The sequence below is a fragment of the Kogia breviceps genome, chromosome 5 (genome assembly GCF_026419965.1).
Source record: "Kogia breviceps isolate mKogBre1 chromosome 5, mKogBre1 haplotype 1, whole genome shotgun sequence".
NCBI classification, from domain to species: domain Eukaryota; kingdom Metazoa; phylum Chordata; class Mammalia; order Artiodactyla; family Physeteridae; genus Kogia; species Kogia breviceps.
In genome coordinates, this window is record NC_081314.1 from 78,261,873 (window position 1) to 78,512,607 (window position 250,735).

General features: G+C 39.5%; 6 protein-coding genes, 1 long non-coding RNA gene and 1 pseudogene across 16 annotated transcripts; 5 read left to right on the forward strand and 3 right to left on the reverse strand.

The window, feature by feature from the left end:
• Positions 1–10,530: 10,530 nt before the first annotated feature.
• Positions 10,531–24,442, reverse strand: FBXO45 (F-box protein 45). Its single transcript, XM_059065245.2, has 3 exons — positions 23,974–24,442; positions 18,281–18,637; positions 10,531–13,368 (listed from the first exon to the last, which is right to left on the reverse strand). The coding sequence occupies exons 1-3, from the start codon at positions 24,280–24,282 to the stop codon at positions 13,183–13,185; spliced, it is 852 nt and encodes a 283-aa protein (XP_058921228.1). The 5' UTR covers positions 24,283–24,442; the 3' UTR covers positions 10,531–13,182.
• A 76-nt stretch (positions 24,443–24,518) lies between these two features.
• On the forward strand, positions 24,519–35,458 carry WDR53 (WD repeat domain 53). 4 transcript variants are annotated; one of them, XM_059065242.2, is made up of 4 exons: positions 24,519–24,743; positions 29,874–30,369; positions 34,832–35,006; positions 35,106–35,458. In XM_059065242.2, the coding sequence occupies exons 2-4, from the start codon at positions 29,890–29,892 to the stop codon at positions 35,426–35,428; spliced, it is 978 nt and encodes a 325-aa protein (XP_058921225.1). In that variant the 5' UTR covers positions 24,519–24,743; positions 29,874–29,889; the 3' UTR covers positions 35,429–35,458. The 4 variants fall into 4 exon arrangements, with proteins under 4 accessions (XP_058921225.1, XP_058921222.1, XP_066890420.1 ...); XM_067034319.1 differs by lacking the exon at positions 24,519–24,743 and adding an exon at positions 25,870–26,048; XM_059065239.2 differs by having other exon boundaries at positions 34,832–35,458.
• Positions 35,459–59,779: 24,321 nt separating this feature from the next.
• LOC136794254 (uncharacterized) lies at positions 59,780–84,901 on the reverse strand. Its single transcript, XR_010840726.1, has 3 exons — positions 84,428–84,901; positions 81,729–81,786; positions 59,780–59,954 (listed from the first exon to the last, which is right to left on the reverse strand). It is a non-coding gene; the product is annotated as an uncharacterized lncRNA (long non-coding RNA).
• SMCO1 (single-pass membrane protein with coiled-coil domains 1) lies at positions 75,420–81,231 on the forward strand. Its single transcript, XM_059065248.2, has 3 exons — positions 75,420–75,605; positions 78,332–78,481; positions 80,282–81,231. The coding sequence occupies exons 1-3, from the start codon at positions 75,556–75,558 to the stop codon at positions 80,724–80,726; spliced, it is 645 nt and encodes a 214-aa protein (XP_058921231.1). The 5' UTR covers positions 75,420–75,555; the 3' UTR covers positions 80,727–81,231.
• RNF168 (ring finger protein 168) lies at positions 84,549–138,943 on the forward strand. Of its 5 annotated transcripts, none has more exons than XM_067034313.1 (8): positions 84,632–85,145; positions 85,234–85,570; positions 116,418–116,494; positions 119,934–120,113; positions 122,050–122,171; positions 130,618–130,699; positions 133,649–134,552; positions 137,619–138,943. In XM_067034313.1, exons 2-8 carry the CDS (start codon positions 85,270–85,272, stop codon positions 137,690–137,692), a joined length of 1,740 nt encoding a protein of 579 aa, XP_066890414.1. In that variant the 5' UTR covers positions 84,632–85,145; positions 85,234–85,269; the 3' UTR covers positions 137,693–138,943. The 5 variants fall into 5 exon arrangements, with proteins under 5 accessions (XP_058921208.1, XP_066890417.1, XP_066890414.1 ...); XM_067034314.1 differs by having other exon boundaries at positions 137,641–138,943; XM_067034315.1 differs by having other exon boundaries at positions 84,632–84,904.
• A 23,994-nt stretch (positions 138,944–162,937) lies between these two features.
• Positions 162,938–224,340, forward strand: UBXN7 (UBX domain protein 7). 2 transcript variants are annotated; one of them, XM_059065231.2, is made up of 11 exons: positions 162,938–163,085; positions 183,913–184,060; positions 186,759–186,826; positions 192,758–192,823; positions 194,063–194,175; positions 204,947–205,093; positions 206,445–206,535; positions 207,191–207,318; positions 219,767–220,160; positions 220,286–220,365; positions 222,367–224,340. In XM_059065231.2, exons 1-11 carry the CDS (start codon positions 163,013–163,015, stop codon positions 222,526–222,528), a joined length of 1,470 nt encoding a protein of 489 aa, XP_058921214.1. In that variant the 5' UTR covers positions 162,938–163,012; the 3' UTR covers positions 222,529–224,340. The 2 variants fall into 2 exon arrangements, with proteins under 2 accessions (XP_058921214.1, XP_066890421.1); XM_067034320.1 differs by lacking the exon at positions 162,938–163,085 and adding an exon at positions 167,286–167,406 and having other exon boundaries at positions 222,367–224,088.
• On the reverse strand, positions 163,058–163,807 carry LOC131757596 (arf-GAP with GTPase, ANK repeat and PH domain-containing protein 2-like; annotated as a pseudogene).
• Positions 224,341–239,795: 15,455 nt separating the features above from the next.
• On the forward strand, positions 239,796–247,880 carry TM4SF19 (transmembrane 4 L six family member 19). Of its 2 annotated transcripts, XM_067034322.1 has the most exons (6): positions 242,420–242,445; positions 242,730–242,931; positions 243,338–243,415; positions 245,327–245,496; positions 245,748–245,931; positions 246,476–246,539. In XM_067034322.1, the coding sequence occupies exons 2-5, from the start codon at positions 242,752–242,754 to the stop codon at positions 245,926–245,928; spliced, it is 609 nt and encodes a 202-aa protein (XP_066890423.1). In that variant the 5' UTR covers positions 242,420–242,445; positions 242,730–242,751; the 3' UTR covers positions 245,929–245,931; positions 246,476–246,539. The 2 variants fall into 2 exon arrangements, with proteins under 2 accessions (XP_058921235.1, XP_066890423.1); XM_059065252.2 differs by having other exon boundaries at positions 239,796–242,931; positions 246,476–247,880.
• Positions 247,881–250,735: the final 2,855 nt, after the last annotated feature.

Below are 250,735 nucleotides of genomic sequence, written 5' to 3' on the forward strand. Positions count from 1 at the left end.
GGGTGGAGCCCAGGAGCCCAGGGCCAGGCTGCTATCAGGATGCTACACAGAAAAGCCAAGGGCTAAGAAAGGTATGGCTGCTGACTGTGAGGACCAAACAAGAGGTCTCTGGCTGGGTTTACAGTTACCAGATTTAGCAAATAAAAATACAGGACACCCAGTGAAATTTGAATTTCAGATAAACAATGAATAATTCTTTTTTTCTAACATCTTTATTGGAGTATAATTGCTTTACAATAGTGTGTTAGTTTCTGCTTTATAACAAAGTGAATCAGTTATACATATACATATGTCCCCATATCTCTTCCCTCTTGTATCTCCCTCCCACCCTCCCTATCCCACCCCTCTAGGTGGTCACAAAGCACAGAACTGATCTCCCTGTGCTATGTGGCTGCTTCCCACTAGCTATCTATTTTACATTTGGTAGTGTATATATGTCCATGCCACCCTCTCACTTCATCCCAGCTTACCCTTCCTCCTCCCCATGTCCTCAAGTCCATTCTCTACATCTGCGTCTTTATTCCTGTCCTGCCCCTAGGTTCTTCAGAACCATTTTTTTTTTTTAGATTCCATATATATGTGTTAGCATATGGTATTTGTTTTTCTCTTTCTGACTTACTTCACTCTGTATGACAGACTCTAGATCCATCCACCTCACTACAAATAACTCAATTTTGTTTCTTTTTATGGCTGAGTAATATTCCATTGTATATATGTGCCACATCTTTGTTATCCATTCATCTGTTGATGGACACTTAGGCTGCTTCCATGTCCTAGCTATTGTAAATAGTGCTGCAATGAACATTGTGGTACATGTCTCTTTTTGAATTATGTAAACAATGAATAATTCTTTAGCAGAAGTACATATTATGCAACACTGGGAACATACTTACACTGAAAATGTATTCATTTATCTGAAATTCAAATCTCATTGGTCATCCTATATTTTATCTGGCCACCTAGACAAAGGTCAGCGGTTGTGTAGTTACTGCTGATCATAATTAATAGGCAGGACAAAAGAGGACAGTTCACAGAGGTGAGAGACGAAGCAAAGAGGAGCTAGCACAGACCCTGAATGTGGCTTGAGGGCAGGGAACACATGTTGTGCCCATTTGTCTTCCCAGTCCTGATGAATAAAGCAACTGTCACAGCATCTCTGCTGACTTTCCAGGCAAGTCGGCCACCACCACTACTTGTGTCTGCCTCTTCAAGAACACCCACTTTGTTATGGGTTGTTTGTCTATTGACCTGTCTGCCTCCCCCTTGAATGGAAAGTGATCAAGCTTTTGAGTCATAGATCTGGGTCCAAATCCCAACTCTGAAACTTAGCAAGTCACTTATCCTCTGAGAGCCTCAGGTCTTTCCTATTAAAAGTGAATACAGGGCTTCCTGGTGGCGCAGTGGTTGAGAATCTGCCTGCTAATGCACGGAACACAGGTTCGAGCCCTGGTCTGGGAAGATCCCACATGCCGCAGAGCAGCTGGGCCCGTGAGCCATAACTACTGAGCCTGCGCGTCTGGAGCCTGTGCTCCACAACAGGAGAGGCCGCGATAGTAAGAGGCCCGCACACTGCGATGAAGAGTGGCCCCCACTTGCCACAACTAGAGAAAGCCCTCGCACAGAAACGAAGACCCAACACAGCCAAAAATAAACAAATGTGGGGTTTAAAAATAAATAAATAAAATAATAATTAATTAATTAAAATTAAAATGTTAAAAATGACTGCAAAAATAAGTGAATACAAAATATTGAGTATAGTTCCCTGTGCTATCTTATGTATAACTGAAACACTTTGCTCTACACCTAAAACTAACACAACATTGTAAATCAACTCACATCCCCAAAAAAGTGAATACCATTAAGATGTTGTGATAAATAAATGAGATAATGTAGGTAAAGCACACAGCAGGTGCTCAGAAATATTAAGCATGACATCTATGAAGACCAGGAGTGCAGGAACCTGGTCCTAACACAGCACCGTACATGCTATGAAGAAGGTGCTCAACAGATGTGTGAGAGATGAATGAACATCCAAGTGAGGAGAGTGAGCTCTACATTGATTCCCTACAGTAGAGGATCTTAGTATTTTATTCGTGCCACTAGTCATGATGCTGATGGGAAAAGAGATAAGAAAGCCTCAATCATAATTTTCCACGAGCCACCTCTGATAAGGCCCTGGGTGAGAGATGTACAGAGGACAAACCTTGTAATACCCTTGTTCTTTACTGTATCTGGTGCTTCCTCATGGGAGGGGCAGCTGCACAGAAGAGACTTCAACTCCTCATGAGGGTCCCTAGGTCAGGGACATGGGTGCAAGTATGGCAGGCCACAATAGGTCATGAAATCAGGAGACACACGCTTGGGCAGGGAGGAGGGTGCGGACAGTGCAGTAGGTCCTCTTGAGCCCCCTCTGGGAGGATACCTGGCTCCATCTTCCTATAAGAGCTCCTTTTCTACCTCAAAACCTGTAGCTCTTAAGTTTCACCCCATGCGAAGAGGGAACATTTCACTTGGTTGAAGCAGTAGCGGATTTGAACATATGATTCCTTTGCTGTTATGGACTGAATGTTTGTGTCCCCTCAAAATTTATATGTTGAAACTCCACCCCCAACGTGATGGTATTAGGTGGTGGGGTTGGGCCTTAGGAGGTAAGTAGGATAGATGAAGTCATAAAAGTAAAGCTCTCATGAATGGGATTAGTGGCCTTAAAAGAGTCACAAGAGAGCTTGCTTTTTCTGCTCTGCCGTGAGCCATGTGAGGATACAACTACAAAGGTGTGTAACCTGGAAGAGGATTTCTCACCAGAAACTGACCACCCTGGCACCCTGATCTCATACTTGTACCCTCCAGAATGTGAGAAATAAATTTCTGTTGTTTATAAGCCACTCAGTTTATAACATTTCACTATAGCAGACTGAGCTGATTGAGATCTGTCCTTTCCCTGAAATATTTCCTCAGTTCACCACATCACCAAACTCCCCTCCAGGCTGTGACCCTAAGTTCACTTCAGGACCCCCCAAAACAACCGAAATTAAACTTGGGGTCCTCCAGGAAAGTAATCCAATGAACTATGTAAGCATGATTCCCACAAGGGAGTGAGGAACTTATTAACCATGCAATTACCCCCATTTTTCACATTCACAGAGGGCAACACATTGGCTGTTCAAAATGCGCAGCCAATGAGTAGCTGGGTGCTAATGATGCAAGATCAGCCAAACAAAAAGCAGATCATGGACCTGGCTTTCCTTTGAATTTCAAATCTTACCATCCTTTAATCTCTGTCTTAAAGCAGGGAACAGAAGTATGAGGCAAGAAGCATAGTTTCTTTCTTCAAGATCCACAGGACCTGAGCTTTTTATCCTTGCCCTCTATTTAGCAAACCAGCTCCTACTAAGGTGCAGCCCCTGCTGCCCAGGCAGTGTCTACTGCCTCTCAGGACTGAGTCTGGCATGGAGACGCTGGTCCTCTCCCTCAGGTGCTATCATGCTGTGAGCCTCCATCCCTCTATGGGGTTGCCCTGCTCTCCTCTCTGTATCCTTTTCTCCTCACCCCTTTCAGCCTTCTGTTTTCTCCCCACCTCAGAGTCCCTAAACATGCTATTCTTTATATGGCCAAACTTTGAAATAAAAGCATGTTCGATGGCCAAAAAGCACATGAAAAGCTCAACATCACTAATTATTAGAGAAATGCAAATCAAAACTACGAGGTATCACCTCACACCAGTCAGAATGGGCATCATCAAAAAGTCTTCGATAATAAATGCTGGAGAGGGTGTGGAGATAAGGGAACCCTCCTACATGTTGCTGGGCATGTAAATTGGTATAGCCACTATGGAGAAGAGTATGAAGGTTACTTTAAAAACTAAAAATAGAATTACCATATGACCCAGCAATCCCACTCCTGGGCGTATGCCTGGAGAAAACCTTAATTCAAAAAGATACATTCACTCCAATGTTCACTGCAGCACTATTTGCAATAGCCAAGACATGGAAGCAACCTAAATGTCCATCAACAGAGGAATGGATAAAGAAGATGTGGTACATATATACAGTGGAATACTACTCAGCCATAAAAAAGAACGAAATATTGCCATTTGCATCAACATGGATGGACTTAGAGACTGTCAAACTGAGTGAAGTAGGCCAGACACGGAAAGACAAGTATCATATCACATGTGAAATCTAAAAAAAAAGGGTACGAATGAACTTATTTACAAAAGAGAAGTAGAGTCACAGATATAGAAAACAAACTTATGGTTTCCAGGGGATAAGCGGGGAGGGATAAACTGGGAGATTGGGATTGACATATACACGCTACAATATATAAAATAGATAACTAATAAGAACCTGCTGTATAGCACAGGGAACTCTGCTCAATACTCTGTAATGGCCTATATGGGAAAATAACCTAAAAAAAAAGTGGATATATGTATAACTGATTCACTTTGCTGTACACGTGAAACTAACACAACATTGTAAATCAACTATACTCCAATAATTTTTTTTTTTAAAAAGCACATTTATTGTTGTTTGTGTGGTATCCAGCCTCTCTTCTCTCTGACTGCCTCCCAATTACCCTCCTCTCCCCTCCCAGCCATTGGGTACAGACTTGGGACCCTAGCAGCTTCGGTACTAGTGAACCTGCTTCCCACCCTATGACATGACCACAGCTGACTGTGGAGTGGGAAGTGGAGTTCCTATCTTTCGAATTTGGTATTAGGACTAGGAGTCCAATCTCATCCTGGGTTGATATCTGAACGAAGAGGTATAAGGCAGCCATTTTCCACAAAGTGAACTATGTAGAAGAGGAAGAGTGAAGAGTGAAGAGATGTCTCAGAGACGAAGAAGCAATACTCCCAGGCTCCTGATGCCTTTCCCTTGCCTTGTGCAAGTCCCTTGTGAAGTCCAACTGCATTCTTGCCATGGTCCTGTGTGAAATACCCCTTAATCTGTCTCTTTTGCTTAAACTACCTAAAGTTTCTGTTGCTTTGAATACTTTTTTTTTTTTTTTTTTTGTGGTACGCGGGCCTCTCACTGTTGTGGCCTCTCCCGTTGCAGAGCACAGGCTCCGGACGCGCAGGCTCAGCGGCCATGGCTCACGGGCCCAGCCGCTCCGCGGCATGTGGGATCCTCCCGGACCGGGGCACGAACCTGCGTCCCCCGCATCGGCAGGCGGACTCTCAACCACTGCGCCACCAGGGAAGCGCTGAATACTTTTTTTAATGTTTCCTATTCCTAATTTTAGGACCAAATGCGTTTAAAATTTTGTTTTTTACACACACACACACACACACACACACACACACACACACAAAATCGCTTTTTTCTCATGGTTGGTTCTTAATGATATTTACCTATTATAATGAGAAATGTACTGAATGCTTACTATGTTCCTGGCGCTGTTCTAAAGCAGCTCAATGTGCCTTTCATTTCAACCTCACCATATCCTATAAACGATTTAGCACTCCCCCCGCCACTTCCCTTTTACAGAGAAGAGAACTGAGGCACACAGAAATCAAACGTCTTCTCCAAAGTTACGCAGCTATTAAGTGGTAGAACTGGGGTTGAATTCAGGCAGTCTTGACTCCAGAATCTATGCCCTTAACCACTACACTACGTATTGTACTTTACAAACTCTGGGTTACCAATGCAACCTGACAAGAGACCTTCCAACAAATCTGTAACACCCTTGAAAATAGTTCCTGGCCTTACTCTTGATTCAGTGAACAACACAATACAGCATCGAAGTTGTCCCCAGAGAGAAATAGGAAAATTGGTAGAGTGAAAACTTACCAGGTATATTGGTTTCCTAGGTCTGCCATAGCAAAATACCACACACCGGGTGACTTAAAAACAGAAATTTATCTTCTCACTGTTCTGGAGGCCGGAAGTCCAAGATCAAAGTGTGGGCAGAACTGGTTCCTTCTAAGAGCTGTGAGGAAGGAATCTGTTCCATGCCTCCTCTGTCCTAGCATCTGGTAGTTTAGCTGGCAATCTTTGATATTCCGTGGCTTCTGCTGAATCGCCCAATCTTTGCCTTTATCTTCACGTGGTATTCTCCCTCTGCGCATGTCTGGGTCCAAATATACCCTTTTTATAAGGACACCAATCACACTGGATTAGAAGCCCACCCGATTCCAGTATGATCTTAACTAATTACACCTGCAACAACCCTAGTTCCAAATAAGGTCACATTATGAGGCACCTGGGACTCTGACATATGAATTTGGGGGTGGGGCTGGGACACAACTCAACCCATAACACCAGCTTTTACCATTTCTCTCCTGCAGCAATTTTCAATGATTATATCTCCCTTTTCTTCGAAGAGGTCAAAAGTTTGATTCTATCATGTGACAAACCACAGGTGCAGCTTCTCAGCTTTGGTTTAACACTCAAATTTCATAACCACCCTGATTCAGGAAGGATACTAAATCCATTGTCCCTGAAAGAATCTTAATAAGGACACTGACCTCTTTTATTTTTTTATTTTTTTAACATCTTTATTGGAGTATAATTGCTTTACAATGGTGTGTTAGTTTCTGCTTTATAACAAAGTGAATCAGCTATACCTATACATATATCCCCATATCCCCTCCCTCTTGCGTCTCCCTCCCACCCTCCCTATCCCACCCCTCTAGGTGGCCACAAAGCACCGAGCTGATCTCCCTGTGTCTCCCTGTGCCATGCGGCTGCTTCCCACTAGCTATCTATTTTACATTTGGTAGTGTATATATGTCCATGCCACTCTCTTACTTCGTCCCAGCTTACCCTTCCCCCTCCCCGTGTCCTCAAGTCCATTCTCTTTTAAATGACTGCATATATTTAGCTCACTAAGGATGACAGAAGGACAAACAGAAGAGGTGGGTATTAGATGCCTTAGCTACTAGCTCTGGTTCTGCCATTGACTTGTTCTCAGTAAAGGGCTAGAGTTTTATACAGGAATATATATATAACAAATTATATAAACATAAAATTATATATTATTTATATATTTTTTTAATTTTTTTTTTTCCCTGGTCATAAAAGAGGTTTTGCCTCCTCTCTTGTCTCTTCAAAAGTCAGTCCTGGGCTTCCCTCGTGGCGCAGTGGTTGAGAGTCTGCCTGCCGATGCAGGGGACGCGGGTTCGTGCCCCACCCAGTCCGGGAAGATCCCACATGCCGCGGAGTGGCTGGGCCCGTGAGCCATGGCTGCTGAGCCTGCGCTCCACAACAGGAGAGGCCACAACAGTGAAAGGCCCGCGTACCGCAAAAAAAAAAAAAAAAAGTCAGTCCTGAGTGGGGTGATTTCTAGTCAGCGGAAAATTACCTGGGAACTTTAAAAAAAACTAGTGTTACTGATGCCTGAGTGCATCCCCCCTACCCCATCTAATTTAATTTGCCTGGAAATCTTATCTTTTAAAAGCTTCCCAGGTATATATTATCTTGATTGTGATGGGTGTATACCTATGTCAAAACTTACCAAAGTGCACACTTGAAATAAGTGTAGCTTACTATATGTTGATTATATCTCAATAAAGCTGTTTAAAAAATTAAAAGCTTCCCAGGTGATTCTAATGAGCAGCCCAAAATGAGAACCACTAAGCTGGGTCAATCTCCTCATTTAAGCACATAAAGAAACAGCCCTAAAAGGGAAGAAATCTGCTCAGGAATCATGTCATGGCTACCAGGACTGCCAGGCCTTAGAGCTTGTGACTCCTGAACTATTATTACTCCAGTGTTCTTACCTTAAAACCAAAATGCTATAACATTACTGAGCTCCTCAAAACATTTTAAAAGAGGCATCTGAAAAAATCTGAAGTGCAGGGATTGTTACACAGATGTAAGCCATGAGAGTTAAAACCAAAAAACCCCACCAGCCTTTACCTGGTAGAGACACTACTTAAAAGAGCAGTTGGTTGTCCTTTCAATGCACTCCAGGCATACCCTCCCCTCACTCTGCCCCCTGCGTTGTGGAGTCTAGTGAAGCTGGTAGAGCTCTGGGCAATTTAGTTGTGAACTATATATATTATCACTCTCTGGACTGTTGAAGGAGGGAGAGAAGTCATTGACCTCTCCCATTTCAACCTTAAGTATCCTTTCTTTCAAAAGTAAAGGTAATCAACAAAGGGCAGAGCTGAATAAAAAACCTTTTAAACACTGGCTGGAAAACATGAATACATTAGCTACATCAGAATAAAGATATCTGGCCTACTCCCATTACAATATGCCTCTAATTAATCTAAATGGATATTAGCATTTTAATAAATCATTTCAGGAGCCTTCTCAAAGGACATAGGACCTCAAAATCATTCCCATTACTCAATTTCATCCTCTATTTCGTTTATAGAGAAAAGGAGGGAGAAGAAAGACAATACAACTTACTAAGTATCTACCGCAGAATAGACAGAACTTGACTTTCCTAATCTTTCTCTTATATGTTTCCCCCCCCTCAGAAAAGAAACAGAAATTAAGGACTGTCAACAGTGACCTAAGGAAAACTCTCTAAATGATTCTTACTTCTTGAGTCACTCATGCATCATGAAATCCTATACACAGAAGAAGAACAATGACAATGTTAAATCTTGAGGGGCTACTTCTTTCAACAAACTATATTCTGAAAAGTAGAGAACATGTTGCTCTCAAAAATATTTTAATGAATACATTAAATAAAAAGCAAATGGCTTGGGGGAGGATTCAAAAAAGAAATTAGGACAACAGACTGGTAAAGCTGTCCCTGGTATCTCTTCCCACTAAACAAAAAGATACAGAAATTTTACACCTACTTAATTTTCCTTTAGAAAATTAAAACTCTTTGTATAAATTTTAACATATTAATACATCAAGCAACTTTCAGGAACATGATCAACTGATTCTTTTAAGCTTTTGGATCACAGGAGCCATTTGTTCAGCCATACCTGCTTCTTATAACTCTTGGCAAACAACTGCATTATCAAACAACTATTAGCTGGGGGTGGAGGCGATAGCGAAACAGGATTCTAGTGAATTACTATTCCCTGGCCATGGTCCATTCTAAACATGGGAAATGTGGATTCCATTATTAAAAGGCATGGAATTTATAGGTAAATTCCATCAACACATTTGGCTACTAAGGTATTACCATTTTTCTTTCTGACCAACATATAAAAAAATTCCTTGTTTTAAATGTAAGCAATCACAGGTGATTAATGTTTGTTTTAACTTTTTATTAAGAAACTAAAGCAAAAAAGAATTTCAAAAAATTAATATACAGAATTCTAATTTTAATTCTAAACAAATAAGAAATCTATATCAAGAACTAAGTATCAGAGTTTACCAATATTTAAGAATAAAGGGGAATGGCTAAAATGCATTCAGTCACTATTTCTTCCTTACAAGCCTCAGATTAGCTTCACTCGGATAGGACACAAAAAATTTTTCTCATCTATCTTTTGTTACTATCGTCTGTAAATTCAGCACTTTTTTTCTTCCTATATTGGGTTTGATAATATGAGCATAAATATGAGTCCATCAGAGATTCTTTCTTAAGATGTTTAGGGGAGCTAAGACATAAACATAATAAATATAAATAAATTTATATAAGGTATAAAGTAATACAGCATGAGCTAAGTATAGATAAATATAAAGACAAGGAAATTTCAAGGAAGGAGAGATTACATTCAGCTAGAGAAACTGAGGAATGTTTTATTAGAATAGCATTTGGGTTAGGTATGAACTGTTCCTTTCAGGAAGGCTTTAAAGTGGTGGTCTTGATTTCTAGAATGTAATCTCAATACTCATCTTTAAAATTCAAGTTTCTATCTTATCAAACTGTTCACTTTTTTAGATGATCAAAAATATAAATATTATAGTCTATATAAACAGCAGTTTGGAGATATAAATGAAAAGTTAATTGTAATACCTACTATGTGGGTTAGGGCTCTGTTCTTTTCAAAACTCTCTCTCCCAGGTCAAATCATATCTAAAAGACAGAAAATGCCTAATCACGGAACCATGACTTTAAGTATTCAACTGAGCAACACCTACTTGCTTTAGGTGCCTTATCAAATCTATATCCAAACTTACAGGAATAAGAATGAAGGAGGTGAAATAAATGGTTCAATATTCAAAAGTCAGATAATGAAAAAATAACAGCAACTAAGAAATGACATATATTAACCACAGAATTCTTTGTATGAAAAGTTTTAATGAATTGTGAGCCACTGACCATTACAGACTTTAAACCTTAATATTTCTTCTTTCCTGTGTAAAACCAGATAATTAAACCAGCCTATCTCAAGTATGACAGAAGACCATAGAATGAATAAGAGTAATAGTAATGTTTTCTTACCCATCTGCATGCTTTGCTAAATTTAAGAACCAAAGAGAGTGCTCCTGGTTTCCAAAGTCAACAGAGCAAATTCAATTACACATTTCTTCCTGATCATAGTTTCAGATGAAATACAACAAATATAACTTTGCCTTTCAATAGCACTTCTTATCTATAGCACAAGCACTTTCCCATTATTTTCTTCTTTACCCCCAATATCCTTATGAGGTAGTGAAGGGAGGGAGCAAGGATTTTTTTTTTTTTTTTTTTTTTTTTTGCAGATGAGAAAACTTAAGGTGAATTTAGATCAGTGGTTCTCAACCTTGGCAACATATTGAAATCATCTAAGAAGTTTTTAAAAATCCTTATGGTCATGTCATAGCCCAGACCAACATCAGAATCTTAGGGTATGGGACCCAAGCATCAATATTTTTCAAAATGCCTGTGACTCCAAACTATAGCCAAGGTTGAGAACCACTGGTTTAGATGATTTATATTCAATATTCAGAGGCAACTGGCTTCTACCTAAGTGCTCACTCAGCACCAATGAAAAAGAGATTCCATTTCCTCAAACATTGTAACAGTTTGTCTTAGTATTCTGTACAACTACTATTGGTCTCCAGTAACAAATTAATTTACCAGGTTATAAATGAAGGCTCTTCATTCTCCTGATGCTCATGCTAAATATGAACCTCCATTTTATAAAATTTGCAAATTGGATATTAAAGAATTTAAGTCTTTGAGACAAGAATGGCTTGTTATTAAATATTTAGGCAATTATTTGTTTGATTCTAGGTTCAATATGCAATAACCATGCGTTTCTGTTTCCCATTCAGCACCTTCAAAACTTTGTTACAAATGAATGTTTACTAATAAGACAAAACAGAAGATATAAACAAAACTCTGAGCAAAAGCTCTTGGAATTGACCATATCACAATCTGAAAAAGAAACAAGTGCTTAAAAGACCTTATAGCTTTCTAACTAGTTCAATCTTTATCCTGAACCAGATCTCTTCTTTAATTAAATTTTAAACTTTGCCAAACTGAGTTGTTCTACATCAAGAAAAATCAATTTCTGTAGCAGCTATGTTCTCTAATACATTTAACATATAATTTCACTCTGTAGTATTAAATATGGTTTCTAGGAGGTTTCTTCCTTGATGTGGATATCAAAAAGGATCTTTAACAGATTACACCTTTAAGCAACACACCAAATATACAACAAATACTTATAAACCTTTCAGGTGGCAAAAATGAAATCTTTGTTCATGACTGAAATCCCTTGTTTCACAGGAGTACTGATAATACAAACTCGCAAGGAGCAACCCAAGAACCCCAGCCAGATGCTTGCTGTCCCTAATTTTATTAGATTCAAAACAAAATATGCATACGGCAAAACCTAAAAAATACAAAGATTCCACTTGCCTTAGTCAATTCTTATCACAAAGATGTATCTGAAACCATACAATTTATACTTTCATACAGAAAGATGTTTGTTTCCTTTCTAACAAAAGAAAATCTCAGCTCATGTACACTTAATTAATTTGAAAGAGTATTAGTGAAATCAGATTTCTTAGTCAAAAATTCTGAATAGGAATTAACGTTAAACTCTTCTACAATAAAACCTTCAAAATATCACCAACCTGAAGTTTCCAGCATAAGGTGTTTTATTTCAAGTCCCATGGGGGCAATTATTTATAATGAGATAAAGAACATTCTTAAGCTGGGTTCAGGTTGGCACTGTTTCAGATGGATGAGTAAACATTTTCTTGACAACCCCAATGAAGAGTTTGAGGCTTAGATTGTTGCATGATGTAAACAATATGAAATTTAAAAATTATAATATCTACAGCATTATAAAGTTACAAAATAAAAGGACCATTGATTAATTATTTTCTTAAGGTCTGTGACTAACAGCTTTCATATTTGAGGCCTATAAGAACAAATGGCAATGTTCTCTGTTCTTATGAGACACTTTCTTGGAAGGTCAAAAAATAAAACCAGATTCTATAAGATGCACATTATTATTATTATTGATATATGAATGATTAGAAATAGATTTGCCTTCCCTCAATCTTAGCCTGGAGATTTGAGGGATCTGTATAATAATTTTGATGGTTAAAAAAATAAATCAGACTGTAACAGGCATGGAAACTGTAAGCCAAATATAATACAAAATGAGCCAATACAACACATCTCCTCTTAAAATTTTCTTCTTTGTCCCTAAATGTTATTCTAATTTTGTACCATGTAGTGGTTTTTAAGAAATTGAACTAGAACAAAGCAACTCCTTTGTCCTGTTTTTTTTTTTACAGTTTTTTTTTTTTACACACATATTGTATATACAACTTTTAAAATAGCTGCACAATTTTATATCTCACCATAAGAGAAGTGCAGTCCAGGCAGACCATGCTTCTCAATATATTAAAAATATTAAATAAAACCCAACCAGTTTCATACTTTTCTAATAGTCAAGCTGGCTGGAAAAAAGGGTCTGGAGAAAAAACAGGCAGTTGTAAAACAGGATCAGTCTTTCTTCGCAAACACACTACTTAAAACTCTTGCTAGTTCCTTATCTTATCCCTTTTACACCATCTCTAAGATCTCACCTTAAAAGTTGGAAATATCACATCGCTAACTTAGAGACAAAATCTGTTGAAACATGCATATGTCAACTGCCCACTCAACCAACTGCAACCCTGAGGATTTTTCTGGCCCAGTAGAAAAGAGGAAACACTAAGATAATCTCTGCTGTAGAGTTGCTTCTCCAGTTAACAATATCATGTGTTTTTTCAGGATGTTTCTTGGGCATGCATGTATGACACTGTCACTTCATGATTCTACTTTCCACAAGCAGGTATCTCCTCCACTCTGTCTTTCATCCCAAGAAAGCCACTGTCATCCATCCAAAGGTTTTCCAAGGTAAACCAAAGTCACTTCTGTGTTACCATATACAGCAGAAACTGCTGGATATAAGCAGACCTTTGGAAGTCCTCTAAAGGCAACCCCCAGGAATTCATATCCACGTTCAAAAGCTAAAGTCTTATCTTCCATGTCCAAGATGACTCGAATTCTTTCTCCTATCTGCAAACAGACATCAAAAGAAGGTAAGAAGAAAACCCATCAAAGGCACAGCTAGCTGTAATCAAGTTGAAAATATTATTAAGAATATGTATATCTCAAAAGTTATCTAGAAAAACCAAAAAAGTTATTTGGTCAGGGAGAAACATCTAGAAAAAGAACATACATCAATTTCATCACAAATGTTTGTTTTGATAGTTTTTTTAAAAAAAACCTTAAGACTTGTGTGGGATTTATATTTAATACTGAAAATTTAAATATTCTTCCTGAACAGTCCCCAGATTTTATTTATTCTTTTTAAAGACTTTTCTTAAGGTTACCACTAAAATCTATAACTTGGCATATTTTATCAAAAAAGGCTACCTAAATTTTCTCAAATTACTATAGTACATACATACAATGGAATGTTATTCAACCTTAAAAAGATATGAAATTTTAATACGTGCTACAACATGAATGGACCTTGAAAACATTATGCTAAGAGAAATAAGCCAGACACAAAAATACAAATATTATATGATTCCACTTGTATCAAGCACCTGGAATATTCAAATTCATAGACAGAAAACTGAATAGAGGTTACCAGAGGCTTGGGGGAGGAAGAAATGTGGAGTTATTGTTCAGTGGGCACAGAGTTTATGCTGGAGATGATGAAAAAGTTTTGGGTATATATAGTGATGACGGTTACACAACAGTGTGAATGTATTTAATGCCGCTGAATTATACACTTACAAATAGTTAAAAGAATAAAAATTGTTGTGTATATTTTACCACAATAAAAAAAAATTACTATAATAAAACACTTCCACAACCTTTAAAATTTACAAAGCAGTTCTACATACAATGTGGAACTTACATAATCATGAATAGCCAAATCTTACTATAGGTTCTAAAGATGCAGAATAGGCTTATTAAACAATCACTTTGTGGTCCACTACTCTGAAACACCCGTTTGTTATAAAAATAGCAGTACTGGGCTTCCCTGGTGGCGCAGTGGTTGAGAGTCTGCCTGCCGATGCAGGGGACATGGGTTCGTGCCCCGGTCCGGGAAGATCCCACATGCCGCGGAGCGGCTGGGCCCGTGAGCCATGGCCACTGAGCCTGCGCGTCCGGAGCCTGTGCTCCGCAACAAGAGAGGCCACAACAGTGAGAGGCCCTCGTACCGCAAAAAAAAAAAAAAAAAAAAAATAGCAGTACTGATTGTAAAACTAAACTGCAAGCACAGTTACCCATTTCTTTTCCCATTTGGAAAAGTAAACAAAGAAAGAGCATGTTTATCCTTATAATTTGCATGTATTAAAGGCTGTTGCATCTATATACTTGGAGGCAGAAAGTCCTAACATTTGTAATCAAAAATCATAATTTAATACTTCCCAATTATGATACCCCCTGCTGCTATCATTACTTTCCTTCATTGTATTTTCTATCACAAATAACTACCAACATCTACTTTTTCTCTCCCTCTTCCCAACTCACAGATTAACCCCATTTTATGTACCTAAGAACCTCCAAATCACCATCATCACTACTGTTACGAACAAAACACGAACAACAGCAAAAATCAGAAATAAAAGCTAATATTTTGATGAGTATTGTTGAGTGATTTTATATTATCTCATTTAATTCTCATTTCAATCCTAGGAGTTATCCTTATTTTACAGAAGATGAAAATAAGAAAATAGAACCACTCCAAGTGAAATTTGCAAGTTTGCTTTAACTTTGACTGAGCATCAGCATACATACACATAGCACAGAGAGCAGAAAGACAAAGTCTGACAGTTTTAGGTGTCAGAGGACAAAATTTGGAGACAGCAGAGCAACTGGAAACTTAGAGGAACTCTGCAAGCAAAAAACCACAAAGAGGATGAGCCTCAAAATCTGAAAATAAACTCCACCCAAATCCTCGTGTGATGACTGTATTACACAAACACAGAGGAAACCCCCAGGGAACCAGGCAGAAAAAGTAGCAGCTAGAGGCCAAAAAAACTGAACAAAGACATAAGCTGCTGTATAGTTTCAGTGCAGGCAAGTTAACTGCCTACTAGAACAAGAAAACCTACAGTTTTCAGAAGAACAAAGCAGCTTCTAAAGAAACAAAACATTCCAGAGTTACTACTATATATTATCTACCATGTCCAGTTTTCAATTAAAAAATGAATGGATTCAAAAAGAAACAGGAAAGTGTAACTCATACTCATGGAGAAAAAAGCAGTCAGTAGAAACAGACTCCAAGTGGGCCTTAGATGCTGGATTTGGCAAAGACTTAAAGTAGTTATTATAAAATATACCCAAAGAATTAAAGAAAAATATAGTATTAATAAATGAACAAATAGAGATCTCAGTAAAGAAATGGAAACTATAAAAATGAAAATTTTAGAACGGAGGGGCACAATAACCAAAATTCACTAGCCTGGCTCAATAGCAGAGTTCAAATGACAAGAAGAAAAATATCTATGAACTTGAAGATAGAACAACAGAAAGTAACGAATCCAAAACACAGAGAGAAAAAAGAACACAGCTTCAGAGGCACAGAGACAAGGATGGTATCAAGCAGTCCAACAATTACATTAAATATAAATGGACTAACTACTCAAATCAAGAGACTGGGTTAGATAAAAAGCAAGATCCAATTACATGCTGTCTGGGGGACCCACTTTAAATACAAAGACAGACTAAAAGTAAAAGGATGAGGGAAAAGAGGTACTTTGCAATAGTAAGCATAAGAAAGTTGGATTGGCTTTATTGATATCAGACAAAATAGACGTAAAGACAAGGAATATTACTAGAGTCAAAGAGGGTAATTTCATGATAAAAGAGTTAACCAGGTAGGTAGATATAACAATTTTAAATGTATATGCACCTAATAACAGTTCCAAAACACATGAAGCAAAAACTGACAAAACTGGAAAAAGAGATAGATAAATCAGCAACTACAGATGGAGATTTTAATACTCCTTAGTAAATGAAAGAACAGGTAGAAAGAAAATACAGAAAGCAGATAGAAGACTTAAACACTACCAACCAATTTGACCTAGCTGTCCTTAATAGATTATTCCATCCAACAGAATATATATTCAAGCATACATAGACATTTATCAAGGTAAACCATATGCTGTGAATAAAACATGCTGCAATAAATTTAAAGGGACTGAAATCATGCAGAGTATGTTCTCTGAAAAACAAAGAATAAAGGACTTTCACAAGGCTAGGGCTAGGGCTAGGGCTAGGGCTTCTCTGGTGGCACAGTGGTTAAGAATACACCTGCCAATGCAGAGAACACAGGTTCGAGCCCTGGTCTGGGAAGATCCCACATGCCACGGAGCAGCCAAGCCTGTGCACTACAACTACTGAGCCTGTGCTCTAGAGCCTGTGAGCCACAACTACTGAGCCTGTGTGCCACAACTACTGAAGCCCACACACCTAGAGCCTGTGCTCCACAACAAGAGAAGCCACTGTAATGAGAAGCCTGCGCACCGCAACGAAGAGTATCCCCTGCTCGCCACAACTAGAGAAAGCTCATGGCAGCAACGAAGACCCAATGCAGCCTAAAATAAATAAATAAATTTATTATTTTTTTTAATCACAAGGCTAGTCATAGGTCTTTATCTTCAATGATTATTAAGTCCGTTCTCCTTAGGGCATTTGCAGAGCCTGAAAGGACAGTAAGAAAAGGATTCTATGAAAGAAAATCCTTCCAGGCTTTTATATGTCAGGAAATGGGATATATTTTAGTTCTTCTACTTTATTATGCCTGACTTGAGGTCATTACTGAGGCTAGAGCTTTCAAACCACATGTTCCTCTGAAATGTGCAATCAATAATTCCTTAAAATTTCCAATTTCTTATCAGATTATTATTTTTTACACTCTGCTGAGTCTCTGGTAATCATATAGCTTTTACAAATAGGAACTATAATTATGACCCTAGAATCAAGTGAGTATGACTTAAGGCTAAGAATTTTTAGGGACTTCGCTGGTGGTCCAGTGGTTAAGAATCTGCCTTCCAATGCTGGGGACCCAGGTTCGATCCCTGGTCAGGGAACTAAGATCTCACATATGCGGTGGGACCACGAAGCCCGCACACCACAATGAAAATCCCGCATGCCGCAACTAAGAGCCAACGCAGCCAAATAAATAAATAAATATTTTTTAAAAAAGGAATTTTAAAATGTAGTAGTTTGGGACTTCCCTGGCACTCCAGTGGTACAACTCCGTGCTTCCACTGCAGGGGGCAGAGGTTTAATCCCTGCTCAGAGACCTAAGATCCCGCATGCCGCGCGGGGCGGCCAAATAAATAAATATGCAGTAGTTTGCTTGAACTCACCTATGTTTATGGAAATTGCTGACACCTCCAGACGCTTTAAAACAATCCAGATTAATAAGTAGCAGAGGGTAAGTATGTATGCACATGCACACAGGTGCATTTGTGGGGGTGAGGTATCCAGAAAAAGTAAATTTGGATGTGCATGATATAAGAAAGATTACAATCCAAAGCACAAGTTGGCAAACCTTGGCCCCTGGGCCAAATCTGGCTTGCAGTCTATAAATAAGGTTTTACTGGAATACAGCTATGCTCATTCATTTACATAATCCATAGCTGCTTTCGTGCTATAACAACATAGTTGAACGGTTGTGAGAGACAGTATGGACAACAAAGCCTAAAATATTTACTATCTGGCCCTGTATAGAAAAAGTTTGCCAACCTGATTTAAAGACAGATTGCTCAGATTGAATATGTATTAGGAAACAAATATTGAGACACTAAAGTTTATTGTCAGAGTAGCCAAAAAAGGCCAGTTACATTATTTATTTAAAAGTTACCAAAAACACAAATGCTGCTGCTATATAAAATTTTGTAAATTTAAAACAAATTAAGCCATGACTTAACAAAGGCTCAGAAAATACTCAGTTCCTCACCTGATATTTTGGTGCATTGTTGCATTGTGGAAAACTGCCATTGACTTCTCCATTATGTAGTAGATTATTGTCCACTAGATTCCAGCCCCAGCTCTGGTCATCACTGCCCAGCAATGCCACATAACCTTGGCACTGCATGGGGGCCCGTTTTGTGGCAATTCCAATCACTGCCACAGTGCCCAGAGGGCCCTCCCACCACACTTCCCATGCATGGCGGCCCTCACTGAAACCAATCTTGGTCCTTGCACCATCAGTGCTCTGAGCGATGGGGTTTCGATGTAAAGTAAAGCCATTCTTCTTAATGTAGACATTCCTGGAGCAGTCATTAGTGCTGAAAGCATGTTGGAAAGCACGTATCTGAAAAGATGAAAAGCAGACAAAAGAAACAGAAATTTGATTTTTCTTAAACATTAAAAAGTACCCAAACTTTAGGCTACATGTTTTCAAATAATAAAGTTATATATTTTAAGTAATACAACAAGTATTTCTCAAAAATAGCTCACGTATGGGATCCTAACATAATAAATTATGCAACATTAAAAATAAAACTGCCAGCTGTTTCATTATTGACTAAAATTCTAAACCACAGTATAATTTCTCCAAATAGACTTCTTAACACATCAAAAGATATACACAAGAATGCTTATACTTCAGAGATAGTACTGAAATGTTTATGGGTGACATATCTGGGAATTGCTCTGAAATATCCAGGAATGGAATGGGAGAGAGGGCAAGGTAGACATGAAACTAGACTGCCCATGAATTAATCATTGGTAAAGCTTGGTGATGGGTATAGGGAGGTTATTTTCTATACTCTTGTTTATATTCGATATTTTTGCATTAAAAAGTTAAGATATGCACAGTTTTCATGTTGGCAATGCTGCCACCAAAAACAACTGTATTTTAAGCAAAATAGAGAACTTAGTCATATCAGCTCTAGAGTTTATGAAAAATTTTAATAATCACAAATTATCTTAGATCCTCAGCCTCCTTGCTAGGTATTACTCATACACTGAGACATCACCACTCTCATTTTATCAAATCAAATAATCCCCTAGATAGTATAAATTCAATCACTAAAATTTATAAAGAGATAGTCATTAACAGCAGCTACCACTGACAGGACAGGATAGTTGACCCTCAGTAATCACCAGTTTTTTAAGCTTCCAAAATAAAGACAATATGAAAATTGCTACTCTGTACAAATAATAACATTCTCTCATGTTTTAATAATTTATAGGTTTTGGTTTGCACGTTTTTTTAGAAAATCCCTTCTTTATTCAAACTACCCAAAAGCAGCTGAAGGCTGGGTCCTATTGCTTTAGTTAACCTGAGAAATCAACTCCAGAATCACAGAATTTCAGCATTAGGAAAGATGTTACAGTTCACCTACTTCAACTCAGGGATGGGGACACAGGTGTAAAGTCAACAGGTAGTTAGCAAAAGAGCCCCAAAGAGAAGTCAAGCATCCAGTCCCCTCATCCAGTTCTCATTTACCATTAGCAAGTACTTCACTGTTTAATTTTGTACTCCAGAGGACAGATTAAAACAAAAACAAAAAAACCCTCCTTGATTCAGGTATCCCATATTTTCATAAACGGGATGTAAACCTGAAGTATACCTACAGTTTTTCCGATCTGTTCTTATTATAGCACACTTTTTAGCACCTAAAAGTGCTGTACACACCTCAACCATTTGACTCTAGTAAAACACATCTTGAAAAAAATCTAATCTAACCTAAATTGATCAAACTTCTATAGGAAATACACAGGACAGAAAACATATTAAGCAACACCATGGGAATGAAATCAGCAAAATCCAGATTGAGGGAACCTCTCTACAGGGTAAACAACCTGGTTTCTTCAACAAATAAACTGCAGGGGTAAGAGGTGAGAGAGATGGAGGGTGTATCTGTAGACTAAAATAGCCTTAAGAGACATATCAACTGTTTGTCATGGGAACTTTATATAGATCTTGCTTAAATAAACTGAAAATTAAAGATATAACATTTGACATTTATGAGACAATTGGAAATTTGAACACCAAACTTTTTATATTAAGGAATTATCATTAATTTCTTTATACTTTAGATGTAATAATGGTATTGTGATTAAGTGTCCTTATCTTTTAGAGATAGATAATGTGAAAAATCAGATAAAATGGAAAAATAAATACACAAATAAATAAAAACAATCTATAGTTCTTGCTACACAGTCTCATGCATAACCTGGATTTTGCATTATGGCAAACAGCTTTAAGACCTAGTTTAGGATGTAAGTCTGAAATTCAGACAATTATAGCTAGATGCCAAGTATGACTGGAGTAACTGATGTTACTTGGTAATATGTAAAACATGAACTTTTAAAAAGAAGACAAATCCTAATTAGATTGACAACTCCAAATACTTTCCAGTTTCATGCTATCCCAAGCCTGTTCTCAACATTTTCTCAGTTACCCAGGCTCCCTGGAAATCCTATTTGACCCTTCCTTCTTCCTCATCCCACCTCACCCAGTCAGCTGTCCACCTATGTGGACTTGTTTTCTTGCAATTCCTCTCCCAGCCACCCCCTTCTCTGCTCTATACACTTGTTCTGGTCTTAAGTACCTCTGGTATAGGCACCAACCCCTGCCTTCCTGAATTCACCTTATGGACTGGTTTTTCTAAAGCAAAGCTCTTTCTTCGTCCCTCCTTTGTTCAAATGTCTGTGTCTTCCAGCTGTAAGACAAAGCCCAAACTACAGAATGAAGGGTGTATGTCAAGGACCTCCATGATATATCTAGTTTCAGCTTACCTTTACAATCATATTTCCTATCACAATTCAATCTAACTATTTTATATCTTTAGCCTTTCCTCCAAGCTACAAATTGTAACAGATGCCTATCTGAAAACTCTTGGATGTCTGAAAAACACTGTAAACTCTGTGCTACCAAAACTGAACTCATTGTTATTCCTCCAAAATCCAGCCCAGGTAATCCCTATATCATGTAAGCCAGATACCTAGGAGTCATCCTGAGCACCTCCCTCTTCCTCACCCCTATTTCAAATCTATTGCCAAGTCCTGTAGATTTTATTTCCTAAATTTATTCTAAATTTCTCCCCATCTCTTTTACTACATACTTCCTAATACTCATATTTCTAAGGTCCCCCTCCAACCTGTTCTCCATTCTTAAGTTTGAATAACCTCTAAAAAATGGAAAAACATCACATCACCAATCCCCACACTCCTAACCCCCTTTTGCTTACAATTTAAAATGGCTTCCTTTTGTTTGGCCACAGTCCACCTCTTCCATCTTTCTCAAACCTGCCTCATTTTTGCTCTCTATGCTCCAGCCACATTGATTATTTTCTGTCCCTCATACTCATCAGGTTCCCTCCTGGAAGGCTCTTCTCTCTCTCTGGCCTATTTATCCTTATCATTCAGGTCTCAGTTCATGCATTATTTCCTCAGAGAAAGCCTTCCCTGACCTCCCTACTTAGTTCAAATTCTCCATTACTGACATTCAGAGCATCATGTATCCAACCTTCATAGGACTTAACCACAAATGCAATTTTACAACTGTGTGACTATCTGATTAATACCCACTTCCTCCCACTAGGCTGTAAGTGCCATATGGCAAGGCATCCATAAGAGTCTGTATCTGTTTTTATTCACCATTGCATCTGCAAAACTGAGCATAGTGCCCAGCATTCATATTTTTTAAAATAAAAATATATGCTGTATAAACCCTCTGCTTTCCATTGCCTTGCTTTTGTTCAGGGTAATTCCTCTTAGTAAAATGTTCACATTCTCCCCATCTTTAAAATTCAGCTCAAATACAATCTCAACCTCAAACCTTCTACAATCATCCACTCAACTCGCAAATCTCTTCAGTAAACTTCTAGGATATATATATTTTTATATCTCTAACAGTTAGCAACAATTTCTACCATTTCTAACTAATAACCACTAGTTATTTCTATACATTTTTTTCTCCTCTACTAGACTGAGGACGACTTCCCTACTAGGCTATATGACTCCTTCTGAATTAATCTTTTATCTTCAAGATATTCAAGAAAAGTCCTGCAACATCTGAATGTACATGTGATTAGTACAGGTCTATAATGCCTACAGTGCAAGTAGTACAAACGCATACAAAGTATTAAAAACTTATGAAACCTAAAATATCTCTGGAAGGATACAGAAGAAATAGGTAACATAGGTTGCCTCCAACCTGGATGGTGGTGGATAAGGACAAAAGGAAGACATTTTGCTTTACATCACTTTGCCTCTTTTGAATCATGTATTCTTCACATGAATACATTATCTATTACATATTATTATATGAATCTTGAATCATGTGAACATGACTATTACAGACCAATTACAAAAATGTCTTAATTTAAAATAAGTAAAAACAATAAACTTTATGGAAAAGTAAAAACTAAATAAGACTCATGAAATCTACACGTTTATCAGGCACAGTAAGACAAAACTGCAATCTTCTGCACTCTACTATATGAATTACAACTAGTATCCATTGAGAATCTACCATGTACAAATACTGTCCTCGCAAATTAACGTTATTTCATTTAATAGAAAAACAACTTGACAGTTGACATATTAAAAAGCGATATTCCTTATCTTATTAAACTAAAACCTGTTTATTACAAAAGAATACATTTTACATCTATTTCACATGGAAAAAAATTTACTCCTTATCCTGGCCCCACTGGCAGTCTAGCATTAAAAAGGTATGTTTTCCCTTTTTAGTTGTTAATGTATTTTTATGTTTACCATATTCTAAGTCAGACTTTATCCTGTCTCATATATGCTCTTGGTGACTGCTATTCTGAATAGCTGTTTCCATCCAAACTGAACCCAAGTTTAAGGCCTTTTATTTATATTGCTTGAAGAATCCTCTCAGTCCTACCATTATCTGCTACTTGACATTTTTACTTGCATATGAAGGCAAGACTGATCACAAGAATCTGGCAGGGGATAAAAGGCAGCAAAAATGGAATCAGCATGTTAGATGACAAATAGAACATAAGAGACACAACATCAAGGTGAAACTACGAAAAAGTTGGCAAGGAAGTAGCTCACAGTAGTGGGACATGGCAGTATCATGACTGTTAAGTGGTGCCGATGGGAGGATGTTCTATTAAAGCCTCTATGTTGAAAGTCAGCAGGATGCCTTGGACCACACTCATTTATAAGCCTGTAACATAGTGGATGGAATTAAAGAATGCTTGGGCAAAAATAAAGAAAAGATGGTTATAAATCAGAGCTTGGAAAAGGTGCGGTGAAAGCAAAGATCTGAGAAACTAAGCCGAAGTTAAGGCAGCCGAGGTTATTTAATAAAGGGCAGGGAGAAAAATAGGAAGAGAGTATTGAAACCTACAACAATGAGGTGGTCTGTTTTTAAGGGTAAAGACTGTGGAAAGTAGAATGAGTGACGGAAACCAGGGATGGGAAACCACCTGGCCCTTCAAAAAGTGTATCGCGGAAGTGGGGTGGGTTAAGGAGCAGAACTTCAACCCAAAGAGAAGAGGATCTTCATGGAGCGGGGAGGTAAGGTAAGGTATTGACCGGAGCGGTGGAAAGGCGGGATGGTGAGGCGAGGCTTCCGACTCAAAAGCTTAGCTGAGAAGCACTGAGAGCGGCCCGGACAAGCGGGACCGAGGGCAGCGGCGTGGCGCGGGGCTCCCTCACCTTGGCCTTGTAGCTGGGCAGGTTGCAGAGGATGTCCGTGCGCAAAGCCTCCTCTGCCAAGCTGCGGGCGCACAGGCTCCGCCACACCTCGCTGTTCTCATCACCGTGCAGGCAGCGGTACCAGTGCTTGCACACCAGGGCGCAGCTCCGCAGCTCGGACAGCTCCAGGTAGGAGAACACCAACTCCAGCACCCGGCTGGGCAGCCGGCCCCCGGCCCCCGCGGCCCCGGAGCCGGCGCCCGCGCCGCCGCCACCGCTACAGCCAGCGCCTCCCGAGGCTGCCCCAGCCCCGGGGGCCGGCGCCGCCATCGCCTCACCAGCCGGCCCGAGGGCCGCCGCCGCCGCCGCTTGCCCCCGTCTCTGCTCCGGAGGCCAAGCCTCGCCTTGAGACCTGAGCAGTTCGCTCACCGCCCCTTTCACAGACTACCGTCCGGCCCCTCCACCACTCCCGCCCCTGCCCGGGGCGTCCGCCACGCGCCCCGCCTCACTGAGGGCAGACGCACCGGCCGCACGGGCGTCCCCCGCCCCTCCCCCGCGGCTCAGCGCGGGCGCCGGAACGGCCCGACTCGCACGGCCTCCCTGCGGCGCGCCCGTGCCTCCGCCATGCGGGTTGAGGGCACGAAGCAAGGGCGCACGCCCAGCTCACGCGGTTCCTCTCGGCCCCGGATGTGACTGTTTGGTTGAGGCGCCTCCCCCCCTACGCTAGATGGGATTGGGCGCCCACAGGTGAGGTCATCACCAGGCGCCTAGGAGGGAAGCTGGAAGCAAAGGTATGAGGCTATCGCCGGTGGGTTCCAGGCTATCCTCCAGTGCCTTTTCCCCTTTTTAGTGTAGTGGTTTCGCGTCGGCTTTTCTGGACCACTTTTCCTATAAGTTTTCGCTGAGTCATTTGGGTCCCTGCTTCACCTTTGCAATCTAACGCATGAAACTTCCCTTTCCTTATTAGCCAATCCTTCGGCAGGTGAGGTTGTGTTTTTCTGGTCAAGCCCTCTTGTTCTCCCTTAGTACCAGTGCTTATCAGAACGTGTGTCCTAGCGTGTATACAGCATGTGAGGCCGCCACATTTGAACACCCTACCCACCCCCACCCCCAGTGTTTAACCTTAAAGTGCCGTTTAAGTGCTTATTAAGTGCTACATTCTTTTGGACAAAATGTGGCTTTTCCTAGTCTTTCTTACTAACCCACGATTGGTAGGCGAATTAAAGCAGTGTGTTTTTAACTAATGAGACATTCCAATAGGGAGAATGACATGGAGGCTATAATTATAGAAGGCTTCTTGGAAGGGAAAGAGTTTCAGCGTTATTTAGTCATATTGCGTTTTCCTAGGTGGCCAGAACGTTTTCTGACAGCCTTTAAAGAATGCTTGGTACGAGAAAATAATATCTATCATGTGAGCCAGGCACGCTACTGAGGCCCTTTACAGGGGTGTTTATATAACTCTCGAAACAACTCTATGAGATAATTATTATAATAATAGGTTTCACAGATTCCCTTAGTAGTCAATTCCACTGTCTTGCCTTTATGTAGTAAGGAATCTTTCCAAAAGCTCCCTTGCTGTATATAGTCCATTTCTTGTTCTCCAGTAAAAACAAAAGAACAGCACCTACCATCTCTACTCTCTGATAGGTGGTGTTTGGTTATTACTTGCCAGTCCCTTCTTCCCAGATGTTTTTTCCTCCAAGCTTAGTAACACAGATTCTTTTCATTCTTACTAGTGCCAGTGCCACAGCCCTTCAGCCACTTTGTTTTCTATCTAGCTTCTCCATATCGAGACCAACTTTGGAAAACTCAAACATGTCAAGAAAAGTTGACCTATACTTATTACAGTGATAGTGACTATCACATTATTTAGATCTCAGGCTACGGAGTTTAATTTATTATTCATTTTTCAGCTTTCAGCCATCCAAGGAAGACGGTCCAAGTTTTGTCTGGAAAGGCACTGAAGTTTCTTTTACAGCTTCAAGGATAAGTAGAGTCAGTTCATCCTAGAAAGGGACAAAGAACAGACAGAATGAACAGCTTTCAAGGCACAGACACTTGAAAAGGACAAATGGATACATGGAGTTATGACAGGAGTAAGTGTTTAGAGTAGAGAGCATTCAGTTATTGAAGACATTGCCCTCTTTCCTGTCTGCCTTGGTGTGAGGTAGAGCTTTTGAAGGATCTGATGAAATAATTCTGGCAAATCTTGTCCGGTCAATGAGGTGACTTTTTGTGGCAAAGTACCCCCCAAGTGGCCCAGGTAGGATTTCAAAGTAGGAAAAGATTTCCTTTATCACTACCTCCTTTTCTTTCTTGCCTGCTCATCACACTCCTGACCATGTCCCCTCCCCCATGTCCAGTACCCTCTTTCTGCCCTCTCACTGTTTAGAACTTCCATCTTTGCACTGCACACTTTATAAAAATGTTCTCATAGTACTCCACCTTCCTCACCCCCTCTCACTCCATGATCTCTTTAGGTGTTAGAAGGAAGGAATCCATTATCTAATTAAACTGATTCACACTGGGATATGATTAATTGCTGTGCTTGACCCTTTAGGCATCTACCTAGGAGAAAAGCTAGTTGACTTGATAACCTGAGTGTGGGGATAGTGGCACTTAGCTATTTCTAGGTAGGCTTTCCAGTCCCAGTAAAAGAAAAACAAGAAACAGTGGCTTGTCAACTCATTTCTGAAAGATTATTTTGATTTAACCCATATGTAGTTAATTTTTCCCACTACCTCGTACCACAGCAGTCTGATTGTTTAATACTTTTTGATGGTGATCTTCGAATGTGTTTCGAAAATAACAAATAATTTTAATTTTGTAGACTAAGTAAACAGGTGATCTGGGGGGCTCTCGTTGAATCCTTGATCAATACTCTACACGGTAAAATTAAAAGCCTCAGAATGTATGGATTTCTGGGGCTTTCCCAACTCTTTTTCATAACATTCCCCATAATAGGTCTCTATTTTAATTTTTCTGACTAGCTAGGTGATTGGTGAATATTATCCATGTGGTGTAGAGATTAGAAGTTTAATTTGCTCTTTACTCTGGTGCATAGAGGTTAAGGTAGAGCTGACTTGGACTTGTGAGAGTAATAGTCCAAGAGTTACTACTGCTTCCATTATGGAAAAATTTACAGGAACTATGTTGTTGTCTATAATAGTCTCTTTAAGTACAAAATTTATTTATTCCCTAACTTCTCACACTTTGGGGTGGAGTTTAACCAAATGTATCTTTAAAATTGAGTTAATCTTTTCTGGAAAAGAGTTATATTAGGAAGAAAACCTGCTAAAACTTTTGTCTGCTAGTCAGCATTTACTTAGGTCCCTTGTGAGTAGATCTGTGATGGAGAAATAGAAGTACTAGAAACCCTGCCTCATTCTTGTCTTAGCAAAAACCTAATATATCCCAACAGGGATCCAAAACCTATATGGACACAAAATCCTAAAGCTGTAGGGTGCAGACTTGTGAACTTTAAAGTTAATTAATTCATTGTAGAAAAAATAAAATTCTGACTTAGGAAATAAGTGGTCAATACCCTAAAGATTCATGACAGAGTTAAATAAAACTATTTGTAACTTTTCAGTGATTAATTCAAATTTCATATTTTAAGGTAGGATATTGTATTTATCATATAAGTCAATAGTCACCACAAATGACAGTTCCTAAGCCTAAATAATAAATACCTTTCATTTTAAATTGTGTTAAGTGTCTTTTTTCCTTGGTTTATCTGGAACATTTGGCAAAAGTCTTTGTCATGGTAGAAAATTATTTACTATTTCAGTACTCTCAAACCACCAGAGTTCCCTGTCTTTATCTCCCTTTGAGTCATTTCCTCTCCAAACCTCTCCTTTAAAACTTAAAATTTGTTTCAGTCTCTATTTAATTAGTTTCCTGTTTATTAATTGGGTGCTTCTGCTGAAATTTAAAAATGTATCTTTTTGTCTTTTTTCCATTTTATCTATATGTAAATTGCTATATCTGATTTTGTGATCTTGTTTCTGTTCGATTACTATTAGATTGGTGATTTTTTGCACTCTAGTTAGTGATTTTGTTTGTGTATGTGGCTAAAAGTGGAGGAAATAACCTTTGTGTTGGGAATAGAAATTTTAGGCAGATCACCAGATTATTTTAAATTATTTTTCAAAACAATTTTAGGAAATTTATCTCTGTACAATTTAACTAAATTCAGGTATTGTATCTGAAAATAGTAAAGCAACTATGGCAGTTTCTTACTAGATAAATTCTCCCTTGTCTTGTGGAATGAAAAATTAAATGTATCTTATAGATTTGTTTGCTTCCTTTTGACCACTTAGAGTTGTATAAATTGCCCCAATTTCCTTTTTTGCTTTGCACAGGAGGTAGTTACGACAGGGGGTAGTATTATGTGCAAGTTACAATTATAGATACAGGCTGCCTAGCGTATCAGGAAACTAAATTTTGCACATAAGTTTTCCTGTTATATAAGTTCAAGTAGGTGATAATGTGATTAAATATATGTGAATATATTTAGAAGCAGTAATGAATTATTAGCAGCTTTCGGTCGTTTTCTGCACTTTCAAAGAATACTAACAAGTTAAACCTGTTGTCAAGTAGAATTGTTAGAAAAAGGTCTTCATTGTTTAGAAGTTTAGGATCCCTTTATATTAGATCCCAAGTACAAATCCTAAGAGCCAGGTGACTTTGGAAAAATTATTTAACATTTCTGAGACTCAGTTTTATTACCTGTAAAATGGAATAATATTTACCAATCAGAAGTGTTGTTTTGAGAATAAAATTAAATAATGTGCTGAGTTAATCTCCGATGGTAAGACCCAAGGGTTTGCTTTTTTTTTTTTTTTTTTTTTTTTTTTTTGCGGTACGCGGGCCTCTCACCGTTGCGGCCTGTCCCGCGGAGCACAGGCTCCAGACGCGCAGGCTCACGAGCCCAGCCGCTCCGCGGCATGTGGGATCTTTCCAGACCAGGGCACGAACCCGCGTCCCCTGCATCGGCAGGCGGACTCTCAACCACTGCGCCACCAGGGAAGTCCCCAAGGGTTTGCATTTTTAACCAGTTCCCCCGATGATTATTGGTATAGTACAGGTTCTCAAATTCTAGCATACATCAGAATCACCTGGAGGGCTTGTTAAAACCCATTGCTGGGTTCCAACCCCAGAGTTTCTGATTCAGTGGGTCTAGAGTGGGGTCCAACAATTTATATTTCTAACAAGTTACTAGGTGATGCTAATGCTTCTGAAGACTATACTTTGAGGACCATTTGTGTAGTATATATGATGCCACTTTGATTAGCCTAATAAAAGTAAGAAAAGTGACAGTGGTAATATTTGTTGAGCCCTCATTATGTACCAGGCACTATTATATGTGCTTGACATTTATTATGTCATTTAATCCGATCTGATCGTGTGAAATGGATGTTATTATTACCCCCATTTTATCAAGAATGAAAGTGAATTATAGAGAGATTCAGTTATGTGCCCGAAGTTGCCCAGCTGATAGGTAATAGAGCTATTCAAACCCAGAGAGTTTAGTTCCAGGGCTCATTCTCTATAAACATTATTCAGGTGAAGGATGTAACCTGATGATTGTGAAGCCCTTTCTTAAAAAGGATTTTTCTTAATTTAAAATAAATATATTTATTGTTTATTCTTATGTGAGCCTCACATCAAAGGCTGGAGGACCAGGCTTACATGTGCCCCTGATTGCAAGGAAAGCCCATGTAGGCATGTGCCAGCCAGGTGCACCACAATCTTGTGTTCAACTAGGCTTTGTAGGCTTGATCTTCAAATGTCTTTTTTTATTGATTGAGTTTTTTAGATGTCTTTTAATATTTAAGTGAAATATTGCTTATTGAATTTGTCTCTCATGAAGTTCTTATATAAAACATGAGATTATAATTTTTCCCCCTTCTTCACAGAGTCATCTGGGCCATTATGGCAGTCAAGTGGACTGGTGGACATTCTTCTCCTGTTCTCTGCCTGAATGCAAGTCAAGAAGGGCTAGTGGCTTCTGGAGCAGAAGGTGGAGATCTCATGGTTTGGGGTGAAGATGGGACTTCATTAGGACACATACGCTTCCAAGGGGCAGACGATGTTACCAGTGTCTTATTCGCTCCCTCCTGCCCCACCAAGCTCTATGCCTCACATGGAGAAACCATTAGCATACTGGATGTCAGGTCTCTCAAAGGATCCTTGGACGATTTTCATGCGAATGAAGAAGAAATCAACTGTGTTTCATTGAATGAAACTGAAAACCTTCTGGCTTCTGCTGATGACTCTGGAACAATCAAAATCCTAGACTTGGAAAATAAGAAAGTTAGCAGATCACTGAAGAGACATTCCAATATCTGTTCTTCTGTAGCTTTTCGGCCTCAGAGACCTCAGAGCCTGGTGTCATGTGGACTGGATATGCAGGTGATGTCTTGCAGAGAGTACTTGGGTAATTTCTAGATGGGATTTGGTAACAGAATCAAATTATTAATTGGGCTAAATATATCTTTCCATTTTCTATTCTCTACTAACATGTCTTATGTATTTATGCACCATAAGCTTTACTGCTACTGCATGTTTAATGCTAACTTGACAAAGTCTAGTAGATTTTATTCACAGAGTAATTAATCTTTTACTCTTCCTTTCTCTATACTTTAAGACATTCCTAAAACATGAGAATTCAAATATTTGATTCTGAACATCTGTTTAAACAAAGTCATGCTAAAGTCAGAGTTTATCACCCACTCTCTACAAAGTCTGTTGTTTAAAAAAAAAAAGTTGGAGGGCCTGGATCTATTATTGTTTTTACTCTAAAAATCACTTGAGTGAGAATAGTCATGGCTTCTCTTTGGTGAGCATTTACTACTTCCCACTGCTTTACATATATTAGTTTTCATTCTAATCATACCCTAATCATTACTGTTTCTTTTTTAGAAATGAGGAAACTGAGATTCAAGTTAACTTTCCCCACAGCTGTCTGAATTGGGATTCAAACCTCAATCTCTCTGGCTTAAAAGTCTATATTTTTTCTCTGTGGTACCAGAGATATTTAAACAGAGTATCATCAATAATGTGGTAGAAACAGTTCTTGGTATGGGAACAGATGACTTCTAGAAAAAGAACCATTGTTTATTAATGATGTGTGCTCAGCACTGTTCTAGACATTCCCAAATATATATTAGTATCTTCTAAGACATGTGGCCACTTCTTGGCCAGTGGTCTTTACCATTCCGTCCTCTACCCTCCACACCTCCTTATAATTTAGAAATAATGAGGCTAATTTTAGTTGTCACTATGACTTCCACCCCCTCCCCCCAAACTACTGGCATTTAGTAGAAAGAATCGGTAGTTGTCCTGCAGTGCTGGGGCAGCCCGTAAACAATAAAGAATTGTCTGACCAAAAATTTGTAGTGCCTCTATTGAGAATCATTTTATACCTACAAGGCACAGTGACCGCATAACCTCTAAACTCCTTTTCTACTTCTAGGTCTTGTCCAAAACTTTTATAAACCTCCTACATTTTCTATCCTGGTGGAGATAATCTGCTTACTTGGTTGGGCAGAAAGACCTACATAACCAGTCAGATATCTGTTTTAAGTAGGCAGATTGTACAGTGTCTCTTTGACTAGTCATTCTTTCATCCTTAAGCTATACCAGTTTTCAGTCAGTGGTTCATTAATTAACTACTAGGCATGGCAATAAACAATTAGGTGTGCAGCAATCATAGACTATAATTTCTTCCAATTTATCAGTATTTCTTAAAACCTGGTTATCTGGTATTCTTCTAAACCTTAAGAATAGCCAGTCTATGGGGGAGTCCAAGAATGTAGGCATAATAGTAGAAGGGAGTTCTTATCAGATTAATGATGAGTTATTTCTCTCTGAACAAGGCAGAGAATTATTATCTCAAGGCAGGAATTGAATTATTGCCACTTATAATAGATGTGTTCAACACACCTATCTTTGTTATTATAAAAATTATACCCTTTGATTTAGATAGGTTTAAATAGGCAGTGTGGGCTTCCTTGGTGGTACAGTGGTGAAGAATCCGCCTGCCAATGCAGGGGACATGGGTTTGACCCCTGGTCCAGGAAGATCCCACATGCCGCGAACAACTAAGCCCGTGCACCACGACTACTGAGCCCATGTGCCTAGAGCCTGTGCTCTGCAAGAAGAGAAGCCACTGCAATGAGAAGCCCGCGCACTGCAACGAAGAGCAGCCCCTGATCACTGCAACTAGAGAAAGCCCGTGTGCAGCAACAAAGACCCAATGCAGTCATAAACAAATAAATAAAATTTAAAAAATAAATAAATACAAAATAAAATTAAAAAGGCAGTGCTTACTCAAAGAGTCAGGGACCTTAAGAATGAAGTATGATTTATTAAGACACTTGAGACTGCTTAATCTTTTATTAAATAGGCCCAAAATAATATTCATAATATATGTATAAGGTATAAAAAATAACATTAAACAAATACATGTGTACCACCACTCAAATACAGTTTTTTCTTGTAAGGACCTTTGGAAATTTAAAGCCATCATGAATTTCTGTAGCATACACATTGGTTTTCTTTCTTTCTCATTTCCACATTTGAAACTAAATGGTTCAAAGGTTTGTTCTTTCTGGAGTTTGAAAGATCTCGAGTACAGAACTTAAGGACTGGAACAGTAGAGGAGCCTCCCCCCCCCCCTTGAAAATAAATCTTTTATGTGGAAAGAAATGTTTTTGTAGGGGAAATTTTTGAGCAGGGTCACTTTGATATACTTGCATTCACTTCTGAACATTTGCCAGTTGTCCACTTTCTCTCCCTTTGACGTTTTATTGGACCTTAAGCCCTGAACTCTTGTATTTCCTTTAATACCTTACCTCTCTTGCTTAGGGTGATACTGCTTGATCAGGTGGTTGAGAAATTGTGAGATACCTTGGACTCTTGGGCAGTTAGGAAGAGTAAAGAAGTACAAAGGGAATATCCAGGCAGGAACAATCTGGGAATCTTCAACACTTGGAAATGACAGCTGGGTTGGTAGAATCTGAAATGGCTATTAACACGTTTAGATGATTTAAGTAAATACAAAAATGTTTAAGCTGCTGAAAACACTTTGGGTGTAGTTCATGTTTGGATGTCTTAGGGCAGAAAATATAATCCAGGCATAATGGGGCTATGTGAAAAGAACTTGGGGATACGTGCCATACAGTTAAGCTAGTAGATTTTGGAATGTCCATTTTCCTTGTGTTCAGGTTTTTTATAGAGATTGTTGCCATGTCAAGTTTTTTTTTTTTTTTTTTTTTTTTGGCTGCGTTGGGGCTTTGTTGCTGCACACGGGCTTTCCCTAGTTGTGGTGAGTAGGGGCTACTGTTGGTTGCAGCGCGCGGGCTTCTCATTGCGGTGGCTTCTCTTGTTGCGGAGCACGGGCTCTAGGCACGCGGGCTACAGTTGTTGTGGCGTGCAGACTCTAGAGTGCAGCCTCAGTAGTTGTGGTGCACGGGCTTAGTTGTTCCGCGGCATGTGGGATCTTCCCGGACCAGGGATCAAACCCACGTCCCCTGCATTGGCCAGTGGATTCTTAACTACTGTGCCACTAGGGAATTCCCTCAAGTTTTATTACTCGTTCATTTTTGTTATATTTTCTGATTTTTAAAATTTTACTTTATTTCAATTTATTAGTATTTTGGCTTCACCCTTATGTATAACAATTGCTGGCCTCTTGATGTAATGTTATAAATCCAATCCAAAGAGATTTTCAGTGTTTTCCCTAGTATAAGCAGAATATAAGTGTTACTAGATGTCACTTCTTTTGAAAGTAGGCTGAGTTAAAGGAATTTACCTTGAATAGAAAACCAAATCCTTAATATAATCAACAGTAGTAATCTTGTCAGTTCAGATCTGTGCTTTTGACTAGAGAAGGTCATGCTTATCCTAGTGTCCGTTTTAAATTGTGAGTCATAATTCAGGGATAGTACTAGGTGGTAAAATACAGCTGTCTATTCTCTCTGAAAGTATGAAGAATATTTGCTTTTTCAAATTGGTGGCTATGGGAAGAAAATTGCTAGATAATAGAGTAAAATCAGTTCAGAGTTTATTGTTTTGTTTTAAACAGTTTTTAATTAGCATTTAATTTAAATTTGCTTAGTAGGTCCAAGATCATGGTAGGGAACAAGAACAAAAAGCTAAGTATACCAGGATGTCAAATTAGTCAACAGACTTGTTTAGAATTTCTGCTCTTTTCTCCAGGTACTATGCTAGGCATTAGCAAAGATGAATTAAATCTCAAGAAACTGAAAAGCTAGTAGTACATGTCAATTAATAGAACAGGAATTAAATATGGGAAAGAGAGAAGGGGGCTGGAACAGTTAGGAAAGCCTTCCTAGAGGGACACAATTTGAGCTGTGCCCCTAGGATGAGTAATTTGGGTAATGTGAAAGGAAAGGAAAAGCATTCCAGATAAAAATGATTTCAGTGGTATTCTAGTTTAGTTTATTTAGTTGATAGGTATTTTTACTTTAACAAGCATAGATGAAAATTAATAAATTTCATAATCTTCAATTTTACCTGCAGAGATCAGGGTAGAATGACTCAAAGAAACTGGCATCTGCTTAAGAATTTGGATTACACTTTAATGGGTTTGTTAATTGAAAGTTACTCAGGATCTTGTTTTCTAAATTCTATCTTTCTTACTGCCCATTGGCATTCTAGTTTTGGCACCAGGGTTGCATCCCACTGGCATGTCATGGTGCCATCTGAATTTTTTTTTTTTAATATTGCTGGAAATGTATCCTACTAATCATTCTCAGACTACTTTGATGATTTTGTTGGAAGTGGAATAAGCATGTTAATTAAACAAACTGACTAGAACCGTAACTATGTAACTTCCTCTTATTTAAAGGTGATGCTGTGGAACCTTCAGAAAGCCCGGCCACTCTGGATTACAAATTTGCAGGAGGATGAAACAGAAGAAATGGAAGACCCACAATCACCTGGTCAGCTCTTAAACCCTGCCCTAGCCCACTCTGTGTCTGTGGCATCGTGTGGCAATATTTTTAGTTGCGGTGCAGAAGATGGTAAGATTCGAATCTTTAGGGTGATGGGAGTCAAGTGTGAACAGGAACTGGGATTTAAGGGCCACACCTTAGGGGTATCCCATGTCTTCTTTCTGCCAGAATCCTATTTGCTGCTTACTGGAGGGAATGATGGGAAGATAATGTTGTGGGATGTAAGCAGTGAAGTTGAGAAAAAACAGAAGAGTCCTACAAAACATACCCACAAGAAGAAAACCAAAAGGGCAGCTTATACCAAGCAGGGTGGAAACACTCATGCTTCAGTAGCAGGTGAAGACGAACATGGCAAAATTTTACCAAAGTTAAGTATTGAACATGGAGAAAAAGTGAACTGGCTCTTAAGTACAAAAATAAAGGGATACCAAAATATATTGGTAGCTGATCAAACTAATTGTATATCTGTATATCCCTTAAAAGAATTTTAAATCCAATAAACCATTTGAAAAACTGCAGAACTTTTTATGGATTAAAAAAAATCCTGATTCTTCGTTTGAACTATTTGTCTTATGTGGAAATAATACCATTCCATCATATAAATTTTAAAACATTTGAGCAAAAGGAGATAATTGGGTAACACTTCTTATAGTAAATGACATATTAAAATTTGGAGAATGAGAACTAATATTCACTGAGTACTGATTGTGTACCAGCCATTTTACATGTTTCCTTTCTTATTCCAAATCAGTGAAGTGGGTTATTTTCTTCTTTTTTTTTTTTTTTTGCGGTACGCGGGCCTCTCGTTCTGGCCTCTCCCGTGGCACAGCACAGGCTCCGGACGCACAGGCTCAGCAGCCATGGCTTATAGGCCTAGCTGCTCCGTGGCATGTGGGATCTTCCCGGACCAGGGCACGAAACTGCATCCCCTGCATCGGCAGGCAGACTCTCAACCACTGCACCACCAAGGAAGCCCTTCTTCATTTTTTGCCACAGGAATCAAGACTCAGAGATGTTAAGTAACTTGAGGATCCAAGAAAGTTACAGGCTCGATTACTTACCTGCAGAGGATTTTCATTGTCTTGTCAAGCCTCCTGCCATAGGGAAGCCCACATCCTTATCCAAATATGGTCACCACATTAGTTATAACATTAGTAATTTCTGATCCTAGGATGTCATGAGGAATTTTACCAAGTTGAAAGAGGAAACCTTTTCTTGCTTGTTCTGTGTAAAGCCCAGAAGGCTTTGCTGACAATCACCTTTTGCCGTTTCTAAGAAAAGTGTTCCAGGTCAAATCAGTTTAGGATATTATGAAGCAATCCAAGCTGTGATGCTGATGGGACCGAGAATAAGCTGAAGTTATGAATAAGCAGAAACTCTGACTAAGCAGAAGATGTAAGGTAGATAGAAGAGGTAGAGGAGAGAAGCCAAGACTGTGTCGAGAGTAAGTTTTCTTTTCATCATGCTCTGGATTGCTGATTTCTCTGCATGTTCTTTCAGCTTCTGCTTAAATTGCCTACTCTTATATTCAAAGGTTTAAAGAGAGATTCTGATTGGTTACCATTATCCTTGTTTGTGGAGAAATCTTTGATAAGCTCAATTTTAGTCAGAATGTTTGCTGCAGATGACAGAAACCAAATTCAAATTGACTTAAGGGAATAAAAAGGAATTTATTGGCTCATGTAACTGGGAAGTCCAAGGATAATCAGGCTTGTACTGCTGAGGTAGCTAAGCTGAAAGGATGTGAGTCTTATAGGTGCCTCACCTGTGAAAAGTCTTTCCTAGGGATGGAGAGAGAGAATCCTCACAGTAATGTTGAGCCTGGAACCAGCCATGCCTGAAACAAGTTATTTCTGGAGACTTTTTTTTTTTTTAACTTGTGACTAAAAGTGTCCTGACCAATTAAGTGGGCAGTCAGTAAATATTGTTTAGTGATCTCACTTAAACTTTAAAGCAAGGAGAATACCATCTTGGCCCTAAAAAATTCATTGACAAGGACCTTGGCCTGAGTATTGACAGAAACAAGTTTCTCATCCCAGCAATGGGCAAAGTTCTTGGGCCCTGATTCCCTTTCTTGAAAGCGAAGGGTTGAATTAGACATCCCCTAAGGTCCTTTCCATGCCACTATTTTATGAAATGAAAACAACATTATCATAATACTGTGTTTATCCAGTGATTCTAATATTTATTAAAATGTCAGTAAAGACTAATTATCATGGGCAATTGCTGGAGATTTAGAGGAATCTTTTGAAAAATTACCCAAGTACAGCATCATTTTAGCTATTGAGCCTGAATAATGTTATGGGAACAAGGTAAGTATTTAAACCAGGATTGATTTTTTTTTTTTATTGAAGTGTAGTTGATTTACAGTGTTGTGCCAGTCTCTGCTGTGCAGCAAAGTGACTCAGTTATACACATACATACATTCTTTTTTTATATTCTTTTCCATTATGGCTTATCATAGGATATTGAGTATAGTTTCCTGTACTACACAGTAGGACCTTATTGTTTATCCATTCTAAATGTAATAGTTTGCAACCCTAAACTCCCAGTCCATCCCTCTCCCTCCCGCTAACCAGGATTGAAACATTAGTTTTAAACTTCTTTTTGTTGCTAATGACAGATACCCACTCAGACTGCCTAAGCAAAAAGCGAAATTTACTATGGGGAGTGGAGGAGCAGAATTCTCTCAACCCAGAACAGAAATGTCGCTTGGCTCTATGTTTCTAACCAGGGAAATCTCTAACCAGGGAAGCCATCAAGAACCAAAGCAGCTATCCTTTCTGTCTCTCTGAGTTCCTCTGGTCACTTGTCTCTGCTTCTTTCTACATAGTGGCTTTCACCTAACAAAAGATGGCCTTCCAGGGCTACATCAGCAACCCATTTCAACTCCAGAAACTGAGTAGTGTCTAAGTTCCAAGGCCCTGAAGAGAATCTGATTGGTCTAACTTCGTCAAGTGCCTAGCTCTGATCCAATCAGCTCTGATCAGGGAGGTGTTGTCATTTAGTATCAACATTGCCAACAGGGCCCCCATAGGTGGGGAGGTAGTTCTCAGGGAAGGGGAGTATGGGCTGAACTAAAAGTCCCCGAAGATCTACAACCAACTATTGAGATTTTGGCAAATTTACAGTGTGAAAATTATATGCAAAATGAACCCTTCTTGGGTCCGCCATTTTACTACAGTTTGACTTTAAATTTTCAAACAATAAGATACACCCAGATTACTTTAGTTAATGAGAGTTTGAAGAATGGTAAAGTAAGCAAAATAAAGTGCCTCAGCCTGGGGTTACAGAGAATCAGGGTACCATTTTGGTTTGGGGGGTTCTTTTTGGGTTTTTTTGTTTGTTTTTTACCACACCATGCAGCATGCAGGATCTTAGTTCCCTGACCAGGGACTGAACCTGCACCCCCTGCAGTGGAAGCACAGAGTCTTGACCACTGGACTGCCAGGGAAGTCCCAGGATACTATTTTGAATATTCTTAGCTCAATTAGTCAGCTGGCCCCTCAGATAACTGAGTAAGAACTTAAGTGGCCTCGCTTTAGAAGTGGGCATCCAGGGCTTCCCTGGTAGTGCAGTGGTTGAGAATCTGCCTGCGACACGGGTTTGAGCCCTCGTCTGGGAAGATCCCACATGCCGCAGAGCAACTAGGCCCATGAGCCACAACTACTGAGCCTGCGCATCTGGAGCCTGTGCTCCGCAAGAGAGGCCGCGATAGTGAGAGGCCAGCGCACTGCGATGAAGAGTGGCCCCCCGCTTGCCACAACTAGAGAAAGCCCTCGCACAGAAACAAAGACCCAACACAGCCAAAAGTAAATAAATAAATAAATAAATAAATAAAATAAAAAGTACCATTTAAAAAAAAAAAAAAAAGTGGGCATCCAATGTCCCCAATCTATAGAAGGCTGAAAATGTGCCCCAAAGATATCAGGTTCTAATCCCTGGAACCTGTAAATGTTATTTTATTTGGTAAAAGGATCTTTGTAGATATAAGTTACAAATAGTAAAGGATTATGTTAAAGGAACATGAGCAGGGTAATTGTATACTTACCTTTATACTTTATTAGAGTGTAAGATGCTTGGGGGCAAGGATCTGCCTTTTGAATTTCAGAGCTTGTGGTTTGGCCTGACCTGAACCACCCAGCTCACACAAAAAAATCATCATTAAATATTAAATGAATCAAGGGAGGTCCAGAAGGTGAAAATGTTAAGAAATGTGGATAGAACAAAATAAAAATAAAGGTCAACCTGAAGGGAGCTGGTAGCAGGGTTGCCTGGCAACCAGGTTGAACCCTTCGTTATGCTTCAGGTTATTTTTAACACCAGCTATCAGGGCTACACATAGCTCTCCCAACCAGTGCTCAATTCACAAACACCCAGACCTGCTCATTTCACATGTGATGTTCTCTCCAAATTACAATCAGTTTGTGGTCCAGGATAGACAATCCTGAGGCTGATGCAGTGCCCACCCAGTTGCTTCTCCCTTCCAAGAGCAGAAATACCTTCAGGATTAATCAATCACCCTCTGGCAGAATTATGTATAATCCTGATGCCTTAACCTATGAACAGCTCTCCCATGACCTCAGTTTTCCTATTTACAAGCAAAGAATTAATGAAAAACAGTACTATGCTGCACATGTGCTGTGTGTGTATTTGGTTTTCTGAACTATTTGAAAGTGAGATACCATTGACACTTGACCTCAAAATACATCAGCATGCGTCTCCTAAAAAGGATACTTTTCAATATAACCTATAGTACTGATCTCATATCCAAGAAACAGCAATAATTCACATTCTTGCCCTTGGCCAGCCAATTGTGACTAATATCATCCTTACTGCACTAAAGTCTGGTGGTGAGAGAGGGAGGGTGGCAGCCAGAACTGCAGAAGATGGTTCCCTCAGCTGTGGGCAGGGCTTATGGAAATGAGAGGGAACAAGAAGGACCTTGTGGCTCAGCCTGGGGTCTGAACAGAAATAGGTGTCCCTTGTAGCCAACCCTCTTTCCATGGCACATCCTCAGTGGGGAACAGTGCCCCTTCCTCTGGGCTAAGGTTCATTTTAGAGGCTAAGTTGTCAGGCAAAAGGGACATTGTGGAAGAGTGAGGACATGAGTCTCAACTGGAGTGAACAAAATACCCTGGAGTGAACAAAATACCCTATCACCACCACCACCTGGGCCATACTCCAACTAGAGGAACAGGATTTAATCTAGGCCCAGTAGAGGACATGGGAAAAATTCAGAACACCTCTCATATACCTGGAGAGAGCCCCTGCCATACCCTAGTATCCTTGGTGGAGGAAAGGACTGGGCTGAGGTTTAATAAAGCCTCCATCATGTCTTCTTCTCTATAGCCATAAAAACTACTTGAGGAGAGGGACCCAAAATTCACTTGATAATGATTTTCCTATAATCATTCTAGGCAATGAATGAAGAAGCATCCAGAGCATGCAGTGATCAAGTGTCAATAAAAACAATTCTTACTGGGATTTCCCTTTCTGACACAGTGGTTAAGAATCTGCCTGCCAATTCAGGGGACACGGGTTCAATCCCTGGTATGGGAAGATCCCACATGCTGCAGAGCAACTAAGCCCATGTGCCACAACTACTGAGCCTGCACTCTAGAGCCCAAGAGCCACAACTGCTGAGCCCATGCACAACTACTGAGCCCAAATGCCACAACTACTGAAGCCCATGTGCTCTAGGGCCTGTGTGCCACAACTACTGAGCCCACATGCTACAACTACTGAAGCCCACTCCCCACAACAAGAGAAGCCACCTCAATGAGAAGCCTGCACAATGCAACGAAGAGTAGCCCCTGCTTGCCACAACTAGAGAGCCCGTGTGTAGCAACAAAGACCCAACGTAGCCAAAAAAAAAAAAAAACTTACTGACTTATAAATGTTGACACAACAGGTCACAAATAGGTAGCAACCTGAAAATTGAATGCATTTTTCTCTTATGAACAAGATTGTTAAACATGTTACAAACCAATGTGTGGCTAGATAAATGCAAATGTTAATATTTTATTAAAAATTAAGATATAGGGTTTCCCTGATGGCGCAGTGGTTGGGAGTCCGCATGCCGATGCAGGAGACACGGGTTCGTGCCCCGATCCAGGAGGATCCCACGTGCTGTGGAGCGGCTGGGACTGTGAGCCATGGCCACTGGGCCTGCGCATCCGGAGCCTGTGCTCCACAATGGGAGAGGCCACAACGGTGAGAGGCCCGTGTACCGCATTAAAAAAAAAAATTAAGATATAAAAGACTCAACCAAAAGACTGTTGATTCTAATCAATAAAATCAGTAAAGTTGAAGTGTATAAAATCAATACACAGAAATGAGTTGCTTTTCTATACAACAACAGTGAAACATCTGAAAAAGGAATAAAACTATCCCATTCACAATAGGATCAAAACAATGAAATGCCTAAGAATCAATAAACTAAAAAAGTGAAAGATCTGTAAAATGAAAACTACAAGACCTTGCTTAAAGAAATCAAAGAAAACAAACAAATGGAAGGACACCTGTGCACATGGAATGGAAGAGTTAATATTGTTTAAATGAACATGCTACACACAGCCATCTGTAGATTCAATGTAATCCCTATCAAAATTCCAATGGCATTTTTCAAATAGAAAAAAATAATCCTAAGATGTGTATGGCACCACAAAAAACCCCAAATAGCTAAAGCAATCTTGAGAAAGAAAAACAAAGCCACCACACATCCTGATTTGAGACTACACTACAAAGCTATAGTAATTAAATGAGTATGGTACTGGCATAAAAATGGACACACAGACCAATGGAAGAAAATAGTGCAGAATTAAACTCCCACATATATGGTCAGCTATTACTTGATAAGTGAGCCAGGAACATCCAGTGGGGAAAGGATAGTTTCTTCAGCAAATGGTGTTGGGAAAACTGGATAACCACATGCAGAAAAATGAAATTTGACGCCTATCTTACACTATTCACAAAAACCAACTTGAAATTAACTCGAAAGACTTAAACATAAGACCTGAAACCATAAAGACTTAAACATAAGACCTCCTCAACAGGAGGGAGGAAGCTCCTCAATATCAGTATTCACATGGTTTTATGGACCAAAACCACAAACAACAAAAGAAAACAAACCCAAAACAATTAAAATGGTAATATGAACATACATATCGATAATTACCTTAAACGTGAATGGATTAAATGCTCCAACCAAAACACACAGGCCTGCTGAATGGATACAAAAACAAGATCCATATATATGCTGTCTACAAGAGACCCACTTCAGACCTAGGGACACATACAGACTGAAAGTGAGGGGATGGAAAAAGATATTCCATGCAAGTGGAAATCAAAAGAAAGCTGCAGTGGCAATACTCATATCAGATAAAATAGACTTTAAAATAAAGAATGTTATGAGAGAACAAGGAAGGGCAGTACATAATGAACAAGGGATCAATCAAAGAAGAAGATATAACAATTATAAATATATATGCACCCAACATAGGAGCATCTCAATACATAAGGCAACTGCTAACAGCTATAAAAGAGGAAATCGACAGTAACACAATAATAGTGGGGGACTTTAACACCTCACTTATGCCAATGGACAGATCATCCAAAATGAAAATAAATAAGGAAACAGAAGCTTTAAATGACACAATAGACCAGATAGATTTAATTGATATTTAGAGGACATTCCATCCAAAAACAGCAGATTACACTTTCTTCTCAAGTGCGCACAGAACATCTCCAGGATAGATCACATCTTGGGTCACAAATCAAGCCACAGTAAATTTAAGAAAAGTGAAATCATATCAAGCCTCTTTTCTGATCACAACGCTATGAGATGAGAAATCAATTACAAGGGAAAAAACGTAAAAAACACAAACACATGGAGGCTAAATGATACGTTAGTAAATAACCAAGAGATCACTGAAGAAATCAAAGAGGAAATCAAAAATTACCTAGAGGCAAATGACAGTGAAAACACAACTATCCAAAACCTATGGGATGCAGAAAAAGCAGTTCTAAGAAGGATGTTTATAGCAATACAAGCCTACCTCAAAAAACAAGAAAAATCTCAAAAAAAACAATCTAAACTTACACCTAAAGGAACTAGAGAAAGAAGAACAAACAAAACCCAAAGTTAGCAGAAGGAAAGAAATCATAAAGATCAGAGCAGAAATAAATGAAACAGAAACAAAACAATAGCAAAGATCAATAAAACTAAAAGTGGTTCCTTGAGAAGATAAACAAAATTGAAAAACCATTAGCCAGACTCATCAAGAAAAAGAGGGAGAGGACCCAATATAATTAGAAATGAAAAAGAAGTTACAACAGACACTGGAGAAATACAAAGCATCATGAGAGATTACTAGAAGCAATTCTATACCAATAAAATGGACAACCTAGAAGAAATGGACAAATTCTTAGAAAGGTATAAGCTTCCAAGACTGAACCAGGAAGAAATAGAAAATATGAACAGACCAATCACAAGTAATGAAATTAAAACTGTGATAGAGTCCAGGATCAGATGGCTTCACAGGTGAATGCTATCAAACATTTAGAGAAGAGCTAACACCCATACTTCTCAAACTCTTCCAAAAACCTGCAGAGGAAGGAACACTCCCAAACTCATTCTATGAGGCAACCATCACCCTGATACCAAAACCAGACAAAGATACTACAAAAAAAGAAAATTACAGACCAATATCACTCATGTATATAGATGCAAAAATCCTCAACAAAATACTAGCAAACAGAATCCAACAACACATTAAAAGGATCATACACCATGATCAAGTAGGATTTACTCCAGGGATGCAAGGGTTCTTCAATATACTCAAATCAATCCATGTGATACATTGTATTAACAAACTGAAGAATAAAAACCATATGATCATCTCAATAGATGCAGAAAAAGCTTTTGACAAAATTCAACACCCATTTATGATAAAAACTCTCCAGAAAGTGGGCATAGAGAGAACCTACCTCAACATAATAAAGGCCATATACAACAAACCCACAGCAAACATCATTCTCAATGGTGAAATACTGAAAGCATTTCCTCTAAGATCAGGAATGAGACAAGGATGTCCACTCTCACCACTATTAGTCAACATAGTTTTGGAAGTTCTAGCCATGGCAATCAGAGAAGAAAAAGAAATAAAAGGAATACAAATTGGAAAAGAAGAAGTAAAACTCTCACTGTTTGCAGATGACATGTTACTATACATAGAGAATCTTAAAGATGCCACCAGAAAACTACTAGAGCTAATCAATGAATTGGGTAAAGTAGCAGGATACAAAATAAATGCACAGAAATCTCTTGCATTCCTATACACTAATGATGAAAAATCTGAAAGAGAAATTAAGGAAACACTCCCATTTACCATTGCAACAAAAAGAATAAAATACCTAGAAATAAACCTACCTAGGGAGACAAAAGACCTGTATGCAGAAAACTATAAGACACTGATGAAAGAAATTAAAAATGATACCAACAGATGGAGAGATATACCATGTTTTTGGATTGGAAGCATCAATATTGTGAAAATGACTGTACTACCCAAAGCAGTCTACAGAGTCAATGCAATCCCTATCAAATTACCAGTGGCCTTTTTTACAGAACTGGAGCAAAAAATCTTAAAATTTGTATGGAGACACAAAAGATCCTGAATAGCCAAAGCAGTCTTGAGGGAAAAAAAAAAAAAAAACGGAGCTGGAGGAATCAGGCTCCTGGACTTCAGACTATACTACAAAGCTACAGTAATCAAGACAATATGGTACTGGCACAAAAAGAGAACTATAGATCAATGGAACAGGATAGAAAGCCCAGAGATAAAGCCACACACCTATGGTCAGCTAATCTATGACAAAGGAGGCAAGGATATACAATGGAGAAAAGACAGTCTCTTCAATAAGTGGTGCTGGGAGAACTGGACAGCTACATGTAAAAGAATGAAATTAGAACACTCCCTAACACCATACACAAAAATAAACTCAAAATTGATTAGAGGCCTAAATGTAAGACCGGACACTATAAAACTCTTAGAGGAAAACATAGGAAGAACACTCTTTGACATAAATCACAGCAAGATCTTTTTTGATCCACCTCCTAGAGTAATGGAAATAAAAGCAAAAATAAACAAATGGGACCTAAGGAAACTTGAAAGCTTTTGCAAAGCAAAGGAAACTACAAACAAGACAAAAAGGCAACCCTCAGAATGGGAGAAAATATTTGCAAATGAATCAATGGACAAAGAATTAATCTCCAAAATATATAAACAGCTCATGCAGCTCAATATTAAAAAAACAAACAACCCAATCCAAAGATGGGCAGAAGACCTAAATACACATTTCTCCAAAGCAGACATACAGATGGCCAAGAAGCACATGAAAAGATGCTCAACATCACTAATTATTAGAGAAATGCAAATCAAAACTACAATGAGGTATCACCTCACACCAGTTAGAATGGGCATCATCAGAAAGTCTACAAACAACAAATGCTGGAGAGGGTGTGGAGAAAAGGGAATCATCTTGCACTGTTGGTGGGAATGTAAATTGATACAGCCACTATGGAGAACAATATGGAGGTTCCTTAAAAAACTAAAAATAGAATTACTATATGATCCAGCAATCCCACTAACTGGGCATATACCCAGAGAAAATCATAATTCAGAAAAACACATGCACCCCAATGTTCAGTGCAGTACTATTTACAATAGCCAGGTCATGGAAGCAACCTAAATGCCCATCGACAGACGAATGGATAAAGAAGATATGGTACATATATACAATGGAATATTACTCAGCCATAAAAAGGAACGAAATTGGGTCATTTGTTGCGACGTGAATGGATCTAGAGACTGTCAAGCAGAGTGGAGTAAGTCAGAAAGAGAAAAACAAATATCATATATTATCACATACATGTGGAACCTAAAAATGGTACAATGAATAGGTTTGCAGGGCATAAACTGAGACACAGATGTAGAGAACAAATGTATGGACACCAAGGGGGGAACACAGCGGGTGGTGGGGGTTGATGTGATGAATTGGGCGATTGGGATTGACATGTATACACTGATGTGTATAAAATTGATGACTAATAAGAACGTGCTGTAGAAAAAAATAAATAAAATAAAATTCAAGAATTCAAAAAATTAAGCAGAACAAAAAGAACACCTGAACACACACCTACTCTATAACTCATCAACTCAGCCCCTAGGTATGTGTACATACTTTGGCCAAAAAGAAGAATATTCATAGCAACACTATTTGTAACAGCTCCAAACTGAAAACAACCTAGATATCCATCAACAGTAGAGTGAATGCATAAATTGTGGTATATTTATACAATGGAATACTATCACAATGAGAACGAACAAGACTACTGATAGATATTACAACAAATCGGATGAATCTCACAGACATAATAATAAGCAAAAGAAGCCAGAAAAAAAAAAAAGGGTGGAAGACCTAAATAGACATTTCACCAAAGAAGACATACATGTGGCCAAGACGCACATGAAAAGATGCTCAATATCAGTTATCATTAGAGAAATGCAAATCAAAACTACATTGAGGGGGCTTCCCTGGTGGCGCAGTGGTTGAGAGTCCGCCTGCCGATGCGGGAGACACGGGTTCGTGCCCTGGTCCGGGAGGATCCCACATGCCGCGGAGCGGCTGAGCCCGTGAGCCATGGCCGCTGGGCCTGTGCGTCCGGAGCCTGTGCTCCGCAACGGGAGAGGCCACGACAGTGAGAGGCCCGCATACCGCAAAAAAAAAAAAAAAAAAAAACTACATTGAGGTATCACCTCATACCATTCAGTATGGCCATCATCAAAAAATCTACAAGCAATAAATGCTGGAGAGAATGTGGAGAAAAGGGAACCCTCCTGCACTCTTGGTGGGAATATAAATTGATACAGTCACTGTGGAGAACAGTATGAAGTTTCCTTAGAAAATGAAAAATAGAACTACCATATGACCCAACAATCCCACTACTGGGCATATACCTTGAGAAAACCATAATGCAAAAATTCACATGTACCCCAATGTTAATCGAAGCACTATTTGCAATAGCCAGGACATGGAAATAAACTAAATGTCCATCAACAGATGAATGGATAAAGAAGATGTGGTATATATATATAATGGAATATTACTCAGCCATAAAAAGAAATGAAAATAGGTCATTTGTCGAGATGTGGATGGACCTAGTGTGTGTCATATAGAGTGAAGTAAGTCAGAAAAACAAATATCGTATATTAATGCATATACGTAGAATCTAGAAAAAATGGTACAGATTAACCTATTTGCAGGGCAGGAATAGAAATGCAGACGTAGAGAATGGATGTGTGATCATGGGGTGGGAGGGCAGGGTGGGATGAATTGGGATATTAGGTTTGCCAAATACACTACCACGTATAAAATAGCTAGCTAGTGGAAAACTGCTGTATAGCACAGGGAGCTCAGCTTGGTGCTCTCTGATGACCTAAATGTGTGGGATGGGGCGGAAGAGGTCCAAGAGGGCGGGGATGTATGTATACATATAGTTGATTCATTTCATTGTACAGCAGAAACGAACACAACATTGTAAAGCAATTATACTCCAATAACAAAAATAACTTTTAAAAAGGATAGAATATCATTATGCCAGATACAGGGGCTTATATAACCATGGAGTGATGACGAGAGCCTTTTTTCTGTAGCTTAGTGTAGTGTACTCATGAAAGAAGGAAAGTTGAATAAATTGGGATTTGAACGGAACATATTTGTCTGAAGGACTAAAGTAAACATCTGTGACACAGGATCCTGGTTTCATCTTCCATCTGATGAGCCTTCTCTGTAATTCTGTCCCTCCCTCTGAAAACAGAAAGTAATAGATGGCACCCCCACCTACCCAGCATCTTTCTTGTAGCTTGTAGTCCTTTCTCAGCCAAGCTCTGAGGCTGGCCCAAGTGTTCACAAGCATTCCAACTCTACATCTCAGGTTCAGGAGTTAAAGACTCAGCTGCAAACAGTATAGCACATGCTGACATTGTGAATTATAAAGACACAGATGATGGCAATTTCCTCCCTTCTTGACTATTTCTTGATTCCTTTATATGCTCTTGTTTGAAAGGAGGAATTAAACCTATGGAAAAATTTTGTTTCTAATATTAAAAATACAGGACGATATGCAAGGAGAATTTGGAAGGTCACGAGGTTGAAGTCCTCCTATACCATGAAGGGTTTGGGGAAGCAGCAGTCCTCCATATTCTCACTAGTCAGGTAGTACCCACGTAGCAGGAGACATTTTTTTTTTTTTTTTTTTTTTTTTTGGCTGTACGCGGGCCTCTCACTGTTGTGGCCTCTCCCGTTGCAGAGCTCAGGCTCCGGACGCTCAGGCTCAGCAGCCATGGCTCACGGGCCCAGCCGCTCCGCGGCATGTGGGATCTTCCCGGACCGGGGTACGAACCTGTGTCCCCTGCATCGGCAGGCGGACTCTCAACCACTGCGCCACCAGGGAAGCCCGACTAGAAGAAATTTTATTTTAAGAGTGTAAGAGAGGAGACAGCTGCTGTTTCAAACACTAGAAATAACAATTGTTTTATGGTACTGGTAGAAACAAGAGTATAGCTTTAGAGAACAAAAAATTTAAATCAATAATTTTGAGGGGGATTTTTAAAGCAACATTATTAAGGTATAATTCAATACCATATAATTCACCCAATTAAAGTGTACAATGCAATGGTTTTTCATAAATGAACAGGGTTGTACCACCATCACAAACCTAATTTTAGAAAATTTCCCCCACAAAAGGAAACCCTGTACTCATTAGCAGTTACTCCCCATTTCCCCTATACCACCACTTGCACCATTAATCTACTTTCTATTTCTGTAGATCTGCCAATTCTGGACATTTCATATAAATGTAATCATATAATATGTGGTCTTTGTGACTGGCTTCTTTCACTTAGCATAATGTTTCCAAGATTCATCCATGTTATAGCATGTATCACATGTATCAGTACCTCATTACTTTTTATGGCCAAATAATATTCCATTGTATGTGTATGTATATACATATATATTTGTATATATATATCCAATTTTGTTTATTCATCAGCTGATTGATGTTTAAGGTAGTTTCCACTTTGGGGCTACTATGATTAATTTTGCTGAGAACAAGTATATACCTAGGAGTGGAATTGCTAGGTCATATGGTAACTATGTGTTTAATATTTTGAAGAACTGCCAGATTGTTTTCCAAAGTTACTGCAACGTTTTATATTCTGAGCAGCAAATTATGAGGATTCCCATTTCTCCACATCCTCACCAACATTTGTTTTTTCTTTTTTATTGTAGCCATTGGAGTGGATGTGAATTGGTATTTCATTGTAGTTTTGATTTGCATTTCCCTAATGACTAATGATCTTAAGCATCCTTTCATGCACTTATTGTCTTGCACGTTTATGGCAAACAAATTTTCAGCAGTTACCAAAGTAATTCAATGTGGTCTTTTCCAACATGGTCCAACATGGACCATAATCCAGTTAGGGTCTTTCCAACAAATATTGCTGGAACAATTGGATATCATATGCCAGAAAATGAACCTCAACCCTTACATCATACCATAAATAATGGATCATAAGAGCTAACACTGTAAAAGGTAGGAAACAGAAAAAGATCATTGCGTTGCGACCTTGAGTTAGACAAAGCTTTCTTAGGACACAAAAAGTATGAACCATAAAAGAGAAAAAATGGACAAGTTGGACCTCACCAAAGTGGAAAAGTTCTGCTCTTCAAAAAAAAAAAAAAATCTATTAAGAAAATGAAAAGGCAAGCCAGAGACTGGGAGAAATTATTTGTAGAACACATATCTGTTAGAAGACTTACCAACGTATAATATACTTTTACAAATTAATGAAAAGACAAACAGTCCAATTAAAAAATGAACAAATGATTTGAAGAGACACCTCACCAAAGTGGATATACAAATAGCTAATAAGTACATGAAAAGGTACCTGACATCAACAGTCACTAGGTAAACACAAATTAATACCACAATGTTATATCTATACACACCCACTAGAATGGCTAAAATTAAAAATACTGACAGTGTTAGAGAGGATGCAGAGCAACTGGAACTCTCTTACATTGTTAAGAATGAAAAATGGAACAATCACTTTGGAAAAAAAGTTTGGCAGTTTTTATAAAGTCAAACATATTTACATATGACCCACCAAATCCATTCCTAGATATTTACCTAAGAGAAATAAAAACTTAGGTCCACACAAAGATCTCTACCCAAATGCTTATAGCTACTTTATTCATAATAGACACGTTGAAAACAAACCAAATGCCCATCAACTGGTGACTATTAAAACAAATTGTACCATGTCCATACTGTAGAATATTACTGAGAAGTAAGAGGAACAAACTATTGATACATGCAACAAAACTTCAAAAACATTATGATATGTGAAAGAAGCCAGACACAAAATACTGTATTATTCTACTTATATGAAGTTCTAGAAGAGGCAAAGCAGAAGGCAGATCAGAGGTTACCAGAGGTCAGAGGTGGGTATAGGATTGATTGCAAAGAAGTACGAGGGAACTTTTGGGGGTGATAGGGGTGATGTTCTGTGATGTTTATCATGATTGTGGTGGGGGTCACATGACTATAAACATTTGTCAAAACTCAACAAATTGTACTTTTTAAAATTATTGAGGACTTCCCTGGCAGTCCAGTGGTTAAGACTCCACGCTCCCAATGCAGGGGGTATGGGTTCAATCCCTGGTCCATCCCTGGTCGGGGAAGACCCCACATGCCATGTGGCATGGCCAATAAATAAATAAATAAAATTATTGAACTTTATGTAAATTATATCTCAAAACATATATTTTTTAAAAAGATTGCTTGCTATAAAAAGTACATTTTCAAGACAAGTTTCTTAGTGTTCTTTCCAAAACTATTACCACCCATTGTCCTTGTACATAGAAAGTTTGAAGCTTTCATGACTTTAAGGTTTGTCTTGCTTTGAGTTATCACTAATTTTTCACTTAAAATTAGGCTTTTTTTCCCTTAGATTTCACATACTTTTTCCATGCTTTCTTTTTTAGTTTGAAAGTTGTGTTAGAAATAATAGTACAAACAAGAGTTTAAACTGAGCATGTGTTCAACAGAAACACTTTGATTGGTTGTTCAGCTGGCACAGGTCCCCCCAGAGCCAAAAGAGTTATTCAGTATGTGTCAATAAACACTCTCCCAAAGTTCCATGATCAGTACTCCACTCATCAACAGCAGGAGCAGAAGTAACGGAAAGAATGTATCTTCTAAATCATGTTGTTAACTAAAAATTCAAAGAATGGAGACCTGGTTGAGGCAAAACAAAACAAAAAGCTTTTATTGGGGATTTGTTAGGACTGCAGCCTGGGAAGCACAAATCCAAGAAAGTACTTGAATTGTGTTCCACCAGACTACAAAATGGAGGAAGCTTTACATAAATTGTTTGTCAAGAATTAGGATTGGAGCTGGCAAGAAGTAAGGGTGCTTGTTAAGGAAGGATTGTTTGGGGTTCAAAATGATTACACAGTTGCTAAGTAGGGGTGGGGAGCTTTGAAACTACAAGGTTGCATCTAGAAGCTGCTATTAGATATTGTTTTGAAAATGGCTGGTGGTGTCTTTGAGTTTTATACAGTTCAGAAAGTTCAGGTTCTCAGTGATGCAGGAACATGTCTGAAACCACATCCACAATGGCCACCCAGCTCCATTTTGGACGCCTGAACCATAGTTACTCCATTTTGATTTTTAAATGATCTTAAATATGTCATCAATGTCATAGAGTATCTTTGCCTTGAAAAGAACTCATAAAATCTAAAAATGTTTCAAATACATGGCTGGTGTAAATATTCAGGGTGTTGTGTTTCTTTTAATCTAAAATCTACAAACTAAGAATGCATACACCAAATGATGGATGTAATTCAATCACAGAAATGTTTTGTAATTGTCATTACTCTGCCCAAGGTAGTATCAACTTGCCAAATGCAAAAGAATCTCCTCTAAACTGATTTAGTTTGTTGTAGAGGGAAAACTAACACACTATTGTAAAACAATTATACTCCAATAAAGATGTTAAAAAAAAAAAAAAAAAAAAAGAATCTCCTCTAAAGCAGGTAGTACCAAATCCATGATGTTACAGGTGATTTAGTTTCAGCAGAACAGCATCAGCCATCATAATAAATTAATATTGACAATTTAATTAGTTGTAATTTGGTTTGTATTCAATATGTAGATTTGTTTTGATTTTATAGTTATGTAAGAGTTATAAGTATAAGAAGTTTATACCTAATGCTGGATCTGGACAAATAATTTTGGTATAATAATTAAATAATAATCAGTCATACAAGTCTAATAATTTTTTCTTTTAAAAGTGGACAGTACTCAAGCTTGAATGCATGGGCTTGTACACAGAGTCTTGAAGATCCTCTTGAGTGACATTTAGCATTTCTAGGTGAGACTACAACTAAGTCAATGATGTTGCTGGGGAATGTGGGGAAGTAGCAAGGTTAGAACCCATAGTTTGTTCTGAAGACGGTGTTCTGAAGGAGCACAGAGAACTTTTCAGTATAAATTCTATGGTAGCCAGGTAGGAAAACTAGTCACATTATCAGTACGAGGTATTGGAGTCAAGAAGGAAGCCCAGATTTCTGGTTTCAGTAACTGGGTGGATCCTGAGGCCATAAATCCAGGTAGGGAGCACAAGAGGTGAACAGGTTTGACTACTTAGACCTGATCTGCCCTGACTTGCCCTGGCTAGCATTCCTGGTATCATTACCATCAGTTCTCCAGAATGACACACAGCTGCTGTTATTAGTCAGGACTCTTTGGTTGCACAAGACAGAATCCCACTGGAGAGGCAGGGGTGGTTCGAAGTCTGTTACCAAAGCCAGAGGGAGGACGAAGCAGACACTTCTGTTTCTCTTTGTTTCCCTTAAATCTCTTACTCTTAGTCTTGCTCCCTTTTAAATAACGTATTCTAATTTTCTAATTAATGCTAATGCTTTTCATGAGGGATTACTTTTTTGGTTCTTAGAATTTTCAATATTTTCCCTTCCTGCATTGCTCTGTAGAGATTCAGCTCCCCCTAGAGACACAATCCACAACTTTTTCCAGGTCCTCAGAGATTTTGATAGCCTCAAACTGGTCAATTAATTTATTAGTCACTACCTGAGTTTCTTATTTCTTTTTCTTTTCTGAGTGGGACAGTTGTACATCTCCTTATCAACTAACTTATTTCTCTTTTCCTTTCTTTCTTTTTCTTTCTTTCTTTCTTGTCAATAAGGAGTTCTTCATGGCTCTAAGTAACCATTTATTATTTTGATATTCAAATTTTAAAAAATTTTTTTGGTCTAAGTAGACCCCTTAAAAATTAACCCAGTTTTGTAATAACCTATAAGGGAAAAGAATCTGAAAAAAATAGATATATATGCATGTATAATTGAATCACTTTGCTGTACACCTGAAACTAACACCATATTGTAATTCAACTATACTTCAACAAAAAATATTTTAATTAAATTAAATTAATCTAGTTTGACTCTTCAAAAGCTTAAAAATTTATTTTCCAAAATATGTTAATTTTCAGGGTCATAGAATCCTTGTTAATATTTCTGAAACATCATTTAGCTCTACTATCCTACCACATATTTTCATTGTCTATGACATTCCCAACATTTAATATGGCTGTTTCTTTCTTTTCTTTTTTTTTGAGCAAAGACTTCTTTATTACTGGCATTTAAATGTCTTTCAGATAGACAATATATTTTTTAAATGAGCTTTCAATACTGTATATTGTGAATGCTGCTCTTGTCTGACTTGTTGTCATGTTTGCTTAGGCAAAGCAGTTTTTCTGCTCTTCTCCTTTCTGGGTCAACCTAGTTGCAGCAAATCAAACTGTTCTCCCTCTTTCTTTCTTTCATACACCATTATTTAAGATCACCACGAATTCAAGTTCCAGAACCTGCCCTTGTCTCCTTTTACAATATCTGTTTTTTTCTGAACAGCATTCATAAAGGAGAACACTTTTCGCAAGTTAATCAGGGAAATTGCACAGGCTGACAGCAACAGCAAACTTATCGATTGCAATGAAAATCTCAGGAAGTTGCGTGCCATTGGCTTCTGCATGGTATTATTTGCAAAATCGTAGAGCTCGGATTCAGCTTGTTTGTAAAGCTTGAAACAACTGGAAATAGCTATTTGATGTTTCCCTTGAAGAGACTTCCAGTGCTGGCTTTCTGTTTCTCAGGGGCCTAACGTTACAATCCTCTTGGTGTCTGTGATGTTTTTACTGCCATCAAAGGTCAAACAAGAGATGAACAGACATTTTAGTGGGTTTACTGCTATTTTGTCACTTTTTTGTTGCCCACAGCACTTTCATAAAAATCCTATGTTTGGGGAGAGAAATAAAAAAAAGAAGGGAGGGAGGGAGAGGAAGGGAAGAAGGAAGAAAGGAAGGAAGGAAAGGAAAGAAAGAAGGAAGAAGGAAGGGCTGTTTCTTTATAGGGCTTTTCCTTCAAAGCTTGTGTCTTCTTAGACCAAGGTGTCATCATAATCTTGGCTGCAAATCAGATTCACTAATTAAGATTTTTAAAATATCTAGATGCCTGTGTCCTATCCCTCAAATACCTGATTCAGTACCAATTACAGAGATTTTACATGTTGCAGATCAACTCACCCTTCAAAAATACTAGATAATCTGAATGACATTTTAAAATTGATTTACACACCAGTCAGAATGGCTAAAATAAAAAATAGTAAAAAAAAAAAGTGAAAACACCAAATGCTGGTAAGGATGTGGAGAAACTGAATCTCTCCTCCACTGCTGGTGGGAATGTAGAATGCTATAACCACTCTAGAAAACAGTTTGGCCATTTCTTACAAAACTAAAAATGCCACTACCGTATGATCCAGCAGTGCACTCCTGGGCTATCCAAGAAAAATGTAAATATGTGTTCACATAAAAACCTGCACACAAATGTTTATAGCAACTTTATTTGTGATAGCCCCAAACCAGAATCAGCTGAGATTCCTTTAACAGGTAAATACTTAAACAAGCTGAGATATATTCACACCAGGGAATACTACTCAGAATAAAAAAGAACAAACTTGATACATGAAGCAACCTGGATGTTCATATAGATTTTCAAATTTATTGTCAAGAACTTGTTTATAATATCCTCTTCACTTTTTGATATTTGTTTACATGTATAGTGATGTTCCCTTCTTCAATCCTGTTATTTGCTTATCTGGCTTCTCTCTTATTAGTCTTGTCAGGAGATTTTCAATATTAATAGCCTTTTCAAAGAACCAAAATTTGCCTTTGATAATTCTATTAATTTGTTTTCTATCAATATTTTATTAGTTCCTACTCCTGTCTTTATTATTTCCTTTATTCTACTATCTTTAGGTTTAATTTGTTTTTTCTGTCATCTTGAGATGGATACTCAGAACTCACTGATTTTTTTTCTAAGTATAGCGTTAGCTGCATCCTTCCAGTTTCATGTGCTGCACTTTCATTATTGTTCCAATACAACATATTAAATTTCCATTGTGATTTCTTCTTTGAGATATGGATTATTTGAAACATAGTAAAATATTAACACTTTTTCCCCTGATATTGGGAACAAGAGAAGAGAAGGATATCTCCTTCATTATTTCTATTTGATGTCCTCCGGGAGGTCCTAGTTAGTATGAGGCAAGAAAAAGAAATACAAGGCATAAGAATTAGAAAGTAAGAAGTAAAACTGTCATTCACAGACAACATGATTGTGCATCCAGAAAATCAAAAGAATTTACAGATGAATTACTAAAATTAAAAATAAATTGAGGTTGCTAAATAAAAAGAAAAATTTACAAAAATTGCTGATATTCCTATATAACAGCACCAATAGGGGAAAAAAGTTTTTTTTTTTTTTTTTGTGGTATGCGGGCCTCTCACTGCTGTGGCCTTTCCCGTTGCGGAGCACAGGCTCCGGACGCGCAGGCTCAGCGGCTATGGCTCACGGGCCCAGCCACTCCGCGGCATGTGGGATCCTCCCGGACCGGGGCACGAACCCGCGTCCCCTGCATCGGCAGGCGGGCTCCCAACCACTGCGCCACCAGGGAAGCCCAAGGGGAAAAATTTTAAATGTCATTTACAACAGTATCCAAAAAATCAAATACTTAGTAATAAATCTAATGGAAGACATGCAGAAACCTACAGAGAAAACTGCAAGACATGATTGAGAAAAATTAAAGAAAATTTAAAAGAAGTTTTTCTCATATTCATGAATTAGAAGACTAAATATTATAAAGATGTCAATGTAAATTACAAGACTAAATATTATAAAGATGTCACTGTAATCCTAATTAACATCCCAGCTAGCACTACTATAAAAATTAGTTTGTTGTAAATTTTATATGAAAATGCATATGGTTCAGAATAGCCCAGATAATCTTGAAGAACAGAGGTGGAAGCCTCATTGTATGATATTAAGGGTTATTATATAAAGCTACAATAACTAAGATTGTGGTATGGGCACAAGAATAGATAAATAGATAAATGGGACAGAATAGAGGACAGAAATAGATGCTTAAAATATGGAAACTTGACTGGTGACAAAGGTGCACTGCAGAGCAGTGAGAAAAAGGGCAGTCTTTGTGATAAATGGGATTTGGTCAATTGTATAACTATATGTAGAAGAAATGAATCTTGATCCCTTCTTCAGACTTATCAAAAAAACTATTTCTAGGTGTGCTGCAGATCTAAATGTGATAATGTAATAAAGCTTCTAAAGAGAAAAAGAACATTTTCATTACATTGGGAGACGGAAAGATTTCATATAGTAGATGAAATGAAAACATTGATAAATTGGACTACATTAAAATTAAGAACTTCTGTTCATCAAAACATCATTAAGAGAGTAAAAAGGGAAGGCACAGAGTGGAATAAGATACGTGCAATGAGTATAACTGACAAAGGACTCAAATCCAGAGTGAGTAAATAACTCAATCAATTAACTGATCAATCAATAAGAGAAAAAAGTCAGATAATCCAACAGAAAAATGGGCAAAAGATATGAATAGGCCAACAGATATCCAAAAGAGCAATAATCATATGAAAAGGTGATCAATTTTATTGGAAACTAGAAATTACAAACTAAAACACACCCACCGGAATGGTTAACATTTTTAAAACTGACAATATAAGGTGTTGATGAAATGTGGAACAACTGAGACTCTCATCCTCTGCACATGAGAATAAAAACTGGTACAACTATTTTGCAAAACTAATCAGCAGTATGTGTAAACTTGGGTATCAGCACAGCCTATGACCCAGCAATTCCATTTCTAGATATATACCCAACAGGAATTCTATACCAAAAGACATGTACAAGAATGTTCATAGCAGCATTATCTATAATAGCTCCCAAATGGAAACTACTCAAATGTCTAACAACAATATATAAGTAAATTGTGTGATATATTCATACAACGGAATACCATCCAGAAGTAAAACTATTTAACTCACCAGCAAAGATGAATCTTATATAATGCTAAGCAAAAGGAACCACTCAAAAAAATTATACACACATCTAGCCATGACAGAGTAACTAGTACCAGACTAAACCTCCTGTCATAAGCAATTAGACAACTGTACAATATGTATGAAATAACTGTCTTCAGTCATTGGACCATAGGCAGCCCAAGACAGTGATTTCTGAGAGAAAGGAAGAAGTGACCCCTACAATTTCCCTAGCTTTTTCCCTGGTGGCATTTACCAAATATCAACATAGGAATGGGGGTCCCAAGTAAAGCATGACAGACTTGCTGAGCTCAGGAGAAGAGTCAGAGCTTGTAGAGACTGAGGCAGCTAAAACTTGTGGAGCAGACTACCAGAGAGATGGGAGCACATATATGCAAAGGAGATCCAGAAATCTGCACAGGAGTCCCCTTGTGTCTTTGGCCAAATATAAAGCCAAGCAAAGAAACCTGTAGGGGAGAATCTTTCCTTGCCTCTTCCTAGCTTCTGGTGGGTCTCCATCAATCCTAGGTGTTCCTTGGCTTGTAGCTGTAGACTACTATCTGCCTTTGTCCTCACATGGCAGCCTGCCTTTGTGTGTCTGTATCTCTTCTCCTCTTATTATAAAGACACTTGCTATGGTCTGAATGTGTTCTCCCAAAATTCATGTTGAAATATAACCCCAAAGATATTAGCAGGTGGGGACTTTGGAATGTGCTTAGGTCATGAGGATGGAGGCCCCATGAATGGGATTAGTAAGTTTTATATTAGTGAGCTTTATAAAAGAGGCTCCAGAGAGATCCCTAGCCCATTCCACTGTGTGAGGACACAGCAAGTAGATGATAGCTAGGAAACAGAAAGTGGGTCCTCATCAGAAGGCAACCATGCTGGTGCTTTGATCTTATACTTCCCAGCCTCCAAGAGTGAGAAATAAGTGTCTGTTGTTTATAAGCTACCCAGTCTGGTATTTTGTTGTAGCAGTCTGTAGGGACTAAGACAACACTAGTTGTATTGGATTAACCACCCACCCTACTCCAGTCTTTTTTGTGTGCAAATATCTTTTTATTTCACCTTCATGTTGAAAGATATTATTACCAATTGTGGGTTGGTAGTTTTTTTACCCCTTGTTTTTATTTGGTTTCATCAGTTTCAAGATGATAGTTTAATTTCCCCTGGCTTGTATTGTTTCTGATGAGAACTCACCAGTAATGTTTATCTTGGTTTCTCTGTATTTAATGCATCATTTATTCCTTGATGCTTTTTAAAAAAATTTTATTTATTTATTTATTATTTATTTTTGGCTGTGTTGGGTCTTCGTTGCTGCACGCATGCTTTCTCTAGTTGTGGCGAGCAGGGGCTACTCTTTGTTGCGGTGCATGAGCTTCTCATTGCGGTGGCTTTTCTTGTTGCAGAGCATGGGCTCTAGGTGCTAGGGCTTCAGTAGTTGTGGCACACGGGCTTAGCTGCTCCACGGCATGTGGGATCTTCCCAGACCTTGAACCTGTGTCCCCTGCATTGGCGGGTGGATTCTTAACCACTGCGCCACCAGGGAAGTCCCTCCTTGGTGCTTTTACGATGTTCCCTTCATCACTTTTTTCAACAATTTGATTTTGTTGTGCTTTGGTATGGCTGGGTTTTTTTTCAGCATTATTGGCAAATAAAATTGTAAGATATTTAAAGTGTACAACATGATGATTTGATATAGGTATACATTGTGAAAGGATTACCCCATCCAGTTAATTATCACAACCATCATCTCTCTCTTTCCCTTTCTCTCTTTCTCTCTCTCTCTTTCTTTATTGGTGAGAACATTTAAGTTCTACTCTCTTAGCAAATTTCACTTATACAATACAGTGTAATCAACTGTAGTCACATTGGTATGCTTTTCCTTATGTATATTCTGCTTGGACTTCTTTGAACTTCTTGGAATTTAATGTGTCATCAAATTTGGAAATATTAAAAAAAATTGGAAATATTTCTAACATCAACTGGTTTTTGCTGCTTCCCTCTCTTGCTGGAACTCCAATACACATATGTCAGAACCCTTGATATTGTCTCACAGATTACTGAGGCTCTGTAAATTACTTTTCAGCCTTACTCCTCTGTGCTTCAGTTTAAAGAGTTTCCATTGCCCTGTCTTCAGATTCATTGCTCTTTTCATCTCCAGGGCCCAATTTACCCAGTAAATTTTTAATTTCAGTTGTCGCCTATTTCAGCTCTAGAATTTCCATCTGGTTTATGCATTAGTCTACTGGGGTTGCCATAACAGAATACCACAGACTGGATGGCTTAAACAGCAGAAAATTATTTGTCACATTTCTGGAGGCTATCCAGTAAGAAGGTGTTGGTATGTTTGGTTTCTCCTGGGACCTCTCTCCTTTGCTTGCAGATGGCTGCCTTCTCGCTGTGTCCTCACATAGCCTTTTCTCTTGTTCATGTACCTCCTTGGTGACTCTTCTTCTTCCTGTAATGACAGTAGTCATATTGGATTAGGGCTCTATCCATATGACCTCACATAATATTAATTACCTATTTAAAGTTCCCATTTCCAAATCACATTCGGGGTTAAGGCTTCAACATATGAATTTGGGGTGGGGGGGACACAGTTCAGTCCATAACACCACATAATGGAATATTATTTGGCATTAAAAGGAATGAAATAGAGATCCATGCTATAATATGGATGACCCTTGGAAACATTATGCGAAGTAAATAAAACCAGTCACAAAAGACAACATATTGTATGATTCCATTTATATGAAATGTCCAGAATAAGCAAATTTATAAGCAGGGGGAGGAGGGATTAGGAAGGAATGGGGAATGACTGCTGATAGGTATAGGGTTTCTTTTTGTGGTGATGTAAATGTTCAAAAATTGCTGTAGTAATGGTTGTACAACTCTGTGAATATGCTAAAAACTCTTGACTTGTACATTTAAAATGAGTCACTTGTATGACATATGAATTATATCTCAGTAAAGCTGTTATAAATATATACTGTATGATTCCATTTGTTAAAATTTCAAAAATAAGCAAAATTAATGTATAATGAGATAGGGGTTATCTTTTAGGAGGAGAGGGAAAGCAGTAATTGGGAGAGGCCACGAAGGCCATGACAAATCTGGCATGTTAGCAATATTCTATTTTTAAAATTTGGGTTAAGTTTACATGTGTTCACTTTGTGATAAATCATTGAAAGGAAAAACACCATTTCCTCTCTATACACAATACTTCTGACACCAGATGTGTGGGGTTTTCCCCAAACAATTCTCCAGTTCTTGGCATACACCTGCTGGATGTCCTACAATTTAACTCAGTTCTAAAACTAACTGCCTGGATTTGGCACAGACCCACAGGTTAAGGGCTCAGTCACCCAAGATTGCCCCATTTCAGGCGCCAATCAAAAGTCCCAAATTGTCACTTGTACCTCTGAATGACTGAATATAAATCAACGGTTCCTGCGACCCCCTCCTCAAGTTTGATGGTTTGCTAGAACGGCTCACAGAATCCAGGAATACAGCTTACTTACTATTACCAATTGATTACGAAGCATATATTAAAGAATACAAATGAATAGCCAGTTGAAAAGATACATAGGGTGAGGTCCTAAAGGGTCCCAAGATAGGAGATTTTGTCCCTGTAGAGTTTGGGGTGCACCACCCTACTGGCATATGGATGTGTTCTTGCTCACCAAACTGGAAGCTCTCCAAACCCCTTTGGTTAGGATTTTTATGGAGGCTTCATTACAACAGGTATAATGGATTAAGTCACTGGCATTAGTGGTTAACTTAACCTTTAGCCACTTTTCCTTCCCCAGAGGTTGAGCAGTAGAGCTGAAAATTCCAACCCTCTAATCACGTGGTTGATTCTCCTGGCGACCAGACCGACATCTTTAGGGGCTTTCTAAATATTGGCTCACTGGTGGGATAGGGAGGGTGGGGGGGAGATGCAAGAGGGAGGAGATATGGGGATATATGTATAGGTATAGCTGATTCACTTTGTTATACAGCAGAAATTAACACACCATTTTAAAGCAATTATACTCCAATAAAGATGTTTAAAAAATGAATAAAAATTTCTGGTAAAAAAATAAATAAAAAATTAAAAATAGACCCACTACAAGTCCCTCCCATCAGGAAACTTGCACAAGCCTCTTAGATAGCCTCATCCACCAGAGGGCAGACATCAGAAGCAAGAAGAACTACAATTCTGCAGCCTGTGGAACAAAAACCACATTCACAGAAAGAAAGACAAGATGAAAAGGCAGAGGGCTATGTACCAGATGAAGGAAAAAGATAAAACCCCAAAAAGACAACTAAATGAAGTGGAGATAGGCAACCTTCCAGAAAAAGAATTCAGAATAATGATAGTGAAGATGATCCAGGACCTTGGAAAAGGAATAGAGACAAAGATCGAGAAGATGCAAGAAATGTTTAACAAAGAGCTAGAAGAATTAAAGAACAAACAAACAGAGATGAACAATACAATAACTGAAATGAAAAATACACTAGAAGGAATCAATAGCAGAATAAATGAGGCAGAAGAACAAATAAGTAACCTGGAAGACAGAATGGTGAAATTCAATGCTGCTGAACACAATAAAGAAAAAAGAATGAAAAGAAATGAAGACAGCCTAAGAGACATCTGGGACATTAAGCACAACAACATTTGCACTATAGGGGTGCCAGAAGGAGAAGAGAGAGAGAAAGGATCCGAGAAAATATTTGAAGAGGTTATAGTCGAAAAATTCCCTAACATGGGAAAGGAAATAGCCACCCAAGTGGAGGAAGTGCAGAGAGTCCCATACAGGATAAACCCAGGAGAAACACACGGAGACACATAATAATCAAATTGGCAAAAATTAAAGACAAAGAAAAATTATTGAAAGCAGCAAGGGAAAAACAACAAATAACATACAAGGGAACTCCCATAAGGTTAACAGCTGATTTCTCAGCAAGAACTCTAAAAGCCAGAAGGGAGTGGCATGATATACTTAAAGTGATGAAAGGGAAGAACCTACAACCAAGATTACTCTACCCGGCAAGGATCTCATTCAGATTCCATGAGGAAATCAAAAGCTTTACAGACAAGCAAAAGCTAAGAGAATGCAGCACCACCAAACCAGCTCTACGACAAATGCTAAAGGAACTTCCCTAAGTGGGAGACACAAAAGAAGAAAAGGACCTACAAAAACAAACCCCAAACAATTAAGAAAATGGTAAAAGGACATACATATCAATAATTACCTTAAAGGTAAATGGATTAAATGCTCCAACGAAAAGACACAGGCTTCCTGAATGGATACAAAAACAAGACCCATATATATGCTGTCTGCAAGAGACCCACTTCAGACCTAGGGACACATACAGACTGAAAGTGAGGGGATGGAAAAAGATATTCCATGCAAATGGAAATCAAAAGAAAGTTGCAGTGGCAGTACTCATATCAGATAAAATAGACTTTAAAATAAAGAATGTTACAAGAGACAAGGAAGGACACTACATAATGATCAAGGGATCAATCCAAGAAGAAGATATAACAATTATAAATATATATGCACCCAACACAGGAGCACCACAATACATAAGGCAACTGCTAACAGCTATAAAAGAGGAAATCGACAGTAACACAATAATAGTAGGGGACTTTAACACCTCACTTACACCAATGGACAGATCATCCAAAATGAAAATAAATAAGGGAACAGAAGCTTTAAATGAAACAACAGACCAGATAGATTCAATTGATATTTATAGGACATTCCATCCAGAAACAGCAGATTACACTTTCTTCTCAAGTGAGCACGAAACATTCTCCAGGATATATCACATCTTGGGTCACAAATCAAGCCTCAGTAAATTTAAGAAAATTGAAATCATATCAAACATCTTTTCTGACCACAATGCTCTGAGATTAGAAATGAATTACAGGGAAAAAAATATAAAAAAACCAAACACATGGAGGCTAAACAATACGTTACTAAATAACCAAGAGATCACTGAAGAAATAAAAAAAATACCTAGAGACAAATAACAATGAAAACATGATAATCCCAAACCTATGTGATGCAGCAAAAGCAGTTCTAAGAGGGAAGTTTATAGCTATACAAGCCTACCTCAAGAAACAAGAAAAATCTCAAATAAAAAATCTAACCTTAAACCTAAAGGAACTAGAGAAAGAAAAACAAACAAAACCCAAAGTTAGCAGAAGGAAAGAAATCATAAAGATAAGAGCAGAAATAAATGAAATAGAAACAAAGAAGACAATAGCAAAGATGAATAAAACTAAAAGCTGGTTCTTTCAGAAGATAAACAATATTGATAAACCATTAGCCAGACTAATCATGAAAAAGAGGGAGAGGACTCAAATCAATAAAATTAAAAATGAAAAAGGAGAAGTTACAACAGACACTGCAGAAATACAAAGCATCCTAAGAGATAACTACAAGCAACTCTATGCCAATAAAATGGACAACCTGGAAGAAATGGACAAATTCTTCCAAAGGTATTACCTTCCAAGACTGAACCAGGAAGAAACAGAAAATATAAACAGACCAATCACAAGTAATGAAATTGAAACTGTGATTAAAAATCTTCCAGCAAATAAAAGTCCAGGACCAGATGGCTTTATAGGTGAATTCTATCAAATATTTAGAGAAGAGTTATCATCCATCCTTCTCAAACTCTTCCAAAAAATTGCAGAGGAACACTCCCAAACTCATTCTATGAGGCAACCATCACCCTGATACCAAAATCAAATATACTACAAAAAAAGAAAATTATAGACCAATATAACTCATGAATATAGATGCAAAAACCCTCAACAAAATAATAGCAAACAGAATCCAACAACACATTAAAAGGATCATACACCATGATCAAGTGGGATTTACTCCAGGGATGCAAGAATTCTTCAATATATGCAAATCAATCCATGTGATACACCGTATTAATAAACTGAAGAAGAAAAACCATATGATCATCTCAACAGATGCAGAAAAGGCTTTTGACAAAATTCAACACCCATTTATGATAAAAACTCTCCAGAAAGTGGGCATAGAGGGAACCTACCTCAACATAATAAAGGCCATATACGTCAAACCCACAGCAAGCATCATTCTCAATGGAGAAAAAGTGACAGCATTTCCTCTAAGATCAGGAACGAGACAAGGATGTCCACTCTCACCACTATTATTCAACATAGTTCTGGAAGTCCTAGCCATGGCAATCAGAGAAGAAAAAGAAATAAAAGGAATACAAATTGGAAAAGAAGTAAAACTCTCACTGTTTGCAGATGGCATGTTACTATACACAGAGAATCCTAAAGATGCCACCAGAAAACTACTAGAGCTAATCAACGAATTTGGTAAAGTTGCAAAATACAAAATTAATGCACAGAAATCTCTTGTATTCCTATATACTAATGATGAAAACTCTGAAAGAGAAATTAAGTAAACACTCCCATTTACCACTGCAACAAAAAGAATACCTAGGAATAAACCTACCTAGGGAGACAAAAGACCTGTATGCAGAAAACTATAAGAAACTGATGAAAGAAATTAAAGAAAATACCAACAGATGGAGAGAGATATACCATGTTCTTGCATTGGAAGAATCAATATTGTGAAAATGACTATACTACCCAAAGCAATCTACAGATTCAGTGCAATCCCTGTGAAATTACCAATGGCATTTTTTACAGAACTAGAACAAAAAATCTTAAAATTTGTATGGAGACACAAAAGACCCTGAATAGCCAAAGTAGTCCTGAGGGAAAAGAGTGGAGCTGGAGGAGTCAGACTCCCTGACTTCAGACTATACTACAAAGCTACAGTAATCAAGACCATATGGTACTGGCACAAAAACGGAAACATAGATCAATGGAACAAGATAGAAAGCCCAGAGATAAAGCCACACACCTATGTTCAGCTAATCCATGACAAAGGAGGCAAGGATATACAATGGAGAAAAGACAGTCTCTTCGACAAATGGTGCTAGGAAAACTGGACAGCTACATGTAAAAGAATGAAATTAGAACACTCCCTAACACCATACACAAAAATAAACTCAAAATGGATTAGAGACCTAAACTTAAGACCCACTATAAAACTCTTAGAGGAAAACATAGGAAGAACAGTCTTTGACATAAATCACAGCAAGATCTTTTTTGATCCACCTCCTAGAGTAATGGAAATAAAAACAAAAATAAACAAATGGGACTTAATGAAACTTAGAAGCTTTTGCAAACCAAAGGAAACTACAAACAAGACAAAAAGGCAACCCTCAGAATGGGAGAAAATATTTGCAAATGAATCAATGGACAAAGGATTAATCTCCAAAATGTATAAACAGTTCAAGCAGCTCAATATTAAAAAAACAAACAACCCAATCCAAAAATGGGCAGAAGACCTAAATACACATTTCTCCAAAGACATACAGATGGCCAAGAAGCACACGAAAAGCTGCTCAACATCACTAATTATTAGAGAAATGCAAATCAAAACTACAATGAGGTTATCACCTCACACCAGTTAGAATGGGAATCATTAGACAATCTACAAACAACAAATGCTGGAGAGGGTGTGGAGAAAAAGGAACCCTCTTGTACGGTTGGTAGGAATGTAAATTGATACAGCCACTATGGAGAACAGTATGGAGGTTCCTTAAAAAACTAAAAATAGAATTACTATATGATCCAGCAATTCCACTACTGGGCATATACCCAGAGAAAACCATAATTCAAAAAGACACATGCACCCCAATGTTCAGTGCAGTACTATTTACGATAGCCAAGATATGGAAGCAACCTAAATGCCCATCGACAGAGAAATGGATAAAGAAGATGTGGTACATATATACAATGGAATATTACTCAGCCATTAAAAGGAACAAAATTGGGTCATTTGTAGAGATGTGGATGGATCTAGAGGCTGTCATACAGAGTGAAGTAAGTCAGAAAGAGAAAAACAAATATCATGTATTAACACATATATGTGGAACCTAGAAAAATGGTACAGATGAACCGGTTTGCAGGGCAGAAATAGAGACACAGATGTAGAGAACAAACATATGGGCACCAAGGGGGGAAAGCAGCAGGGGGGTGTGGTGGTGGTGTGATGAATTCAGCAATTGGGATTGACATGTATACACTGATGTGTATATAATTGATGACTAATAAGAACCTGCTGTATAAAAAAAATAAAATTCAAAAACTAAAAAAAAAAACATTGTACATATTGTCATGGATTATGTAATCTAATGGATTAAAGGATACCAAATTATATTGCTTTGAATTTGGAAAAAAATGAGAAATTTAAAATAAATAAAAAATAAAAATTGCCTCACTAACATAAACTCAGGTATTGTTGAAAGTGGCTTGTTATGAATAACAAAGGACAATCCTTTCACCTTTATCACTCTGGAGCTGTTTCAGTAACTGGGGATAAAACCAAATATTATAATAAAAGATGCTTCTTTCACCTGTCTTAGGATCCAGGGACAAAAAACAATTATAACAAGAGATATTCCTATTACTCTTATTTATCACTTAGGAAGTAATGCGTTTTAGAAGCTCTGTGCCAAGAACCAGGACAGAGACCAAATATGTATTTCTTATTATATCAAAATATCACACTCATCAAGTTTGTTGATTTTAAAAATAAAAGAGTCGGTTATTTTACCAGCAAAAATTGGTTTAATTGGGAATAGCAGAGTTGCAATTCAGACAAATAAGCCACAGCAAACACCATAGGCAAGTCCAACAAACAAAGGAGAGGGACGTTATTTTAGAGAAAAAGGAGGAAGTTGGAAAAGGTTGTTTTGAATGAAAGCACACTGAAGAAAAGTGAGAGTTCAGGGTGATGACACTTTCTCATTGGCTGAGTTGCTGGGGTAGTCGAATTCTTGTAGGATACTCAACATACACCTCTTCCTGTTGGGGCCTGTAATTGGTGATTCTTTCCTGTTGATGATTCTTCTGTTGGGATCTGTAATTGACTTTGAGTGGTACTGCATGAGAGCTTCCACTTCTAGCCTCTCGATGCCATTTTTAAGGAGGTTTCCCTTTATTAATTTTCACAAGTTTATGATATACAGCTTTCTGTGTGCATGTTACACTTCGATTTTTTTCTTTTTTAAAAAATATAAATTTATTTATTTTTGCCTGTGTTGGGTCTTTTTTCTGTGCGCTGGCTTTCTTTCTTTCTTTCCCCTGCTAGTTGCAGCAAGTGGGGGCTACTCTTCGTTGCAGTGCACAGGCTTCTCATTGCGGTGGCTTCTCTTGTTGTGCAGCACAGGCTCTAGGCACGTGGGCTCCAGTAGTTGTGGTGAGCGGGCTCTAGAGTGCAAGCTCAGTAGTTGTGCTGCACAGGCTTAGTTGCTCCATGGCATGTGGGATCTTCCCAGACCAGGGCTCGAACCCATGTCCCCTGCATTGGCAGGTGGATTCTTAAACACTGCGCCACCAGGGAAGCCCCCAACACTTTTCTTTAAACGCTTATTAATTTTAAAAAAATTGAGGGGGACTTCCCTGCCAGTCCAGTGGTTAAGACTCCGCACTTCCACTGCAGGGGGCACAGGTTTGATCCCTGGTCGGGGAGCTAAGATCCCACTGCCATGTGGCGTGGCCAAAAAAAAAAAAAAAAAAATCAGTAGATTTGAAGTAGCTAAACCATTTTTATGTTTTTCACCAGTTCATTAATGGAAGTTTCTGTAAGAACCCCACTGTCTATGAACATGCCTATCACACAGACACAGTGGGGGTCAATAGCCAATCTAGCTAGTAGGGTCTGCTAAGATTCTTTGAGATTAATGTTTGAACAAGAAATGTCAAACAGATATAGGGGTGTAGTCTTAATTTGGTTTATCCCAGAGCAGGATCTGAGATGAGAATTGCATGTAGTTTGTGAGATGATTCTGTTACCTAACTCAGGTTCAGCTGCTTAACACTCAAGAATCCAATACTGAGAGACAAGTGTTGGGTAAAAGGAAAGATAGCTTTACTGAGGAAGCTGGCAATCCTGGGGAAGAGGTGGACTCATGTCCCAAAGAACAAACTCCTGACTCCCCAGGTTTTACTCAGAAATTATATTGGAAAAGAAGAAGGGTATACATCCTGAGGAGAGGGTTGTAGGGTATGTGATCAGCTCATGGACATTCTTCTGATTGGTTGGTGGTGAGGTACTCAGGAGTCAACAGCATCAACCTTCTGGTTCCAACTAGTCTGGAATCTACGTGCTTGTAGGCGGAGTATGATTAACTTCTTCCATCTAGCAAGCGTTTCAGTATCTGCAAAATAGCTCAAAGAACATGGCTTAGAGTATTATCTATAGTCCTTGAGGAGGAAAGGTCCTTGACTTTGTTTAGTAGCTAAACTATTATTATCTTTCTTATTTGACTGTTTTCCTTTGTCTCTGCATTTTCTCACTTCTCTGATTAAATTTATTCACTGGAACTCAGGGAAGGCCTAGGAGGCTAAAGTTTTTCTACAGATAATAGGCAGGCACAGGAAATGTGTGTGTGGGGGGGGTTTCTGTCCCAGGAAGGCCCCATAGGGTCCTGTTCAGTTACAATTTCAGGAAGCACCCATAGTACAGAAGTAGGAAAGTGAGACAGAGAAGGGAAGATAGCCAACACAGAGTACAGGTTCCCTCTGTGGGTAGTTGAGGCTCAATCCCTCTAAAGTCCTTTTGATGATGGCCCCCATTTTAAAATATAGAAATGGGAGATGAGAGATATTAAGTAACCTGCACAAGCTAACAGAGTTAAGAAGTGGTAGAACAAGAATTTGTACCAATCTGATCAGAGACCAAGGACAGTTTAGCCTGAAGGACACCAAGCCAGGTTTTAGAAACTGGAATCTAGAAATGAGGGAAAAGGAAACCAATGCAAGCAGGTTGCAAGCAAATGGAGTGATCGCCTGGAATTGGCACTGTGTCTGAATCTTGCTTTTATATGATGACTGCGTCAGGTGAAAGGTTGGGTCTGGTGATGGAGCTAATAAAATGTATGGAATTCTCTTTCAAGAATATGAGCTCAGACATTCTCAATGAATCTTTTTGTAGTCTTTATAAATTCACAAGTTAAAGAACCCCTTCCTCTGATGTACTGGTGTAGGTAAATATCTGGACTGAATGCATTTTCCTGAAGGTTGCACTGTGAGCAATCTAAAAAAGTGGGAAAAACCAGGTTGGCAGCCCCCCTGACAAAGTATCATTTTAACAAGCCCTATTTCCATCCACGTGCGCTACTCTTACAAGAACTCTTAGGGCAAGGTGGCCATTAGTAAACTTACTATTGGTAACTGCATCTCTGGCAAAAACTCCTGGATCTTTTCCTTGGGTCAGAAATAACATTACTCTCTTAGTGTCTGTACTTTGGGTTCAGCACTCAAAGATAGTACTCAAAGTATTCAATTGTTAGTACTTGATTCAGCTCTAGGATGAACAACGAAAACCTGCTGTTGCTTTAGATGCTTGTTTCTCAAATGCTTGCTTTAGCAGACCAAAGTACTATTTAGTTCTTGGCACTGCTGTTTAGGTCTTGAGTTCCTCATTCTTTCAAAGATCTGTACCCTGCAACAGAAAGCAGGCAGAAATCTAGGTTGCAGCTTTGATATGAAAAAGGTTTGTGGAAGAAAATATTTTTAAAAGATACAACTGATAAAGTACCATTATTCAAAATATACAAAGAGCTCCTAAAACTCAACAGTAAGAAAACAACCTGATTTTTAAAAGGGCAAAACACTTGAACAGAGATTTCACGAAGAAGATACACAGATGGCAAGTAAGCATATGACAGATATTCGACATCATTTGTCATTAGGGAATTACAAATTAAAATAATGAGATACCACTACACACTTATTAGAATAGCCAAAATCCAAAACAATCACAACACCAAATGCCGGCAAGAATGCAGAGCAAAAAGAACTCTAACTCCATTGCTGGTAGAAATACAAAATAGTATAGCCACTTTGGAAGACCCTTACAAACTAAACATACTCTTACTATGTAATCCAGCAATCGAGATCTTTGGTATTTACTCAATAAATTGAAAACTATGTCCACACAAAAACCTACACATGTGTATTTATAGCGGCTTTATTCGTAGTTGTCAAAACTTAAAAGCATTCAAGATTCCTTCAGTAGGTGAATGGATAAAGAAACTGGTACATTCAGGAAATGGAATATTATTCAGTGCTAAAAAGAAATGAGCTAACAGGACTCCCCTGGGGGTGCAGTGGTTAAGAATCCGCCTGCCAGTGCAGGGGACATGGGTTCGAGCCCAGGTCCAGGAAGATCCCACATGCCGCAGAGCAACAAAGCCTGCGAGCCACAACTACTGAAGCCCGTGCACCTAGAGCCCGTGCTCTCCAACAAGAAAAGCCACCACAGTGAGAAGCCCGTGCACCACAACGAAGAGTAGCCCCTGCTTGCCACAACTAGAGAAAGCCCACACGCAGCAACGAAGACCCAACACAGCCATAAATAAATAAATATTTTTAAATGTTTTTTTTTTTTAAAGGAAAAGAAATGAGCTATCAAGCCATGAAAAGACTTGGAGGAAAGTTAAATGCATATCACTAAGTAAAAGAAGCTAGGACTTCCCTGGTGGCACAGTGGTTGAGAGTCTGCCTGCGGAGGCAGGGGACATGGGTTCGTGCCCCGGTCCGGGAAGATCCCACATGCCGCGGAGTGGCTGGGCCTGTGAGCCATGGCCGCTGAGCTTGCGCGTCCGGAGCCTGTGCTCCGCAATGGGAGAGGCCACAACAGTGAGAGGCCCGCGTACCGCAAAAAAAAAAAAAAAGAAAAAAAAGGAGCCAATCTGAAAAGGCTACATACTGTGTGCTTCTGGCCATATGACATTCTGGGAAAGGCAAAACTAGGGAGACAGTGAAAAGATCAGTGGCTGCCAGAGGTTTGTGGGGAGGGAGAGATGAATAGGCAGAGCACACAGTGAAACTATTCTGTATGATATTACAATGGTGGATGCAGATTACTATGCATTTGTCAAAACCTATAGACTGGACAACACCTAGAGTGAACCCTAACATAAACTAGAGACTTTGGATAATAAGGATGTGAAAATGCAGGTTCATCATTTGTTAACAGATGTACTGCTGTGGTACATGGATGTCCATTGTGGGGGAGGGTGAGTCTGTGTGACAGGAGGGTTATATAAAAACCCTCTGTACTTTCTTCTCTTTTGCCTGGGAACCTAAAACTGCTCTAAAAAATAAAGTTCATTAGTTAAAAAAAAAAAGTTTGGAAAGCAATATGACAGGGGACAAGGAGGGTCCAGAAGGTGAGCCTGACAAAAGAGATCAGGAAATTCAAAGATTGGGCAGACAACAGGCCAAATAGCAGAGAGACAATCAAGGAAGGAATGATCAGCAGGTTCTGTTTAGGTCTGTACACGCAAGAGGTGGTCAGTGCAAGTAGGGAGAAGGGAACAAGTATTGGATCTGGATGGGAAGGCAACATCCTAGAGGAAGCAGCACTGGTGGGTGGAATTGGCAGGCTCAGATCCCAGAGCCAAACCATTTGCTCTTTACCCTGTTCTAAACATTCTTCCAGAGGCTGGGGGCTGGTCCCCCAATGGCTCATGTTGAGTGAGCTGAGGACAGAGATGCCAGGTTACGTGAGAGTTTCCACCATTGTTTCCTTCCTTCTCTGTTTTATTTCCTTGTCAAGGTACTGGCCACAGGTCTACCCATAATAAAACTCATGTTAGCTCCAGAGAAATGAAGGGCTTCTGAAGAAACCCCAACAAAGAAGAACTTGATGTATAAAGTCTCCTGCATGGAATTCCCTGGCTGTCCAGTCTTTAAGACTCTCTGCTTCCACTGCAGGGGGTCCGGGTTTGATCCCTGGTGGGGGAACTAAGATCCCACATGCTGCACAGTGTGGGAAAAAAAAAAGTCTCCTTCACTTTGTTGAACTCCTTAAGGTCAGAGCCCCAACTATAAAAGGCTTAATCAATAAGGCAAAGTTGTTATTCCTCATAAGCACATTAGCAATGAAACAGTTCTAGGGGAGGTTAATTCAGTGACAGCTTCTTTCTTCCTTTTTTTAAACTTTACCCTTTTTCTAATCTCTTTCTATTCCCCACCCTCCACCCCCCTGTCCCTGGTAACCACTTTTCTACTCTCTGTTTCTATGAATTTAACTTTATATTTAGAGTCTGCGTATAAGTGGTACCATGCAGTATTTGTCCTTCTCTGTCTGACTTTCACCTAGCATAATGCCTTCAAGGTCCATCCATGTTGTTGCAAACATCAGAATTTTCTTCTTTCTTGGACACTTAGCTTGTTTCCATATCTTGGCTATTGTGAATAATGCTGCAGTGAACATGGGAGTGTAGGTCTCTTGTTGATACCTGGTATTCATTTCCTTTAGATATACATGTATACCCAGAAGTGGGATTGCTGGATCATAGAGTAGTAGTTCTATTTTTAATTTTTGAGGAACTTCCATACTATTTTGCATTGGGACAGGTTCTTTTCCTCTCTCTGATCTGCTGCCTTGGCTTACTTCCTGAGGCTGGTTCCCCTCACGGCCGTAATAGGCTGGATGCTGCAGTCCCTGGCATCATATGAAGGAAAATCCAACAATATTGAGGGATGAAGAGAACATTTTCTCCCATGTGTTTCTTTTTATCATCAGAAAAACTCTTCTCCCAGTCACAAAAAGACACAATTCCCCTTATGTGAGGAGCTAGAATAGCCAAATTCACAGACAGAAAGTGGAATGGTGGTTTCAGGAGGAAACCTGAAGGAGAGGGGAGAATGTGAAGTTGGTACTTAATAGGTACAGTTTCAGCTGGGGAAGATGAAAAAGTTCTGGAGATGGAATTGGTGGTAATGTTTGGACAACAGTGTGTATGTTCTTAATGTCACACAACTGTACACTTAAAATGGTCAAAAATGGTAAAATTTTTAAATTGAGATATAACTGACATACAACATTGTATTAGTTTCAGGTATACAACATAATGATTCTATATACGTATGCAGTACATGATGATCACCATTGTAAGTGTAGTTAATGTCCATCACCACACAGTTACAATTTTTTTTCCTGTGATGAAAACTTTTAAAATCAAGTCTCTTAGCAACTTTCAAATATATAATACAGTGTTATTAAATACAGTCACCATGCTGTACATTACATCCCCAGGACTTATTTATTATAACTAGAAGTCTGTACCTTTTGACTACCTCCACCCATTTCACTCACTCCCCCCAACCAAAAATGGTAAATTTTATGTTATGTATGTTTTATCACAAGTTTAAAAAAATGTTTTCTCAGAAGCCCCACAGTAAATGTCCTCTCACATTTCATAGGCCAGAATTCTGCCACCTGCCCATTCCTAAACCAATGATAATGGCAACGATAATAAAATTACTGTGATTGGCTTGGTCTAATCAAGATTCACCACCCTTGTGACTAAGGGGGTGGGTAGATCCAGAGTCCCCTGAAGCACACAGCTGCCCAATGCTTAAGCAATATTTGGATTTATATTCTGTTAATGAGGAAAACGTAGCAGGGGTGGGGAGGTATTGGGGAGGATGGCCACTGGGTAGGATACAAAGACCCTAGCAAGGTTTTCCCACTGAGGCAAGGAAGGACTTGATTCCTTCAGGACACCCAAACTTTTCTGAAAATTCATGTGAGACTTACTGACTCCAACCCCCAGGAGGCACTGGGGACTCATACTGTCTCTCAGGTCTGTCCCTTTCCCTTTTCACTCCAAGGACAGACATTGTAATCTGATCACTTCACATCTGACTGCGATACCAGTCTCCTGAGGGACAGCTCTGCCTCTGGTTTCATTCCCATTTGGATCCATCTTAAACAACAGTGCTAGAATAACTTACAGAACCAACACCTCACATATGTCCAAACTGCTTACCAGGCTGGCTAGAACTCTTTTGCAATCCTCGTTTTCAGTCTCCCTACTAGTATGCTTCTTAGGGCAAGGATTTTGCCTTACTCATTTTATTCCTAATACCTAGAATAGTGTTGATCATTCATTCATTGGTTTTTCCCATTCAATTTATATTTATGGTGTTCAGCAAATAATGAATAAATTATTCAATGAATGAATAAATCCATGACCTGACTCTTACCAGTTTGTGTTGTTTTTCTTTTTCTCACATGAATCTTTTGTTGAGAGAAAGTCAACAAAATTCTCACTCATTGTTCCCTGACCACATCATGTACCTTGCCAACTACCCCTGTGAATTTACCCACACATTTTCTCCAGTTTGTAATGTTCTTCTCTCTCTTCTCTGATAATCAGAGACCTACATTTCATTTAAGGCCAAGACCAAATCCCAGCTTCAGTGTGAGTGCTTCTCAGTTATCCAAGGCTTCAGTGACCTACTCTCTCATCATCTATGATTTTTACCGTCTGTATCTACTCAGCACACATTTTATATATATTTTCTTTTAAGTATATATTACCTTTTAAGTATCTCCCCAGTTAGTATTTAAACCCCTTGAATTCAGGAATCCTGTTTTATGTCTGTTTTTATTTCCAATACCTAATCTAATACTACAATAAATATAAGTTTCTAAGGATGGTCAGATTTTTTTGCATTGATATAATACATCATAAAAAGTCTGGGGCTTCTTTAAACCTAATTGAGATTATAAGTGAATAATTAAGCTCTTAAAATTAGAGAGTAATATTTCCATTAAATTTAATCCTAGTATATGTATACATTGTGTACCCGTATATCCATTTACCAGAATACACACAGAGCCACAATAACATCTGGTTGTTGTACTAGTTGATGAACTATGGGTCACTTTTCAAAGGCAAATATTATAGTGCATCCCAGGAGACCTGTGTTCACAGGATCAGCTCTTTGAAACTATATTTGGATGTACAAGCTATTAAAAGCTTCTTGTACTGAGTGACCTTTCAGGCAGAATTCAGATCGAATACTCACACTGCTGCTGCCTGTTGCTGAGTTGAAAAGAGCAGAAAACCCTGGATTCAAACCTCTATTGGGTTTTTGTTTTGCTTGTTTTGTTTCTTTTTCATTTTGCCTTAAGAAGATGAACAATGAAACCACAACCCTGATATCCTTAAAGGAGGCAATGAAAAGGTTGCTAATGGCTACAGGGAGGGAGCAAGCATGGGTCTGCTTTTCTGGGAAGATGAGTAAGAGAAGAATGAAGAATAAAAATAAGCAAAGAACTACGGACATGCTAATTAGAATTCTTTCTCTGTTAAAGTGTTCAGGTTTAAAAAATGTCAATTAATAATAAAGAAAAATCTACTCCCAGGTGCTATAATTCCATTCAATTAATGCATGTGCCTATATGCCAGGTTTACAAATATAAGTAACATGTGGTTTCTGCCCTCAAGGAGCTCATACCCTTAGGAATAACAGACGTATTCAAGAATGCTTACAATTTAATGTGACTGACATTATAATGGTGATGTTCCTAAAGGGCTATGAGAACATGAAGAGAGGAATGAATTTTGCCTTTGACACTAGGAAAAGGAACCCTTCATAGAGGGACATTTAGGCTGGATCTGAAAGTGTGAGTAGGAGTTTACAAGAAATAAAAATACGGTAAGAAATTCTAGGCTGAGGAAACAGTGCATAAGCATAGAAGCTTGGAATCGCATACAGTATTCAGTCAGCAGCTAGATGTCTCATATGACTGGTGACTAGGATGTGTGAGAGGACTGGCAGAAGATGGGGTGAAGGGTAAAGAGCCTATGTTTCCTGCCGAGGAAATCCAACTTGGCTCCAGCAATATCACTGGGCAAGTCGGCAGCATAAAACGTATATAACAGTCAAATTATAAGATCAGAATTGTGTTTTAGAAGAATATCTCTGGAGAATGGATTGGACGTGGAAAGGAGGAATCAAGTTAGACTACTGTAATCCTAGGTCCAAGTGAAAGATGGTGATTAACTGGCTTACTGGAGATAGAGAGGACGGGGTAGATTAGAGACACGCTGATGGAGAGGAAGGGAAAAAAATGGTGAGTTATTCTGAGATTTCTAGTTTGAGGAATTGGGTAGATGGTGATGCCATTAACTGAGATGGCGAATTGTAGTAGAAATGCAGATTTGCAGACATGTTGTTTAGGATTTATTTGGAATGATCGGGAATGCCTTTTGGTGAAAATATTCCAAAGAACTGCTCCAATTGTAAACCTTTATACTGAATGACAAGCTAGAGTTTACCTCTACAGTTCAAGCTGGAGATGACCTAAAAGCAGTATCTTCCTAAAGGTCTAAAAGTTAATACAAAGAGTTTGCCAGATATCATCGTTTTGACTTGCAGACAGAGATTACTGGCATATTAGGTCATGCAGGCCTATACTACAAAAATGCACATTTCGTACAGAGCCTTATCTATATGTAAATAGAATCCAAAGCAATGAGAAAATTTCATTGCCGAAATTTCTGAAGATGGGGTGCGAGAGGACGGAGGAGGGATTTAGTAGATTCAGCGTAAGACAGTTGAGTTTGACATCACCATCCAGGTGGAGATGTGCAAAACATAGTTGAATATACAGGTCTAGAGCTTAGGAGAGGAGTGGTACCTGAAGCTAAATTAGCCTTGGGAGAAAGTAAAGACCAAGAAGAGAAAATGTTCAAGAACCCTAGGCAACCACAACAGTATTCGGGTGACTGGGGACATAGAAAATCGGGGAAGTGGCTGTGTGTGTATCATTTCCTTCGTGAAAGAGAATGTGGGTTGGGGTTTCCCTCGTGGCACAGTGGTTGAGAGTCTGCCTGACGATGCAGAGGACACGGGTTCGGGCCCCGGTCCGGGAGGATCCCCCATGCCGCGGAGCGGCGGGTCCCGTGAGCCATGGCCGCTGAGCCTGCGCGTCCGGAGCCTGTGCCCCACAACGAGAGAGGTCACAACAGTGAGAGGCCTGCGCACAGCAAAAAAAAAAAAGACAATTTGGGTGGCTTCAGGCAAGTGAGTTGTGTGGTTCCAATTCTTTGAGGTTCAGTTAGACATAATTTTGGTGCCACAGCGCCCTCTAATGATCAGGGCTGTTCAGAGCTACTCAGATCCCCCTTTTGCTGTTACGCTGCTTAGCATTTCACTAACATCACAAATGTCAATCATAGGAGACATGTTTTATTACTTCTGTGTAAGGCCTCTTATAGGTATTGGGGGACAGGCATAAAGATGTCCAAGAAATAGTCTCTGATCCTCTCCCTCCGAGAGCTTACAACTTAGATCATGAAAAGCTAACTAAAAATAAAGGACGAGATGGGGAGTGACAAGTGATAGAGGCAGTCTTGTGAGAGAGAAGTTAGGCAGGGAGCAGATCTTCAGGTAGAAAGGCTGAGGGATTCAAGCAGGCAGTGGAATTTGAGCTTATCCTTGATGGTTGGGACTTGGACAGTCAGAATAAGGCAGAGAAAGCCACCTTAATAAATACTGGTCTCCACACTGGTCAGCTATGTAACAGTTCAGTTTCAATCTTTTTGAGACTCAATTTCTTTATCTGTAAATAGTAAAAATGACTGCTTTACTTCTAATGTTTGTTGTGAGAATCAAATTAAAGCTTGTATAAAATATTTTTTAACGTATAAAGTATGGTACAAAGACAAGACATGGCATGTAATTGAGGTAATTAGACAATTCACATGTTTGGCAATATAAGGAATGCCAGAACTAGGATGATGACTAGAGAATGGCAAATGGGAACATCTGTTCATAATCTTAAAACGTAAATAGCTACTCATATTTGATAGTGGTTATAAATAATGTATTATAGCCTTGTATTAAGACAGAACCTTAGTTTTGTGCCCTGACCTAAATTAACCCTTGATTCTTTTATCGTATAGAGTAGACCACAAACTCCAAGCATTAGAAGCACAGTTTAAAGAACTGGACTTCACCAAGGATAATCTGACACAGAAATTTGAACATCATAGCAAGACTTTGGCAAACCAAGCTGCGCAAGATGAACTGTGGACAGCAGTTCTGTCATTCAAGTGAGTATCCAATCAGAAATCAGTGGAATTTTGTGGTTTTGTGAGAGCTTGCTGTGGTCATTCTAAAACTGGGTTTTTTTCTTTTTTTAAAAAACAAATTTATTTATTTATTTTTGGTTGCATTGGGTCTTCGTTGCTGCACGCGGGCTTTCTCTAGTTGCAGCAAGTGGGGGCTTCTCTGGTTGTGGAGCATGGGCTCTAGGCACGCGGGCTTCAGTAGTGGCAGCACACGGGCTCAGTAACTGTGGCTCACAGGCTCTAGAGCGCAGGCTCAGTAGTTGTGGCACACAGGCTTAGTTGTTCCGCAGCATGTAGGATCTTCCTGGACCAGGGCTCAAACCCATGTCCCCTGCATTGGCAGGCAGACTCTCAACCACTGTGCCACCAGGGAAGTCCCTAAAATTGGGTTTCTTAATATGGTTTCGACAATGGATTGTGAAGAAGTTACATTTTCTTACGCTCATTCATTCAAAAGAGATTAATTTGAGCACCTGTTTACTTGCCAGAACTGTGGTACGCATCTCAGAGTCCCTTGCTTGCCAAAGTCTTACTAACATAGAGATGGATAATATAACTCCTCTGCCATGGAGAAACTTATAGTATGAGTGGCCTGAGATCTAAGCTATCCGGTTTAGTGCAAGCCCTATTTATTTTCTTTTCTTTCTTTTTTTAAAAATTCTTTTAATAGTGTGTATCTGTAATTCCCAAACTCCTAATTTATCTCTCCCCCCTTCCCCTCTGGTAACCGTAAAATTGTTTTCTATGTCTCTGAATCTGTTTTGTAAATAAGTTCATTTGTATAACTTTTTTAGATACCACATATAAGTGATATCATGTGGTATTTGTTGTTGTCTGACTTACTTAATTATGATAATCTCTAGGGCCATCCATGTTGCTGCAAGTGTCATTATTTTGTTCTTTTTTATGCCTCAGTAACATTCCTCTGTATATATGTATCACATCTTCTCTATCCATTCATTGGTCTATGGACACTTAGGTTGCTTCCATGTCTCGGCTATTGTAAATAACTACTATGAACACTGGCAGGCCCTATTTCTAAAGTAAGCATTTTCTAAACTGCAACAGCTGGTTGTTACCTGAAAACTGGGTTCACCTCTTGGTGGGTGTTGAGCCAAAGGACAACCAAGCCAAAGATTGGGACAAGAAAGGATGTATTACTTGTAGCAAGTACGGAAAACACCAGGGATCTTTCCCAAAGCAGTGTCTTCCCAAACAGCAAAACTGGGGTAGTTTTAAGCTAAGGGTACATGCGTATTCATGAAGGGGCTTGAACAGAGAATTCAGCAGCGAACTGGGGCAAAGGTTGACAGAGTCCAAGCTTTAGTTGACTGAAGTCATAAGGGTCAGAAAAGGTCAACATCATTATTCCATCTTCCATTGGGTGGGGACCTCAGTTCCTGCAGAACTCAAAAGATATGTATCAGATTGTTATATATATCCCTTGAGGAGGAACTAGGACTCTTATCACTAAACTACTTTTTGACAGCTTTTCCTTTGTTCCTGCATTCCCTCACTTCCCATTAAGATCATGAATTACTGAGACCTGTTCAAGGTCAAGCACTGTGGCCAGGCTTAGATTACAAAATGGCTTAGGTCAAAAATGGCTTCTCTTATGTCAAGAGAGCCATGCCTGGTTCTCTTTCTCTGGGGACCTCCTACCGTATCTGCTTACAGTTCTCCTAGTAGGTTTATACTTCTTTGAATTATCGTAATAAAATTCATTTTATGTTTGTATGTAAAGAGTTCTAATGCTTAAGAAGCTCTCCACATTTTTTGTAGGTTCACTCCAATGGAATTGAATATTTTATACAGCTATGTCATTGAAGTACTCATCCGCTTGCACACTCGTGTGCTTGAGAAGCTGCCAGATCTGGTGAGAGGTCTTCCCACCTTAGCCTCCATCCTTAGACGAAAAGTCAAGAACAAGCGTGTTAGAGTTGTGTGGGAGTCTGTCCTGGAGGAGCATGGGATGCAAGAAGGAGATATCACAGCACTGTGTACCTTCTTTGTAGCACATGGTAACAAGGCAGAACACTACATTGCTAAAGTAAGGCAAATGTATATAAAAGATATCAATTTCATGATCACTAATATGGTAAAGAACCAGGCTCTGCAGGATGGTTTGCTAAAGGCTGTTCAGGTCATTGAGAAGGGAAAAGCAGTGGGGGCCCCTGAAGAGCAAAAGTCATCCCTAGAAGAGTTGATACCATCAGCCAAAAGCTAACCTGTTGCCCTAGACTCAGAGATTACACTTCTAATAATTTATCTTGCAAATGGAAAAAAATACATACAAGCAATTTATTACAGGCTTATTTTTATAGCAAAAGTGAGGAGAGTGTTAAATTATGATATACTGATACAGTGGATACTTTCTGTGTAGCAATACAAGAGAACGAAGAAGCTCTTCGTGTAATTGTATAGTAATATGGAGTTATCACCAAGATGTGTTGTTTTAAAATATTCATTTCCGATATATATTGCTAAATGGAAAAAAAACGGGCAAAAACAAACATATAGGCTACTATATCTATAAACTTCATAAACTTCTTCTGGAGAAATACACTAAAAAGTGATAACCTTGGTTTACTCAGGGAAGAAAACTGAGGGGCTAGGGATCAAATGTAGGAGGAAGTCTTTTCAATGTTAATCCATTTGTACTTTTTGAATTTTGAACCATGTGAATGTATGTACTAAAAGCAATAAATAAATAAAACATCTAATATATTTTGTATGTTGATGTGCGTTTTCTCTCTAGTACAGTTCCATAGTTATTTGTACTAGCAAGGGAACTCTCACACACTGACCATATATTTATAATTTTTTAAAAAATTTATTTATTTGGCTGTGCCAGGTCTCAGTTGTGGCATGCGGGACCTTCGTTGCCGCGTGTGGGATCTTTAGTTGCAGCATGCGAACTCTTAGTTGTGGCATGTGGGATCTAGTTCCCTGACCAGGGATCGAACTCAGGCCACCTGCACTGGGAGCATGGAGTCTTAGCCACTGAACCACCAGGCAAGTCCTATTTATAATATTTTTTGAATAAATGCCATGCACTAGGTAGTGTGAATAACAGAAACATTTTAAAATGTGGATCCTGCCCTACAGGTAAAAGTTAAGTACTGATGCTTTATTTGGGAGGTACAAATTCAGGACAACCAGAATGAGTAACACTTTGGAAGGCTGTTATGTAGAGAAGGATGAGAAATAATACAAGATGATGTGTTACCTTGTTGGCTCCTCCTTGACAATAGGTTGCTTGCTAGATCCATGCACTCAGTCTTGTCCTTCTCCAGACACATTGTTTAGAGACACCATGCCAAAAAAAAAAAAAAAAGAGAGAGAGAGAAACCATGTGTTGGAAGTGTTACTGAACCAAACTTGGTCTGTTTGCCCGCCATGCAGCACAGCCAACCTACTGACATGGGGGTGTGTTGAAGGAAAGTGCAGCATTTATTGAAGGGCACCAAGCAAAGAGAACAGGCAGCTAGTGCTGGAAAAACGACAGGAACTCCTCTGTGGCTTCCAGAGCAGGGTTTTAAAGGCAACTTTTGTTGTGAGGGTTGCAGCTCACGGACTTTCTTTTGATTGGTTGGTTGTTAGGTAATAGGGTGATGTTTCCGGAATCTTAATCATCAACCGATTTCTACAAGTTTAGGGTCTAGTGCTTGTGATCAGCATGTAGTCACCATCCTCCACCTGGGTGGGGTGAGCCTTACTTTCTGCAGAACAACTCAAAGATATACATCAGATCATTGTACATCCCTTGAGAAGGAAATAGGACTGTTTTATCACTGAAGTATTGTTTAACCTATTATTAATTTTTCTACTTGGCTGCTTTTCCTTTGTTTCTGCATTTCCTCCCTTCCCTAATTTGTAACTGCTTGAAACAAAAGCCTTTGTTTCCTACAAGAAACAGGAGACATGGAGGGGCCTTTGTAGCCAGGAAGGCCCTGCAGGGTCCTGCTTGGTTTCAATCCCCCCCTTTTCTTTGATAGACCTCAATCCTACTGGAACAAAAAAGGGAATAAAGTTTTCTACAGAGAGGTTAATCATAAACTTGGCAGGGAAACTCGATTTTAGAGGGGCTTGGTTTCAATAGGAAGAAGGAAGGAAAATTTCTCTGTTGTGTTCACAAATTCTACTGTTTTCAATTGGTCAAAATTGGCTCTGTGGGGAGTGACCCCCTCATACTTTCAGGATGCATCATCTAAGCCCTCCTAGCAGCCACTGGGAAGCCAGTGACTGCAATGTTCAGTGCAGTGTTTCACAGGATCCCAGAAGTGCAGGAGAAGCCAGAGATTCCAGAAATGCAACTGGTCAGCCCCAGGCAGAGGAAAGGACTGTGGGTCCACAAAGTAAACAAGGCCAGGGAAATCTGAGGAAGCACATAAAATGTATCCATTACACAAGACACAGGTACCGGAAAATAGAAATCAAAATGCAAGAGTTAAAATAAGACTACAATAAAAACCATAATCACTAGGCAATATACAAATGAGTCAGTTCAGGGGAGGGGTATCATTGTGTGCTGGAGAAATATCTCCTAGAGGAAGTGCCTTGAACTGATCCTTGAAGGAGGAGGCAAAGCCACGAAGCAACTCATTTAGGATGAACTGAGATTTCAAGCAATGGCCCCCAAACACAAGATTTGTATGACAGTGAATAGATCATAACTGAATGTTTAAAAGAATAATAGGAGATTCCACAGGAAAAGGAGGTTGGGATCACATTAGGGAGCCTGGAATTCCAGGCTAAGGGATTGATACTATGGACAACTGGATGACAACCGGTTCTTTGAATCCGCGTTAAGATGCAAGAGGGAAGAGATACGGGAACATATGTATAACTGATTCACTTTGTTGTAAAGCAGAAACTAACACACCATTGTAAAACAGTTATACTCCAATAAAGATGTTTAAAAAAAATAAAAATAAAAAATACACAAAATCGTGTAAAAAACAAAAAAAAAACCAAAAAACCCCCACGAAACTTCCAAAGCTCTCTAGAAAGGATCCACACCTCCTAGCTTTGCTTTCATCTGGAAACCACTCATCTCCAGCACCTAAATGACCTCAGCAAACCCAAAAGACCTTAATGACTATTTACATGCACAGTGACTTTCTTTTCTCTTCGTCCACAGCTATTTAGCATTTCCTCAGAAAACTCAGACCCGTTTTTTTTCCAAAAATTTTAAAATTATGGTAAAACACGCATAACATAAAATTCATCACCTTAACCATTTTAAAAAAATTTTAATTATTTTTTTAAGACTAGTCAAGTGCAGTAGTGAGAACCACCTTAACCACTTTTAGGTGTACAGTTCAGCAGTATTAAATATTTACATTCATAAAATTGTGCAACCATTACCACCAATCGTCTCCAGAATCTGTAAAACTGAAACTCTCTATCCATTAATAACTGTACTTTGTCTCTATGAAGTTTGGTTCTTAAGTACTAGAAATCACAGTCTTTATATAATCCCCACCGTTTTCTTAGCCAAAATCTACTTTTTCATACAACTCAATTCAGTAGGATCAGTTGTCAGTAAAAGAACTCAATACCAAAGTAGAAAAACTTATTCCAAAAGCATAAAAAGATAAAATATTTTCCTTTTGACTTCCTTTGTAATTCTGATTGCTCTAGACTGAAATTTAACAATAAAGTAGTAAGCCCCAGGATCGTGGCAGCAGCACCAAAGTTTGTTTCCCAAGTGCCTGTTAAACTGCAGAAAGTTTGTGGATTCTCTGACCACAGCCTTTCTCGGAGACGCTTTTCCAAGAACTTTGGAAAGCGACCTAAGAGGCTTAGTTACAAATTAACGGAAACAGAAGGGTATTCTCAGGAGTACTGAGGAAAGAATTTTTAAAATTACTATTCGGTTTTTAGTTTGTTTTGAGGTTTCCCATTTTCTGCCCAGAGACTAACCTTGCGACACTACCGGGTTTCCGCAGCCTCGGGGAGCAAGAATCACGCGGGAAAAGTGGCGCTGCAGGGGTTGCGACGCAAGGCGACGGTGCTCTCCCGTGGGCGGGGCAGGCGGCGCGCGCAGGCCCGGAAGTCCCTCCCGGCCGAACTTTAGCCTTCTCTGCTCTTGGTCTGTTCTCTAAGGTGGGAGGGGCTGTTTTGGCGGGCAGGTGTGACGTCACTAGCCCTTGTTGGTTTGCTACAGCACTGCAGCCAAGATAAGGCTTTCTGGCTGACCGAAGAAAGACGAGGGGTGCACTCAGAGACCCGGGCAGTGCTCGCTCGCGGCCCCACAGCAGCGGTAAAACTGGAGTCCCGCTCCAGCAGAGCCCGGCGTCCGGGCGAAAGCAGCATTCTTTCTCGAGCGGTGGCCTGGCGGCTGCGCGCCTCGGCAGCCTCGCGCTTGGCTGCCCGGAACTAAGAGAGCATCCTCACCTGGTAAGAGGGAGGAGGGGAACTTGGTGCCAGCCTACTGCGGCGCCAGAGAGCCAGAGCCCATCGTCCTCCCTGCCGCAGCGGTTGTTAATGCCTGGGAGCGGCCAAGGTTCATTTGTTTTCTTTCCGGATGTTTGTCTTAAACATGGACAAATACACCGCCTTCCAGGGTCGTACTGTTTACCTTGCCAGCAGAACATCTTTTTACTTCAAGACGTTTGATACTCCCAATCTCTGAATTCTGGTAGGCTGCTGGGCATAATATTTAAACACAAAACTGTTAATTTGCTTTTTCCTTACTTGGGCTGGAAATACGATTCTTTCTCTTTCAGGTGTTTATGTTGAATATGCCTTATTAGCATATTAAAATGGCTGTACCCAAAGACGCCATCCCTTCCTTGTTGGAATGCCAGTGCCAGATCTGTGTGGAAATCCTAAGTGAGCCTGTGACACTCCCTTGTAACCACACGCTCTGTAAACCATGCTTCCAATCGACTGTCGAAAAGGCAAATTTGTGCTGTCCCTTCTGTCGCCGCCGGGTCTCTTCGTGGACTCGGTACCATACCCGAACAAATTCTCTTGTCAATACGGAACTGTGGGAGATAATTCAAAAACACTATCCAGAGGAATGCAAGCTTAGAGCCTCTGGGCAAGAATCAGAGGAAATTGGTGAGTAAAACCCAGCGCGTTTATTGTCTAAAAACAAAAATCCTTTTAAAAGCCAATCACCACTAATCCATTTTTTAAAAATTAATTAATTAATTATTTTTTGGCTGCGTTCAGTCTTCGTGGCTGCGTGTGGGCTTTCTCTAGTTGCCGCGAGCGGGGGCTGCTCTTTGTTGCGGTGCACGGGCTTCTCATTGCAGTGGCTTCTCGTTGCGGAGCCCGGGCTATAGGCGCACGGTAGTTGCGGCACACCGGCTCAGTAGTTGTGGCTCGCCGGCTCTAGAGCACAGACTCAGTAGTTGTGGCGCACGGCCTTCGTTGCTCCGCGGCATGTAGGATCTTGCGGACCAGGGATCGAACCCGCGTCCCCTGCATTGGCAGGCAGATTCTTAACCACTGCGCCACTAGGGAAGCCCCTAATCCATTTTTTTAAAGAATCAAACAGAAAGCCCTGTTAGTGTTTGTGTAAATTTTTCAAGGGTATTTGGGTTTTATGGGTCCCAAAATGTTGATTAGGGTCAGTGGCACGATTTTGTTCATTGTCACAGCGCAGGCTGTATTCAGTTGATATTTGTTGGTTTAAAAATGAAAAGAAAAAAACCCAGAACAAAAGAATTGCCTGCTAGAGTCTTCAGTCATGTGAAAAGTTATATAAATAGTCGCAGATGAGCAATAGTGTAGTATTAGCAACAGCAGAAGTAAGGAAACTACTGGATTCTTGTGTTAATATCTTTTTCACTTTAAATTACTTTCTCTAACTTACTTGCCTGTTCATCGCCATTCATTTAATTCTTCAGTTTGCAGCTGATGCGCTCCCTGGCGACAGGCCAAATAATCGGAGACGAGGGGTTGAGGCAAGGAATACCAGTTTGGAAAGCCGGCAGATCGAGAAGATAGCCAACTAAAGTCTCAAAATAACCATCTTACCGGGTTTGGATGCCAGTGTCTTTTATAGCACAGAGAGGGGGAGGAGATGAGGAAGTGAAGTAAAAAAACCATAAATTTTGCAAATATCCCAGATGTTTCCTTGAGCAAAGGCACTTTGGTTTAACATTCAGGCAGAGGGGCAGGGTTCCCCCAGGCAAGCCATTATGTGTAGACAGTATCCTTTTAGTGAACAAAAGCAACAGGAAGCAAAGGTTAAAGTAAAAGAAACAGATCCTACATGTAGTCTGATTTACCTCTTCACTGTTACATAGGGAGCCTAAAATAGCTTTCTGTGGCCAGTTCCATCTAGTTCATCCATTTTTATTCATAGCTCTCCACAGTATGGACTATTCATTATGCTCCAAACTGAACACTGGACTCTAGCAGCCTGATCACTCACGTGATCAATAAGTCATGCGGTGTTTCATGTTTAGGCTTTGAATGTGGTGCTTATGCTCTGGTCTACTTGCCTTATTTTGGAATTCTTTTTATTGTGGTAAGTAAAATTTAACATTTTAACCATTTTTAAGTGTACAGTTCAGTGTTGTTAATTACATTCACAATGTTTTGCAGCCATCACCACTGTGTTTCCAAAACTTTTCCATTACCCCAGACAGACTCTTTAACCATTAAGCAATGACTCCCCATTCTTCCGCTCCCCGCCCCCTTTCTGGAGTTTCTAATCTCTATGAATTTGCTTGGTCTAGATTTTTCATATAAGTGTGTTCATTCAGTATGTGATCTATTGTGTCTGGCTTCTTTCACTTAGCATAATGCTTCCAAAGTTTATACAAGGTTATATCAGTACTTCTTTCTTTTTTAGGGCTGAATAATTTTATGGGTATATTATATTTTTTTCATTCATCCATTGATGGACATTTGGGTAGTTTTCATCTTTTGGCTGTTTGAACAGTGCTGATACGAATATTCATGTACAAGTATTTGTTTGAATATGTTTTCATTTCTTTTGTGTATATATCTAGGAGTGGAATTGCTGGATCATATGGTAATTCTATGTTTAGCTTTTTGAGAAACTGCCAAACTTTTCCACAGGTCTGCACCATTTTACATTCCCACCACAATGTGTAATGGTTCCAATTTCTGCACATCCTAACCAACACTTGTTATTTTCTGGGGGGGGGGGGGGGGGTTGTTTTTTTATTATTTTTTTATAGCCATCCTAGGAGGTGTTAAGTGGTAGCATAGTGTGTTTTTTAAATTGTGGTAAAGTATACATAACAAAATTTACCATTTTTAGGTGTGCAGTCCAAGGCATTAAGTACATTCACATAGGTTTGCAACCATCACCACCATCCCTTTCCAGAACTTTTTCATCTTCCCAAACTGAAACTCCATACCCATTAAACAATAATTCCCCAATTCCCTCTTTCTCCAGCCCGTGGCAACCACCATTGTTACTTCCTGCCTCTATGAATTTGACTACTTTGGGTACCTCATATAAGTAGAATCATAGTAGCTGTTTGTGCTTTTGTATCTGGCTTCTTTCTTCCTTCCTTTCCTTTGCTCCCTTCCCTTCTCTCCTCTCTCTTTCTTTTTTCCAGGAGGGCAATTTGGCAATTTTTTAAAAAATTGAAGTATAATTGACTTAACAGTATTGGTTTCAGGGGTACGGCAGTGATTCGATATTTTTATACACTACAAAATGATTGTTAGACCTGAACGGTCTCCGAGGGATCCCAGCTCGCCCAAGAACCGCCAAGAGTCGAGAGTCGCTGCAACACGCAAAAGGTTTATTAGGAATCGGTGCACCGGGGTTCCTTGGTCCTCACGCAGGAGGCCGAAGAGAAACCCCGCCCAAGCGGAATCACATACATTTTATAGCTTTCATTTTTCATTATGCAAAGTGTGGATATATCAAGGGTTTTTTTCTCATTGGTTTGTTTGTTCCGGACCGGAGTGGGGACTTGGCTCTAGTTCCTTGATTGGTTGGCTGTCGGATGCCTACTTTACATTTACCGGAGTGGGGGGGGTCTTGGCTCTAGTTCCTTGATTGGTTAGCTATCGGATGCCTACTTTACATTTTCGTGTTTTTGTGGTGGGGGGTTGAGTCACATGAGTTATGGTTGGCTGGGGCGACCTTTAAACTCTTTGGCTTAATCATTCTTATCCCCCCGCCGTAGTTGTTTGCTTGCGGTTAGGGCATGTCTCAGACATGTCCTGTTTTCCAGGCCTTTGTTGTTTGCTCGGAACGGTTTCTGCCCAGGGGGGTAGGGGTGTAAGTATAGTTAAGGTCCTACATTCCCCCCTTTTCTTTTTGCAATTAATTTCAATCATGGAATTTCAGCTTCTCTCTGCAAACTTTGATATTGTTGTCTTAGCATTAACACTTGTACTGTGCTGACACGTTGCCTGATAAAGGCTATCAAGCGATTTAAAATGCATGGTCCAAAAGTTAAGAGCAGCAACAAAATAATGAGGGGTCCTAACAAGGTCAATTTACTATTTCCTTCTTGTTTCCATCGACATTGATCTGGAGAGTTGACATTACTAAAATTAGAACTATATCCTATAGCATCATAATAAGGGGGAGGAGCAGCATAGCAAAGCCAACATGATTTGGTGGCCTCTGGATTTGTGGCATTTAGGACCCCAAAAGCCGCCTGGACCAATGAGAGCATTCGGTCTCGGGGGGCTCTGGGTTTGATTGTTATTTCTCTTAGTCCAGAAGTCTGGTTTCTTATCCCTGGTAGTATTGTGGGTGGGGCCAAGGGTAGCAGAGGGTGCCCAATCTCAGGATTGGGGCCCGTAGGGACGGGAGTAGGGGTCTCGATCTTTAATTTGATGGTCATTAGGAGCCCATCATCATATTCTGCTTTGTAAAACCTTATACCCCATGAATGGCCATCTTATACCCCATGAATGGCCATCTATCCAATTTTTGTTTTTCTTCCCAGGTTCACTAAAAGAAATTTTAAGGGGATGGCACCACATTGAACATTCTGGCACATTGTCGTGATGGGGATTTCCTTGGCTTCTAGTTTTCTGATGAGTGTAGTTGGCCATTACCTTGATAAAATCCCAGCTAGAGGTGGGTTTCCAGTAGGTGTCCCCAGTGGTTTCACATCCCCAGCTCTTGCAATAGAAATGTTCTCTTCCCCCGCACTGATAATTCAAAGACCGGTGACGATGGAACCCAGGGCATACATAAAAGGAGAGGGCCCTGAGCATGCTTCTCCGATCCTTGGTCGAACAACCTCCCCCCCCCCAGGGACTAATCCCCAGTCCCCGGGCGCTGTCCCCGGCCGATGATTCGGGGCAGTTTGTTGATCGTGATATCCCCCTACATCCCATTTAGGGGGGGCTCCCAGGGCCAACTTACAAACATCGGGGAAGAGGTCTGGCCACCAGGTCCAAGGGGCAGCGGTATGGCTAACAGACCATATTACATCTCCAGTTTGGGAAATTACCTGCCAGGTTAAACGCTGGGGCAGGTGAGGACTAAAGTTACTCACAGCCAATAGGAGTAACAAAGTCAGAGTTATGAGTCTGATGAGCGCAGGAGCTTGAGCTTGAGCGGGTTGCTGGTCTTTTGGGCCCGCCATTCCGATGATGATGCAGACGCTGGCGCAGCTTTTACGTGTGAGGCGTGAATCCAAGCAGCGATGCTGTCTACCTTTATAGCCGTGGGGGTGGTGAGCAGGACGATGTATGGTCCTTTCCACCGAGGCTCTAGCGTCTGGGTTCGGTGTCAACGGACGTACACGGAATCTCCGACTTGGAAGGGATGAGCCTCTGCTGGTGTTCCCGGTCGGTAAGCCTCTGCCAGCTGGGACCACACCTCCTTTTGGACCAACTGGAGTCCCAACAGCCTAGCATATAAGTCAGTGTTATTCTGGCAGTCAGGACTTATTCCTTCCCCGAGCGTGAGAAGGGGAGGTGGGGCCCCGTATAGAATTTCAAATGGAGTGAGATGATAGCGGGAGGGGGTATTTCTAGCCCGGAACAGGGCTAAAGGAAGGAGCACCGTTCAATCTGTACCGCCAGTCTCTATGGACAATTTAGTTAGGGTCTCTTTTAGAGTTCTATTCATGCTTTCTACCTGTCCTGAACTCTGGGGTCTATAGGCACAATGTAATTTCCAATCAGTCCCCAGGTATTTGGCCACACCCTGACTTACCTGGGTGACGAAGGCGGGACCATTATCGGATCCTATTACCTTTGGTGCCCCGAACCACGGGAAAATTTCTTCTAAGATCTTCTTGGTCACCACAGTAGCTGTCTCCTTTTTCGTTGGGAAAGCTTCTATCCATCCTGAGAAGGTATCTATGAAAACTTCTTCTAGGAAACTGCTTCCATCGGTAAACCAGGTAAAGTTGGCATCGGGGAGAGGCTGATCCATCAAGTCTGGCCTGCTACCGTGTGCTGCAGCCAATACTTCCTGACAATCATGGATGATGGTGGTGCCTTCTAGGTCGGGGTCAGGCAGCAAGGTGGCCGGGTTAAGTCCTGTGGCTGATGTAAACTTAATACGGTCTGAATTTAACAGCAGGGTTTGGTAATGAGTCATTCTGGCATTTGTTAGCCACCTGTCGGGTGGCTGACGAATCACACTTTCTAATGCATAGGGGGCTGTTATCGTTAAGTTCTATCCCAAAGTCAATTTGTCAGCATCTTTGACCAAAGCGGCCACGGCAGCGATTATTTTTAAGCAGGTGGGCCATCCTGTTGCCACAGGATCCAATTTCTTTGATAGGTACGCAACCGGGCGATACCAGGGGCCCAGTTTCTGAGTTAGTACTCCCTTTGCGATACCTTTATTCTCGGCCACGTACAGATGGAAAGGCTTAGTTACATCCGGTAGCCCCAAAGCCGGGGCTGATAGTAGGGCTCGTTTAATTTGGTCAAAAGCCCGTTGTTCTTTATCACCCCAAGCGAAAGGGATGCCGTTCTTGGTCAGGGGATACAAAGGGGCTGCTAATTCAGCAAACCCTGGAATCCATAGCCTACAGAATCCGGCCGTCCCCAAAAATGCCCTAACCTGTTTAGGACTCTTGGGGGCCGGTATGTGGGCAACGGTGTTTTTCCTGCTTTCCGAGAGCCATCTCTGTCCTTCTTTTAGCAAGTACCCCAGGTAACTGACCTGTCGTTGACATATTTGTGCTTTCTTCGCTGAAGCCCGATATCCCAGTGTCTCAAGTTCCGTTAATAGCCTTTCAGTCCCCCTGATGCAGTCTTCTTGGGTCTCTGCCGCTAAAAGAAGATCATCAACTTATTGAAGGAGAGTTACCTGTGGGTTAGACTCTCTATAGGATGCCAAATCCTGGTGTAGGGCCTCGTCGAAAATGGTGGGGGAGTTCTTGAATCCTTGGGGTAGGCGAGTCCAGGTCAGCTGGCCTGACATCCCCGACGCTGGATCCTTCCATTCGAATGCAAAGTAATGCTGGCTGAGAGAGGAGAGTCTCAGGCAGAAGAAAGCATCTTTAAGATCCAAAACAGTGTACCAAGTGTGCTGAGGTGGAAGAGTACTTAAGAGATTGTAGGGGTTGGGCACCGTGGGGTGGAGGTCCACTACTTGCTTATTCACCTCACGTAGGTCTTGTACCGGCCGGTAATCATTAGTTCCTGGCTTTTTAACTGGTAAAAGAGGGGTATTCCATGCAGATTGGCACCTTACCAGGATCCCTAATTCCAGCAACCTTTGTATGTGAGGACGAATGCCATCCCGAGCTTCTTTGCTCATAGGGTACTGGCGGACTGTCACCGGGGTGGCGGTTGCTTTGAGTTCTACCACCACGGGGGGGGCGATATTTTGCCATTCCCATACCGGCAGTTTCTGCCCAAGCCTGTGGAAACCTGGTCACCCAATCCTGCATATCAACTTGTGGAGGCGAGGGCACTTCATATAACCTATGTTCATCTTCCAGCTTCATAGTCAAAATTTGGAGTAATCTCCCTTGGTTGTCAGTTATAGTGGGCCCTTCTGGTTGAAAGTGGATTTGGGCCCCCACCTTAGAGAGTAAGTCCCTGCCTAGCAGAGGGTATGGGCACTCAGGTATGACCAAGAATGAGTGGGTTACTTGTCCCACCCCAAGGTCTACTGTCCTTCGTGTGGTCCATGAGTACTGCTTATTTCCTGTAGCCCCCTGGACCCATGACCTTTTAGTTGAGAGGGGGCCTTTTGGGTGGAGGAGGACTGAGTGCTGAGCTCCGGTGTCTACCAAGAACTGGACGGGTTCCCCCCTCCACTTTAAGAGTTACCCTGGGCTCGGGGAGAGGGTCCGAGCCCTGACTTCCCTAATCTTCCTCTTCCAGGGGTAAAATTTTGTCTCTGGTTGGTTTTCCGCCGTTCTTCTTTTTAGGGCATTCTCTTACCCAGTGACCTTTTTCTTTACAGTAAGCACATTGATCCTTGTCTAATGGTCGCCTTCCTGTCCGCCCTTCCTGTCTATTCCTGTCTCTAATATTTCCTCCTCTGACTACAGTGGCCAGTATCTTACTCAAATTCCTCTCTTGCCACTTGTCCCGCCTTAATTCACGGGCCTCTTGCTCCTTCGGCTTCCTTTCTTCCCTTTCCTCTTCTGTTTCCCTCTTATTATATACTTTATCTGCCTCTTTTACTAAGTCCTGAAGTGAGAAACCTTGTAGGCCATCCAGCCTTTGTAACTTCTTTCTAATGTCAGGGGCCGCCTGGTCAATAAAGGCCATTGCTATGGTGGCCTTATGTTCCTCAGAAGTTGGATCATAAGGAGTGAACCGTCTAAAAGCCTCCATTAAGCATTCTAGGAACACGGTTGGCGACTCCTGGGGCCCCTGAGTTACCTCTCTTACCTTGGCCAAATTCGTGGGGCGCCTGGCCGCTCCATGGAGACCCGCCACCAGAGCCTGGCGATACATCTTCAGGTGCTCCTACCTTCTGGGGTATTGAAGTCCCAATTCGGCCTGACGAGTGGAAAACCGGCATCAATCTTGTTAGGCAACTGGGTAGGTTGCCCATTGGCGCCTAACACATTCTTTCTAGCCTCCAAGAGAACCCGTTGCCTTTCCTCAGTTGTGAGGAGAGTCTGGAGGAGCTGTTGACAATCGTCCCAGGTGGGTTGGTGGGAGAAGACAAGAGACTATTAAAGCAGTGAGAGCCTGTGGATTTTCAGAGAAAGTAGGTTTATGCATCTTCCAGTTATAAAGATCTTCAGAGGAAAAGGGCCAGTATTGGAGGGGCCTATTCCCGTGGTTATCGGGGGGGCCATATTCTCTAAGGGGTAGAGCGGTAGAATCCGGGGAAATAGCCCTCCGGCTTCTGGTGCCCGCCGAGGGGACCCCCCCCCCGCCACAACAGGTGGCCCTATTGGTGCGGAGGGTTGTGGAGCTGGGGAATCGGGAGGCGGTATGGGGTCTAGGGCTGGAGGGTAAGGTGGTGGTGGGGGATCGAGGAGAAGCAGATCGGACTGCAAGTCTGGATATATCGCCTTTGGTGGGTCCGGGGCTGCAGATGACTTCTCAGCGTCCGGGGCTTTCTTCAGGGCCAGTACTTCCGACCGTGCTGGTGCGCATGCAGACATGCCTGTTGAGGGAACAAAGGGCCGGACCCACGGAGGCGGGGAGAGAACCAGATCTTCCCAGACCAGGATATATAGTATCTGGTCTGGGTGTCCGTGGGGTCCTGTGTTAAAGACCCTAGACTTGACTAGCCTGACCTGATCTAACAGAAAGGATCCCTCGGGTGGCCACCCCGTCTGAAATGTAGGCCACTCAGAGGTACACAGCATTTGCCATCTCCCTTTCCTTACTTCTACCGAAAGGTTGTGGGCCCTAGCCCTAACTTCGGTCCAGTGACTTAGTGTGAGAGAGAGAAGAGTCGTCATAGTTTGTCCCATTATCGTCCGTCAGGAGAAAGATAGAGCACAGGAGAACAATAAAATTTCAGAAGACACACATTAATATTGCCGCCGCGAGCTCGTTTTATAACTGCAACCAACTCAGATTCAGATGGCAGTTTGTATATCCTGCCAGGACCGGTGAAGGGGAGACAAAATTTGTCTCTCCTTCCAGATGGACCACCAGGGCGTCCCCCAGGGTCCGTGGACACCAGCTATTGGCACGTCTGCCTAGCCAGGAGTCCAATACAGATTTCACAGCGAGCCGGTTCGCACGGCTTCTTTCTGATGGCGGCTTACAGAGGACAGAAGACGAACAGACAGACAATTAGGCCTACCTGATACCTCCGACTCCCGATGTTCTTGTGACCCGGGGGCGAGTGGGGATCCCGGACGAGCCCCCAAATGTTAGACCTGAACGGTCTCCGAGGGATCCCAGCTCGCCCAAGAACCGCCAAGAGTCGAGAGTCGCTGCAACACGCAAGAGGTTTATTAGGAGCCGGTGCACCGGGGTTCCTTGGTCCTCACGCAGGAGGCCGAAGAGGAACCCCGCCCAAGCGGAATCACATACATTTTATAGCTTTCATTTTTCATTATGCAAAGTGTGGATATATCAAGGGTTTTTTTCTCATTGGTTTGTTTGTTCCGGACCGGAGTGGGGACTTGGCTCTAGTTCCTTGATTGGTTGGCTGTCGGATGCCTATTTTACATTTACCGGAGTGGGGGGGGGGGGTCTTGGCTCTAGTTCCTTGATTGGTTAGCTGTCGGATGCCTACTTTACATTTTCGTGTTTTTGTGGTGGGGGGTTGAGTCACATGAGTTATGGTTGGCTGGGGCGACCTTTAAACTCTTTGGCTTAATCATTCTTATCCCCCCCCCGCCGTAGTTGTTTGCTTGCGGTTAGGGCATGTCTCAGACATGTCCTGTTTTCCAGGCCTTTGTTGTTTGCTCGGAACGGTTTCTGCCCAGGGGGGTAGGGGTGTAAGTATAGTTAAGGTCCTACATGATCACCTTCTTTCACTTAGCATAATGTCAGAGTTCATCCATGTTGTAGCATGGGTCGGAATTTCATTCCTTTCTATGACTAAATAATATTTCATTGTATGTATTTACCATGCTTTGTTTATGCCTTCATCTGTCAATGGATCTTTGGGTTACTTCCATCTTTGGCTTCCACCTTTTGGCTATTGTGAATAATGCTGGTATGAACACTGGTGTACGAGTGTCTATATCCCCGTTTTCAACTCTTGGGTATGTACCCAGAAAGGAACTGCTGGATCATATGGTAATTCTATGTTTAATTTTTTGAGGAACTGCTATACTCTTCCATAGCAGCTTTACAATCTTAAAACACTCCCACCAGCAATGTGCAAGGGTTCCTTTTAAGGATGTCTTTGTCAGCATTTGTTACTTTATGGTTTTGTTTTGTTTGTTTGATACAGCCATCCTAGTAGGTGGGAGATGCTATCCCATTGTGGTTTTGATTTGCATTTTCCGAATGACTAATGATATTGAGCATCTTTTCATGTGCTTATTGGCCATTGCATATCTTCTTTGGAAAGATGTTTATTTAAGTCCTTTGGCATTTTTTAATTGGGTATTTGTTTTTTTGTTATTGAGTTGTTAGTATTCCTAATATATTCTGGAGTTAACCCTTATCCGATATGATTTGCAAATATTTTCTCATTCCATAGGTTGCCATTTCACTTTATTGATTGTGTCCTTTGATGCACAGAAGTATTTAAGTTTGATATAGTCCTATTTGTCTATTTTTACTTTTGTTACTTGTGCTTTTGGTGTCATATCCAAGAAATCATTCCTAAACCCCATGTCATGAAGCTTTTCCCCTATTTTCTTCAGGAGCTTTATATGTAGTTTTAGGTGGCCGTTCAGTAAGTATGACTAAAAAGTGGTGATGGGCAATTAACTCTCATTGTATAAAAGTGTCTTCTGTAAAATGTTTGAGGTTAAGATGGTAAAGATAATAATGTAAGTGGTGGACAGTTACAATTTGTGGCTGCACAACATCTTACATTTTGATAGTTTCCTACCTAAGGGTTCTGTCTTCTCCACGAAATTACAGGATTCATATTTCCCATCTCCTAGGGTCAGGCATGTGACCCAAGACCTGGATTTAGAAGTAAACAATGTGAATATGTAGCAGTGAGCAGGAAGATTGACCTGCAAGGCTGGTGACAGAGAAACCCACTTCTTCAGGGGCAGCACTGCTTGGACTTTTGGAATCCAGGTCTAAGCAGCAGCGGAAATGGTATTTTTGCTAGAAAAACTCTCATGGTGTAATTGGGCATTATTGCTTATAACATACCTTTAGGACCTGGGTCTCAGGCCCACCCAAAGATTATTTCTATATTTGATTTCTATAATATGCTATTACTAGGCAGACCTATTTGATAATTGATAGCAAGATTAGTTGCAAGTAGGAGACCTTCAAAGGTGTGGGAATCTCACATTGATTGTAGGAACTGTTTGGGTTTGATGGCAGTGAGGATAAAATTAGTTACAGAGGATGTGACTTTAGCAGTCCAATATCATGCAGTGATGAAACAGTTCCTTAAGGTATTACCTAGAGTAAAGTGCCCATTTAAGGAGAGGCTATGGGTGCTTGCCAAGGGTTTGTATAGTATTCTTCCCCCCCCCCCAATTACTCAGAAATTTTACTTAAGTAGAATTCTTTCTTAAGGCATTAAAAACCCAGGAAGAGGGCTTCCCTGGTGGCGCAGTGGTTGAGAGTCCGCCTGCCTATGCAGGGGACACGGGTTCGTTCCCCGGTCCGGGGGGATCCCACATGCCGCAGAGTGGCTGTACTGCTGAGCCTGCGTGTCCGGAGCCTGTGCTCCGCGGAGCGGGAGAGGCCACAACAGTGAGAGGCCCGTGTACCACAAAAAACAAAAACAAAAAAAACCCAGGAAGTTTCTGTGATTTCCCTTTTTCTCATCTTTTGCAGTCATAGGCTGATACTGTCAAAAACCAGAGACTGAGCTTGTGAGTTGATGAATTACAACATAAATTGAGTTTAAAATCTCACTAGATCTCTTATAAAAGTTAAGGGGCTTAGTAGGGAAAAGAGTGGGACCATAAAATTGGACAGTTACATAGGGCTGATTTGGGTGACTGGTACCTCAGACCCCACTTCTGAACTAAATTCTCTGAATGTTACAAATTTTGATCAACTATGTGCAAGAGACGTAGCAACAAATAATGACTTAAACAAGGAAGACATCTTTTCTCAACAAGAAGTTCAGAGGCTGGCAGTCTAGGACTTGACTCATGTGGATGTCATCAAGGAACCAGGTTCCTCCCCTTTTTTTGCCCCCTGCATCCTTAGTATTGGCTTTTGTCCTCGTGGTCACAGTACAGATGCTGTGCTCCCATATTCCAGCATGGACAAGGAGGAAGGGGGTGGTGTCCCTATTACAAAGGTAAAACCCACAGATAAGAGTTCTGCTTGTTTTAGCGGGACACATTTTCTTGTACACAGTTGAGGTTCTTTTAATAAGGAAGCAAAGAAGACTGGATGTGAAATAGGAAACTAACAGAGTCCATCATAATGTCATTCTTTAAAATAAGCCTTCATGATACACAGTTATTATCTGTAGTCAGTCCAAGCCATTGCATGTCATGTGAGCACATCTGTTTGCTTTCTTGTGAGTGCTATTTAAGTTTATTTTTTAAAATTACATAGCTTTATTGAAGTATAATTATAGCTTTATTGAAGTATAATTAATGTGCAGTAACTGAGTATATTTAAAATTTGCAATTTGACAAGTTTTGATAAGAGCATCTTTTCATGTGCTTTTTTGCTGTCTGTTTTGGTAAAGAGTCTGTTCAGATCTCAGGCTCATTTTTTTTCTTATTGGGTTGTATATCCTTTTTTTTACCCCACCCCACCCCCACCCCCTGTGCAGTTAAGCATGTGGGATCTTAGTTCCCTGACCAGGGATTGAACTTGCGCCCCTTCATTGGAAGCGCAGAGTCTTATCCACTGGACTGCCAGGGAAGTCCCTAAGTTTTTAACCAATTTTGAGTTAATTTTTGTATATGGTGTGAGGGAAGGGTCCAACTTCATTCTTTTACATGTGGATATCTCATTTTCCTGGTGCCATTTGTTGATAAGACAGTTATTTTGAAGTTTTTGTTTGGTAAGTGATGTCTAGACTTCCTTAGGGATGATTTCTGTTCCTTTGAATTGTCCAAACTTTCTTGTTTCTTAGTATGCCTTATGGTTGGTTCTTTGGAGAAAATTGAACATTTGAATATTACAATGTGGTAACTCTGGGAATCAGATTCTTCCCTTTCCCTGGGGTTTACCATTTTTTTTATTCTTGAAGGCTATAATAGGCCATTTGTTACTGAGTTTCCCAAACTATTTTTGCAAAGACTATATTCCTTAATGTGTGTTGTCACCGAGTCTTTGTCTTAGTTTGTGTTCAGTTAGTGTTTTGACAGATTTCTTTGAATGTCAGGAGCTGAAAAAACAAGAAAGAGAAACAAAACAAAGAAGCAGTTCTCTGTCTTGGCACATTGGCTTGGGGCCAAGGCTGTCCTTCAACACTTAGCCAGCCTTGAAGTCAGCCTGGGATCAGCCCAAGGTGAAAGCTTAGGGTCTTCGCAGATGTTTTCTGAGTGTGTATCTTGCCCTGAGTCTGCTCATTTCCCTCCAGAACCAGGAACAAGTGTCCCAATCTGAGAACGTGGGTTTCCCTCTTAAAGACTGCCAGTATGCTGATGAGGGTGTGGGGCAAAAACAAGTAAAGTGTCTCCAAAATTTCCCTACTGCTTTTCAGATTGGCTTTTTCTTTTTCTTTCTTTTTTTTTTAACATTTAATGTTATAATTCACATTTACTTGGCGTTAGAAGAATAAGAGAGATACAACACTAGGATCTCCATAGAGATATATCTTAGCCAAACCACTAAAAAACCCCATTGGAAACAGCAAGACATTTTTTTCTGAATTTTTCAATTTTATTTTATTTATTTTTTATACAGTAGGTTCTTATTAGTTACCTATTTTATACATATTAATGTATATATGTCAATCCCAATTGCCCAGTTCATCCCACCACCACTACCCACCCTGCCACTTTCCCCCTACAGTGTCCATATGTTTGTTCTCTACAGCTGTGTCTCTATCTCTGCCCTGCAAACCAGTTCATCTGTACCATTTTTCTAGGTTCCACATATATGTGTTAATATACTATATATATTTTTTCTCTTTCTGACTTACTTCACTCTGTATGAGAGTCTCTAGAACCATCCACGTCTCTACAAATGACCCAATTTAGTTCCTTTTTATGGCTGAGTAATATTCCATCATTGTATATATGTACCACATCTATCCATCTGTCTGTCGATAGGCATCTAGGTTGCTTCCATGTCTTGGCTTTTGTAAATAATGCTGCAATGGACATTGGGGTGCATGTGTCTTTTTGAATTATGGTTTTCTCTGGGTATATGCCCAGTTAGTGGGATTGCTGGATCATATGGTACTTCTATTTTTAGTTTTTTAAGGAACCTCCATACTGTTCTCTGTAGTGGCTGTATTGATTTACATTCCCACTAACAGTGCAAGAGGGTTCCCTTTTCTCCGCACCTTCTCCGTCATTTGCTGTTTGTAGATTTTCTGATGATGCCCATTCTAACTGGTGTGAGGTTTTACCTCATTGTACTTTTGATTTGCATTTCTCTAATAATTAGTGATGTTGAGCAGCTTTTCGTGTGCTTCTTGGCCATCTGTATGTCTTTGGAGAAATGTGTATTTAGGTCTTCTGCCCATTTTTGGATTGGGTTGTTTGTTTTTTTAATATTGAGCTGCATGAGCTGTTTATGTATTTTGGAGATTATTCCTTTGTCCGTTGATTAGTTTGCAAATATTTTCTCCCATTCTGAGGGTTGTCTTTTCATCTTGTTTATGGTTTCCTTTGCTGTGCAAAAGCTTTGAAGTTTCATTAGGTCTCATTTGTTTATTTGCTTTTATTTCCATTACTCTAGGAGGTGGATCAAAAAAGATCTTGCTGTGATTTATGTCAAAGAGTGTTCTTCCTATGTTTTCCTCTAAGAGTTTTATAGTGTCCGGTCTTAAATTTAGGTCGCTAATCCATTTTGAGTTCATTTTTGTGTATGGTGTTAGGGAGTGTTCTAATTTCATTCTTTTACATGTAGCTGTCCAGTTCTCCCAGCACCACTTGTTGAAGAGACTGTCTTTTCTCCATTGTATATCCTTGCCTCCTTTGTCATAGATTAGTTGACCATAGGTGTGTGGGTTTATCTCTGGGCTTTCTATCCTGTTCCATTGATCTATATTTCTGTTTTTCTGCCAGTACCATATTGTCTTGATTACTGAAGCTTTGTAGTGTAGTCTGCAATCAGGGAGTCTGATTCCTCCAGCTCAGTTTTTTTCCCTCAAGACTGCTTTTACTATTCAAGGTCTTTTGTGTCTCTGTACAAATTTTAAGATTTTTTTTGTTCTAGTTCTGTAAAACAAGACCACTGGTAATTTGATAGGGATTGCATTGAATCTGTAGATTGCTTTGGGTAGTAGAGTCATTTTCACAATATTGATTCTTCCAATGTAAGAACATGATATATCTCTCCATCTATTGGTATCATCTTTAATTTCTTTCATCAGTGTCTTACAGTTTTCTGCATATAGGTCTTTTGCCTCCCTAGGTAGGTTTATTCCTAGGTATTCTTTTTGTTGCAGTGGTAAATGGGAGTGTTTCCTTAATTTCTCTTTCAGATTTTTCATCATTAGTGTGTAGGAATGCAAGAGATTTTTGTGCATTAATTTTGTATCCTGCAACTTTACCAAATTCATTGATTATCTCTAGTAGTTTTCTGGTGGCATCTTTAGGATTCTCTATGTGTAGTAACATGTCATCTGCAAACAGTGACAGTTTTACTTCTTCTTTTCCAATTTGTATTTCTTTTTCTTCTCTGATTGCCATGGCTAGGACTTCCAGAACTTTGTTGAATAATAGTGGTGAGAGTGGACATACTTGTCTCATTCCTGATCTTAGAGGAAATGCTTTCAGTATTTCACCATTGAGAATAATGTTTGCTGTGGGTTTGTCGTATATGGACTTTATTATGTTGAGGTAGATTCCCTCTATGCTCACTTTCTGGAGAGTTTTTATCATAAATGGGTGTTGAATTTTGTCAAAAGCTTTTTCTGCATCTATTGAGATCATATGGTTTTACTTCTTCAATTTGTTAATACGGTGTATCACATTGATTGATTTGCATATATTGAAGGATCCTTGCATCCCTGTGATAAATCCCACTTGATCATGGTGTATGATCCTTTTAATGTGTTGTTGGATTCTGTTTGCTAGTATGTTGAGGATTTTTGCATGTATATTCATCAGTGATATTGGTCTGTAATCTCCTTTTTTTGTAGTATCTTTGTCTGGTTTTGGTATCAGGGTGATGGTTGCCTCATAGAATAAGTTTGGGAGTGTTCCTTCCTCTGCAATTTTTTGGAAGAGTTTGAGAAGGATGGGTGTTAGCTCTTCTCTAAATGTTTGATAGAATTCACCTGTGAAGCCATCTGGTCTGGGACTTTTGTTTGTTGGAAGATTTTTAATCACAGTTTTAATTTCATTACTTGTGATTGGTCTGTTCATATTTTCTATTTCTTCCTGGTTCAGTCTTGGAAGGTTATACTTTTCTATGAATTTGTCCATTTCTTCCAGGTTGTCCATTTTATTGGCATAGAATTGCTTGTAGTAGTCTCTTACGATGCTTTGTATTTCTGCGATGTCCGTTGTAACTTCTCCTTTTTCATTTCTAATTTTATTGATTTGAGTCCTCTCCCTCTTTTTCTTAATGAGTCTGGCTAAAGGTTTATCAATTTTGTTTATCTTCTCAAAGCAAACCAGCTTTTAGGTTTTTTTGATTTTTGCCATTGTTTTCTTTGTTTCTGTTTCTTTTATTTCTGCTCTTATCTTTATGATTTCTTTCCGTCTCTTAACTTTGGGTTTTATTTGTTCTTCTTTCTCTAGTTCCTTTAGTTGTAAGGTTAGATTGTTTATTTGAGATTTTTTTTGTTTCTTGAGGTAGGCCTGTATTGCTGTAAACATCCCTCTTAGAACTGCTTTTGCTGTATCCCATGGGTTTTGGATCATTGTGTTTTTGTTGTAATTTGTCTGTAGGTATTTTTTGATTTCGTCTTTGATTTCTTCAGTGATCTCTTGGTTATTTAGTAACATAGTGTTTAGCCTCCATGTGTTTGTGTATTTTTACTTTTTTTTTTTCCCTGTAATTGATTTCTAATCTCATAGCATTTTGGTTGGAAAAGATTCTTGATATGATTTCAATTTTCTTAAATTTACTGAGGCTTGATTTATGACCCAAGATGTGATCTATCCTGGAGAATGCTCTGTGCGCACTTGAAAAGAAAGTGTAATCTGCTGTTTTTGGATGGAATGTCCTATAAATATCAATTAAATCTACCTGGTCTGTTGTGTCATTTAAAGCTTGTGTCTCCTTATTAATTTTCTGTCTGGATGATCTGTCCATTGGAGTAAGTGAAGTGTTAAAGTCCCCCACTATTATTGTGTTACTGTCGATTTCCTCTTTTATGAAGTGTTAAAGTCCCCCACTATTATTGTGTTACTGTCGATTTCCTCTTTTATAGCTGTTAGCTGTTGCCTTATGTATTGAAGTGCTCCTATGTTGGGTGCATATATATTTATAATTGTTATATCTTTTTGGATCGAGCCCTTGATCATTATATAGTGTCCTTCCTTGTCTCTTGTAACATTCTTTATTTTAAAGTCTATTTTATCTGATATGAGTATTGCTACTCCAGCTTTCTTTTTGATTTCCATTTGCATGGAATATCTTTTTCCATCCCCTCACTTACAGTCTCTGTGTTTCCCTAGGTCTGAAGTGGGACTCTTGTAGACAGCATATATATGGGTCTTGTTTTTGTATCCATTCAGCAAGCCTGTGTCTTTTGGTTGGAGCATTTAATCCATTCATGTTTAAGGTAATTATCTATAATTATGTTCCTATTACCATTTTCTTAATTGTTGTCAGTTCATTTTTGTAGGTCCTTTTCTTCTCTTGTGTTTCCACTTTGGGAAGTTCCTTTAGCATTTGTCGTAGAGCTGGTTTGGTGGTACTGCATTCTCTTAGCTTTTGCTTGTCTGTAAAGCTTTTGACTTCTGTGTTGAATCTGAATGAGAGCCTTGCTGGGTGGAGTAATCTTGCTTGTAGGTTCTTCCCTTTCATCACTTTAAATATATCGTGCCAGTCCCTTCTGGGTTGTAGAGTTTCTGCTGCAGAATCAGCTGTTAGCCTTATGGGAATTCCCTTGTATGTTATTTGTCATTTTTCCCTTGCTGCTTTCAATAATTTTTCTTTGTCTTTAATTTTTTTCAGTTTTATTACTGTGTGTCTCGGCGTGTTTCTCCTTGGGTTTATCCTGCCTGGAAATCTCTGCGCTTCCTGGACTTGGGTGGCTATTTCCTTTCCCATGTTAAGGAATTTTTCAACTATCATCTCTTCAAATATTTTCTCGGGTCCTTTCTCTCTCTCTTCTCCTTCTGGGACTCCTATAATGTGAATGTTGTTGCGTTTAACCTTGTCCCAGAGGTCTCAGTCTGTCTTCATTTCTTTTCATTCTTATTTTTTTATTCTCTTCCATGGCAGTGAATTCTACCATTCTGTCTTCCAGGTCACTTATCTGTTCTTCTGCCTCAGTTATTCTGCTATTGATTCCTTCTAGTGTATTTTTCATTTCAGTTATTGTATTGTTCATCTCTGTTTGTTCTTTAATTCTTCCTGGTCTTTGTTAATCATTTCTTGCATCTTCTCAACCTTTGCCTCTTCTTTCTCTGAGGTCATGGATCATCTTGACTATCATTATTCTGAATTCTTTTTCTGGAAGGTTGCCTATCTCCACTTCATTTAGGTGTTTTTCTGGGGTTTTTTCTTGTTTCCTCATCTGGTACAAAGTCCTCTGCCTTTTCATTTTGTCTGTCTTTCTGTGAATGTGGTTCTCCTTCCACAGGCTGTAGAATTGTAGTTCTTGTGTCTTCTGCTGTCTGGCTTCTGGTGGATGAGGCTATCTCAGAGGCTTGTGCAAGCTTCCTGATGGAAGGGACTGATAGTGGGTAGAGCTGGGTGTTGCTCTGATGGACAGAGCTCAGTAAAAATTTAATCCTCTTGTCTGCTTATGGGTGGGGCTGGGTTCCCTCCCTGTTGGTTGTTTGGCCTCAGGTGACCCAGCACTGGAGCCTACCCGGCTCTTTGGTGGGGCTAATGGTCGACTCTGGGAGGGCTCACGCCAAGAAGTACTTCCCAGAACTTCTGCTTCCGGTGTCCTTGTCCCCACGGTGAGCCACAGCCACCCCCTTCCTTTGCAGGAGACCCTCCAACACTTGCAGGTAGGTCTGGTTCAGTCTTCTATGGGGTCACTGCTTCTTCCCCTGGGTCCCAGTGCACACAGTACTTTGTGTGTGCCCTCCAAGAGTGGAGTCTCTGTTCCCCCCAGTCCTGTCGAAGTCCTGCAGTCAAATCCCGCTAGCCTTCAAATTCTGATTCTCTAGGAATTCCTCCTCCTGTTGCTGCACCCTGAGGTTGGGAAGCCTGACGTGGGGCTCAGAATCTTCACTCCAGTGCGTGGACTTCTGTGGTATAAGTGTTCTCCAGTTTGTGAGTCACTCACCTAGCAGTTATGGGATTTGATTTTATTGTGATTGCGCCTCTCCTGCCATCTCATTGTGGCTTCTTTGTGTTTGGATGTGGAGTATCTTTTTTTTTTTTTTTTTTTTTTTTTTTGGTGGTATGTGGGCCTCACTGTTGTGGCCTCTCCCGTTGCGGAGCACAGGCTCCGGACGCGCAGGCTCAGCAGCCATGGCTCACGGGCCCAGCTGCTCCGTGGCATGTGGGATCTTCCCAGACTGGGGCAGGAACCCGTGTCCCCTGCATCGGCAGGCGGATTCTCAACCACTGCGCCACCAGGGAAGCCCCTGTGTGGAGTATCTTTTTTGGTGAGTTCCAGTGTCTTCCTGTTGATGATCGTTATTTGTGATTTCGGTGCTCTCGCAGGAGGGAGTGAGCACAACTTCTACTCCACCATCTTGAACCAATCTTCCTGAAGTTGCCTTTTTCTTGGTTCACCATTTTCTTTGTTGCTATAAACCTTTGTTTTCCAGAGTTCTGAGAGTGTTGGCTCTGGTAGTTTCTCCTTGCTTTTTTTTTTTTTTTTTTTTTTTTTTGTGGTATGCGGGCCTCACTGTTGTGGCCTCTCCCGTTGCGGAGCACAGGCTCCGGATGCTCAGGCTCAGCGGCCATGGCTCACGGGCCCAGCCGCTCCGCGGCATGTGGGATCTTCCCAGACCGGGGCACGAACCCGTGTCCCCTGCATCGGCAGGCGGATTCTCAACCACTGCGCCACCAGGGAAGCCCTCTCCTTGCTTTTTTGACGTTTCTGTGGAGGGATGAGAGCTTGGAGCTGCCTGCTCTGCCATTTTGCTGACATCACTCCACCCTGCCTTCTCTCTCTTTTTTTTTTTTTTTTAAATAAATTTACTTATTTATTTTTGGCTGCATTGGGTCTTTGTTGTTGTGCACGGGCTTTTCCTAGTTGGGGCAAGCAGGGGCTACTCCTTGTTTCAGTGCGTGGGCTTCTCATTGCTGTGGCTTCTCTTGTTGTAGAGCATGGGCTCTACGCACGCGGACTTCAGTAGTTGTGGCACATGGGCTCAGTAGTTGTGGGTTACGTGCTGTAGATCGCAGGCTTAGTAGTTGTGGCGCACAGGCTTAGTTGCTCCACGGCATGTGTGATCTTCCTAGATCAGGGCTCGAACGTGTGTCCCCTGCATTGGCAGGCAGATTCTTAATGACTACGCCACCAGGGAAGTCCCACCCTGCCTTCTCTTAAGTGTTTACCACTAAAATTGCCATTGTTTTCAAGAGTGCCTTTAGCCTCGAGCTAATCCACATTCTGTTCCAAATAAAGTCATTTTCTTTGAGGGAAATCTTTGGAGCCCTCAGTTATTATAGCCTGTCTCTTTCCCTTGGCAAAATCTCTGAGCCACTGCTCTGGAGTTGGAGGCAGAGACAATGGCTTACCTCTCTCTTTAGGAACAGGCCAGTGGACAGGCATGGTAGTCTATTCTCCTTGGCTTGCCTCTCCTAGAACCTTTGGCCCTATGAGTGAGCTGTGATGAGGGCAGTGGGACCCCGTTATTGTTTCCGGAAGAGCAGAGCCCACTATCAGCTCCACTTAGCTTTGCAGCACTGAGCTGGAAGTGATAAGAAATGCTGGTATGCTGCTCCTCCTGGAGGGATACTGTACCCCTTGACTGGGAGCTAGGGAGACAGGGAGCCCTGTCTTCCTGTCTTGACACACCTACTTGGAGTGGAGCTTCCTTCTTGTTGAGTTGGGGAGGGGACAGAGCAGTTGTGGCTGCAGTGCCACAGATTCTCACTTTTCTTGCTGAGATTTAGTAAATTTGGTGGGGTGGGGGAAATACTTCTTCTTTTGCTCTGGGCTCTTAGGACAATTTTCAGAAACTTTATTCTACCAGTTTTTTTATACCTTTCTCGAGTTATGGTTATTTTGTTGAGAAAAGTCTGCAGATCTCCTTTCTCTACGATTCTGGAAGTTGATCCTCTTTACTTTGTTTTTCATGTAAATTTTATTGACATGTACATGCAAAGTGTACAAATCATAAGTCTACAGTTGGGTGAATTTTCAGAGTGAACATGTCTGTGTAACCAGTACTACATTCAAGACCCAGAACTTTGCCAGAACTCCTGAATCCTCTCTGTGGCCCTCTTGCAGAATCTATTCACTCACCGGTCCTGTAACTGTTGATGTTATTCTGGCCTGTAACACCATGGATCATATTTGCCTGTTTCTGAACCTTTTTAAAAATGGAATCATATACTCTTGTGTGGGGCTTCTTCAGCTTATGGTTAGATTGATGAGATACATGTGGTTACAGTTTATTTTCATTGCTCCATAATACTATGTTGTATAAATATTAAATAGTGAAAGCAATGAAAAATTCTGTATCCTGTTAGGCTGTTATGAATAGTGTTACTGTGAACATTTTTATACTTGTATTTAGGTGAACATATGTCTACATTTCTTTTGGATATAGAGTGAGATTTGGGGGTCATAGAATGTGGATAAAGAGTTAAATCTTTTCCTGTGCTATATGAAAATCTGTCCTTTGATTAAATCTCTAGCTTCGTTCCCCCCAAAACAGAATGAGGGTAAGAATGTCAATGATGGTACTAGGTAGCAAGCATTGGTTGTGGTAAAAATTATTTCTGATTGACAAATTACGTCTTTATTGGGAGGAATGATAATGCTGATTGGGATACTGTGCTTTGTGCTTCTCTTGAGTGTAGTGACCATTGTAACTGGGCATGTTTCTTGTGGGGAACCTGAGCCTGTATTGTTGCCACAAGAGATGTTGGCTTCTGTGGGGTAAGGATTACCTGGCTTGCTTGCTTTCATGCTGTTAGATTGATGCCAAACGTGGCCTTATGGTCATTTTCTGAGTTTGAATGTTTAATAGAACCTAAGACTATCCCTTGGTGGGTGTTACAGGTAGGGTAAGCCTTAGGAGACACTGCCAAGCAGTTTTCCAAAACGGCTTTACCAATTTACGCTCCTACCGGTAGTGTACGAGAGGTGTAGTTACACCTTGCCAACCCTTGGTTTTTGTTTTTGTTTTTGTTTCCCTCCCTCTCTTCTTTCTTTCCTTCCTTCCCTCCTTTCTTTCTAAGAGATTTTGTAGTATGCTTACATTTTTTTCAGCATGTTATTATGAAAAAATTTTAATATAGAGAAAAGTTGAAAGAATTCTATGGTGAACTCTCATATACCCATAACCAGATGTGACAATTAACATTTTGCTATACTTGTTGTCATATATGTTATTTCCTCTATCCATCCATTGATTTCTATTTTTTTTTTTTTTTTTTAGATTCCATATATATGTGTTAGCATACGGTATTTGTTTTTCTCTTTCTGACTTACTTCACTCTGTATGACAGACTCTAGGTCCATCCACCTCACTAACTCAATTTCGTTTCTTTTTATGGCTGAGTAATATTCCATTGTATATATGTGCCACATCTTCACATAGAAGTATACATATTATTAAAGATCAATATTAGCTTATAACTTTTTTCTTTAACTGTAAAATGTACATATAATTGAAGTGTACAAATCTTAATTGTATCTCACTGTGTGTTCACATAAGTATAACCCTTTGTAACACAAACCCCTATAAAAATGTAGAACATTACCATCACACCTGAAATTATCCTCATGTCCCTTCCAGCTAAGCCCTACTTCCACCCCACAAAAGTCAACAACTGTTTTTACTTTTTCCCACCATAGATGAATTTTGTCTGCTCTAGAACTTCATATAAATGGAATTCTATTAGTTTCCTAGGGTTGCTGTAACAAACTACCGCAAATCAGGTGGCTTAAAGTAATGTATTTTATTTTCTCACAATTCTGGAGGCTAGGAGTCCAGACATATATTCTCTTGGAGTCTCTTGGAGAGAATCTGTTACATGCCTTTCTCTTAGCTGCTGAGTGTTGCTGACAGTCCTTGGTGTTCTTGGCTTACAGCTGCATAACTCCAGCCTCTGCTTTCATAGTCACATGACATTCTCCCTGTGTTTCTATACAAAGTCATCTCTTCTCTTTGTCTCTCTTTCAAGGACACCAGTGATATTAGATTAAGGGCCCACCCTTCTCCAGTATAAACTCAATTATGTCTACAACAACCCTATTTCCAAATAAGATCACATTCTTGGGTACAGAGGTTAGCACTTAAGCATATCTTTTGGGGGCACACAATTCAACCTGTAACAGTAATCATACAGTGTGTATTCTTTTGTACAAGTTTCTTTTACGTAGTATAATGTTCCAGATCCCTTTGTGGTTATTAGTAGTTTCTTTTTAAGTATTGTTCTACTATACTTTTTTTTTAAAATCTTTCTTATTTTTTTGGCTGTGCTGCACAGCTTGTGGGATTTTAGTTCCTCCACCAGGGATTGAACCCAGGCCCTTGGCAGTGAGAGCGTGGAGTCCTAACCACTGGACTGCCAGGGAATTCCCTTGTTCTCTGCAGCCACAATTTGTTCTCCTCTCTCCCTAACTCAGCAAGAGGGAAGCTCCACTCCAAGTGGGTGTGGCCAAGACAGGAAGACAGGGCTCCCTGTCTCCCTAGCTCCCAGTCAAGCATCCCTCCAGGAGGAACAGAATACCAGCATTTCTTATCACTTCCAGCTCAGTGCTGCAAAGCTGAGTGGAGCTGATTGTGGGCTCCCTTCCTCCATCCACTTCACTTGTTGGTTGTTCTCCAGTTCATGGTCCCTCAGCTGTTTTCAGCTTTTGGCTGTTTTGAGTAAAGTTGCTGTGAAGATTGTTGTACAAGTTTATTTTTGTGGTCATATGTTTTCATTTTTCTTGGACAAATACTTAGGAGTGGAAGTGCTCTGTCATAGAGTAGGTATATGTTTGGTTATAAAATAAACTGCCAGATCATTTTCCAAAGTGGTTGTATTATTTTCTAATCCCAGCAACAACATATACAAATCCTGGCTTCTGCTCATCTGCTTAGTTAGTTTGGGCTGCTGTAACAAAGTATATGGAGTGGGTCACTAAACAATAGATTTATTTTTCACAGTTCTGGAGCTGGGAAGTCTAAGATCAAGGTGCTGGCCAGTTTGTTTCCTGGTTTGGCCCTCTTCCTGATTATGTTCTCATATAGTGGAGAGCTAGCCAGCTCTCTGGCCTCTTATTAGGGTGCTAATCCCATTCATGGGATCTCTATCCTTGTGACCTAATTAGACCTCCCAAAGGCCCCATCTCCAAATACCATCACATTGAATTAGGATTCTATGTGAATTTCGAGGGGACACATTTGGTTCACTTACAATATCCTCACCAACATTTGCTGTTATCTATCTGTTTAGTTTTAATCCTTCTGATGGATTTGTAGTAGTATCTCATTGTAGTCGTAATTTGCGTGTCCCGGGTAACTAATGATATTGAATCTTTTTTCATTTTTTATTGGCCAGCCACTTCTATATCTTCCATTGTGAAGTGCCTGTTTGAATCTTTTGCCCCTTGAGTTCTTTATCTTTGTATTATTGAGTGTAGGAGTTCAGTAGTGATATGTATCAGTACTTTGCCAGATGTGTTTTGTGAATATTTTCTGTGGTCTGTGGTTTGCATATTCATTTTCTTTCCTTTTTTTTAATAAATTTATTTTTTATTTATATATGGCTGTGTTGGGTCTTCGTTGCTGCATGCGGGCTTTCTCTCATTGCAGTGAGTGGGGGCTGCTCTTTGTTGTGGCGCACAGGCTTCTCATTGCGGTGGCTTCTCTTGTGATGGAGGCTCTAGGCGCGTGGGCTCAGTAGTTGTGGCTCACAGGCTCTAGAGAGCGGGCTTCAGTAGTTGTGGCACACAGGCTTCATTGCTCTGTGGCATGTGGGATCTTCCTGGACCAAGGCTCGAACCCGTGTCCCCTGCATTGGCAGGTGGATTCTTAACCACTGCACCATTGGGGAAGTCCTTAATGGTGTCTTTTGATGAGCTGTACTTTTTACTTTTCATGAAGTCTAATTCATAAACTTTTCCTTTTATGGCTATTACTTTCTGTGTCCTATCTAAGAAAACCCTAGGAATATGAAAATATTCCCCCTTTTTCCCCCTAAAAACGTTACAGTTTTAGCTTTTATGTTTAGGCTTATGGTCCATTTCAAATTAATTTTTGAATAGTGGGTGAGATAGAGGTTAATTTTTTCCTTATGAATATTAGTTATTCCTTTATCACTTGTAAAAGCTTTTCTTGTAAGTGTCGGTCTATATTCCACTGACTTTTTAAAAAATATTTATTTTGTTTATTTATTTGGCTGCACTGGGTCTTAGCTGGGGCATGTGGGATCTTCGTTGTGGTGTGTGGGATCTAGTTCCCTGACTGGGGATTGAACTTGGGTCCCCTGCATTGGGAGCGTGGAGTCTTAACCACTGGACCACCAGGGAAGTCCCACCACTGATTGATTTGTTGATTCTAATGTTTAAATCACAGTGTCTTCATTACTGTAGCTTTATGGTAATGAGATGACCTGGGCCGTGAGACCCTTTACTGGAGTGCTTGTGCCTGGACAAACATCTCCTCAACCAACAGAATATAAAAAAAACTATAAGGGACTAAAAATAATAACTACATGCATGGGCAGTTAGGGCAAATTATGAGCAATGAGACGCAAAAAGGCCAAAACCCAACGGCCACTTTTGAGGTGCCAGGAGCAATATAGCAATAGCATGCTCCCTGCACACAGCACCACCAAGGGGGTGGGCAGACCACCTAAGCCACCCCTCTGGCCCAACCCACCAATCCACTCCTACCTTCACCCCATCTAAGGACCCAGCTTGCCCCCCTTGGGGAGCGAACGGGGGCACCTGTTACTTGTTCTCGCTCCCTGTGCTGTAGTACAGGTCCCAGTAAAGGCCTGCCTGAATTTCTCATCTGGCCTCTTACCACTTTCTGTTGATTAAAGAGTCCAAGAACCTAGGTCAGTAACAGTAAGTCTTGAAGGCATACAGTAATAGTTCTCCAACTTTATTATTCTTTTTCATGTTTGCTTTGAGTATTCTAGGTCCTTTCTATTTCCATGTAAATTTAAAAATCAACCTGTCAATTTCTACTGAAAGCCTAGTGGGAGTTTGATTGGGGTTGCATTGAATCTATAGATCAATTTGGGGAGAATTGACATCTTAACAATATAGAGCCCTTGTACCCATGAAAATAGTATATTTCTCTACTTATTTAGATCTTTATTCCTCTCAGTAGTGTTTTTTTAGTTTTTCAGTGAGGATGTATTACACATTGTTACATGTAACATAACAGAAAGATATATTTCGGTTCTAACCTCTAATACTTATGAATGTGACCTTATTTGGAAATAAGGTGTTTACAGAAGTAATCAAGTTAAGGTCATTAGGGTGGGCCGCAATGTATTATGACTGGTCTCTTCATAAAAAGGGGAAATTTGGACACAGACACACACACAGAAGGAAGATGATGTGAAGAGACACAGTGAGAATACTATGTGAAGACAGAGGGTTGGAGTGATGCATCTGTAAGCCAAGGAACACCAGAGATTGCTGGCAAACCACCAGAAGCTAGAAAAAGTCAAAGAATAATTCCTACAGGTTTCAGAGGGAGATTGGTACTACAGAGCAAATTTAATTTAATTGGGAGTAGAAGCTGTTTCCTTGATGATGCAAGCGGAGTCAAATTGAGGGATGGAAGAATAATTTTATAAACAGCCTAATTGTTCATGTTAGGTTTTATTATTTGTTTTTATTTTTGGTCCAGTATTGGACATTTAGTTCTTTAATTAACTTGGATTTTTCTTTCAGAGTAAAATAAAAAGTATGAGGATAAATTTCCTTTAGTGAATCTTGTCTTCTTAAGAAGAACACTCACCATTAAGAAAGCAATATTAAGTACGGTGGGAACATTTAATTTCAGTAGTTTACGAGAGAAATTTTAGAGCTAACTAACAAATGAGTGTTGTGAGGTACTTTAAACAGATGGCACTTATTGACTGTCATAGTCGCTTCTAGTCTATAAAACGGATTTTTAAAAATTTGTCATACTCTTAGAAATTGTTTAAGAAACAGCAAATAATTGCTGCATTTAGATTATTGGAAGCATATTAAGGCAATTTAAATTTGTTGTGTTTTCGGTTGAAAAAGTTACTGATCTTAGTTTAGATTTACCTGTGTACAAATCAGTAAACATTTAAAATCTCAGCAGTTCGATTAAAAAAAATTTTTTTATTTTCCCCACCGTGTGGCTTGTGGGGTCTTCGTTCCCCTACCAGGGATCAAACCCGCACCCCCTGTAGTGGAAGCGCGGCGTCTTAAGCACTGGACTGCCAGGGAAGTTCCCAATTTTTTTTTTTTAATTACAGTGCTCTGCTTACTATAGAGTGAGTAGTTAAGCATCTTCTGTAAATTGCATGTTCCTTTCATTTGCCCATTACTGAAGTGTGTTTTTCTTAATCTGTATAAGTTCTTGTTATATTCTGCATGTTGTCTGTTGATTTATGTATTTGCAAGTAGCTTCTCCCAGTTTGTTGTTTTTAACTTTGTGATGTTTGTCATCATATAAAAGTTTTGTTTGGGTATTTCTTCTGTTATTCAGGAAATCTACCCTATCTTAAAATTCTGAATTTATCATTTATATTTTCTTGAGTCATTTTTAGTTTCCATTAAATTTTTTAAAATTCACCTGCAATGTGAGTGTTGTATAAAACAGCCGTCTTGGGCTTCCCTGGTGGCACAGCGGTTGGGAGTGTGCCTGCCGATGCGGGGGACGCAAGTTCGTGCTCCGGTCCGGAAGGATCCTACATGCTGCGGAGCGGTCGGGCCTGTGAGCTGTGGCCCCTGGGCCTGCGTGTCCGGAGCCTGTGCTCCGCGACAGGAGAGGCCACAGCAGTGAGAGGCCTGTGTACCGGAAAAAAAAAAACCCAAAAACAAAAACAAAAAACAACCATCTTAACTTTTTTCCCCCAGGAATTCAAAGTTCCTGGGGAGCCACACTGTTTGGTGAATGATACATCCTCATTTTATACTGCTTACCTAATCAGACAACAGTCTGCTTGTTTTCCAGAGCTGTTTGGGGGATTTTCATTTTTTTTAACTGTTTCTTGATGGCTGTGTTTGTACCACGCCTTCTTCATTTAATTCTACTTAATTATGTGTTTTCATATCTAATACAGTAAATCTCTCTTCATTGTTCTTTTTCTAAATTATCTTAGCTATTTTTTATTGTGTCTACTGTGTAAAGTGATTTACTTTTTTCCCTTTTTTGTGCGGCTTTTGGGATCTCAGTTCCCCTACCAGGGGTTGAACCCAGGCCACGGCAGTGAAAGCACCAAATCCTAACCATGAGACCACCAGGGAACTCCCAAAGTGATTAACTTTTTATCAAGTTTTGTTTCTTGTAGTAAAAATAGACACAACATAAAATTTACCATTTTAACCTTTTTTTTTTTTTTTGGCTGCGTTCGGTCTTCATTGCTGTGTGCAGGCTTTCTCTAGTTGTGGTGAGCGGGGGCTACTCTTCGTTGCAGTGCACAGGCTTCTCATTGCAGTGGCTTCTCTTGTTGCGGAGCATGGGCTCTAGGCGTGCGGGCTTCAGTAGTTGCAGCAAGCGGATTCAATAGTTGTGGCATGCAGGCCCTAGAGCATGCAGGCTTCAGTAGTTGTGGCTCATGGGCTCTAGAGCACTGGCTTAGTTGCTCCGCAGCATGTGGGATCTTCCCAGACCAGGGCTCGAACCTGTGTCCCCTGCATTGGCAGGCAGATTCTTAACCACTGCACCACCAGGGAAATCCCCGTTTTAACCATTTTTAAGGGTACAGTTCAGTGGCATTAAGAACATCGTATTGGTGTGCAGCCATCACCACCACCATCCATCTGCAGAACTTTTTCATCTTACACAATTGAAACTGTACCCGTTAAACAATATCTCCTCAATTCCCCCTCCCTCTAACTAACCCCTGGCAACCATCATTCCACTTTCTGTCAAACTTGACTACTCTGGGTACCTCATATAAGTAGAGGACAAAGTAGGTATTTGTGCTTTTGTGTTTGGCTTCTTTCACTTAGCATGGTATCTTCAGGGTTCATCTGTGTTGTAGCATGTCAGAATTTCATTCTTTTATACGACTGAATAATATTCTATTGTATGTATTTACCATATTTTATTTATCCATTCATGTTGATGGACACTTGGGTTACTTCCACCATTTGGCTGTTGTGAATAATGCTGGCTATGACATGGTGTTTAAGTATCTGTTTGATACCCTACTTTCAGATCTTTTGGATATGTATCTGAAAGTGGAAATGCTGGATCACACAGTATTTCTATGTTTAGCTTTTTTGAGCAACCGCCATACTGTTTTCCATAGCAGCTATACCATTTTACACTTCCACTGACAGTGCACAAGGATTCCAATTTCATCTCCTTGCCAATGCTTGTTATTTTGTTTGTTTTATAGTAGCCACTCTAATGGGTACAAAGTGTATTTCTTTGTGGTTTCGATTTACATTTCCCTGACAACTAGTGATGTATGTTGAACATCTTTTCATGTGCTTGTGGGCCATTTGTATATACCTTTTTTGAGAAATATGTGTTTGCTGTTATTGTAGGATTATTTTTTAAAACTTCCTTTATTGTTATGTTAATGGCTTCTAGAGAAAGAGCTAAGTATATGTGTTCATGTGCCATTTTGAACCAGAAAACCTCTGGCCTCTTTCTTTTTTTTTTTAACTTATTTATTTATTTTTATTCATTTTATTTTTTTATTTTTATTTTTTTTGGCTGAGGCAGGTGTTAGTTGTGGCATGCGGGATCTTTAGTTGTGGCATGCAAACTCTTAGTTGCAGCATGTGGACTATTTCCCTGACCAGGGATCAAACCTGGGCCGCCTGCATTGGGAGTGCAGTTTCTAGGTCACCGCACCACCAGGAAGTCCCTGGCCTTTTTTTTTTTTTTGGTTAATTCCAGGGAACGTAAATTCCTTTCTTTTCTTTTCTTTTCTTTTAATTTTATTTATTTATTTTTTGGCTGCATTGGGTCTTCGTTGCTGTGCACGGGCTTCCTCTACTTGCGGCGAGTGGGGGCTACTCTGCTGCGGTGCGCAGGCTTCTCATTGTGGTGCTTCTCTTGTTGCGGAGCATGGACTCTAGGCGCGCGGGCTTCAGTAGTTGTGGCGCATGGGCTCATTTGCTCCATGGCATGTGGCATCTTCCCGGACCAGGGATCGAACCCGTTTACCCTGCATTGGCAGGCAGATTCTTAACCACTGAACTACCAGGGGAGTCCTGGCCTTTCTTTTAAAATGGAATTCCATTAAAAAATATTGCTATAGCTGTTAATAATTGTATGTTTATTTTAATTTTGCATTTTTATATTAATATGGGTTTAGTGGAAGATCAAAGCTAGCCATAGAATTCAGTGTTGCCTATAATATAATTTTCTTTCTTGATCTGAAACAGTTGATGACTATCAGCCAGTTCGCCTATTAAGTAAACCTGGGGAATTAAGAAGAGAATATGAAGAGGAGATAAGCAAGGTAAGTACTAAGTAGTTGCTCTTTTTTGGAAAAATTTTCTGCTGTGTTTACATACAGTTTTATGTGCTTATATAAATAAATAGTATATATTGAAATGTTAATAATTTTAATGTGCTTTATAAAGGCTCCATTTTTTTACATGTGTTCAAAATAGTTTAAAACTATCTTTAATTTATTTATATATGCTCTTCTTATGTGATAGTGATCTGTAAGCATTTAAGTATGAAGGAAATTTTTTAAATTTCCGTGAAGCTTTGAGCATAAAGGATGGGAAAAAGGTGGTAGATTATGGGTGTCTTGAGTCCGTTTAGGCTGCTATATCAAAAACACCATAGACTGGGTGACTTAAACAACAAACATTTGTTCTCACAGTTCTGGATCTGGGAAGTGCAAGATTAAGGCACTGCGAGATCTGGTATTGGGCAAGGGCCTGCTTCCTGGCTTGTAGACAGCTGCCTTCTCACTGTAGTCTCACATGCCAGAGAGAGGAAGGGAGAGATAGATCATCTCTCTTGTGTGTCTTCTTCTAAGGGTACTAATCCCTTTCATGAGGACTCCACCTTCATGACCCAATTACCTCCCGAAAGCCCCACCTCCAAATATCATCACATTGGGAGTTAGGGCTTCAATATATGAATTTTCAGGGACACAAACAATGCATTTAGGTGAGGAAAGCATAAAGGGCTAATTGTGAAGTACCTAAATATGAAAAGAGGGAGTGGTGCTTATGGCCTTTGAACTTTACTAGTACTAGGAAAGCCCTAGTACTCCCCCTACAATGTAGAGCAGTGTTGTCCAATAGAAATATGGTGTGGGTTCATATATCATCTAAAATTTTCTATTAGCCACATTTTTTAAAGATTTAAAAAAATAAAAACAGATGAGGGGCTTCCCTGGTGGCGCAGTGGTTAAGAATCTGCCTGCCAATGCAGGGGACATGGGTTCGAGCCCTGGCCTGGGAAGATCCCACATGCCGTGGAGCAACTAAGCCCGTGTGCCACAACTGCTGAGCCTGTGCTTTAGAGCCCGCAAGCCACAACTACTGGGCCCATGTGCTGCAACTACTGAAACCCATGCACCCTAGAGCTCGTGCTCCGCAACAAGAGAAGCCACCACAATGAGAAGCCCGTGCACCGCAGCGAAGAGTAGCCCCCGCTCGCCGCAACTAGAGAAGGCCTGCGTGCAGCAACGAAGAGCCAACGCAGCAATCAATCAATCAATATTTTTAAAAAGATGAAATTAATTTTTATGTATATTTTATTTAATCCAGTATATCTAAAGTATTTTTTATGTAATCAGTATAGAAAGTATTGACTATTTTTTTTCTTATTTAGTGTGCAATTGTGTGTTTTTTACTTATAATACATCTCAATTTGGACTAGTCACATTTCAACTACTCAGTAGCCATATGTAACTAGTGGCTACTGTATTGGACCATGAGAGCTCTAGAAGAACTAGTAAATAATTATGATAGCTAATTGTCAGCATATTGTCTAAACGATATTCTTAAGTAAGGGTTTTATTTATTTATTTTTTGTCTGCATTGGGTCTTCTTTGCTGTGTGCGTGCTTTCTCTAGTTGTGGCGAGCAGAAGCTACTCTTCCTTGTGGTTTGCAGGCTTATCTTGTGGTGGAGCATGGGCTCTAGGCGTGCAGGCTTCAGTAGTTGCAGTGCTCAGGCTCTAGGGCATGCGGGCTCTAGAGCGCAGGCTTTGTAGTTGTGGCACATGGGCTTAGTTGCTCTGCGGCATGTGGGATCTTCCCAGACCAGGGATCGAACCTGTGTCCCCTGCATTGGCAGGCGGATTCCTAACCATTGCACCACCAGGGAAGTTCCTTAAGTAAGGAGTAATTTAATCTTTACAACAGTATAGTGAGAACAGGTTTTTTCAGGATGCTTTTGAGTACAAGTGACAGAAAATTGTAATTTACTGGAATTCCAGAGGTTAGTAGGGGCTTCAGGGTCGGTTTCATCCAGAGCTCTAGTTCCATTTCTTTGCTAACTTCTGTCAGCTGGCTTTATCCTCAGGCTAATAACAAGGTAGCTGCACATTTCTGAACCTCAGGTGCATATACAACAGTATGCAGAGGAAGAACCAGCTGTCTCTTCCAGTGGCTTTCCTTTAAGAGCAAGAAAACTTAAAAGTTCCTTAACAAACCTTTACTCATGTCACCTTCACTTGAATTGGGTCAAGGACTTATTCTTGAGTCAAATCCTTTAGATGTCTAAGGTAGTTGTTACATTATTTCTTTCAGGAAGTATAGTTCAGATGCCCACAAGCATGGCCTTAGGTCCTAGATGCTGAGTTTGAGTCTCCCACCTGCCAGTTACTGAGCTAAGAAAAGAAAGTTAGATCACTTTCTGATCTAGGAAAGCTTTTCTGTGTCTTTCCTCATCTGTAAATCATATAATGACCATTGTAGTTGTTTCTTCAGCAACTATTCCACCCCTGCCCACCGTGTTTGGGGATCCATCCCAACTTCAGGGAAGGACACTTTGGTTTAAGTCAGTTTTTATCATTCCATTCCCTTGCTAGGGTTTAGTTCAGAAACCTATGCCAAAATTAGTCAGAACATGGCCTTCTGTTAACTGAGGAAAAGCATCACCTAGAAGGACTTCCAAAAATGTGTGAAAGTGTAATGGAAAATGTGATAAGGACTGAAATGTGGAGGGATGAGGCTTTGATCAAGGTTTCATTGGACTGACTGGGGAAGGCTTCCTGAAGGAGACTTCCTGAACTATTCTACAGGAATTTGCCTCTCCAGATTTGTACTTCATTTGAGAAATTTTAATTCCCGCCAATTTGTTCCTTTTTTTTTTTTTTTTTTTTTTTTGCGGTACGCGGGCCTCTCACTGCTGTGATCTCTCCCACTGCTGTGCTCCAGACGTGCAGGCCCAGCAGCCATGGCCCACAGGCCCAGCCGCTCCACAACACGCAGGATCCTCCCAGACCAGGGCACGAACCCATGTCCCCTGCATCGGCAGGTGGACTCTCAACCACTGCACCACCAGGGAGGCCCTGTTCCTTTTTTAAAATTTTTTCTATTCTTATTAAAAAATATTGGGACTTCCTGGGTGTTTCAGTGGGAAAGAATCCACCTGCCAATGCAGGAGACACAGGTTCGATCCCTAGTCTGCGAAGATCCCACATCCTGTGGAGCAACTAAGCCCGTGTGCCACAACTACTGAGCCTGCACTCTAGAGCCTGCGAGCCACAGCTACTGAGCCCACAAACCTAGAACCCATGCTCCGCAACAGGAGAAGCCTGTGCACAATGACAAAGAGTAGCCCCCTCTTGCCACAACTAGAGAAAGCCTGCACACAGCAACGAAGACCCAATGCAGCCAAAAATAAATAAAATTAAATCTCTAAAAAAAGAAATATTGCAAGTATACTAAAAAGTTCAGAGAAGGATTGTTCTTTATTAATCATTTTTAAGGTGGAGGCAGAGCGACGAGCTAATGAGGAAGAAGAAAACAAAGCCAGTGAAGAATACATACAGAGATTACTGGCAGAGGAGGAAGAAGAGGATAAGAGACAGGCAGAAAAAAGGCAAAGGGAGATGGAAGAACAACTGAAAAGTGATGAAGAGCTGGCAAGAAAGCTAAGCCTTAATATTGTAAGTTTTAAGAACTTTGAAGTATTTACATTCTTATTACTTTGACTATGTGATTTTGAACCATCTAAAAAAAAGAAGCATTCACCATAACTAGAAACTATTTCTGACATTTGCTCTACTTAAAGCAAAACTTTTTTGGCATACTGTTATATATTTGCTCTAATCCAAGTATGCTTTAAAAAACCATTTTTGTAAGTTGTTAGTAAATTCAGTTATGCAGGAAAGCTATTCAGTGGAAAATGAAAGCTCCATTCCCCCCCACACTTCTCCACTCCTATTCCTATTCCGTTACATCAGTCTCTTTCCCCAAAGGTTAGCACTATTAACAGTTTCTTATAACTTTTTTTTTAACCTAAAAAGGATGTGTGAATCACAGTTTTTCTCCTGACCTTTTTCACTCGCTATTTCTTAGAGATTTTTCCTATTATATTACTACATATAGTGTATAATTCTTTAGTAAGAGTGGCAAAATATTCCATTGTATGGATGCAGATCACTTTTTGAAAGTGAAGCACATTAGATTTTTTTTTAACTTCTTGTTTTCCCTGGCCACACTGTGTGGCTCGTGGGATCTTAGTTCCCCAACCAGGGATCAAACCAGTGTCCCCTGCAGTGCAAGTGCAGTCTTAACTGTGCTTCCCTGGACCACCAGGGAAAGTCCCTAAATTCTTAAATAACGTATTAAACCTGGATTTTGTTATCTTGCCATAGTTAAATTACTGCCTAGGGGACAATGAATTAAAGAAATGATGATAAAACACATACTGTAAGACCAAAGGATACAGTGGGATCCAGTGATTTGAAAGAACCTGGCAGAATCACTGTAGTTCTTTCAAAATACAGAATCTCTGGGGATGGGATTTAGGGAGTACCACTCCCAGAGGCGTCTAGGGAAGTCTGATGTACATTCAGGTTTGAGAGCCTCTAAAAATAATTCCTCTGCTTTCAAACAACAAATACCTTAAAATATACTTACCAAAATGAAGTATATCCAGAATTGGGTTGGGGTTTTTTTCCCCATTTTTGAGAGGCCTGCCATTCATAATAATATACCCAAGTTTTAGATTATATGCCCTTTTTAAAAATTTATTTCCTTTGAAAATTTAAGTGGAATAGCTTTGGAGCAGTACACAATTGAGAAATTAAATAAAAGACATAGACCATGGAACTTCCCTGGCAGTCCAGTGGTTAGGACTTGGTGCTTTCACTGCCGTGGCCCTGGGTTCAATCCCTGGTTGGGAACTAAGATCCTGTAAGCTGCACAGTGTGGCCAAAAAAAAAAAAAAAAAAAAATAGATCAATAGAATAACAAATGGGATAGGAGAGAAAATATATCAGAGAGGAAAATCTGGGGTCAGCTTTGTCTTTCAAAAGTTATTGTTTTAATTCTTCGTGTTTTCACATGGGATTATAAGAGCAGATCTACTGATATTTTAAAATAATTTTTCATTTACTTGTGAAAGTTTGGTGGTCCTAGGCCAGATGTCTACCACCACCAAGTATATTAATTTTTCCTATAGTGTAGTAAGAAACTTATGAGACTGCCATGAGACAGCAAGTAATATTGATGATATTAATTGGTATGCCCTTAAATCCCCCAATTAAATTATTTTACATAAAATAAATTTTATTCCAGGTATAGCCACAGCTCTGAATTTTTCCCTACAGATTAAGGTAGTTATAAATATGAAATTATTCATTAGAAAAGTTAGCAGAAATTATCAGCTAATGCTCTTTGTGTTTATAATGTAGAGTAAAAATGCAATTTAGACCAACTTAAATAAACTTTATCTTGTTTATATTAATTTTTGCATGGTCAGTATTATTCAAAGGATGTATAGAATTTAATAATTCCTGAAAAATTCTATTGTGGATTCTGAATTGATTAATAGCTTATTTATTTTAAAATTGTTTTATGCTTTTTTTGCTGTTAAAGAACAATCTCTGTGAGGGAAGTATCTTGGCTTCACCCTTGAATTCCGAAAAGTCTGATCCAGTCACAACCAAGTCACAGAAGAAAAGTAAGAACAAACAAACAAACATTGGAGATATTCAGAAGTAAGTGAATGTAGTTTACTGCTATATCAAAATTTGGCCCATCAGCTCTGCATGAAAACCCTCCAGATGGTCTGAGGTTGATGTAAAGTGAAAATAAGAGAGATGCTCGCATAGCTTAGATTCCTGGCTAGCATGAAGAGGGATGTGAAGCCTTTTTTATCTTGATTGCTCAGGATATCCATGTTGTTCCCATTTCCTTTTTCTCTTGATTTAGATTCAAGTGAGAATCTAGTTCCATATAAGGTCATCCTCATTGAAGGAGTTTACAGTTTGGCATCTAGATCATTACCCCACCCTCTTTTTCCCAGTTTATATATTACATTTCTTCTCTACTGTACAAAAAACATGAGTCAGGTAGTCAACAGTGGAGTGAATTTAGTTGCCCCAGAGTGCCCCTCTTAGAAGCAGGAAGAGTTGATGACTCTATGAGGATATAAGCTTTTCCATAGTAATTCATAGTTGAAAAAGTTTATCAACTACAATCTAGACTTCAAAAACATGTAAGGGCTTTTGATTCAGCTGGGTAAATATGTACACGTAATTTGCTTCCTTTCAAAATTCATAGAAATTTATGATTTGAGATGGTGGATATTTGGGACAGGGATATGGAGATAGATGGGAAGAGGGCAGCATTAAATGAGGTGGTTGCTATTAAAAGAAGAAATAGACATGCAACATCAATATTGTTAATGCCTGATATAATGCAAAGTAGAAGTCGAGAAAAACCATTGAAAGAAAAGCAGGGATATTTCATATTGTTATAATACTATTTTGCATAAAGGATATAACTGTCATGAATCTTCATGAATCTAAATATGTATTTTGAAATATAAAGATAAAAATTTACTAGAAATATAATAAGCTGATGAATTTAAAAGCAGAAATTGAAGAAACTGAGAAACTGGTGTATTAAAGGTACACAAAGTTAAAAACAGATAAGGTATAGTCTCTGGAATATATAAAGAATTCTTAAAAATAAACAACAAACTAGATAGAAGTGATGGTAACACAACTTTGTAAATGTACTAAATGTACGCTTTAAAATGGTTAACTTTATGTTCTATGAATTTCACCTCAAATTTAAAATAATTAACAAAAAGATTACTAAAGTGTTTTGAAAATTAAGAAAAACTACTAGGTAACTCATTGGTTAAAGAATAAATCTTGATGGAAACATAGAACTGAAAACATTATACATCAGACCTTCTGGGATATGGTTGAAGTAGTATTTAGAAGGCTTTAAATGCCATATCAGAAAAAGAAGAAAGAATGAAAATATATCTAAAATGACAAGTCCATAACAAAAAAGAAGCAGACTCACAGGCTGGTAACTAGCGGTTACCAGTGGGGTGAGGGAAGGGGGGAGGGGCAATATAGGAGTAGGGGATTAAGAGGTACAGGTATTAGGTATAAAGTAAGCTACAAGGATATATTGTACAACACAAGGAATATAGCAAATATTTTACAATAACAGTAAATGGAATATAACCTTTAAAAATGTGAATCACTGTATTGTACACCTGTAATTTACATGATATTGTATATCAACTATACTTCAATTTAAAAAAAAAAGAAAAGGACTTCCCTGGTGGCGCAGTGGTTAAGAATCCGCCTGCCAATGCAGGGGACATGGGTTCGAGCCCTGGTTCAGGAGGATCCCACATGATGCAGAGCAGCTAAGCCCGTAAGCCACAACTACTGAGCCCGTGTGCCACAACTACTGAAGCCTGCGCGCCTAGAGCCCATGCTCCACAACAAGAGAAGCCACCACAATGAGAAGCCCATGCACCATGGCGAAGAGTAGCCCCCACTCGCCGCAACTAGAGAAAGCCCGTGTGCAGCAACGAAGATCCAAGGCAGCCCAAAGTAATTAATTAATTAATTAATTAAATTTTTTTTTAAAAAAAGAACAGCAGAGGGCTTCCCTGGTGGCGCAGTGGTTGAGAGTTCGCCTGCCGATGCAGGGCACATGGGTTCGTGCCCCTGTCCGGGAAGATCCCGCATGCCGCGGAGCGGCTGGGCCCGTGAGCCATGGCCACTGAGCCTGCGTGTCCAGAGTCTGTGCTCCACAACGGGAGAGGCCACAACAGTGAGAGGCCCGCTTACCACAAAAAAAAGAACAGAAACTGACATAGCACTGTAAAGCAACTATACTCCAATTTTTAAAAAAAAGACAATTCCAGAAATATGTTGCTGGCTTAATAATTAGAAAATAAATCAATGCAAGTTAACCTATTAACTGTTTAAATATGAAAAACTTGGGAATAATTCTTAATAAAGTAGGAATAGAAACTTAACCTGTTGAAGGATGTCTACCAGAAAACCTATATGAGATATCATGCTTTATGGTAGAAAATAGAAATCATTCCCCTTTTAAGACCAGGAAAACACAGTGTCGTACTGGAGACTTTAGTCTTTACAGTAAGGCAATAAAAAGAAATAAAAGATTATAAGCTTGGTAAGGAAGGGAAAAGGAGCTATTGTTATTCAGAGGTGGAATAATTTTATAGAAAGCCCAAGAGTTCAGAGGTACATTTTTAGAATTAATAAGATTAGCAAGTTTGGTAGATACAAAAATCTATACAAAAAGTCTATTGCAAGGGACTTCCCTGATGGCATAGTGGTTAAGGATTTGCCTGCCAGTGCTGGGTCACGGGTTTGATCCCTGGTCTGGGAAGATCGCACATGCCACGGAGCAACTAAGCCCATGTGTCACAGCTACTGAGCCTGTGCTCTAGAGCCCGTGCACCACAACTACTGAGCCTGCGTGCCACAACTACTGAAACCCACACGCCTAGAGCCCGTGCTTCACCACAAGAGAAGCCACCACAATGAGAAGCACTCACACCACAACAAAGAGTAGCCCCCGCTCGCCACAGCTAGAGAAAGCCTGCGTGCAGCAGCGAAGACCCAGGGCAGCCAAAAATAAATAAATAAAATAAATAAATTTATTTTTTAAAAAAGTCTACTGCAAACGTAACAACAAAGATTCTGTTTGTAGTAGCATCAGAAAATAAAAAGTACTTAGAAATAAATTTATTGAAAAATCTAAAAGTCTTTATGGAGCATGTTATAAAATTTTACTATATTAAAGAAATACGTAGTAATTGTAGGTTGGAAGATGTCTAATGTTACAAAACTGCTTCATGTCAGATCTCTCCAAACTGGTCTATAGGTTAAATGCATTTGAAATCAGAATCCCAACCTTTTTGTTGTTGTTGTTGTTGTTTTGGGGGGTTTTTTTTTTGGCCTTGCCACGTGGCATATGGGATCTTAGTTCCCTGACCAGGGATCAAACCCATGCCCCCTGCAGTGGAAGTCCTAACCACTGGCCTGCCAGGGAAGTCCCACGAACCTTTTTTTTGTCTTCTTGCATTCTGATTTTAAAATTTATATGGGGCTTCCCTGGTGGCGCAGTGGTTGAGCGTCCACATGCCGATGCAGGGGACACGGGTTCGTGCCCCAGTCCGGGTAGATCCCACATGCCGCAGAGCGGCTGGGCCCGTGAGCCATGGCCGCTGAGCCTGCGCGTCCGGAGCCTCTCCGCAACGGGAGAGGCCACAACAGTGAGAGGCCCGCGTACTGCAAAAAAAAAAAAGAAAGAAAAAAAAAAAACATTTATATGGACGAGAAAGGGCCTTCAGGTACACCTGATGAAAAATAAAATGTGTGGTGGAGGTATGGTTGCTTCAAATTTATAGTAAGTAAACATATGTGGTATTTGTACAGGGATGATGAGACAAAATAATAGATAGCTTAGAAACACACCACAGTTTATAGAACCTTTATACTAGCTTTTGTGTTTTTAAATTATGTTCACAAATCTTTGATATTTCTCCCTTCAAAAGACTGAACCTAATTCCCCTCCCCTTGAATGTGGGCTGGACTTAAGTATACACATAGAATTACCAGAAGGGACATTGTACACTTCAGAGACTAAGTCCTAAAGTGACTTTTCTCTTTTGGATTATTTGCTCTGGGAAAGTTAGCTGTCATGTTGTGAGCAGCCCTATGGAAAGTCCCACATGGTAAGGACCTGGGGCCTTCTGCCAACAACCAGTAAGGAAGTGAGACCTCCAGAATAGCCTTTGTGTGTGAGCCTGGTTGGAAGGTGATCCTTTAGCCTCAGTCAGGCTACTGACCAGATCACTGACTAACATCTTGACTGCACCCTCATGAAAATCCTGAGCCAGAACTACCCTACTAAGCTGCTCTTGAATTCCTGACCCTCAGAAACTATGAGATAGTGTTTGTTGGTTTAAGCCACTAAGTTTTGGGGTACTTTGGATAACCAACACAGTAGTCATTGTTGCTGGTCAGTGGGGAAAGGATGTACTTGTCAATAAATGGCTGTGGGACAGTGGATAATATGGGGGGAAAATTAGCTTGGACCTCTATTCATACTATCTATAAAAATTAAGGCAAATTAAAGATCTATTAAAAAGACAAGGGGGGGGCTTCCCTGGTGGCGCAGTGGTTGAGAATCCGCCTGCCGATGCAGGGGTCACGGGTTCGTGCCCTGGTCCGGGAAGATCCCACATGCCGCGGAGCAACTAAGCCCGTGAGCCATGGCCGCTAGGCCTGCGCGTCCGGAGCCTGTGCTCCGCAACGGGAGAGGCCACAGCAGTGAGAGGCCCGCATACCACAAAAAAAAAAAAAAAAAAAAAGACAAGGGGGGCTTCCCTGGTGGCGCAGTGGTTGAGAGTCCGCCTGCCGATGCAGGGGACGCGGGTTCGTGCCCCGGTCCGGGAGGATCCCACATGCCGCGGAGCGGCTGGGCCCGTGAGCCATGGCCGCTGAGCCTGTGCATCCGGAGCCTGTGCTCCGCAACGGGAGAGGCCGCAGCGGTGAGAGGCCCGCGTACCGCAAAAAAAAAAAAAAAAAAAAGACAAGGGAATTCCCTGGTGGTCCAGTGGTTAGGACTTGGCACTTTCACTGCCGAGTTCAATCCCTGGTCTGGGAACTAAGATCCAGCAAGCTGTGCAGTGTGGCATGCGTAAATAAATAAGTAAGTAAGTAAATATATACGTAAAATAAATCTTTAGGAAGATAACAAAGGAGAATATCTGTAGAGAGAGATGCTTTAAGGAGCAAAACAAATAGACTATAATAAGATTAAAAATGTCTTTATCAAAATACCTTTAGGGAATAAAAAGATAAGCTGCCCTCTAAAAGAAGATATTTCAACTTATTTACTGGAAAAATTTTATTATTAAAGAATACCCACCTATTTGTGAGAAAAAGACAGAACTACAGAAAAAGAGGCAAAAAATTTTGACATCACAGAACACAAAAGCTGAAGGCAAGTACATATGTGAAAAGATTGAACTTTATTAGTAATCAAGGAAATTAGTAATCAAGGAAATTTTAATTTAAATTACAGTGAGGCAGACATAGAGAACAGACTTGCAGTTGTCAAGGGGGAGGGTGGGTGGGGCAGGGAAGGATTGGGAGTTTGGGATTAGCAGATGCAAACTATTATATATAGGATGGGTAAATAACAAGGTCCTACTAGGAACACAGGGAACTACATTCAATATCCTGTGATAAACCATAATGGAAAAGCATATATATATATCTGTATAACTGAATCGCTTTGCTGTACAGCAGAAATTAACACATTAACACACTGTAAATCAACTATATACTTCAATAGAATTTTTTAAAATTACAGTGAGGTCATTTCACATATACAAATATTGAATCATTATGTTGTATACCTGATACTAATATAATGTCATATGTCAATTGCACCTCAATAAAAACAACAACAAAATAATGATGAGGTAACATTTCATCCTCACCCTATTGGAAAAATTAAACTTTCTGGCAATGTTAAGTATCCTAGAGGATAAGGAGCACTTACACGATAGGTGGGAGTATAAAAGGTTGATGCTGTATGACTGGAGTGTAGACACTAATACCCCAGAAGACATGTGCAGGAATATTCCCAGCAGTGCTATTAGTAACAGTAAAGAGCCAGAAGCACCCACATGTCCAACAGTAGACCAGAATACTGTTACTTTCCAGCAATGAAAATGAATTCTGGCTAAGGAAAACATGCCTGATTCAGGAAGGTGTTGTGTGAAGAAGTCAAGTTGTGGAAAGATACATGTAGTATGATTCCATACATGTAAAGTTCAGAAATCATGCAGTACTAAGCAATAAAGTGTGTGGTAAGACTATTTTTAAAAGCAAGACATAAGACTAACATATTATAAAACTATACCCCAATAAAAATAAAGTAACATAGACCAAAGGAAAAATAAATAAATAAATAAAAGCAAGAGATAAGAGCATCTCAGGATAGTTGTAGCCTGTCAGCTGGGGCACAAAGAGAAGGCCCCATAAAGAATTTTAAAATCAGTGGGTTTTTTTTCCCCTTAAACTGAGTGATAAGTATATGGGTTTTTATGATAATATAAGATTTTAAAACTTTTTTTAAAGTATATATATATTAATCTTAAATGTAAGTTCTGGAGAATTTTTACATATGTATAAACCACATTCCAGATTAAGATACAGACTGTTTCCAAAAGGTTCACTCACATCCTTTCCCAGTCAGTATCTCCCTCCCTGTAACTATGATGTATTAGTCATCAATTTTATACATATTAGTGTATACATGTCAATCCCAATCGCCCAATTCATCACACCACCACCACCACCACCACCACCCCTTACATATATTTTGTAACTATTTTCTTGTAAACTATTTGTTTTTATGAGGCAGGCCTATGTATATAGTTTTTTATAAAGATCTATATGACATAAGTGAAAAAAGGAAATCACAAAAGAATATGATTGCTTTTAAAAAAGATAGTGTGTAGTATATAGAAATAATTTTTTTAAGAATTGGTTACATATGAGGAAGCAAATAGGAATGGAAAGGGATAATGACACATTTCCTACATGTATTCATATATCACTTGGTTATTATAAATAAACAATATCCCAGAGAGTTCACAGATCTTCACCAATTATGTTAGATGGGTATCTGATCACAGTTTGTTTTGTTTTCTGCTTATGGATTTCTGAACAACTATTAAGCTGTAATAATTCTATGTTGGTTTTAATATACTTGGTTACTAATATCTAACATTGGCAGAAGGAATTCTTCAGCTTTGGGAAACAAAATTAAAATGAGACTAAACCTGGATTCCTGTTTTATTAACTGAGAGGTAGTTCTTATTCTCATAAGTTTTCAGAGTAAATATTTAGGTTGATGCAACTAAATATGCAGTTTAGATACTATTTTATCTGTAAGGGATATTTATTCTTTATATGAGATCTTTGTCTAGATTTTATTTTAATGTTATATATGCTACATGTTGGTGCTTTGGACAGTGGAACTTATGATTTTACATATTTGCAATCAGACATTTTTCCATTTTTTTCTTTAATTATAAAAGCTAGCTGCTCTTTGAAAATCACCCAAAGTTACCACCACTTGAAGACAGCCAACATTTGTGCCATTTTTGAGCATAGTTGTGTATGTGTTTGGATTTTTTTTTACAAAATCCAAACAAAATCCAAAAAAACATATTTAAAAAATATACCTAACCTCTTATAACCTGTCCTCTTATTCCCATTTCTTTTATGTTTTCCATTATATTACAGACTTAATATTTTCAATGGCAAACAGACTATTAAAGATGCTTAGATATTTAGAGATGTGCTCTTATGCTGATACATTGATAAATCTTTTATATCTCTAAGTAGATAGTTGATATAAAATATGTATATAATAATATCTCTATACCAAAATGGTAAAGAATCTAATCATAGACCATTTTTCAAATAGAGATAAAAAATGCAGAATTTCTGGCATTAAAAGGAAACTAACATGTTCCTTCTCCTGACTTAAAATGTCATTTCCAGGGCTTCCCTGGTGGCGCAGTGGTTGAGAGTCCGCCTGCCGATGCGGGGGACGCGGGTTCGTGCCCCGGTCCGGGAGGATCCCACGTGCCGCGGATCGGCTGGGCCCGTGAGCCATGGCCGCTGGGCCTGCGCGTCCGGAGCCTGAGCTCCACAAGGGGAGAGGCCACAGCAGTGAGAGGCCCGCGTACCACAAAAAAAAAAAAAAAAAAAAAAAAGTCATTTCCATTACTTTTGGGAAGACTATACAGTCTTACGTTGTTTTGATGCTAGTATCTACCTGTTTAAATTCTTTTGAGAATTAAGGAATAATTTAGATATGACTTGTACTTCCTTTTCTGCTATTTTTCACTAAAATATATCAATATTCAGACTTCTAAGTTTTGCTCCAGAAATAGACCAAAATACCTGAGACAGGGAGGTGAAATACACTCTTTCTGATAAATCAGCCAAGCAGCAAGCCAGACAGCCTTCAGCATAAATAGCTAATCTGGCTTTATTATATTGGATACATGCCACTTGTGTTTCAAAGCATTCAAATTTTGGCGAACTTTTTTTTTTTTTTAAGGTATTTGTCACCTAAATCTCAACTTGGGTCAACATCACAGGCTGAAGTTGTACAAGAAGACAGGAAAGACTCCATGTCTAAGGTATGTGGATGCTAAAGATGTTCTAGGCTTGGCAAGTTTATTAATGCTATAGGTTGTTAATACTTGCAGTTTCCTAACTTTTTTTAAGTCACTGTAGTAAATGGAACAACCTTTCTTAGTCACCTTAGGCTCACTTAGGCTAGGAGTCAGCAGACCTTTTCTCTAAAGATCCAGATGGTAAATATTTTAGGCTTTGTGGCCCAAATGTTCTCAGTCACAACTGTTCAGTGATGCTGTTGTCATTTGAAAGCATCCATAACAATATATAAACAAATGAGCTTGTCTTTGTTCCAGTAAAACTGTACAAAAACAAGCACCAGGCTGAATTTGGTCCATGGGCCATAGTTTGTACATCCCCGACCAAGATCATCAGACTCACAAAACTAAATAGGCTACCCCTGGTACCAGCTTCACTTAAAGGATTACACAATGGTAAACAAAGCATGTTAGGAGGGTAGCATCAGACATCAGGCATATCTGTTCCTCACTGCAGAGCTCCTAAGTGATGGCCTGGAAGTGAGACCATGCAGAGGAGTGTAGTAACCACCCAGACTTAGAAGTCCCATGCCCTAAAAGAGTAAATTATTTACTGTAACAACTCATGGGTGTGGCTTCCATGGGTCCTGGGAAGGAACACAGCCAGTCAAAGAGTTGTAAGTCACTTACAGAAGCCCTGAGCTTTGGCTTCCTGCAAGGTATTTATAGATCACTCTTAGTGCTCCTAGTACAGATGCAGTTCACCAGTAAGGGTCATTTTTACCATAAGCTATGTGGCCTAGTAACACAGGTGACATTTCACCTCTATCAGGCTTCCAGGAGAATAGAACTAGGAAAAGCCAACTGACACCAAGGTCAGTTTCCTACATGGAAGTTTTATTAACCCTTTACTCACAGGTTCCTAAACTTTTTTCAGTTTAGCTAGGTGGTTTTATAGCCCCTAACATTTAATGGACATTTAATGTATTTATTTCTTTAATCTTCATCACAGCCACCAACTCTGTAAGGCACCCTTCTTGTGCCCAATTATAGTTGAGAAAACTGAGGCATGCAGAGGCAAGAGAATTGCTCAGAGTCCCTTAAGTAGAGGTAATAGAAGGAGAATTCAAGTCCAGATGGTCTGGCTCATGCTGGAACTAAGGATTGATGGGAGAGGCATTGTAGGCTGGGATTTGTTTTCCTATCCTGGTGTTAATATTCACAGCAAAACTAGGTAAGCAATCTAGAATTTGTCCAATCCAAACTACACTGGTTCATAAAAAATGTTATGAGGAATGATAAATGCAAAGCAAAGTAGGTAAAAGAACAGATTTAAGATCGCAAACAAGGAGGAATCTTTGTTTTGAAGCAAGTTCTCATTGAAGCCTTTCTTCTTTTTTATTTATTTAATTTATTTATTTGGTTGGTTGGTTGGTTGCGCTAGGTCTTAGTTGCAGCATGCCTTAGTTGCGGCTCGCTGGCTCCTTAGTTGCAGCATGCATGTGGGATCTAGTTCCCTGACCAGGAATCGAACTCGGGCCTCCTGCATTGGGAGCGTGGAGTCTTAACCACTGCGCCACCAGGGAAGTCCTGAAACCTTTTTTTTTCTTAAGGCTTTCCCATGGTCAAAACTAATCCTAGGTCTTAACTTACCCAAGACCTGTAAGTGAGAAGAATTATACTGGCTAAAGCAAGGGTTCTTAACCTAAGGTCTATGGGTAGAATCCAGAGTACATATGAACCTAGATATAAGGAGAAGTTTATCTTTACTTCCACCTGACACAGAGTACACATGAACATGGATATAAGGAAAAATTTATCTTTACTTCCACCTGACCTCTCATTTTAGCATTTCCTTTAGTTATGAATGTAGGCAGTAAACCATAATACTGTTAACAGTACCTGTGACTTTGTCACCAATAGATAACACAGGTTTTTAATCACATTACATTTGTTGGAGGTCTCTTGAAATATCATTTATACTCATCCCTACTTCAGTGTTACAAATTATTAGACTTGCCACTAGATCTTATTATTTAATGTATTAATAGATATGCATTTATTACATCATAAATTGTAAGATTTTAATAATTGTGTTGCAATATAAATTGTTCCCTATGTATGTATGTATATATTTTTGGCTGTGTTGGGTCTTTGTTGCTGCGCGTGGGTTTTCTCTAGTTGCAACCAGTGAGGGCTCCTCTCTGTTGCGGTATGTGAGCTTCTCATTGCAGTGGCTTCTCTTGTTGCAGAGCACAGCTGTAGGTGCGTGGGCTTAGTTGTTTCGCGGCATGTGGGATCTTCCCAGATCAGGGCTCGAACCCATGTCCCCTGCATAGGAAGTCCCCCTATGTATTTATTTATTTTTATTTATTTATTGCGATATGCAGGCCTCTCACTGCTGTGGCCTCTGCCATTGAGGAGCACAGGCTCCGGACGCGCAGGCTCAGCGGCCATGGCTCACGGGCCCAGCCGCTCTGCAGCATGTGGGATCTTCCCAGACCGGTGCACGAACCCGCGTCCCCTGCATCGGCAGGCAGACTCTCAACCACTGCGCCACCAGGGAAGCCCCTGTATTTATTTTTATGTTCAAAATTATTCTCAAAGAGGTCTGTAAGCTTCACAAAAATGCCAAAAGGAGGAGGGTTTGTGACACAAAAAGGGATTAAAAATCCCTGGGCTAGAGGAAGTTTGTAAGATGAGAAGTCAAGTGATGGTGCCAGCTCCTTGGCATATATAGAACTAGTTTGTGGATTTTAAACTGTAGGTTTTCATGGGAGTGAAAATGAAGAAATACCTTAATCTAAATTGGCACACAGAATAAAAATACTATTAAGAATTAATATATCTTATTAGTAGTAATAATAATTACCTTATAGTGACAACTCAGCTGTGGTATCAGTGTAATTAGACTTATGTATTACGACTTGATGTTTTCCCCTGGTTCACTCAGTGTTTTTCTGTTTTCTACAGGAAACTGACAGCAGTGATGTGAAGAGCCCTACATGGCAAGACACAGAAATTGAGGAAGATATGCCAACACTTTCTCCTCAGATATGCCTTGAAGTTCAAGAACAAGATGCTCAATCTTCAGTGGAGTCACCTATGCCTCAGTTATGTGCCAGTGGTAGAGAATGGTGCCTTGAAGGAAAAGTCAAAACAGGACCAAGCAATCATGAAAAAGAGTTATGTGTCATAAATCATGAGGGACCTGAAGCCAGAGTTCCCTACTCTGGAGAAGCTGCAGTTAAGCCTTGTGGCAAAACAGAGAGTCGGTGCACTGTATCAGATATGACACAGATAATTAGAAATAACACAGTTGAGACAGAAAATGAAGAGTCTCACCTACTGATCAGTAAAGATATCTCCAAAAGAAAAAACCAGGAATCTTTGTCTGAAGCAGTCAGGGATCCATGCTTTTCTGCAAAAAGAAGAAAAATGTTCCCCAAAGCTTCCTCAGACCAAGAAGAAACAGAAATCAACTTTACCCAAAAACTGATAGATTTGGAATGTCTACTTTTTGAGAGACGTAAACAAGAAGAACAGGACAGGTTATTAGCATTACAACTTCAGAAAGAGGTGGATCAAGAACAAATGAGGCCAAACCGGCAAAAAGGATCCCCAGATGAATATCAGTTACGTGCTGCATCCTCACCTCCAGAGAAATTACTAAATGGACAAAGGAAGAATTCCAAAGATAGAAACTTCAAAAGACAAAGTGATCTAGAGCATCCAAAACCTAGGAGAGGCTCAAAAAATGAAAATTGGCAACCTTCTTTTAAGATCCAGTTGAAACATTCAGTTAATGGAAGAAAGATAACAAATTCTACTAGAGATAATTGTAATGTACCTAAAACTCCTCATTCCCTACAGCCTAGTAAGTCACAGAAAAGTATTTTTCAGATGTTTCAGAGATACACAAAGTAGTGCTTGGGTAAGGGGAATGTTGTATAATCTAGTGAAGCTCTCTATCATAGATTCTTTATAAACTTTTCATTAATTCTGCTCCGTGGGCATACTCACTGTCCTTAATTAAAGGACGACGTGATTACAAGGGAGGAATATACAAATGCATTTCTGCCAAACTCTGTTGTAAGCAAGAGTCCCACTCCTTTCCTTTTTTAATAACTGGTGTACTAAGTTTAAGTTGACAGTCGCAAGTTCGTGCACCGGTCTGGGAGGATCCCACATGCCGCCTAGCGGCTGGGCCCGTGAGCCATGGCCGCTGAGCCTGTGCGTCCGGAGCCTGTGCTCCGCAACGGGAGAGGCCACAACAGTGAGAGGCCCGCGTACCGCAAAAAAAAAAAAAAAAAAAAAGGGTTAGGATCAATGTGAAAGCAGAAAAATCAGAGTTTTCTGGAAAATTAGGACTTAGTTGACAGAAAGAAAACTAGACTCTTGATGCAAAAGTAGCTAAGCTTGGGATGAGGCTGAGTGGGGTAGATTGACAATTTGGAGGCCTTGAAACTGAGTGGATGATCAGACAACTGGGTCCAGGCTGGAGTAGCAGGTGTAGTTTGGCAAAGTATTCTTCCTCATGCTTTCTTTGCTAGATGGCACAGAAAACATTTGGGTTTTAACAGCTTTTCATACCATACTACCTAATTTGCTATTCCAAAAAAAGGGGGGGAATTTACTGTAGGAGAATTATGTCACAGTATCCTGTTGTAGAACCTGACTAACCATGTGTTTATTTCCTTATGTTAACCTTTGTATTGATACTGACTTTTATTTGTGTTTATGGACAAAAATAGAAAGTATGATATTTGGGTTTTGCCCTGTCTTACCCCCGAAAGTTAAATCAGAAGGCTGTGATTTCATTTTGTGAAATTCAACTTAGAGACTATTAATCTTTTGTTTCATTAATATGAACAACTTTGAGCAAACAACCATTTTAACAGCATTGCTGCTGATATCTAGTTAGCCATCCTTTTAAGGTAATAATGCAATAAAATGTCCTAGAGCTAATAATTCTGGCTTAAATTTGTCAATGTTTTTATACATAATTAAGATTTTTTTCCTCCAAATTTTGTAACTGAAATTCTGTAATCTTTGCATACTTGATGGCGTCTACTTCAATATTGATTGGGTAATTATGGGTAGAATTCTGATGCTAATTTAAAATTTAGTTTGCCCTTTCTCAAAAGTGATTGTCCCCTGAGTAATGATTGTGCTGAAATGAAGTATAGTTAGAAACTAAAAAAGTTTGTCTAAAATAGACTAAAATATATCTTTTCATCAAACCAATATTTTTAAGACCAATTTTGCTTTACATTTTAGTGACTCTTCAAATTAAAAGTTATATAATTAAATCTTCCTGGAATAGTCCATGACCAAAAAGGGGGGAAAATAGTGTAATGTATTTAGGATTTACATATATAACCACTTATTTGTCTGTGAAGAAGTCTTCCTGACTAAAGTTGGTTTTAAGATAAATTTTAATTTCTCAATTAGTCTTTCTGATACTACCATGTATGCATTTTTGTGAGAAACTAGTATATGTTTTGTGTCAGTCATTAGAATTTACTGATACTTTCCTACCATTTTTATGGAAGGGATATGAGAGTGTTTAATTTCTCAGGGAGTGCTAAAACTATGCAGAGGTTGAGAATCTGAAAATTAAAATAATTATTAAAAATTGAAATGGACTATGTGTTTTTCACAGTTAAAAATAAACAAATGAAAATTAAAAGTTCTGCATAACAAAAACTACCATAAAGGAAAATTGGAAGACATGGCAAACTTGAGAAGAAATAGATACAACTCATCACAAAGAGTTAATTTCCTTTATATAAAGTGTCTGCCAATACGTTTAGAAAAAGACTAACAACCCAAAAGGAAAATTAGAAAAGTTTATGTTCCCAAGAAACATAGTTCCCAGGAAAGGAAATATAAGTGGCTCTTAAATGTGTGAAAAGATGCATAATATACTAATACTCATACATTTTTCTACCCTTCAGATTAGTAAAGGTGTTTTGTTTTGGGGGTTTTTTTTTCCCTCAGTCTTGGCAAGCATGTGGGTAAATAGGCACTCTTATATGTTGCTTGGTATGAATAGAAACTTTTAAAGCCCTAGAGATGTAACCTTGGCAATCTACCTCTAGGAATTTCTTAAAGCTGTTTTCACATATATGTAGAATGGCATGCAGAAAACATTTTTGTTTGGCATTGTTTGTAATAACAAGCTTAGAAACAACCTTAATCATATCAAGAAACACTAAATAAATGATGGTAAAATAGAATACTATACAGCAATTAAGCAAAAAACCCACTTTACTAATACGAAAAGAACTATAAGATATAGAGTTAAACAAAAAATGTAGAGTAGTATACATAGTGTGCAACCATTTATCCAAAGAAGAGAAATATATATTTAAGAGAGATAAACAGTGTTGCCAGCAGGGAGAGAAACTGGGTGGCTGGGAGACAGGAGTGGTAGAATCACTTTTCTCTATATGTTCTTTTATACTTTAAAATTTTTCAATCATATTAAATATATCATCTCAAAATTTAAATGTTATTAAAATATTACAAGATTAAGGATACTTAGGCATCTCAACCTATACCACTCTAGACATTCCTTTTTTGCCTTTAAATTCTAAGAATTATAATTTAGGAAGGTTTTTCAGTGTAAAAAAAAAATAACATGAATTTTTGGAAATAGCGTTGTGAATGAATTTGAATATATTTAGCTTTAATTACTATTTTTAAATTACTTGAAAGCAAAGCTTATGCTTTTCAGGTAGCAATGCTGCAGACCTGCAGTCCTGCTGAGAACAATGAGAAAAGCCAGGTAAAAATGTAAAATTTTTACATTTAAAAATTAAAATGCTTTACTTAAAAGCATCGGAAAGCTACTGAAACAATGAGGACTAACTTAAGGGCTAAGAGGGGGGAGATTTGAGAGGTGAACTGATGTTTGCCACCACTTTTTCGCTTGTAGCATGTGCCTATTCTGACTGCAGGACGAGAATCAGGGCTGCTGCTGGTGAACAGAGAAACCGGCAGAGCTCTTGACCATCTCATGAAGCTGGAGTGACAGTATTGGAGACTTGAGGGTCATCAAACACAAGGTCGCTTTTTCTATCAAGATAACTGCAGTTTTGAAACTTCAGAGCAGAGGCCAAAAGGCTGAAAACCTCTGAAAAGCAGAGAGGAGTTGTCATCAGGCTCACATTGCTGATGAGACAAGAACAGAGTTCAGGACCTACCGGGGAAGGAAACCTGGTTGAACACACCAGGGCCTCAATTGAAAGCCCTAGCACAGAAGTCTGCAAACTGCATCCCAGGGGCCAAATCTGCATGTCACCAATATTTGTAGGGCCTGTGAGCTAAGAATAGTTTTAAATGGCTCTTCGATTCCTTAGTTCACATATAAGGAACAATGGGACTTGTAATTTGTGCATGAGTTTTGGACCACCAAAACAAGGGCATGTAGTGCAGGAGGGAAGAAAGAATAATTTCCTTCTTAACTTGGTCTCTATCTGTTAATCTCACTTTCTTAATCTGTAAATGGGAATCAATGTAACCAAGAGTTGCTATCAAGAGTTAAGGGTAGTGGGACTTCCTTGGTGGTCCAGTGGTTAAGAATCCGCCTTCCAATGCAGAGCACACAGGTTCGATCCCTGGTCGGGGAACTATCCCACATGCCGCGGGGCAAGTAAGCCCATGTGCCTCAATGAAAGATCCCGCATGCTGCAAGAAAGATCTTGTGTGCTGCAAATAAGACCCGACACAGCCTAATTAATTAATTAAAAAACAAAAGAGTTAAGGGAAGTAATAGAGCACCTGGCACAGGCCCTGGCTCAAAAAAGAACCTTAATAAGTGATAGTGCCTCTCTCCTGGCTATCCTCCAGCCCCACTACTCCATCAGTCCCACTTTTGGGAGAGTTTCACTTTATCCAGTGACTTTGTGTACTGTAAGTACCCACGTGTGGCATCCAGTAAATTGCAAGTTACCTTTTGTCTACTCATGAAGACTACTCCCTACCAGATGTATCTACAGCTCCATGTCACAAGAGACCCCTGCCCATAGGTTCCCCTGTGTCACAGTTCCCAGATTGCAAGAGACTTCAACCTCAGAAGAAACCATTTCTCAGAAATATTTTGTGGCTTCCTCAAATTCCTGTACAAGTTCTACACATTTGGTATGCATAAAGGTTTGTAAATCACTACAAACTTTGAAATGGGGAGTTGAGCCACTACTGTATGTTTACCCATATCTTAATTCCTGTGTAAAGATCTTAATAAACAATCATGACTTCAAACTTTGAGTCTGTTTTGTTCTCCCCAATATATATTGCCTTGTTTTGGCAGGACTTGGAGCAACATGGACCCTGAGTTCAACTGAGGGGACTGTTCTCTTACTTTACATTTCACTTTACGTTTCTCTTCAGCTTGGCTTTTATGGTCATAGGCTGCTACAGTTAGGCTCTATCCATGAAACTAGTTTTTGTTTGTTTTGTTTTTAATTTTATTTATTTTTGGCTGCATTGGGTCTTCGTTGCTGTGCGTGGACTTTTCTCTAGTTGCTGTTGTCTTTGTTGTGGTGCTCGGGCTTCTCATTGCAGTGGCTTCTCTTGTAGTGGAGCATGGGCTCTAGGTACGTGGGCTTCAGCAGTTGTGGCACACGGGCTTAGTTGCTCCACGGCATGTGGGATCTCCCCAGACCAGGGCTCGAACCCGTGTCCCCTGCATTGGCAGGCAGATTCTTAACCACTGCGCCACCAGGGAAGCCCCATGAAACTAGTTGAATCCAGAAGGTTTTCTCTCAATTGGGGATCATAAATTGAGTTTGCCCATCTTTTGTATCATTCCTCTTCATTTCTTATTTTTTTTTTTTTTTTTTTTTTTTTTGTGGTACGCGGGCCTCTCACTGTTGTGGCCTCTCCCGCTGCAGAGCACAGGCTCTGGACGCACAGGCTCAGCGGCCATGGCTCACGGGCCCAGCCGCTCCGCGGCACGTGGGATCTTCCCACACCGGGGCACAAACCCGTATCCCCTGCATCGGCAGGCAGACTCCCAACCACTGCGCCACCAGGGAAGCCCCTCTTCATTTCTTAAGACCCATAAAAAGTTTGGGTGTCTCTGTTTTTTACTGTGGGATTAGAATCCCACTCCCTGGTCAGTTTATGCTAGACAAATGTAGATTATACTGGATCTATTGCTTGGGGTCCACTTAAGGAAACAACCAAAATAGGTATTTCAACAGAGGAAATGCAATATAGGAAATTGGTTAGACAGGTGTTGAAACAAAAGGGAACACAGATAACCCAAAGATGATAACTGCAGGAAGTGGCTACCACCCTCAAAGCTGGGAAACACACAGGAAGGGTTTTGGTTACGGGAATGTAGGTGCTCAGGATGTGCGGGAGAGCGGGCCCTGCAGACTTGGGTGTTCAGACCTTTGAGAAAGAAACACCTCCCAGCTAATGCTGGTACTCTGAAAGAGCCCGGTGAGTCGGGTTCTAGAAGAGTTGAAAGCATTTGGAATCGGGTCACCTGCCACTGCTGGGGCAACACTGATAGGAACAGCAAGAAAAATGTCCCTTTTTCCCTTCCCTTCTAGTACCTCTTATAGGTAATAGAACTTAATAGGAAGCTTGCTGGCAAAGGAGTCTGGGAGAGTCTGGAAAAGTGTTTTTTATATCCCGGCGGAGTTTAGAATGGCAGGCTTGAGAAGACAGGCAGGAGCTAAGAGATAAGAGGGGGAAGAAAGCAGAGAAGTTTTCCATAAATGGATTCTAGTACAAAGCTTGAAATCTCTAAGGCAAAAACTTGGAAAGTTCCTATCCTGTTAAGATGGAGTAATATGTGTGGGAAATTATGCTTAAGCACAAATGCCCAGAAGTAAAACCTCATAAAGGATCTATGGGAGAAAACTGGAGAACCTTCCCAAGTACCTGTAGAAAGCCCTGCCAATTGTTCAGTTCCTATATACCCAAGTGTCCCCATCTCGACCAAAACTGATGATTAGGGAGTAAGGTTTGTGTGTACCACCCTATACACAAGCTATCACCTAAAGGCACCATTGTCCCGAGTGCCTACAAAGCTTTCTAATGCCTCACCTACCAGGATGCCAAGAACCCCTCTCTGAAATTTCTTCTACAGAAAATTAAGGTCATCAGACATCATCGCTAAATTCCCAGAGCTCCTAGGAGGGTATGCCCTAGAAATAATAGAACACCAGGATAAGATTTAAAGGAGGGCATTTTAGTAATTGGAATGATCATAATGAAGTAACTCTCCAGAGTAATCCTAGATTGCAAAAAATTAGATGATAGGAATTATAATCTTAGCAAGATCAGTTTGGTTTCAATGTGACAATCTTTCTACTCCCAAAGAGCTTGAAGTGCTATAGTTTATACAAATGTATTCTAAGTTCATTGACTTGAAAAGTGTTCAAAATGGTTGTTCTTTTGGGAAAGCACCTTGTAAACAAAAAAGTGTACTTGATTCCTTCTATTGGAAAATGCTTAGAAAATATATTTAAAGCTTTTATTTGTATAAAGCTAAAAATTACGTGAATTAACTGGTTTATTTTTAGAAGAAAAAGGTTTTTTTGGTGCTGATTAGCATGTCACAAACCAAAAAGTAGATAAGAGGTCTAATTACCTAAGACTTAGGACCTTGGTTGGGGAGAAGTGGTAATTTTAATGTTGCATAATAGCAAAAACTACCAAAAAGATGGGAGCTGAACCAACCATGCCTCTTTTCTTTGGTTTAAAAAAATAATTTATGCATCATGTATTTTACTGAAACCTTTATTCCAAATTTAGTGGCTTCTGGGGGAGGGATAAATTGGGTTGGGGTTAACACATACACACTACTATGTATAAAATAGATCATCAACAAGGACCTACTGCATAGCACAGGGAACTATGCTCAATATTCTGTAATAACCTATATGGGAAAAGAATCTGAAAAAGAAAAAATATATATATATATATATATATATATGAATTACTATGCTGTACACCTGAAACTAACACCACATTATAAATCAACTATACTTAATAAAATATTTTAAAATATATTTTGAAAAAACTAAACAAATTTAGTGGCTTCTGCATTAAATTATCTTTAAATGTCAAAACTTTATTTTGACACTTTAATTTTATGGAATGTGGTTTGTGTTTTTCTCCAGGGTCTTGAGACCAGTAGCTACAGAAAACATTTATTTTAAATGAGGTTGAGGGTTTTTGTTTTTTTTTCTCAGTGTTCTAAGACCATTTGTATTTATGTTCTGTTTGCATTCTTTGCTTATTCTTCTATTAGGTTGTCAGATATTCTTCTCAATTTCTAGGGCCTCTTAATGTATTAGGAAGATTGACCCTTTTTAGTAATGAGTTACAAAAAATTTTCCCCATGGGAATGAGTCCCCACACACCTGGGAAAAGATTGATTGTTTGATAGCCATGGTAACAAGTAACCAGAGAACAGGTTGTAAACCTGTCTAATCAATCAATGACAACTTGGTTCATTGAACACACCTCTGAAAACCAACCAATCAGTGACAGCCTCATGCTTTGAAAGCCAGCTAATCATCAGTTGTCTCAGGCCAGTAAACACACTTCCTGCACAGCCAACACCTTTACACTTCCCTAGGAGATCTGAGGTTTTCTTTGTGCAGTGCTGGTCACCTGACCACCAGCATACCCATGCTAACCACTGGACTGCCAGGGAATTCCCTAGTCTTATATTTTGACAGCAGTTTGCCATTTATCATTTGACTTAAATTATTAGGTGCACTTTTTTTCCCCCATGCTGAAGTTTTTGACCTTCAGATAGTTTAATTTTTCAATCATTTGAAAAAATGAATTGATTTTTTTGGTTGAAAGAATTTTCTTCACAGCTATAAAGATGTTACCCTTTCCCCTCAATACATGTATATTTTATATGGTTTTATTTTTTACATTTCAATATTTGACTCATTTGATGTTCAACCTGGTGTAGGGAATAAGGTACGGTCCAACTTTATTATTTTTTTCTTTAATTTTTTTTTTTTTTTTTTTTTGTGGTATGTGGGCCTCTCACTGTTGTGGCCTCTCCCGTTGCGGAGCAAAGGCTCCGGACGCACAGGCTCAGTGGCCATGGCTCACGGGCCCAGCCGCTCGGCGGCACGTGGGATCTTCCCGGACCGGGGCACAAACCCGTGTCCCCTGCATCGGCAGGCGGATTCTCAACCACTGTGCCACCAGGGAAGCCCTATTTTTTTCATTGTTTATTCAATTTCCCCAACACCATTTTTTTAAAGTCCATTATTGCCACTAATCCGAGAGCCTACTTATATGCTAAGTTTCCATACATGTTAGAGTCTATATCTGGTTTTCCTGTTTTGTTCCATTGGCATGCTACCCACCCATGCATTAATAGCATATTGTTTTAGTTACTGAAGTTTTATGATACAGCAAGTCACCTCTCATTACTTCTCCCACAATATTTCAGCTATTCTTGTTATTTTTCCATATCAACTCTAGAATCTCATTCTGTTGCTGTCAGTCTCTTACCCCCAGCCACTTCCTTTCCTTCATCACCAGTGGCTACTACCAAGGAATACTGCCTCTGTTTTCTAAAAGGATTCCCTCTCTTAAATCTGCCACCACTAGGCCTATGTACTTTTTTGACTTTTCCTTTCCACCTCCCACTGCCACCCTCTCCAATGCTCTGCCTGACTCTGTTCTCAGATCTGCTCATAGGACTTCCACTCAGAATGGGGCCCTCACCTTCTGCAGATGAATGCTTGCTGATGTTCTGAGATCTGCTACCTTTAGGACCCCTTGGCACCTCCCATTCTTCCCCACTGCACCTTTTTAGCCCCCCAGGTTGGTTATTCTTGTAAAAAGTGTTTGAGGCCATGCTGGGGAGCCTCATGCGGCAGGGAACTGTAAATGGGCTCTAGGAGCTAGAGGGTGGCGTCCACCCAACAACCAGCAAAAAACTGAAGTTCTCTGTACTACAGCTGCAAGGAACTGAATGCTGCCAACAACCATGCAAGCAGGGGAGTGGGTCTTTCCCCCAGTGGAGCCTCCAAATGAGAACTAGCCCTGGCCAACACGTTGACTGTAGCCTGGTGAGACCCTAGCAGAAAACATAGCTAAACTGTGCCCAGACCCCTGGCTGAGATAATATAGGTGTGTCATATCAAGACATTAGGGTTATATTGTTGTGCATCAAGTTAACTAATATAGGTCCTATGGCATGGACTGAGAAACCACCGAGCTTGAAATGGCCTTTCCTCCCCATTCACCGCCCCCAAAACACCTTCTCATAAGAAGTCTTGCTACTTTGTCCTTAAACTAAACCTAACTCACTAAGCAGTATAACACGTATCTTCTGATTGCCCCTCCTTTTCACCCTTGTCCTGAGAATGCCCTGGGAGGGCTGTAACCTGTAAGGACTAAATCGGGGGCCTCCCTGACCCTCTGATGTCTAGTTGAATTATGCCAAGAGGGGCCCTGGCAGGAAATCAGAGAGAGAGGGGAGTACGATTGGGGCATTTATCTCCCTGACTTCTCTGCAGGATCACTGAAGTCTGGCTGGCTATGGCCCTCAACTGGAAGTCAGCGCTCCTGTGAAGGTGCGCCCTCCACACAGTCTCCCTCACCACATAGCCTCTCTTTCCAGGTTCTGGCAGCTGCTTCCTCCTCTCTGCCCCTCTGGTGCGGTGGGAACAGCTCTCTGGCATTGCTACAAAGAACCATCTTGTGCTTTCCCTATACCACGCCTACGCATTTGTAAGTAATCCCTCTTCTCAAATTATCCAGTTTAACTGGGCCATCTATTTCTCACCAGGCCCCTGACTGGCACTGTTAGCTACACTAAGAAGCATACCAGATATTAAAAGTCATGAAAATGTTCAAATATCTTGAAAACTCATTAAACAGTACTATTAAAATGGATGTACTTTTATTACATGTAAATTATACCTCAATAAAGTTGATTTTTAAAAAATTAGCCCATGAAATGGACCCATGCCCGTGGGTTCCCATGGCTCACTTGATGATCCTTTGCATATTTCCCATGACACAAGAGACCCCTGCCTACATGCTCCCCTGTGACTCAAGAGATCCCTGAACCACAGAGAAAAATAGTTAACAGAGGAAAAAAAAAAACTTCATGGCTTGCTCAAATTGCTATGCTAGTTCTATATATTTGTTCTGAATAAAGATGTATATACAAATATATATATATATTTTTTAATTGAAGTATAGTTGATTTACAATGTTGTGTTTCAGGTGTATAGCAAAGTGATTTATTTATGCATATATATGCATATATATTCTTTTTTAGATTTAAATATACCTTAGGTAAAGTTTTTTTTAAAATTTTTATCCGAATATAGTTGATTTACAATGTTGTGTTAGTTTCAGGTGTACAGCAAAGTGAATCAGTTATACATATACATATATCCACTCTTTTTTAGATTCTTTTCCCATATAGGCCACTACAGAGTATTGAGTAGAGTTCCCTGTGCTATACAGTAGGTCTTTATTAGTTAACTACTTTATATATAGTAGTGTGTAAAAGATATATTTTTTAAAGTTTGTAATCTTAAGGTACTGAGAGAACTGAACCTCAGCTGCACGTGTGCATCTCTATTTCTTCTTCCTGTCTGCAGATTTTAGGAAATGACAGCATTACTTTGTTTTTAAAATAAATTTATTTACTTATTTATTTATTTATTTTGGCGGGCTTCTCATTGCGGTGGCTTCTCTTGTTGCGGAGCACAGGCTCTAGAGCACAGGCTCAGTAGTTGTGGCACACGGGCTCAGTAGTTGTGGCTTGCGGGCTCTAGAGCACAGGCTCAGTAGTTGTGGCGCACGGGCTTAGTTGTTCTACAGCATGTGGGATCTTCCCTGACCAGGGCTCAAACCCGTGTCCCCTGCACTGGCAGGCAGATTCTTAACCAGTGCACCACCAGGGAAGTCCCAACAGCCTTATTTAAGTTTGGAGACTGTCATCTATTTCCTCTACTCTCTCCCTGCCATCCCTCATTTTAGTTATTTTCAGCCAGTAGTTAGGAGGAAAAGACGCCTATTCCCATGTACTATTATGTAACTACCTATTGTATTCAAAATATTATTTATTAATTTCAATGACAGGTTTCCAGGCATTTCCAGGCATTTTCTTTGAAGAAAAGTTAAAATTCAAAACATTTCTGGAAATGCTGTTGAAAAATGACCTTGCCTGCGATGCTACCAGTATCTGCTCTCCCTCTCAAGTTACTTTCTCCAGAATTTCTGCTTTTCAAAACACCTCTCAGGTTTGTGCATCTCCAGGTTCTTGTAAATGTCTAGCAGGGCTTATTGTGGTAATGGGGCTCTAGGTGAGGGGGCTGCAGCAGCAGTATCATGGAAGAAAGAGACTGTGTGGTCTTTTGTGTGTATCCTTTTATAGCTTGGACATCAGTCAAGGACTGCACTATTAATATCACATGCTTTTTGGTATAAATATGTTAATTAAATTCAGAAACAATTAAATTTCTCCACCCTCACTCTAAAGAAAAGAAATCAACTTATCATTACATATTTTTAAAGTCCTAATTGCAGGCATAAATGTCAGGGTTTGTCATTAAGGTAGTCTTATGAGTCACACTCAGGATTATAATTTATTCTGATATTAGCCTTGCTACAATGTGTGCCAAGAGCCTCAACCTATTCAATTTCATTCATCACCTCTAAATTAAGTCTTGTTTGGGGACAAGTATAGAGTCCCAACTAATCAAAATTGATATATGACTGCATAAAGGTAAGAGATGATCACATTCCCAAGAGCTAACATTTACTGAAAACTAACTACGGGCTAGGCACTGCACTGTGTGCTTGATATCTTATTTAATCCTTTCAACATTTTTATGAGGTAGACACTATTGCTGTGCCTATTTTACAGATGAAGGAAATGGAACCTCAAAGAGATTATTTGCCCATGGTCAGATGTCAAGAATGAGGCCAAGTCAGGATTTGAATACAGGACTATTTGACTCTAGACACTGAACTCAGACTCACTCTTCTGTTCAAAAAGGAAATAAGCTAGGACCTGATTTATAAGAAAAAAAGGAAGGTCCTGTGTGCAGTTTTAGGCACCCAGTAAAGGGTTGGCATGCCCCATTTTACAGAGGAAGAATGTGAGATCCGGGCAGGTGTCATTTCCCAAGGGCATTCTGATAGTAAGTGGAAAAGGCCAGGATTTCTATCCAGATTGGTGTCTAAGGCCCATGTTCTTTCAAGCAAAATGTGCTGCCTTGTTAAATATAAATTAGATAAAATAAATATAAGGATTATATAACACCTGAAATTTGTAAATTTTACTTATTTCTGGTGATTAGAGCTGAGAGTATGGTAAGATTTCCCTTTTCCTACAGAGGGAAAGAGAGGTGAGCCTGGGCAAGTCTCAGGACACAGTGAATGGCTGGTAGAGAAGAATAAGCTGCAGAAGAGGAGGGAAGGACCAAAGAGATAGGATGAAAATCAGCAGGTGTGGTCCCAGGAAGCCAAGAGTGAGACTGTTGTAAGAATGAGGAGTAAGGAAATGCCAAATTCCATTGAAAAGTCAGTTGAGATAAAGACTGATAAATGTCTATAGGAATTAGCTTTGAGGTCTTAGGTGATCCCAGTAAAAGTGGATTGGGTGCATTGTGAGCAGAAATCATATTGGAGCAGGTTCTGAGGTGAGGGGAGAACATGGAGAATTTTCTAGAATCAGATAGATGTGGATTCGAATATTGCTTCTAGCTGGGCAGTCTTCTTAACCTCTCTGTTTCCTCAACTGTAAAACAGAAACAAAAAGATCTTCCTCACAGAGTTGTTGAGGATATGAAATGATATGACAAATATGTGTCAGGATAGGTTTTTGGAATAGTAACCAATGTTTTACCTTGTCCTTGCATTATTTGGTCCTTTCCACATTTAGTCAACTGGTCTATTAGACATTTATTCCTTCAGGAAAGATTTACCTAGGAAGAAGCAGAGGAAAAAGAAGTTCTATGCTTTTGAGTCTCAAAATCTACTACCCAGAGAGAACTCAACACAAGAAGTATATATTTGTAAGAATACCTGATGCTGAGTGAAGGGAATCAGAATTTGCCAACCCAAGATATGCTACTTGGTATAAAGATTATTTTAAGCTGAAGACATTTGAGATTCAACAGACACAGAAAAACAGTCTTCTCAAAGCCTCTTTATGTGACTCAAAGGAACAATGTCTTGGAAATAAGGCTGCCATAAATTACTCTTCAGGGCAGATCTACTCCCAGAAGGGAGAATACGAATAAAACCTGCCCCAGATTCCTTCTCCAGGGAAATTTTATGGCCCTGAAGTAGACAGGAAGACCACTCATACCTCTATAGACAAAGATTATTATGACTTTTTATATCCTGTTTATTCTCCTAAAACCCCCAATTTAAAAAAATCTTTCCAAAAAGTCATTTATCTTCCTGTAAGTGCCTTTCTCCCTCCCTCTCTTTTACCTACTAAGATGGTATATAAGCCCCAAATTCTAAGTACTCCTCTGAGTTACTCATCACTGAGTTTTCCTGCATTTATGTGCATTGCATGTGAAAATAAACTTTTTTTCTTCTGTTGAACTGTCCTTTGTCAGTTTAATTCTCATGACCCCAATAACTGAACTTAAGAGTAGAGGAAAAAGTTTTTTCCTCCCCTGCATGAGTAAGACAGGATTCCCTGACCTCAGCCCAAATAAAGACTCTCTGGGCTGGTAGAGGGGAGAAGGAGAAGCATTACAAGTTCAGGTGCAGTATGTGTCCCTAGAGAAGGAGACCCTTTGCCCAGATCTATGCATGTCTCAGAAACATATCCAAAACAACATGGAAGTAGAGCAGACAACCTTAGAGCTTGCTTTGCCCCATTGTGGAATAGGAGCAGTAAGGCATTTCCTGTATGCTCAAGAGTGACACAGACATGTAGCCCTGAGGGCCTCTGGACCCGAAGGAATCCTGCAGATGGGAGCAAGGGAGAACCCTACAATGCCTGGGGGCCACTGAGCACCAGATGGGCTGTGCCAATATCTCAAAGATGGTGGTATGAATAGATGACAACCAAGGACCACATATATCCCCTAGGGGAACTAATCAAGACACTCTAGAACTTAGGCACAACTTGGGTAAAACATGAGGAAACCAATTTAGCTGAAACTTGCCATCCCAGATGACAAGGGCTCAGTAGAAATTAAATTAAATTATAGAAGAGTAAAGATATTGTACAACTGCTTCTCACTCAAGATTAGTATCCGCTTAAAGAAAAAGATTAGTATCAGCCATTTGTGGAGCTCATCTAGGATGTCTTAGAATTCTGGGGTAACCTGTATCTGCTTAAAGACTTAGTACTAACCCTAGACTAGGATTAGAGCTGAGCCATCCTGAGACAAAGACCATGATCTGGTTGGAAACTTGGTGTGTAGAACTGATGTGACCCCTCAGAAGTCTCTGCTGATTTCAGAAATACCAGTGGACAGTGATGAGACCAAGCATGAAAGAGGCCTACAGAATGATTAAATTCCTTGACAGATACAGGGTGATTGATAAAAGAGGGCTCCTTGTTAGAGTTTGCATTTATGATTAAATTTCCTAAATCAGAGAGGAGTGAGGTCATTGTTATGGATTGAATTACATGCCCCTAAAAAATACATATATGTTGAAGTCCTAACCCCCAGTACCTCAGAATGTGACCTTATTTGGAAATAGGGTCATTGCAGATATAATTAGTTAAGATGAGGTCATACTGGATTATTTCAAGCTCCTAATCCAATATCACTGGTTTCTTTACAAGAAAACAGCCATTTGAAAATGCAGAGACACACAGAAGGACGCTGTGTGATGGCAGAGGCAGACATTGGAGTTATAAAGCTCTAAACCAAGTGCCAAGGATTGCTGGTGAAACCAGAGGCTAAGAGATAAGCAAGGAATAAATTCTGCCTTAGAGTCTTCAAGAGAGCATGATCCTGCTGACATCTTGGACTTCTAGCCTCCAAAACTGTGAGAGAATAAATTTCTGTTGTTTTAAGCCTCCCACTTTGTGGTAATTTGCTGCAGCCCTAGGAAACTATTACAGTTATTATAATGCCCTTGTCCCAGGGTGAATATCTAAAAGACTGAGCCTCTTTTTAGGAAAGGAATAGTAATTTCAATGGAACTAACCCCAGTTGCCAAAGTAGAGAGGCACTCAAAACCCTTCCAGAACTGGTGTACCTCTTAATCTGCTGTAAAATTGGTGGCCTGGATAGGTGGTGAGAAACTGAGTTTTGGAGGATGAAGCTAGTCTCTACAGTAGCCCCTGGCACCCAGGGGAGGAATTATTTAGGACCTTAAAATTGCTACTACGAATTTAGGGAAGTGCAAACATTTCTCTCCCTGCCCCCCACCACTACTACTTTGTGGTAAAAATGGACAATTCCTAAATTCACAAAGAGCGTTATCAGGCCTGACTTCACTGAACCAGTACCAGCCTGCTTACCCCTGGACATCTTGTTATGTAAGAGAAACAACTTGCTATTACTTAAGCCACTTGTAGTCAAGCTTTGTTATTGATAGCTTTTCCTAACTAATGCCAATGACAAAGTAGGAAACAGGATAAACAAAACCACAAACAACCTTAGGGTATGGGCAATACGTTTGGGAGATTAAATGATGGCTACCCAACCTCTAGACCACATAAATATTCCCTGGTCTGGAAATAATAAAAGTTAAACTGAGTTATGGAAAAAATAAAATTGCATTTCTTGTTACATGAGTTTGTACACTAAGATTTATACTTACCAACTGGTAGGGAATTCCCTGCTGGTGCAGTGGTTAAAAATCCGCCTGCCAATGCAGGGGACGACGTGGGTTCGAGCCCTGGTCCAGGAAGATCCCACATGCCGTGGAGCAACTAAGCCTGTGAGCCACAGCTACTGAACCTGTGAGCCACAACTACTGAGCCCGTGTGCCACAACTACTGAAGCCTGCGCGCCTAGAGCCCATGCTCCACAACAAGAGAAGCCACCACAATGAGAAGCCCACGCATGGCAACAAAGCATAGCCCCGGCTCACTGCAACTAGAGAAAGCCCACGCGCAGCAGTGAAGACCCAACGCAGCCAAATAAAAAGATTTATACTTACCATGTGGTAACTGTCATTTGACTGAAAATGTTATGCCTATCTTACCCTTTGTAGTCTTACTACCACTCTAAACAGTACTCATGGTCATTCTCAGAAAATTCACTTCTATTCTACACTTCTTGATAGAAATCACCATTCTTTCTCCTCCCAAACTTGAAGACTTGAGGTTGTCCTTCACTTTTCCCTCTTTTTCATCTCCTTCCCTCTTTTGACATCTGATCTATTATTTCTTGCTTTTCTTTCATCTCTCTCTCCTTCTCTCCCACCCTCTCCCCACCCTCTTTGTTCACTTGCCTCCCTCTCTTTCCCCCTTTCCTTCTTGAAGCCTTCCATTATTGGGACTGTTGACATTTTTAGTACATTAACTCCTCCCCACAATGGAGCTGCAGCTCCATCAAACCTGGTCTGTGGAGGGAGGTGTTTGGACAGACTGTCCCAGAGAAAATGACTAAAAATGCTGGATACTATTTTAAAACAAACAAAACTTCTTAAAACCATCAAAGAGATGACAAGATAGTAAGGAATTACTGGGCCAAAGCCAAAGAGAATGTGGAATCTCAGAAAGGAAAAGGGAGCACTGAAGTCTCCTCTCTTTGAGGGCATATGCCAGATCTGGCAAACATGAGCTGCAATTTTCACAGCCACTTGGGGTCTAGAGTAAAGAAGTCAAAGGTCAGGGTCATGCAACGTGGGAAGTGGTATTAGTTTGCTCGGCCTTCCATAACAAAATGCCACAGACTGGGTAGCTTAAACAACAGAAATTTATTTTCCCCCACAGTTCTGGAGGCTAGAAGTCTAAGATCAAGGTGCCCATAGGTTTGGTTTAATTCTGAGGCTTCTCTCCTTGGCTTATAGTTGGCCACCTTTTCTCTGTGTCTTCACATGGTCTTTCCTCTGTGTACGTGCATCCCTGGTGTCTTTTTTTTTTTTTTCGGTACGCGGGCCTCTCACTGCTGTGGCCTCTCCCGTTGCGGAGCACAGGCTCCAGACGCGCAGGCTCAGCGGCCATGGCTCACGGGCCCAGCCGCCCTGCAGCATGTGGGATCTTCCCGGACCGGGGCACGAACTCGTGTCCCCTGCATCGGCAGGCGGACTCTCAACCACTGCGCCACCAGGGAAGCCCTGGTGTCTTCTTTTGTGTCCACATTTCCTCTTAATAAAGACACCAGGCAGATTGTATTACAGCCACTCTAAGGACTTAGTTTTACATCTCTTTAAAGTCCCTATCTCCAAATGCAGTCACATTTTAGAAGCACCTTAGGGTGCTTGGTGTTAGACTTCCAACACACAAATCTGAAGGTGACCCAATTTAGCCCAGGAGTACAATATAAAACACTCCCATAACACTAGGACCCCTCTGATGAGGGAGAACCAGAAGTAAATAACCCTTCCACCCCCTGTCACCATGGGGCTGCATGGAAGTTTGCCTGAGTGATGGGTAATGGGGGGGTGGGAACTGTCTCTGAGAAGCCATAGCCCCAGGCCTGCTCTCACATGTTGATTAGCAGCCCCAATTCATATCATCTGCATGGTTCAGAAAGCCTCATGAGCTTAGTTTAAATTGTTCCTGGGGCTTCCTTGGTGGCGCAGTGGTTGAGAATCCGCCTGCCAATGCAGGGGACACAGGTTCGAGCCCTGGTCCGGGAAGATCCCATATGCCATGGAGCAGCTCAGCCCGTGCGCCACAACTAATGAGCCTGTGCTCTAGAGCCTGCAAGCCACAACTGTTAAGCCCATGTGCCACAACTACTGAAGCCCGTGCACCTAGAGCCCATGCTCCGCAACAAGAGAAGCCACTGCAGTGAGAAGCCTGCGTGCTGCAATGAATGCAATGAAGAGTAGCCCCCGTTCACCGCAACTAGAGAAAGCCCACACGCAGCAAAGAAGACCCAATGCAGCCAAAAATAAATAAATAAAATAAATAAATTTATTTTTTTTAAAAAATGAGTTATAAATTGTTCCTGGCATGGTAGTGTTGATGTAAAGCAAATAGACTGCCAGGTATTTCTCCAGCAAAGATGGGTTTATTCAGGATCACCAGAGAACTGCAATTGGGGGCTTACGAACATGGTGAGCCATGTTCCCACACAGCAAGGGAAGGAAAAGCTTTTATAGAGAGGGAAAGGAAGTTGGGAGGGCTAGAGTAAACAAGGAGTCCATGGCTTTTCATTGGCTGAGTCATCGCTAGGAAATAAATCTTTCCTCTTCCTGTTGGGCTCTGCTATGGACACAGTGAGAGAGAGCTCCCCCTTCTGGTCTCAAGATTCTTATTTAATTGAGGTTTCTATTTATTAATTTTTTACAGTAGTGCCTCTAAATGGTTGGCAGGAACAAAGGTAAATCTTCTTTAGAGAAATGTGATTTCATCTTAAACTTCAAAGAATTCCCATAAGTCATTTTGCAAAAAATAAGCACCTCACAGTAAAAAAAAAAAAAAAATCTAAGCATACACAGAGAAATCCAGTCACGGTGGATGAGAAACAGGATAAATAACAGACAGAATGAACAGACGTGCAGTCTTCAGATATTGGAATTATGAGACAAGGATTAAAAAATAACTATGATTATCAGGTTTAGAGAAATAAAATACTAGCTTAAAGCACCTGCAAGGAACAAGAAATGCTTTTTTAAAAAAATACCTAACTGGGAATTCCCTGGTGGTCCACTGGTTGGAACTCGGCGCTTTCATCATCAGGGCCCTGAGTTCCATCCCTGTTTGGAGAGTTGGGAATCCCACAAGCTGCACAGCGTGGCCAAGAGAAAAAAAAAAAAAAAAACCTACCCAGATTTGAAATATAAATAGAGCTTATAGAAATAAAAAATACAATAATTAGATTTTTTCAGGTATTTCATATGTTTTAAACATACAGAAAATTTGAAAGAACACCTGTATACTACTACCTAGATTCAACAATTGTTAACATTTTATCATAGCTCTGTTATAGTTTTTAAATTTGCTGAACCGTTTAAAAGTAAATTGCAGACATCATATTTTACCCCTAAATATGTTAGAATGCATCTCTGAGAAATAAAAACACTTTTTCATAACTACAATTTTATCTCATCTAAGAAAATTAATAATTGCCTAATGTGATCTCATATTGAGTCCATATTAAAATTTTCAGTTTGCAAAAGAAAGTTTTCTTTTTTAAAAAAATCTCTACTTTTATTTCCCAAAGATGCCTTAAACTTATTTTATTTTATTTTACTTTTTGGCTGAGCTGCGTGGCATGTGGGATCTTCCCCGACCAGGGATGGAACCCAAGCCCCCTACAGTGGAAGTGCAGAGATTTAACCATTGGACCACCAGGGAAGTCCAAAAGAAAGGTTTTTATAACTGTTTTCTTTTTGTTTTTTGTTTTTTTATAACTAGGATCCAATGAAGGCATTGATCTTGATGGTTTCCTTTTCACTCCCTTTTCATCTAGAACAATCCCTTTGCCTTCTCTCTCTTCCACTACCTGCCTGCCCGCCCCCCCATGACATGATATTTTGAAGAAACCAGTATGGTTGTCTTGTGAATGCCCATATTCCGGATTTGCCTAAGTGCTTCCTTATAGAGTCCTTTAACTTATTTCTTGATCTTCCTTCTAGTCTGGAAATTAGGCCTGGAAGTTTGCTTAACAATTTTGCCAAGAATGTGTCATAGGTGATGCTGTGTATTTCCTAACATATCACATTAGGAATATAAAATATCAGGCTGCCCCATTCTTAGTAATATTAATTAACTTTGATCTCTCGGTTGAGGTGATGATTGCCAGACATCTTCCCCAAAATGAAATTTAAAAATCCCTGGACTGTTTATCAGCTTCTTATAAAGTCAAACATTTACTATACAATCCAGCAATTCTACCCCCAGGTATCTTCCCAAGAGAAGTGAAAACTTAAGTTCACACAAAAACTTGTACCTGAGTTGATAGCAGTTTTATTCATAATGGTCCCTAGCTGGAAACAACCCAAATGCCCTTCAACTGATGAGTGCAAAAATGATTGTGGTACATGCTTACAATTGAATTATATTCAGCAATAAAAAGGAATGAAATACTGATACAGGCAAGAACATGGATGAATTTTAAATGCATTATGCTAAGTGCAAGAAGCCAGACTCAAAAGGCTCCACCCTGTATATTCTATTTACATAACATTCTGGAAATAGCAAAAAACATAGGAACAGAAAACTCTAACCCTAAACCAAAATAGCAGCTTTTAAATCTCATATTGAGAGACAGAATTTCCAATGACCAACATATTCCTACACCACTCTCCTGGTATGAAGGAACCTGGAAAGTTTAAGTATCACTCAGAAGGATTCTAGGTAAAGGTAAAATCAGAACAAAGGAAGTAGAGGAATATTTCATCATGCTCAGAGTGAAGCTTTATGAATGGAGCAGATTCTGACAATTGCCTAATTAACATCCGTTCCCCTCCTTCTTCCTAAAAGCACCAGACTTTAGGGAGGTGTCTACCTTCCTCCACAAAGCCATATGCTTTACTAAACCAGTTATGTTTATCTCATGTCCCTTGGCAGGGACAGCTTCAGGAACAGAATTGTGACTCAATTCAGACCTATGAATTTTGAAGGAAAGTCTCTCGAGGGACTTCTAGGAAATGTTTCCTTTCTCAATTAAAAAAAGAAAAAAAAAAGGCAGAAGAGATAAGTTGGCTCTTCTTCCTCTGGATGTTATTGTATCCGGATGTGATGCTTGGAACTGCTGCAGCTTTCCTGCTAACAGCTTAAGAAAAAGCTCAGGCAGATGAGGGAAAGTCAAGAGAGAAGCAGACCTGGAGCCCTGTGGTACTGGGCATAGACACTGCCCTAACTTTTATTATTTAAGCCAGCTGAGTAGGGGTTTCCTCATAGAATACATAAGACTTAATGCGTGTCCCACAACGTAATATACCTTTTTTGGTGACAGTAACACTCAGCCCACCTGAAAGATGAAAAAACTAACTAGAAATTTTTATCCTTTGGATTTTCTTTTTATAGTTGCAGTATACACCACTCCTCAACCTTCTTGTCAGCTCCTTTTGTTTGGGATCAAATCTCATCCGTTACATTACAGACATTTCTAGTTTTAATGTAGTCAAATTCATCACTTTTTTGCCTTTATGGTTTGTGATTTTGTTTTCTTTAAGAAATTTTTTCCCTTCCTTGATCAGGACCTCCTGATCCACAGCTTCAGGAGTTTCCAATCACCTTCTGGCCTATGTGAATGGCACCCCCTGGAGCACTAAGTGCATGGCATCCCCTCCTTGAGTTGAGCAAAGCAGTTTGACTTAAAGTCATTAAGAGAAGCCCCTGTACATATGCTATTATGAAAATTGCAAAGTTTTGTTCTTCTTACTTAGATCTTGAATAAATCTATAATTTATTTTTGTATCTGATATAGGGTTAGGATCTAATTTTATTTGGTCCCAGGGTCATTGATTGTTTTTTTGGTTTGTTTGTTTTGTTGTAGTTTTTTTGTGTGTGTGTGTGGTACGCAGGCCTCTCACTGTTGTGGCCTCTCCCGTTGCGGAGCACAGGCTCCGGACGCACAGGCTCAGTGGCCATGGCTCACGGGCCCAGCCACTCCGCGGCATGTGGGATCTTCCCGGACGGGGGCACGAAGCCGTGCCCCCTGCATCGGCAGGCGGATTCTCAACCAGTGCGCCACCAGGGAAGCCCTCATTGATTGTTTAGTCCATCTTTCCCTCCCTGATCTGTAATGTTGCTTCTGTCACAGTGTCCATATATGTTTGTGTCTGTGTCTGGACTCTCTATTCTGTACTCTGTCTATTCCCCACCAGTACCACACAGTCTTAGCTACTGTACCTTTATAATAATTCTTGATATCTCATAGGCAAAACTTTCACCTTGTTCTTCTACTTTAAAAGTGTCTTGACTATTGTTGATCCTTTGTTTTTGAATTTTAAAATGACCTTATTAAAATACTGGAGAAATCCTGTGGGATTTTGATTGGAATTACATTGAATTTATTGATTAACATATAGAAAATTGGCATCTTTATAACATTGGGTCTTCCTATACATGAATATAGTAGACTTCTTCATTTAATGCCTATAAAGTTTATTATTTTCTTTATAAGACCTTGTGAATTTTTCTTGATCTATACTTAACGTATTTTATATTTTTAGTTGCTATTGTGAATGGGATTTTTAAAGATTATTTATTTATTTATTTACTTTTGGCTGTGTTGGGTCTTCGTGCCTGCGCGCGGGCTTTCTCTAGTTGCGGCGAGCGGGGGCTGCTCTTCGTTGTGGTGCTCATGCTTCTCATTGCGGTGGCTTCTCTCATTGGGGAGCATGGGTGCTAGGGTGCGGGCTTCAGTAGTTGTGGCACGCGGGCTCTAGAGAGCAGGCTCAGTAGTTGTGAAGCACGGGTTTAGTTGCTCCATGGCATGTAGGATCTTCCTGGACCAGGGTTCTAACCCATGTCCCTTGCATTGGCAGGTGGATTCTTAACCACTGCGCCACCAGGCAAGTCCTGTGAATGGCATATTTTAAAAATTACAGTTCCAAACTATTTGCTGCTCATCTTTAGGAATACAGTTTTAAAATATGCATTTTAGTTTTATATCCAGAAATGTCCCTGAACTCCTTTATGGTTCAAAAATTTGTCTGTCAGTTTGCTTAGATTTTTCTATGTAAATAGTCATAGAGTATATAATAACAATTTTTTTCTTCTTTAAAAATTTTTAATGTATTCTTTTTTATCTTACTGCTAAGGCTAGGACTTCTAGTATATCACTGAATAGAAATAGTGATAGAGTGCATACTTATCTTGTTTTTGACTTTATATGTTTTATTATTAACTATAAAGCTGTTTACTCTGTTTTTAGTAAATATATTTTATTAGGTTAAGCAAGTTTTTTTTCTCTACCTAGAGCATTAAGGATTTTTTTTTAGTTTTGTTTTGTGAAAGGATATTGATTTATATCAATGTTTTTCTGTATCTGATCACATGGATCAAATGGTTTCTCATATTTAATTTGTTCTACTATCGTGATTGCATTGAAAGGTCTTTCTACTGTAAAATTATACCTGCATTCCTGAATAAATCCGATTAAAAAATAAATGTGTACATGTATGTACATATGTGTGTGTGTTATTGGATTTCTAAATTTTGGTTCAGTATAACATTTTTATCTCAGTTAACCATAAGTGAGGCTGAGCTTTCATCTACTGCTTTGTTTTCAGAAAGAGCTATTTGTCCCTTTTGTTTCTTTTTCTGGAATAATTTGCATAAGTTTGGGATCATCTGTTTCTTTCCTTCTTCTTTCTTTCTTTTTCTTTTTTCTTTTTTTTTTTTTTGCAGTACGTGGGCCTCTCACTGTTGGGGCCTCTCCTGTTGCAGAGCACAGGCTACAGACACGCAGGCTCAGCGGCCATGGCTCACGGGCCTATCCGCTCCGCGGCATGTGGGATCTTCCTAGACCGGGGCGTGAACCCGTGTCCTCTGCATCAGCAGGCGGACTCTCAACCATTGCGCCACCAGGGAAGGGAAGCCCTTCTTTATTCTTGGTAGAAGTCACCTGTAAAGTCATCTGGGCCTGGTTTTTTTTTCCAGGAAACTGCCATTTATCTGTTTCCTAATTTATTGGCAAATGTTCATAATATTCTCTTAGTTTAAAAATCACTGCTGTATCTGCTATGTTCCTTTTTTTCTTAATCTAATTTGTAAAAGGATTTAAATTTTACTTGTTATTTCAGAGAACCAGCTTTTGTATTGTTTTCTATTTTATTGATTTCTGCATTTTCCCCTTCAAATTTCCCTAGGTTAACTCTGCTGTTTATTTATTAACTTCTTGATAGTTACTGAGCTGTTCATTTTCTAGCCTTCTCTAATATAACCAGTTAAGGTTATAAACTTTTCCTTTAGGCACTGCATTCCACAAATTCTAATATGTATTTCCATGACAATTCAGTTTTAAATATTTCTCACTTTCCATTTCTTTCTATCAACTTCCCTTTGCCCCTCCAGACCCACTCACTTCCTCCCCTTTCCACCCTGCTCTCTGCCCCACAGGCTGCTGTGTCCTCCTCTGTCTTCCAGCTGGGTTCTGCTAGTGGGAATTCCTGGCAAGGGATGGTAGAGGAGAAGGAAAACGAGGTCAGGGTATTTATTTCCCTGGTCTCTTCTCTGTGAGATTGCTGGTTACATCCCTTGACAGGTCACTGCTTCTTAAAAGATGGCCTGTTCTGCAAATAAGATTCTCTTTTGGTATTCCAGTAACTCCTCTACCTCCTGTCCCCTTGGACCTAGAGGTTGTGACTGTTCCACTGTTTCTAGTCCCAGATCCTCCATTGTCCCTTGATTCCCATATATCCTGCCCACATCTTTAAAATTTTTTAAAAATTGAGTGACCATCTGTTATCTGTTGGAACCCTGAATGATACACCACTTTTATTTTGTCTTTGGTCCATGACTTATTTAGAAGTTTGTTTTTAATTTCCAAGTATGTGAGTTTTTTAAAAGTTATTCTTTTAAAACTAACTTCTAATTTTTAACTGATCAGTATTTAGAGAACATATTCTATACCATCATGATTCTTTGGCATTTGTTGAGAATTGATTTGTGGTCAATTTTTATTTTGTTCCACAGGTGCTTGAATAGAATTAGTATTTTCTGTATCTCTACTACTTTTGCCTGAGAGATGGGAGTTGTATAATTATATGTTTGTCATTTCTTCTTTAAAAATTAATTTTTCTTTATACACACTTGAGATCATGTTACTAGATGCATATGGATTTAGAATTGTTTTATCTTCCTGGTGATTTGTTCTTTTTGTCATTATATAGTGACACCCCCCCCCCTTTATCTCTAATGATACATTTTGCTTTAAAGCCTATTTTGTCTGAAATGAATATAGCTACTCCACCTTTCATTTCCTTAATAGTACTTCTGCATGTCTTTTTTACTTTTCCCTTAATTTTTCTTTATCCTTATGTTTTAGGTATATCTTGTATCAACAGCATATAGTTGGATTTTTTAAGCTACATAATCTAATTATCTGGTTTTTAAATAAAAGAAATATTGTCATTTTAGTTTACAATCAAAGTATAGTACATTTAGGATTCAAGGGATTTGGATTCCAGTCTCTACCCCACCATTGTGTGACCTTGAGCAACCCTTTCAAACTCTCTCTCAGGAGAGTAGTGATAAAATAGAAGTGTTGAACCAGATTATCTTGAATATCCCCTCTAGCTCATTTATTGTCATTCCCTTCAATTACAGTAACATGTTACAAATTGATTTGCGACAGGGACTCTTAAAACCAGACCTAAAAATAAAAACAAAATCCTAGTGTAATTTGGTGAAAGAATTCAAATAGTAACTGATGTTTAGCTTTGGGTATTTGCTCTTTGTCATCTAAAACTTTAATTTTCCATCATTCAATGTATAATACTTTTGCAGTTCAATTTTCTGAGGATAATCCATGTTTTTTAAAGAACATATTTTCCATGATTTGGGGGATATATATAAATACATTTTCTTGTGATTCTAAAGGTCTTTCATATTCTTTTCTTTTTTAATAAATTTATTTATTTATTTTTGGCTGTGTTGGGTCTTCGTTGCTGCCCACAGGTTTTCTCTAGTTGTGGAGAGTGGAGGCTACTCTTCATTACGGTGCACGGGCTTCTCATTGCGGTGGCTTCTTTTGTTGTGGAGCACAGGTTCTAGGCGCGCAGGCTTCAGCAGCTGTGGCAATGCAGGCTCAGTAGTTGTAGCTCGGGGGCTCTAGAGTGCAGGCTCAGTAGTTGTGGCTCATGGGCCCAGTTGCTCTGCAGCACGTGGGATCCTCCTGGACCAGGGCTTGAACCCATGTCCCCTGCACCGGCAGGTGTATTCTTAACCACTGCACCACCAGGGAAGTCCCTCTTTCACATTCTTTAACAATCCAAAACTGATTTTCAAGGTTTTGTTATTAGTTTCCTGCCTCCTTTTCTTTTAGCTTACATTTTAATTTCTGCAAAATATTTTCTAGAGTTGTGGATACCACGATCTTTACCAGTTTTTCAAAAGATTAATCTAAAAATGACGTCACTATATCTGAACCCTAAGACCTTGGAAATAAACCTACAGATCTCATTGTTAGTCTCTCCATTTAATGGAGGTACAGAAATAACTGTATCTAGTTTTTGTAGAGAGACTATTTTATTTTTTTTTTTTTTTTTTTTTTTTTTTTTTTTTTTGTAACATCTTTATTTGAGTATAACTGTTTTACAATAGTGGGTTAGTTTCTCCTTTACAACAAAGTGAATCAGTTATACATATACATATGTTCCCATAACTCTTCCCTCTTTTGTCACCCTCCCTCCCACCCTCCCTATCCCACCCCTCTAGGTGGTCACTAAGTACAGAGGTGAACTCCCTCTGCTATGCTGTAGCTTCCCACTAGCTATCTAATTTACATTTGGTAGTGTGTATATGTCCCTGCCATTCTCTCACATCGTCACAGCTTACCCTTCCCCCTCCCCATATCCTCAAGTCCATGCTCTAGTAGGTCTGTGTTTTATTCCCTCCTACCACTAATCTCTTCATGACATTTTTTTTTTTTTTTTTTTTTTTGAGACTATTTTATTTGGAACCCCATTTTGCCTGGTTAGGTATAGTGACACAGACTTTAGGATTAAGGCCTTTAGGAAAGAAGAGGTCACACTGTTTCTTGCTCTGGTTTTCATCTCCATTTTTGCACCTGTGTGTCAGTGTGAACCAAACAGCTTCCCAAATCTACAACTGGTTCCTGGGCTTCCTCAACCCACCTAGAAAACTGCAGCAACCTAGGAGGTTGTCATTTAACTGACAATACTCTTGGTTAGGAGTCTGCTTTCTTATATACCAATCATATAACCCTATGGTTACTTTGATTTAACTTGGTTATTTTTTAATTCATCCCAATAGCGCATTTACAGACTTAGGATGGGTCAATTCTCCAGATGACTCATCTCATCTTTTATTGGGCCATTTTTCTGTGTAGATGCAAAATATGTGGTGGGAGGTGGGAGGCTAGAACCTAAACTGAGTCTCTTTATGTTCAAGGTGGGGGGATCACCAGATTTGAGTGTACTCCTGTAATTGTTTTTTAAAGTACTTTAAATCATATAGTTAACATACTAATGTTACCTCTGTTTAAAAATAAAGGATAGGGGCTTCCCTGTAGGGGCTTCCCTGGTGGCACAGTGGTTGAGAATCTGCCTGCCAATTCAGGGGACATGGGTTCGAGCCCTGGTCTGGGAAGATCCCACATGCCTGCCGCGGAGCAGCTAGGCCCGTGAGCCACAATTACTCAACAAGAGAGGCCGCGATAGTGAGAGGCCCGTGCACCGCGATGAAGGGTGGCCCCCACTTGCCACAACTAGAGAAAGCCCTCGCACAGAAATGAAGACCCAACACAGCCATAAATAAAAATTTTTTTAAAAATAAAGGATAAAAACCCCCTCAAAGTCCGCTTTCACCATGCCCTCCATTGCTCCCCTGTCTTAGAGGTAACCATTATCGTTTTGAGGACACCTTTCCAGTAACCTTTCTATACATTTCTTTCCTATACTGTTTATACATATACACACTTTTTTTCTTACATAAATGACACCTTCTCATTTTATAGGTGAGGAAACTGAGAGCTTGAGGGGAGATGTGTTGCAAATTTATTGAAGGAAAGTGGACTGGACCACGGGTTCTGGTATTTTACTCCTGTTGCATGGGCTGCCGCACTAATCAATTAGTTTAGAGGCTGGGGAGCAGGTGTGAAAGTCGCTTTAGTGCAACAATGTAGGATTTGTATTTTGATAGGAGTTGCAGGAAACCTAGCAGAGGGCTCTGGAGTTGCAAAAACAAAAAATATACTGTCATCGGCAGTTGGGTCTGTTAATAAAGCTTGTGAAGCTGAAACGCAAATCGACTACTACCTACCAAGCCCTTCGGAAACTTAGGAAGCAATATCGTGTCTCTGAGACGCCTTGGAGCTTGGAGAGGAAGGCACCAGAGGTTGCAATGAAGGATGCGGTAGCGGACAGCAACCGAGCAGCCAACCCGGAGAGCAGAAAGCGCTCCCGGACCGATCTCGAAGTGCGCCTGCGCAGGCCGCCGCTGGGGGGCCGGGGCGGGCGGGGCGGAGCTTGGGGCGGTCAATGAGCCTGCGCAAACCGTGCGGCGAGGTGGGGGAGGGCGTTCCGTGTGTGTCTGTGTTGTTGTTCGGCGGCAGCGGCGGCGGCGGTAAGATGGCTGCCCACGGGGGCTCCGCGGCGTCCTCGGCGCTGAAGGGGTTAATTCAGCAGTTCACCGCCATCACCGGTAAGAGACGCGGTTACCGGAAGGTGGAGAGTGGGGTCTGGAGTGGGAGGCCGGTCTGCCCTGGGCTTCCCTTTACCTTCATGCATTCCTCCCTCGGGCTTTACCCACAGCTCTCGTCCTCCCTCCTGAGGAAGAGGCGACGACGGCGTCGGGTCTCCGGGTGCAGGCGGGAGACACCCCCTCACCCCCGCGCACCCCATACCCTCGTTCTTGGTCTTCTCGCAGTGTGAAGGGAAACCTCCCCACCCCCTTTCAGCCCAGACCCGGGGAATGGGCCGAGCTCGTTCTCCCCCGCCGGCCCGGGGACCTGGGGGCGGGAGAGGTGGGGGGCCGCACCCGGGCCACCGCCCTCCTCCTTCATCATCATCGCCTCTTCTCTGTGCAGCCTTGGGGTGCAGCGCATCCCCTCACCTCCTTATTTCTTTTTTCCTTGACCAGGTCATTCTCCCCCTCGTCCCTGGCCTGCCCTTCCCCTTTCTGGGCCCCTCGGAGCCATCGCTGTGGCCCTGGCGTGTTCGGGCCCTCCCGCCTTAACGGCGAGGCTGGTGGGTTCGGCAGCGCCTTTACCGATCTCGGGAGATAGGCCGCCAGAAAGGGGGGGGGTTGCTGAGGAGTACCCTCCAGACTGAGGTTTTAAGAGAAGAATGAGGGGGAACCCCCCCCCCCAGACCTTAATAGGAAAGGCCTGGAGGAATCCTCGGTGGCGTTTCCCACCTCCCCATTAAAAAATAATAAAGACTGAGACGATGGCGCCAGGGCCTCCTGCTGATAAAATAGGAATGACGGCAGAAACTTCTTTGAGACAAAATCAGTTTCTGGATGTCAGTATCCCCCAGACCCTCGGTTTTTCTTTTCCTTTGGACCCCTGCGAAGGGCACACGCCGATCCTCTTACTGCCTGGAGGAAAGGCCCTAAGCCGTTCTATGAATTCTCTCTGTCTTGTTCTCTGTGATGGTGCTGAACTTTTTTTGCTTGAGTTATTAGAGGGCGGAGCAAATGATGAAGTTCTCTGTGGAGTGATTTGAGAGAAGAGTACTACATGTGCCTGAGTGTAATTTTGCCGTTCTAGTTTGTCATTTTGTAAGGAGGTCAGAATGTTAGCAGATCTATACTTTATTTGGTAGTTTGTTAGATGCAGAGAACATTTCTATTTTCAATGTATCCAGATTTTGACGTGCCAGATCTGGTTAAGTGAAATTTTATATTTTAACCACTACCGGTTGTTTGCAAGTTGTCGTTTTATAGTTAAAGGTAGTTTTATTTTTTATTTTGCAGCGATAACTATATGTTTGATGCATTGTCTACCTTGTGGGCATGAAACATCAAGTCAAAGTTGATAAAGTAAAATTTGTAACAAAATTGGGATGAGAAATGAAATGATAACTTTTCTTAATATTTAAAAATTGTGATTGGACTATTATATTAGAGGTGTAATGCATTTCCCTGTGTCTAAGCAGATCATTATTGGGAAAATGAGAAAATTATTGTGTATATAAGTTAATACTGCTGTATTATGTTTATATAGAAAAATCTTTGTAGTGAATTACATGTAGAAGTGATTATCATTATCTTTTCTTTAGATTTTCTAGAGGTGGTTTAAGATGCCACCTATTTCGTTCCAGTTTTTTATGCTAACTACCACTTTAGGAACTCAGATTGTTTTAGTCTCACATTATTTCTTCTAATGCAACATTTTTGGTATGTGTAGACAAAACCCAAAATGTGGTGAGATGAAGTGACTCACTTAATTGCTTTAATTCTATTTCTGTGTGCTAGTCTTCATGGCTTGTTTCCTGGTCACAGGCCCTTCTATTCCTGAATCAACTTGGAGACACTCAGTAGACAGTGGTATCTGGAGGTCTGTAAAAGTGAAAATACCTTAGATTGTTCTTAATGTATTATGGATTTATAATAATTTTTTTACAAGATAGTAATTAAATATTAGAAACACATGATTGACCCCTTTACTCCCTTTCATATATCCTAAAAAAAATGTGTGTGTGTGTGTGTGTATATATATATATATATATATATATATATGTATATATATATATATGTTTTTTTTTGGTCGTGCGGCCTGTGGGATCTTAATTCCCCGACCAGGGATGGAACCCATGCCCCCTGCAATGGAAGCGCAGAGTCTTAACCACTGGACCACCAGCGAAGTCCCCACTAATATTTTAAATTGTAGTATTTATGACAAAAAGGTATTTGAAATTTGTTTATTGCTAGATGAATGAAACTGACCTTAAGAGTTTATGCTCTCATTTCAAAAAAATTTTACTTACTTGGAAGCCCAACATTGTGGTAAAGGACGCGCAGGCTCAGCGCCCGTGGCTCACGGGCCCAGCCGCTCCGCGGCATGTGGGATCTTCCCGGACCGGGGCACGAACACGCGTCCCCTGCATCGTCAGGCGGACTCTCAACCACTGCGCCACCAGGGAAGCCCAGAAAGAATTTTAACTTTTATTTCTCACTAAATAGAACAGATCTCTCTCAAACTCTCTTTCTATAATATGTGAGTATGAAGTAATGACTCTGACTTTTAAAAAACATTAAAAAGATATCACAACATGAAATAATTTTGAAAAAAGAAACACTAATTCATTCTCACAATAGCAATATTATTTATTTCACATATTATCTTCCAGTTCTTGTTTACATACTTATTTTTATTTTTTAAATTACTTTAAAATTATTTTTACATTGTGGATCATAATGTACATAATTTAGAATTCTGAAATTTTCAATTAAAGTTACATCATAAACCTTTTTCCTATGATTAAACCCTTTGATAAGCAGATAGCCAAGGGAAGTGATGGTCTTTGAAGTGGTCACACTGAGAAGCTATGTACCTTTACATAGCTTTGATGCCATTAGCATTATTTCAAGCTACATAGAAAACCAGTCCTGTTATTTTATAGTCTACCACATTTTACAGTATTACTCAGTTTGATCTCCCTTGATACTCTCATACATGGCTTAGACTGCTGCCTACTTTCAGAAGTTATATCAGTTCTCAAAACCTGAGGAAAGAATGTGCCACTGAATCTGAAGGTAATTCCAGAAGAGCAGTTTTTAAAAATGTTTTGAACCATGGCAGTATCCCATTGACACCAACTTGGACTGACATCCAGCCACACATATTCAAAATGCATAGATGTAATCAGAATAATTCATGAGATGAGGGATATATAGATGCTATAGAATAGGTAGAAATAAATACACAATCAAAAGGTAAGGCCAAAAAGTGAGGGAATAGAAAGTGTGGCTGAGAAGAGTACAAGTGGTTGCTAGTGTAGCATTCCATAAAGCTTTGTGTATAGTAGGCATTCACGGACTTACTGAAATTATAGAACCCCTTTAGTCTAATCTTTTTTTAAATTGTTGAATGAATGCATATTTGTTAAATTAGAAACTCTTGGTGTTTTAGTATTTGGATTTGTGGTCAACTTCCATTCATATTCTTTCTACAATACATTTTTCTTGGGTTAGTATTAAAGTGTATTTAAGTTCTCTGTGTCAAGGTAGTTGCAAGTGTTCTAGATATTAAAATAAAACTCTCCTGGAATTTTAAGAACTATTTCAAAAGGTGTTAATGAAGTTTGAGCAGAAATTTAGGGAGGGAATAAATTTTTTTGAGTTGCGAGTAGACTCTTAACTAGTAAACTCAGTATTTATTAATAGACTACTATGTGCCAGGCATGGTTCAGCTCTTGGGGATACTACCGTGAGCAAGACATGGTGTCTGTCCTCAAAAAGCTTAAAGGTTAATGGGAATACAGACACATAAATGGGTATTGTAATACATTGGGATAATGGTAAGGAGCTGTTACGGTAGCACAAATGAGGGAGGTCAAGAAAAGCTTCCCAGAAGAAATAATTTCTTAGCTAAAACCTGGAGGAGAGCTGTTTCTGGCAGGAGAAACATGTGCAGAGACCTGGAGGAAAGAGGGACAGGCATACATATGGAGACAAGAAAGGAGAGACAGTAGGTTGAGGGAATTGATGATAATTCCAAATGAAGAGAGCATAGCTTGTGTGAGATGAAATAAATGGGGCTGAAGAGATAAGAGGGTACCAGATTAGGAAAGGCCTTGTAATTCATGTTAAGAAATCTTGGCTTTATTCTGAATGTAGTGGGGAGTCAGTGAAAAGTTTTAATTAGGGGAGTGACACAATCATATTTGGTTTTTTCAGAAAGAGCTACTTGGCCATAGGTGAGAAGAGGTAGGCATAGACATCAATAGAAGACTGTTGGAATAATTGAAGATGCTGGTGTCCTGAAATAAGTTAGTGGCAGAGAAGTGGACTCTGAAAGGTAAGGGAAGAATTCAGAGGAGTCAGAATGAAGCTTAGGATTCTGTTTTGGACGTCTAAGTGTATAATAGTACAATTTGTGAAGGTATGGAATAGTAGCAGATGTTTGGGGAGATGATTAGTTCAGCTTAGGTAAGTTGCTGCCTGTGGGACTTCCAAATGGAGCTGTTCAGTAGGGAAATGAATATTTGGGTCTGGAAAGAAGAGTGACATCTGATGAGTCATATTGATGGCAGTTGAAGCTATAAAAGTGGATGTGTCCTTTGTTCCAGGACACAAAGCTGAAGGAACACTAACATCTAACAGACGGTAAAGAAGAAAGTACAGAGAAGGATCGGAAGAAACCAAAGATGTAGGAGGAAAACCAGGAGAATGTGATGGTACTTCAAACATTAGGAGTAGGGTAATATGTCAGATATTATGTAGGCACTTTAGGAAACCAGAAATAATTGATTATTCACAGATTTTTCTTGGTTAGGGTTGGAAGACATCTTAGAAACCATATTGACCCATTTCTGAGTTAAAATGAGAAATTGAAGGCCAAGAGGAAGTGATTTAGGGTTATATGTCTAGGTCAGTGCTTTTCAAATTTATTTGTAGGAAAGGACCTCCCCCTCCCCTTTAAAAAAAAAATCTTCAGGGCTTCCCTGGTGGCGCAGTGGTTGAGAGTCCGCCTGCTGATGCAGAGGACACAGGTTCGTGCCCTGGTTCGGGAAGATCCCACGTGCCGCGGAGCGGCTGGGCTCGTGAGCCGTGGCCACTGAGCCTGCATGTCTGGAGCCTGTGCTCCACACGGGAGAGGCCACAACAGTGAGGCCCACATACCGCAAAAAAAAAAAAAAAAACTTCATAGACCAATACTTTAATTTTTTTTTTTTTTTGGCTATGCCACACGTGGCTTGTGGGATCTTAGTTCCCCGACTAGGGATCAAACCTGGGCCCTCAGCAGTAAAAGGAGGGAATTCCCCATAGACTAATTAATGCTTTAGTAAAAATGCAATAAAAATTAATTGTTTAAAAAAATGAAATAAAAAGAAAACATACAAAATATAAACCCAAATTCTGTTAAAATAAAGGGTATAATTTGCATACAGTAAATTTTTTTTTTTTTTTTTTTTTTTTTTTTTTTTTTTTGCTGTATGCGGGCCTCTCACTGTTGTGGCCTCTCCCGTTGCGGAGCACAGGCTCCGGACGTGCAGGCCCAGCGGCCATGGCTCACGGGCTTAGTTGCTCCGCGGCATGTGGGATCTTCCCGGACCAGGGCACGAACCCGTGTCTCCTGCATCGGCAGGCGGATTCTCAACCACTGCGCCACCAGGGAAGCCCTGCATACAGTAAAATTTAACCTTTTCAGTGTAGAGTTAAAGTTTTCATAAGTGCATGCAGTCGTAAAACCACAGTAAAGCTGCAGAATGGGTTTTTTTTTCTTTTTTTAAATTTTTGTCTGCATTGGGTCTTGCTATGTGCAGGCTTTCTCTAGTTGCTGCGAGCGGTGGCTACTCTTCGTTGCGGTGCGTGGGCTTCTCATTGCGGTGGCTTCTCGTTGTGGAGCTCGGACTCTAAGCTTGCAGGCTTCAGTAGTTGCAGCACATGGGCTCAGCAGTGGTGGCTTGCAGGCTCTAGAGCTCAGGCTCAGTAGTTAGGGCACACATGCTTAGTTGCTCCGCGGCATGTGGGATCTTCTTGGACCAGGGATAGAACACTTATCCCCTGTATTGGCAGGCAGATTCTTAACCACTGCACCATCAGGGAAGTCCCCAAGATGCAGAACAGTTCTATCCTCAGAAATTTCCCCCTGACCCTTTGTAGTCAATCCCTCCTCTCCCCTTAGTCTAATCTTTTTGTCTATTGTTTTTCTTTTCCAGAATGTCATATAAATGGAATCACAGTATGTAGTTGGGCTTCTTTTGAGTCTGGCTTCTTTTACTTAGCATACTGCATTTGAGATTCATTCATGATGTTGTGGTATGAGTAGTTCCTTTTTATTGGTGAATAATATACCATTGTATGGATATACTACAATTTGTTTATCCATTCATTAAATGAATGGATAATTGTGTTGTTTCTTGTTTGGGAGAGTATAAATAAAGCTGCCAAACATTAGTGTACAAGTGTGTGAATATACGTTTTCATTTCCTTTGGATAAATAGTTAAGAGTGGGATCATATGATAGGTGTGTGACTTTAAGAAATTGTTGTACTATTTTCCTAAGTTACTATTGATACATACACCATTTTGCATTTTGTCTTTCTCTGTCTGACTTACTTCACTTGGTGTGATAATCTCTAGGTCCATTCTTGTTGCTGCAAATGGCATTATTTCATTCTTTTTTATGGCTGAGTAATATTCCATTGTGTATATATACCACATCTTCTTTATCTGTTCCTCTGTCGATGGACATTTAGGTTGCTTCCCTGTCTTGGCTATTGTCAGTAGTGCTGCAGTGAACTGTGGGGTACATGTATCCTTTCAAATTATGGTTTTATCCGGATATATGCCCAGGAGTGGGATTGTTGGATGATATGGTAGTTCTATTTTTAGTTTTTTAAGGAACTTCCATAGTGTTCTCCATAGTGCTTGTATATAAATTTAAAAAAATATATTTTCTATTCCTCAATACTTAAAACTCCAGGATGGGAGACCAGTGAGGAGGTTGAACTTGCCTCTTACTTCTTGCAACTGTCACCGACTCTCAGTTCCTTGGTGGATAGTCTGACTGGCTTTATTATCATTTCTAGGGGAAGTGTAGAACCAAAAAGTAACCCCTTTGTGTCCCTGTCATTTCTGTGCTCTATCCCTGTGGGGCAAGAAAGGGTCTGTAGAGGGATTTTTTTTCTTTAAAAAAAAAAAAATCTCTGTGACTACCGTACTTAGGTTCCTTGATAATAGTGAAGAGACTGTTCTTTCGGCATTGAAAATAGTGTAGAGAATAGGTATAAAGTACTACTAAAGTTTGAAATGTCTCTTGATTCTTCTTTCCAGCTGTGGTGGAAACATAGACTGCATTACAGGTTTGGGGCTATTTTCTATGTGAAGTCATTAAAGTAGAAAGAGTGTGAACTAAGAGGCAGCAGCAAGGAGATGGCCACTGATAAATTGGGTGCCACAAGCTGGGTTAATGCCTTTGGTGCCATTAGCAAGCTAAAGTAGATGGAAGAAAAGGTAGTGGATAAATAAAAAGTGCATGTGGTGAGAAACAGTAAAGTGGGACTTCTGCCATAGATATGGATTATGGGATGTTATGGACTGAATTTTTTTGTCCTTCCCAAAATTCGTATTTTGAAATCCTGAGCCCCCAGTTTGATGTTATTAGGAGGTAGGGCCTTTGGGAGGTGGGTAGGTCATGAAGGTGGAGTCCTTATGAATGGGATTAGTGTACTTAAAAAGGAGACACCAGAGAGTTATCTGGCCCCTTCCACCAGGTGAGTACACAGGAGAAGACATCTGTCTTATCAGGAAGTGGGCTTGCACCACACACCAAATCTGCTGGAGCCTGATCTTTGACTTCCCGACCTCCAGAACTGTGAGAGATAAATGTTTGTTGTTTAAGCCATCCAGTCTATGGTATTTTTGTTACAGCAGCCCAAACAAACTTTGACACTGGGTTAGATTAAGCTATCCTGCTGCTACCTATAATATTGAGACCTCAAAATAAGCCCATGAACAGGTTTACAGGTAGTTTAAATCTGCAAGTTTCTTTTAAAGGCCCCCCTCCCCCTTTTAAAACAGATTTGTTCTTCATTCTGAATATAATAAGTTCAAATTTTTTATGGCTGACCCATCAAAAATTGTTATTACCTCTAAGTATATAGGTAAAACTTGTAACTTGTTTAAATTTGTTTATCACTGTTCCTGTCCTCTATATCATTTAGCCCTCCTTACTTTTCCTTTGCCCTCTCAGTTAACCTTCTGTTCCTCTGTTTAGCTAAGTGGAAGTGTTGTTGGTGTTTTGGCTAGGACAGTTTCTTGTTCTATAGGACTGTTCTGTTCATTGCAGAAGATTTAGCACTTGTATGAGTTTCCTGTGGTTGCTGTAACAAATTACCACAAATTGCATTGCTTAACACAGTTATTCTCTCAGTTCTGGAGGCCAGAAGCCTGAAATGAAGGTGTGAGAAGTCTTTAGGGGAGGGGAGACGTTTTCCAACCTACTAAGGCACCCCTGGCTTCTCTTCACTAAATGCCAGTAGTGCTCCCATCCCCTAATCATGAAACACCAAAAATGGTATCTCACATTTCTAGATGCCTCTACTACTTCTTGACATTAAGAACCACTGGAACCTTTAATTATACTTCAATTATCTTCTGTTTCTAAAATGATACGCTTGGGACCTCCCTGGTGGTGCAGTGGTTAAGACTCCGTGCTCCCACTGCAAGGGGTCCAGGTTCAATCCCTGGTCAGGGAACTAGATCGCACATGCATGCTGCAACTAATAGTTCGCATGCCACAACTAAGGAGCCCATGTGCCGCAACTAAGGAGCTGGTGAGCCATAACAAAGGAGCCTGCGAACCACAACTAAGGAGCCCTCCTGCTGCAACTAAGACCCAGCGCATCCAAATAAATAAATAAATGTTTTAAAAAATGGCATATTCCTGGGCCCTACCCAGACCCTTCCAATTGGAGTGGGGGCAGGATCTATGTTAAAAAAAAAAAAAAAAGATACACTAAGTGATACAACAAGTGATAAACTAAGAATGCCTGATTATACAAGCACAGATGGCTCAGATAATTTGGCTTTATTTAAGAAAGTGAATGGTGTACTTTGCTTCTTGGGCCCCTCTCTAATACTGCCTTCTTCAGTCTTGCCAGGATTTAGCATGTGCTTCTTTTTAAAAAAATCACATAAGTAGAGACCCCTTTTATGGAAAGCTCTTAGGTCACTATACTGACAAGCTCCAGTGATAGAAGTTGTCCTGTCAGATTGTCAACAGATATATGATATGCTGCCTATAGTTTAGATTCTAGCACTGAGTGGTTAAATGAGGATTATAGATAAGAATGGCAGTTCTCACTTTGTTATACAGCAGAAACTAACACACCATTGTAAAGCAATTATACTCCAATAAAGATGTTAAAAAAAGCAATTCTGAGCCTGAGTGTTGCCACCTTCTGCCCCCCAAAATATCACAGTTATTATTTCCTTTATTTTAGCTTTATTTTGGTCTTAAAGTCATTCTCAGTATAATCCCTTTTAATAAATTCTGTTTTAATCTGTAGTTCAGTAGATTCTGGAATACTCACCTATACTTTTATTACATTTTCCTGTGTTTCTACATCAGCTCTTTTTTTGGGGGGCCACTTGCAGGATCTTAGTTCCCCCACCAGCAATTGAACCCAGGCCCTTGCAGTGAAAGAGCCAACTCCTAACCACTGGACTGCCAGGGAATTCCCAGCAGTGGTCATTTTTAAGTTGTCCTTATGAACAAATTTCAAAAGGAGTGAAGAAGCTGGGATTGGTTGCTATTATAGCAGAAGGGAGTTTCGATCCCACATCAGCATGTTCTTTTTTTTTTTTTTTTTTTTTTATTTATTTGGTTGTACTAGGTCTTAGTTGCAGCACATGGGCTCCTTAGTTATGGCTTGCTGGCTCCTTTGTTGCAGCACACGGGCTCCTTAGTTGTGGCATGTGAACTCTTAGTTGTGGCATGCATGTGGGATCTAGTTCCCCGGCCAGGGAATGAACCTGGGCCCCCTGCACTGGGAGCGTGCGGAGTCTTAACCACTACGCCACCAGGGAAGTCCCAGCGTGTTGTTTGTGCCCTTTGTGGTGCAGTGTGATGAGCACCTAGAGAGACAAGAGCCAAAATGGTATAAACTCAGCCATTTAATTCTCTGAAAAGAAAAAGATCGGTAGATGTCATTCAGAAGCTAGTTTTAGGGTTTATTATATGGCAAAGATAATAGTTCATGCATCTCTTGCTAGAATAGCAGCCAGAGTAGTTTACATACAGGAACCTTTTGTTTATTTTATTTTTTTATTTTTATTTATTTATTTATTTATTTATTTTGCGTTACGCGGGCCTCTCACCGTTGTGGCCTCGCCCGTTGCGGAGCGCAGGCTCAGCGGCCACGGCTCACGGGCCCAGCTGCTCCGCAGCACGTGGGATCCTCCTGGACCGGGGCACGAACCCGCGTCCCCTGCATCGGCAGGCGGACTCTCAACCACTGCGCCACCAGGGAAGCCCATGAATATATATATATATATATTTTTTTTTTAAAATTCTGTTTTAGTATTTACCTTTTTTTTTTTGCGGTATGAGGGCCTCTCACCGCTGTGGCCTCTCCCGTTGCGGAGCACAGGCTCTGGACGCGCAGGCTCAGCGGCCATGGCTCACGGGCCCAGCAGCTCCACGGCACGTGGGATCTTCCCGGACCGGGGCACGAACCCGTGTCCCCTGCGTCGGCAGGCGGACTCTCAACCACTGCGCCACCAGGGAAGCCCCTAGGAACCTTTTAATTTTCAGAAGCTGTTGTGTAGATAAATTAAAATGGTGGAGTACAATAGACACTGAACTTTTAGACTAGCATTTAAGAAATACAGTAACGTAACCGGTATAACTGGACACAATGTAAAAATATTAGAAAAGCACTGAAACAAAGCCTCAGGTTTTATGAGTAATGATATGGAAAATTTTCATCAAACTTGTGCTGTTTTTGCCCCAAGAGTTTGTATTTAATTACCTAACATACAGTTGGATACTGGGATATTTGAACTCCTCTTTTCCCTCAAAAAGTTGAATTTGTTTTTATTTTGAGATTTCACTTTTTTTTTTTTTTTTGGCTGTGTTGGGTCTTTGTTGCTGCGTGCAGGCCTCCTCTAGTTGTGGCAAGCAGGGGCTACTCTTCGTTGCTGTGAACGGGCTTCTCATTGTCATGGCTTCTCTTGTTGCGGAGCACGGGCTGTAGGCGCATGGACTTCAGTAGTTGTGGCACACAGGCTCAGTAGTTGTGGCTTGTGGGCTCTAGAATGCAGGCTCAGTGGTTGTGGCGCCTGGGCTTAGTTGCTCCGTGGCATGTGGTATCTTCCTGGACCAGGGCTTGGACCCGTGTCCCCTGCATTGGCAGGCGGATCCTTAACCACTGCATCACCAGGGAAGTCCGAGATTTCGCTTTTTAAAAGTGTTTCCTAATGGTGAGAATATAAGTCTGTATATCCTAGAACTTGAGAACTTTTAATTTTTTAAATTATTTTATTTTTATTGAAGTATAGTTAGTTTTTGCAGTGTTGTGTTAGTTTCTGGTGTACAGCAAAGTGATTCAGTTATACATACATATATATATTCTTTTCCCATTATAGTTTACTACAAGATATTGAATATAGTTCCTTATGCTATACAGTAGGACCTTATTGCTTATTTTATATATAGTATAGAATGTGAGAACTTTTGGTTCAGCTTGACTGAGGACTTATGGAGAGAGAAGTGGTTTGAGAAAAGTGAGAACTGGCCAGTTCAGTGAGTTTTTAAAGTCTGTAAGATAGAAGAGCTAGCAGAGACAAGGATAGAGATAAGGCCCTGTGGAAAAGTAGTATCTGTTCCTGTATATACTTTAGGGTGAGGAGGGAGGGGGAAGGTCCACAACTTAACAGGTGGGTATTGGTGTGTTGTCAAGAAAAATGAGGGGACTGGGACTTCCCTGGTGGTGCAGTGGTTAAGAATCCGCCTGCCAATGCAGGGGACACGGGTTCAAGCCCTGGTCCGGGAAGATCCCACATGCCACGGAGCAGCTGAGCCTGTGCGCCACAGCTGCTGAAGCCCACACACCTAGAGCCCGTGCTCTGGAAAGAGAAGCCACCGCAGTGAGAAGCCCACGCACCGCAACTAGAGAAAAAGCCTGCATGCAGCAACGAGGACCCAACCCCAACGCAGCCAAAAATAAATAAATAAATAAATAATTTAAAAAAAAAAACAGGAAGAAGAATGAGGGTACTGATTTTACTGCTGTCACTCTCCATATCATACAGAGGCACGGCATTGTAAAGTACCACCAAGTGATCTGCCTAGGTTACAAAAACATCTGCATCTGGAGGGAATGGTACAGAGGTGAGATGAAAGCAGAAGGGTATAAAATAGGAGTGGTTTAGAAGGGCCAAATCTTGTGTGCAGCTCAAGAGAGATGAAAAGTTTTCCAGTCAGCAGTGCAGACTGTTGAAACAGGGGAGATCATCAAATTTACATTCTTTTGCAATATAGAAGGTATATCAAAAGGAGCATGACCAAGAGCAAAGAAATGTGATAGTTCATGTAAGAGATGTTGAAGGCATGAACAAAGAGTATAGCAGTGAACATAGAACAGTATGGATAGGGGTGTTGTTAATTAGATGGAAGCTGTAGGATTTTTTGGTTGACTGATGGACTGTTTGCAGTTGAAGAGAGAATAGTGGAGGAAAGTTTCTCAATTTTGAGTAATATATGAAGCCATTTTAAAGAAAAAACATCCCTGGCCCTATGTAATTTAAATTACCATATATACCCAGATATAAGGCACACCCCAAATAAAAGGCAATTCTGTATTTGTCCAGTTCCCAAAAAAGATTTTTGACTAACATAAATATGTAAATTTCTAGAGATTTAAGTGAAATGATTGATGCTTTTTTATAATGTTACTTATTGAGTTAACATTAAATCACAAATATGTATATTAATGCTTTTTTTTCCAGTCATGTTCCATGAAGTAATTTTTTTGTTCTTTTTTTGTTTTTAACTAGCATTTAGATATGTCTTTGTCAGCTTTCTGACAAAGCTGTAGCTGCTCAATATCACCTGACAGTTTTTTGGAGCATGGCATTTTCACTTTATGTTGTTTGAGATATAGCACATTTAAAATTTGTATATGATGCTTTCACTGGACATTTTATCTTAAGTTCATTTATCCTAAATACCCATTTGCTATTTGTGATTTCCACAGTGTAACCATATTGCTTTGTAAATGAAATTTAAAACATAAATATATGCGGTTTAAAATTCAAAGGAGGGCTTCCCTGGTGGCGCAGTGGTTGAGAGTCTGCCTGCCGATGCAGGGGACACGGGTTCGTGCCCCGGTCCGGGAAGATCCCACATGCCGCGGAGCGGCTGGGCCCGTGAGCCATGGCCGCTGAGCCTGCGCGTCCGGAGCCTGTGCTCCGCAAAGGGAGAGGCCACGGCAGTGAGACGCCTGTGTACCGCAAAAAAAAAAAAAAAAAATTCAAAGGATAGGGGAATTCCCTGGTGGTCCAGTGGTTAGGACTCAGCACTTTTGCTGCCAGGGCCGGGATTCAGTCCCTGGTCGGGGAACTAAGATTCCACAAACGTGTGGCACAGCCAAGAGGAAAAAATTCTAAGGATATAGAAGGGTTGTTTTGGCTGAAGTCTGGCCTTTCTTTCCCCAGTGTACTAACTGGTTAGCTGAAGTACTATGAGATAGTTTTAAGTCAGTTTATTAGATGTTGATCACATGCAAGCAAACATGACGTTAGATGCTGGGGTACCAAGACAAAAATCAACCCCTGTGTTCAAGAAGCTCCTGCTCTTTTGGAGGAGCTAGAAAGTAAACAAGTATTTACTGCTTAGTAGTATGTCCATGTATGTAATAGGAGAGTATCACAGTGGTGGGAGTGGGGAGGAGGTAGTGTAGAGAATGCTTAGCACGGAAATTGAAAAAAGTAACACTTATGGTGATCCTTGAGCATGCATGAACTAGACGAAGGGGGAGATAAGGGGAATAAGGACTTTCCAAGTGTGTAATTTGGTGTGACTGTACTGAATTGCATAGGATGGAGAAGAGGAGAGGAAAAGCCAGAGAGATAAGCTGAAGTTTGATCACAGAGGACTTGCCAGATCATAAGAACTTTGGAATTTATAGTGTGGGTGTCAGAGAGCCATTAAAGAATTTAAACTGTGTGTGTGTGTGTGTTTGTATTTGTGTGTGATAATCACACTTGTATTTTGGAACATTAGCTTCAGCAGCAAGGTGGAAGATAGAATGATGATCAGTTAGGAGCCTGTTGTAGTAATCCAGGTAAGAAGAATTAAGGACTTGATTTAAAGCCTTAGAGATAATAGTAGAGAAGAGAAAACAAATGAAAAATATTAAGAGTAGAGTCAGCAGTTCATTTCTGGCAGTAGGACTAAACTAGAGAGATACCATGAATAACCCTACCAACTGAGAAGGAAAATTCTGAATAAAATATTTTTAAAAATCTTTCAAAATGTATCATTGGGCTGGCAAGAAAGTAAAGAATATTCAGAAGCTAAAAATGAAATGAAATTGAAAATGAGATGTTAGTGAGGTTTAAAGTAACTTTCACCCTGGTTGAATCTTCCCAAACTGGATGGCTTTGAACTTCTCTTTTGATGGCATCAGAGGGCACAGGAAACAAGCTTGCAGCCTTCCTAAGGAGAGGAACCTGAAAGGAGAACCCTCCCATACATGAAGCTGGGACCTTGGCATTTGGGGAGTGGCAGGAGAATCAATCTTCACTGAGAATTTATAACAAGGGTCCTTACAGGGTCACATTTCCCCTGTGGTTTCATAAAACTTCAAGTCAAGAATGTATTTTATTAAAAAAAAATATTTTAAGAACTAACATTTAGTATTCATTTATTATTTTTGTCTGCGTTGGGTCTTCGTAGCTGCTCACAGGCTTTCTATAGTTGCGGTGAGCGGGGGCTGCTCTTCATTGTGGTGCACAGGCTTCTCATTGCGGTGGCTTCTCTTGTGGATTACAGGCTCTAGGCACGAGGGCTTCAGTAGTTGTGGGACATGGGCTCAGTAGTTGTGGTGAGCAGCTTCTAGAGTGCAGGCTCAGTAGTTGTGGCTCACGGGCTTAGTTGCTCCACGGCATGTGAGATCTTCCCACACCAGGGCTCAAACCCGTGTCCCCTGCATTGGCAGGTGGATTCTTAACCACTGTGCCACCAGGGAAGCCCCAAGAATGTATTTTAAATAGTCTCTGTTTTGTGGTGCCTTCAGGTACCTTACAAAATATATCAAGTTACCTTCTCTTAGGAGGGATGTACCTTCAACACAGCCTTCAGAAATCTACAAATTAAAATTCCAAGCCACTTGAGATCATAGTCAAAAAAAAATCACAAAGTGCACAAAAAAACATTGCATAGTGAGCAAGACCCAGCAGAAATGAGACAGTGACCTCTAGAGACTGCAGGAAGTTTATATTTTGTCTTAGTAATTCCAGTAAGTTTGATTAATATATTAGAAGAAATGAAAAGAAATATGAGTATGAAGTAAGGGTCTCTGAAACATGACCAGGCAGATTAGGAAACAAAAATCCCAGAACTTCTAGTTATAAAAAATTAACTAAAATTAAAAGCTCATGAACAGGTAAGAAACAAATTGGCACAGCATAGAATGAAGAGTTCTAACATACATCTAATTGGAGTTGCAGAAGGACATAAGTGTGAATGCAGGAGCAAAGTAATTTTTATTTATTTATTTTTAACATCTTTATTGGAGTATAATTGCTTTACAGTGGTGTGTTAGTTTCTGCTGTATAACAGACTGAATCAGCTATACATATACATGTATCTACATATCCCCTCCCTCTTGCGTCTCCCTCCCACCCTCCCTATCCCACCCCTCTAGGTGGTCACAAAGCACTGAGCTGATTTCCCTGTGCTGTGCGGCTGCTTCCCACCAGCTATCTGTTTTACATTTGGTAGTGTATATATGTCCATGCCATTCTCTCACTTCATCCCAGCTTAACCTTCCCCTTCCCCATGTCCTCAAGTCCATTCTCTACATCTGCATCTTTATTCCTGTCCTGCCCCTAGGTTCTTCAGAACAGTTTTTTTTTTTTTTTTGGATTCCATATATATGTGTTAGCGTACGGTATTTGTTTTTCTCTTTCTGACTTACTTCACTCAGTATGACAGTCTCTAGGTCAACCCACCTCACTACATATAACTCAACTTTGTTTCTTTTTATGGCTCAGTAATGTTCCATTGTATATATGTGCCACATCTTCTTTATCCATTCATCTGTAGATGGACACTTAGGTTGGTTCCATGTGCGGGCTGTTGTAAATAGATCTGCAATGAACATTGTGGTACATGACTCTTTTTGAATTGTGGTTTTCTCAGGGTATATGCCAAGTAGTGGGATTGCTGGGTCATATGGTAGTTCTATTTTTAGTTTTTTACGGAACCTCCATACTGTTCTCCATAGTGGTTGTGGCAGTTTGCATTCCCACAAGCAGTGCAAGAGGGTTCCCTTTTCTCCGCACCCTCTCCACCATTTATTGTTTGTAGATTTTTTGATGATGGCCATTCTGACCCGTGTGAGGTGATACCTTATTGTAGTTTTGCTTTGCATTTCTCTAATGATTAGTGATGTTGAGCATCCTTTCATGTGTTTGTTGGCAATCTGTATATCTTCTTTGGAGAAATGTCTATTTAGGTCTTCTGCCCATTTTTGGATTGGGTTGTTTGGTTTTTTTGATATTGAGCTGCATGAACCGCTTGTAAATTTTGGAGATTAATCCTTTGTCAGTTGCTTCGTTTGCAAATATTTTCTCCCATTCTGAGAGTTGGCTTTTCATCTTGTTTATGGTTTCCTTTCATATGCAAAAGCTTTTAAGTTTCATTAGGTCCTATTTGTTTATTTTTGTTTTTATTTCCATTTTTCTAGGAGGTGGGTCAAAAAGGATCTTGATGTGATGTATGTCATAGAGTGTGTGTTCTGCCTATGTTTTCCTCTAAGAGTTTTATACTGTCTGGCCTTACATTAGGTCTTTAATCCATTTTGAGTTTATTTTTGTGTATGGTTTTAGGGAGTGTTCTAATTTCATTCTTTTACATGTAGCTGTCCAGTTTTCCCAGCACCACTTATTGAAGAGGCTGTCTTTTCTCCATTGTATATTCTTGCCTCCTTTATCAAAGATAAGGTGACCATTTGTGTGTGGGTTTATGTCTGGGCTTTCTATCCTGTTCCATTGATCTATATTTCTGTTTTTGTGCCAGTACCATAATGTCTTGATTATGGTAGCTTTGTAGTACAGTTTGAAGGCAGGGAGCCTGATTCCTCTAGCTCCATTTTTCTTTCTCAAGATTGCTTTGGCTATTCGGGGTCTTTTGTGTTTCCATACAAACTGTGATTTTTTTTGTTCTAGTTCTTTGAAAAATGCCATTGGTAGTTTGGTAGGGATTGCATTGAATCTGTAGATTGCTTTGGGTAGTATAGTCATTTTCACAATGTTGATTATTCCATTCCAAGAGCATGGTGTATCTCTCCATCTGTTTGTATCATCTTTAATTTCTTTCCTCAGTGTTTTATAGTTTTCCGCATACAGGTTTTTTGTCTCCTTAGTTAGGTTTATTCTTAGGTATTTTATTCTTTTTGTTCCAGTGGTAAATGGGAGTGTTTCCTTAATTTCTCTTTCAGATTTTTCATCATTAGTATATAGGAATGCTAGCGATTTCTGTGCATTAATTTTATATCCTGCTACTTTACCAAATTCATTGTTTAGCTCTAGTAGTTTTCTGGTAGCATCTTTGGGATTCTCTGTATAGTATCGTGTCATCTGCAAACAGTGACAGTTTTACTTCTTTTCCAATTTGGATTCCTTTTATTTCTTTTTCTTCTCTGATTGCTATGGCTAAAACTTCCAAAACTATATCGAATAATAGTGGTGAGAGTGGGCAACCTTGTCTTGTTCCTGATCTTAGTGGAAATGGTTTCAGTTTTTCACCATTGAGAATGATGTTTGCTGTGGGTTTGTCGTATATGGCCTTTATTATGTTGAGGTAGGTTCCCTCTATGCCTACTTGTCTGGAGGGTTTTTATCATAAATAGGTGTTGAATTTTGTTGCAAGCTTTTTCTTCATCTATTGAGATGATTATATGGTTTTTCTCCTTCAGTTTGTTAATATGGTTTATCACATTGATTGATTTGCATATATTGAAAAATCCTTACACTTCTGGGATGAACCCCACTTGATCATGGTGTATGATCCTTTTAATGTGCTGTTAGATTCTGTTTGCTAGTATTTTGTTGAGGATATTTGCGTCTGTGTTCATCAGTGATATTGGTCTGTAGTTTTCTTTTTTTGTGACCTCTTCATTTGGTTTTGGTATCAGGGTGATGGTGGCCTCATAGAATGAGTTTAGGAGTGTTCCTCCCTGTGCTATATTTTGTAAGAGTTTGAGAAGGACAGGTGTTAGCTCTTCTCTAAATGTTTGATAGAATTTACCTGTGCATCCATCTGGTCCTGGACTTTTGTTGGAAGATTTGTAATCACAGTTCCAATTTCATTGCTTGTGATTGGTCTGTTTATATTTTCCATTTCTTCCTGGTCCAGTCTCAGAAGGTTTTGTTTTTCTAAGAATTTGTCCATTTCTTCCAGTTGGCCATTTTATTGGCATATAGTTGCTTGTAGTAATCTCTCATGATCCTTTGTATTTCTGCACTGTCAGTTGTTACTTCTTTTTCCTTTCTAATTCTATGGATTTGAGTCTTCTCCCTTTTTTTCTTGATGAGCCTGGCTAGTGGTTTATCAATTTTGTTTATCTAATCAAAGAACCAGCTTTTAGTTTTATTGATCTTAGCTGTTGTTTCCTTCATTTCTTTTTCATTTATTTCTGATCTGATCTTTATGATTTCTTTCCTTCTTCTAACTTTGGGGGTTTCTGTTCTTTTCTCTAGTTCCTTTAGTTGTAAGGTTAGATTGTTTATTTGAGATGTTTCTTGTTTCTTGAGGTAAGATTGTATTGCTATAAACTTCCTCTTAGAACTGCTTTTGCTGCATCCCATAGGTTTTGGGTCGTTGTGTTTTCATTGTCATTTGTTTCTAGGTATTTTTTTATTTCTTCAGTGATCTCTTGGTTATTTAGTAGTGTACTGTTTAGCCTCCATGTGTTTGTATTTTTCACAGATTTTTTTCCTGTAATTGATATCTAGTCTCATAGCATTGTGGTTGGAAAAGATACTTGATACGATTTCAGTTTTCTTAAATTTACCAAGGCTTGAAGTGTGACCCAGGATAAGATCTATCCTGGAGGATGTTCCATGAGCATTTGAGAAGACAGTGGATGCTGTTGTTTTTGGGTGGAATGTCCTATAAATATCAATTAAGTCCATCTTGTTTAATGTATCATTTAAAGCTTGTGTGGTAGTTTTTAAATAGAAATGTCTGAGGATTTTTCAGAAGTGATAAAAGAAAACAGTCCTTATGGTGGAAGTCCAGTGAATCCCAAGGAGGATAAAGAAAATCAGCCCCAGGAAATAGAGTGAAACTGCAAACAGAAGACCAAAGACAGAGAAGATCTTAAAAGCAACTAGAGAGAAACAACAGATTGCTATAAAAATGTTTTTCTTTAGTCTGGCAACTTACTTCTCAGAAGGAACAACAGAAGACACTGGAATGCTATCTTCAATGTACTGAGAGAAAATAGCTGTCAGCCTTAGAAAAGAATATCCAGTGATGAAACTGTCTTTCAGGAACAATAGCAAAATAAAGGCATTGTCAGACCAAAAAATACAAAAACCAAAAAACCATATACACACCCACAGCCTTCACTGCAGGAGACTCTTAAGGGACACAGTTGAGGTAGAAGGAAGGTCATCCCAAGTGGAAAGCCTAAGATGGTTTTTTTTTTTTCCCTTTTTATTTTTTTTCCCTTTTTCATTGTGGTTTAGTACAGGATATTGAATATAGGTTCTTGTGACCTGAGATGCTTTTTAATGCCCACAAAATGTCCCACCAAATAGATTTACAATTTAGATTCTACTACTATTAGAAATTTATGTTATCTATAATTTTTCAATTTTAACTGAAGCTATACTGGACATGTGTATAGATATGTTTATGCATGTGTTTTATATAGGTTTATTTAGACTAGATTTATGTAGATTTATTTAGACTTTATATAGATTTATTTAGACCACACACCCAAATTACTGGGTCAAAAAAGTAACAAGCATTATGTTTCTTGATACATGATATAAAATTGATTTGTTAAAGGGCTTTACCAGTTTACATTGCATCAAACAGATTATGCTTGCTTTACTGTACAAGTGAGTGGGCCAGTTTTAAATGGTGAAGATTGACATCTTACCAAATTTTGACTTAGTTATATCTTTGACAAAAAGTCCCATCTCCCTTCTCTCCCGTTGTTATTAAAATGTTTCCTTTCTTATAGAAGTAGAAATTGGTAACTGAATGCATTCTTTCTAACAAAGTATTTCTAACTTTCTAGAGTATAGTCTTTCATTTTCTTTTTCAGTTTATTAACAAATATATAGTCAGCCCATATAAAGAAATGGCAAATAAATGCTTTATTTAGTTTTTGTTTTATTATGAAGGAAGACTACTATTTTTAATGCTGCTGCTTTCTTTTCTAGCTCTGTATATTTCACAGTAATCAGCCAACAAGCATAGAAGTAAACAGTTTTTGTTTTAAAAATCATTCATTCTGAATGATTTGCTTGGGAATTCTGTATTCTATTGTGAACTGAATGTAAGAAGGTGTCTTTTTTTTTAAACTTTTTTCTTGTTTTTATACTATTTCAGGTGCAAGTGAAAGTGTAGGGAAACATATGCTTGAAGCCTGCAACAATAATCTGGAGATGGCAGTCACCATGTTTTTGGATGGTGGAGGAATCGCTGAAGAGCCAAGTACCAGTTCAGCAAGTGTCTCCACTGTCCGACCACACACAGAGTATGAATTTATTGTTTATTGGGAGCTACCCCCTGCCAGAATTGAGCAGTTACATTTTTACATGTTAGATTAGTTCTCTGTTTTGAACAAATTAAAAGTTGAAAGCATCTGAAAGTGTCAGGTGAAAATTTTTATACTTATATGCTTTAAGTTCTCTACAGCACTGTCAAGTCCGTTATTTAATCCTCAAAAGAACCCTATAGGCTGGCCTTATTATCCACATTTTACAGAGGAAGCAGAAGGATAGCCATTTCCCCAAGCTATACAGCAATTAAGTAGCAGATATGGAAGGAAAGCCCAGTAAAGCTTAGATTTCCCAATTCTGGATTTTCCTACATTGTCCCAGGAAAGTTTTGAGTTGTCATGAAAAATTTTTGAAGAAAATTTATGCCTTAAATAGCTACATGTCGCTAATCTTTAGAGGCATCTTCAGCGTATAGAACTGTAATATATAGAGAACAGTAACAGATGATAAGTACATTTGGTGTTTTCTGCCCTTTACATTTGATACCAATGAGAGTTTGAAATGAATATCTGTTAAGCAAAATTCCACTGGTCTTTGGAAAATACTAGAGATGAATGCTACTCAAATGAAAAACACTGATTTTTGAGTCAAAATTTCAAAGATCCTTAAATAAGATTTTAATACTCACAGCCATTTATAATTCTTCAGTGTTTACAACATGAGATACTAAATAAGAAGAATCCCCTTAAATAGGAATAGGCAAAAACATGGATTTTATTTTTTTTAAATTGGATTTTAAAAGCTAAATAAACATTCAGGACATGATTGCCTCTTTTTATTTTTATCTAGTTCCAGATTCTAGAGTAATATTGTTTCCCCACAAAGTGTGAACTCTAGAGGTTATTATTTATATTTTATATAAGTTTTTTCCTATCGATGTTGACTGTGTATTTCAAGTTTGATAGCCCATTCTTCACCAACATAACTCAAATCTTTAGTGGAAATCAATATGAAAACATGATTTAGTTTACATTCACTTGAATAGCAGGTATTCATAGCTGATTTGGGGGGACATATCAGTCCTCACTGTTTAAAACATGTTTTCTTAATTGTACTTGAAAAGACATTCACTAATCAAAATTATTTTTTGATTAATGAATGTCTTTTCATGCTGAATTACATTATAATTTGACTTAGATTATTTGTATTACTAATTGATTAACATTTGATAGTGGCACCTACTTCCTAAACTATAATTTTCTTTCTTTACAGTTCACCTTCTGTTCCATTCTTCCATTTTGTTGGGTAGCTAGCAGTCTTGGAATAGATGACCTCAAATATGTAGTAATCAAGTCTTTCTGTATAGGGACTACTAATTAAGCCATCACCCTAATTGATGTATTTCATCAGATTCAGGCTTGTTTCTTGAGTAATTAAATTGCCTTAGATGAGATAACTTTGTACCACACACACACACACACACACACACACACACACACACTCTGTAAAGTGAATTATACCAATAATGGAAAGATCTATTCAGGTAAAAGATGTGTTTGAAGTTTTTAGTTTTGCTAAGATAATGGCCTTTTTCTCTTTGGTGAAAGAGATTTAATAGAGCTTCCTCTTAGAGACACATTGTTTGTTTCTTTAGAGTATTGCAGTTCTGTGTGTGAGCAGGGACTGAAATCCAGTAGGAAAGAGTGCTTAACATAATTTTGAATTATCCTTTATCCTTCACTCATTTGGCTTATTGTAGATTTCTTTGTTTAACTAGTTGTTCTTTGATCACAGGATATTAGTTTTTGTTGACAAATGAGTATTGATACTGTATTAAATAAAGTATGTTTTGAAGTTTCAAGTTTTAGGTGTCAAAAACAGGGCCTTAAGCTCAGTTATTACTATTAGAAACACCTGAATGAAAAACATTAGGCCTAACATAAATTAATATTTATTATAAGGGGAGCATATTAAATTTGAAACTTACTTGCTATGAGCATTAATCAGCAGAGTTTTGTATTTGAGTTAAAACTAAAATAATTAAACTGGTATATAAAGGGATATACACCATTTTTACAGCATATTTTAAATGAGTATTGTTCACTAGAAGAGATGGATTATTAGTAAACCCTCTGGAGGTAAACTTTAAAGAGTTTTTAGGCTTTTAAAAGAGTATTTTTTCTGTTTTATATATGTGAATGTCTATTTAATAAATAATCCAAGGGTACTTGTTAGCCAACTTCATAACTAGCATAAAATTAACTGCCTGTTTAAGCTTATTTTAATATATCTGTGAGTTAATTACCTATTATTTGGTATAGCATTGATGTAATATTGCTTTTATTAAGCTCATATTTTCCATTAATTTTTTTGCCTGAATTGTGTGTGTGTGTGTGTGTGTGTGTGTGTTTGTAAATTTCCTATCTTCTTTTTTTTCTAAAGAATTTAGGGTAGGGAACTTAGAGGAAAGGAGAAATATTTTTTATTTTTCTGTTTGTTCTCTTTCTTTATAAACCCATTTGCACTGTCTATGCCAGGTACTTTATTCCAGTTCATCTCTATATGGAAATCATCTGACAATCATTTATCATAATTTATTGTGGTTCCTAAAAGCCACTAAATCTGTTCATTTTATTTGTTAATTTGAATGTGCTCACAATAGTTACAGTAAGAATAGGTAGCAGAAAACAGTTTTCATTTGGATATTTTCCCACTTTTTTTTTTTTTTAATAGAGAGGAAGTTCGTGCCCCAATTCCTCAAAAGCAGGAAATATTGGTGGAACCAGAACCTTTGTTTGGTGGTAAGTTTACCTTTTTTCCTTAGCTGTATTTGACTTTATTGTTGTCTTCAGGATTTTAATGAAGCTATCAAAAGATATGAAGGCTTGCTCAGAGATTGTTACTTCAAGTAGAGTTGATTCTTATCTTGTAATTCTGTACTCCCCTCAGGAAAGTTGCACAGTTGGCTCTTTCCGAGGAGTGAGCCAGATTAAGAAGTTGATAGTTGTTGCAGAATGCCAAAAGGAGGAAAATAAGCAAAAAGAACTGCTGCCTTAAAATGGAAACAAATCTATCATTAGATGAAAGACTATGATTATTTTTTGTTTTTTGGGTACCCACTTGACTGCCATATCCTTCACTCTTTTTTAATTTCTAGAAGTGCTGTTCTTGTATTGAAAAAAGGAGGAAGTAATCCCTAATCCATGCAAAAAATTGTGATATCAATCTGGGGTGCATAGAGAAGATAGTAGGAAATGGAACATTTAATCAAATTTAAAGAAAATTTATAGTTTTATTTTAATAAGCACTTGTTTACCTTTTGTGAGCCAGATATTTTAGGCATTAATAGATAGTTATATTAAAAAACAGAAGATAGGGGATTTCTCTGGCGGTCCAGTGGTTAAGACTGCGTTTTCAGTGCAGTAGGCAGTGGTTCAACCCCTGGCTGGGGAACTATGCATGTCATGCGGCATGGGCAAAAAAAAAAAAAAAAAAATTAAAAAAAAAAAAAAAAAAAAACCCAGCAGATAAAGTTATGATTTGGTTGTGTAGACAGAGACATAGAAATGTATATTGTATATATTGAGAACAGCAGTACAGAGAAATAGGCCTATAAAAAGTTTCTTAAGTAAAATAAAGAAGAAATAAATTGTAAGAAAAGGATGAAGAAAATTACATAGACCATATCTTTTTATTTGAAAAAGCAACTTAGTTGAGAGTTTTAAGATTGATTTTTAACTTGGCAGCTTTGGAGTTTACTGTAGAAAGAAATAAAGGGTATACTTTCCAGATTCAGATATAAAGATGGGAGGAAGAAAACGATAAGGTCTGAATATTGAAATATAATGTGTGCTTTCTGAACTGTTCAATTTAGCTAGTCATTGTGCCTTTAATATACCAGAGGTGATAAAGCATTGTTCATGTTTTTTTTTTTCATATAAATGTTATAGATTTTGGAGCTGAGGAATGCCCTCGGAAGCTTTATCTTTCCTTTATTGCAAGGAATAAAGGCAAGATCTTTGAGTGGGGAAGACTACAGCAAATGGATTCTGTGCTATTTTACTGTTTAACAGAGGCAAAAGAGTTCCCATTTGAAACTCCACTTTCTTCCTTCTACATCTGGTTTGGTGAGGGGGGTGAGAATGACTTTGTACAGTTAGGGAGTCAGTCCTAACTTCCACTATTAGACCTTATTATAACTTTGAAAAGGTTTTTGGAGAACTAGTTTCTTCTTTGGGATAGTATCGATTTTTAAAAAAATAATTAATTTTGGCTGCGCTGGGTCTTCATGTGGCGTGCAGGCTCTAGAGCATGTGGGCTTAGTAGTTGTGGCGTGCGGGCTCTCTAGTGGTGGTATGTGGGATCTTAGTTTCTTGACCAGGGATCGAACCCAGGTCCCCTGCATTGGGAGAGTGGAGTGTTAACCACTGGACCACCAGGGAAGTCCCAGGTATAGTATTGATTTAAAGTGTGATTCTCAAAGTGTGGTCTGGGAGTCCCTGATGCCCTTTCAGTGGGTCTGTAAGATCAAAACTGTTTTCATAATAATACTAGCAAGTTATTTGCCTTTTTCACTATGTTGACATTTGGGCTGATAATTCAGAAGCAGTGATGAGTCATACTGCTGCATCTTAATTGAATCAGGACAGTGTCACCAAACTGCTACTATTTGTTGAATTCTTCACTGACACACACTTGCAGTTTAAAAAAAAAATTCAAAGCAATAAAAATTAATTTCATTTATCTTGATCCACATTTTTAAACTATTCTGTTTGATGAAATAGGATGTGTGCATAAAGCACTTCTGCATACTGAAGTACTCTGGTTACTTTAAGGTGAAACACTTGTACAGTTGTTTGAGTTGAAAGCAAAAGTAGCTGCTTGGCCTTCCCTGGTGGCGCAGTGGTTGAGAGTCCGCCTGCCGACGCAGGGGACACGGGTTCGTGCCCTGGTCCGGGAAGATCCCACATGCCGTGGAGCGGCTGGGCGCGTGAGCCATGGCCACTGATCCTGTGCGTCTGGAGCCTGTGCTCCGCAACGGGAGAGGCCTCAACAGTGAGAGGCCTGCATACCACAAAACAAAAACAAAAACTAGCTGCTTTTTCTATGGAACATTATTTTTCTTGAAAGATTACTGACAAACTATAGTTATTTAGACTTAAGCATTTGGCAGACATTTTCTTGAATGTGAACAAAGCCTGTTAACTGCTTCAAGGCAAACAACTGACATTATTTGTTGCCAGTGATTTAAGAAAAGAAAAAAGGCTTTCAGGCAGAACTTAGAATTTTAGAAAGTTTATGTGCATGATTGTGAGCTTGATAGCTTCCCAGTACTTAAAGGCTTTCTGATGAGGTTCGCAGTGACATTAACAGATGGTGATTTTTTTTTTAATATCGTATGATGAAAATGGTCAGTATTTGGAATATTTGCATAACTCAGTGAACAAGTATTTTCAAATGACCAAAGCACAATATTACAAAATTGTGCATGGGTGAAAGGTTATTCGGATCTATATGTAAGTATCTATGTATGCAATATAGATTAAATATCTATTGCTGTTTAACAAATCGCTTCAAAATTTAGCTTCCTGAAACAACAAACATTTGTTATATCACCATTTCTGTGGTTCAGGAATCCAGGTGTGGCCTAGTTGGGTGCCTCTGTTTAGGGTCTCTCACAGGGTATGATCAAGGTGTCAGCCAGGGCTATAGTCATCTCAGAGCATGACTAGAGGAAGATCTAAGTTTACTCACGTGGCTGCTGGTTGGCTGGAGACATCATTTCCTTACTGCAGAGCAAATGAGAGAGCCAGAGAGGGCAGCCCAGGATGGATGGAAGCCACCATCTTTTTGTATAAGTACTGTGCACTAACAGATTGCACCACTAGAGCTCCAGCCACTATGTTTTTGTAATCTAACTGTTGGAAGTGACATCCCATCACCTCTGCCACATTCTGTTTGATCCTGCCCATACTCAAGATGTTCACACACAGGTTTGAATCCCAGGAGATAGGGATAATCAGGGGCCATCACAGAGCCTGCCTACCACATAAGACCAATGGATTTTAATGGAGCAGAGTATGAAAAGTTCATTGATAAGATTTCAGATTCCATGTTGCAACCAACCTTTAAGAAATTACCACTGGTTGAGCTTTGGTGTAGTAGCAGGGGAGAATGTTCACAATTATCTTAAAACACTATTAAAATACTCTTGCCTTTTACAACTACATGTCTGTGTGAAGTTGAATTTTAATTTTCTTCATATACATGAACTAAAGGAATAGGAAGCAGCAGGTTGAATGGAGAAGCAGATCTAAAAATTCAGGTGTCTTCTCTTATACCAGTTATTAACAGATTTGTGAAAATGTGAAACAGTGCTGCTCTGCTCATTAAATTTTGTTCTCTGTTCCTCCCCTATTCTGACTATGAAGCTCCTTTTTGAATCTCTTTTAGCTCTTTGTAGCTTAGTCTCTTTGACCTCAGTGACCAGTACTCCTATTACGTGGGCAGTGGAGTGAGAGTACAGAGGACTGATGTTTACTTACAGCATATGGTTTGGAAGAGTGAGGAAACCACATATTGAAGAGGCAGGCAGGAGTAATAATGATCCTAGAGCTAGAGGTATTGTGGCTTGAGGAGAGATTCTTGGTTAGACTTAGGATATATAAGGGGGAAACAAATGGGAGCAGGTCATGAGCCCAAGAAATACAAGAGAGTGGTTGGAAAGCTAGCAATAAGAGGAGCTAGGGGCTTCCCTGGTGGCACAGTGGTTGAGAGTCCGCCTGCCGATGCAGGGGACACGGGTTCGTGCCCCGCTCCGGGAAGATGCCACATGCCGCGGAGAGGCTGGGCCCGTGAGCCATGGCCGCTGAGCCTGCGCGTCCGGAGCCTGTGCTCAGCAATGGGAGAGGCCACAACAGTGAGAGGCCCGCGTACCGCAAAAAAAAAAAAAAAGAGGAGCTAGTATGAATCTCCAGGAGATCGAGTGTATAATAGAGAAGGGCTAAATTGGGGGTGGGGTGGGGGCGGGGAGTGAGAGAGCAAGAGAGAGAGCGAGAGAGAGAGCGAGAGAGAGAGCGAGAGAGAGAGAGAGAGAGAGAGAGAGAGAGAGAGAGAGAGAGAGAAGAATGTAGAATATTGATTGGCCTGCCTTTGGCAGTTTAAAAGTAGAAGAAAAGTACCTTTTATGTACTACCTCCCCAATAATAATATTCTTTCTTAGGCAGCTGTTTTATGTCTTATCCTAAGGTAACCTTACTTTCTTGTTATGGTTAAATAATATCTGATAATGAGTTTTAAGAAAGCATTATTTGAGCAGTTAATATTATTGCTGCTAGAAACATGTACATTTAAGATAGGAACTCTTGACTCTTGATTAAAAATAGTTCGAAGGTTGAAAAGAATAACATTTCTTGCTTCTTGTTTATAAAGGGAGGGAGGAAGAATAATGCAGTATTTAAATTTTATAAGTTTAAATAATAAAATTAATAATTTATTTAAATAAAACAATTTATATGTAAAATTCAATTTAAATTTTGAAATTCAGTACAAAGCTAAAATATGGAAGTCTCTGATTTTTACCAAATTTCCTTTTCCTAGAGATAATATTGTGATTCTTCAATATAAATACTGATAAACATATGTGCATAAATGATATACTGACCTGATAATGCTTTAAACAAATGTGGGATTTTTTTAACATATGGTTCTGCATTCTTTTGTTACTTTTTTGTTTTGTTTTTTACTCAGTAGTTCTTAGATTAAAAGAATTACCCTATATAATGGCAAACACAGGCTGTTGGGAAAGATGCTTTGACATGGGATGGGGGACTTTTATAGTTTCTGTCTAATCTTACTATGTAATCATCTGTTAATGTGTAGCATTGTTCTGGTTACATGCTGGCAGTGCTCGTGGGGCTTGCCATAAACCAACTGAATAACTGTTACCCATATTGAAAGAATCATTAAATGTCCTTATTTACTGTAATGTATATAAATGACCTGATAACTTTTTTTTTATTGGAGTATAGTTGGTTTACAATGTTGTGTTAGTTTCAGGTGTACAGCAAAGTAATTCAGTTATACATATACATATATCTATTCTTTTCCCATTTAAGACCTGGTAAAATTTTTATGTTTAAGAACATACAGGAAGATAAAATTTTGATGATTGCTTTTTCAGCTTTATCTGTACAATACTTAAGGACTGGGTAATAGACACTATACAAGGGTATCAAAGGACGTTGGTTCTGTTCATTTTTCTGTTAACTGTAGGAAAAATTTTTCTTCCAAAATTACAGTTTTTGGGTGTTTATAATTCTGCATGTGTATCCACTTACTAAGAGGTAGTTCTTAAATATTATGGTTTAGAACTTACTCAAGTGTTATACTAAGGGGTAGGCAGATCATTTAGGCTAACCTGAATTATGTATTTGCAGCATGTATGTAGCTTCATCGCCATGGGAAGTCATCCTCAAAATCTTTCTTCCTATCTTTTTACACAAGTTTGGCCAAGTTTTTTAACTGCGCCTTAATTTTCTTTTTTGTATAATATGATTGGGCTGAAGATGGTTAATTATATATGAATGCCTTGAAGGTTTTTAAAGTATTTTATATTTTGAAAGAGGGCACCATTATGAATCTGAGTGTCTTAAAATAAGAAATTGCTATAGATAAGGGCATTTTTAGACTTGTTTAACTTTTTGTATCAATTCTATTTTTTCCTTCTATAGCTCCTAAAAGACGACGGCCTGCACGTTCAATATTTGATGGTTTCCGGGATTTCCAAACTGAAACTAGTAAGTATCTATGAACCAGTTTATCATCTCTTTTTCCCTCCCTCTCCCTCTCCCTCTCTCATTGTCTTTCTCCCCTGTCTCCTCTCCCACAGATTAAAACCACAAGGTGGAAAAGCACCCACACACTCCCCTTCAGGTCAAGATCCTAGTTTGTTTTATATAATTTTTTTTCTTAAGAAGATGATTAATATTAGGCCTAATAACTTTGAGGATTCATCTTATTTAAAAACTAAATTATGAATTCAGTGTGTGATTGTTATTAGCTCCCCCTTGAGCTGAATTGTTCCAGATTCTAACCTACTTGATTATAGAAGAATAAGAGAGATGGATATAATGTGAGAAATATGGTAATTTACAAACTTAATCTGTTTCTGAATGAGCACTTAAATGCTGACTATAATAAAATAAAAAACTGATTTTCCTCAGGATCCTGATATATGTCAGTTAAAGGAATGACCACAATGAAAATGGTTATTGTAGGGATTGGAAAATAGAAGAAAAGGCCATACTACCCAAAGCAGCCACTATTAACATCGTAGCAACAGTTGTTTGGAATAGGTTTATATCTTTCTGTTGAATAAGAATGAGAGTCTTGGCCTTCTCCTTTTAGTGGACTTAATACTGATTTAGCAAGGGAATCCTAGAGAAAAGGCAGTTATGTTTAGAGAATATATGAGAAACTCTTGAACCATATTTGATTTTGTAATAATTTATAATGAGCTCATTGAAGCACAGATGGGTCTTGTAACTTGAGAGTTGATGTGGAATCCGGACTGACTCAGGCCATCCAGGGAATCCTGTTCCATTTCAGGAGAAGATGACAGCAGTAGTCATTCTCTCTCACTGCTATAATCTTTCAAGATTGGGAATGTAGCTAGAAACAACTAGAATGTAGCTAGATAAATTAGGATGAGTTTCAGAAATAGATAAATGAAGATGAAAGTTTTCTCCTGTGCTAAATAAAGTTAGTTTTGAGTATGTGAAGGAAATATTTTGAATAAGTGACTCTTACATAATTTCCACTTTTATCCTTACCTTTGGATAGAGAGCACCAAGTCTTAAGACTCCCTCCCCACCTGACTTCATATTTTTTTTCAGAGTCAGCCTTAGATCTTTGCGTTTGCATTTGAGGTCAAGCACATTGTTCATTCTTGCAACTGATACATTTTTTTATAATTGCAAGATTCATGACTTTTATTTTATGGCTAATTGAAACTTTCTCATCCTCCTGTGTTGCAGTTCGGCAAGAACAGGAATTAAGAAATGGAGGAGCAATAGATAAGAAACTAACTACCCTTGCAGATCTGTTCCGGCCACCCATTGATTTGATGCATAAAGGCAGCTTTGAAACAGTAAGTTGTTGGAGATTCTAAGCTTGAGCTATGAATCTTTTTGCATTTTTAGTGATGTTTTTCTTTCTAAGAGCAAAAAAAAGTTTTCAGCATATAGAGAATTGGCATCTTAGTAAGTATGAGATACCTAGAAGGTTACGTTGATTTATATTTCTTAAAAGTTTATCTATTTTTAATTACTACTTACTACTGAGAATATTGTGTGTGTGTGTGTTTTGGCCATTTGTGAGTTGTTTGTAGGTATCTTTTACCCATATTTTTATGAGGATCCTAGTGTGTTTTAAAAGAATACCTCTGTGGTTGCAGAGTATATTCTCCCTTAGTTCTTGTTTTAATTTAGCTGAAGCCAAAGGAAAACTTTCCGGAGCAGGTTTATATGATTGTCTGCTAAATTATAAGCTTACTGAGGGCAGGGGAACCATGTTTCTTTTTATTTTGGTGATCCATGGGACCCAGTCTCTAGTATTTAATAGGAACATGGTATTTGGTAAATGAATGCGTTTAGTTAGGATTTTAAATATTCTTCTGTTGAAGTGTTCAAACAACTTGCTTTTGTGTGTTGACTATCATGTTAATGCTCTTTTGAATCAGAAGAACATTTCTGTAGATGTAAATCACTGAAATTTCAGGTAAGTCTTTTCTGTTAGGATAAAGTAGGCCAAACAATAACTAAAAATGACGTTAGTAGCTACATATTTAGAAGTGAATTTTGATTATTTTATTTTATTTTATTTTTTTTGCGGTACATGGGCCTCTCACTGTTGTGGCCTCTCGACGTGCAGGCTCAGCGGCCATGGCTCATGGGCCCAGCCGCTCCATGGCATGTGGGATCTTCCCAGACCGGGGCACAAACCCGTGTCCCCTGCATCGGCAGGCGGACTCTAAACCACTGCGCCACCAGGGAAGCCCTTGATTGTTTTTTTTAAAAAAAATTTTGTCCTTAGACATACTCTTAAACTAGCCTAAATGAAATATTTAGGTTAAGAAATTTAACTGTAAGCTTTTTCTTTCTGAATTCTTTAATTTTCTGAATTGTAAAACAGGAAAGTGTTTGGCTGCGTGTAACAAAATCCAGATGATGGAGATTTGATTAAATGTGTTTTTATTGTTGTGTAAATAAAGTTTAGGGAGTCTGGTGTTCATTTATCAGCTCCAAAATGTCAGGTTAGATGTCTCCTCAGTTTTCTTCATCTTTCTTTCATGATCTTTAACATGGTAACTGCCTATTCTTTCTACTGTTCTGGTGATAATATAACCATTGACAGAGTAGCACAGTATGTAAGACAAAAAGGATCTGAGTTTGTTTTGATGTGCTTTCTATTTTCATTAGCTTCTGTGTTGCTCTGGGGCTTAACTAAATAACTCTGAGCTTGATTTAATTTGGTCACTTTGGGCTCATAAAAAGCAGTTACTCTACTGCTTGTTATTAAGGGAAAATGTGAATCTTTTGATACTGTCATCTGAAGTTTGATTCATTTTGTTAAGTTGTATCAACTTTTTTCTTTGAATTTTGTGACCTAATTTGTTTTCAACAATCTTCATTTTTTTTCACTGATAATACTCAACTTTATCATTTACAAGCCTTTAAATGATATAAACATTCCCAGAAAAAGTAGGCATTTCATTATGACTAATGATATATCCATTAGTTTTATAGAAATTAGGGAAGTAATATGCAAAATTAAGTTCACTGAAACTTAGGTGAATATTAAAAATTAAAGGAATAGTCTGGCTGCTCAGGCAGGACCCACAGGTTTGAATTAGATGTAGATCTGAGCCAGTTTTATAGGTGTAGAAACTAGACTTTCTTTCTTTTTTTTTTTTAAATTTAATTTTTTTATTTTTGGCTGCATTGGGTCTTTGTTGCTGGACGCGGGGGCTAATCTTTGTTGCGGTGCAGTGGCTTCTCTTGTGGAGCACAGCTCTAGATGCACGGGCTTCAGTAGTTGTGGCACATGGGCTCAGTAGTTGTGGCTCACACGCTCTAGAGTGCAGGCTCAGTAGTTGTTGGCGCATGGGCTTAGTTGCTCCGCAGCATGTGGTATCTTCCCAGACCAGGGCTCGAACCCATGTCCCCTGCATTGGTAGGTGGATTCTTAACCACTGTGCCACCAGGGAAGCTCATACTTTATTTCTTAATGTAAGTAGAGGTAGACCATGTTCAAGGGTTCTGGCTCATGCTAACCAGATGAGAGATTGGTTAGTTCACTTGTTCATTCAGTAAATATTTAGCGAGGCCTCCTGTTGCAAGGCCTTGTTCTAGGGGATGGGGATTATGTGTATTGGGATAAAGATTTAACTATGTGTGAGAGAGATCAGGAATAAAACAAACATTAACTTAAACAAGATGAAGTCCATGCTGTTAGGATGGTTCTGCTCTGTGAAGTTATTAGGAATGCAGTTTTTTCTGTCCTATGCTGCGAGGTCTTGCTTGCCCTTGTCTACATGATTCAAGGTGGCTTACTACCACCATGCTTTTCAGTTAGCATGAAGGAAGGGAGTGACCAAGAAGGGTACACCTTTTCCCTTTAAAGGCACAACCTAGAGGTCATACACATCACTTCTCACATTCCATTGACCAGAAATGTAACAGGGAAGAGCCAAACCTTGACTACAAGTTGAATCTGTTTCTTTTACTTTAACGGACAGTTTCTGCTGCTTTTGTTCACTAAAAGGATACTGTCTATATATAATGGCCTGCCTCAGGGAACCCTGCCCCTCTGTCTGAAAGTTAAACCAAAGTGCCTCTGTTCAGGGAAGCATCCTAACCCTGTCCACCTGTGGATGGCTGTAAGAAAGAAGAAATTAACACATCCCCTCCCCAAGGCTGGCCATTCCAGGGGATATTTGCAAAACTTAACAGGCCTTTTTACTTTACTTCCTCATCTCCTCCCGCTTTCCATTCTATAAAAGAAACTGGCATCCAAACCACGATAAGGTGCTTTCCGAATAAAGTACCTTGCCTCAACACTTCATCTTGGGATTTATTGGCGAGCAGAGCGAGCTTGGACTTGGTAACAGAACTTAGCAATGTGGCCACGCCTAGTTGCACAGGACACTAGGAAATCAAGATGCTTAGCTGTAAAATGGACATTCTATTTTTTTTTTAATTTTTAAATTTTATTTATTGTTTTATACAGCAGGTTCTTATTAGTCATCAGTTTTATACACATCAGTGTATACATGTCAATCCCAATCACCCAATTCATCACACCACCACCACCCCCCGCCCCCGTCGCTTTCCCTGCTTTGTGTCCATACATCTGTTCTCTATATCTGTGTCTCATTTTCTGCCCTGCAAACCGGTTCATCTGTACCATTTTTCTAGGTTCCACATATATGCGTTAATATACGATATTTGTTTTTCTCTTTCTGACTTACTTCACTCTGTATGGCAGTCTCTAGATCGTCCACGTCTCAACAAATGACCCAATTTTGTTCCTTCTTATGGCTGAGTAATATTCCATTGTATATATGTACCACAACTTCTTTATCCATTCGTCTGTCGATGGGCATTTAGGTTGCTTCCATGACCTGGCTATTGTAAATAGTGCTGCAGTGATCATTGGGGTGCATGTGTCTTTTTGAATTGTGGTTTTCTCTGGGTATATGTCCAGTAGTGGGATTGCTGGATCATATGGTAATTTATTTTTAGTTTTTTAAGGAACCTCCATACTGTTCTCCACAGTGGCTGAATCAATTTACATTCCCACCAACAGTGCAAGAGGGTTCCCTTTTGTCCACACCCTCTCCAGCATTTGTTGTTTGTAGATTTTCCGATGATGCCCATTCTAACTGGTGTGAGGTGATACTTCATTGTAGTTTTGATTTGCATTTCTCAACAATTAGTGATGTTGAGCAGCTTTTCATGTGCTTCTTGGCCATCTGTCTGTCTTCTTTGGAGAAATGTGTATTTAGGCCTTCTGCCCATTTTTGGATTGGGTTGTTTGTTTTTTTAATATTGAGCTGCATGAGCTGTTTATATATTTTGGAGATTAATCCTTTGTCCATTGATTCATTGGCAAATATTTTCTCCCATTCTGAGGGTTGTCTTTTCATCTTGTTTATGGTGTCCTTTGCTGTACAAAAGCTTTGAAGTTTCATCAGGTCCCATTTGTTTATTTTTGTTTTTATTTCCATTACTCTAGGAGGTGGATCAAAAAAGATCTTGCTGTGATTTATGTCAAAGAGTGTTCTTCCTGTGTTTTCCTCTAAGAGTTTTATAGTGTCTGGTCTTACATTTAGGTCTTTAATCCATTTTGAGTTTATTTTTGTGTATGGTGTTAGGGAGTGTTCTAATTTCATCCTTTTACATGTAGCTGTCCAGTTTTCCCAGCACCAGTTATTGAAGAGACTGTCTTTTCTCCATTGTACGTCCTTGCCTCCTTTGTCATAGATTAGTTGATCATAGGTGCGTGCGTTTACCTCTGGGCTTTCTATCTTGTTCCATTGATCTATGTTTCTGTTTTTGTGCCGTATCATATTGTCTTGATTACTGTAGCTTTATAGTATAGTCTGAAGCCAGGGAGTCTGATTCCTCCAGCTCCGTGTTTTTCCCTCAAGACTGCTTTGGCTATTCAGGATCTTTTGTGTCTCCATACAAATTTTAAGATTTTTTGTTCTAGTTCTGTAAAAAAAGGCCACTGGTAATTTGATAGGGATTGCATTGAATCTGTAGATTGCTTTGGGTAGTAGAGTCATTTTCACAATATTGATGCTTCCAATACAAGAACATGGTTTATCTCTCCATCTGTTGGTATCATCTTTAATTTCTTTCATCAGTGTCTGATAGTTTTCTGCATGCAGGTCTTTTGTCTCCCTAGGTAGGTTTATTCCTAGGTATTTTTGTAGCAGTGGTAAATGGGAGTGTTTCCTTAATTTCTCTTTCAGATTTTTCATCATTAGTGTGTGGGAATGCAAGAGATTTCTGTGCATTAATTTTGTATCCTGCAACTTTACCCAATTCATTGATTATCTCTAGTAGTTTTCTGGTGGCATCTTTAGGATTCTCTATGTATAGTAACATGTCATCTGCAAACAGTGACAGTTTTACTTCTTCTTTTCCAATTTGTATTCCTTTTATTTCTTTTTCTTTGGAGATTCTGTTAAGGACAAGGGAAAAATGGGTATTTGTTACCTATGAGCAGTTTCTGCCACAGGGAGGTTGCGGTAAACAAATTATACAAAGTCCTTTGCCATCAAAACATTTATAATCTAGAGGGAGAAACAGACTACCGACAAATAAAAAGTTATACCTATATAACATTTAGTGTATATTTATGTATATATTTTTAATGTATGTGTTTGACACACAGAAATTTCAGGTTACAGTAGTTGCTGGGAGAAAATAAAATAGAATAAGGGAAGGACAAAGAGAGGACTGTTCTGTTTGGGGACATTAAGGTGCATGTGCTCTTACAAGCTAATGAAAAGCAAGGTTGATTTCATAGGTTTCACATACGTTTATAATTGTGATGGGAGAAGACTGATTCAGATTAGAAGTTGATATATTTCTGAAAGAATGAGATTTGAGTAGAAATCTGAAAGAAATGAGGGAATGTAAACCATAGAAGGGTCTTAGGAAAGAGCAGAAAAACAGTTAAGTTTAAAGGCACTGGTGTTGGAAAGAACTTGGGCATATTTCTGGTACAGCCAAGGAAACCAGTGTAGTTGGAGCTGAATCAGCAAGGGACTTAGGGTGAATAATCTGACCCGGGCAAGGGAACATTTCCTAGGTTTTCTTCTTTCCCATTAGCATGTAAGTTCCATGAACACAGGGATTTTGTTTTATTTATTGTTGTGTATTGACAGTGCATAGAGGGGTGTCTGGCACCTCATTAGTTGCCCCTCATTAAATCTTTGTTAAATGATTGAGTGGCATAATCTAGAGTTTATGGTACAGAAAGAATCAGAACAATTTCCATAATATTCCTTACTTTCATAAGAAATACATGTTTATTTGTTAAAATTGCCATTCAGGGCTTCCCTTGTGGTGCAATGGTTAAGAATCCGCCTGCCAACGCAGGGGACACAGGTTCAAGCCCTGGTCTGGGAAGATCCCACATGCCGTGGGACAACTAAGCCCACATGCTCCACAACTACTGAGCCTGCACTCTAGAGCCTGCAGGCCACAACTACTGAAGCCCGCGTGCCACAACTACTGAGCCTGCGTGCCACAGCTACAGAAGCCTGTGTGCCTAGAGCTTGTGCTCCACAACAAGAGAAGCCACCTTAATGAGAAGGCTGCGCACCACAACGAAGAGTAGCCCCCGCTCGCCACAACTAGAGAAAGCCCGTGTGCAGCAACAAAGAGGAAGTGCAGCCAAAAATAAATAAATAAAATAAATTTATAAAAAATAAAAATAAAATGTAAAAATTGCCATACAATTGCATGTACACCTAGTCCTACTAAGAGTACTTTGTTAATTTCAAAAGTACTTGCTATAAATGCAAGTAAAAACATTCTAGTTAAAATGTAGAGAACTGATTCAGTAACAAAATACATAAGATAAAGTTTTTCTAAATAAACTTTATACATAGCTTATATTTTTATTCAAATTAGGCAAAAATTATAGAAAAAAAACAGCAAGGAAAAATAATAGTAGTTTCCATTTACATAAGAAAGTATTGTACATATTTTAATATATTTCCTTTTTGACTTTATGCATATATATTTATTCAAGCAAATTATTTTTTCCTCTGTATCTTTTTTTTTTTTTTTAAGGCTTTTTAAAAAATTTTGCGGTACGCGGGTCTCTCACTGTTGTGGCCTCTCCCTTTGCAGAGCACAGGTTCCGGACGCACAGGTTCAGCGGCCATGGCTCACGGGCCTTCCGTGCCATGGCATGTGGGCTCTTCCTGGACCGGGGCATGAACCCTTGTCCCCTGCATCGGCAGGCGGACTCTCAACCGCTGCGCCACCAGGGAAGCCCCTCTCTGTATCCTCTTTTCATACTTTCCTGATCTGTTTGGGACTGGGAGAGATGTTAGTCTCTCACTGTTCTCCCATTATCACAGATAGACCGTGTCACATACCTCTCTATTTGGTATAGCCACACTTGCTCTTGGGTTTCTCTATAATGGCTTTTGAATGTTGATTCAGAACAACCTAATGAATTCCAAGAGGAAAGGTTCATCATTTGTCCCATGGCCCACTCTCACCTCTCATCCTTGACTCATATAACTAGTATACTTAGTGAGATTATATAAGATTCTCTTATGTTCCCTCCATACATTGTTGCTTTGCATGAAATTTGTGTCTTTCTTGGGGCCCTTTTTTCTAGAAGTAATTTTTTTAAATTTACTTAATTGAAGTATAGTTGATTTATAATGTGTTAATTTCTGCTGTACAGCAAAGTGATTCAGTTATACATATTTATATATTCTTTTTCATATTCTTTTCTATTATGGTTTATCACAGGCTATTGAATATAGTTCCCTGTGCTATACAGTAGGACCTTACTGTTTATCCATTCTATATATAATAGTTTGCATCTGCTAACCCCAAACTTCCAGGCCATCCTTCCCTCACCCCCTCTCCCCCTTGGCAACCACAAGTCTGTTCTCTATGTCTGTGAGTCTGTTTCTGTTTCCTAGATTAGATCATTTGTGTCATATTTTAGATTCCACATATAAGTGATATCATATGGTATTTGTCTTTCTCTATCAGACTTACTTCCCTTAGTATAATAATCTCTAGTTGCATCCATGTTGCTGTAAATGGCATTATTTCGTTCTCTTTTATGGCTGAGTAGTATTCCATTGTATTTATGTACCACATCTTCTTTATCCATTCACCTGTTGATGGACATTTAGCTTGTTTCCATGTCTTGGCTATTGTGAATAGTGCTGCTATGAACATATGGGTGCATATATCTTTTTGAATTATAGTTTTATTGGGATATATGCCAGGGAGTGGGATTGCTGGATCATATGGTAGCTCTATTTTTAGTTTTTTAAGGAACCTACATACTGTCTTCCATAGTGGCTGTACCAGTTTACCTTCCCACCAACAGTGTAGGAGGGTTCCCTCTTCTCCACATCCTCTCCAGATTTGTAGATTTTTTTAATGTGGCCATTTTGACTGGTGTGAGGTGGTACCTCACTGTAGTTTTGATTTATATTAGAAGTACTTTCTTAACAACATCTTCCAGTTTCTTTTGCTTGTATAAGGTTTCTCCCAATGTAAACTTCATGAAGGCAGGGATTTTTGTTTTGGTAACTGCTATAAATCCAGCATCTATAATTGTACCTGAAACATAGTAGATCCTCAAATATTTGTCAAATGAATGAATCTGAATGAATGAAAGTGTGAATGTGAATAAATGAATTTTTAAAAACAATAGTAAATAACTCTCCATTGTTTTTGAATTCTGGACTTTTATTATTTTTCAGTGCTATACTTTTTAAAAAGTATATTTATTTATTTGGCTGTGCCGGGTCTTAGTTGCGGTATGTGGGGTCATTGTGGCAGCATGCGGGATCTTTAGTTGCAGCTTGCAGGATCTTTAGTTGTGGCATGTGGGATCTAGTTCCCTGACCAGGGATCAAACCTGGGCCCCCTGCATTGGGAGTGCAGAGTCTTAGCCATGGGACCACCAAGGAAGTTCATTATACTTTTTTTTGGTCAGTGTTGTAGTTGAGGCAGACTTAATAAATTTACTTTAGTATAGGGATTATGTATTCTTCAATCTGTCTCTCTAGAGTGTGTTGTTTTTTTTCTTTGTTCTCAGATACTTTTTCTTCAGTTAAAGCTATATAATTACTCATTTATCTCCCATTTATCAAATTTATGTGCTTACTATAGGCAAGGCATTAACTGGAATACTATTACTTTCTGGAAGCAGAGAGTTATTTTATTAAATTTGTACACTTAAAAATAAGCTTTTGACCAGTTAATTGTAGCTTTCTGGCTCAATATAGGGCTACTTCCTTTTAGAACTTGGGGTTTCACCTGTGGAATCAGTAATGAATATTATACAATTATTTTCTCTGGGGGATTTGTACAGAAAAATAGGATAACAATTTTTGTAAGATTGTGTAAACTTTGTTATAAAACAAAGATATTCTTAGTCTTTTATTCTCCAGTACCTCCAAAATGATGTATGTTCTTCAATTGTTGTTAACCTGAGTTAATTGATTCTTAAGATTTTCCCATGTCAAACTGATTTGGAAAAAAATATTGTTCCAGGACAAAATTATTCAAAACTATGGCTTTCATTTCATTGTTTCTATGCAAAGGTTTGAGGTAGCATTTGTTCATTTGCTTTTCTGCCATTCTTTTCCAGTTCAGCAGTATTTCTTAGGTCATTATGGTGATGAGGAAATGTGAAGCAAACAAGAAAGTGTACACTCACGCACTCATGATTGATATTTGTGCTATAAATTGGGGAGTCTTTTGGAGATTATTCTGAAACATTCTTTTTTTTTTTTTGCGGTATGCGGGCCTCTCACTGTTGTGGCCTCTCCCGTTGCGGAGCACAGGCTCCGGACGCACAGGCTCAGCGGCCATGGCTCACGGGCTTAGTTGCTCCGCGGCATGTGGGATCTTCCCGGACCAGGGCACGAACCCGTGTCTCCTGCATCGGCAGGCGGATTCTCAACCACTGCGCCACCAGGGAAGCCCCTGAAACATTCTTTGATCTGTAATCTCAATTTTGAAATACACTCCTAGGAAACAACCCTGAGAGAAAAAATCCTCAGCAGCTTTTACTGAAAGATTTAGAATGATTCTGTGAAATACCACATGCCTAATAATCGAGATGAATATATTTGGAAATGTTTATAGAAAATGATGTTGAAGAAAATAAAACAACATAAACTAATATGCACATACTAGTTACAACTATTAAAAAGGAGAGATATATTTGTGGGTAGGGATTGACAGCACAATAGAATTATGTGACTTGTTGCCCTTGTTTGTGGAATCTTTTTCAGGTAAAGATGTTTACATGTACAATAAAAATCCAGCTACTATAACAAATAACAGTGAATAAAAGGAAAACAGTTCATTTAAATTTGAAAAATGCTTGCAAATGGACAGTATAACCATATACATATAAGCAAAATAATGTAATTAAGTTTTTTTTTTTAATTTTTAAATTTTATTTATTTTATTTTTGGCTGCTTTGGGTCTTCATTGCTGTGTGCGGGCTTTCTTGAGTTGCGGCGAGCAGGGGCTACTCTTTGTTACAGTGCGGTGGCTTCTCATTGCAGTGGCTTCTCTTGTTGTGGAGCACGGGCTCTAGGTGTGCAGGCTTCAGTAGTTTTGGCACATGGGCTCAGTAGTTGTGGCTCACGGGCTTAGTTGCTTCACAGCATGTGGGATCTTCCCAGACCAGGGCATGAACCCGTGTCCCCTGCGTTGGCAGGTGGATTCTTAACCACTGAACCACCAGGGAAGCCTGAAATTAATGTTTAGACACTGAAAGCTATAGATGCCATACTTGGGGGGAAAAACTTAGTATTTATATGGAAAAAGGACAGGGGGCTTCCCTGGTGCCGCAGTGGTTGAGAGTCCGCCTGCCAATGCAAGGAACGCGGGTTCGTGTCCCAGTCCGGGAGGATCCCACATGCCGCGGAGTGGCTGGGCCCGTGAGCCATGGCCACTGAGCCTGCACGTCCGGAGACTGTGTTCCGCAACGGGAGAGCCCACAACAGTGAGAGGCCCGCATACCACGAAAAAAAAAAGGACACCTTCGGAATTCTGAAACATACCAGTTACCAAGTAGAAAATGTTTCTAACAATTGTTATGTAACTTTACTCTTACAGGCCAAAGAGTGTGGCCAGATGCAGAATAAGTGGCTGATGATAAACATTCAGAATGTACAAGACTTTGCATGCCAGTGCCTCAACCGTGACGTATGGAGCAATGAAGCTGTGAAGAATATTATCCGAGAACATTTCATTTTCTGGCAGGTGGGGAGAGTTAATTAAAAATTTTTTAGTATTTTACTTTGGTACATGGGATGTCTGGGAAGAGGAATTGGGTTATAAACAGGAAAAAATTCATAGCTGAGTTAAATTTTGACATATGAAGAAGTAAAACCACCCATAATGGCTGAAATAGTAAGGATAAGTGAAAGGGCAGCAATGAATGGAAGGAAGAAGAAAGGAACCAAGCCGTGTAAACCATATAGTATTCATATCTCAGAAGAGTTTGAACATCTTGATAGAGTGTGCAGCTGTACTGTTCAATAGAAATGTAATGTGATTTAAAATTTTCTAGTAGCCACATTTAAAAAGGTCAAAGGAAACAGGCAATTGATTTTAATATATTTTAAAAATCAATATCTCTAATATAAAACTAACATTAAAATACTGATGAGGTGTTTTGATTTTTTTTTTTTTTTTTTGGTGTTAAGCCTTCAGGATCTGGTATGTATTTTACACTTACAGTACAGCTGTTAGGACTAGTCACATTTCAAATGCTTTAGTAGCACATGTTCTAGTGGCTACTATAATTGATAGTGGGAACTGTAGAAGATCTTGAAGTAATCAAAAAACATTTGACTAAGACGTGGATTTTAGCTTGAGTTTGATAGTCTTTAATTGTATGTCCTTAAACTTGTCACTTATTCTTACTGGTTCTGGTTTCTTTTTATATAAATTACCAAGCTAAAGGTAGATGATTGTGCTCCAATTGTTTATATTATGAAAAATTTTAGGGAATTCCCTGGCGGTCCAGTGGTTAGGACTCTGTGCTTCCACAGGGGGCATGGGTTTGATCCCTGGTCAGGGAACTAAGATTCTGTATGCTGTGTGGCACAGCCAAAAAATTTTTTTTTATAAAATAAATACTTCTGAATGAACTTAATCTTTTCCCCACTGTAAGACATGCTATTAATGTTAGTAATTTGCCTGTTCCTGTTTTACAGGCCCCTAAATTCAGTAAATTTTTTTCTGAATGATAACCTTTTATTCAGTGACTGTTGATTGAGCATCTCTTCACCTAGCAGTATGCTATGCACTTGAGCTTATAATCTTAATATATTGTGATTTATTAAGATATATGTGGTTGAGAGTCAGGAATGAAATAGGTGGACGGATAACTTGAAAAGGAAGAGCAATACCTCTTTGAACTGGGAAAGGAGGAAGAATGGATTGCTATATTTATGTAAGTTTCAGAAGTGACTGAGGGCAGGAAGTGGAGGGAGTTCACACTAGGTGACCTTCATTTTCTCTTTAATTGCTGTTGGTATATAACAAGGATATAGTTAGTACTTTTTTAAGAGGCTGATTTTTTTTTTTAATATCAATGACTTAACAGGTTTATCATGACAGTGAGGAAGGTCAGAGATACATACAGTTTTATAAGCTAGGGGATTTCCCCTATGTTTCCATCTTGGATCCACGGACAGGTAAGGGTTATTTCAGCTTATGGTCTTTAACCTATTATTTAACTTTCAGTTACCTAAATAATCTTTAATATTTGACTGGGTCCAGTTTCAAAATTGTTTGTAGTAATTTAGTTGAAGGGTTCTTGTTCATGCCCTTTAGAATTATTTAAACATCTATTGATGTGTGTATTTAGGGAATATGTTTCCAGCAACTTAGGGAGATGGTAGTATTTTATATTTGTGCAGTTCTGTTCTTTCAAAGAATAACTGTTTATCTTCCTTATGATTTTTAAGGAATCCCCTTAGGTCACTAAAATGTTAAGATTGTTCAGGTACTGGTTGTAATCCCACCAAAGAAGCAGAGGGTAGAGCTGGGTTTATTATTAATTGATTGAGTTTTATATAGGTATTGCTTTCTCTGAATCTCTTCTTCCTAAATGGCAATAAATGATATCAGTAGATAAAGTAGTTCCTCCATCATGATGGCTGGGAATCTCTTAGGTTGGTTATAATTTATGTATCCCCTAGGTTATGAAGATACTACGTAACTTAAGCTGGTATTGGGTGGGGATATGTTCCCAGTAAATTTTAATTATGTATATGCTGAAAGAAATACTTAGTGAGAATTCAGAAAGAGTGTTGATTTTATTTCTATATCCTGGTTTTTAATCTTTAGGTCAGAAGCTAGTAGAGTGGCACCAGTTAGACGTATCTTCTTTCTTGGACCAAGTAACAGGATTTCTGGGTGAACACGGGCAACTGGATGGACTTTCTAGCAGTCCCCCCAAAAAATGTGCCCGTTCAGTAAGTATGACTAAAAAGTGGTGATGGGCAGTTAACTGTCACTGTATAGAAGTGTCTTGTGTAAAATGTTTGAGGTTAAGATGGTAAAGATAATAATATAAGTGGTGGACAGTTACAATTTGTGGCTGCACAACATCTTACATTTTGATAGTTTCCTACGTAAGGGTTCTCTCTTCTCAATGAAATTACAGGATTCATACTTCCCATCTCCTAGGATCAGGCATGTGACCTAAGACCTGGATTTAGAAGTAAACAATATGAATATGTAGCCGTGAGCAGGAAGACTGACCAGCAAGCCTGGTAACAGAAAAACCCACTTCTTCAGGGGCAGCACTGCTTGGACTTTTGGAATCCAGGTCTAAGCAGCAGCGGAAATGGTATTTTTGCTAGAAAAACTCTCATGGTGTAATTGGGCATTATTGCTGATTACATACCTTTAGGACCTGGGTCTCAGGCCCACCCAAAGATTATTTCTATATTTAATTTCTATAATATGCTATTACTAGGCAGACCTATTTGAAAATTGATAGCAAGATTAGTTGCAAGTAGGAGACCTTCAAAGATGTGGGAATCTCACATTGATTGTAGGAACTGTTTGTGTTTGATGGCAGTGAGGATAAAATTAGTTATAGAGGATGTGACTTCAGCAGTCCAATATCATGCAGTGATGAAACAGTTCCTTAAGTTATTAACTAGAATAAAGTGCCCATTTAAGGAGAAGCTATGGGTGCTTGCCAAGGATTTGTATAGAATTCTTTTTTTACCCCTCCATTACTCAGAAATTTTACTTAAGTAGAATTCTTTCTTAAGGCATTAAAAAAACCAGGAAGTTTCTGTGATTTCCCTAAGAGAGTTTTCTCATCTTTTACAGTCATAGGCTGATACTATCATTGGGATGCATGTGTCTTTTTGAATTACAATTTTCTCTGGGTATATGACCAGTAGTGGGATTGCTGGATCATATGGTAATTCTATTTTTAGTTTTTTAAGGAACCTCCATACTGTTCTCAATAGTGGCTGTATCAATCTACATTCCCACCAACAGTGCAAGAGGGTTCCCTTTTGTCCACACCCTCTCCAGCATTTGTTGTTTGTAGATTTTCTGATGATGCCCGTTCTAACTCATGTGAGGTGATACCTCATTGTAGTTTTGATTTGCATTTCTCTAATAATTAGTGATGTTGAGCAGCTTTTCGTGTGCTTCTTGGCCATCTGTATGTCTTCTTTGGAGAAATGTGTATTTAGGTCTTCTGCCCATTTTTGGATTGGGTTGTTTGTTTTTTAATATTGAGTGGCATGAGCTGTTTATATATTTTGGAGATTAATCCTTTGTCCGTTGATTCATTTGCAAATATTTTCTCCCATTCTGAGGGTTGTCTTTTTGGCTTGCTTATGGTGTCCTTTGCTGTGCAAAAGCTTTGAAGTTTCATCAGGTCCCATTTGTTTATTTTTGCTTTTATTTCCATTACTCTAGGAGGTGGATCAAAAAAGCTCTTGCTGTGATTTATGTCAAAGAGTGTTCTTCCTATGTTTTCCTCTAAGAGTTTTATAGTGTCCAGTCTTACATTTAGATCTCTAATCCATTTCAAGTTTATTTTTGTGTATGGTGTTAGGGAGTGTTCTAATTTCATTCTTTTACATGTAGCTGTCCAGTTCTCCCAGCACCACTTATTGAAGAGACTGTCTTTTCTCCATTGTACATTCTTGCCTCCTTTGTCATAGATTAGCTGACCATAGGTGTGTGGCTTTATCTCTGGGCTTTCTATCCTGTTCCATTGATCTATAGTTCTCTTTTTGTGCCAGTACCATATTGTCTTGATTACTGTAGCTTTGTAGTATAGTCTGAAGTCCAGGAGCCTGATTCCTCCAGCTCCGTTTTTTTTCCCTCAAGACTGCTTTGGCTATTCGGGGTCTTTTGTGTCTCCATACAAATTTTAAGATTTTTTGTTCTAGTTCTGTAAAAAAGGCCACTGGTAATTTGATAGGGATTGCATTGACTCTGTAGACTGCTTTGGGTAGTACAGTCATTTTCACAATATTGATGCTTCCAATCCAAGAACATGGTATATCTCTCCATCTGTTGGTATCATCTTTAATTTCTTTCATCAGTGTCTTATAGTTTTCTGCATACAGGTCTTCTGTCTTCCTAGATAGGTTTATTCCTAGGTATTTTATTCTTTTTGTTGCAGTGGTAAATGGGAGTGTTTCCTTAATTTCTCTTTCAGATTTTTCATCATTAGTGTGTGGGAATGCAAGAGATTTCTGTGCATTTATTTTGTATCCTGCTACTTTACCCAATTCATTGATTATCTCTAGTAGTTTTCTGGTGGCACCTTTAGGATTCTCTATGTATAGTAACATGTCATCTGCAAAGAGTGACAGTTTGACTTCTTCTTTTCCAATTTGTATTCCTTTTATTTCTTTTTCTTCTCTGATTGCCATGGCTAGTACTTCCAAAACTAGCATAATAACAGTGGTGAGAGTGGACATCCTTGTCTTGTTCCTGCTCTTGAAGGAAGTGCTTTCAGTTTTTCACCATTGAGAATGATGTTTGCTGTGGGTTTGTCATATACTGCCTTTATTATGTTGAGGTAGGTTTCCTGTATGCCCACTTTCTGGAAAGTTTTTATCATAAATGAGTGTTGAATTTTGTCAAAAGCTTTTTCTGCATCTGTTGAGATGATCGTATGGTTTTTATTCTTCAATTTGTTAATAGTGTTTATCACATTGATTGATTTACGTATATTGAAGAAACCTTGAATCCCTGGGATAAATCCCACTTGATCATGGTGTATGATCCTTTTAATGTGTTGTTGGATTCTATTTGCTAGTATTTTGTTGAGGATTTTTGTATCTATATTCGTGAGTGATATTGGTCTGTAATTTTTTTTGTAGTATCTTTGTCTGGTTTCAGTGTCAGGGTGATGGTCACCTCATAGGATGAGTTTGGGAGTGTTCCTTCCTCTACAGTTTTTTGGAAGAGTTTGAGAAGGATGGGTGTTAGCTCTTCTCTAAATGTTTGTTAGAATTCACCTTTGTAGCCATCTGGTCCTGGACTTTTGTTTGCTGGAAGGTTTTTTTTTTTTTTTTTCTTTTCAGTATGCGGGCCTCTCACTGTTATGGCCTCTCCCGTTGTGGAGCACAGGCTCTGGAGTTGCAGGCTCCGGAAGCGCAGGCTCAGTGGCCATGGCTCACAGGCCTAGCCGCTCCATGGCCTGTGGGATCTTCCTGGACCGGGGCACGAACACGTGTCCCCTGCATTGGCAGGCAGATTCTCAACCACTGCGCCACCAGGGAAGCCCTGCTGGAAGATTTTTAATCACAGTTTCAATTTCATTACTTGTGATTGGTCTGTTCATATTTTCTATTTCTTCCTGGTTCAGTCTTGGAAGGTTATACCTTTCTAAGAATTTGTCCAGTTCTTCCAGGTTGCCCATTTTGTTGGCATAGAGTTGCTTGTAGTAGTCTTTTACGATGCTTTGTATTTCTGCGGTGTCTGTTGTAACTTCTCGTTTTTCATTTCTAATTTTATTGATTTGAGTCTTCTCCCTCTTTTTCTTGATGAGTCTGGCTAATGGTTTATCAATTTTGTTTATCTTCTCAAAGAACCAGCTTTTAGTTTCATTGATCTTTGCTATTGTTTTCTATTTCATTTATTTCTGCTCTGATATTTATGATTTCTTTCCTTCCACTAACTTTGGGTTTTGTTTGTTCTTCTTTCTCTAGTTCCTTTAGGTGTAAGATTAGATTGTCTATTTGAGATGTTTCTTATTTCTTGAGGTAGGCTTGTATAGCTATAAACTTCCCTCTTAGAACTGCTTTTGCTGTATCCCATAGGTTTTGGATGGTCATGTTTTCATTGTCATTTGTCTCTAGGTATTTTTCTATTTCCTCAGTGATCTCTTAGTTATTTAGTAACGTATTGTTTAGCCTCCATGTGTTTGTGGTTTTTACGTTTTTTTCCCTGTAATTCATTTCTAATCTCATAGCAGCATGGTCACAAAAGATCTTTGATATGATTTCAATTTTCTTAAATTTACTGAGGCTTGATTTGTGACTCACGATGTGATCTATCCTGGAGAATGTTCCGTGCACATTGAGAAGAAAGTGTAATCTGCTGTTTTTGGATGGAATGTCCTATAAATATCAGTTTTGTCCATCTTGTTTAATGTTCATTTAAAGCTTGTGTTTCCTTATTTATTTTCATTTTGGATGATCTGTCCATTGGTGAAAGTGGGGTTTTGAAGTATCCCCTACTGTGATTGAGTTACTGTCAATTTCCCCTTTTATGGCTGTTAGTATTTGCTTTATGTATTGAGGTGCTCCTATGTTGGGTGCATAAATATTTACAATTGTTATATCTTCTTGGATTGATCCCTTGATCATTATGTAGTTTCCTTCTTTGTCTCTCGTAATAGTCTTTGTTTTAAAGTCTATTTTGTCTGATATGAGAATTGCTACTCCAGCTTTCTTTTGATTTCCAGTTGCATGGAATATCTGTTTCCCTAGGTCTGAAGTGGGTCTCTTGTAGACAGCATATATACAGGTCTCGTTTTTGTATCCATTCAGCCAGTCTGTGTCTTTTGGTTGGAGCGTTTAACCCATTACATGTAAGGTAATTATCAATATGTATGTTCCTATTACCATTTTCCTAATTGTTTGCATTTGTTATTGTAGGTCTTTTCCTTCTCTTGTATTTCCTGCCTAGAAGAGTTCCTTTAGCATTTGTTGTAGCGCTGGTTTCGTTGTGATGAATTCTCTTAACTTTTGCTTGTCTGTAAAGGTTTTAATTTCTCCATCAAATCTGAAGGAGATCCTTGCTGGGTAGACCAAACTTGGTTGTAGGTTTTTCCCTTTCGTCACTTTTAATATGTCCTGCCACTCCCTTCTGGCTTGCACAGGTTCTGGTGAAAGATCAGCTGTAACCTTATGGGGATTCCCTTGTATCTTATTTGTTGTTTTTCCCTTGCTGCTTTTAATATTTTTTCTTTGTATTTAATTTTTGATAGTTTGATTAATATGTGTCTTGGCGTGTTTCTCCTTGGATTTCTCCTGTATGGGACTCTTTGTACTTCCTGGACTTGATTAACTATTTCCTTACCCATATTAGGGAAGTTTTCACCTATAATCTCTTCTAATATTTTCTCATTCCCTTTCTTTTTCTCTTCTTCTAGGATCCCTATAATTCGAATGTTGGTGCATTTAATGTTGTCCCAGAGGTCTCTGAGACTGTCCTCAGTTCTTTTCATTCTTTTTTCTTTATTCTGCTCTGCAGTAGTTATTTCCACTGTTTTATCTTCCAGGTCACTTCTCCATTCTTTTGCCTCAGTTATTCTGCTATTGATCCCTTCTAGAGAATTTTTAATTTCATTTATTGTGTTGTTCATCACTGTTTGTTTGCTCTTTAGTTCTTCTAGGTCCTTGTTAAATGTTTCTTGCATTTTCTCTATTCTATTTCCAAGATTTTGGATCATCTTTACTATCATTATTCTGAATTCTTTTTCAGGTAGACTGCCTATTTCCTCTTCATTTGTTAGGTCTGGTGGGTTTTTACCTTGCTCCTTCATCTGCTGTGTGTTTCTTTTTCTTCTCATTTTGCTTAACTTACTGTGTTTGGGGTCTCCTTTTCTCAGGCTGCAGGTTCGTAGTTTCCGTTGTTTTTGGTGTCTGCCCCCAGTGGCTAAGGTTGGTTCAGTGGGTTATGTAGCCTTCCTGGTGGAGGGGACTAGTGCCTGTATTCTGGTGGATGAGGCTGGATCTTGTCTTTCTGTTGGGCAGGTCCACGTCTACTGGTGTGTTTTGGGGTGTCTGTGACCTTATTATGATTTTAGGCAGCCTCTCTGCTAATGGGTGGGGTTGTGTTCCTGTCTTGCTAGTTGTTTGGCATAGGGTTTCCAGCACTGTAGCTTGATGGTCGTTGAGTGGAGCTGGGTGTTGGTGTTGAGATGGAGATCTCTGGGAGATTTTTGCCATTTGGTATTACGTGGGGCTGGGAGGTCTCTGGTGGACCAATGTCCTGAATTTGGCTCTCCTACCTCAGTGGCACAGCCCTGACGCCTGGCTGGAGCACCAAAAGCCTGTCATCCACATGGCTCAGAATAAAAGAAAGGGAGGGGGGAAGAAGAAAAAGGAAGGGAGGGAGGGATAAAATTAAATTAAATTTAAAAGTTATTAAAATTAAAAACAAAAAATTATTTAAAATTTTTTAAGTAATTAAAAAAAGAAAGAACAACCAAACCAAAAAACAAATCCACTAATGATAACAAGCACTGAAAACCATACTAAAAAAAACAAAAAACAAAAAAACCCCAGACAGACAGAACCCTTGGACAAGTGGTAAAAGCAAAACTATACAGACAAAACCAGACACAGAAGCATGCACATACATACAGAAAGAGAAAAAGGGGTAAAGTATATGTATATCGTTGCCCCCAAAGTCCACCTCCTCAATTTGGGATGATTTATTGTCTATTCAGGTATTCCAGAGATGCAAGGTACATCACGTTGACTGTGGAGATTTAATCCGCTGCTCCTGGGGCTGCTGGGAGGGATTTCCCTTTCTCTTCTTTGTTTGCACAGCTCCCGGGATTCAGCTTTGGATTTGGCCCCACGTCTGTGTGTAGGTCACCTGAGGGCGTCTGTTCTTTGCTCAGACAGGACGGGGTTAAAGGAGCAGCTGATTCGGGGGCTCTGGCTCACTCACACTGGGAGGAGGGAGGGGTATGGAGTGTGGAGCAAGCCTGCGGCAGCAGAGGCCAGCATAACATTGCACCAGCCTGAGGCGCACCATGCATTCTCCCAGGGAAGTTGTCCCTGGATCACGGGACCCTGGCAGTGGCAGGCTGCACGGCCTCCCAGGAGGGGAGGTGTGGATAGTGACCTGTGCCTGCACACAGGCTTCTTGATGGCTACAGCAGCAGCCTTAGCATCTCATACCCATCTCTGGGGTCTGCGCTGATAGCCGTGGCTCACGCCCGTCTCTGGAGCTCCTTTAAGCAGCACTCTTAGTCCCCTCTCCTTGTGCACCAGGAAACAGAGGCAAGAAAAAGTCTCTTGCCTGTTCTGCAGTTCCAGACCTTTTCCCGGACTCCCTCCTGGCTGGCCGTGGCACACTAGCCCCCTTCAGGCTGTGTTTACTCAGCCAACCCCAGTCCTTTCCCTGGGATCCGACCGAAGCCAGAGTCTCAGCTCCCAGCGTCCTCCCACCCCGGTGGGTGAGCAGCCAAGCCTCTCAGGCTGGTGAGTGCTGACTGGCACCGATCCTCTGTGCGGGAATCTCTCCTCTTTTCCCTCTGCACCCCTGTTGCTGTGCTCTCCTCTGTGGCTCCGAAGCTTCCCCCTTCCGCCACCCTCAATCTCCACCCATGAAGGGGCTTCCTAGTGTGTGGAAACCTTTCCTCCTTCACAGCTCCCTCCCAGAGGTGCAGGTCCTGTTCCTATTCTTTTGTCTCTGTTTTTTCTTTTTTCTTTTGCCCTACCCAGGTACGAGGGGAAGTTTCTTGCCTTTTGGGAGGCAAGAATTCTTGCCTCTACTCTCAACTTTCTTTTATACTTTGTGCTTTTTGTGTCTTACTTGAGAAATCTTAACCTAACCCAAGATTTTATCCCGTATTTTTTAGTTTTAGCTCTTCAGTCAGTGCTCCACTTTGAATTAATTTTTGTGTATTGTATTAGGGTGGGGTTGAGTTGGGGTTTTTTGTTTGTTTTTTGTTTTGTTTGCCTATGCCTGTATGCTTGTCCCAGCACCATTTGTTGAAAAGATTATCCTTTTCCCATTGAATTGCCTTTGTACCTTTGTCAGAAACTGATCATGTATGTGTGGGTTTATGGCATCTATTCTTTCCAGGGATTGATTTGTCTACCTTTATATCATTATTTTACTGTCTTAATGATTACTATAGCTTTGTAATAAGTCTTGAAATTGCCTGGTGTAAGCCCTTCAACTTTGTTCTTCTTTATAGTTGTTTTGGCTATTTCAGGTCCTTTGCATTTCAGTATAAGTTTTACAATCAGCTTGTCACTTTCTACAAGGAAAGCTGCTGGGACTTTGATTGGAATTACATTAGCTCTATGGATCATTTTGGAGAGAATCGACATCTTAACAGCATTGAGTCTTCATATCCATGGACATGGCATATATCTCTCCATTTATTTAAGCTTTGAATTTCTCTCAGCAATGTTTTTTTTGTTTGTTTTTTTTTTGGCGGTAGGCGGGCCTCTCACTGCTGTGGCCTCTCCCGTTGCGGAGCACAGGCTCCAGACGCGCAGGCTCAACGGCCATGGGTCACGGGCCCAGCCGCTTCGCGGCACGTGGGATCTTCCCGGACTGGGGCACGAACCCGTGTCCCCTGCATCGGCAGGCGGACTCTCAACTGCTGCGCCACCAGGGAAACCCTCAGCAATGTTTTGTACCTTTTGTATATTGACCTTGTAGCCTGCAGCCTTGCTACACTCACTTATTAGGTCTAGTAACTTTTTTGTAAGTTTCTTAGAATTTTCTATATAGATGGTCATGTTGTCAGCAAATAAAGACTAATGTACTTCTTCCTTTACAATCTCTATTCCTTTTATTTCTTTATCTTTTTCTTTCCAGTACAAAGTTAAATAGAAGTAGTGAGATTAGACATCCTTAACTTGTTTCTGGTGTTGGGGTGAAATTATTCAGTATTTGACCAATAAGTTTGATGTTAGCTATATGTTTCTTACATATATACTTTATCAGATTGAGGAAGTTTCCTTTTGGTCCTGATTTGCTGAGGTTTTATGAGAGGTTTTTGTCATGTGATTTTTTGTATCTATTGAAATGATAATATGGTTTTCTTTTTTAGTGAATTCTATTAGTTGGTTTTCTAATGTTAAACCAACCTTACATTCCTGGGCTAAAAACCCACTTGGTTATGATGCATTGCTTTTTTATATATTGTTAAGCTTGATTTACTAAAATTTTGTCAAGAATTTTTGTATTTCTTTTTATGAGGGTTATTGGTTTATAGTTGTGTTTTTTTGTGGGTTTTTTTGCCTTGTTTTCCGTGTAAGAGCTTGATCTTTGTCTGGCTTTGGTATCAGGTTAATGCTGGCCTCACAATGAACTAGGAAGTATTTCTTCCTCTGGTTTTCTGGAAGAGTTTGTATAGAATTGGTATTATTTCTTCCTTAATAATTGATGACAAGCAAAGCCACCTGGGCATAGAGTTTTCTTTGTAGGAAGTTTTAAACTACAAATTCAATTTCATTGATAGATATAGGACTATTTGGGTATCTATTTCTTCTTTAATGAGCTTTAGTAGGTTGTGTCTTTCCAGTGATTTGTCCATTTACCTAAAGTGTCAAAGATGTAAAGTTGTTCATTGTATTTATTATTCCTTCAATGACTGTGGTATCTGTAGGGATGGCCCTTCTTCCAGTCCAGTAACTTGTAATTTGACTTTTTTTCCCCTGACAGTCTGACTAGAGGCTTATCAGGTTTATTGACTTTTTAAAAACCCAGCTTTTGGTTTCATTGATTTTTCTTTTGTTTCCTAAGTTATTGGTTGATTTCTGTCCTTTTTCTTTCTGCATTAGTTTGGGTTTAATTTCATTTTTTTCACATGGGGTACTTTTTAATTTAAGATGGAAACTTAGTTATTAATTTGAGACTTTCTTTTCTAATGTAGGCATTTAGTTCTATACTTTCTCTGTAGTGCAGCTTTACTTCCATTCCACAATTTTTTTTAGCTGCAAAGGAAACTGGTAAATGGAATTTTTTAGTGGGACATATTTCATTTATAGACATAATTAGGATTCTGTAAGTAAGGATTCAGAGGAGAAAGAATGTTGGGTAGGAAGCCAGCAGTGTCTACCATGGCAGCAGTGTTTAAAAATCAAGCTACACATTGTGCAATATCATTATTATAAACCCTACAGTTCACCTAAGCCATTGCAGGTCACATGGGCACATCTACTTGCTTTTTTTTTTTTTGCTGGTAAATTAGCCTGACGTTTCTTTAAAATTTTTTTTTTAACATCTTTATTGGAGTATAACTGTTTTACAATAGTGTGTTAGTTTTTCCTTTACAACAAAGTGAATCAGTTATACATATACATATGTTCCCATATCTCTTTCCTCTTGCATCACCCTCCCTCCCACCCTCCCTATCCCACCCCTCTAGGTGGTCACAAAGCACCAAGCTGATCTCCCTGTGCTATGCGGCAGCTTCCCACTAGCTATCTAATTTACATTTGATAGTGTATATATGTCCCTGCCACTCTCTCACTTCGTCACAGCTTACCCTTCCCCCTCCCCATATCCTCAAGTCCATGCTCTAGTAAGTCTGTGTTTTATTCCCGTCCTACCACTAATCAATTCATGACATTTTTTTTTCTTAGATTCCATATATATGTGTTAGCATATGGTATTTGTTTTTCTCCTTCTGACTTACTTCACTCTGTATGACAGACTCCAGGTCTATCCACCTCATTACAAATAACTCAGTTTCATTTCTTTTTATGGCTGAGTAATATTCCATTGTATATATGTGCCACATCTTCTTTATCCATTCATCTCTTGATGGACACTTAGGTTGCTTCCATGTCCTGGCTATTGTAAATAGAGCTGCAATGAACATTTTGGTACATGACTCTTTTTGAATTATGGTTTTCTCAGGGTATATGCCCAGTAGTGGGATTGCAGGGTCGTATGGTAGTTCTATTTGTAGTTTTTTAAGGAATGTCCATACTGTTCTCCATAGTGGCTGTATCAATTTACATTCCCACCAGCAGTGCAAGAGGGTTCCCTTTTCTCCACACCCTCTCCAGCATTTATTGTTTCTAGAGTTTTTGATGATGGCCAATCTGACTGATGTGAGATGATATCTCATTGTAGTTTTGATTTGCATTTCTCTAATGATTAATGATGCTGAACATTCTTTCATGTGTTTGTTGGCAATCTGTATATCTTCTTTGGAGAAATGTCTATTTAGTTCTTCTGCCCATTTTTGGATTGGATTGTTTGTTTTTTTGTCATTGAGCTGCATGAGTTGCTTATAAATTTTGGAGATTAATCCTTTGTCACTTGCTTCATTTGCAACTATTTCCTCCCATTCTGAGGGTTGTCTTTTGGTCTTGTTTATGGTATCCTTTGCTGTGCAAAAGCTTTTAAGTTTCATTAGGTCCCATTTGTTTATTTTTGTTTTTATTTCCATTTCTCTAGGAGGTGGGTCAAAAAGGATCTTGCTGTGATTTATGTCATAGAGTGTTCTGCCTATGTTTTCCTCTAAGAGTTTGATAGTGTCTGGCCTTACATTTAGGTCTTTAACCCATTTTGAGTTTATTTTTGTGTGTGGTGTTAGGGAGTGTTCTAAAAAAGTTTTTTTGCTATATGATTGGCAGATAGGGAAAGCCAAATCGAGGCTCCTTTAGTTTTTTGTTAGCAACCTAAACTTTTTATCGTGGAAAATTTTTAAGTACAAGGAATTTATTGAGCTTCTGTGTATCCATTAACTGATTTCAGTAATTAACAACATGTGGCCAGTCTTATTTCAGTTATACCCCATCCTTTGTGCATTATTTTGCAGCAAATCTCAGAATTCATTGTTTCATTCATTAATACTTTGGCATGTATCTTTAAAAGATAAAGTTTCTTTTTATTTTTTAAAAACAGTCACAGTACGTTAACATAACCTCAAAAAATTAACAGTAGTTCCTTTATATTTATCAGGTATCCAGTGTTCAGTTTTGGCTATCATAAAAAAAATTTTTTATATAGTTTGTTTGAGTTAGGATCTAAATAAGTTCCATTCAAGCAATTCGTATTTTTGACTCAATAAGTTTAGTGCAACCTGTGACATTAGAACTTTTCCAAGGCAAAAGCTATTGAAAATTGCTTTTCATGATCACAATGAAAACCTTCATTGAAATTCAGCTTGGAAAAATATAGTTGTTTTTTCATATTTTTTTTGCAGTGTTTTGTTTTGAATGTTAAAGATCTGACTGTTAGATTTTTTGCAAAATGATCATTACTGAGTTATTGCTTGATTGATATCCTTCTGTGCGCCAAAGCAGTGCTAGTTGAAGTATACAGTGGTAAGCAAGATAGACATCTTTCTCTGTGTTTAGTCATTTTAAATACTGATGTTTTGGTTTTATATTTGAAACCTTAATTCATGTCTTGTTCTGGGCAAGGAATAAATTGTTTTCTTGATTCCTCCCCCTCCCACCAAATCTTGCGCTTGCAATCATTGTGCCAGACGGTATGACAGTTTTTTGTTTTTTTTTTAATTACATTCCAACTTGGCTGTGTAAGACAAAGTTGTTGCCCTCAAATAGCTTAAAATTTAATAGAAGAGATACACCCAGCAGAAAATAATAATGGCAAGCTGTTACATTTCTTGTGCCCTATTTGACTTGATTATTTTTTAGTTTAACTGTTTTCTTTTTCTTTCTACCCATGTTTTATTACTGCATCTTGCAGGAGAGTCTTATAGATGCAAGTGAAGACAGCCAGCTAGAAGCTGCCATCAGAGCCTCCTTGCAAGAGACACATTTTGACTCCACACAGACAAAACAAGATAGCCGCTCAGATGAAGAATCTGAATCTGAACTTTTTTCTGGCAGTGAGGAGTTCATATCCGTTTGTGGCTCTGATGAGGAAGAGGAGATAGAGAATCTTGCCAAGTCTAGAAAGTCTCCCCACAAAGATTTGGGGCATAGGAAAGAGGAGAACAGAAGATCACTGACTGAGCCCCCTGCCAGAACTGAGCCTGGAACAGCCACAAACCACCAAGGATTGCCAGCAATGGATTCAGAAATATTGGAGATGTCACCTGAAAAATCAGATGGAATAGTGGAGGGCATTGATGTAAATGGTGAGTTACATTTTAGATTTCCTTTACTTAAAACTTGAATATTACTGAAGGGATTTATTTGTTTAAATTAGTCTTCTATCTTAAGCAGCTGTATCTATCTATATATTTTTTAACCCTTCCTTTAGGACCAAAAGCACAGCTGATGTTGCGATATCCAGATGGAAAAAGGGAACAAATCACTCTTCCAGAGCAAGCTAAACTACTAGTAAGTATATCTAATTGGAAGCATTTACTCGAAGCAGAGAAACTAATTGGCATAATTAGCTTGATGATTCTTTGAAATAGGTGTTAGGTCTGACCTCTAACTGGAAACTTCACTGTGGTGGATCTTAATTCTAACTGCTTTATTTCCTTCCCAAATTATCTTGGGCAACTCGTATAGTCTGTTGTAGTCAAGGCCTTTCTGTTCCATAGCTGCATGTAATAGAAACTCAACTGAAATTATTACCTGGAAAAGGGGAGTGGGGTTATTTGAAGACTGTAGAGGGGCCTCCTGGGTTTCCTAGTAGCTGGAACTGCAAAGTAGTTAAGAACCAAGACTATTTTCCTGTGTGTTTCTCTTGTGGGACCTGTTGGGTTTTCCCCATGTGATTCTGTACTTCATACCATTCTTCTCTCTGTATTCTGGTGGCTTTTGTTTGCAAAACAGCTTGTACATAGTCCATCATACTGGTGCTTTGAGGGCCTTTTCCTCCAGAGTCCACAGCTGATGGGTCCTCCCTCCGTGTTTTTCAACTTCTAGAAAAGAGAATGAGTCTGACTTGCTTAGATTAGCCTATGAATGGATCCTCCTTGGGTCAGGTGTTCATACCTGGCCATTTGCTGCAGCTAAAAATAATTAGAATCTTGAAGACTGTGACTTGAATGCAAGTAGGCTCTGGCCTCTGGTGCTAATACCCAGACTGTCTCCCTAGTCTAGTAATTGGAAAGGAATGGGAGATGAGACAATGAATAGAGCAAGTATAGACCACTTTTTTGAGAAGGTTGATTGTGAAGCTAGAGTGGGGAGTGGGCAGTAATCAGAGGGGAAAAAAGATGATCGAAGAAGAGACTGAGCATGTTTAAGTCTGATGGGAAGTATCTGCAGAGAAAATGTTGAAGATACCCATAAAAGAGTGGTATTCTGTGGTGGCACAGTTTCTGAGATGGCAAGAAGGGATTCAGTGCACAGGTGACAAGATAGGATGAAGGACGTATCTTCCCTGATAAATAGAAAGAAGGAAAACTGATAAAATGTTTTAAAATGAAGACAATAGTTGTTTTTTTGTTTTTAAGGGAACTTTATTTTTATTTATTTTTGGCTGCTTTGGGTCTTCATTGCTGCACAGGCTTTCTCTAGTTGTGGCAAGCAGGGGCTACTTTTCATTGTGGTGTGTGGGCTTCTCATTGTGGTGGATTCTCTTGTTGCGGAGCACAGACTCTAGGCACATGACTTCAGTTGTGGCACGAGGGCTGAGTAGTTGTGGCTCGAGGGCTGAGTAGTTGTGGCTCGTGGGCTCTAGAGCACAGGCTCAGTAGTTGTGGTGCACAGGTTTAGTTGCTCCACAGCATGTGGGATCTTCCTGGACCAGGGCTCGAACCCGTGTCCCCTGCATTGGCAGGCAGATTCTTTTTTTAAAAATTTATTTATTTATTTATTTTTGGCTGTGTTGGGTCTTCGTTTCTGTGCAAGGGCTTTCTCCAGTTGTGGTAAGCGGGGGGACACTCTTCATCGCGGTGCGTGGGCCTCTCACTATCACGGGCTCTCTTGTTGCGGAGCACAGGCTCCAGATGCGCAGGCTCAGTAGTTGTGGCTCACGGGCCTAGTTGCTCCGTGGCATGTGGGATCTTCCCAGACCAGGGCTCGAACCTGTGTCCCCTGCATTAGCAGGCAGATTCTCAACCACTGCGCCACCAGGGAAGCCCGGCAGGCAGATTCTTAACCACTGCACCACCAGGGAAGAAATTGGGTTTGTTTATTGGAGAGACAGTAATAACCCTGTATATTTCAGTATCACTTAATGGCTCTAAATTATTGGGTGCAGGTTTAGTATCTCCCCATCCAAAAGGTTATATTGGCCCTTCCATAAGAGTAAGCTTCAATTATCTGAAAGAATAACTTAAACTTTTATCTGATTTAAAAATGAATATTATATTTTTAATTCTTCAATATGCTCTTTCTTTTTGTTTCCATCTAACAGCTTTGTCTTTCTGTTATTTTTCATAGGCTTTGGTGAAGCATGTCCAATCTAAAGGATATCCAAATGAACGTTTTGAACTTCTCACCAACTTCCCTCGAAGGAAACTCTCTCATCTGGACTATGATATTACATTACAGGAGGCAGGCCTTTGTCCTCAAGAGACTGTCTTTGTACAGGAAAGAAATTAACATCATGGCCTGACCTCTCTCAGCTTACCCCTTTTTTTCCCTTTTTCTGTGAGATACCATGTCACTGAGTATGTATTTTGGCTCATAGGACCATAGAGCCAAAGTTGGGCAAGCAAGTCACCTGCCTTCTCTTTTATTTCTTGTTCTCTCCTATAATCAGTCTCACACACCCCAGCCCACCCCTCTTTTTCTCTCTTCTCCCATTTTCTTCTTTTTCCTACTTTTCTCTCTTTCTTACCTAATCTGGTGACCAAAATGGAAGTGTTAGGATAAGACCTCCTAGTACTGGCAGCAGGAAATGTATGTTCCAATAAGTGGTCTCTTACACGGCACTTTTTGGGGATCAAATGATAATGTTACTCCTCAGACTCCTTTTGGTAAAGGTATGGCTAGATTCAGAATAAGAACAGCCTCCTTTTTTTGTAAGCCCCATGTTTAGTAGGGAGAAGAAATTCTCTAACACATTTTGTTTATTGTTCATGTAGGAAATACCGTGTAACAGTGTCCAGGGTTTTGTTTACGTGGAAAAAGCGTCCTTTATAATTATTGCTCATCATATTTAAAATTTTTTTCAAAGGATTCCCATCTTCCCAGCTAGAACTGTTTCCATGATATGTTTTATTGACAGAAAGAATGTTAAACTAGGGTGAGTAGCATGGGGTGGCTTTCAATATCCTAGCCTGAGACAGCTTTCTTTATTACTCTATAAACTATCTTGATCCTGCTAGTCCTGGAATGGACATTTAGTGAGCATATTGTGGTGACTGGGATAGGAAGGTGCTTGCTGTTCTTGCCAGTACAGCATAATAGTTCCTTTGGCCCTTCCATTGTTTGGGTCCACAAGTGATCTGTAGGAAGGCAGATGTTCAGTAATCATGAGTACAGTGGCTTGTAGTTGTAACCACTATGGTTATTGATTGTCCTATGTACTTTACGGCATACTTAATGTATGCCCCAGGGGAAAAAGAAGAGATGCAGCTGAGAGTTGCTAACCATGTTCCTTTGGTTAGAAATAATGATTCATTTTACCCTTGGTTGGAACAGTCTCTAAAAGGCTCTGGTGACTGAATGAGCCTAATTCCTCATGCTGTTTCTTGCAAAAGGTATCAAAACTGAAAACCTCTCTCTAAGTGGAAGACCTTTAAAATCAATTCGTAAGACAACATTTAGTAAGGGAGGTGGGGAAGATTACTAGTAATCTTCAGATGTGGGTTTTTTCTGCCAACAAAAGCCACATTCAAATTGTAGTTGATGAACGTTTTTTTCAGTATTATTTAGAAGAGGCCATCTTGAATCTATATAATATGATTTGACTTGTCAGCTTCACATTATGCTCGATTCTTATTTTGAGCTTTAGAGTCCTCTGAAGGGGTAGTAGTAACTCTGGTGGCAAAATCAGAACTTTAACTTGTTATAAAACCATAATACAGAATGAACATATTTTGTCAATTGGGGTTTAGATTGACTGATTCTTCTGCTTGAGGAACATAAATTGCTATTGCTCAGAGACCTTTAGGTTCCCATCTACTTTAAGATCACTCTCTTGGCAACTAGGGGATTAAAAAAAAAAAGTTTGTTGTTGCTAGTACACAATTAGAGAATACAGATTCTAATGGTTGGACTTTGAGGGACCCTCTCTAAAGAATGAGTTATGTATCTCCTCAAGGAAATCATGGAAAATTCTGTTTATTCAGTGAGTCCTATTGAATTAATGTTCTTACATTTTTTTCTAAGTCTGTGTAAGTGCTTATGTATAAGTATATAATTGTATAAATATTTATAAATATATTTATATAATTACAATTTCATTTATACCTTGAGTCAAAGTTCTCTCTTTAGATTGGTGACTGAGTAATACCACTTTGGTGTTTTTTTCATAGGCTCTTGAGGCTAACTAGCAGCTTCTGATTTAGTGAGGAGGCATGGTTTTCATGTTAATTCCTCAGTTGTATCTCTGAAATTGGATAATATACTTGCTATCTGAAGAAAAGAGCTATATACAAAGGTGCGTTAGAGGGTAAAAAAATTGTTGGTTGCAGACAAGGTCAGAAATCTAGAAATTCAGGGAGGCACAGGGTAAGAAATTGAGGTTATGCTCAGCATTGGTGTTGTCATGGCACCTGTCTCCACTCGGCAAAGTCACAGCTAAAGTCCAAATCTGTCAAAAATATGAAGTCAAGAATTTTCCCCATAGGATTCTGTTTCATTCTTTTACCTACTAGTTTCTCTTTATAAAACATATCTAGAGAACTTGAGACAACATGTTTGTTAATGATAGGATGTAGTTCTTTCTGATAAGCTCAGCCCTGGCATATCCATTTATGAGAAACCAAAGTGACTTTTTCAACTTCGATTACTGTGAGATGACCACATCAAAGTGATATAAGTAAGCATATCAAAGAGATAGGGCATGAGATACTGATCCAACTTAGATAAAACTGAAGTGTTTAGAGTACAAGATTAGAGGATTTTATTTTATTTTGAGGCAGGAGTGTAATTATCCTGGCCTTGTTATAGAGGCCCATGGGGGAGGCATTATGGATTGTACACAGGAAGAGTATGGATTGTGCTTTGTTCAAGAACTTAATCCAGTTAGGTAGTGTGTCTTATTTCTTCTGCAAATTCCTAGCTCTTTGGAGGAGAGGTTTTATTGAATAGATAAAATGAAGTTAGTAAGATAGGTAAAAATAGTCATTCCTTATAGGTATTGGAAACAGCTTGAAAGAGATCTTAAAAAGTAAGGAGGAAAAGAACAACATAGACTTTGAGAGTAAATGACAGGAAACAAATATGAAGAGATGAAATGAAAACTAGTGGGGTTTTAAAAGTAACAGGAAGTCTTTTGAATTTGATTTAGGAAGGAACCAGAGAAGAGAACAGCCAAATGAGGGAAGAACGGGGAACTAATTTTGAGTAACTAACATGTGCGAAGTACTTTATGTGCATTTTCTCCTTTAATCTCCTAAGAACTCTACCAAATGGATATTTTCCCCATTTTATAGATAAGGAAGAAAATTGAAGTTTAGAGAACTTGTTCAGGATGTCACAGCTAGTAAGTTAAGTGGCAAAATCAAAATTGGCATTCATGCTCTTTTCACTCCCATGCTGTAGTCTCCTCCAGTAGGAATCAATTTGCTCAAAAGGTTATCTTCCCATTGTTTGGCTCTGTAAGTTATCATTTGATTTTTTTCCTTAAAGCTTGTGAGTTTTGTGCTATGCCTATAAATTCTTATTTACACCATTATTTTGAGGGGCAGATTACTGATTGCTTTTTAAAAATGATGCAGTGATGAAAATGTAAGAGGAAAATAACTGTGGCATTATTTGCCAAGAATAAATGGAAAGGATAAAAAAGAATTTTATCAAATTTTTAACCATTTCTCAGAAAAGATATAATTATCTTTTCTATATCCCATCTGTATTAGGTTATTGAAACTTCTATGTGTATATTTTAAAATCTCCTATAAAATTCTACTTCCTTGATTCTATAAGTTAACAATTATTTGAGTCCTTAATCGAAGTTGGAAAAACCTTGAAATCCAAGATCTGGTTCCTGCTTGTTTTATCCAGTTGGAGAGACACACTACACTTGAGATAATAGGAGAATATGTAAATGCTTACCTTTCTGAGACTGAACCATAATTACAATAGAAGTTTAGAAAGGGTAAAGAATAGTGTAGGCTTTAGTTAGGAAAATAAAACTGGAAAGTGGCAAACACTGTGGCTCAGATTTCCTTTTGACTTACCTGTATTCTTTAGTTCCAGCTTTTGTAACTACTAGATTTAGGGCATGATGTTTTAACAGTAAGGCATAACTAGTACCCAAGTAGGAAAGAATTATTGATCCCAGCCAGGATTAAAGATTTTAGCTAGCAGGGATCTCACTTGGATACTTAGGAAAATACCAGAGGGAGCCACTTGCTACTGAAAAGTGAAGGAAAGATTTAATTTCTATAGCCAGGTACAAATTAAATGTATAGTACAATATATTATATATGATATGCAGAAAGGGCACTATATTTAGGCAGTAAGTGTACTTGGGTAACAGCTCTGCTTCTAATTAACAGAATTGGACTAGATCAATAGTTCTTAGTCTGTTCAAGTAAAAGGGCTTGTAATTTTAAAATTCAGTGGTGGGGAGTTGTGGGGTTAAGTATAAATATCATTAATTCCATAAGTGGAGAAAATGTAAATGTGCATATGGAATTGCAGACCTTTTGCAGAAACTCTTGGAACCTACAGATTGTAGACCACTGAATTAGATTATCTTTGAATCCTTTCCACTCCAAAATTTAATGGTTTTAGTCTCTTACCTTTATTTTATATATTATCCCTAGAGTAATTAAAAGTATACTTGTTAATCAGTTCTTGCTTTTTTTTTTCTGTGTCCAGGTTTCATTTGCCCAGTAACTTGATCTACCCTACTGTGATGACTGTAATCTCCAAAAAGGAGAATATAATAGTTACAGATCTAGTAATGATCTTTTAAACACAATTCATTACTTCTAAAACTTAATGCTGTGTTCCTAATCAGTGTTGAGTATGACTAAAATGTAATGAGAACCAAATATTCCACTGACACCAGAGTTAAATTTTATTTTGTATGTGTGCTTAAACAAAGCACTTTACTGGCTGAGCAATTGTTAGGAAATTGATTTGTGTAAGCTGTAGAATTCACACTTGGTTTTGACAGAAACAAGTGTTTCAAGATCCAATTAGTCCGACTTTTAAAAATATTTCTTATCCCATAGAGTGTATCTCCATGGTGTCATTCTCTCTCTCTCTGGCCCTCTTTCATTTAGGGCCAAAGAGAGAGAGTAAATAATATTCAGTAGTACTACTCAAAAGTAAATCATGGGATGGGGGTTGATGAATAAGTAATGTCTTGTGTAAAACTAAATGAGAGTAAGAAGAACCCACCCTTCTGGTGAACATGGCAGTTTTCCAATAGGACCACTTAAAGACAGCTGTGTACTTTGAATATTCAACTTCATTGATTTGCCTTGCTTAGCATTTTAGTTACTGCCTCACCATGCAGCTTAGTATTGCACTGTACACATTTTAGAATGGTGGTAAGAATGTTCTTTAGTACTGAAAATAACCAACAGAGAACACCAAGCCTGACATTGATTTCTCCTGACATGTAGAAATTTGGTATTTCAGTGATGGCTGTTTTGGTCTTTGATTCACCTATGTATCAATCCTGCTAGAGAGACAGCTTCGAATCTAGCTTTTTTAAAATAGAGATTATGATGACCTTGGTAGTTTTCCCATGAAGTGATCTCGTGGTTAAATTATTGGATGTAATGAGACCCTTAAATTAGAAAATCTTTTAATATAATTTTCTATTTTACTTTTCCATTTTCTTCTTGATTTTTGACATCTGTTCTCAGAAAATATGATTTTTAATGAAAATTGGCTGTGTTTAAGAAATTCCATTTCTAAATTTTAATATGTAACATTTTTCGTAAATTAATATACAAGGAAAGAATTTGAGGCAAACATCATTTTTATAACTCAGTCTCTCTCTACCTAAGAATCCTTATTCCAAATATAGAATAGCTACTAGCTCCATGATACCCCTCCACCCTTTTTTGGCCTATGGAATGCAGTTGTATTCCTTAGAATCTCAGTCATTCTCATAAACATGATAGTTTTTGGTACAGGCCTTGCTTTGACATAATGATCTCAAAGTAGAGTTGAGCAATCTAATATGAACTACTTTAACAAAACATAATTTAGCATTTCTGTATTTTCAAAAGATAACCAGGTTTATTTGTAGGATTAGAGATACAAATACTGATGGTAGTATTTTGCCTAAGAAAAATCACAGATTAATCTATAAATATGGAAAGCTGCCTTGTTGTACTTAATTCTCTTGCAACAAACAGCAAGTTTTTGTTGTTTGCATAATAGTATTTCCTGTACAGAGATCAAAATGCCCTAAGATTTTATATCCCTTATAAGGTCACTTGGGTTTACAAATTGGAAGAATAAGCTGGACTTAACATAAGAAAAATTTTATCTCCATTAAAAGAAGTTGTTAATCTAACTGGGCCACCATGAATCACTCATTTATTAGACATAGTAAATAAAATGGGAAACATTTCAAATAATTAGATAAATTCTGACCTGGAATTGAATTCTCCCTTCCTTAAAATCTTTTCTATTTGCTTTTTTCATAGACTCAATATGAGCATCTTATCTGATAAGGGAGAAATTCTTGATCTGGAACCATTCCCTGCCATTGTGCTTTTTTTCCCCTCTGTCAAGGTCACTGACTTTAAGTACATGTCACCAGGATATATTTCAAGTTAATGACACTGGAATGTTGATGCTCAGTTGGATATCGTTCTGTTTTCAACAAAATGGCTTTATAGTGTGCTTTTCTCAAAGCTTCTGTGTTCTTAATAATGGAAAATATGAATAAATGGTGTGATTCAAAATATAAATAGGTTTTTGACACTGAAAATCAGATGCTCTTAACAGTAGCTTTTTGATAATTTATTGCCCTGTAAGTTAAACCTCACGTGGAGTGACCATTGCCACCAGAAAATCCCCTCTTACATGCTAATTAGAATGAAAGGAGTTTGTGACCTCCACTTTTCAGTTAATGAGTAGGAAGTTTGTAGGGGCTGTTTATCTTACCTGTTGGGGGACTTGGGCCTTGTTACTTTCCTAGGTTTGTCACTTCGGTTTGGAAAGGGTATTTAAAACTTGCTGGGAAGCAGACAGTAAAGCTATAAGATAATCTTCTAGTCTTAAATATAGAGAAATGAGTACCAGTTGATGCTAACACAATACTTAGACTTTGAGGGGCTTCCAACCAAGCTTTGGCATGAATTTTAGACACAATTTTATTCACTCTTAAGAATCTTTCTTTCTAGAATGGTTTTCCTTTTGATTGTTAACTTCTAAGCATCTGGTGTCTTTTTTTTTAACCATTTAAGAAACAAAGTAAGTATTGATTGTTCCATGGAAACACTCAGGAGTGTTTGTAGGCTTCTGTGCATGCTTTGTATGAGTTTAGTTTGAACAATGCATTCTGAATCATCTGGGATGTCCAATTCTGGCATGTCTTCACTAACTGTGTTTTTTAAACATTTTCCATGTCATTTTCCAAACCTCACTTCCCATCTTATTCAGAGAAGTTTAACCAAGGGATAAAATTTGGGGATAGGGATGGGGGTGGGTTGGGGGCTTGAGTGAAGTCAGCTTAGGGTATTTGCTTTAGTGTTCTCAAGCAGTTTCTCACAGTGTTTAGAAATTCCCTGGGATGTTTGTGTACTCACCTTATTCTGGATAAAGTGGTGGTCTTAGTGAGATTTGCATTCTTAATGCAGGACAGGCTCTAAATTTAATCTGTAGTGTAACTTTGTTATTGAATCCAAGAAGATAATGGACAGAGACAGTGCTTCTATTGTAATGTTTCTGGCAAGTGCTCCCTAAAATGCACATATGTATAGTTCTCAGTTTTCTGGGCTTTAATCCCATGGTGCTAGGAGAGATCATTTGTTTCTGCAGTTCTTCTCAAGAGTGGGAAGAAGGCTTTGGGACCTGTGAGAAAGGGGCAACTGGATCATCCACTAAATTTTTTGTTCAAGACACACTAGAGACCCTCCTGTATTTCTAGTAAGTGATAATAAAGGTGCTAGGGAAAGCCTTAAATTTGAAGACATGGAGGCCGTAGAAAATCTAAACTTGTAGGAGGAGAAAAACAAGCCGTTAGATAAAGCAGAGCTGTAACTGCTGGCTAAGACTCAATGGAACTTCCACTTGCTCTAAAACCAGGGAAATCTTAGATAACTGGGTGTAATATATCTATAGATACACATAGTCTATAGGTAAATAATTTCTAAAATGAGGATCTTTCTCTCAGTTGGTGATCCTCTGGTTTTGGCTGTACCAAATTGTGAATATTCTTGCTGTGTTGTACCCAGTTGCTTTATATTGATACTGCAACTTGAATTGGGGAGGGGGGTGGTGGGACATTTGGGGTTGGGGAGGGAGGGAAGTCTTTTGAAGACATCAGCTCACTGTGCTGAGAGAGGGACCAAACTCAAGGAAACCTCTGATCTATAAATTCAACTGCTGCATTTTTTTATAAATACATGTAAATGTCCTGTTGTAATATTTGATCTTGGAAATAAAATCAAAAACTTTTCAGTATTAGTTTTCTTGCATTATTGTTTTTGTGAGGTAAGACTCTGGATACTACTTTTGTCAATACAATTCAGGTTTGCTTGCTCTCATATTCTCATGTTTAGCACACTGTAGTATTTATTGACAAAGGTTAGTTCATAGTCCGGTTGTCAAGGGTAATGTTTGTTAGCTTCTTCTCTGCTCTTAGTTAACATGTTGAACGTTCATGATAAATGCTCTATAAATGTTGGTTGAACTGTTCCTGAAATCACTGGGTTAGCTAGCCTTGTAAGGAAAGTAAGATTCTGTATTTGACATATTGGCAGTTCAAGCAGAGTCTAGTCTTTCAGATCAGCAGTGACTAATGACTAACTAAGGACTCAGCTTAAACAAGTGAAGGGAAAAAAGTAATTACTAAATTAATGGGAGAAAAACCAGGAGTTATGAGAGATCGTGATAAGCAAAACAGACACAGCCCCTGCCCTCAAAGAACTTTTCTTTTTAGTTAGGAATACAGACAGTAAACAAATAAAAAAGTACAGATTTGATTCAAACACTATGAACAAAACTGGAAAAGGAGCCAGTAGAGAATTCTGCTTTAAATAGGATGTTGGGGAGTTAACATTTAGGCTGACACCTGAAGAATGAAAAGAAGGTGGCCCATGCTAAGAGTAGGAGGAAAACTTCCAGGGAGAACAACAAATGCAAAGGTTGTGGAGCAGGAAAGTTTCTGATGTATCCAAGGTATTGAGAGAAGGCCAATGTGTCTTGCATGTAGTGACCAAAGGGGAGTGGCATAAAGTGTGTAAAAGCCAGATCATACAACACCTTATTAGGCCCAGTAAGGAGTTCATATAGTGTTCATATAGAGTATAACAAGAAGCCATTATGGTGTCGAGGGTGGATTGCAAAAGAGCAAGAGTAGAGACTTGAAATGATTAGGGTACAAAACGGAAATTGCCTGGGCCAACGTCATGGCAATGGAACTGGGAAGTAGTATACAGATTAGAGATGCATTTTAAGGTAGAAATTTAAAGACTTAACTGTTGGATTAGATGTGGGGCAATGAGGGAAGGAGAAGTCAAGAATGACTCAAGTTTCATGCAATGGATAGGTAGTAGTATCATTCCTGAGGCAGGAAGACTGGGGGATCAAGCAGATTTGGTGGGATAGAAATCATTTTGGATGTGTTAATTGCAGCACTTCCAAGTGCAGGTGTAGTATAGCAAGTTGGACATGTGATTCTGAAGCTAGGAAGAGAGGGGAACTGGACTCAGATTTGAGAAATCATCAGCGCTATAGATGGAGTTCAGTGCCATGAGAAAGAATGAGGTAACTCAGGAGAAAGTTAAAGAAGAGGGCCCAGAACCCAGGCCTGGAGATCACCAACAGGAAGAGGCCCCATCTAGGAAGTAAGGCCATTGAGGGAGAAGAAACACTAGAGTGGGTTGTCCAGGGAGCCAAGAGTGAGAATGTTCAAAAAGCACCTAGTGGCCAACTATCTAATTCTTCCTAGGGGCCAAGTGTTCATTAGACACAAGAAATCATTGGAGACCAAGAACAGTTTCAATGTGAGGTTGGAGATGGAAGCTTAACTTGAGTGGGTTGAAGTTTGTAATATTTTTATACTAATGAAGAAAAAAGGAAAAAAATCCCAAACTTCCTCTTCAGTGGACTAGTATAAATGGCAACTCTTTCAACATCACTTATCTTCCTTTTTTTCTCTCTCCAATTGAGGAAAATGTGCACTCTTGTTTAGTCAGCTGTCAGTCGAAGTTGGAGCCCACCCACGAGGAAGCTGATTAGTCTGTCACTCTTATTTGGGAAACACTGACCTGATAGTTGTTATCTTTTCCCTTTCCCTCTACCAGTGAATTCCATTTTCTCAACTTCCTCTATTCCTTGCTCAAACCCCACCTCCAAACCTCTCAGTATCCCCCAGAATGGGACATCTGTCTATCCTGTTTTCACAAGCCTTTCGGCCGTGGGAAGCCTTTTATGGCATTAGGCAAATTGTTTCCCCACCCAGGCCCCATTCTTAATTTGTGTCCACCCTAGACTCCCATTTACTTTCCCCGAGAAATATCACCAACCAAGTGATAACTAGTAGCTGTGTCTCCAATAGAGCCAAATTCTGATATTATTAACATATCTGTAAGAAGGTAATGTTTAGTTCTTTCATGGAAGTGACCAGGCCTCTGTGGCCATAGAGGGCTTACCACAGGGGAATGAAGAATTTGACCTAAGCTGGCCTTACTTAGTAAAACTTTATTGCAAGCATATAGTTTCTTATCCATTCTTCTGCCTCAGTTATTCTGCTATTGATCCCTTCTAGAGAATTTTTAATTTCATTTATTGTGTTGTTCATCGTTGCTCATTTCCTGTTTAGTTCTTCTAGGTCCTTGTTAAATGTTTCTTGCATTTTCTCTATTCTATTTCCAAGATTTTGGATCATCTTTACTATCATTCTGAATTCTTTTTCAGGTAGACTGCCTATTTCCTCTTCATTTGTTAGGTCTGGTGGGTTTTTATCTTGCTCCTTCATCTGCTGTGTGTTTTTCTGTCTTCTCATTTTGCTTATCTTACTGTGTTTGGGGTCTCCTTTTTGCAGGCTGCAGGTTCATAGTTCCCGTTGTTTTTGGTGTCTGTCTCCAGTGGCTGAAGTTGGTTCAGTGGGTTGTGTAGGCTTCCTGGTGGAGGGGACTAGTGCCTGTATTCTGGTGGATGAGGCTGGATCTTGTCCTTCTGGTGGGCAGGTCCATGTCTGGTGGTGTGTTTTGGGGTGTCTGTGGCCTTATTATGATTTTAGGCAGCCTCTCTGCTAATGGGTGGGGTTGTGTTCCTGTCTTGCTAGTTGTTTGGCATATGGTATCCAGCACTGTAGCTTGCTGGTTGTGGAGTGAAGCTGGGTGTTGGTGTTGAGATGGAGATCTCTGGGAGATTTTCGCCATTTGATATTACGTGGAGCAGGGAGGTCTCTTGTGGACCAGTGTCCTGAAGTTGGCTCTCCCACGTCAGAGGCACAGTACTGACTCCTGGCTGCAGCATCATGCGCCTTTCATCCACACGACTTTTGGGAGGTCTGATGTCTTCTGCCAGCATTCAGTGGGTGTTCTGTAGGAGTTGTTCTACATGTAGATGTATTTCTGATGTATCTGTGGGGAGGAAGATGATCTCCACGTCTTACTCTTCTGCCATCTTTCCCCCAAGCATATAGTTTCTAAAAGAAGGCTCTTGTTCATCAGATTAATCATTGAATTAATTGTCACAAATTTACTCTAAGGAACAAGGACTTAAAGTTGCCCTCACCAGCCCCAACTAAGTTTGGCACTTTAAGGTGTTAAAGCCAAATTCCATCATTTTCCTTTGCTGGGTTATACCTCAGATTAGAATTGATGGGTCATAGGGTAGGTGAATATTTAATTTTGGTAAATGATATTGCCAAACATTTAACCAAAGGGGTCCTACTAATTTACACTCCCACCAGCAATGTTCCAATTGCTTTACATTCTCATCAACATTTTTAATTTAAGCCATTCGGTTACATGTTTGTTAGTATCTCACTGTGGTTTTAATTTGCGTTTTCATGACAAGGTAGAGATTTTCATATACTTATTGGCCATTTGAGAAGTGCCCACTCAAGTTGTTTTGCCCAGTTTTTACTGGTTCTTTGTCTTCTTCTTCACTGGTTTGTAGGCATTCTTCATAATTCCAGGCATGAGACGCTTGTCAGATATATGTATTATGAATGTTTTCTCCTGTCTATAGTTTGCTTTTTCACTCTCTTAATGTCTTTTGATGAAGCGTGGTTCTTGATTTTAAGTTCCATTTATCAATCTTTTTCTTTATGGTCCCTGCCTTTTGTGTCTTGTTTAAAAAAATCTTCACCCACTTCCCACTGCATTTTTATTTACCTATGCTATTTATATGCCTCTTCCCCACAACTGTGAGATCCTTGAGGGTAGAGGCTGCTGTATCTTATTCTGCTCTGTAGACTCAGAATCTAGCATAGAGCTTAGAACATGGTAGGAATTCAGGAATCACTTGATTAATGAATTAATTCATGCCCTGGATGGAGTAACACACATCATCTCTGTGCACAGAGATTTTACTAATGATGCATACAATGCTGAGAAAACCCTTGATGCATATATATGAGGAATAATTATGTTATTAATATTCTTTTAAACTGTATGTGAGCTGCTTTCTATGTGTGAAATTTCTATGTAGGCAGATGTGTATGTGCCTGACACAAAAGCTGGTAAACCACTATTGAAAAGTTCATTAAATAGGATCCAGTACAATGAGGTATTACCTCACACCAGTTAGAATGGGCATCATCAGAAAATCTACAAACAACAAATGCTGGAGAGGGTGTGGATAAAAGGGAATCATCTTGCACTGTTGGTGGGAATGTAAATTGATTCAGCCACTGTGGAGAACAGTATGGAGGTTCCTTAAAAAACTAAAAATAGAATTACCGTATGACCCACTACTGGGCATATATCCAGAGAAAACCGTAATTCAAAAAGACACATGCACCCCAATGATCATTGCAGCACTATTTACAATAGCCAGGTTATGGAAGCAACCTAAATACCCATCGACAGATGAATGGATAAAGAAGATGTGGTACATATATACAATGGAATATTACTCAATCATAAAAAGGAACAATATTGGGTCATTTGTAGAGACGTGGATGGATCTAGAGACTGCCATACAGAGTGAAGTAAGTCAGAAAGAGAAAAACAAATATCATATATTAACGCATATATGTGGAACCTAGAAAAATGGTACAGATGAACCGGTTTGCAGGGCAGAAATAGAGACACAGATGTAGAAAACAAACGTATGGACAACAAGGGGGGAAAGTGGTGGGAGGGGTGGTGGTGTGATGAATTGGGCAATTGGGATTGACATGTATACACTGATGTGTATAAAATGGGTGACTAATAACCTGCTGTATAAAAAATAAAATGAAATCCAAAAAAAAATTGGATCCAGTTTTCATTTTCATCGTAAAAGGGAATCCTTTAGAGCCCAAATGAATTATTGTATCTCCCCAGAGAATTGAATTTTGATAGAGGATACTAGGTGAGGGCTCACAAGCTTTATATTAAGAAGAAACATTTATTCACCTTATAAAACACATTTACGAACTATCTCATTAGATCCTTACAACAGACCTAAAGCAAGTAAAATAAATACTAGGTTAGCTTCATCATGCAGGTAAAGAGATTATAGCCCAGAGAAATTTGACTTGCTCAGAGTAACAGTGAGTGAGGTTGAAGGAAAATGATCCTGTGTCATCTAACTCTACACTCTATACAGCCCCACATATTGATGCTTGAGATATTTCTTTTCCCAACCCAGATTCCAACTATCTGTTTGGAGGCAGTACTATGGTGCTTTGGCACCTAAGAGACCTGGGTCTCAATTTCTGCTACAAATACCTATTAGCTATGTGAACTTGGGTAGTTCACTGAGCCTTAGTAATAATAATCTGGGCCTTGGTTTCTCATTTATAAAATAATGCCTACCTCACAAGTTTATTTTGAGAATTAAATAAAATGCAAGATGCCTCTCCTGGGTTAGTCCTCTTTTTTTTCTTCTCAGCTTAGCAAAAAGAATTTTATTTGCAGTGTCTGTTAGAACACTTCATAGTTAGGCAATTAGAATGATTTGATGACAGAATGCCAGATATCACTCAGATTTTAGAAGGTATTCTGTTCCCAACTCAATGGCTTATCTAACAGCAGACACTCTCATATCAGTATCATTAAAATGGTGGTACAGATGATGGTGGCCTAGAGCTTGAACAAAAAAGTTAGAAAGCTATTAAAGGAACCACAGCTAAGAGCAAAATAAGGAAGGTGATAAGGAAAAAATGATGGCTGCCCTGCTTGGTGCTGTTTTTCCAAAGAGCCCAAACTCTGCAGTGAGTGAAACAAATACAGGCTGGTAGTGTGTGAAAAAGTGTTGCTGCTTGGGAAAGAAAGGAGGATAAAGTATTTCTCATGGGTGCATCCTCTGACTCATTAAGGCATTTTAGCTCACGAGGCCATGCCTCCTGGCCTTTCTTAGGGTCACATGAAAATGAGTAGAGGGTGGGTCATCAGGAGAGGGCTCTTCAGGAAGAGGAAATCTCCTTTGTTGCAGGCCTGTGGGCAGCGGTGTGCGGGCATGCATGCCCACCCCCCCCACACAGGCCTGAGTGACTTCCACATATAAATAGCACCTCTCTGGCCCTCTGTAGGAGTCCTGAAAGAGGAGCCTCCAGTCCAAACCTGCAGGAGTTCCAGCTGAGGCCACAGGAGTTCAGGCCCATCTGAACACGGAGCCCTTCTCCAGATTCTTTCTCTCCCATCCTGATTCTTGCCACCGGATGCAGGTAAGCAGAAATGGAAGGGCGCAGTGAGGGGATGGCCAGGGAATAGTTTGGTCTAGCAGTTAAGAGCACAAACTTCCAACTCAAAGGAGATCTGGCTCAACCGCTGAGCAGCTGTGTGACTTCAGGCAATTTGTTTAACATCTCTTTGCCTCAGTCTATCAACTTCAGGCCTTTACACATGCTTAGAATACTTTTCCCTTCCCAACTTTGCCTGTCTAATGCCTTGTCAAGTTTTAGCTCGGACAACACTCCTTCCAGGAGGCTCTGCCTTGCTTCTGTAGATAGGATAAGGCAGTCTCTAGTGCTTCCATCACACCTTCAGCTGGACTGTTTTGCGCCACACTTGCTCATTGCCTGGTTAGTGTCCCCACTAGACTTTAATTTCCTCAAGAGAAGAGTCTGTCTCTGGTTCACCAGAGTGAATAGTGCCTGGCAGATAGTGGTCACAATAAATATTTGACTGGTGAAAGAATGATAAAAGTCTGGCTAGGTGATGAGTTAGGTAGAGAGACACACAGAATTTAAAGTCTCTTCCTCTATATGACTCAGCTGATCACTTAAACTGTTGCCCAGACATCTAGATAATGATTTGTTCACCCGGCCAGGATCTCAGGTTAGAACAGGGCTCCCCTAAAGCCTGGTTGTAAGGTTTTACCTTATGATCCTGCTTGTCTCTTCAGATATCAAATTAGCCAAACTCTTTGCTAATCTCCTGGTTCACATTTGTGGAAGCATTTCTCAGAATGTTGTGATTTCTAGGGGAACAAATCAAGGGGAGGAAGTGAAACTCCAACTGAGCCACAGCAGCAGATGCAGCAGCACAGCAAGTGCTTTTAGCAGATTAGTAGGACAGCCAGGATTCTCTGAATCCCACTCATCCCAAAGGCCATGCTCAACTTAGTTTTCCCTCTGCACGTTCATATCTTTTCGTTTCCCTTCTAAAACTTTCCTGATAAGAAAACTTTCCAAAGAAGAGATTGTCAGGGTGGGGAGGTTCATGTCAGTGATCTATTGTCTAGACAGGCCTTACTCACAGGTGGAATGATTCAAAGGAGGCTGAAGGCATTCCTGAACAAAAGGTTCTTCCAGCTGGTGGTCTAGAGTGTGCCTCAATGTCCAACCACACACCAGTCCTTTCTTGGGCCCCTGACAAAATGTCAATCATCTGAGAGGCATGTGGGTTAAAGTCGTTACTTGCTAACACCCTGGACACACGCTGAGAGCTCGGCTCTCAATGGCAGGAAGGTCTGGGGAGGGAGGCTGCATCACAAACTGTTTGGGGGTGTTGTTATCATAACAGATGCCCTGCCCGCTGACAGCAGAGCAGGCTCCTCACCCTGAGGACCTGTGGAGGAAGCAGCCAGTACCATACTGGCTTGGAGGACACTTCAGGAAGAGAGGTCTCTGTGGTGGGCCCCTGGGGGAGGGGGCAGGGGAAGGGACAGACCATCCCTCCTGATTCCTGGTGCCCCCTCTTCCCTCCAGGCCCCTTGTATCCTTGGAGTAAGGGCCACTGTTCCTCCATATCCTACCCCCAGCTCCTCCAGTGTGTGCCCCCCTCCACAGAGACCCGAACTTCCTTTCATCAGGGATGAGTTATTTTATTCACCGTTTGAGAAACATGGCTTAGAGAGCAAATACCCTGTGGAGAGGGCACATGGTGAAGGCAACTCATACCACTAAAATATTAGCAATTGCATCAGAAAGTTCCCTGCTGGGAGGAGCAGCTGAGATGAGTTTGGGGTCTGAGATTAGGAAGCAAATGTCACCAAGGGCTGAGGAGGCTGGGGAATGGGGGTAGGGGCGGGCAGGACAAGAGCACCCCCTTTCCTGCCCCGACCAAATGGCCTGCTCAGTGCTGTGTCTAACACCAGTCTCTATATAAGCTGAAGTCTGGACAAACAAAAAAAACCTAGGCTAATCAAGGTTTTTTTAAAAATTAAGCTATAAATTGTAAAACCATTTTTTTAAATGTATGATAAAATCGAAATTTAGGATAGTTGTTCCCAGGAAGGAGTACAGGAAGATGATAGAGAGGGCACACCTGGGGCTTCAATAGTATTAGTGGTAAGAATCTATTTTGTAAACCAGTTGTGTTTACATAGGTGTTATTCAATTATTCCACACAACCAGTAAGAGCAAATATATACATTATGCTTAATTCTTTAACTCTGAAATATTTCATTATATATGCAGGTGTATGTATATATGTAAAAGAGAAATTGGGGTGGAGGCTTTGATCTATACATATTTTCTGGTTATGGGCAAAGCTGTGTGTTAGGAGGGGAGCGTCCAGAGCCTTAAGCTGAGCCAGACATGTAACTGAATTGCAAAGTGGCAACAAACCACTTCTTGGGGATGTCATGGTACTGATTTTTTTCAGATCCACATTGACATGAGTGTACCCAAATATTACTAGTCCTACTCTAATTCATATTTTTTTAAAAAAGTTCACAGATCAGTGAAAATTTAAAAGGGAGAAACAGCTATAAGTAAAGGTGTGGAGGAGGCATTTTACAACCTATCTAGACGTGGCATTTTAATTTGTAATCAATTTTATTGATATATAATTAAAATATAATAAAATTCACCAATTTTAAGAGTAGTTTGATGAGTTTTGTCTCTCTCTATATATATAGTTGTATATTCATAAGAATCTAGATATAGAACATTTTTGTCACCTCAAAAAGTTTCCATATGTATGTATATTAATCCCCTCTTCTATTCTCAGCCCCTGGCAACCACTGATCTGCTTCCTGTCACTAGTTCTGCCTTTTCTAGTGTTTATAATTTCATATAAACAGAATCATACAGTGAGTAGTCTTTTGTTTCTGGTTTCTTTCATTTAGCATGATTTTGAGATTCATCCATGTTGTTGCATGTATCAGTAGTTTATTGTTTTTTATTGCCTAGTAGTAGTACTAATTGTATGGATATACCACAGTTTATCTATTCACCTATTGATGAACATTTGAGTTATTTCTCACTTTTTTGTATTTCTCATTTTTAATTGATTTTTTATTGTGGTAAAATATATATAACTTAAAGCTTGTTATTTTAACCATATTAAAGTGTACAACTCAGTGGCATTAATTACATTCACAATGTTTTGTAACTATATATTACCATTACCTATTTCCAAAACTTTTTCATTACCCCCAAACAGAAACTCTGGAAACATTAAACAATAACTCCCCATTCCCCCTTCCCCTCAGTCCCTAGTAACCTCTAATCTACTTTCTGTCTCTATGAATTTGCCTATTCTGGATATTTCATATAAGTAGAATCATACATACTTGTCCTTTAGTGTCTGGCTTATTTCATTTAGCATAATGTTTTCATGCTTCATTCATGTTGCAGCATGTAAGAGAACTTCATTCTTTTAATGGCTGAATAATATTCCATTGCACATATATATGTATATATATATATTTTTTGTTCATTCATTCATCTATTGGTGGACATTAGGTTGTTTCCGTGTTTCTAATTTTTAGTTATTATGAATAAAGCTCCTATGGACATTCAAGTACTAGTCTTTGTGTGGGCATGTGTTTTCATGTCTCTTGGATAAATATATAGAAGTGGAATTACTTGACCATTTGGTAAGTTACTGTTTAAGAAACTGCCAAGCTTATTTCCAAAGTGGCTGTACCATTTGCATTCTCACCACATATCTATGAGAGTTCTAGTTGTTCCACATCCTCACCAACACTTGGTATAGTCCAACTTTTTAACTGTAACAATTCCAGTGGGTATGTAGTAGGATCTTATTTTGGTTTTAATTTGCACTCCCCTATGTTAATGATGTTGAGTGTCTTTTCATGTTCTTAGTTGTCATCCATATAGCTTTTCTTTTGTGAGATGAAATGAAGTGTCTGTTCATATTGTTTTCCCATTTTTAAAAAAACATTGTTTGCCTTTTTTTTTTTTTTTTACAGTATTTTATTTATTTGGTTGTGCTGGGTCTTAGATGAGGCAGGCATGCTCCTTAGTCACAGCTCTCAGGCTCCTTAGTTGCAGCATGCCTGTGAGATCTAGTTCCCTGACCAGGGATTGAGCCTGGGCCCCCTGCACTGGGAGCATGGAGTCTTAACCACTGCATTGCCAGTGAAGTCCCTCAGTCATTTGTCTTCTTATGGTAGAGTCTTAAGAATTCTTTATGTATTCTAGATACAAATCCTTTGTCAGATGTATATGAGGTCACATTCACATACATATTTACAGAATATGTATTGTGAATATTTACTCCCAGCCTGTGTTTTGTCTCTTCATTTCCTTAATGGTGTCTTTTGAAGAGCAAACTTTTAATTTTGAAGTAGGTTAATTTATCACTTTTTATAGGTTGTACTTTTTGTGTTCTATATAATAAATCTTTATCTAACTGAAAATCCCAATGATTTTCTCTGTTGTTTTCTTGTAAAATTTTTATTAGGTTTAGATCCATGGTCCATTTCAAGTTAATTATTGAATAGGGTTTGCAGTAATAGGCAAAGTATATATTTTTGTTTTGCATATGGATTGTTCCAGCATCATTTGTTGAAGAGACTCTCCTTTTCCCACTAAAATACCATCTTTTTCAAAAATCCTTTGATCATATTTGTATAGCTCTATTTCTGAATTCTCTAGTCTGTTCCAGTGGTCTGCATGTCTGTATACAGCATTACTTTGCTGTCTTGATTACTGTAGCTTTATAATGTCTTAACACCACATGATGTAAGCCCTCCAATTTTGGTCTTCTTTTCCACATTGTTTTGAAAAATCTAGGTCTTTTGCATTTCCATGTATATTTAGATTCAGCTTGTCAGTTTCTACGACAGAACCCTGCTAGGATTTTGACTGAGGTTGCACTGATATTGAGCCTTTTGATTCATGAACATGGTATATCTCTCCATTTATTTGGGTCTTCTTTAATTTTTCTCAGTAATGTTTTATAATGTTTAGTGTACAGGTCTTGCACAGATTTTGTTAAATTTATCCATAAGTATGTTCTATTTTTATGTTATTGTAAATGATATTGTTTTTTAACTTTTATAATTTATCATTGCTTGTATATAGAAATACAACAGAATTTTTGTATATTTAATTTTTTATTCGGTAACCTTGCTAAACTCACCTATTAACTTTTTAATAGATTCCTTACAATTTTCTACACAGATAATCATGTTACTGTGAATGATGATATTCTTACTTCTTTCTTTCATACCTGTGGCTTTTGCTGCTTTTTATTTTCTTATTGCACTGGAAAGGACCTCCTGTACAATGTTGAATGGAAGTGGTAACAGTGGACATCTTTAAAATGATGTATTTTAAAGCAAGAGGATGACACCTTTAAAATTTTGTTTTTCTGTATCAAGTAGAAATAACCACTGGCTTTAATAGAGGTACAAGCAAATTATGATGGGATGAGGAGTGTGTGTGTGTGTTTGTGTGTGTGTGTGTGTGAGTGGGGGCTGGCAGAAAATGGAGCAATTAAATTCTATCCTTTGGGAAATATTTATAAGACGCAGAGTTTTTAAGCAGGTTCCTTGGCTCTTCTTGATCTGACCCTAGGAGGTGACAGTGCCTCTGGTCTATTTCCCCCTCCCCACCCTATGCTCCTGGGGTTTCCCCTATCCACCAGCTCCCAGTAACAGAGCTACCATGACCCTCTTTCCATTGGTTCCAGGACAGTGTCCTCTCTCTGTGTGATGGCATGCTCACGGACCTGCTCCCAAATACTGGGCCTGAGCCTCGGGACTACAGCCCTGTTTGCTGCTGCAGCCAACACAGTGCTCCTCTTTCCTAACTGGGATGTGACCTACTTGTTGAGGGGCCTCATTGGCAGGCATGCCATGATGGGTTCTGGGCTCTGGGGAGGAGGCCTCATGGTAAGTGTCTGGGGTTCCCTGGGTGTGAACTCCCAAAGTGCCCCTTAGAGGTGGAACAGTGAGGTGGGGGTGGGGGGAGTGTTTTGATTCCTTGAAAAAAAACTTGAACTAACAAGCTGACTGTGGGGTCTATAACAGCTCCAAGGTATAGAAGACTCTAGCAAGACTGGTCAAATGTTGCTGAATTTTGGACTAGGTAGGCTTGGTGTGAACGCTGCCATCCATAGAGTCACATTAGGCTAGTCATCCAAAACTGGGTCCTGACAGTCAAAGCCAAGCCCTCTGGGAAAGTTAGGGTACTTAAGTCCATGTGAGATGTCTAACCACTCTATTTCAACAGCCACAGGTGGCAGCTAGAGATGTAAATTACCCAATCTCTTTTTAACACTCTTCCGTCTTCCCCCAGGTTCTCACTGCAGCTACCCTCATCTCCTTGACGGGCTGGAGATATGGCTGCTTCAGTAAGAGTGGGCCCTGCCAAAGTGTAAGTACCTGATTCCACTCTACTAATACCTAGAATGTCCCCACATTCTATTACTTTAGAGGCAGAGTGATAAAGAGACAATTTCAGTCTTGGGGTTTGAAGTCAGGCCCTGACCATACCTCTCTAAGGGTCTAAAAACCCTAAGATTTTGGGCAAGTTTTCTGAATCTCGGATCCTTCTGTAAAATGAAAGTTAAAAGGATCAAGTCCAGGGAGGAAGTGCTTAATGAACCATAAATGTCTACACACATGTGAGGAACTGTTCTTTTTTATTTTTTTATTGATGTATAGTTTACAATGTCCTGTTAATTTCTGCTCTATAGCAAAGTGATTCAGCTATACATGAACTGTTCTTATTAGTTTTAGCCTATTGAACAATATGGACATGAGTTATGTACATTATTGTCATGTGTCATTGATAGAAAATTTCCTGGTTATTTTTCTTAATTTTTCTTGGAGCTGAAAGATTCTCCCGAGATCATCTGATGACTAGATTCTAGTCTAACCTCTCCATTTTACAGATAATGAAGCTGAGGCCCAGAATAAATTTGCACTTTATTAACTACAGCAACATCTATATATATTTGAAAAATCTCAGTACATAAATATATAAGATATATTGCTCATTCAGTCTCAGACACATCAATTTGTGGCCTTTTTACAGTAACTCTGCATCCTGCTTTGATATCTACAGCCCACATGTTGGGAACCCTGCTGATTCAGAATTATATGTTAAAGAATTAAATATAAACACCCACACCTTTCATTCACTATCTGTTCTCAGTCATATCTGGTTTTCCCCTAGGCAAGTGGTTCTCGGACTTGAATGTGTGCATCAGAATCCCTGCAGCGTTTGTTAAAACACAGATTGCTGGGCCCCACCCCCAGAGTTTCTGACTCTGTAGGTCTGGGGTGGAGCAAGATGGGGAGCGGGGGAGGTTTTCATTTCTAACAAGTTTCCAAGTGATGTGCTGTTGCTGGGACAGGGACCACATTTTGAGAACCTCTGTCCTAGGCTTATGTCAGACTAATTCATCTTGAATCTTTTAACTTAGAGTCAAAACTTACTACACAGGTTTCTGCGGCCCCCCTCGAGTTCTAAACCAGTTGGACATCAGTGGGAAAACGACTCTGATTCTGTACACACACACACACACACACACACACACACATATATATATGTTTTATTTAAAATTTTAAAATATGTGTTTTTTGGGGAAGGAGAAAAAAAAATCTAGTATCCTGAGAAAGAAACCAATCTGGAAGTTAGAATCCTGCCAAGGAAATAAACACATTGCTATCTTTTGGGAAGGAAATGAGTGGTGCACAGACTAGAAAAGTACAATGACAGAACTCAAGTCATTTCAGAGTTGACTGTAATTTCTCTCTGTCTTTGCCTCCCTCCCTCCCTCCCTCCTTTTCTTCCTTCTTTCCCCTCTTCCTCCCTTCCTTCCTTTCATGCTTGATCTGAGAAAGAGAGGAATCAGGGATGGCAGCTTGGAACTTTTGAAAAAATACAGCTTTCTTTTAAAAGGGTCAGAGGGGGGGCTTGTGATAACCAATCTGACCCTTTAAGCCAGAGACTGAATGACTGCAATCTGAGTGACAAAGTTTTTGATGCCAATCTGCTGAGAAGCTCTGAAGAGCCTGCTGAATCAGGCTGAACCTGCTGCTGGAACCAGGTGCCAGTGTTTCCCCCTTCTCCATTCCTTCTTTCCCACCCCCTCCTGGCTCTACCCAGTGACCCCTCATCAGCCAGCCCTACCTTGGCTATGCTTTAAAGGAGGTGCTGTGGGTAGGATCATCCCCATGACTGGGGATGGCCTGAGCACCAGAGAAGTTAGATTTGTCCAGATCAGCCCATAAGTCACGACCCCCTCTCAGGCTCACCGTTTCTTCTCTCCTTCTGCAGATGCTTACTGCTCTGTTGTCAAGTGGCCTGGCTTTTCTTGGAGCCTTGATTTGCTTTATCACTTCTGGAGTAGCCCTGAAAGATGGTCCTTTTTGCATGTTCGATGTTTCGCCCTTCAATCAGACACAGGCTTGGAAACATGGTTACCCATTCAAAGACCTGCATAACAGGTAAATGGATGGAAACATGGATTTGCAGTCTCTTCAGAGGAAGAAAGACACAGAAAGGGACTACAAACTCCTTTTAGTCATGCGTTCTAGATTCTTGCTTCTCTGATGCTCAGAAAATTGCAAATGCAAAAGTAGTCACCCTCAAAAGTCTAGTCCTACGACCTGAGCTGAGGGAGAACCCAGGTTTCTATGAAGGTTGCTGGGATTTTCTTACTTATTCCAATCCCTGGTCTCCTTATTTTTGGGGATAGGAATTATTTGTATGACCATTCACTGTGGAACTCTGTCTGCCTGGAGCCTTCTAAAGCTGTCATTTGGCACGTGTGCTTCTTCTCCGCCCTTCTGTACATCAGCCTCCTCCAGATTCTCCTGGTGGTCATTCATTTCATCAACAGCATCCTGGACCTTTTCTGCAGCCTCTGTGAGAAGTAACAGGTAATGCCCTCTTTTTAAAAAATTAATTAATTAATTAATTAATTTGGTTTTGGCTGAGTTGGGTCTTCATTGCTGCACAGGCTTTCTCTAGTTGTGGCAAGTGGGGGCTACTCTTTGTTGCGGTGTGCAGGCTTCTCACTGCGCTGGCTTCTCTTGGTGTGGAGCACAGGCTCTAGGCACACGGGCTTCAGTAGCTGTGGCATGTGGGCTCAGTTTTTGTGGCTCGCGGGCTCTAGAGCGCAGGCTTAGTAGTTGTGGCACATGGGCTTAGCTGTCGCGAGGCATGTGGGATCTTCCTGGACCAGGGCTCGAGCCCGTGTCCCCTGCATTGGAAGGCAGATTCTTAACCACTGTGCCACCAAGGAAGTCCTGGTAATTCCCTCTTAAACATGAGTGTTTTCATCATGAGCTGCCTTGAATCTTTTCTGCAAGAGTGGGTATGAATTATAAACAAATTTCCCTTTTAGGTAGTCATGTAGTAATAATAACAATAATTCCTTGCATGTATGTTGAATGATACAATGCATTTTAAATCACATTGTAGGGACTTCCAGTGGTTAAGAATCTGCCTCCTAATGCAGGGGACAAGGTTTTGATCCTTGGTCAGGGAAATAAGATCCTACATGCCATGGTGCAGCTAAGCCCGCGCTCTCTAGAACCTGCACACCACAACTAGAGAGGCTGCATCCTGCAACTACTGACCCCCCCGTATTCTGGAGCCCGTGCACCACAACTAGAGAAGCCCGCGTGCTGCAACGAAGAGCCGGCACACTGCAACAAAAAGATCCCGCGTGCCGCAACTAAGACCTGATGCAGACAAATAAATAAATTAATCAAAAAAAAATCACATTGTAAACTGCAAGATGATATATTAGTAGAAGAAATAATTATCATTGTTATTGTGTGGGAACTTATAGTCCATAAAATGTCCTCCAGCCATGATCTCATTTCAGCCTCTCAAAAGCCCCATAAAATTGGCGGCATGTTACAGATGAAGTTGAGGCTCCTAGAGGGTAATGGACTTGCTGCCCAAAAGCAGTCAATTAGGTTCAGGTAAAGTCAATACCTGACCCCCTACTTTCTAAATTCAAGTTCACTAGTTTAATGGACTAAATTATGTGCTCCCAAAATTCATAGGTTGAAGCCCTAGCCCTCAGTGTGACTTTGGAGATAGGACCTTTAAGAAGCTAATTAAGGTTAGATGGGGTCATAAGAGTGAGACACTAATCGAATAAGACTGGCATCCTTATGAGAAGAGGAGGAGACAACAAGTACATGAAAAGATGCTTAATATCACTAATCATCAGGGAAATGCAACTCCAAACCATAATGAGATATAACCTTACACTTGTTAGAATGGCTATTATCAAAAAGGAAAGAAATAACAAATGTTGGTGAGGATATGGAGAAAAAGGAACCCTTGCACACTCACACACAATGGAATACTCTTCAGCCATAAGAAAAATGAAATCTTGCCATTTGTGACAACATGGATGGACCTGGAGGGTATTATGCTAAGTGAAATAAGTAAGAGAAAGCCAAATACCATATGATATCACTTACATGTGGAATTTAAAACAACAATAGCAACAAAACCAAGTTCATAGATACAGTGACAGACTAGTGGTTGCCAGAGCTGGGGCTGGGGTGTGAGAGAAATGGGTGAAGGGAGTCAAAGGTACAAACTTCTACTTATAAAATAGTTAAGTCATGGGGATATAATGTACAACAAGGTGACTATAGTTAATAGTACTGTACTGCATATTTAAAAGTTGCTAAGAGAATAGATCTTAAAAGTCCTTATCACAAGAAAAAAAATTTTTTTGTAACTAATGTATGGTGCCAGTTGTTAATGAGGCTTATTGTGGTGATCATTTTGCAATATATACAAAAATCAAATCATTATATTGTACACCTGAAATAAATCTGTTATATGTCAATTATACCTTAAAAAATGACATTGTAGAGTTTATTTCCAGCATAAAAGCATGATTAAGTTTCAGAAAGTTTATTCACCTATATTAATAGATTTAAGGAGGAAGAAATCCTAATGATTTTCTTCATAAATGCTGAAAAGGCATTTGATAAAATTCAACATATATTCTTAATAAAACTCTTAAGAAAATGAGAAAAGACAGGTCCTTCCTTATCATAATACAACGTATCTATCTCAACTCAAAAGTCAGCATCATGCTTAATGAAGGAATACTAGAAACAATCTCATTAAAGTTGCAAATAAGATGACACTCACTATGTCACTATCATTTAATATTATTCTTGAAGTATTAGCCCAAGCAAGTATTCAAAAGGAAATTAACAGATATAAAATAGGAAAGAAGGTAAAGTTATCATTATATTCAGACAATATGATTACACATCTAGAGCACCCAAATAAATTATATTACAAACAATAAGAGAATTTCATACAATGTTTGGGTACAAAATAAATATACAGAATCAAAAATCTTCATGTATACAAACAACAAACAGTTAACAGGTATGGAGATGGGGAACTCCCATTTACATTAGAAACAAAAAAGGAAAAAAAAAATCTAGTTACCAACAAAACAAGAATGTGAAATACTTATTGAAGAAAACTAAAATATTACTAAAGGATACAAAATAAACTTGTACAAATATAAAGGCATGCCATGAACTTGGATCATAAAATATAAATGCCCTTAAACTAATCTATAAATTTAACATGAGGAATAAAATCACCAACATTTGGTGGAAGAGGATATGGAATAAGCTGGTTTTAAAGTTCACATGAAAAATGAACAAACTTGGACAGCCAGGAAACTTCTGAAGAAGGCAGTGAGGTGGGACTAACTCTACTAGATATTAAAAGCTAATATAAAACTACAATAATTCAAACAGTGTGGTACATTAAATGGACAAATTTATGCATCAGACTAGGGAGCCCAGAGATAGAACTAAATATTTGTGAGAATTTCGTATATGCTAAAGAGATATGGGGAAAAAGAAAGTGGATGATATACCAGATCTGTCTCTCCACGGGAGCCCAGAGGAAAAGGCCATGTGAAGACACAGCCAGAAGGTAGCCATCTGCAAGCCAAGGAGAGAGGCCTCAGTAGAAACCAACCTTGTTGGCACCTCGATCTTGGATTTCCAGCCTCCAGAAAATAAATTTCCATTGTTTAAGCCACCCAGTCTGTGGTATTTTGTTATGGCAGCCTGAGTTGACTAATCCACCAGTGTTCAGTGCCGTTCAATAAGTGGTATATACTGAGTGCTCACTGTGTGCTTGGCACTGCCATGCATGCTGTGAATTCAAAAATGACTGAGACATGGTCCTTGCCCTTGGGCCCTGCCCTGTCCTTGAAGAGCTCATGGTCATGTTAGGGAAATTCATCTACTAATAATTTGAATGTCATATGGTAGGGACCATGTTAAGAGGTCAACCCAGGATATAATGAGAGATTGAAGGAACCAGGAACCTCTAAGGAGAGGATCTGTGAGAGATGAAGGAAGGCATCAGTCATGTCTGAACTGATTCTTGAAATGGTTAGCCCAGCAAAGAGGGAAGCGTTTTCCCAACAGAGGAAATAGAAGCTCAAAAGGGGAGACACAGGATGGTGTGGGAGGAGAACTGTGATGCCATAGCTCCTTGGAATGTGGAAAGCAGAGCTGTTTTGGGATCTTTGTTCAGGATGCATATTGGGGGAATTTCTTCTTAGTTTTTGAAGCTGGCAGGATAATACAGCTTTCTAAAACAGGACCAGGACTGGTGCTCATAAGCAGGAAAGGCATCCTAAGTCTGCTCCTTCCTGACTTTTGCCCTGGAGCAGGAGTGTGGTGAGGCTGGGGGAACTGCAGGTTGGCAGTTATGGATTAGATCAGGACACTGCAAACTTTTTCTGTAAAGGCCCAGATTATATATTTTTTCACTTAGTTATCTTTTTTTTAATATATATAGTTTTGCCTGGCCAGATAATATTTCAGACTTTGAGAGCCATATGTTCTCTTTTTACAACTGCTCAATTCTGCCAGTATTGCAGAATGTTAATCTACTGATGCTGGGTTGTGGTGAAGGAAAGTACAGCGTTCATTGCAGGGTGACAAACAAGGAGGATGGGGAGCTAGTGTTCAAAAGACTCATGTTCCCCAATGGCTTTCAGTGCAACATTAGGGGTGAGGGTCCCATGGTGTGTGATCAGCTCCTGGACATTCTTCTGATTGGTTAGTGGTGAGGTAACTGGGTGAAGTTTCAGGAATCTCAATCATCGAATCTCTGGCTCCAGCCAGTCTATGGTCTAGCATCTGCGGTCAGCAGTTTCCATCTGGTGGGGGTCCTGGTTTCTGTGAAAACAATTTAAGAATGTGCATCAGCAGTGGAAGAGGGCAATGTTTTCTTAGCAGGAGTCAGAGGTTATCAATCACCTTAGGTACTTTCTCCCCCAATTTTATTTGTGGTAAAATACACGTAACAAAATTTTTCATCTTAACCACTTTTAAGTGTACAGTTCAAGGGTATAAATACAATCATAATGTTGTACAACCATCAAAAAAAAAGAATGTGCCTCAGAAGTTTACCTATATCCCTCAAGGAGAAGATAGGAATCCTGTAACTCTTTTTATGGCTAACCTATTGTTTATTATTACTTTTCTTGCTTGACTGATTTTCCATTTTTCGAAACATTAACTGCTAGAGTCTTTTCTTTAGAACTCGGAAAGGCGTAGGAGACTAAAGCTTTTTTCACAAGCAAGAAGCCAAGAACACAGGATCTGTCACTGGACCGCCCCCCACCCCTCACCCCAGGGTCCAGCTCAGTTTCACCGG

Coding starts and splice junctions, on each gene's coding strand:
- FBXO45 (XM_059065245.2), bottom strand. CDS start 24,282: ATGGCGGCGCCGGCCCCCGGGGCTGGGGCAGCCTCGGGAGGCGCTGGC. Junction 18,638..23,973: donor TGCCCAGCTACAAGGCCAAG/GTGAGGGAGCCC, acceptor TCATCTTTTCAG/ATACGTGCTTTCCAACATGC. Junction 13,369..18,280: donor ACAATGCACCAAAATATCAG/GTGAGGAACTGA, acceptor GTCTGTTTGCAG/ATAGGAGAAAGAATTCGAGT.
- WDR53 (XM_059065239.2), top strand. CDS start 29,890: ATGGCAGTCAAGTGGACTGGTGGACATTCTTCTCCTGTTCTCTGCCTG. Junction 30,370..34,831: donor CATGTGGACTGGATATGCAG/GTGATGTCTTGC, acceptor TCTTATTTAAAG/GTGATGCTGTGGAACCTTCA.
- SMCO1 (XM_059065248.2), top strand. CDS start 75,556: ATGAACAATGAAACCACAACCCTGATATCCTTAAAGGAGGCAATGAAA. Junction 75,606..78,331: donor TTAAAGGAGGCAATGAAAAG/GTTGCTAATGGC, acceptor TTTATCGTATAG/AGTAGACCACAAACTCCAAG. Junction 78,482..80,281: donor ACAGCAGTTCTGTCATTCAA/GTGAGTATCCAA, acceptor CATTTTTTGTAG/GTTCACTCCAATGGAATTGA.
- RNF168 (XM_067034313.1), top strand. CDS start 85,270: ATGGCTGTACCCAAAGACGCCATCCCTTCCTTGTTGGAATGCCAGTGC. Junction 122,172..130,617: donor AACATTGGAGATATTCAGAA/GTAAGTGAATGT, acceptor TTTTTTTTTAAG/GTATTTGTCACCTAAATCTC. Junction 130,700..133,648: donor GGAAAGACTCCATGTCTAAG/GTATGTGGATGC, acceptor TGTTTTCTACAG/GAAACTGACAGCAGTGATGT.
- UBXN7 (XM_059065231.2), top strand. CDS start 163,013: ATGGCTGCCCACGGGGGCTCCGCGGCGTCCTCGGCGCTGAAGGGGTTA. Junction 205,094..206,444: donor AACATTTCATTTTCTGGCAG/GTGGGGAGAGTT, acceptor ATGACTTAACAG/GTTTATCATGACAGTGAGGA. Junction 206,536..207,190: donor CATCTTGGATCCACGGACAG/GTAAGGGTTATT, acceptor TTTAATCTTTAG/GTCAGAAGCTAGTAGAGTGG.
- TM4SF19 (XM_059065252.2), top strand. CDS start 242,752: ATGGCATGCTCACGGACCTGCTCCCAAATACTGGGCCTGAGCCTCGGG. Junction 242,932..243,337: donor TCTGGGGAGGAGGCCTCATG/GTAAGTGTCTGG, acceptor GTCTTCCCCCAG/GTTCTCACTGCAGCTACCCT. Junction 245,497..245,747: donor TTCAAAGACCTGCATAACAG/GTAAATGGATGG, acceptor TTTTGGGGATAG/GAATTATTTGTATGACCATT.